The sequence below is a fragment of the Lithobates pipiens genome, unplaced genomic scaffold (genome assembly GCF_037356315.1).
Source record: "Lithobates pipiens isolate NorthernLeopardFrog02 unplaced genomic scaffold, aLitPip1_a1.2 Scaffold_22, whole genome shotgun sequence".
In the NCBI taxonomy this organism is placed as follows: Eukaryota; Metazoa; Chordata; class Amphibia; order Anura; family Ranidae; genus Lithobates; species Lithobates pipiens.
In genome coordinates, this window is record NW_027507784.1 from 58529453 (window position 1) to 58799931 (window position 270479).

The 270479-nt window shown below is 43.2% G+C and overlaps 2 protein-coding genes across 2 annotated transcripts; both read left to right on the forward strand.

Moving 5' to 3' along the window:
• The first annotated feature begins 6257 nt into the window (after positions 1–6257).
• Positions 6258–118320, forward strand: ACVR1C (activin A receptor type 1C). The gene is made up of 9 exons (XM_077447655.1): positions 6258–6480; positions 50848–51072; positions 98232–98477; positions 100808–101038; positions 101378–101545; positions 105472–105628; positions 109016–109140; positions 112098–112228; positions 114822–118320. Exons 1-9 carry the CDS (start codon positions 6402–6404, stop codon positions 114945–114947), a joined length of 1488 nt encoding a protein of 495 aa, XP_077303781.1. The 5' UTR covers positions 6258–6401; the 3' UTR covers positions 114948–118320.
• Positions 118321–167812: 49492 nt separating this feature from the next.
• CYTIP (cytohesin 1 interacting protein) lies at positions 167813–222202 on the forward strand. The gene is made up of 8 exons (XM_077447656.1): positions 167813–168064; positions 178490–178545; positions 195296–195350; positions 198465–198561; positions 207096–207189; positions 209105–209171; positions 218038–218104; positions 221662–222202. Exons 1-8 carry the CDS (start codon positions 167891–167893, stop codon positions 222132–222134), a joined length of 1083 nt encoding a protein of 360 aa, XP_077303782.1. The 5' UTR covers positions 167813–167890; the 3' UTR covers positions 222135–222202.
• Positions 222203–270479: the final 48277 nt, after the last annotated feature.

Genomic DNA, 270479 nt, shown 5'->3' on the forward strand with positions numbered 1-270479 from the left:
AGGTGGACTTTATTTACTAATTAGGTGACTTCTGAAGGCAATTGGTTCCACTAGATTTTAGTTAGGGGTATCAGAGTAAAGGGGGCTGAATACAAATGCACGCCACACTTTTCATATATTTTTTTGTAAAAAAGTTTGAAAGCCATTTATCATTCTCCTTCCACTTCACAATTATGTGCCACTTTGTGTTGGTCTATCAAATAAAATCCCGAAAAAAACACATTTACGTTTTTGGTTGTAACATGATACAATGTGGAAAATGTCAAGGGGTATGAATACTTTTTCAAGGCACTGCATTTAACTGATACTAATAATTTGGCTTATTTTACCCCCACTAATACAAGGGGTAAAGGTCAGTACATTGGACACTCCTGATCTCTGCACTTTGTATGTTACATATTCCTGACCACTACACTCTGTATATTACATACCTCTAATTGCTGAACTCTGTATGTTATCTTGTACTTTACATACTTCTAACCACTGTATCTCAGGGGTGGCCAGTGGCATGTGACCTTCGGAGACCTCTGATGTGGCCCGCAACCTCCTGCTCTGGGATGGCGAGTTGGCAAGCCCAGATTGCGGGTTCTGACCCTCCATTCCAGAGTGTAGCCCCCGTGATGTTTAGGCGGGGTTGCTATCAAATCTAGTTGCCAAGCGATAGTTGCCTTGGCCATTTATTGTTAGATCAATTGATTCCTCTCTGAATCTGGACTTGTTGCACCCTTTCTCTTCTGTCACTGCTCTCCATCCACCTCTATGGAACGGCAGATGTAAATGGACTTGTGTCTGTTTACACCCGCCTAACTCCAGTCTGATCAGCTAAAAAAAACAGAGGGCGACCAGTAACCTTCTGTCTGTGCAGGTTAGATCAGAGGGGCTGTAGAGTGGGCTGTGTCCGTGTCTGCTCTGCATATGCAGACTGGACACGGACCTTTCATCCCCCCACTCCACTCATTGTGACCCGCAACCAGTTACCAAGTCGCTTAAGTGGCCCTCGCTCTTTAAAAGGTTTGGCACCCCTGCTGTATGTTATGTTGTACTTTACATACTCTTGATTGCTGCACTCTGAATGTTTTATTGTACTTTACATACCTCTGATCACTGAACTCTGTATATTATAATGCCCTTTACATTCTTAGGACCACTGCACTTTGCATTTTATGTTATAATTGACATTTTTCTGACAAATACACTTTGTATGTTTTGTTGTAGTTTATATTCTATATATTATGTGCTGCGTAAACTGTTGGCGCTATATAAATCGTGTAATAATAATAATAATAATATTCTATTAACCACACAACATGTATGTTATTTTATACTGTCTGATCGTTGCACTCTGTATGTTGTCTTTTGTTAGATTGTACTTTAAATACTTCTATTTCTTGTTTTAAGTTTTATGCATGCTACATATGTGCCACTTTACAGGCACATTAAGGGGACCCCCCGGATACTATATTTAAAGGAAGTTATCATTTTTATTCTTGCACTTTAAACATAATTAAAAACACTGCTCCTGAAAAACTTTTTTTTTTATTTATTTAAAATGTAATTGATGTCGTTCAGGGTAGTACCCAGACCCCCATACCCCTTTTATGGCCAATTACTTGCATATAAGCCTTCAAAAGGGGCACTATTGTTTTTTCCCATAGACTTCAATGGGGTTTGCTGTTCGGGTTAGAATTTTTCCCCTGTTGGGGAGTTCTGCTCACCACCATCAATGTCATCTCTTCCGTGCTGCACTCCACGAGCGCTTCGGGCCTGATGTATCAACCCCCCAGAGCCCCCCTTTTACTTACCTGAACCAGGTCTTTTTAGCAACGGGGACGAGCAAACCAGCTCTAGCCAGTGTCTCAAGTCCTGATTGGATAGATAGATAGCAGTGCAACCAGGCCCGGACTGGGACAAAAAGGCCCGGGCATTTTGGAATGAGCAGCCCATGACATCTTAACCGGCCCCTTTCCCACTTTCCATCATGAAGAATCCCCTGGGAGAGGGGAGGGGGAAACCCGGCAAAGGTGCGAGAGCACAGGGAAGAACCTTGAGAACATGGGGTTGGGCGAGAGCACAGGGGGGCAGAGGGCACAGGGGAGAGGCAGAGAACACAGGGAGGAAGAGGAGAGCACAAGGGGGCCGGAGAGCATGGAGGGACTGGAGAGCACAGGGAGTGGGGGGTTGGAGAGCACAGGGGGAAGCAAAAACACAGGGTAGGGTGGAGAGCACAGGGGGGAGGTGGAGAGCACAGAGGGAGACGGAGATCACTGGGGGCTGTAGAGCACTGGGGGGAGGTGGAGGGCAGCGGAGGGCACAGGGGGGCAGCAGAGAGCATGAGAAGAGGTGGAGAGAACAGGGGGTAGGCGGAGATCAATGGGGGGGCTGTAGAGCACTGGGGGAGAGGCGTAGGGCACAGGGGGGCAGTGTAGAACATGGGGAGGTGGAGATCACGGGGGGGGCTAGAGAGCACTGGGGGAGAGACAGAGGGCACAGGTGGGCACCATAGAGCATGGGGGGGGGCTAGAGAGCACTGGGGGGGCAGCGTAGAGGATGGGGGGAGTGGAGAGCACAAGGAGAGAGACGGAGGGCACGGGGGGCAGCGTAGAGCATGGGGGGAGGTGGAGAGCACAGGAGGGAGGTGGAGAGAAGAGGGGGGTGGTGAAGAGCACAGGGGGAGAGGCAGAGGGCAGAGGGGGCAGCGTAGAGCATGGGGGGAGGTGGAGAGCACAGGGGGTGAGGCGCAGGGCACAGGGGGCAGTGTAGAGCATGTAGGGGAGGTGAAGAGCACAGGAGCGAGATGGAGAGCACAGGGGGTGAGGCGCAGGGCACAGGGGGCAGCGTAGAGCATGCAGGGGAGGTGAAGAGCACAGGAGGGAGATGGAGAGCACAGAGGGTGAGGCGCAGGGCACAGGGGGCAGTGTGGAGCATGCAGGGGAGGTGGAGAGCACAGGAGGAAGATAGAGAGCACAGGGGGTGAGGCGCAGGGCACAGGGGTCAGCGTAGAGCATGCAGGGGAGGTGGAGAGCACAGGAGGGAGATGGAGAGCACAGGGGGTGAGGTGCAGGGCACAGGGGGCAGCGTGGAGCATGCAGGGGAGGTGGAGAGTACAGGAGGGAGATGGAGAGCACAGGGGGTGAGGCGCAGGGCACAGGTGGGCAGCATAGAGCATGGGGGAGGTGGAGAGCACGGGGGAAAGACGGAGGGCACAGGGGGCAGGATCATCATGGGGAGGTGAAAAACACAGGAGGGAGGTGGCGAGAACAGGGGGGCTGGAGAGCACTTGGGGGTGCTAGAGAGCAGTGGGGGGAGGTGAAGTGCACAGGGGGCAGCGTAGAACATGGGAGGAGGTGGAGAGCACAGGGGGAGAGTCAGAGGGCACAGTGGGGCAATGTAAAGCATGAGGGAGGTTGAGAGTTTTGGGTGGAGATGGAGAGCACAGGGGGGCTGGAGATCACTGGGGGAGAAGTGGAGGGCACAGGGGGGCAGCGGAGAGCATGGGGAGGTGGAGAGCACAGGGGGCAGTGGAGAGCATGGGGGGGTGGAGAGCACAGGGGGCAGCGGAGAGCATGGGGGGGAGGTGGAGAGCACAGGGAGAGAGACGGAGAGCACAGGATGTCAGTAGAGAGCATGAGGGGAGGTGGAGAGCACAGAAGGGATGTGGAGAGCACTGGGGGGGGGCTGGAGAGCATGGGGGGAGGTGGAGAGCACAGGGGGAGGTAAAAAAGCACAGGGGGAGAGGCGGAGGGCACATGGGGGCAGTGTAGAGCATGGGGGGGTGATGGAGAGCCCAGAAGGGAGGAGGAGAGCACAGGAGGGGCTGGATAGCACTGGGGAAGTGGAGGGCACAGGGGGCAGTGAAGAGCATGGGGGAGGTGGATATCACAGGGAGAAAGAGGCAGAGGGCACAGGGAGAGAGAGGCAGAGGGCACAGGGGGGTAGCAGAGAGCATGGGGGAGGTGGAGAGCACTGGGTGGGTTAGAGAGCACTGTGGGGGGGTTAGAGAGCACTGTGGGGGGGTAGAGAGCACTGTGGGGGCAGCAGAGATAAGCAGGATAGGAGGAGCAGTGGGGTGGCTGTATATAGAAGACTTATTCTCTCCATCTTCCTCCCGCAATACCTGAAAGCCTGCAAGAGGGAGAGGAGCAGAAGCAGGCATTCAGAGACTGTGGGAGGAAGATGGAGAGAATGATTCTTCTATATGCAGCCACCCCACTGCTCCTCCTATTCAGGTTACAGGTGGCCACACTTACATTCTCTCTGATCCGGCTGAATCAGGCTCCTCTCCCCTTTGTGGTCATGCCTCCCGACTCCAACGTGGCCGTGGCTCCTCTAGCTCCTCCCCCCTTCATGTTTCAGTCCCCCTGGTGCCGATGGCTGAGCCTGAGCTGAACTGGCAGCCGGGCGGCCGTCGGAAAGGTTAGGGGACTGGCGCGGGCTTAAACAGCAGCCTGCCTTGGCCCCGCAAGCAAGGACATGCGGCCTGGCGGCCCCGGCCCACCAGGCAAATGCCCGGTTTGCCCTATGGCCAATCCGGGCCTGAGTGCAGCTATTGGCTCCCGCTGCTGTCAATCTAATCCAATGAAGTGAGAGCCAGGGTCGGGGCCGAGTCCTGTTGTCTGTGTCAATGGACGCAGCAGCAGGACATGGGAGCGCACCCGCATGAGTGCCCCAAGGGCGAGCAGCTCTCCATTGGGGCACTCGAGAAAAGGAGGAGCCAGGAGTGCCGCTGAGGGACCCCAGAAGATGAGGATCAGGGTCACTCTGTGCAAAACCAACAGCACAGAGCAGGTAAGTATACATTTTTTTTTTGTTTTCTTTTAAAAACTAACCTTTAGATATCCTTTAATCATCAACTATGTGAGTTGCTAAATGTTGTGCCTTCATTAAATGTAACCATATTGCTACACTTAGAGCCACCTCTCTTCTCTTTTATACTCTGTAGCTCCTGCTGGATTTTGCTTTGAATCTCCTTGTGCAGGCTTCCATTTGTGGATGGACATTTTATGGTTACACAACCAATCACATTGCTATAATATTTTTACTATAAACTGAAGGACCTATAAGTAAATGGTCGTGGAATGAATCATCTGAGTTTCCATATTATTTTTTATGGGGAAATTTGCTTTGATATACAAGTGCTTTGGATTACAAGCATGTTTCCGTGGACGAGTTATGTTCGTAATCCGAGGTTTTACATGGGGGGATTCCTACGCATGGGCACAAATGGTCCCAGGTACTTGCCACAATATTTTATGATGGCGGCATGGTAGAGGATTCACAGAAGGAGAATTTTTGCCATGGTGAAGTTTCCCTTTCACTTCCATAACTGTTCTGAGCTGGTGACCCAGAAAATGACAAGGCTACTGCACCAGTACGACAGCCAGAGAACTAAGAAGTCAGCCTCCATAATGTAGCACCGCTTCAGCGTTTGCTGGAGAGCATTGGAGACTTGTTTGTTTCACTTATTATCAGGAAGGGCACTGTAAAGTGTTTTTTTTTTTTTTTTTTAAACATTCTATTAGAATAATAATAATAGTAATAATAATTAATAGCAATATTCATTATAATAATTATAATGGTAGTAATAACAACAGCAGTAGAAATATCGATAATAATAACAAATTATTACAATAATTGTAATAATGAGGGTAATACTAATAATAATAGTAGTAATAATAATAATAATAATAATAATAATAATAGTGTTAATGATGATAGCAGTAATAATAATATTAATAATAATAATAATAATAATAATCATCATCATCATAGTGTTAATGATGATAGTAGTAGTAATAATAATAATAGTGTTACTGATGATAGTAGTAATAATAATAGTGTTAATGATGATAGTAGTAATAATAATATTAATAATAATATTAATATTAATAATGATAGTAGTGTTAATTATGATAGTAGTAGTAATAATAATAATAATAGTGTTAATGAGGATAGTAGTAATAATAATATTAATAATAATAATAGTATTAATAATGATAGTAGTAATAGTAATCATAGTAGTAATATTGACAATATTAACAGCAATAATATTAAAAATGATAATAGTAATAAGGAAGATAATATTAATGATGATAATTATTATTAGAATGACAATAATCATGATGGTATAAATGAAGATAATAATAACAATGATACATAGTATAGTTGTTCTGTGTATATATTTCCTCTGGTATGTTTGGGTGGCAGCAGTGACAGCTCCCATGTGACAAGGGACAGTGACAGCAGGCGGGGGGCGGAGTCAGTCCGGGGATGTGATCAGTCCGCTGGGAAGGTGTCGGGATCTCCAGTCTCCGCTGCCCTCCGCTCTGTACTCAGCTCGGCGATCTCACCACCGCTGGAGGAGCCAGCCGGGGCAGAGCAGAGCCCGCAGATGAGAGTGCACCATGCTGATCGCCGGGCTCCTTCCCCTGCCCCGGGCCACCGCGCTGATCCTACTGCTGGGCGCCGCTACACTGTGCACAGGTACCGGGACACCCCATCCTCCCCCGCAACTTTCTAAACTTCCCCCTCCTCCTCCGCGTCCTGCACCCACGAGGACCCCCCAGTGCAGTCACCGGGACCTCCAGGGTCACCCACCTCGGCTGTACTCACTGTATGTCCTCATCCCTCATACCTACACACTGACACCTCACCCCCCCCCTTACACTCCTATACAATTCTATACACTCCCATACACTCATATACACTTATATACACTCATATACACTTCTATACACTCCTATACACTCCTATACACTGCTACTATTACTATTATATATTATATTATATATAACTATCTACTATTCTGGGGGTTTCATCCACCTGTATATCTCTTCTCTCCTTGTCTGCTATATATTCTATGTAATATCCATCTGTGAGATCACCGCTTTCTTTCTATGTTTATCCATCATGATCCTTTTTATCTATCTTTTTCTTTCTTTCTCTATCTATCTATCTATGATCCTTTTTGCTATCTTTCTAATGCTCTGTACACACGGTCGGATTTTTTCAGACGGATTTTGTCCGAAACTGGTGTTGCATACACACGGTCGGACAAAGTTGTCGGAGGTGATGTTCGTTGCGTACGACGGGACTACGTAGAGGTTTGTAGCCAATAGCTTTGGTCCCGTAGTTTGATCTGAGCATGCGTGGCAATTCTCTACAAACGATCGCAAAAAGTCAGATCGGATTTTTTTGTCGGAAAAATTTTAGATCCAGCTCTCAAAAAGTCAGATAGAGCCCACACACGATCGCATTTTCCGAAATATAATCCGATCCGACCTTTTCTGTCGGAAATTCCGACCGTGTGTACAGGGCATAAGATCATCTTTTAATAACTATCAATCTATCTATCTATCTATCTATCTATCTATCTATCTATCTATCTATCTATCTATCTATCTATCTATCTATCTACCTATCAATCTATCTATGATCCTTTTTGCTATCTTTCTAACTATGATCAAATTTTTATCTATCTATTTGTCTACCTACCTTACCTTTCTCTATCTTTCTTTCTATGATTCTATCTATCTATCTTACCGTTCTCTGTCTTTCTAGCGATCTATTTTTCTATGATTCTTTTTGCTATCTATCTATCTATCTATCTATCTATCTATCTATCTATCTATCTATCTATCTATCTATCTATCCATCTATCTATCATATTTTTATATCTCTAAGAAAGGCCATACATTATACAATTTTCCATTAGATTTACCAAAACAATTTAATATGGGCTCAAACCTAAACACTTTTAATTTGAATGCAATCAGGCAGACCCTTCTACTACATAGTTGATGGTCAACCTAAAGGAAATTGAATAGTAAAATTGTATAATGTATGGCCAGCCTCAGTGTTGTATTATGGTCCATAGTTGTCATTAGACTTCTGAGATATCATTGTGTGTAATGGGTTTAAAGGTCACCAGGAAAGTTTCTGTGCAATTGATTTTTCAGAAATGTTGGCGGCTATGCAGATCAATGTAGTAAATTCCTTTCTGAAGTGAACGTTATGAGAACATAAAATGAAGTAGCTTCCACTTCACATGGAATGTGTACAACTTGTGAATGGGGACTGGAAGAATGTCAGACTCACTTCATCTGTATGAATGGTTTATGACGAATGGCGATCCGACAGATCAATATTTGACCCCGATCACTCCAATATAGACCCTCCATAACCCCAGTTAGATGGAATTAGTAAACATTCTTGGCTCTCCATAGAAGAAGGAACATGTTTGTCACATAGCGGATAGAATTCCATGTAACCTTTGTCATGGAGTACAGTTCACAGGCAGTTCATTATCATTTCCACTGTTTTATCCTTTAAATGCTTCTGAAAGTGAAGAACATTAGATGCACCTTCAACTCTCTATCTGTCCATGCCAGCCCTTTATACCCAGCACATGTTATTGAACGCTCTGTTATCTATCAGCATAGGTGTTCTTTGAAATGTTATTTCTATTATGTACTTGGAAGATTGCAGATCACATTCCTGCAACTATATTGTACAAAGGAGATTATAGTGTATTTCTGAGGTTATGATACAATATTGCTTTTAAATAGTGTTATGATGATGGAGATTGCCCTCGCCCAGTCTGTGTCCATAAACGTATCTTGAAAATTAGTTATGATTTAGGAATTCCATTACTTTTTGATCATTTCTGTTACATTGAAGGAAACTTGTCATGAAATAATAATATTATTATTATACAGGATTTATATAGGGCCAACAGCTTGTTCAGCACTTTACAATATAAAGGAGACAATACAGCAACAATACAATTTAATACAAGAGAACGTGTAAAGCCCCATACACACGGGCAAAATATCGGGCAGTATTGGGCGGTTCAATAAAAACCTGCCGACATTTGGCCCGCGTTTACAGCAGCCGGTCCAACAGAAGCTGGCTGAACATTGGGTTTCCTTCAAAGGGGCATGACCAAAAAAGGTCTGCTGATTGGCCAATGGCTGAGAGCACTGACCGGTGTGTTCCCCGCATCGCCCTGTCCGAACACATAATCTCAGCGGGGAGATCGCTTTACTATTATTCCGTAGTTAGTACAGGCTCTCCTCCCGGGCTCTACATTTTTTTTTCTTTTCATTTAGCCCGTTGGGTTGAAGGAAAAAAAACTGATATGCCGCGTACACACGATCGGGCATTCCGACAACAACGCGGTTGACGTACAACACGTACGAATAGCCGAGAAATATTAAGTTCAATAGCCAGTGTGGCTCTTCTGCTTGATTCCAAGCGTGTGTGGAATGTTGTGCGTCGGAATTGTGCACACACGATCGGAATTTCCAACAACGGATTTTGTTGTCGGAATGGAGCCTAAACATGGTCGGAATTTCCGACAACAAGCTCCCATCGAACACTTGGTGTCGGAAATTCCGATTGTGTGTATGCGGCATTAGGCTTCATGTGCACAGGACGTTTGAAAACCTCTTCTGAACGATGTAACTTGACAGCTAGTAACCGACATAAAAAAAATTCAGTTTTGCCACTTTAACATACTGCGTTTAGGGCCGCTAATGAGCGTTATTGTTTAGAAGTGTTTTCAATGGGGAATCATTGCTGACCATTTGCAATGGGAAAATATAGACTTGTATATTGTGGGCTGCAAGAGAGAGTCTCTCTCTCTCTCTCTCTCTCTCTCTCTTTGTCTGTCTCTCTCTCTTTCCTTCTCTCTCTCTCTCTCTCTCTCTCTCTCTCTCTCACTCTCTCTTTCTCTCCTTCTCTCTTTTCTTTCTCTCTTGCTCTTCTCTCCTTCTCTCTCTCTTTCTGTCTTTCTCTCTTTGTCTCTCTTTCTATCTTTCTCTCTCGCTTTCTCTCTCTCTCTCTTACTTTCCTTCTCTCTCTCTGTCTCTCTCTCGCTCTCTCTGTCTGTTTCTCTCTGTCTCTCTTTCTCTCACTTTCTCTTGCGCTCCTTCTCTCTCTCTTTCTCTCTCTCTCTCTCTCGCTCGCTCTCTCACTCACTCTCTCTCTTTCCTTCTCTCTTTTCTTTCTTTCTCGCTCTTTCTCCTTCTCTCTCTCTCTCTGTCTTTCTCTCTGTCTCTCTTTCTATCTTTCTCTCTCTCTCTCTCTCTCTTGCTTTCCTTCTCTCTCCCGCCTCTCTCTCTGTCTCTCGCTTTCCTTCTCTCTCTCTTACTCTCTCTCACTCTCTCTCTTTTGCTCCCTCACTCTATCTCGCTCTCTCTCCTCTCTCTCTTGCTTGCTCTCTCTCTTACTCTCCACCTCTCTCTCTCTCTTACTCTCTCTCACTCACTCCTACTTTCTCTTACTCTCTCTCATTCCCTCTCACTACTCTCTCTCACTCCCTTTCTCTCTCTCTTACTCTCTCCTACTCTCTCCCTTACTCTCTCTCACTCCCTCTTTCTCTCTCTTACTCTCTCTCACTCCCTCTCTCACTCCCTCTCTCTCTCTCTTACTCTCTCCTACTCTCTCTCACTCCCTCTCTCTCTTTCTCTCTCTCTCTCCTACTCTCTCCCTTACTCTCTCTCACTCCCTCTCTCTCTCTTTCTCACTCCCGCACTCTCTCTCTCTTACTCTCTCCTACTCTCTCTCACTCCCTCTCTCTCTCTTTCTTACTCTCTCCTACTCTCTCTCACTCCCTCTTTCTCTCTCTCTCTCCTACTCTCTCCCTTACTCTCTCTCACTCCCTCTCTCTCTTTCTCTCACTCCCTCTCTCTCTCTCTTTCTCTCACTCCCTCTCTCTCTCTCTTTCTCACTCCCTCGCTCTCTCTCTTACTCTCTCCCTCGCTCTCTCTCGCTTTCTCTCTCACCCACAATATTCAGTGGATCTGGAAAGACTGTTTTGTACTATTACAAATGGTCAGAAATGCTTCTAAATGCGAGTTACCACATTTACAAGCTGTTATGGGCATTTGGCGTTTCAAATGCCTCTGAACATCCATTCTGAATTTTTTTTTGCTCTCAAAAAAATGCTTCTGTACTCAACTGCCTATAAACGACTATAAACGACTCTGTGTACATGTACTGATAAGATAACATACAGGAGAGTTCATGGGCTGCTGGAAAAAACGCCCAACTGCTTTGTACATGAAGCCTTTAGGGCCGGTTCACACTGCAGACGCGGCGAGGCGTCTCCGACTTGCCTCGCCGCGACCTGCGGCGACCTCAGCGGCGACTTGCAGAGGACTTCTGTATAGAAGTCAATGCAAGTCGCCCCCGAAGTCGCCCAGAAGTAGTACAGGAACCTTTTTTCTGAGTCGGAGCGACTCGAGTCGCTCCTCTCAGAACGGTTCCATTGTACAGAACGGGGGCGACTTGCGGGATCGAGGCGAGGCGAGTCGTGTCGCCTCGCATCGCCCGCTGTGTGAACCGGCCCTTAGGCGTTTGTGTTTAGAAACGTTTGAAATTTTTATTTTTTATTTTTTTCAAAATAGCCAAAAATGAAAAATGCCTGTAAAACGAAACACGGCTAAACACGCCTTACCATGTTTAGAAGCTCTGGGGCTTGAAATGCCTCTAAACTCAATGTCTGAACTCATTCTTTTGCTTTCCAAAAAATGCCTCTAAACTCAACTACCTTGAAACTACTATAGGACTACTATACGACTACTATACGACTACTATAGACCCTGTGTACATGTACAGATAAGATAACATAGAGGAGCAGTTGAATGGAATGGGTTAATATGGTTTCCAGGCTGACAGATGATCGCTTTGAAAAATGAATAGCCGTGATTGGTGTTTACATGGAGCTCTTGTACAATCGCTTCTGCTGTCACCCATGCCACATGGGTGTTGGCTGTGGTTACCCTTATCTGTCACAGGTGATAGCCAAATCTGCTGCAAATCAAGACATGAGCACCCCTGGCCATCAATGTATGGATATCATTAAATGAGACATTAGAGTTACTAGAGGTTACCAATGTAAGGAGCATTCTTCTGACTGACCACCATTGTAAGGAACATTCTTCATACTGATCACCAACGAAAGGGTAATCTTCATACTCACTACTAATGTAAGGGCCATTCTTCTCACTGACCACCAGTGTAAGCAGCACTTTTCATACTGCATGCTGATCACCAACGAAAGGGGTAATCGTCTTACTGACCACTAATTTAAGGGGCACTCTTCTCACTGACTATCATTGTAAGGTACATTCTTCCCACTGGCCACCAATGAAAGGGGCATTCTTCCCACTGATCACCAATAAAAGGAACATTCTTCATACCTGACCACCAATGTAAGGAGCATTCTTCCCACTGACCACCAATGTAAGTAGCATTCTTCTCACTGACCACTGTTGTAAGGGGCATTCTTCCCACAGGCTACCAATGTAAGGGTCATTCTTCCTACTGACCACCAATGTAAGGGTCATTCTTCATACTGATCACAAACGAAAGGGGTAATCTTCATACTGACCTCAAATGTAAGGAGCTTTCTTCCCACAGGCCACCAATGTAAGGAACATTCTTCTCACTGACCACCAATATAAGGAACATTCTTCTCACTGACCACCAAATGTAAGGAGCCTTCTTCTCACTGACCATCAAAGTAAGGAGCATTCTTCTCACTGACCACCAATGTAAGGTACATTCTTCCCAATGACCACCAATAAAAGGGGCATTCTTCCCACATACCAGCAATGAAAGGGGCATTTTTCATACTGACCTTTAATGTAAGGAACATTCTTCCCACTGATCACTATTGTAAGGGGCACTCTTCTTGCTGACCAATCTAAGTGGACCATTCTCTACTGACCACAGGTGTAATGTAGTACTTCACTGGTATGAGGATGCACTACACTGGCCACCAGTGTAAAGGATACTACAATTTTTACTTTGTGAATTTCTTTTCTGGCCATCATTAATATTCATTTGATTATTAGTATTATTGAAAAAAACAATTGTCATATACAGAAAGGGTGTTAAATACGATAAGTATGCCATATTTCTTATTCTTTGTTTTCATTTTATTTCCAAAAGATCTGTATGCGCTGATTTCCTGAGAGCGGTAGATATAAAATTATAAGCAGGGATTCCTTGAGATCTGAATGTTTAAAAAAAAGTGTTGATAAAGACTGCATTAGAAGCTGATGTTGCAGACCTCTGAAAATGCCAGTCACCTGGCTGCTATGCTGACTTTCTGGCTATCATACTGTGAATCACTAACCCTGAATGAGTTTGTTAATTCTGATTTAGCTTCTGACTTGTGAGGTATTGATGTTAGATGCACAACAGCCAGGCAAATAGCATTTTCAGAATAAATTGGCTGCCTTTGTCATTCACTCAGGTAGGGTTTACTTACTTACTAATTTTCTGCAATATTGTTCACTGAAAATCTTTGAGGATCCTATCTTTGTAAATAAGGGCAATTCTGCAACATTGTATAAGATGAGATCCATTAGCTGTCAGTAGATTGCACCATGTCTCGCTTTATTTGTGGATATAATTCTTGATGGGACCATTTTAGTCCTTATTATCAATTTTCTAACCCCCCCCCCCCCCTTTTTTTTCTCTCTCTCTCTCTGCCTCTTCTTGTTTGTACAATCTCCCTCCATTTAATGCATTCACACTTTCGCATAGTGGGAACAAACTTTCCTGTTTGCGTTTTGTACGCAATTTTGCATGTTACATAGGGCCAAGCGCATTCTTTTGAAGGGCTGCTCTAAGCACATTTGTCACCTAAAAAGAAGCCCCTGCTCCTATTCTGGGGACAAGCTTCTCTGCATTAAAGTGGATGTAAACCCTCACATATACCAAGTGAACTGAACAGCCTCAGATGATACACAGAGATAAAACAAATCTCCCTACATAAGTTTTACATGTAGATCTGCTGTCTTTAGCTTTATATATTCTTTAGAAAGTTCAGCTCCTGTTAGGAGATTTTCTATTCCTGTTCAGCACTGATTGTAAAGTCTGGGCAATCAGCCGAGACAGCTGATTGGAGGAAAGGCAGAGACAGGCAGAGACTTGCAGAGCTGTCCTGTGACACAGCAAGCTCTCTGCAAATCTATTCATAGCAACCTCCCTGACACAAATTTTGGCTTGGTTTTATCACAGTTGACGGAGGAGAACTTGTCAGAAGATATCAGGCTAATAACAGAAGAATGGAGCACGAGAAAGCAACAGGACTTAGAGCTTTGATGAGAGATAAGAAAACACTACAGATATATGTGCCCAACTCAAATTTCATGAATCGGGTTTACATACACCTTACGGTAAAAAAAACCTTTTAGGTGCAGCTGCCCCCCTATCCCCCCCTCCAATACTTACCTGAGCTGATCTTAGTCCAACAGTGTGCCATTGGCTCCCACTGCTGTCACTCAAATACAGTGACGAGGAAGCAGCCGACAGTGTGTCAATAGACGCACACAGTGCAGCTCAGAATCAAGCCCGCATGAGTACCCCCTAAGGGCCGGTTCACACAGCGGGCGATGCGAGGCGACACGACTCGCCTCGCCTCGCTCCCGCAAGTCGCCCCCGTTCTGTACAATTGAACCGTTCTGAGAGGAGCGACTCGAGTCGCTCCGACTCAGAAAAAAGGTTCCTGTACTACTTCTGGGCGACTTCGGGGGCGACGTGCATTGACTTCTATACAGAAGTCCTCTGCAAGTCGCCGCTGAGCTCGCCGCAGGTCGCGGCGAGGCAAGTCGGAGACGCCTCGCCGCGCCTGCAGTGTGAACCGGCCCTAAAGCTGCACGATTAATCCCGATCTTAAAAAAGCATTTCTTTGATTCATTGCAGAGTTTTTTTTGATCAAGTTGACAGCTGTCTAAAAAACAAAACAAAACAAAAAAAAACAGGCAGCCTGTCAAGTTTTTTAAAAAAACACTAAGGCCTCTTTCACACTAACGTCCCGTTCAGGCCCGCCTGTCAGTTTTTCAGGCGGACCTGAACGGGTGCTCCATAGAGGTCTATGGAGCGTCGGATGTCAGCGGTGACATGTCCGCTGACATCCGACCCGCTCCGATCCGAAAAAGTGTGACGGAGGAAAAAGCTATTTTTCCATCCGTCTGCGGATCGGATCGGGTGACGACGGGCACTGCGGTCCGTCGTCATCCGATCTCCCATAGGGGAGAGCTGCGCTGTGACAGGTCCGTCCCTGCGCAGTGTGCAGAGACGGAGCTGTCATCTCCCTGCTCAGCGGGGATCGGCGGAGTGATCCCCGCTGAGCAAACGGACATCCACGGGGCGGATCAGAACTGATCCGCCCCGTGTGAAAGGACCCTTAAGTGAAACATTGTAAAATATAGTTCTTTTAGATCAAAGGGATGAACTTCTCTTTGTAAATGAGGGCAGTTTAACCACTTAAGAAGTATAACCTTTTTTGACACTTGTTGCTTACAAGGTAAATCAGTATTTTTTGATGATGGTTGTTGAAATATTTTATGTCATGCTGTATTTGCACAGCAGCCTTTCAAATGCAAGTTTTGGGGAAAAAATACACTTTAGTGAATGAAAACAAAAAAACAAAAAAAAAAGTAATGTTATGCTACGTACACACGACCAGACTTTGCGGCAGACTAGGTCTGACAGAATCATTCCGTCGGATAGTCTGATTGTGTGTGGGATGTTTTTCTTTAAAAAGAAATGGAACATGTTTCAAATTTGTCAGACGGACTCAATTTCTATCTGAAAAAACGTTCGTCTGTATGCTGGTCCGAGGGACAAAATACAACGTAAGGGCAGCTATTGGCTACTGGCTATTGAACTTCCTTTTCTAGTCCCGTCTTACATTAACACATTCAAAATGAATGGACTTTTAAATTGACTTTAGTCCGTTCGTGTGTGGGCAAGTCCGTTCGTTCGGAAGTCCGTTGTATTTCCGTTAAAAGTCAGTCGGAAAGACCATAGTACGCTCCTAGCAAGCAGCTTGCTGGGGAGGGGGTACTCAAAGTGGGGAAGAGCCAAGAGTGCTGGCAGGGGACCCAAGAAGAGGAAGATCGGGGCTGCTCTTTGCAAAACCATTGCACAGAGAGGGTAGGTATATCATGTTTGTTATTTTAGAAAAATAAAGTGAATTTTTTAATAACAGAATACATACTTGAATTTCATTTTTTTAAGCAGAGTTTGGTGTCACTTTAATTGAACGTTTTTAGCAGATATACTAGTCATCATATGTATTGTTGAAGAATTAAGTTTTTTAAACTATCAGTGAGATATGGGGGGTTATTTACTAAAGGAAAATCCACTTTTCACTACAAGTGCACTTGGAAGTAAAGTCACTGTAGATCCGAGGGGGACATGCAAGGAAAATAAAAAACAGCATTTTAGCTTACACATGATTGGATGATAAAATCAACAGAGCTTCCCCTCATTTCAAATCTACCCCTCAGATTTAGAGCGACTGCACTTCCAAGTGCACTTGCAGTGCAAAGTGGATTTGCCTTTCATAAATAAACCCCATGGTCTGATGTGGCTGAAGGTTATTTCTGTAATAAATAAATAAATAAATAAATAAATAAAATGTAAGTTATTTTCTGTAATACAATATTTTTTGTATATTAATGTTTTTTTTCTAAATATGGGACCTTCTTTTTGGTTTTGCTGATTAGGGTATCTTATTTCATTAATGAGCCCATTTCTCAATAATAAAATGATCTTGTTGATGCATCTGAGCCCTTGTACACACGGTCGGAGATTCTGTCGGAATGTGTCCGATCGGAGCGATTTGTCGGATATTCCGACTGTGTGTGGTCTGCATCGGACTGTTTCCGTCGGAATATCCGTCGGACCAAATTTTCCAACTTGCCGGAAATATTTTCCGACAAACTGCTCCAATCGGACATACTCCGATCATGTGTAGAGAATTCCAATCGGACAAAGTGCCACGCATGCTCAGATCAAATTCCTACATCAAAGCTATTGGCTACTAGCCTGAACGTAGTCCCATCGTAACGAAATTACGTCATCACGTTCTGAAAGATCGGATTTTCCGACAACTTTGTCCAACCGTTTGTGTATGCAACAGTTTCGGACAAAATCCGACGGATTTGGTTGTCGGAATGTCCGACCGTGTGTACAAGGGCTTATAGTGTGACATCTAGCATCCAAATCTGACTTAATTTTTAAAGGGCTAGTTCACCTTTATCAAGAAAAATGCCTATTCAGGTAAGGGGTGTCTGTAGATAAAAGCAAACTGTGCAGCTTTGGCCAAAGTTAAATAATTCCCTTGCTCTAAGTGTAGGCCAGTGGTGTATGTCCCGAAGCCTGGTGGAAAAACTCCCAGAGATGGCATTATCCTGTCCTGCCTTGTTGCTAAGATGTGGCTAAGACACTCCCATTGTATAGTTATGTAGATGCACACTAAAGCCCCCGTAGACACACGGGCCGAATGTCAGTAGACATCAGCAGGTTAAAAAGAAAACAGGCCAACATTCGGCCTGTGTGTATGTCACCCTGTTCGACAGAGGCTAGCCATTTGGTCAGCTTCTGTTGGATAAGCATGCTGGTAAACCAGCAGCCGACTGACTCCCAATCAGCACTCTCTGCCAATGGCGTCCCTGGGGGGCGTCCCCCTTTTAGAACACAACAGCTCAGCGGGGGTGATCGCTATGCTAACTTTGCATAGTTAGTACAGTGGCTCTGACTGGTTCCTGCGTATTGTACAGTAAATTAATAGGCATGGAATACAAAGAGTAATGCACCAATGTGTTCATAGTGCCTTGGGCTAACCTGGTTCACCCAGCCATTCATTTGTTTAACTTTAGATCAGAAAAAGTAGGTTCAAAGAATAACACCCATTTGGGAGAGCTATAATGTGCGAATGCCAGCGGGGCAGCCAAACATAGCGTGATAAGTGAGTATTTGGGTTGGGAATTGGGTTGTGCTTCAGACAGATATTTTTTGATATGTTGGAAACTCTTTGCAACAAATCAACAGACATTCCTATTTCTCCATAGACAAGCAAAAATACACTGATCAGCTTTAACTTTATGACTACCCACCTAATATTAGGTAGGTCCCCCTTTTGCCACCAAAACATCCTTGACCCATCCAGGATACACCTCTGAAGGTAAGCTGTGGTATCTGGCACCAAGTTGTTAGTAGCAAATCCTTTAAGTCCTATAAATTGTGAGGTGGGGCCTTAATGGATCAGGCTTGTTTTTCCAGCACATCTCACAGATGCTTAATGGATTGAGATCTGGGGAATTGTCCAAGTCAACACCTCAAACTCATTGTTGTGTTCCTCAAACCATTCTTAAACCATTTTTGCAGTATGACAGGGTGCATTATCCTGCTGAAACAGGCCACTGCCATCAGGGAATACAGTTTCCATGAAGGGGTGTATTTTAGCAACAATGTTTGGGTAGGTGGTACATGTCAACAAAACATCCACATGAAAGGCAGGATCCAAGCAGAACATTTCCCCAAGCATCACACGACCTCCACCGGTTTGTCTTCTTCCCATAGTGCATCCTGGTGCCATCACTTCCCCAGGTAAATGACACACACGCACCCGGCCATCCACATAATGGTTATTCATCAGAACAGCCCACCTTCTTCCATTGCTCCTTGGCCTAGTTCTGATGCTCTCATTCCCATCGTAGGTGCTTTTGGTTGTAGACACGGGTCAGCATAGGCACCCTGAACGTTCTGCGGCTATACAGCCCCACACATAACAAACTGTAATGCCCATTTTTCTGCTTTCAACACATCAACTTCAGAGACTACATGTTCACTTGCTGCCTAATGCATCCCATAGACTTTAAGATGCCATTCCCCCGAGATAATTAATGTTATTCACTTAACCTGTCAGTAAACATAAAGTTATGGTTGATCAGTGTATGTTTTCATCATACACGCACCACATTGTTGTTAATCCCATCGATAATATCGGCTTTCAGTGTTGGGCAGATTTGATGAGGGTAGACTGATTTTGGTGGACTAAATTTTCTTATATGACCCCTTAAAGTTGAACTATGGGCAAAGTAGTCTGTCACTACACATTAACATGGCAGTTTTTGTCTTTTTAACTGCCCTTCCTCAACCCCCCCCGTAATAGAATTTTGTTACCTGTTAATGTTGCCAGTAGGGCGGTTCATAGAATTTTGTTACCTGTTAATGTTGCCAGTAGGGCGGTTCATCTCCATTTTTCTTTAACAGGATGACAACACTGGTCGTTCTGCAGTGCAATTGCACAGCATTGTTGTCATCCCTTGGACAGGGTAGTCTTAGCCCTTGTACACACGGTCGGATATTCCGACAACATAATCCGTTGGATTTTGTCCGACGGATTTTGTCCGAAACTGGTGTTGCATACACACGGTCGGACAAAGTTATCGGAAAATCCGATCGTTCAGAACCTGATGGCGTTATTTGGTTACGATGGGACTACGTTGAGGCTAGTAGCCAATAGCTTTGGTCTAGGAATTTGATCTGAGCATGTGTGGCACTTTGTTCGATCGGAATTCTCTACAAACGATCGGACAAAGTCCGAACGGACCAAGTTGTCGGCAAATTTTATAGCCCAGCTCTAAAACTTTGTCAGTCGGATATTTCGACGGAAACAGTCCGATGGAGCCCCCATATGGTCGGATTATCCGACAACATGGTCCGATCTGACCTTTTCCGTCAGTATGTTCAACCGTGTGTACAAGGGCTAAGACAGTAATTTTTATTGGACTTTAAGTAATTGACAAACAAAGCCCAACTCCAACTGACACTTTTTAAGCAGTCACAGCAACTGTTTTTACTTTTGGACAAGCTGAAGGTAGTAAGGTAATGTTGGGCCCTTTCACAGGGATGGTGTCTGTTCAGTCTGTTCAGTCATATTAGAAAAGTACAGGTTCAAGCCATGGGTTTGAATCCCACTGATGGTATCACCTGCTGAAAACTTGCATTGTACTCAGCAGAATATTCCAAAAAGCACACACTAGTTAAAGAGGAGGGCCGGTTATACAAAAAAAAAAAAAAAAAGTCAGCAGCTGCAAACACTGCAGCTGCTGACTTAATCAACACACTCACCTGTCCAGGGTGCCCGCGATGTCGGCCGCCCGAGGCCGACCCGTCCCTCGGCTCTCGGGTCCCGGTGCTGCCATTCCTTGTAAGGGAAACAGGCAGTGGAGTCTTACGGCTTCACTGCCCGTTTCCTACTGCGCATGCGCGAGTCCCGCAGCTACTGCGCATGCGCGAGTCCCGCAGCGCTTTCTGAATGGGACGCGCTGTGTTCTGGAACACACAGTTCCCAGAACACAGCGCGACTCATTACCCAGAAGACGCGGCGACGAAGACAGAAGATCTCCGCGGAGGAGGAAGAGGAAGATTAGGAAAAAGTGCCTAGCAACAGGCATTTCTGGTAAGTAAAAAAAAAAAAATTTTTTCATTTTTTTTTTATATTTTTTTGTAATTTTTAATATTTTTTTTGTTTTCAGGGTGGCCCTCCACTTTAACGTGCAGGATGTTCCTTTTTTGGGGTTTAATTTGCCTGTGCACTGGAAAAATCAACACAGCTACCATTGGTGGGTGGTACTTTGCCTGAGATTTGAAGTCATAACCTGAGTGCTTTGTAGACATCAGTGCACACCACCAAACAATTGTGCTAAGTACACTGAGACCTGCATAACAGTATAGTGTAGTGTTGTGTAGTGGTTACAATCTCCGGCACCCGGCTATTAAAAAGATCCAGGCCAAAAAAGTCCCTACCCCCAGTCCATACCAGGTCCCTTGGGTCTGGTCTGGTCTGGATTTTAAGGGGAACCCCATGCCAAAATTATTTTAAAAAAATGGCGTGCCCCCCCCCCCCCCAAAATCCAGACCACACCCTTATCCCAGCATGCAGTCTGGCAGGTCAGGAAAGGGTAGCGTTGAGGGAGCGGACCCCCCTCCTGAACCATACCAGGCCACATACCCTCAACATGGGGGGAGGGGTGCTTTGGGGCAGGGGGTGGGAGCAGCGGCAGATGAGGAAGAAAAATAAGAACAGAGGACGAAGCGGGGGAAGAAGAATCCGGAGGAAGACCAGAGGAAGAAGTGGGGGAAGAAGAGGACCAGAGGAAGAAGGAGAAATCCAGAGGAAGAAGCAAGGAAAGAAGAAGGATCAGGGGACCCCCTTGTTAAAGGGGGCTTTCCGAATCTGCCCGCAGACCCCAACCACCACCGACCAGGGTTGTCAAGAAGAGGCCCTTGTCCTCATCAACATGGGGACAATGTGCTTTGGGATGACCCCAAAGCAACTTCCCCATTTTGAAGGCATACGGCCTGGTACGGTTCAGGAGGGGGGACTGCTCGCTTGTCCCCACCCTTTCCTGACTTCCAGGCTGCATGCTTGGATAAGGGCCTGGTATGGATTTTGGGGGGGCCTTGCCATTTTTTTTATTTAGGTGTGTATTGGGGGGAGGGGGGACCCACACCGGCTTTTACATTTTTTAAAAATCTATATTGCCAGAAGCTGGCAATACATTACAGCCGCAAGCAAGTTTGAATGACATTTTTTCCTTTAGAAATGTAATTATTGCTGCACATCGCACATATGCGACACTTTACAGGCAGAGTAAGGGGACCCCCAGGCATGATATTTAACCACCTCAATACAGCGCACTTACATCTCCTTCCTGCCCAGGCCATTTTTCAGATTTCAGCTCTATCACACTTTGAATTACAATTGCATGATTGTGCTACACTGTTACCATGTGAAATTGTTATCATTTTCTTCACACAAATAGAGCTTTCTTTTGGTGGTATTTAATAACCCCTGGGTTCTTTATTTTTTCATTAAAAAAAGACCAAAAATTGTGAAAAAAATGTTCTTTGTTTCTGCAAGTAAATTTTGTAAATAACTACTTTTTCTCGTTTGCTGATGAGGTGGCACTGATAGGCTGCACTGATGAGGCGGCACTTATGGGCCCTGATTAGTTGGCACTGATGAGAAGGCACAAATATACTGCACTTATGCGCACTGATAGGTGGCACTGATATGTGGCACTGATGAGCACTGATCAGTGGCACTGGTGGGCACTGGGCACAGATAGGCAGCACTGGTGGGCACAGATGGGCAGCACTGGTGGGCACAGATAGGTGGCACTGATGGACATTAATGGGTGGCATTGATGGGAAGTAGTGATGGGCATTGATGGGCAGCACTGATAGCCAGCACTGACTGGCATCATTAATGGCCACTGATTGCTGGCACTTGTGGGCACAGATTGATGGCGATTGTGGGCACTGATTGCTGGCAGTGGTGGAAAATCATTGCTGGCACTGGTGGGCATTTAATTGTAATCAGAGCACTGATGATCAGTGCCCTGATTACATACCTAGCTGTCCCCTGTGAAGAGATGTCAGTGTGAGGTGAGGAGCGACGATTACCGGCATCTCCGTGTTTACATGTGACCGGCTGTGATTGGACACAGCCGTGGCCATGGCTCTTTATACAGATCAGGATTGTCGTGCTGCATGCCCCCGGGGGCGCGTGAGAGCGGCCGTTTTGGGAGGCCGTCATATGATGTCCACCCACAACGAGAGCTGCACTGCCCAGCCGTCAAGTGGTTAAAGGAATTTTTAATTTTTATTGTTTCACTTTAAGCATCATTAAAATCATTGCTCCTTTAAAAACAGTAATTTTAACCACTTTCAGACCGGACCAATTTGCTGGTCAAAGACCAGACCACTTTTTGCGATTCGGCACTGCGTCGCTTTAACTGACAATTGCGTGGTCGTGCGACGTGGCTCCCAAACAAAATTGATGTCCTTTTTTTCCCACAAATAGAGCTTTCTTTTGGTGGTATTTGATCACCCCTGCGATTTTTATTTTTTGCGCTATAAACAAAAATAGAGCGACAATTTTGAAAAAAACGCATTATTTTTTACTTTTTGTTATAATAAATATCCCCCAAAAATATATTAAAAAAACTTTTTTTTCCCTCAGTTTAGGCCGATACGTATTCTTCTACATATTTTTGTTAAAAAAAATCGCAATAAGCGATTATTGATTGGTTTGCGCAAAAGTTATAGCGTTTACAAAATAGGGATAGTTTTATAGCATTTTTATTAATAGTTTTTTATTATTTTTTTTTTACTAGTAATGGCGGCGATCAGCGATTTTTATTGTGACTGCGACATTATGGCGGACACATCGGACATTTTTGACACATTTTTGGGACCATTGTCATTTATACAGTAATCACTGCTATATAAATGCAGTGATTCCTGTGCAAATGACACTGGCAGTGAAGGGGTTAACCAGTGGGTGGCAGTGTAGGGGTTAAGTGTTCCTAGGGGTGTGTTACTAACTGTGGGGGGGTTGGGCTTTCATTTAGTGAACACTGATCTCTGCTCCAATCACATGGAGCAGAGATCAGCGTCACTAGTTGCTAGGCAGAATGGAGAAATGTTGTTTACAACGGCACTTCTCCATTCGGCCGCTCCGTGAGACGATCGCGGGGATGCCCGCGGCGATCGAGTCCGCGGGTCCCGCGACCTGACTTACGGGGGTCCCGACCAGCGCGGGCAGGGCGGCAAATTTAAAGGGACGTACATGTACGCCCATTTGCCTGCCCGTGCCATTCTGTCGACGTACATCGTCGTGCGCTGGTCGGCAAGTGGTTAAAAAAAATTTTTTTGCATTGATACATGTCCCCCAGGGCAGTACCCAGGACCCCATACACTTTTTATGGCAGATAATTTGCATACAAGCCTTCAATGAGAACTTTGGATTTTGCAGGTTCGAGCCCCATTGACTTCAACAATTCCCGCATATGCTGATGTGACAGGCATGTTCACCGGGATTAGCGCTTTTGTGACACCACTTACTCAGGGACATTTTTCCCTTCCAGTGACACCACTTACTCAGGGACATTTATCCCTTCCAGTGACACCACTTACTCAGGGACATTTATCCCTTCCAGTGACACCACTTACTCAGGGACATTTATCCCTTCCAGTGACACCACTTACTCAGGGACATTTATCCCTTCCAGTGACACCACTTACTCAGGGACATTTATCCCTTCCAGTGACACCACTTACTCAGGGACATCTTTTCTTTCAGACCATTTATGTTGGGACATTTTTCCTTTCCAGTGACGCAACTTACTCAGGGACACTTTTCCTTCCAGTGACACCACTTACTTAGGGACATTTTTCCTTTCAGTGACACCATTTATGCAAAGATATTTTTCCTTCCAGTGACACAACACGCACAGGGATATTTTTCCTTACACTGATATCACTAACTTTGGGACATTTTTAATTTCAGTTAATGTAAAGACAATTTTTCCTTTCTATGACACCACCAACCCACTTCACCACAGTTAGCCCCATATCTGTACACCAATTTTAAACTTTTCAGTTCATTGCAGTGTACCACAAACATTGGTGCTATCTCAATGCATGTCCCAAACATTACAAACATTTTGGCAGGTGCTGCTACTGGCCCCCATTGGGGGGATAGGTGAAGGGGGAGGGTGCTGGGGGGGGTCCCATTTTCATCCCCTGGGTACTGGGTGACCTGGCATTGTAACAGTGACATATTATTATCTAAGTCGTGGTTCTTTTATTTCTATATACAGGTTATTACGCTGCTCACTGCTGCAAAACTATCTAGCAAGAAACAAATTGTATTATGTCAGAGGGGCCTGGCACAATCTGGCTGCCATAACTCTGCTCCGGAGTGTTAAGCTTGGCGTTACACGTTCTGGAACAGTGCTATATCTAGTTTTTTGACAAACGGTAATAGATCTTCTCCCAAGACCCTTTCTGAGCACGGATTGGTATTTCCAAGTCTGTGATGTCAGTATTGCATGTATTATTAAGATAGCAGTGTGTCAGAGGCTTTGTGGAGCGGGTGAGCTGCACCGGATTAAGCCTGCTGCTGCCCAGTGAACTCTGAGTCCTGGTTTAATCTTCTTACTGGAGAGCGCTTCTAAAAAAAGGTCAGAAAGTAGAGCTGTGAGGATATGGGAGACGTGTTTATATGGTAACAAAACAAAAAAATGTCCAGAATGAAATTTTGCAGTTTATTAATTATAGACGGTGTCATTAGAATGTGTAAAATCCTCTGCAGAACATACTCACTGCCATTTATCACCTATAAAGGCCTTATCTGGTTTGGTTGGAGCTTACAGATTTGTTTTATGATTTGTTAATGGTTGAATCAGTGCAGATGCCCAACCAGCAATTTTTAGAGTAAACTTCTTTTTTTTTTTTTTCAGACCTCAGCAATTTAAAATAAAGTGATTGTAAAGGCTTGTTTTTTTTTTTACTTTTTAAAAATAACATATCATACTAACTTCCACTGTGCAGCTAGTTTTGCACAGAGTGGCCCTGATCATCCATTTCTGGGGTCCCCCGGCGGCTCCTCCCTGAATCAGATAACCCCCTAGGAGAAGCACTCTCCCAGTCCAGCATTTGCGTCCATAGACGCGAATGCCGGACTCGGGCCCCACCCCCCGGCGCCCGCATCATTGGATTTGATTGACGGGAGCCAATAGCTGTGCTGCTATCAAACTATCCAATCAAGAGCTGGGACCCCCGTGGAGAGAGGGACAGCGCATTCTCGCTAAGGGAAATACGGGGCTCATCTAAGTAAAATGGGGGGGGCCTAGGAGACCGGTCACTGCCAGGTGTTTTTTCACCTTAATGCAGGGTTTACAACCCGTTTATGCATATGATGAAAATGTGCTACATTCTTTTAAGATAAAAAAAGTTATATGCAGTTTTTAATTTTATTGCTAAAGAATGAAGCGGGCTGGTAGAGTACCTCATATCTCTCTCTCTCTCTCTCTCTCTCTCTCTCTCTATATATATATATATATATATATATATATACACTGCTCAAAAAAATTAAAGGAACACTTTTTGAAACAGAGTGTAGCATCAAGTCAATAAAATTCTAGGATATTGATCTGGTCAGTTAAGTAGTAGAGGGGGTTGTTAATCAGTTTCAGCAGCTTTGGTGTTAATGAAATTAACAACAGGTGCACTAGATGGGCAACAATGAGATGACCACCAGAATAGGAATGATTTTACAGGTGGAGGCCACTGATATTTATTTTCCCTTACTCTTTTGCATTTGGCTAGGTTCAGTGGCGTTACTGGTACCATGAGGCGATTCCTGGACCCTATAGGTTGCACAGGCAGTCCAACTCCTCCAGGATGGTACAATACATCCCATTGCCAGAAGGTTTGCTGTGTTGCTAAGCACAGTCTCAAGAGCATGGAGGTGATTCCAAGAGACAGGCAGTTATTCTAGGAGAGCTAATCAGGGCCGTAGAAAGTCCTTAACTCATCAGCAGGACCGGTATCTGCTCCTCTGTGCAAGGAGGAACAGGATGAGTACTGCCAGAGCCCTACAAAATGACCTCCAGCAGGCCACTAGTGTGAATGTCTCTGACCAAACAATTAGAAACAGACTTCATGAGGGTGGCCTGAGGGCCTGATGTCCTCTAGTGGGCCCTGTGCTCACTGCTCAGCACCGTGGAGCTTGATTGGCATTTGCCACTGAACACCAGAATTGGTAGGCGTCCTGTGCTTTTCACAGATGAGAGCAGGTTCACCCTGAGCACATGTGCCAGATGTGAAAGGGCCTGGAGAAGCCGTGGAGAATGTTATGCTGCCTATAACATCGTTCAGCATGACTGGTTTGATGGTGGGTCAGTGATGGTCTGGGGAGGCATATCCATGAGGGACGCAAGGAACTCTACAGGCTAGACAATGGCACCCTGACTGCCATTAGGTTTCGGGATGAAATCCTTGGACCCATTGTCAGACCCTACGCAGTGGGTCCTGGGTTCCTCCTGGTACACCACAATGGCCTGCCTCATGTGGCGAGAGTGTGTAGCAAGTTCCTGGAGGATGAAGTAATTGATATCATTAAATGGCCCCCATGCTTGCCTAGCCTAAATCCAATAGAAAGCCTCTGGAACATTATGTTTCGGTCCAACCGATGCCGCCAGGTTGCACTTCAGTCTGTTCAGGAGCTCAGTGATGCCCTGGTCCAAATCTGGGAAGAAATACCCCAGGACACCATCCGTCGTCTTATTAGGTGCATGCCCGATGTTGTCAGGCATGCATACAAGCACGTGGAGCCATACAAACTACTGAGTACCATTTTGAATTGCTGCATCAAATTTTTAGCAAAATGGACTAGCCTGCTGCATCATTTTTTCACTTTGATTTTCGGGTTGTCTTTGAATTCAGCCCTCTGCAGGTTGATAATTTTCATTTCCATCAAACGATGTGGCATCCTTTCATTCCTAACACATTACCCAGTCCATATCAGTAGCATTATATTTTTCCCCACTGAGATCTGATGTGTTTTCAAAGTGTTCCTTAAATTGTTTTGAGCAGTATATATGCACACAAACATCCTCACAAAGAAAAGGTCGAGCTTTAAAGATACCAACAAAAAAGTAATTAATAAAATAAATGTTTTACTAATCATATAAGGTAAAGGATCGTTCCTTGAAAGCATATTAAAAGAAGTCTGTGATGAAGCATGTTTTTACAGATGAGCTAGAACAAAAATAAAGAGAGGAGGGCGCACAGGCCTCACGCATTACCATAATACCAATTTATTTAGAAATATAAAGAATTTCAATATACTCACAAAGGTAAGCATAAACATCCAAAAATTCAATGTCCAATCCATTGGCAATACCGAAGCAGTGCCCAACAGCTAGGAGTGAGGCTCACTTTTGTTTTTATTAATGTGTTCTGTATATGTAGTACTTGGCCTCATCTTCTTATGTGCTGCCTAAGGCTAGCTGTGAGGTTCGACAGAGCACCCCTTCTCCCTCCATGGCTATCCGACAACACAGCTAGGAAGAGTCACCAAGCACTTCCCTGCTTCCTTTGAAACTTTTAGATGACAAGTGAATTCCTTGAGAAATATTTGTCTTGGGTAAGTGCTCAGAGATGGACAAAGGTTCAGTTTGTCATCTCCTCGCTAGATGTGTTGTAGGACGGCAATGTCCAACCCCACAGTTAGCCTTAGACAGCATCTAGGACACATGTGTCAAACACAAGGCTCGCAGACCGAATGCGGCCCACCAGGCCATTTCATGTGGCTCTCACAATCTGAGTCTTATAATTAATTCTTCAAATAGCATGGTCAGCAAATGTATAGGGTATCCCCAAACTGTGTCCACATGAAACAAATCAAAGGTGAATTAAATGGCCCCCTTAGTTTGAGAAAGCTTGGTCCCACCCAGCTCCTGAGACTCTCCTATGGTCAATAATGATGCCTATCTCAAGGAAAGCACCAATTGGAAGGCTCATGCAGTGGAAATCAGTAGGAGTCAAGATGTGCATATAACCTAAAATCTGCCTATATCTCTGGATCTATGGGATTATTTATAAAGAAATGATAAAATGATGAAGGCTAGCGTAATGTACTACACCAGCTCTCTCGTACTTCTTGTCCTGGTGACACCTTTTGACGAGGATTTATCAGGACAGAAAGTGAAGAGAAGTTTCTTTTGTTGGGACACAAACTGCAATAAAAGCCTGACATAAGTTTTAACACTTTATGAAAGTGTGAAACTTTATATAAGAATGAAAGAAATAAAAGGTTTTATTAGGCGTTGGGCTTTAAAATGATGGTGAAGATACGTATTCGGCTTCATGGGAAGCTGTACTATGATGAGGAAATAATCTTATCTTTCAGAAACATATTGTACTACATATTCATTAGAAATGATGCACAGTCAGTTTAAGTGAAAAGGTGTGATTGTCTCTGGTGGAAATCAAATTTGACCTATATTGAATAATTATTTTTGAGCAAAAATGTCATTGAGACAAAGTTCTATGATCCAATGTGTATCATTATAGATAGCATGAGGTGTTACATTTTATCAGATGAAATTTAAAATGGCACCAAAGGAAAAACTTATTGTTTTCATGTTGGATAAGGGAGAGTTATAACCTGTATCAGTTTTTTGCCATCTGGGTTACATTGGGCAGCTTTCCCCTTTCTTCCTGTCCCAAAGCCAAAACAGGAAGTGAGAGGAAATCCCTGCAAAGTGAGGAGGAAATCCCTGATTGTCACAAGAACTATTGTCCCCATTGGAAGATTTTTCCTCTATTCTTGTTCTGATGACAACCCAACATTTGGGATTTTTTGTTCACAGTCACCATCTGTGAGAATGAATAACAAATAGAGAAGGTGAATCTCCCTAGTGGGGGCAAAGACTGCAATAAAAAATGGCAGGTGTTATTATCCCTCTCCAAAAGAAAGAGTTGCCTTTAGTTATATGTTAATTCTGAGGTGTACATTTGTGTCAGTGTGTGTGCAAAATTGGGTGTCATAGTATTGATATAAGCATCTCTAAGCACATTGGAGTCAATAACGGGGTTAAATAATGCATGATTATTTGACTACTTGAATTGGGGGGACCTCACTCCATTTTTTCCCTAATTTTTGCCTGTTCTGTTTATGTTCTGCTATAGCTGGGGGATTCCTCCTGGCAGCAAGTGAGTCACTGATATGACGGCTGCTAGTTTCTTAACAACCAGCTGTTCACTAGTTGCTAAGGATGTGAAGGGTGCCGACTGCTTAACAATCAGCTATTCGCTGGTTGTTAAGCAGTCTTGTGGGTGCCAGGTCCTTAACAATCAGCTGACATTTGTTAACTATTATGTGGCTAGATCACCCCTTAGTTAACTAATGTTTTTATTCTTTTTTTTGTTTTGTGAATTGACTTTTAGGCCGGGTTCACACCGCTGCGATGCGGGAACGCCGCGAATCCGCGGCGTTTTCCCGCATCGCACACCTCCCGCCGGCAGTTCACACTGCCCTATGCGGACGGCTGGGAGTGTCAATGTTATGTTAATGACACCCCCAGATCCGTCGGCATATCGCAGTGCGATCTGCCGACTCGCACAGGAATCGGATCGCATGGTGTGAACCCCCATGCGATCCGATTCTGTTGCAGACCCAAAAAAGGGTCCCGTGCGAGTTTGCTGCGGGAGCGCTGCGAATTCAGCCATACTATCTGTATGGCTGAACTCGCATCGCTACGGAGATCGGATGTGATTTGCTGTGCGAATCACATCCGGATCTCCCCCCGCAGCGGTGTGAACCGGGCCTTATACAGGTTTATGTGTTATTTACCTAGTGCTTCTTAGTCTTTACTGTAAATATCACATAAACCTGTAGCGAATGGACATTTTTCATATCACATGAGATATTTGGGTTAAATGTGTCACGTGACCCGAATATACCATGTGACATCCTTTTGTAAATTGATTCCATTGGCTGCTGAAAAATTGCAAATGTTGCTCAACGAAAACTGTCATGATTGGTGCCAGCTTTGTTAGCTTTTTTCTTTTTAGGCTCTTTTTTTTATGTTCACCTGTTGATCCTGTCCTTAAGACTACAGAGGCAAAATGTTATATGATGTAAAATCAACATATTATTGAAACAAAAAAGTTGCACGTAAGTCAGTCGAAGCAAAGGGGGGTAGGTAGGAGGAGAGGGTTTGGGGGCTCCCTGGCTAAAGTGACTGATTTTTTTACCTGTGCTAGGAAGGAGAGGAATGATATTTAGTGAAATTAGGGTACAGTCATACTGGCATTTTGAGCCGGTGCGAATCGTAGCGGCAAGAATCAGAGATTCCTGCTGCGGTTCTGACCGGCTTGCCCCGTTAACTATAATGACAGGTCGCTGGTGGCGGTAGCTATTTGTGGCCCTCTGCATAGCCAGAGATTAATCGCGGTGATCACTGCTGGATGCATTTTGTGTGCGTCCAACAGCAATCGTCGCAGGTAATTGCTGGCTGTGCATTCAGCAGCGAATAGCTGTGGCCGCCAGAAACCTGCCATTATAGTGGACGCACCTAGCCGCAGCAGGAATCTCTGATTCCTGCCACTGCAATTCGCACCAGCCTGGAAGGATAATGTGAATGTAGCATTAACAATTTCACTGTCATTAAAACTTTGGCAAAAGGAAAATTTCTTTAAAAAATGATCTACTCTTTTTTATCTCTTTATTTTGAGTTTTTTTTTAATGAAAGAGTAGTACTGTTTTTTTTTGTATTTGTTTTCCTTTTTTGTATTTTTTTTTTACTTACAATTAAATAATAATTATGCCCTGTACACACGGTCGGACATTTCGACAATAAAATCCATCAGATTTTTTCAGAGGGATATTGTGCCAAACTTGTCTTGCATACACACAGTCGGACAAAGTTGTCGGAAAATCTGATAGTTCTTAACGAGGTGATGTACAACATGTACGTTGGGACTATAAACGGGCCAGTAGCCAATAGCTGTGGTCTCTTAATTTATTCTGAGTATACATGGCACTTTGTCCGTTGGAATTGTCTACACATTTTTAGAATTCAAACGATCGGATTTTGCTGTTGGAAAATTTTAGATCCTGCTCTCAAGCTTTGTGTGTCGGAAATTCCGACGGAAAAAGTCTGATGGAGCCCACATACGATTGGATTTTCCGACAACAGGATCCGATCACACATTTTCCGTCGGAAATTCCGACCGTGTGTACAGGGCATAACGCTAACACTTTTTGCTGACTTTTGGCACAGGAACAGGTCCAGAATAGTTGAGTTCTGTATCATGAAGCACCTTAATTTTGCTTTCCCTATTGACTCCTGTGCAGTTTTCCATAATGGGGGATTTTGGTTACAATTCAGGTAAATGAAAACGCATCCTAAAACTGTATTTATTAAAATTGAAAACTGGGCTGTGACACTGAAATCAAGAGGTGGGCATACATATATACAATATGCCCCAAATAGTATTTTTTATTACATTTCTGGTCTGGCTGAGATTTGTTTTAAGATAGCAGTTGGCATAAATTTGCCTTCTGTAATTTAAAACAGAACTATAGAGAAAACTTTTTTTCCATTTTGTGTAGAGCAGGGGTCTCTAAACTTTCAAAACAAAGGGCCAGTTTACTGTTCTTCAAACTTTAGGTGGGGCAGACTGTGGTCAGTAGATGTAGAAAATGCCCCAACGCCATTGGCTTAGGGCAGGAGTGGCCAACCCGTGGCCCGGGGGCCACATGTGGCCCGCGGAGCCCTCTGATGTGGCCCGCGACTTCCTGTTCTGGAATGGTGGGTTAATAAGACCAGATAGCAGGTTGCCGACCCGTCATACCACAACATCAGTGTTGTGAATGAAGCTGGTGGTAGAGGAAGAAAGTGGCTGTAGAGCAGAGCCCCATAAGACGATGCTTCCTGTACAGTGCTGGCTTTTGCCACAGGCAGAGTCTATGGCAAAGTTCAGTTAACCCACAGGATAGACACAGGTGCACTACGCTGCACCTGCAGTGTGGGTAAACCACAGCACATCAGTGTGAAAGCAGTTTAGGCCCTTTTCACACGATCGGCTCTACCCAATTGGACCCTCAATTCACCTCTACAGAGCGGCAGATGTAAACAAACTTTTGTTTATTTATTCAGCCTGCCTCCAATACGATCCTAAAAATCACATAAAAAAAAAAAATAGAAGGGAATTCGTCCCCTTCCATCTGGGTGGACTGAATCGGAGGGCATATAGAGCAGCCGTGATCTGTCATCCACCCTCTTCGCTCATTGTGACCAGCGACTGGTTACCAAGTTGCTTAAGTGGCCCTCGCTATTAAAAAGGTTGGGCATCCCTGGCTTAGGGGATAGTGGGAGTAAACAGAATTACATTATTGTTGTCAGTGGGAGAATTAGTTCCCCATCTCTGGTGTCAGTGATAGGAATAGTGCTCCAACTTTGGTGTCAGTGGAAGGAATATTGCCCAGGGACCACATAAAGGCAAGCAAAGGGCCACATCCATCCCACAGGCTGCAGTTTGGGGACCCCTGATATAGAGCAAGGGAGAGTTATAGCTTTTTTTTGTCATCTGTGTCCTATTGGGGAGATTTGCCTTCACTTTCTGTCCCATAGCCAAAACAGGAAGTCATAAAAAATCTTTACAAATAAAGGGAATCCCTTGGGGCCCCCAGATCCCAATTTAAAGCTCTCCCCTCTCTTTTTGGGACAACCCAAATTGGGATTTTCTTTTACTTTTTCCTTCCAATGGTAACAGTAAATAGTAAAAAAGGTGAATCTCCTTAATGGATGCACATACAGCAATAAAAGCCTAATAGTTGTTCTAACCCATTTACATTCTGTCCAAAACTAAAAATTAAAAAAAAATTAAAATAAAATGTAGTTAGTTATAATTCAATTCACTCTTGTTTTCACAATCACATAGATACAGGTATATGAAGGTTTACCATCTTTCATGTGGCCAAATTGGTCATAGGTCTGGCCATTTGTCCATTTCCCGACATCTAAGCAAACATTCATAAACTGTAATCTATTGGAGCCTTGTAACTGTAATATTTCTGGCAGGCCTCATACTTTATCTCTAGGCCTCATACTATGTAAACCTCTAACCTTTAGCCTTGTACTCCAGAAGAAAGCTTTGCATGAGCCAATAAACTGCAGTTACTTATCAGCCTGAAACAGCTGCAACTTTTCCATATGTGCCGATTTTGAAATGTTTTTTCGCAATTCCATTGTAAACATTATTTAGGAGTTAGCAAAAATGTAATTTTCATCCTTGGCCCATTTGCTGAGAGCAATAAACAACTAGAAACCCATATTAGAGTTAGAATTTTTTTTTTTTAATTCTTTGTATTAAAGTTTCATACATTCACATTAAAAACTTGGTGGTTACAAAATATTCAAAAAGTACAAAATTCTAAATGTACAAAAAATACCAATATAAAAGTACCAAAATAGTAAGAAAAAAACAGACCACACAGTTGAGGGAGTTTCAAACATTAAAGGGGTTGTAAAATCAGAAGTTTTTTTATGTTAAAGTGATTGTAAAGTCTCATTTTTTGTTCTATAAAAATAATAAACACATTATACATACCTGCTCTGTGTAATGGTTTTGCACAGAGCAGCCTGGATCCTTCTCTTCTTGGGTTCCTCTTCTGTGCTCCTGACCCCTCCATCCTTTTGAGCGCCCCCACAGCAAACAGCTTGCTATGGGGGCACCCAGGCCGTGCTGCAGCTCCGTGTGTCCATACAGACTCTCCCTCCTGATTGGCTTAGACACAGCGCCATTGGCTTCCACTGCTGTCAATCAAAGTTAGTTAGCTAATCAGAAGAGAGAGAGGGCGGAACTGAACCACAGCTCCGTGTCTGAATGGATACACGGAGCTGCAGCTCTGCTTGAGTGCCCCCACAGCACTATGGTGGGGCACTCAACAGGAGGGAGGGGCCAGGAGCACAGAAGAGGGACCCGAGAAGAGGATGATCCGGGCTGCTCTGTGCAAATTCACTGCAACAGAGCAGGTAAGTATAATATGTATAGTATAGTATATAGTAGAAAAAAAAGCAAGGCTTTACAATCAATTTAACTACTCCAGGTCCACCCTATAGCAGTTTTACTGCTACATGGTGGCACCTGTGCATAAAGGTGATCCAACTCTTTCAGGTAGGGGGCGCACATGTGCCGATGGCTCACTCCCACTGTAATCACACACAACGGGAGCCCTGCGGTGGGTACGGCAGACTCGATGTCCGCCAGCAACGGCCAATGAACAAGCACAGAGGCAGAATGGCGGTAGGGAAGGCATGGGTCCTGGGTCTACCAGGAGGGAAGGCATGGGTCCTGTGTCTCTGCAAAGCTGGGACACAAATTCATGTCTTTCCTTCATCATCGGCAGATGCGCACTGAAGAAACGGACCAAGCGTGCCATCTCTTCAGCTAATGTGCCATTACTGTGCATGTGCAAGAGTGAGGTCATCGTGGCTCCGGCCAATCACAGCGCTGGAGCCCGCGATACCTGGAAATAATGCTGGCCAGAGCAATGTCAAGGGATCGCGAATGCGAGGACATTTCCTGTACATAGCCCTCTTCAGATCACCCCACAGATTTTCAATTGAATTCAGATCTGGGCTCTGGTTGAGCCATTCCAAAACATTATTCTTCTTCTGGTGAAGACATTCCTTTGTTGATTTAGATGAATTTGGATGAATGCTTTGGGTCGTTGTCATGCTGAAAAAGGAAGTTCCTCTTCATGGTCAGCTTTCTAGCAGAAGCCTGAAGGTTTTGTGCCAATATTGACTGGTATTTGGAACTGTTCATAATTCCCTCTACCTTGACTAAGGCCCCTGTTCCAGGTGAAGAAAAACAGCCTCAAAGCATGATGCTGCCGCCACCATGCTTCACTGTGGGTATGGTGTTCTTTTGGTGATGTGCAGTGTTGTTTTTGTGTCAAACATATATTTTGTAATTATGGCCAAAAAGTTCAGCCTTGGTTACATCAGACCATAACACATTTTCCACATGCTTTTTGAAGACGTCAGATGATTTAGCCAGGCTTGGATGTTTTTCTTCGGAAGAAAAGGCTTTTGTCTTGCCACTCTACCCCATAGCTCAGACATATGAAAAATATGGGAGATTGTTGTCACATGTACCACACAGCCAGTACTTGCCATCTATTCCTGACGCTCCTTTAATGTTGCTGTAAGCCTCTTGACAGCCTCCCTGTCCAGTTTTCTTCTCATCTTTTCATCAATTTTGGAGGGACGTCCAATGATAATGTCACTGTTGTGCCATATTTTCTCCACTTGACATTGACTGTCTTCACTGTGTTCCATGGCATATGTAATACCTTGAAAATTATTTTGTACCCTTCTCCTGACTGATACCTTTTAACAATGAGATCCCTCTGGTGCTTAGGAAGCTCTCTGCGGACCATGGCTTTTGCTGTAGGCTGTGACTAAGAAAATGTCAGGAAAGACCTACTAGAACAGCTGAACTTTATTTGGAGTTAACCAGAGGCACTTTAAATGATATTGACTCCTATTTAACATGACTTTGAATGTGATTGCTTAATTCTGAACACAGCTATATCCCCAGTTATAAGAGGGTGTGCACATTTATGCAACCACATTATTTAATTTTTTTATTTTTACTCTCACCCCCTAAAATATTTCAGTTTGTTTTCCAATTGAGTTGTACAGTTTATGGGTCACTTTAAAGGTGGACAAAGTTCTGAAATGATTTATCTTTGTCTAATTTTTTACATCACAGAAACCTGACATTTTAACAGGGGTTTGTAGACTTTTTATATACTGTTTATTGACTTTATGTACAGACTTCATTTATCTTGCCACAGTTCATTTGTGCTCAGGAAATGCATAACAGGGTTTATGAAGCAGGTAAGAGGCTGTAATTATAGTAGAGACCTGGTGGAAAGTTAAACATTAACAGTTTGTATGCGTTAATAACGTTCAATGATCTGAACCCTTGTCTACAGTTCAGTTACTGTGCACTGGGTGGTGATAAGGTAATTGTAGAGTTAGTGGGAGATCACTGTAAAGTGTAGATAATAAGGCCTGAGATGCCATTTCTAAAGCTGTTTCATATAAGGCTGTATTTTTTTCCATAACGTAAACTGTTAAAAGCAAGGAACTCAAAGACCTCAAAGCAGAGTTGTAGCTAAAAATAAAACAATGAAAAAATAGCACATTCATAGATAAAATAGCAAAACAGGCTTTTGCTAAAACAATTCACAAAAAATAAAGAAAATGAGACTTTCACAATATATATATTATATATATATATATATATATATATATATATATATATATATATATATATATATATATATACATCCCTCACATTTTTGTAAATATTTTATGCTATCTTTTGATGTGACAACACTGAAGAAATTACACTTTGCTACAATGTAAAGTAGTGAGTGTACAGCTTGTATAACAGTGTAAATTTGCTGTCCCCTCAAAATAACTCAACATACAGCATGTCTAAACCGCTGGCAACCAAAAAGAGAGTACACCCCTAAGTGAAAATGTCTAAATTGGGCCCAAAGTGTCAATATTTTGTGTGGCCACCATTATTTTCCTGCACTGCCTTAACCCATTAACCCTATTGTACGTTGTAGCACACCCGTATGAATGAGACTTAATGATATACAGTACGCTATATTACTATTAAAAGTATTTGGTCGTCTGACTTTACACACACATGAACTTTAATGACATCCCAGTCTTATGCCCTGTACACATGGTTGGAAATTCCGATGGAAAAGGTCCTATCGGATTATGTTGTCGGAAAATCCGATCGAGTGTGGGCACACTTTTCAGAAATTCCGATGGAAAAAATTTGAGAGCTGGATCTAAAATTTTCCGACAAAAAAATCTGATCGGACTTTTTCCGATCGTTTGTAGAGAATTCCGACGGACAAGGTGCCACGCATGTTTAGATTAAATGAAAACTATTGGCTACTGGCTTCTACGTAGTCCCGTCACCGCGTCCCGAACGATCGGATTTTCCGACAACTTTGTCTGACCGTGTGTATGCAACACAAATTTCGGCCAAAATCCATCGGAAAAAAAAAAATGACGGATTGTGTCATCTTAAAGCGGTAGTAAACCCGCAATGTTTTTTTTTTTTTTTTTAAACCTGCAAAGCAAAAGGCATAATGAGCTAGTATGCACCGCATACTAGCTCATTATGAAATACTTACCTTAGAACGAGGCCCCGACATCTGGCCCGATCCACGCCGAGGGAGCCGACATGCTCCCTCGGCGTCTCTTCCGGGTATCACGGCTCCGGCGCTGTGAGTGGCCGGAGCCGCGATATCGTCACTCCCGCGCATGCGCGCGGGAGATTTCCGTCCGGCCGCACGAGCGCTGCCGGATTTTCACGGAGAGAACCCCCTTGTGCGCATGCGCCGCTGCAGTCAGCGGCGCATACCGAGGGGAATATCTCCTAAACCGTACAGGTTTAGGAGATATTTTTTTTACCTACAGGTAAGCCTTATTATAGGCTTTCCTGTAGGTAAAAGTTAAAAAAATTACCATACTACCACTTTAATGTCCGACCGTGTGTACAGGGCATAAGTCCATAGGGTTCAATATTGAGTTGGCCCACCCTTTTCCGCTATAACAACTTCAACTTTTCTTGGAAGGCTGTCCACAAGGTTTAGGAGTGTGTCTATGGGAATGTTTGACCATTCTTCCAGAAGTGCATTTGTGAGGTCAGGCGCTGATGTTGGACAAGAAGGCCTGGCTTACATTCTAGGAGGGTTTAGTTCCACTTGAATTAGTGCTGATTTGGGTAACTAAAGGGTAATGAGGGGTTAAATAGACAACATTCTGACATTCCTCCTCTACATGTAAAAATCAGTATTTTTGTTTGCAGAATAAAGGGGGTGGAGAGCTGAAGTTACACTCTGCAGAGCTCAGTGAGGAGAGCTCTGAGAGCTGAGTGGAAGGAAGAGACACACCCTCCTCCACACAGCGCACAGGAACAGAGCTGAGGCTGTCAATCAGCTACAGATCCCTCCCCGTCACTTTTTTTTCTCTTAAGCCGCGTACACACGGGCGGACTGTATGGCCAACTTAGTCCATCAGACAATCCGACGGACAGTCCGTCCTACTTTCGAATGAACGGACTTGACCACACACGGATGCACAAACAGTCCGTCGAAAGTTTGCGCGATGACTTGTACAGCACGTACGACGGGACTAGAAATAGGAAGTCCAATACACAGCAATGCAACCTTCCGCCGTGTAAATCCTTTCTGAGCATGCGCCATACTTAGTCCGTCGAACTAGCCTACTCACGAGCGGACTGTCTGCTGAAACCAAAGTACGACGGACAATATTACGGAAATTCCGAAATACTTAGTCCGCCAGACTGCACGCTGAAAAAGTCCGCTGAAGCCCACACACGAGCGGACTGTCCGCTGAAATGTGTTTAGACGGACTAAGTTGGCCAGACAGTCCGCCCGTGTGTACGCGGCTTTAGTTTCAGGAAAACTTTCAGAAGTGATTTATGCTGATAGCTGAGGAACAAAGCAACAGACAGAAATTACACTTTGAGCTTTAAATTGAAACAAGTACACACTATAGAGGGATATTCTTAGATCATATTTCATGTCTGAGGTTTACAACCACTTTATTTCTTCATGATCCATATAATTGAAGGTGTGGCGTGAGGGTGTGGTGGAGTGGGGTATCTTTTAACCAACATACTTTAGGCTGAAAGGCATCTCTCATTCTTATCTCACAGAGTTGGAATAATAAACATTTAAAGGCACATCAGTGCTACTGTAATTATGTTCATTCTCAATCACTCAATCTTAATCCGTCCTGGAAGCCCTAGAGAAACATTAGGAAGAAGAGCAGGTATTTCAAATCCCCTGACTGCTACACCAGCAGCATGGGCACTGACAGCTCATCACCCACGAAGGTAATTACAGCAGTGGGTGGGAGGGTGTAAGGCATGGGTGCTCAACCTGTGGCCCTTCAGCTTTTGTGGATCTACAAATCCCATGAGGCATTGCAAGGCTGATAGTTACAAGCATGATTCCCAAAGGCAGAGGCATGATGGGAATTGTAGTTCGGCAACAGCTGGAGGGCCACAAGTTGAGCACCCATGGTGTAAGGTGTTAGTTTATCTTTTCATTTTTCCTGAACTAACTAACCCTTTAAAAAGAATCTGAAACATGTGAAAAGGACCCGATAGCTCCCTCTGCTGACTAAAAGTGAGAATGTGTAATATCTGAATTGCTTGTCATTGGAAACATTATCCATGTTTTTATTTAGCCTCTTGTACTTCTTGAATGTCTGACAGTTTATATCTGCCACCATGAACAGTTCTTAGTGTCATTATGGGGATTTATGTTATGTGTTTTCTGTTTCATTTTTAACTCTCAACTATAGACATGACATCTGGAAATTGAATAGTTGTTGTGAGCAACAAGAAATCTTCCTGACTGTATTCTTGTCATACATAAACCCCTATGTACTATATACTGTATGTAGATGTCCCTGTTCAATCGTAATGTCTTTGGATTAGTTTTTTATTTTATTCTGGCAGCTGTAATCCTTGTGGTGATCCTTTCACGTAGTTTGCAGGTCTCGACAAAGTAAATTAAACTGCAGTTTGGGATTATGGACAGAAGCTTGAACATGTACTGTATATACTTCATATTTATCTATGATGACTGAAATGAATTCCCCTCATTGCTGTGGCTACAATGAAGTACATATATGTCATCATAATGCGCTATTGTCTCAGCTAAGAACTTATATTATGTGGTTATTGATGTACTCCTTCCAGGATAAAGTCTGCCATAAGTAGGCCAATTTCATAAAACTTTATCCTTTTCCATACTGACTGATTGGTTCTCACTGCCCAGAACAATCAATCAGAATTAAGAAGTTTTCCATAATTCACTGGAAGCATGCAAGAGAAAATCTGATTGGAAGACTTACAAAATCCCACTACTTTATACCCGAGACCTGGATGCTCCTTGTGCTATACTTTTCTATACACATATAGTAAATTGGAAGGACTCTGTGCTACGTTAATGGAAACTAAAGCCGTATAATAGGAATATTTCAAATTAACCTGTTGCCACCCTTATTAGACCCATATATGTGCCGGCAAAAGGGAGGGCTTTAACGCCCACAGGTCACACATGTGCGTCCCTGGGTGACCAATGTTTTTGTGCTAAGAGCACGCTCACTGCCCACTCCTAGTACAAAGAGCAAGCTATCAAAAACAGCTCTCGGTCCCGGCAGGACCAGCTCCTGATCATGTGACCACTATGACTGCCAATGACAGTGGATACATGATTGCCGATCCTTCCAGCCCCCCAGGTGTTCAGAACCCTTTAAATGGTTGCCAGGGTGGGTGGGAAGGGATTCATCTACACTATATTACCAAAAGTTGTTATGTTATTGCAGCAAAGGGTGGGTCAACTTAATATTAAACCCTACGGTCTAAGACTGGGATGCCATTAAATTTTATGTACATGTAAAGGCAGGCGTCCCAATACTCTTGGTAATATAGTGTATCTGTATCTTTAAAGTGATTGTATGGGTAATTTTTTTTTTTTAAATAACAAACATATCATACTTACCTCCGCTGTGCAGCTTGTTTTGCACAGAGTGGCCCCAAACCTGCTCTTCTGGGGTCCCCCGGCGGCTCTCAAAGCTCCTCCCCACATCTGATAACCCGCTTGGAGAAGTGCTTCACCAAGGGAGTTACCTTGCAGGCTCACTGCCGAGTTCAGCATTTGTGTCTATAGACACAGAATGCCGGACTCAGCCCCGCCCCGCGGCGCTCGCGTTAATGGATTTGATTGACAGCAGCGGGTGCCAATGGCTGTGCTGCTATCAATCTATCCAATCAAGAGCCGGGAGCCCATAGAAAGAGAGACAGCGAATGCCCGCCAACTGAATGAAGGGGTCCAGGTAAGTAAAATGGGGGGCTAGGGAGCCGGTGACTGCCAGGTGTTTTTTCACCTTAATGCATAGGATGCATTAAGGCAATAAAACGTGAACCTTTACAACTCCTTTAAGGTTAAACCCATTAGCTAAAGCAAATATAAGCTTTAAAATTAAGGCAATACCCTTTTTTCGATTTTGATCAAGATGAGAGGGGTCAGAACCTCTGTCAGAGTTTTATTGCTGCCTGTGTCCCTGTTCAGAGGTTCCCTCTCACTAATTTTACTGATCACTAATGTCAATGGGAATGAAATGATGGGGAAATCCAAACTTTCAAGTTGCCACCAGAATAGGAAAAGAGGGCAAATCTTTCAATTGGGGCACCTGTATCTCCTTGCCGGAGGGAGGATTTCCTCACATTGGAAAGGTATCTTTTCAGTTCCTGTTGATAGGAAGTGAAGAGAAATCTCCTTAATTAGACACCGGTGGCTAAAGATGAACAAAAAGCTGCCAGAAGTTTTAACCCACCTCTACTCTATCCAAAATGAAAAGAAAACGTTTTGGATTTAGATATATTTTAAAATACTTATTGATTCTGCCATTAAGGCCTTTTTTTGGGTGACAACACTCTACAAACTGTGCTCTTGCATTGTCACCTAGGCTTTTGAAAGAGGCTACAACTGGCCATTTCAAAACATATTACTAAGAGATGATCCAATGTTTTGACAATCAGGTAAAGCAACCCTGTGCGATGCCATGCAAGAGTTACTGGAGTGCATGCATTATAAAGGAAGTGGCTGGGAAAAGGTTGTGTGAGAGTAGCAGCAAATTATGAAAAAGTGATATTATTGTTTTTTTTTAAACCTTTTTTTGGGGAGCCATTACCTGCACAATCTGTGTAATGTAAAGGGGTCCAGAGGTGTGGGGGCTGTATAATGTAAAGGGATCCAGAGGTGCAGGGACTGTGTAATGTAAAGGGGCCTAGAGGTATGGGAACTGTGTCATGTAAAGGTGGCCTGAGGTGTGGGGACTGTGTATTGTAAAGGGGGCCAGAGGTGTGGGGACTGTGTAATGTAAAGGGGGCCAGAGGTGCAGGGACTGTGTAATGTAAAGCGGCCCAGAGGTGCAGGGACTGTGTAATGTAAAGCGGCCCAGAGATGCAGGGACTGCGTAATGTAAAGCGGCCCAGAGGTACAGGGACTGTGTAATGTAAAGGGGGGTAGAGGTGCAGGGACTGTGTAATGTAAAGGGGCCCAGAGGTGCGAGGACTGTGTAATGTAAAGGGGCCCAGAGGTGTGGAGACTGTGTAATGTAAAGGAGCCCAGAGGTGCAGGGGCTGTATAATGTAAAAGGGGCCAGAGGTGCAGGGGCTGTGTAATGTTATCTTCATTTATTAGCAGGTGAATGCAGCCCTCCATACATTCACATACATTGAATCTGACCCTTAAGTGGAAAAAGGTTGCTGACCCCTGCTTTAATCAATTATAGTTTTGTACTTTGCAAACTTGCACAATAAACAACTTTGGTGGCCAGTGCGAATACATTACCTTTCACACCTGCTGTGACAGGCAGCGTAATAACAGAGCAATACCATCAGCCTTGTATGTAAATGTATCGGCTCTGAAGGCGATAAACACATTTTGTCAGGAAGATTGGCAAGCACGGGCCGTTAAAGTCTGACAGCCTAACACAATTATATTTAACTTTCAGATCTAATAGCTAGCCTTCACATGGGGAAGTTTGCCAGCATTTTATTGCTGATTAATCCAAAATGTAAGACTTCACACAATAATTTCTACCCTTTCTGCTAATTATTGCACATGTAAAAGTCTCAGGATTTGTATGTGCATTATTCATCATAACTTCAGTTTTCAGGCTCCTGTGGCAAAAAAAGTAACCCGACAACAAGGCTGAAAAGTGGTTATAAAGTCAAAAGGTTCTATGCATTAAGATAAAAAAAACGTCTGTGTGCAGCAGCCCCCATCGGCCCCCTCCCAATACTTACTGGAGCCTCATCTTGATCCAGTGATGTCCACGAGTGCCTCAGCTGTCTGGGACTCGCCCCCCTGATTGGCTGAGACAGCAGCAGCACCATTGGCTCCCGCTGCTGTCAAAAAAAGTCAGTTAGCCAATGAGGAGAGGGGCGGGACTGAACCACCGCTCCATGTCTGAATGCTCGGCTGGGGTGCCCCCATAGCAAGCTGCTTGCTGTGGGGGTACTCGACATGAAAGAAGGGGTCAGGAGCTCAGGTGGGAGACCCGAGAAGAGGAGGATCTGGGCTGCTCTGTACAGAGCAGGTGAGTATAATGTGTTCGTTATTTTTAAAGAAAAAAAGAGACTTTAGCATCACTTTAATTCTTCATGGCATAGATTCAACAAGGTGTTGGAAACAAAATGATAGCATCACGCAATTGCTGCAGATTTGTTGGCTGCACATCCATGATGTAAATCTTCTGTTCAACCACAACCCAAAGGTGCTCTACCGGATTGAGATCTGGTGACTGTGGAGGCCATTGGAATACAGTGACCTCAAACCAGTGGTGGGATGATTTGAGCTTTGTGACATGGTGCATTATCCTGCTGGAAGGATTCACCAGAAGACGGGTACACTGTAGTCATAAAGGGATGGATATTTTCAGCAACAATACTCAGGTAGGCCATGGCGTTTAAATGATGCTCAATTGGTACTAAAGGGGCCCAAAGTTTGGCAAGAAAATATCCCCCAACCATTACACCACCACCAGCCTGAACCATGCTTTCATGTTGTTTGCGCCAAATTCTGACCCAGCCATCTCAATGTCACAGCTGAAATCGAGACTCATCAGACCAGGCAACGTTTTTCCAATCTGCTATTGTCCAATTTTGCTGAGCCTGTGCGAACTGTAGCCTCAGTTTACACTTCTTAGCTGACAGAAGTTCACCCAGTGTGGTCTTCTGCTGCTGTAGCTCATCTGCTTCAAGGTTCGATGTGCTGTGGGTTCAGAGGTGGTATTCTGCATACCTTGGTTGTAACAAGTGTTTTTTTTTTTTAGTTATTGTTACCTTTCTATCATCTCGAACCAGTCTGCCCATTCTCCTCTGACCTCTGACATCAACAAGACATTTTTCATCCACACACCTGCCGCTTACTGGATATTTTCTCTTTTTTGGACCATTCTCTGTAAACCCTATAGATGGCTGTGTGTGAAAATCCCAGTAGATTAGCTGTTTTTGTCACATTCAAAGTCACTTAAATCCCATTTCTTCCCCATTCTGATGCTTGTTTGAACTTCAGCCAGTTGGCTTCACCACGTCTAGATGCCTAAATGCATTAAAGAGGAAGTAAACCCTGATGGGTTTACTTCTTCTTTGTCTCCCTGCAAAGGTAAAGCATAGTGGGCTACTATGCATCACATAGTAGCCCATTATGTGTCACTTACCTGACACAGGAGCCAGTGATGTCACCACTGTCCCCTGTAGCATGAAGCGTCCATCTTCTTCCAGGTATCGCTGCTCTAGCCACTCACAGTGCCGAAGCAGCGATGACGTTACCCCCGCGCATGCACACGGGAGCCGCCACTAATGGCATATCGCCGTTAGCAGCGGCATGCTCAGTGCGAAAGCACATGGCTGTCTACGGCGCATGCGCTGTAGACAGTGGTGTCTGTCTTTTTGCAAATATCTCCTAAACTGTGTAGGTTTTTTTGAGATATTTCTTGGACCTACATGTAAGCCTTAATCTAGGCGTACCTGTAGGTCAAAGTGGTTTGTAAGGGTTTACAAACACTTTAAGATGCTGCCATGTGATTGGCTGATTAGCAATTTGTGTTACCAAGCAATTAAACAGGTGCACTTAATAAAGTGGCCGGTGAGTGTATATATACTGTATATATATATATATATATATATATATATATAGATATATATATCTATATATATATATATATATATATATATTTTTGTTGTTTTGTTTTATGTATCTACATCCAAAACTTTTCTTTTATAGTTTTGTAATACCTAAATCCAGTGTCAGAACTGTACTTGCCGTCAGTGTCCCGTTTTGGTGATATATCATCACTTCCTGTCTGTAGGGCAGCACAATAAGTGTGATAAAATCTCTTTAAAGTGATGGAATTTAGCCAAAAGGGAAGATACATATGACCAAAGATACAGTAAATAAAATATATATGGTCAAATTGATGTGGACACCCCTCCATATCATTGAGTGCAAGTCTATAAAGACATGGTTGGATGAGTTTGATGTTGAGGAACTGGAGTGACCTGCATGGAGCTCCAACCTCAAATCTTCTAACACTTCTGCTATGGAATAAAACGCCTATTGCAAGCCAGGTCTTCTCATCCAACATCATTACCTGACCTCACACGTGGTTAATTGGACACAAATTCCTACAGACACTCCAAAATCTTGTGAATGGTCTTCCTAGTGTGGAGGCTGTTGTAGCAGGGTAGTGTGGCATGCAAAACTAAATGTCACTATACTTACATTTGCATCAGCCATCTGACCAGTGCAAGGTCCTTCACTAATGCTGGCTTCTTTTGGGGTCTGGTCTTCAGATATTTTGATTGGCTGGCACAGGGTGATATCACTCCCATGCATGTGCAGGAGTGCAGTTATCCAGGCACGCAAACACTGATCCAGAATGTATGTGCAGCTCAGTGTATAACCTACAGAAGACTGTGAACCAGCAGGTAGGTTAATTTTACTGCTGAAGAGACATTGCATGTCTTTTCTGAAATCAAGACCCTGCCTTGTTTAAATTTTTTTTAATATCAGACTTTAGTTCCACTTTAAAGCGGAGCTAAACCCATTCATTCAACTGTTTGCCAAAACAGTTACATTCAAGGCATGCCGTAAATGATGACTGTCACAGTTGCTTGTGCTCTCAACTGAAATGTAAAGCCATCAAATGGCTAGTGTTAAACTTGATCACATGTGCAGCACCATTGCAATTGCAGATCAAACAGAGGCTAAGATGGCAACTTCCTTGGCTGTAAAGGGTAGGGCGGTTTAGTTCTGCTTTAATGTCCGTGGCTTTAAAGCTCATAAAGGTGTGACGTCAGGTATTCATCAACATTTGACCATATAGCTGCAGTGGGGAACCAACTCCATGTTAATGCCCATGGTCTTCAGATGTCCCCCAAGCTCATATAATGGTGATGATAATCAAGTCTCCTCCAGTAACCTTTGGTCATATAGTATAACTACATATAATGAATGTCAGGTTATTGGTTTAGACATATTCCAGCAATGTGTCCTTAAAGTGTTACTAAACCCACAACAGTAAAATCAGTTTGTATATGCAGCAAAGCATGCTTGTTATATTCACTGTGAAACCTAAGGGGTTAATCCTCTGCATTGAGTAAAAGGGCTGTTTGATCCTGTATGCACAGATCCTCCTTATTTTGCATTGTCCCCATAACATGCCAGGATAAGACAGAGTTACTGGAGTCAGGCTGCACATGCTCAGTGTGGTTTGTATTGCTAGAGATCTTTTTTACCCCAGAGAGTGCATGTGATCAGCACAGGGCCAATCAGCACTGTCCAGACAGAGGGTCAGAGGTCCTGCATCCTGATAAGACAGCTGGTGCAGAATGAAAACTCCTCCTACAAGCTTAACCAGGCACTGGTAGAAGTCAAAAGACTGATATATACTGCTGATGAGAAAAGGTATTTAGTAGTTTATATTTACTAAAATGATTGGATGTCTATGTATTGTGTGCTATGGGAGACCAGATATCGTAAATGCAGTGCCCTGGGTTTAGTAACACTTTAATAAAGCAATATACAGAGCAGTGATGATATATGGTGTTTAGTAACTCCGGGCAACCAAACAAAACACTTTTTACAGATCTGATGGCACGCTGCAATGTGATTTGTGTCTTTAGGCTGGAACACTTTGTAGATCTTGGCCATGTCTTGCAATCCATTAATAAATAGCCCAGTGACATTTCTGTAAAGGTGGTATAAAGCTTGCTTGTCATTGTATGAACATTTATTGTGATTTGGTTTACTCCCAATAATCCTTTTGTCTACTCCGAGTCTTCTGCTGTCTGTCTTCCTGAGGTGTAATAAAGCTGACAATATACATGTCTGGGGCCTGTCAGGATCATCTAGAAGTCTTATTACTGTGGCATAGACAGACAGACCCCATCTTCTGTTTTTTTTCAAGGGAAATTAGTGATTAGACAGCTAATAATGTGTAGCCAGGTGCTTGGCCAGAGACACGATTGAGGACACTGTGCTGCAGGAGGAGGAGTGCAGGAAGAGTGCAGGAGGAGTGTGCTCCCAATGGACTTTAGCTGAATGGGATAACACTACCTTATCTCCATCCACCAGAGGGGCTGAGGTTGTTCTCAGAGTTCAGGCAGAAGAACCCGAATGCATATTTGCCTTTCATAACTCTGAATTGCCTCTTCGCCAGTCAGGTGCACCGATCTGTTACCCGTCACCTGATTGACTGAAAGGACAGGCACTATCAGGAGGAGATGCACGGAGGACACAGGAGCTGCTGTATGACCCGCCACCAAGACAGGGTAAGTGCCGGGCAGATGGCGAGCGGGCAGGGGGGTCACATTGCCAATTTTGCTGGGCACATCGGCAGAATTTGATGGGGCACAGTGGCTGCGTTTGAAGGGGCACAGTAGCAGCATTTAATGGACACAATGGCAGCATTTGATGGGGCACAGTGGCTGCATTTGATATACACAGTGGCTGCATTTGATGGGCACCGTGGCTGTATTTGATATGCACAGTGGCTGCATTTGATGGGCACCGTGGCTGCATTTGATGGCACAGTGGCTGCGTTTTATGGGCACAGTGGCAGCATTTGACGGGGGGCACAGTGGTAGCATTTGATGGGGCAGTGGCTGCGTTTGATGGGCACAGTGGCTGCGTTTAATGGGCACAGTGAGGCTGCAATTGATGCCCCCCCCAAAAAAAAAAAAATTGAGCACCAGCCGCCACTGGTTCTTAACCCTGCAGGCTGTGTTTGTGTAGCATAATCACTGCACGGGCAGAGGGAGGGATATAAACTGCCTGCTGACAGCTCACATCCCATACAACAGGGTCACACCTGGAAGGAATCTGCAGCAGTTTTCCATATAGAAAACTGACACATTTCCTCTGTTAATTAGGTGCAGACCTGCTCTAGTTTCTTATTCACTCTGAAATATAAACTGCCACAGAAAGAGTTAAAACAGGTCGATCTGCTCTGTTAAAGCGGATCTTCACTGCATATGAGCAAAAAAACTCAATTTAATTCATTTTTAATATTTAAAGCAAACTGCCCCATTAATCCATGTCTGCATGATTTATTTTGTTGAGAAATTGCTTTAAAAAACACTCCCCCCTGCATTTCTATTCACGACCATCTTGAGTAAGGGCAAATGATTCATGTATCATCTACTTCCTGCAATCCATCGGCCCTTAGGCATGCACAGTGTGCTTAGCTGAGAAAAACCCTCCTCCTCTACTCCCCTCCTGAAGGCTCCTGGGATGTATGACATCATTTGCAAGAAACCAGGAAGTGACTGAAGAAATGTAAAAAAAAAAAAAATTGGCAGCCGGTCCATAAGGGGTGACCCCCCCCAAAGTTCCCAAAGTTAGTTTGCCAAAAAATAAAGCTACTTTAATATGTTGAAAACTGTTAGTCATATATATTCTTTTTTAAATAAATCGTGCATATGTGTCACATAATGTGTGTGAACTGTGTGGGGCGCCGGACTAATGGGTGTCTATTAGGTCCTTAAATGTGATGTAAGCATGTGATTTCAGGCTGAGGCTCTAATTGGCTTGATTCAGGTTGTTCTCTGGGTGCCCAAAACCCTCCCATGTTTGATTTTTATCAAATCAATGTTGGTCATTGTGTCACTTCCGGTTTCTTGTCCCGTGAAGACAATACTGCCGGCAGAAAGTGCTGGGCAAGGTAATGCGGAGGGGGCAGCTATGGATTGTATTGTCTGTGTGATCGCTGAGATATTAACTGCCCCCCCCCCCCTCTATACTGAATCTCTATATCTGTACAGTGAGGGAAAAAAGTATTTGATCCCCTGCTGATTTTGTACGTTTGACCACACTGACAAAAAAATGATCAGTCTATAATTTTAATGGTAGGTTTATTTTACCAGTGAGACAGAATAACAACAAAAAAATCCAGAAAAGTGCTTTTCAAAAAAGTTATATATTGATTTGCATTTTAATGAGTGAAATAAGTATTTGACCCCTTTGCAAAACATAACTTAGTACTTGCTGGTAAAACCCTTGTTGGCAATCACAGAGGCCAGACATTTCTTGTAGTTGGCCACCAGGTTTGTACACATCTCAGGAGGCATTTTGTCCCACTCCTCTTTGCAGATCCTCTCCAAGTCATTAAAGTTTTTAGGTCGATGTTTGGTAACTCAAACCTTTTGCTCCCTCCACATATTTTCTATGGGATTATAGTCTCGAGACTGGCTAGGCAACTCCAAGGACCTTAATGTGCTTCTTCTTGAACTCCTTTGTTGCCCTGGGCATGTGTTTTTAGTCATTGTTATGCTGGAATACTCATCCATGACTAATTTTCAATGCCCTGGCTGAGGGATTTGGGGGGTACATGGCCCCGTCCATCATTCCTTTGATGCAGTGAAGTTTTCCTGTCCTCTTAGCAGAAAAACATCCAAAAGCATAATATTTCCACCTCCATGTTTGATGGTGTTCTTGGGGTTATAGGCAGCATTCCTCTTCCTCCAAACATGGCGAGTTGAGTGGATTCCAAACAGCTAGATTTTGGTCTCCTCTGACCACAACACTTTCACCCAGTTCTCCTCTGAATCATTCAGATGTTCATTAGCAAACTTCAGACGGGCCTGTACATGTGCTTTCTTGAGCAGGGGGACCATGCGGGCGCTGCAGGATTTCAGCCCTTCATGGCGTAGTGTGTTATCAATTGTTTTCTTGGTGACTATGGTCCCATCTGCCTTGAGATCATTGACAAGATTCTCCTGTGTAGTTCTGGGCTGATTCTTCACCGTTCACATGATTGCATGATCACGATTGAAACTCCACAAGGTGAAATCTTGCACTGAGCCCCAGACCAAGGGAAATTGATAGTTATTTTGAGTTTCTTCTATTTGCGAATAATCTCACCAGCTGTTGTCACACTTTCACCAAGCTGCTTGGCGATGGTCTTGTAGCCCATTCCAGCCTTTTGCACGTCTACAATCTTGTCTTGGACATCCTTGACATCCTTGGACAGCTCTTTGGTCTTCTTTCGCTCATTAAAATGCAAATCAATTTAGAACTTTTTTGAAATGTGTTTTTCTGGATATTTTTGTTGTTATTTTGTCTCTCACTGTTCAAATAAACCTACCATTAAAATTAGACTAATCATTTCTTTGTCAGTGGGCAAAATCAGCAGGGGATCAAATACATTTTCCCCTCACTGTATGTATATGAGTGCAGACCTGGAGGGGTTTGTTTGCGCCCTCCCAAATTTTTTTAGCACCAGCTGCCACTGCTATCTATTAAGTAATGTTAGCAGCATGAGGATTAAAAATAATCAATGTTGATTGGGGGGAGTGAAGTTCCACTTTAATGTGGGGCACGCCACGCCTGACAGTTTCCTGCGCCATTATGATGGCATGGGAAGTTTAGTTAACTCCCCAGAATATGTTTGAGATTCGTATGACATCAGGGTGAATAATCTGTGTGCTTACACTTTCCTTTTTTTGTTCTAGGTCTGAAATGTGTGTGTCTGATGTGCGAAACCACCAACTACACCTGCCAGACAGAAGGGGCCTGCTGGACGTCAGTGATGCTCACCAATGGCAAGGAGGAAGTGATCAAGTCTTGTATCTCTCTTCTGGAACTGAAAGCTCAGGTGTACTGTCACAGCTCCAACAACATTACTAGGACGGAGTGCTGCCACTCTGACTTCTGTAATAACATTACACTCCGATTACCTCCAGGTATGTCAGCTCTGGTTCTCTATAGATTGTACAGGCTACACTATGATTGGTGGAGTGTTGGCACAATGTCAGTGTTCAGTAGGGTTGCATTGATACCACTTTTTTAAGACTGAGTACAAGTACCGATACTTTTTTCAAGTGCTCGCCGATATCGATACTTTTATTTAATGTCCTGTGACAGTGGCACTTTCACACTGAGCCGCGGGACGGCGTCGGCGGTAAAGCGGTGCTATCTTTAGCGCCGTTTTAGCAGCGCTATTCGGCTGCTAGCGGGGCTGTTTTAACCGGAAAGGAGTTAAATCTGCCCGCAAAACGCTGCAGGAGTGGCGTTTTGCTGGCGGTATCGCAGCGCTGCCCCACTGATTTCAATGGGGAGCAGAGGTGGAGGAGCGGTGAGTTCACCTCTCCTTCACCGCTCCAAAGAAGTTGCTGGCAGGACTTTTTGTGATGCCCTGCCAGTGCACCGCTCCAGTGTGAAAGCCCTCGGGCTTTCACACTGGAGTGAAAGGAGACGCTTTTTTCAGGCGCTATATAGGCGCTATTTTTAGTGCTGTGGCGCCTTAAAAACGCTGTCAGTGTGAAAGAGGTCTTAGATGAAGCACTGATGAGGCATGGACTGTGTCAGTAGGTTTTTTTTTTTTTTTTTTTTTTTACAATTTTATTTTTATATATTTATTTTTCTTAATTATTTTTTAGCTTTCTTTTTTTTGGGGGGGGGGGGGGAGTGGACGGTGTCAGTGTGTTTTTTTATTTTACTAAACTATTATAATATTACTATAAACTATTTTTACAATTTAGCCTTTTAAATATTTATTTATTACAATTCTTTATTTTTTATTATTATTATTTATTTTTATTTTGTTTAATCAGCCCTGTTGGGGGGTGCTTTGGTGAGATATCATGGTTCTTATCAGACCCCTGACATCTCCCTTTTGAGACAGAGAAAGGGACTAAGGACTAGAGATGGACGAACTTCCGACGGGACGTTTCACGAACGTGAACCGCGAATGCGGCCAAAAGTTTGCGAACTGCAAAGTTCATGGCGGGCCCCGTTGACTTCAATGGCAGGCGAACTTTAAAAACCTACAGGTCATATTTTCTGCCACAAAATACTTACTAGCTGTGCACACATAGTCCCACCACATGGCCACTGACATAACACCACATGGCCACTGAATAAAGTGAATCTGGGATCGACAACTACAAGCATTCTTTTTTTATCTGTGAAATTTTGACAATTCAGGACTCAGGAGAGCATGAAGGCAATGGAGGAGAGGAAAGGTTAGGGTAGGCTATGAAGAGGGTGCAGGAGATCATCACCAGCACTGTGATATAGAGCACTGACACCAGCACCGTGATATAGAGCACTGACACCAGCACAGTGATAGAGTGCACTGACACCAGCACAGTGATAGAGTGCACTGACACCAGCACCGTGATAGAGTGCACTGACACCACTGACACCTGCACCGTAATAGAGTGCACTGACACCAGCAGCGTGATATAGAGCACTGACACCAGCACCGTGATATAGAGCACTGACACCAGCACCGTGATATAGGGCACTGACACCAGCACCGTGATATAGGGCACTGACACCAGCACCATGATAGAGTGCACTGACACCAGCAGCGTGATATAGAGCACTGACACCCGCAGCGTGATATAGAGCACTGACACCAGCAGCGTGATATAGAGCACTGACACCAGCAGCGTGATATAGAGCACTGACACCAGCAGCGTGATATAGAGCACTGACACCAGAAGCGTGATATAGAGCACTGACACCAGCAGCATGATATAGAGTGTGCGGACACCATCACCGTGATATAGAGTGCACTGACACCAGCACCGTGATATAGAGTGCACTGACACCAGCACCGTGATATAGAGAGCACTGACACCAGCACCGTGAAATAGAACACTGACACCAGCACCTTGATAGAGTGCACTGACACCAGCACCATGATATAGAGCACTGACACCAGCAGTCAGTCTGCTGAGTGGCGGTTGTTGCTACATCCTCTTCCTGATCCAATGCCAAGAGTGGCTGCGAATTGGAAATGTCTTGATATGGATCAGAAAATAATTCCTGTGACTCAAGCGGAAGGTATATGGTGGTGGTGGTGTTGGTGGTAGTGTCTTTGGGGGTGCACACAGCAGAGAGTGAAGAAAAGGGTGCAGATCGAGAGGATGAGGAGGGTGCAGAAGAGTAAGGCTGAGTGAGCCACTCAACCAAGTCTGGTGCGTCCTTTGACGTAATCGCATGCACCTTCTGCAATTTGCCACTTTGGCTCAAGCCTGTTGCTCCTGCTCTACCACCCCTGCGGAAGGGCCTGCCTCTTCCTCTGCCTGTCATTTTTTAAATCACCCTGTGACAAAAGATTTGCAGACTGTCCCTCAGTCACTACACTGATAAAAGACTGCTGCAGAATAGGGCAGTAATCTGCAGCACAGCCCTGCACCAGCACCCTATATATTGTGCACCTATACCAGTCCTTACAAGGACCTTTGTGGACCTAGTAGCTAGTGATTTGCAGACTGTCCCTCAGTCCCAACACTGATAAAAGACAGCTGCAGAATCGGGCAGCAGTCAAGTATAATATTCTTTCTATATTTGGAAGAAAGTATATTATACGTGTACAACCCTATATACTGTTCACCTATACCAGTCCTTAAAAGGACCTTTGTGAACCTAATAGTAATAGCTAGTGATTAAACTGACTGTCCCTGCTCCACACAGCGTCCTGTCCCTACACTGACAAAAGACAGCTGCAGAATCAGTCAGCAGTGCACTCAGCAATCACCAGCACAGCAGTGCACCAGAACCCTATATACTGTACACATATACCAGTCCTTAAAAGGACCTTTGTGGACCTAATAGTAATAGCTAGCTAGTGATTAAACTGACTGTCCCTGCTGCACACAGCATCCTGTCCCTACACTGACAAAAGACAGGCTGCTGCAATCACCAGCACAGCAGTGCACTGAACCCTATATACTGTACTACACATATACCAGTCCTTAAAAGGACTTTTGTGGACCTAATAGCTAGCGATTTGTGTCACTACAGTCTCTCCCTGCTCCACACAGCATCTTGTCCCTAAACTGACATAAGACAGAATGTAAAATGGCCGCCAGATCAGGTCTATTTATAAGGTAGGGGGAATGTCCAATTGTCCATGTGCTGAAATGTCTCAATTGGCTGTCCTGTACCCCATGATGGATGTGTCATCATGGGTCAAAGTTCTTTCACACTGTAAACACATATGTCCGCCGGGCGAACAGCGGCAATAGTCCGCCGATCAGGTGAATCGCGAACACGCCAAATTCGCCGTGAATCGACCGCCGGGCGAACAGTTCGGCCATCCCTACTAAGGACAAAAATCCCCCAGTGCCTTTCTCTGCAGCCTCAGCTGCACTGAAGATGAATGGACAGGAGACAGCGGCTCCTCTCCATTCATAAACTGAAGCATCGTAAACACATGGGGGGGGGGGACTGGAGGAGGGCGTGGGAGAGTCGGGAATGATTGGTGCAGCGGTGGGGGGGGGGGGCGGTTGCAATCACCGATCTCTCCCTCTCCGCGGTTTTCAGCTGCTTTATTGAAATCTATACAGGAGAAGCGGCCGTCAGGCTTTAATGAAATCTATACACGGAGATCAGTGATTGTAACTCCCCCATCAGCACACTGATTGTCCCTGAGTGGACAGGCATTAGATCAGTCATTGGAGCATTTGCACAAGTACTCGGGCAATTGCTCAGTATCTGCACTGATATCGGTATCGGTGCAACCCTAGTGTTCAGTTCATACATTATAATGTGTAATAACTTATTTTAGTCTGACCATACACCACCTAAAGTTACTCTGATAGCTCTTTGGTCTTGCCCATGGATACACTCACATGTGCCCAGGTAAAACAGGCATGTTAGTAACAGTCAGGCTCATAGGCTTACTCCTCCTCACAGCACCTCCGTGTATCTCAACACTGGGGTGACGTCACTGGCTCCTTCCCCCAACGTGTTGCGTCACAGGTCACGTGACCTTTTCAAGGAAATAAAAAGCTGAGGCTGATTTGTGTCAGACATTTATGAACAAAGCAAGAAAAGCACTTTTCTGGATTTTTTTGTTATTATCTGTCTCACTGGTAAAATAAACCTACCATTAAAATTATAGACTGATCATTTCTTTGTCAGTGGGCAAAGGTACAAAATCAGCAGGGGATCAAATACTTTTTTCCCTCACGTTACAGATATAGTGATCCAGTATTGGGTGGGGGGGGGGGGGGGTGAGCGGTTAATATCGCAGCGATCACACATACAATACAATCCATAACTGCCATCTCTGCGTCATTTATGGATGCAGTTTAATATTCCTGCAGCTCAGACGTTTCGGAGGAGTATAATGTGGTATTGATAATAGGTGTGCTGGGTTAAATTTGGTGTAGGAGGGTTCAGATGCCGAAATGTCCTGCTCCCAGTGGGTCTGTGTGTAACAAAGGAAAAAACATGGGTTCCCAGTCCTCTCACTGACTCCTAGGCTTAGAGATCTGCTCTTGCGGGGGTGGGGCCCCTCAGTTCAAATATAATGTAGCAAGAGTACAGTGGTCTGTAGCAGTGAGCCTGGGTACACTTGGGTCTCCCAGGGACAATGCGAGAGGAAGCTGTGATGCAGGCAAGGCTGCTGGGTATCTCCTGCTCCCACTGGTGAATAGCCCTGAGCCCAAATGGAGACAAGGACACTTAGCCCTTGTACACACGGTCAGAGATTCCGACGGAATGTGTCCTATCGGACCGTTTTGTCGGATATTCCGACTGTGTGTGGTCTGCATCGGACTGTTTCCGTCGGAATATACGACAGACCAAGTTTTCCAACTTGCCGATAAAAGTTTCCGACAAAATGCTCCGATCGGACATACTCCGATCATGTGTAGCCTACTCCGACGGACAAAGTGCCACGCATGCTCAGATCAAATTCCTAGACCAAAGCTATTGGCTACTAGCCTGAACGTAGTCCCGTCTAACGAAATAACGTCATCACATTATGTACAATCAGATTTTCCGACAACTTAGTCCGACCGTGTGTATGCACCTCTGGACCTCTTCCGGAATTAATCCGTCAGAATTATTCCGACGGATTTGGTAGTTGGAATCTCAGACCGTGTGTACATGGGCTTAGATGCATTTGCCAGAACTTCTATGGCACCAAGAAAGCTGATTTTTCCAGGCAATTCTACTTATGTTCCCCCCTGGCTCCTCCTGTACACCATATAGGGATCTGTACTTCAGAAACCCAGTTGTTCCTTTACACATCTATTACTTTGGACTATACCTCCCAGGATTCCCAGCGTCTTGCATGGAAGTCTCTAGGTTTTCTTGGCTTTAGTTCTCCCCCTACTGATTGGAGAAGAATGGTGCAGCATAACTTCAGTATCTCATCAAAAGGGGGAGGAAGATAAAGGCAATATCTCTATTTCCGCACTGTGGTAATTCACCACCTGACTACACGTATATATGTGGCAACATGGCGCTTGAGCCTATCTGCTGCATATGTACGTCCATGCAACTTTGAGGCTCTGTGATGACTGCATGCTCCAAGCACACTAAGCTGTCACCGGCAGCTCCTGGTCACTGTTTGCGATCAGGAGACAGGGGGACAGGCTGGCGATCATATGACTGCTGTAAAAGCCAATCACAGCAATTAGATGATCAGGAAGCCACCTCATGACATTAACACCCAATTAAAGGGCAGCTAGGAGGCAGTGGCAAGGGGTTAAAAAACATCTTAACCAATTCAGCTCTTTGACCTACTATGTACGTCCAAAGAGTGAACATTTGATCACAAGCTGATTGTTCATACAGGCTTCATATGCATCATTTCCTAGTCAGTACAATCAGGAGACACCTAACCAAGCCGATCTGTGCTTGGTTAGATGGTGTGAAGGCCAGGGGAGACATTGGGGTCTATTAGACCCCTAATGTCTCCAAAAACAGTGCCTGTCACTTGCCCAATGCTATCACATAGCGTTTTTTGTAAAGCGGAGTTCCACCGTTTGTTTTTTTTAAAATGTCAGCAGCTACAAATATTGCAGCTGCTGACTTTGAAAATATGGACACTTACCTGACCAGGGCGCCCACGATGTCGGCACCCGAAGCCAATCCATCCCTCGGGTGTCGGGTGCTGCCGCTGCCATCCTCGGTAAAGGAATCAGGAAGTGAAGCCTTGCGGCTTCACTTCCTGGTTCCCTACTGCGCATGTGCAACTCAGGCTACGTTATCCCACTGATAATAAAAATACCCGTTGCCCCGCACACCTGCGCAAACGCAACCGCAAGCCCAGGGTGTGTACGTGTATGTAAACCACGGTTGCACCACACATGTGACATATCACTGCGAATGACAGAGTGAGATGAATAATTCTAGCACAAGAGCCCCTAGTTACCTCTAAACTGATGAGCTGTAATTATTATTATTATTATTATTATACAGGATTTATATAGCGTCAACAGTTTACGTAGCGCTTTAGAACTTGAGGTTAGACAGTAAAAATACAATACACATTAATACAGTAGGAATCAGAGGGCCCTGCTCCTTAGAGCTTACAATCTAAGAGGGAAGGTCAAGAGATACAAGAGGTAATAAATGTGGGTGATGTGCTGCTTGAGAAGATAAATGTACAGTTGTTAGGTGGGGGCTAGATAGGCTTCTCTGAAGAGATGCATTTTCAGGGATCATCTGAAAGTGGATAAAGTAGTAGAAAATCGGGGTAGAGCTTTCCAGAGGATGGAAGAGGCAATGGAGAAGTCCTGAAGGTGAGCATGGGATGAGGTGACAAGGGAGTTTGAGAGCAGGAGGTCTTGGGAGGAGTGAAGAGAACAAATAGGTTGGTATTTTGAGACTAGGTTAGAGATGTAGCTGAGGGCCAGATTGTGTAATGGCTTTTAAAGTGTCACCTATGGTAATTTTTGATCACCATAGTTTTTGGCGATATCGTGGACGCACGCAATTTTAAAACATGGAATGTTAGGTATCTATTTACTTGATGCAACCTCATCTTTTATATTTTAACCATAAATGGGTATCATATGGTGTGATTTTGTACTAAAACTAATTTTGTTATATTTTTTCCAGAAAATTAGCATTTAATAAACAGTTGCGCAAATATCACGTGAAAAAAAATGTGCAACTAACACCTTTTTATTTTAAAGGGCTACTGCTTTCAGAAAATATATGTTCTGGGGTTTTATGTAATTTTATTGCCAAAAAGTTGGATTTGTTACATGTATGCGACAAAGAAAAAAAAAAGTGCTCTGGAGCCAAACTGGTTAATTTTTACCCTGCCAATTCCTACCCTGTCAGTGGCGGAGCTATGATATAGTACCTTCAATTGATATAATACTTTATATACCTATGATGTAGTGCCTTCAATTGATATAATATGATATAGCTATGATATAGTGCCTTCAATTGATATAATATGATATACCTATGATATAGTGCCTTCAACTGATATAATATGATATACCTATGATATAGTGCCTTCAATTGATATAATATGATATACCTATGATATAGTGCCTTCAATTGATATAATATGATATACCTATGATATAGTGCCTTCAATTGATATAATACTTTATATACCTATGATGTAGTGCCTTCAACTGATATAATATGATATACCTATGATATAGTGCCTTCAACTGATATAATATGATATACCTATGATATAGTGCCTTCAATTGATATAATATGATATACCTATGATATAGTGCCTTCAATTAATATAATATGATATACCTATGATATAGTGCCTTCAATTAATATAATATGATATAGCACTTCTTCAGTTGTGTAGTGTTTAGCAGGCACTGCAGAAAGACAGGTGTGCAGAACAATATCTAGTGCATAGAATAATCATTTTTAAATTATAGGGAATAAAACCTTAACTATAGATTGTTTTCAGGGAAGGGACCAGAGTTCAGCTTTAAATCTTCCTTTTTCTGTAGCTTGCGTTATTTGCACTCTTGTTTGGCACCGTCCTCTTGCTAGAAGTCAGCGGTCAGATAACTTATTCCTCTGTGTTTTGTATAAACGCCATTAGGCCTTTTGCCCTACTGACTTGCCGAAATAATAATTCCCACAGCAGTGTCAGAGTTGACTTGTTGTTTGTTTTGTTGCACAAGAGGCAAGATTTCGGTAAAAGTGAAAAACGAGGCTGTCTGAGGGCTGCAGCTGCCCAGTGATCTGTCATAAACACTGAATAAGCATCTTGTTTGCTGTCCAGTTATGCCTAGTTATTTGTTGGGGTAAAAGGACATTTAAAAAGAAAAGTGTTAAAATAGGTATTATCAACTCGCCTGAGCAGCTGACAGCAGACTTATCACAGCACAGACACAAAGGTCGGCCATGTTCTGCTAGCTAGATTTTTAAATACCTATGCAAAAAAAAAAAAAAAAAACACTTTTAATGTGGTTACAATCGTTCCATATAATCAGTGAAGTGACTGGCCTCACGTGATTGACAGAGATGAAACAAATTCTCCTGCATAAGTTGTACCTGTTTATCTGTAGTCTTCTCTTCTCTACATCAGTACAAAGTGAAGAATATTTTACAGCTTGTCTGAGCAAAAGGGTCAGAGAGCCGAAGTAACACTCTGCAGAGTTCAGTAAAAAAAGAGGTCAGAAAGCTTATTGGAGGCAAGGGCAGCGCTGCTGTTAGAAAATGCGGGACCCTAAACAGGCTACCTAACAGGGCCCCTTCCCACCCAGCTTAAAGCAACTGAGAACATAGATTTAAAAGTCCCTTTCTATGTAGCCTCGACTGCACAGATGAATGAATAAGAAGCACTCCGAGGCTTCATGCTCATTCACAAACTGAAGCATAGTAAACATACAGTGCCTTGAAAAAGTATTCACACCCCTTGACATTTTCCAAATTTTGGGGTAATGGTTTCCCATTGCAGATTTCATCACTTGTTATCACTCAGTCTTATAGCTGAATGTCAGGGATATGCATACTCTAGTATATACAGTGCCTTGAAAAAGTATTCACACCCCTTGAAATTTCCCACATTTTGTCATGTTGCAACCAAAAATGTAATAGTATTTTATTGGGATTTTATGTGATAGACCAACACAAAGTGACACATAATTGTGAAATGGAAGGAAAAATAAAAATGTTTTTTCTGATTTTTTACAGATAAATATGTAGAAAGTGTGGCGTGCATTTGTATTCAGCCCTCTTTACTCTAATACCCCTAACTAAAATCTAGAGGAACCAATTGCCTTCAGAAGTCACCTAATTAGAAAATAGAGTCCACCTGTGTGTAATTTAATCTCATTATAAATACAACTGTTCTATGAAGCCCTCAGAGGTTTGTTAGATAACCTTAGTGAACAAACAGCATCATGAAGGCCAAGGAACACACCAGACAGGTCATGGATAAAGTTGTGAAGAAGTTTAAAGCAGGGTTAGATTATAAAAAAAACATCCCAAGCTTTGAACATCTCACGGAACACTGTTCAATCCATCATTCAAAAATGGAAAGAGTATGGCACAACTGCAAATCTACCAAAACATGGCTGTCCACCTAAACTGACAAGTCGGGTAAGGAGAGCATTCATCAGAGAAGCAGCCAAGAGGCCCATGGTAACTCTGGAGGAGCTGCAGAGATCCACAGCTCAGGTGGCAGAATCTGTCCACAGGACAACTATTAGTTATACTCTCCACAAATCTGCCCTTTATGGAAGAGTGGCAAGAAGAAAGACATAAGAAATCCTGTTTACAGTTTGCGAGAAGCCATGTGGGGGACACAGCAAACATGTGTAAATGGGGGTGCTCTGGTCAGATGAGACCAAATTTAACTTTTTGGCCTAAAAGCAAAATGCTATGGGTGTTAGAAAAGTAATACTGCACATCACCCTGAACACACCACCCCCACTGTAAAACATGGTGATGACAGCATCATGTTATGGGGATGTTTTCTTTTAGCAGGGACAGGGAAGCTGGTCAGAGTTGATGGGAAGATGGATGGAGCCAAATACAGGGCAATATTAGAAGAAAACCTGTTAGAGTCTGCAAAAGACTTGAGACTGGGGTGGAGGTTCACTTTCCAGCAGGACAATAACCCTAAACATACAGCTAGAGCTACAATGGAATGGTTTAACTCAAAGCAAATTCATGTGTTAAAATGACCCAGACAAAATCCAGACCTAAATCCAATTGAGAATCTGTGGCAAGACTTGAAAATTGCTGTTCACAGATGCTCTCCATCCAATCTGACAGAGCTCAAGCTATTTTACAAAGAAGAATGGGCAGAAATGTCACTCTCTAGATGTGCCAAGCTGGTAGGGACATCCTCAAAAAGTCTTGCAGCTGTATTTGCAGTGAAAGATGGTTCTACAAAATATTGACTCAGGGGGGCTCAATATAAATACATACCACACTTTTCACAAATGTATTTACAAAACATTTTGAAACCCATTTATCATTTTCCTTCCACTTCACAATTATGTGCCACTTTGTGTTGGTCTATCTCATAACATCCCAATAAAATTAAATTCACTTTTTTTGTTTGTAACGTGAACAATTTGGAAAATATCAAGGGGTATGAACACTTTTTCAAGGCACTGTAATTTACTATGCTTCAGTGATGAATGGACACAGCAGTGATTGATACTGATCTCTCACTGTGTTTATTCAGGAAATTACATATCTACCAGCCCCTTACTCCGCTCTCCATCCTGAAATATCCCCTTGTGTGCCTGCAGCAAGAGAGGAGGGAAGCCTGCAGCAATCCAGGTGTAAGGGGTGCACAGGGGGGCCTGGACAGCAGATGAAAGGGGCACATGTGCTAGAACCAATCCCCTTGCAGTGCAGCCGGAGAGGGGAAGAAGAGGAGAAGCTGACAGCACTGCATGGGGAGGCAGAAGAGGATTGGTGTCTGCAATAAGACAGCACAGCCTGACCTCCTGCTCAGCAGGTGCCCGGGCCAACCCTTTTGAACTGATGGGGCAGCGGCCCTGTACAGGAGGGCTGGCTGTTCTGCCTTATCAGCGGCCCTGGGCAAGAGACATACCCTCATGCACACAGGAACAGAGCTGAGGCTGTCAATCACAGGCATTGTGCTGGAGCTTCCTCCCCATCATCTTTTTTTCTCGGAGTCAGGAAAACTTGTCAGAAGTGATTCATGATGATAGCAGAGGAACAAAGCAGCAGACAGAAATTACACTTAGTGCTCTGGATTGAGACAAGTACACACCATAGAGGGATATTTTTAGTTCCTATTTTATGTCTGAGTGTTACAACCACTTTAAGCTTTCACTTTTTCATATTATATACACAGGTAGCCTATAACATACCTCTCAACTTTTGAACTTCAGAATGAGGGACACTTGAGGGAGAAAGAGACCCGCGGCTTGCAAAGCACACCGCTGCAAAATGTGGGCATGTCCAAACTCTTAACAGTGGGAGGGGCTTCCTTATACCTATAAAATTAGCTTTGATTGTTTTGTCTAAGTCTACCCTAATCGCTTCCCACCCGCCATGTAGTCAAATGACGGCCAGGTGGGACTCTAGTTCTGAGATGATGTTCTGGGTCATATGACGTCCTCCCACTCTTGCCATACGTGAGGCGTGATGATCGGTGGTGAGCTTTGTCTGTAGAACATAGCGCATCACCGATCGGGGTAAAGAGAAAATGACAGTGGGTCTTTATGACGTGATTGGCTGTGTCCAATCACAGCTGATCACGATGTAAACACACTTGCTGGTTATCGCCATTCTTTCCTCACACTGTCACAGCGTGAGGAGAGGAGAGTGCTGGCAATCGGCTATTATGAAAGGGGACATCTGCACTGATAGTCAGGGCACTGATCATCAGTGTCCTGATTATCAATGCAGCCTCAACAGTGCCCATCATTGCTGCCTATCAGTGTCAACCAGTGCCCATCAGTACTGCCTATCAGTGTCCACCAGTGCCCATCAGTGCTGTCAATCATTGCCCATCAGTGCTGTCAGTCAGTGCCTTCTCATCGGTGCCGCCTATTAGTGCCCATCAGTGTTACCTATAAGTGTCCATCATTGCCCTTCAGTGCTGCATATCAGTGCCCATTAGTGCAGCCTATCAGTGCCCATTAGTGCTGCCATATAGTGCCTCCTTATCCATACTGCCTATCAGTGCCCATCAGTGCTTCCTATCAGTACCCATAAGTGCTGCCTATTAGTGCCCGTTGGTGCTGCATATCAGTGCAGCCTCATCAGTGCCCACCAGTACCGCCTCATCATTGCCTATCAGTGCAGCTTATCAGTACAAGCTAAATGTTTATTACAGACCTCAGATCAGCGTGGCATATGCAGAGCCCTGTCCCTCCTTCCGCCTCCTCCTTCTGTCTGTGTACATCACAGCCAGGGAAGAGGAGCAGGTGGGTTCAGCCGCTCTGCACTGTGTGAGATGCAGCTGGCCGTGAGAGGTGCTGGCTATCAAATAGAGATGTGCTGCCATGCGGGACCCCAGACACACAACACAAGCAGGCAAATTCTACTGGTTCCCACGGCTTGTGCGTGCCTGCTGGGCAAGTTCCTGGATCCAAGTCCCGGAACTTGTCCCTGCACTGGGCTCCACTCCAGCCTGGATTCACTGGGATTCTGGGACTTACAGCAAATCCGAGGGCGGCCCAGGGAATCCTGGACAGTTGGGAGGTATGCCTATAACAGTGGTTCTCAACTTTTTGAAACCAGGGACTAGAAACATCTTCCAAAAACTTCTATGGTCCAGCAGTAAAGAATAAAGCTTATGCTCACACAATAAATGTAAGAGTACACACCAGCAAACAGGAAACAAGCACGATACAACCATATAACCCAAATGCCTAACTAACAGGAAGCCTAACTAACTACCGTAACTATATACAATATATATAAAAATGGGGAACACATTAAATAAGATAGACTGTCAATGCAGGGGACAGATGGGAAGGGGGACCCAAGACTGGGATCAGGTACAGGGAGAGCAGAAATAAGGCAGCAGGATATAAGATGCAGGGCAAGAGCAAGATCAGGAACAGGGTAATAGGCACACAGTATTTGGCAGCAAGCAGATCAAAATGCTGGAGCAGGTGTATCAGCAGATAAGGGACTAAGTACCATCCCAGCAGCCAACATCAGGCGGAGGCTGATTACTGGGATCTGCTGGCTGCTGGAAAAGACCTGCTGGTGGATATTGGAACTACAACTTTCTGCTCTGGGAAGCACAGTGCCACCAGCAAGTGACCCAAGTCCTGATACCTGCACACCAATCTCTGAGAAAACATCCAAGAGATCCATTGAAGCAATCGCATCACAGTGTAAAGTAGTGACATTTCAGGGCCGTGCAGGACCCCCTTCTTCAAGCATGTGACATGGGGTCATTTAAACAGATTTTCCCGACACCAAAAAATAAAAATGTGAACGAGGAGTAGAACTCCAGCACACAACCTGTGCAAATTAGCAATAGTGTGTGCCTACTATTTTTCTTAAATGATGTATTGTATACTAATAATAGTAATGCCACTTACAACATTTAGATATTCCAAAGTAAGGTCTGGCACTCTCGTATTTAGGCAAACATACTCAAATCCCATAATATAGTAATTGATATAAGTGCAAAATAAAAATGTAGTCCAAGTGATACTCTAAACTCCCACGCCACAGTTTGCCCATAAAAGAAAAAACAGTGCTCCTATCATAAATAACGCTCCACTCCTTCTTGCTGCCCAGTGTTTCACCACAAGTGTCCATCCAATGCACCCACCACAACTCAATGACCCCTTTAAAAGAAGGTCTTAAGCTCTTAATCCCAGGGATCACAACCTCGGTAGCCCTTTTTATCAGCCATGGCTAAGGACTAATATCCAAAACACGTAGGCTGTTTTACAGCTTTGTACATGTTTACCTAATAAAGAAATACTATTTTGGATGTTATCCTGAGTGCCGACTATTCCCTTCATTACTCTGGTACATTGGAGGTGTCAGCAGCCTCAAGCTCTGAGCATGAGCTTTTATGTGGGAAGGTTGTAGAGCTTATACACCTGTTTACCCTGTACACACATGTCCACTTTCCTCCCCTCCTTGCTGACCCATAAAGTGTCATCCTTGACGTCACTTCTAGGTCAGCCACTGTGTCCCCGGACAGCTTGGCTGGGAAAGAATTGAATGCAGTGCAATCTGCATTGCATTACATTCAGTGGAGCACAGGGGAGACACAAACTTTTTGTCTCCTATGTGATGAAAAAAAAGGTATGTAAATTTTTTTTTGGAATTATAAAGTTACACCCACACAGATGAAATCCCCCCCAAATCTTTGAGACCCCCACATATACCCCCACATATACGCACGTACAAAAATGTAAATGAATGCGTCAGAGTGCCTACACATGAAACCACAGTTTGCGATACATGTTACATATCACCACATACATCAGAGTGAGAACAATATTTCTAGCACCAAACCTGCTCCATAACACTAAACTGATGACCTAATGGGGCTTTTAAAGTGTTGCCTATGGGAAAATATAGGGTATTGAAGTTCGTCACCATTTCACGGGGGCATGCAAACTTCGGGTTTCACATGTTGGGTACCTATTTACTCGTGCAACTTCATCCTTTATATTTGTCAGGAGCCATGAATCAGACTGAGACAGAAGGGCAGTAAAAACCACACTGTGTGGTAGAGGTAAACAGAGCAAACGTGGTCAAAACTTAGCCAGAATTCGGTAACCGGAACGGATAGCCAGACAAGCCAGGGCGTCAGGGAGCCAGGGATCAGCATAATTCAGAACAGGCCAGGAAATCAGGAATCCGGAGAATCAGCATAGTGGAACAGCAAGCAAGATCAGGAACTAGAAGGAAAATCAGCCAAGCAAGTCTTAACAGGAACACAGGAGAGAGTCTCTTGATATGTTGACCAAGACGAAGGCAGAGAGGAACTAAGCAGCCTAAGTAGCCAGCAGGACTGAGGAGCAGGATATCATCACCAGGTGAGTCACTGTGGAAAGATAAGAGCTGGCAATTAACCGACAGCTGAGCGGCCTGCTCTGAGAAGAAAGGGCTGAGCCCAGCCCTGACAATATTTTACTATAAAATCTGGTAATTTATTGCATCTGTGTGCCCTTACCTGAAAGTTTGTGTTTCCTAGAAATTTGGAACACAATTTTATTCTCTAGGGTGTCTGCTTTCAGAAGATCTATGTTGCTTAGGGGGGTTTTATGTAATCTTCAGGCCTAAAATGATTTTTATAACAGCTTCCCCTGCGTGAGCCGTCATAGCTATACATCAGCTCGCGGGGTTGGAATAGCAGATACGCGCGTACGCCCGCTGCACAGTGGGGTTGCCGGTGCTTGTGGCTGACAGTTGCGATGACCGCCGGCCACGAGCGATCGTGAGCAGGAGAGACAGAAGAGGGACAAGTGTGTGTAAACACAAACTTCCCTGTTCTGTTCTGACAGGAGTGACAGATCGTGTGTCCTATTAGCTAAGAACCACGATCCGCCACTTCCTCCAGTCAGTCCCCTCCCCCTTCAGTTAGAATCACCTCCCAGGGAAAACAGTTAACCCCTTGAGTGCCCCCTAGTGTTAACCCCTTCACTGCCAGTGACATTTTTACAGTAATCAATGCAATTTTATAGCATTGATCGCTGTATTAATGCCAATGGTCCCAAAAATGTGTCAAAATTGTGTCCGCCATAATGTCGCAGTCACAATAAAAATTGTAGATCACTGCCATTACTAGTAAAAAAAAATTTAAATTTTTTAAAATAATATAAATCTATCCCCTATTTTGTAGATGCTATAACATTTGCGCAAACCAATCAATATATGCTTATTTTTTTATTTATTTTTACATATATTTTTTTTTATATTTGGGGGGGGGGGATATTTATTATAGCAAAAAGTAAACAATTATGCGTTTTTTCAAAATTGATGCTCTTTCTTTGTTTATAGTACAAAAAATAACCGCAGAGGCTCTATTTGTTGGACGTCAATTTTGTTTGGGTACAATGTCGCACAATTGTCAGTTAAAGCCAAGCAGTGCCGTATCGCAAAAAAAGTGCTCTGCTCAGAAAGGGCGTAAATTCTTCCGGGGCTGAAGTGGTTAAGCATGAGTGCAAAAAAAAAAAAAAAACAAAGACGGCTCTGGCAGCGAAAGGGTTAAGAATATATATTTGAATATAATTTTTTTTTTTAACCAGAGTTTAGTGTCGCTTTAAGGCCAGGCTGGCAGAAGTCATATAAACCTTCTGGAGGCTTTTGCTGCCAAGTGAGCCAGTTTAAACTTGCTGCAGATGGTTCTTCCTAATGGAGTGACAAATAGAAGCCGTCTAGGAATGGTTGTGAAATCCTCAGTGATAACGGCTTCATATGTAAAATGTAAGTAATTGTAGAATATATATAATATATATAACTAGTAAAGTTTAATCTAAGCAAACATTTATCTGAAATGCTAAACATAATAAAGCTGTAGGTGTCTTCTTCAGATCTCTGTGGTTGTTACATAATGGGTATAAAATAATTTATTATAATTTTCAAGGCATTTCTAAGTGTTAAAGTAACACACCTTGAAATTTGTCACCTGTGATCGTGACCACAGTTTTGTAGAATAAAATAGAAATGTAGAAATCGCTTTGCAGTTTTACATTCATTGCAGTGCTAAGTAATTGTGGAAGATTAGCAGTTGGTAATTTTAATCTGGATGCTAAGAGACTTGCTGCTTTAACCACTTCATCTCTGGAAAGGTTTACCCCCTTCCTGACCAGGCCATTTTTTTGCGATACGGCACTGCGTTGCTTTAATGGATAATTCCGCGGTCGTGCAACAATGTACCCAAATGAAATTGATGTCCCTTTTTCCCCACAGAGTTTTTTTGGTGGTATTTGATCACCTCTGTAGTTTTTATTTTTTGCGTTAGAAACAAAGAACGACCAACAATTTTGAAAAAAAAAATATATATATATTTTGTACTTTTTGCTCTAAAACACATTCAATAATTTTTTTTTTTTAAATCGCATTTTTTCATCAATTTAGGCCAATGTGTATTCTAACCCTAATTTGTCATAAACAAGCATAACCATAAACCACTGTTATTTTTTTTTCTTTTAGGCTTTGTTCACGTGATCTTTGCTCTCTGAACAGTGATCTGCATTTGGATTGGTCTTCAGAGAGCATATGACAGTCTAGGTCTAGCTTTAGATCTACCAACAGTCATGATCAGAAATGTAAGTAACTGAGTTAAAATAAACGGAGTTACGTAACTTTAGAGGGTAACAAGTAATCGAATTGATTACTCTTCCCCTCATGGTAACTCAGTTCCCATTACTTGGGCAGAGTTACCTCAATTACATCTACCGGCCGTGAGGCCCCTCCGTGGCCGCGCTGCCTGCCTGTTCATTACGCCGCGGGTGGGGGGGGCTTTCGCCCACTGAGCTGAGAAGAGGCTGAGACTCAGAGAGACTGTCTGGACCCCTTCACCCCGCCCTGCCTATCCAGAGAGAGAATGTAGGGAGGCGGGATGGACACTGGAAAATTAAGTCAGCTGACCAGCTGACACCAATCGAGTAAAGGGGAGGGTCTCTCTCTCTCTCCCCATGAGGAAAGGCTTCCCTGGAGGCATTCAAGTAACTGACTGATGATTCGAATTGCAGTGCAATCGATCCATCCCAAGTCCTCCACCACCTCTGCTTCTTACTGATCCCATCCCTACCCACCCACCATCACTTCTACAACAGAGGTGATGGGAGGATAGGGTAGGGATGAGATCAGTGGTGGAGGGGGGTGGGATCAGTAAGAGGCAGAGGTGGTGGTGGGAGAGGATGGCTCCACCACTGCTGCCACCCCTCACCCCCGAAGAACCATACTGCCTGCCACCCACCCCCCAAGTACACCACCACCACTGCCACCCCCCCGCCCAAGTACAACCACTGCCAACCCCCAAAGTACACCACCACTGCCACTCCCCTAAGTACCACTGCTTGCACCCCCCCAAGTACACCACCACCACTGCCACCCCCCCAAGTACCACCGCTGCCATCCCCCTCAACAAATGTTCAAAAATACTGTATATAGTGTTTTTATTCTTCAATCAGTTAATATAAACATCTTTGATATTAAAGATGTTATAGAACGTAATTGCATTATAGAATATTAAAAAAAAAGTCACACTTACTTTGCTGAGTAACTAATTACTTTTCCAATGTAGTAATTGAGTTACTAACCCAATTACTTTTTGGGAGAAGCAATTTGTAACTTAACTAATTACTTTTTTTAAAGTAAGATGACCAACACTGGTCATGATGTTCAAGGACCTGTGTCATTGTTAACTTAGTTTCTTCAGCGCGCATGTGCCGATGACGGCAGCACATGCTGATACAGTGGATATCTCCTAAACCGTGCAGGTTTTGGAGATATCCATGGTACCTACAAGTAAGCATGATTATGGCTTACCTATAAGGGTTTACAACCACTTTAAGGAGCTTACAATCTAAGGTGCCTAACTCACATGCATACACATACTAGGGCAAATTTAGACAGGAGCCAATTAACCTTCCAGCATGCCTTTGGAGTGTGGGAGGAGATGTGGGGTCAAAAAGACCCCACATCTCTTATTTCCCTTTAAATGCAAAAGAAAAAACGTTTTTTGAACTTTTCATTTAGAAAACAAAAAACATTTATTAAGGCCTTGGAACTAGAAGTGATGTCAGACGTCACTCCGGTTCTCCAAGGGCATGGAGACAAGTGGCGGCCAACTTGACCTCACTTTTCTCATAGCCCAGCCAATGTCTGCATTGGATTGCCCCTGGGCCTTACCGATGAGTCAGGTAAAACGATCTGGAAGCAGCGATGGGGTGGAGGCTTGGGTTTGGGTCAGGGTCACCTCTCCCACCACTTCTAAGAGTGATCCCGCAGAAAAACCACCTACAGACCACTTTTATGTGAAAGAGAACCGTCCATAGTAAAAAACAATACTGGGGTTATGGCAGCTAATTTAACTTCAAAGTAATGATGTATTTTTACTATGGGCCTGTCAGATAGTGGGCATTGCAGCCTTAGCTGAAAGGCCTATATAACAAACAAAAATTTGCGGCGGCCATCTTTATAGAGTCCCGGAAGTTGTCAGGGATGGCTCCGCTGGAAATAGCCGTCCCTGACAACTTCCATGACCCCATTAAGATGGCTGCCACAGCATATCCGGCGATGTGAATGGACGGCAGATTGCAGACAGCTGCCAGGAGACTATATATATATATATATATATATATATATATATATGCGTATACGCCAGTGCCACTTGACCCCTAGATACCATCCCATTAGACTAAACGCATTGGGGTCAAAGATTTGGGTGCTGAGGTCATGGCGCTGCTCGATTCCGGGTCGACAGTGGCTTTCAGATGTGAGTTCATTGATTCACTGTTCTTTATCTGCTGTATGCATGTTTTACACTATTCAAACTTTATCTATGGCTCTTGGTGAGCTTCATACTGTACATCTGCAGTTAGAGGTTTTCTAAAGGAGAGGTCTTTGGTGTTCCTATGCTGCAATGTTCCTTGATGGATCAACATGCTGATTTGGGCATTTTTTCTGCTGCGATGGCAGCTACTCTCTTTGATAAATTTGAAATTCACTTGTTGGTGGTGGGAGATCACTGGAGCACTTCTAAGAAGAATTTCTGCATCAACACTGGTGTTATTGTTTGATAGTTGTCACTATATTGGACATCACATTGGAATTTACAGCTTCATTATTTGGACTTTATTACATTATTCATTTTTGCTTTTTGTTTTTTGCTTTTTGAGGCACTTCCCTGTTATTTTTTATATTTTCACTTTAGTCAATCACAATGTGCACTGCTAGTAAAACAGTCGTGTCTCAGTTACAAAGAGGGCAAATTGTTGGTACCCACTTAGCTTGGGCCTCTGCGTTTGAAGTTGCCAATTTATTTGTGGTGTCGTGAGGTACAGTATTAAAGCTCATGACAGCATATACAGTTTCCGGGAAAATGTTGTCTGTTAAGCATAAGTGTGATCGACATGGTCAACTGACTGAAAGAGACAAAAGGACATTGTACAGGATTGTGAACCGGATTTTTGCATGAAGAGTGGTATTAAATTCCATTATCCACCATCCAAGTCTTATATTTGTCAATTCCCAGGATAATTCAAGCTGTTTTGAATGCCAAAGGCCGTCCAACACCATATTAGGTAACAATTTTGTTCTTCTACCATAAGTGATTCCATAATTTTGTCCAACCCTTGTATTTTTGCAAGTATTGCTGTAATGCACATGTCCATTATTATTTTTTTGTTGGTGATATGGGAACCCTTTTGCATACCTGTCTGTAATGCAGGGAAATAATTTCCAGTTCCCAGACACACCCATTACAGGCTTTCTGCTGTGTTTAAAGTAGCACTACAGGCAAAACTATTTTTTTTTTTCCATTTTGGATAGAGTAAGGGAAGGTTAAAGCGGAGTTCCACCCAGAAGTGGAACTTCCGCTTATTTGTTTCGTCCCACCCCTCCGATGCCACAGCTAGCACCTATATTTGACAGGTATCCTGCTCTCACTTCCAGGAGTCTCAGCCGCTGATATTGATGTCATGGCTCAGCTCCCTCCTCTACCCCCTGTCGCCAGGCCAGTAGAAAAGAGGAGAGCATGCACAGTAGGGTTCCTGCCGTGAAGATGTAAGGCTTCACTGCTGGGTTGCCTTACCTGCAATGGTGGCAGCAGCACCTGACAGCTGATGGAAACATCAGCTGCAGTGCCACATAGCTTGACTCCAGGACAGGTAAGTGTCCTATTAATAAAAGACAGCAGCTGCAGTATGTGCAGCTGCTGGTTTTTCATTTTTGCAGTGGTGGGTGGACCTCCGCTTTAAGAAGACTCTTGAAAGCCCTTTGGATGGCAAGAAGATGAAACCAGTCAATCCTGAAAGAAATCAACCCTGAATATTCACTGGAAGGACAGATCCTGAAGCTGAAACTCAAATACTTTGGCCACCTAATGGGAAGAGAAGGCTCATTGGAAAAGACCCTGATGCTAGGAAACATGGAAGAAGAAGAGGACAACAGAAAACAAGATAGATAGATAGCATCTTCGAAACAATGAACATGAAGTTAAGCAAGCTTCAAGAGGCAGTGGAGGACAGAAAAGCTTGGCGCACTATGGTTCATGAAGTCACAGAGTCGGACACGACTAAACGACTGAACATCAACAAAGGGAGGGTTATAACCAGGGGCGTAACTATAGGGGGTGCAGCAGTCGCGACTGCAACTGGGCTCTGTGATGCAGGGGGCCCATGCAGGCCTCTCTACATATGGCCGGCAGCAGCATAGGCAGCTGGAGGTACCAGTGCACCATGCACACGGGTGGCTGGAGGTGGAGGGTGACTAGCAAAGCTCCATGCTCGACTATCGCACTGGCTGCTCTTTAGTTGTGCATTCCCCGCATGACCTGTGTCCTCGGCCGGCTCCTCAGGTGTACCCCTCTCCTGCTCCATGCATTGCCACTCAGTCTGATGTCTCCCCAGCCAGAGTCCCAGCCCCCCTGAGTCCGGCCCACACTACTGATACCAGTGGTGGAACTATAGGGCTCACAAAGGTCATACCTGTGATCACGCCCTGGAGTTCCACCACCGGACTCGGAGGGAAGGGCCCTGGCTGGGGTTCAGGGGGGGCCCTCATGGTTTCTTAAATCAGGGCCCTGAAGGTTCTAGTTACGCTACTGGTTATAACCCGTCTATTTTTTATTAATTTTTTTGCTTTCTGTGTCCTATTGGGTAGATTTACCTTCACTTCCTGTCCCATAACCAAAACAGGAAGAGAAAATCCCTGCAAATAAGGAAATCCATTGAGGCATCCCAGGTCAACTGAATTAGTGGCCCTTTGAAAGATTTCCCCCCTATTACTTTTCTGGAGACAACCCAATATTTGGATTTTTTTCTTTCACTTTCAGTGGTAATGATAAACAGGACAGAGAGGGTGAATCTCCCTAACAGGGGCAGAGACAGCAATACAAATTGACAGGTGATCTAATACCTCTCCACTTTATAAAAAAAAAAAAAAAAAAAGTTTTGCCTTTAGTTATACTTAAAGTGGTTGTAAAAGCAGAAGGGTTTTTTTGTACCTTCTTGCATTCTATGCATAAAGGTAAAAAACCTTCTGTGTGCTGCGCCCCCTCCTTATTCTTCCCTGAGCCCCATCTTGATCCAGCGATGTACACAAGAGCAGTAGGTCTCTTCTTCCTCATTGGCTGAGACAGCAGCGGGAGCCAATGTCTGTCAATCACAGCCAGTGAGCCAATGAGGAGAGAGTAGGGGCAGGGCTGAGCTAGCTCCCAAGTTCCTTGCTGTGGGGGTGCACTCGGCAGGGGGGAGGGGCCAGGATAGCCAGCGGGGGACCTGAGAAGAGGAGGATCTGGACTGCTCTTTGCAAAACCACCACACAGAGCAGGTAAGTATAACATGTTTGTTTTAAAAAAAAGAAAATATGCCTTTAATCACTTTAAATTTACAAAAAAATGATATAATAAAATGACAATGATACTCGGTTGTACTGCATCATCACAGCCTCCAGTCATAGTCAAGCTGGTCTTGTAAGTTTGCATTTGACTGGTATTAGGTAAAACAGAGAGAGGTTACACAGCTCGGATTGAGATCATACCCACCCTACAAGCAAGGAGCGGATTACGGAGAACTCAGATTAAGGTAAATTAAGTGGCATTTCTAACTTTAGCGCAGCGGGTGAGTTTCAGGCTAATATTAGTGACTGATTTCACTTGTTACCTGATATTGCTTTTTAATGCGGTATTAAACATAAACCAAAATGTGGTGGCCGCATTCGTTTTCTTTTTTTTTGGCTATTTTCCATCTTTTTTCACCTGGTGATCCAACATTGTCTGTCTGGGTGGAGGGGAGTGTTAGATGTACTAGCAGATTTAGAAACTCACACTTTATCATCAGTTACAGCATCTGTTTTGTTTCTTTTGGGATAAAGGTTTTACATAAAAAAATGAAAGCAGATCAATCAAATCACCCCTGTCAGCGGTAAATGATTTGTCTCAACCCCATAGGTGTGCTCAGCCTATTGCATTAGGGTGTGCACCCCAAAGCTCAAACATGCGTGTGTGTGTGCATGTGTATATATACTGACGGTGTCAGTACAGCAGTGGATGGTGTCATAAGGGCAGAGATTGGTGTCAGTAGTTTTTATTTTTATTATTTTATTTTATATTCATTTTTACAATTGTATTTTTTTAATTAACATTTAAAAAAATAATTTAGGAGAAAAAAGGAGAATATTTTTTTATTTGGTTAAATATCAGGGTTCTAAACAGGGGGAATATGCGCCACGCAGGGTGATTAGGGTGTGCCCAGGCACACCTGGCACACCCCATGCGCACACCTATGCTCAACCCTCTAACTCAGGGGTCTCCAAACTTTCTAAAGAAAGGGCCAGTTTACTGTCCTTCAGACTTCAAGGGGGCCAGACTGTGCCCAGTGGGAGTAGAAAACGTCCTGAAGTTAGTGGGAATAAGCAATGCCTCAACATTGGTGCCAGTGGGGGGAATAGCACCCATCATTGGTGTCTGTCTGAGGAATTATGCTTCATCATTGGTGTCATTGGGAGAAATTCTGCCCCATCATCGGTGTCATTGGGAGGAATTATTCCCATTGTTGTTATCAATGGATGAAATAGTGCTCCAAGGGCTGGATAAAAGTAGGAAAGGGCCACATCTAGCCACATCTAGTCCCGGGCCACAGTCTGGGGACCACTGCTATACTGCTCCATCTGCAGGACAGCACCTGCCAGATCACCAGGTGAAAATAAGTGCACAGTATGTATAAGTAGCTTGTATACAGCTATAAATATTCTTGTGAAGGATATCTTAGGATTTAACCACTTCAGCCCCGGGCCTATAGACATATGACACCCACAGATGGGATCTCCCATCCTGGGTGGGCGTCATATGAAGTCCTCTGATTCCCGGCCGTCTAGGGTGTCGCTTGGGACCTGGTGCGTGTGCGATGTCCGCCGGGCACCCGCGATAGCGGGAACACAGCAGGACCGTGGATCTGTGTATGTAAACACACAGATCCACGTGCTGTCAGAGGAGAGGAGACCGATGGTGTGTTCCCAGTACAGAGGAACACCGATCGGTCTCCTCCCCTTGTGAGTCCCCTTCCCCTACAGTTAGAATCACTCCCATAGGGAACATATTAACCCCTGCAGCGCCCCCTGGTGTTAACCCCTTCCCTGCCCGTCACATTTACACAGTAATCAGTGCAATTTTATAGCACCGATCGCTGTGTAAATGTGAATGGTCCCAAAAATGTGTCAAAAGTGTCCGACGTGTCCGCCATTTTAGCAAAAATATGTAGAAGAATACGTATTGGCCTAAACTGAGGAAAAAATTATTCTTTTTTTTTTTTTTAAATGGGATATTTATTATAGCAAAAAGTAAAAAATATTGTGATTTTTTCCAATATTGTCGCTATTTTTTCTTTATAGCGCAAAAAATAAAAACCGCAGAGGTGATCAAATAACACCAAAAGAAAGCTCTATTTGTGGGAAAAAAGGGACGTCAATTTTGTTTGGGTGCAACATCGCACGACCGCACAATTGTCAGTTAAAGCTATGCAGTGCCAAATCGCAAAAAGTGCTGTGGTAAGGAAGGGGGTAAAATCCTCCGGGGCTGAAGTGGTTAAAGTAAATTTTGGCGATGTTAAAATAGTATGTGGGCATTGTCAGAAAAATTATAGAAAAGAAACTTAAAGTGGTTCTAAAGTCTAAAGCTTTTTTTTACCTAGTAGGTGGAAAACCTTCTGTGTCACAGAATCCACCCCTATACTTACCTGAGCCCATTCCCGATCTAGCACTTTGTGGTTCGTTCCCTCCTCACTGGGCAGATAGATAGCAGCCAAAGCCATTGGCTCCAGCTGCTGTCAATCAAAGTCAGTGTTAAGGGAGAGAAGGGCGGGGCTGAGTCTCCCTGTCTGTGCCAATAGACACTCAACATCCAAAATCCCATGGTTTTCATTGGGCTTGTTCACACCTAAAAACATTCAAGCAAAAATGTCTGGGCTGCAGTTACCTAAAAATTAGATATCCTACAAGACGACCCATCTATAAACTGTATCCAATGGAATTATTACGAAATGGCCTGATAAAAATTCTAAAATGGACAGCAAAAAGTGAAAGCACTTAAAAGTGATGGCTTATAGACTTACAGATCTTGTACAGTAGCCATGAAACCTAGGAGGCTCAATTGTGCAACTTGCCACCAGCTCCCATGGCCTTGAGTTTAAGCCACAACACTCTTGGCTCCTCAGGGGTGGCCTTACTGTCAACCAATAATATGCAGCACAAGGGTGGGCCCAAGCTTTAAAGTGACGCTAAACTATATATTTATTCTCTAAAAATAATCTATACACATTCACTACGTAATAGCCATATAATCTATTTTTCATAAAATTGTCTCTTGCAGTGTTTTTCTGCCTCTTTGTAATGTCCTCCATGAGTAATTGAGCCCCTAATTTTACGCTCACTTCTGTTCGGAATAAGCGGTGCACTTTTGGCACTTTGGTGATGTGCACTGCTCTATGTCCATTACAAATCCCACAGTCCACACACTGGACAAAAAAAAATTCTCTTTTTAAACCAGAGTTATGTGTCAAGTTAAGCCACATCCCTCTTGGCTCCTAAGGGGCGGCCTCATGATCCAATAGTAAGATGCAACAAAGGGTGGACCCAAGCTCTTAGCCCTTGTACACACGGTCGAACATTCCGACAACAAAATCCGTCGGATTTTGTTCCAAAACTGGTGTTGCATACACACGGTCGGACAAAGTTGTCGGAAAATCCGATCGTTCGTAATGCGATGACGTTATTTAGTTAAGTCGGGACTACGTTCAGGCTAGTAGCCAATAGCTTTGGTCTAGGAATTTGATCTGAGCATGTGTGGCACTTTGTCCAATCGGAAATTCTCTACAAATGATCGGATCATGTTGTTGGAAGATTTTATAGCCCAGCTCTAAAACTTTGTCGGTTGGATATTCCGATGGAAACAGTCAGATGGAGCCCACACACGGTCGGATTACCCGACAACATGGTCTGATCGGACATTTTCCGTCGGAATGTCCGACCGTGTGTACAAGGGCTTACACAGTCAAGATTGGCTTTAGTCAATGTCCTGGGTCTCATAACTTGCATAGTAGGTGTCTCCTATTTATTTATTTTACCTAATATTTCTATCTAATTACTTTTGATACTTTAAACTTTTTTTTATCAAAGGATTTTTTTTTCGTATTGAAAAGTTCCTTAAAGGCCTCATATGCAAAACAACATTACATGATAAAACTGATATGGGGGAGTAACAAGCAATATTTCCCAGCATACATCAGATTTTCTTTATATCAGTCTGTGTTTGTGCAGCCATGGGAACTTTTCAATACATTGTGAATGTTATTTGTGAAGATTTGACACATAATGCATATAGTGTAGCTATATATATACTAGAGTATTGCATATAGCATGGAGTACACATATCCATGACCTTCAGCTCTAGGAGTGATAACAAGTGATGAAATCTGCATTAGGAAATTCTTACTCTTCATATTAACACTTTGTCATCATAAAGCATGCTTTACTTTGCACTGAGGACTGGAACTATTCATTTTTATTGTTTTGTAATGTATTTTATTATTTTATTTTTATGTTTAGAGGACTACAGTGCATTGAAAATGTATTACCCCTTGAAATTTTCCACATTTTGTCACGTTACAACCAAAAACGTAAATATATTTCACTGAGAATTGTGAAGTGGAAGGAAAATTATAAATGGTTTTCAATATTTTGTACAAATAAATATCTGAAAAGTGTGGCGTGCATTTGCATTCAGCCCCCTTTACTCTGATACCCCTAACTAAAATCTAGTGAAACCAATTGCCTAAGTCACCTAATTAGTAACTAGAGACCACCTGTCTGTAATTTAACCTCAGTATAAATACAGCTGTTCTGTGAAGCCCTCAGAGGTTTGTTAAAGAACCGTAGTGAACAAACAGCATCATGAAGACAAAGGAACGCACCAGACAGGTCAGGGATAAAGCTGTGGAGAAGTTTAAAGCAGGGTTAGATTATAAAAAAATATCCCAAACTTTGAAAAATTTACGGAGCACTGTTCAATCCATCATCTGAAAAAGGAAAGAGTATGGCACAACTGCAAACCTACCAAGTCATGCTAAACTGACAGGCCAGGCAAGGGGAGCTTTAATTAGAAAAGCAGCCAAGAGGCCCACGGGAACTCTGGAGGAGCTGCAGAGATCCACAGCTCAGGTGGGAGAATCTGTCCACAGGACATCTTATAGTCGTGCACTTCACACATCTGGCCTTTATGAAAGAGTGGCAATAAGAAAGCCGTTGTTGAAAGAAAGCCATAAGGAGTCCCGTTTGCAGTGAGGGACACAGCAAACATGTGGAAGAAGGTGCTCCAATGAGACCAAAATTGAACTTCTTCTTGCCTAAAAGTAAAACGCTATGTGTGACAGAAAACTAACACATGACCCTGAACACACCATCCCCACCATGAATCATGGTTGGGGCAGCATCATGTTATGGGGATGTTTTTCTTCAGCAGAGACAGAGAAGCTGGTCAGAGTTGGTGGGAAGATGGATGGAGCCAAATACAGGGCAATCTTAGAAAAACAAAACTGTAATGCCGTGTACACACGGCCAGAGTTTCCGATGGAAACAGTCCGATGAGAGCTTTTCATCAGATTTTCCGACTGTGTATATGCCCATCTGTCTTTTTCTGTCTACATTTCCGACGGTCTTTAGATTGAGAGCCTGTTCTTAATTTTTCAGACGGAAAACCTTTCTATCGTATTTTTCGATCGTGTGTATGCAATTCCGACATGCAAAATTCCGACGCATGCACGGAAACAATTCGACGCATGCTCGGAAGAATTAAACTTCCCTTTTATAGTGCCGTTGAACGTGTTGTATGTCGCGGTGTTATTGACCGTCAGAATTTGGTGTGACTGTGTGTAGGCAAGACAGTTTGAGCGAAATTCTGTCGGAGTTCAGACGGGAAAACCATCAGAGTTTTTTCCGACGAGAATTCTGATCGTGTGCACGTGGCATTGGAGTCTGCAAAAGACTTGAGACTGGGGCAAAGGTTCACCTTCCAGCAGGACAACGATCCTAAACATACAGCCAGAGCTACAATGGAATGGTTTAGATCAAACCATATTCATGTGGACGAAAAGGGGGCGTTGGACTTCTTACCCCACAATGCACCTTCCAGGTTCTTCCCACTCCCAGTTTGTCGGAAGGTAATTTATTGGTCTCCTGGACCAGTGTCACACTTTGTGAAGTACCTGCCATCATCCTTGGTGACTTTAACATTCCAGTCAATGTGAACATCGCAACCACTTCTCAACCACTAAACCTAACCTTCTCTTTAACCTATTGCAATGGACACAAACCAACACTCTTGACCTCATATTCTCTCATCACTGCACTCCCTGCAACCTCTCTAACATCCCTTTTCCTCTCTCTGATCACAACCTTAGCTGCATCACACTCTCCCTGTCTCCTACCTCCCATGCTGCCCACCCACAAACTACTACCCGCAGAAACCTTTGCCACCTCAACCCTTCCCTCCTTCATTCTGCCTATACAACAAAATAGCAACCCTGTCCAGCCCAGACCTAATCACTTCCATCTACAACAACATGTCGTCAACCACCCTGGACACACTTGCTCCTCTTTCTACACGCAGAACCAGGCCTCATCTGCCACAACCCTCGCAAACAGATGACACCAGAAGTCTCAAGAGACGCATCAGGGCTCTTGAGCGAGCTGTCAGAAACCATGAAATCAGACCGAGACAGAAGTATAGTTAAATCACACTTGTTTAATAATAAAATAATAAAAGTAAATAGAACAAACACAGTCAAAACATAGCCAGAGTTCAGGAACCGGAATGGATAGTTACACAAGCCAAATGCCAGGGAGCCAGAGAAGGGCGTAGTAAAACAGCAAGCAGGATCTGCAGCCAGAAAGGATGTCAGCCAAGCAAGTCTTTTAACAGGAATGCAGGAGATAGTCTCTGTTATGTTGACTAAGGCAAAGGCAGAGATCCTCTGGGCTGGACGGCTTAAGTAGGCAGGACTGATGAGCAGGATATCATCAAAAGCTAAGTAACTGCGGAGAGATAGGAGCTGGCAATTAGCCGACAGCTGAGCGGCCAGCTCAGAGAAGGAAGGGCTGAGCCTAGGCCTGACAGTTCCCCCTCCTCAACGACCCCTCCCCCTTGGAGGACCACCAGGCTTGAGGGGAAAATGTCTATGGAAATTACAGAGTAAGACAGGGGTATGTACATCCGAGGATGAGACCCAACAGTGTTCCTCCGGACCGTACCCTTTACAATGCACCAAGTACTTTAATGCGCCCATGGAACCTACAGGAGTCAGCAATGGACTGTACTTCATACTCCTCATGGTTCTCAACCTCTACAGGGTGAGGACGTGGCACAGAGGTGGTAAAGCGGTTGGAGACCAAAGGTTTTAATAATGAGACATGAAATACATTAGAAATCTGCATATTAGAAGGAAGGTCTAATGCGTAAGCCACTGGGTTAATCCTGCAAAGAATACGGAAAGGCCCAATAAACCGAGGTGCGAACTTCAGTGAAGGAACACAAAGTCGGAGGTTGCGAGATGACAGCCAGACCCTACAACCTGGTAGGAAGGCGCAGGCAGGCGTCTGCGGTCAGCATGGAGTCTGTACCTATCATTAGCATGTTGCAAAGCCTCCTGGACTGCCCAAGTGGAACGAAGACCATGGAGATGCTTCTCTAATGCAGGAATACTCTGCCGAACAAACGAGTCAGGCAACGTGGTAGGTTGGAAACCATATTTGCCATAAACTGGGACTTTTGGGAAGCAGAATTCAAGGCACTATTGTGAGCAAATTCTGCACAGAGTAATAGGTCTGACCAGTTGTTATGATGGTCAGAAATATAGCAACGTAAGAATTGCTCCAAGGACTGATTGGCTCATTCTGTGGCCCCATTAGACTGCGGGTGATATGCAGAGGAGAAAGCAAGTTAAACTCCCAGCTGTGCAAAAAAGGCTCACCAGAACAAAGACACAAACTGACTACCCCTGTCCGAGACATTCACCTTGGGTAGCCCATGTAAGCGAAAGATCTCCCAAGCCAGTTCCTTAGAAGTGGGCAACTTCTTTAGCGGAGACAAGGATTTTGTCTGACGGATTTTGTCCGAAACTGGTGTTGCATACACACGGTCGGACAAAGTTGTCAGAAAATCCGATCATTCGTAAAGTGATGACGTTATTTAGTTACGACCGGACTACGTTCAGGCTAGTAGCCAATAGCTTTGGTCTAGGAATTTAATCTGAGCATGCGTGGCACTTTGTCCGATCGGAACTCTCTACAAACGATCGGACAAAGTCTGATCGGATCATGTTGTCGGAAAATTTTTATATCCAGCTCTCAAAGTTTGTTGGTTGGACATTCCGACGGAAAAAGTGTACACACGGTCGGATTATCCGACAACACGGTCCGATTGGACATTTTTCATCGGAATGTCCGACCGCATGTAAAAGGGCTTACTCTGAGCACACACAGATACTCGTGAAATGATTGAGACCCCTATAATCAATACAAGGTCTTAGTTCACCACTCTTCTTCTTCACACAGAAGAAACCAGCAACAGCAGGAGACAAGGATTTGCTGATGAAACCTCGAGAAAGTGCGTCTGCAACATACTCCTCCATGGCCTTATCCTCCAAGACCGAAAAAGGGTAAACCTGGCTACGAGGGGGGTATGGCACCAGGTTGAAGGTCAATTGCGCAATCATACGGCTGGTGTGGAGGCAAACTACAGACTTGACCTTTGTCAAAGACATTGCTAAAATCACGATACTCTGACATGGAGGAGAGTGAAGAGGTGCAAAGGACCTTGGCTACCTTCTCCAGTTCTATGTGTAGCCACCACTTCTTTGCTGTGGAACAATAACTGACCAGGACTAAAGCAGGAAAACTAATTTTTCTCCCATCATGCAATAACTTTTTTCTGAATTCTGCTCCGAGTAAGCTATGCTAACATCAACATGATGCAGTGAATGGGGTGGGCACAGAAAAAAAAATTCAGGTTGTTGGTTTCCTGCTGCATATTAATTGCTTTTCCATTGCAAGTAATGGAAGCAATTTACACGCATCAGATTTTTAATGATTTCACCAGCTTCTTATTCTAAAAAACATTCTGCATTTTTATTCCATTAAAGTCCTTTATTAATGGGGAAGCATATATTGATATATTGCATATATTGATTGGTTTGAGCAAAAGTTATCGCATCTACAAACTATGGGATATATTTATTTATTTTTACTAGTAATGGCGGCGATCAAAAACTTATAGCAGGACTGCGATATTGCTTCGTGCACTGGTGTGCAGTCATATTGGAACAGGAAGGGGCCATCCCCAAACTGTTACCATAAAGTTGGGAGCATGAAATTGTCCAAAATATCTTGGTATGCTGATGCCTTAAGAGTTCCTGTCACTAGAACTAAGGGGCCAAGCCCAACCCCTGAAATACAAAACCCCACACCATAATCCTCCCTCCACCAAATGATTTGGACTAGTGCACAAAGCAAGGTCCATAAAGACATGGATGACTTTGGGGTGGAGGAATTTAACTGGCCTGTGCAGAGTCCTGACCTCAACATAATAGAGCACCTTTGGGATGAATTAGAGCGGAGACCTCGAGCCAGGCCTTCTTGTCCAACATCAGTGCTTGACCTCACAAATGCACTTCTGGAAGAATGGTCAAACATTCCCATAGACACACTCCTAAACCTTGTAAACAGCCTTCCCAGAAGAGTTGAAGCTGTTATAGCTGCAAAGGGTGGGCCAACTCAATATTGAACCCTACAGACTAAGCCCTTGTACACACGGTCGGAGATTCCGACGGAATGTGTCCGATCGGAGCATTTTGTCGGCTATTCCGACTGTGTGTGGTCTGCATCGGACTGTTTCCGTCTGAATATCCGTCGGACCAAATTTTCCAATTTGCCGGAAATATTTTCCGACAAAATGCTCCGATCGGACATACTCCGATCATGTGTAGAGAATTCCAATCGGACAAAGTGCCACGCATGCTCAGATCAAATTCCTACATCAAAGCTATTGGCTACTAGCCTGAACGTAGTCCCATCGTAACGAAATTACGTCATCACGTTCTGAAAGATCGGATTTTCCGACAACTTTGTCCGACCGCGTGTATGCAACAGTTTCGGACAAGATCCGTCGGACAAAATCAGACGGATTTGGTTGTCAGAATCTCCGACCGTGTGTACAAGGGCTAAGACTGGGATGCCATTAAAGTTATTGTGCGTATAAAGGCAGGTGTCCCAATACTTTTGGTAATATAATGTATGAAGTGGCCCTGAAACAATACATGTCTACAAATAAAATATTGGTTGCATGACTTAACTAACTTATCTCACATTCTGTGTTTTAGAGCTTTATGCAGGCCATACATTTCTTGTGCTCATATGCATTTCTTTTTCAATTATATTTCTCACACAAGTCTCCCATCATTGATCAGAAAATTGTTAAATTTTCCCAAAATTTCCAACATGCCCGATCACTCAAATTTGATGGCAGCACGAAAATTGCCCGTTGCTGCAGCCCATTAATGGTGTGAAATTCGAACGAAAATTCTTAGAAAAGATTTTTGAAAGAAAATTATTTTTGAATTTGACCCATGTATGGCCCCAAAATGAAGCAAACCAGCCCAACTGCTGGTACAAAAAATGATCGACACCAAAAATGAAACATGAACAGCTAGAACAGTGAAATCTACTGCTTCATCGCAGCCAGCTCCAGTACCAAGCTAAATATTTTTCCAACACCATTCCCGAGTGATATGGAGCATTGCACAGTACAAAAAAATCAAAATAAATAACTATATGTTAAGGGCCGGTTCACACTGCAGGCGAGGCGAGGCGACTCCGACTTGCCTCGCCGCGACCTGCCGCGACCTCAGCGGCAACTTGCAGATGACTTCTGTATAGAAGTCAATGCAAGTCGCCCCGAGGTCGCCCAAAAGTAGTACAGGAACCTTTTTTCTGAGTCGGAGCGACTCGAGTCGCTCCTCTCAGAACGGTTCCATTGTACAGAACGGGGGCGACTTGCGAGCGTGAGGCGAGGCGAGTCGTGTCGCCTCGCATCGCCCGCTGTGTGAACCGGCTCTAAAGGAAAACGATGTACGTGTTCTGGTTACAACCAAGCTGTTAGCGGGCACTATCATGGTACAGCCAATAGAGGGCGATATTGTTTAAGGATATTGTTAATTTGTGGTAGGCTTGATTTGATTTCAAACTGCTTACCTCACACATTTTATACTTTGCAGTGCTTTACTTTAATGTTAAAGACAAAGTAAACCCTGATGGGTTTTTCTTCCTCTTTTTTAACCACTTTCAGACCGGACCATTTTGCTGGTAAATGACCAGAGGTCTTTTTACACTTTGGCACTGCGCTGCTTTAACTGGTAATTGCGCGGTCATGCAATGTTGTACCCAAACAAAATTTGCGTCCTTTTCTTCCCACAAATAGAGCTTTCTTTTGATGGTATTTGATTGCCTCTGCGATTTTTATTTTTTGCGATATAAACGTAAAAAGACCGCAAATTTTGAAAAAAAATGATATTTTCTACTTTTTGTTATTAGAAAAATCCAATAAACTCAATTTTAGTCATACATTTAGGCCAAAATGTATTCAGCCACATGTCTTTGGTAAAAAAAAGTCAATAATTGTATATTTATTGGTTTGCGCAAAAGTTGTCACATCTACAAACTAAGGTACGTTTTCTGGAATTTACGCAGCTTTTAGTTTACGACTGCCTATCTCATTTCTTGAGGTGCTAAAATGACAGGGCAGTACAAAACCCCCCCAAATGACCCCATTTTGGAAAGTAGACCCCCTAAGGAAATTGATAAGAGGCATGTTGAGCCCATTGAATATTTTATTTTTTTGCCTCAAGCGATTGAATAATGACAAAAAAAAAATTTTTTTTTTTTTTTTACACAAAGTTGTCACTAAATGATATATTGCTCACACATGCTATGGGCGTATGTGAAATGACACCCCAAAATAAATTCTGCTGCTTCTCCTGAGTACGGGGATACCACATATGTGGGACTTTTTGGGAGCCTAGCCGCGTACAGGGCCCCGAAAACCAAGCACCGCCTTCAGGCTTTCTAAGGGCGTAAATTTTTGATTTCACGCCTCACTACCTATTACAGTTTTGAAGGCCATAAAATGCCAAGATGGCACAAAACCCCCACAAATGACCCCATTTTAGAAAGTAGACACCCCAAGCTATTTGCTGAGAGGCATGTTGAGTCCATGGAATATTTTATATTTTGCCACAAGTTGCGGGAAAATTACAAACTTTTTTTTTTTTTTTTTTTTTTCACAAAGTTGTCACTAAATGATATATTGCTCATGCATGCCATGGGCATATGTGAAATGACACCCCAAAATAAATTCTGCTGCTTCTCCTGAGTACGGGGATACCACATATGTGGGACTTTTTGGGAGCCTAGCCGCGTACGGGGCCCCGAAAACCAAGCACCGCCTTCAGGCTTTCTAAGGGCGTAATTTTTTGAGTTCACTTCTCACTACCTATTACAGTTTTGAAGGCCATAAAATGCCAAGATGGCACAAAACCCCCACAAATGACCCCATTTTAGAAAGTAGACACCCCAAGCTATTTGCTGAGAGGCATGTTGAGTCCATGGAATATTTTATATTTTGCCACAAGTTGCGGGAAAATTACAAACTTTTTTTTTTTTTCACAAAGTTGTCACTAAATGATATATTGCTCACGCATGCCATGGGCATATGTGAAATGACACCCCAAAATAAATTCTGCTGCTTCTCCTGAGTACGGGGATACCACATATGTGGGACTTTTTGGGAGCCTAGCCGCGTACGGGGCCCCAAAAACCAAGCACCGCCTTCAGGCTTTCTAAGGGCGTTACAGTTTTGAAGGCCATAAAATGCCAAGATGGCACAAACCCCCCCCCCCCAAATGACCCCATTTTAGAAAGTAGACACCCCTAAATTTAGGGGTACACTAGTGAGACTAGGTAATAAATGGCGGGTGCCCTGAAACTATAAAAAAATAACTAACCAACCAGCGTCACCTGTAACAGTTATATGGTGATCACTGGTGAAAGGGTTAACTAGGGGGCAATCAGGGGGCTTTATGCGGTAGTATATGGGGGTCCCTGGCGCTATAAAAAGCTGCGGCGAACCTAAATACCTACCTGCCTAACTAGCGTCACCTGTGACACTAATACAGCGATCAGAAAAACGATCGCTTATTAGGCTGGGTTCACACTGGAGCGATGCGGGAACGCCACGAATGCGCGGCGGGTTCCCGCATCGCATGCCTCCCGGCGGCAGTTCACACTGCCCTATGCGAACTGCTGGGAGTGTCAGTGAAATGTTAATGACACCCCCAGATCAGTTCGCATATCGCAGTGCGATCTGCAAACTTGGATCGCATGGTGTGAACACCCATGCGATCCGATTCTGCTGCGGACCAAAAAAAGGGTCCCGTGCGAGTTTGCGGCGGGTGCGGCGGGTGCGACACGAATTCAGCCATACTATCTGTATAGCTGAACTCGAATCGCACAGAGATCGGATGTGATTTGCACTGCAGTGCGGTGCGAATCACATCCGTTCTCATAAACCGCTGCAATGTGAACCCAGCCTTAGTGACACTGGCGACGGGGGGTGATCACGGGGTTAAACCTTTATTGGGGGGGTTAGGGGGGTACCTTAGAACTAAAGGGGGCTAACCCTAACTGCCCTAACAGTTATTAGTCACAAATGACACCTGCCGGGTGATCAGGGGGTTAAACCTTTATTAGGTAATAAATGGCGGGTGCCCTGAAACTATAAAAAAATAACTAACCAACCAGCGTCACCTGTAACAGTTATATGGTGATCACTGGTGAAAGGGTTAACTAGGGGGCAATCAGGGGGCTTTATGCGGTAGTATATGGGGGTCCCTAGCGCTATAAAAAGCTGCGGCGAACCTAAATACCTACCTGCCTAACTAGCGTCACCTGTGACACTAATACGGCGATCAGAAAAATGATCGCTTATTAGGCTGGGTTCACACTGGAGCGATGCGGAAACGCCGCGAATCCGCGGCGGGTTCCCGCATCGCATGCCTCCCGGCGGCAGTTCACACTGCCCTATGCGAACTGCTGGGAGTGTCAGTGAAATGTTACTGACACCCCCAGATCAGTTCGCATATCGCAGTGCGATCTGCAAACTCGGATCGCATGGTGTGAACACCCATGCGATCCGATTCTGCTGCGGGCCAAAAAAAGGGTCCCGTGCGAATTTGCGGCGGGTGCGGCGGGTGTGGCGGGTGCGGCGGGTGCGGCGAATGGCTGAACTCGAATCGCACAGAGATCGGATGTGATTTGCACTGCAGTGCGGTGCGAATCACATTCGTTCTCATAAACCGCTGCAATGTGAACCCAGCCTTAGTGACACTGGCGACGGGGGGTGATCACGGGGTTAAACCTTTATTGGGGGGGTTAGGGGGGTACATTAGAACTAAAGGGGGCTAACCCTAACTGCCCTAACAGTTATTACAGTCACAAATGACACCAATGCAAAAAAAAAAAAAAAAAAAAAAAAAATGACATTGGTGTCACTGTGACTGGGGGGGCAGGGGTAATTGGGGGGGTGATCGGGGGGTAAAGGGGGGGTGTGAGTGTGCCTGGCATGTTCTACTGTGTGTGGGATGTGTTGGTGCAACTCACTGATCCGCTCTCCTCCGTGTCGGAACGAAAAATACCGACACGGAGGAGAGAATACATCACTTCCTCTCCTGTGTTTACATTACAGGAGAGGAAGTGATGTCACCGGGGATTTCCATTCGTCGGGAGCGATCGCGAGGGGGTGGCCATGAATGAATGGCCGTCCCCTCGTCCGGGATCGCTCCCGAACGAAAACCGACCGCCGCAGGCACCGGGCGGGGGCCCGATCGGGCCCCCGACCCGCGGGAGGCAAATCACGTACATGTACGTGCTTATGCCTGCCCGTGCCATTCTGCCGACGTACATCGGCGTGCGGCGGTCGGCAAGTGGTTAACCTGCAAAGTAAAAGCATCGCATACTAGCCTATTATGTTGCACTTACCTGCAAACGAAGCCCCAGAGGTCCCCGCTGGTGGCCGCGTCCATCTTCATCCCTCTTCCTTCCGGGGCCTTGGACTCCGGCTCTGTGACTGTCCGGAGTCACGTTACATCACGCGGTCACGGCACGGGCCCTGTAGAAATGGCACGATCGTGTCCTTTCTTCAGTATGCATGCGCCGATGACGTCTGCGCAAACGTATATGGTAAATATCTCCTAAACTTTGCAGGTTTAGGGGATATTTCCAGTACCTACTGGTAAGCCTTATTATAGGGTTACCTGCATGGAAAAGTGGTGTGTTATGCTGCGTACACACGACTGGACTTTTTCGACGGACTAGGTCTGACGGTCTTCCCGACTGACTTTTTGTTGGAGTTCCGACGGCCTTTCCGAACGAACAGACTTGGCCACACACAAGCACACCAAAGTCCGACGGATTCGACCGTGATGACGAACGACCAGACAAATAAGGAAGTTCATAGCCAGTAGCCAATAGCTGTCGTTTTTTGTCCGTCGGACTAGCATACAGATCAACGGATTTTTTGACTGGACTCGAGTCCATCATAAAGATTTGAAACATGTTTTATTTCTAGGTCCCTCTGACTTTTGGGAAAAAGTCAGCTGGAGCCCATACACGATAGTTTATATCCGACAGATTCATTCCGTCAGACCTAGTCCGTCGAAAAGTCCGGTCGTGTGTAAGGTCACTTTAAGGGCTCATTCGCTCTAGAAACTGCATGTTTTTGCACGTGCAATGATGTTGCATGTTACGTGAGCTTACATGTGTTTGCGGTGCTTTTTTCTAATTGCTTGCTTTTCCTTAGAAGTCACTTCCTTCTTTTTTTTATTTGGTCTTTTATACGCACTATGCTTAATTGCTGTGTGTTTTTGTGCGTGTACATGCGTCTGCGTGTGTTTGTGGTGCAACAAAAAAATATGCAGCTAGCTGCATTTTTTTCCACTGAACTGTAATGGTGTGAAGAATATCCATAGGATCACCGGGATTTTGGACAGTCTATGCAGTGAGAATGCATTTAAAAACACATCCATATTGCATCTGATGTGAATGGGCCATAAGGCAGTATTCATGTTATGTGTGTTGACCGACGTTTTACTGCAGTGTTAAACACCAGTCACCGTAAGGACACACAGAAAACAGTCCTATTAACCCTGCAGTGCAGCCCGGAATTGTGATAAAACACAGACATGCTGCATTTTATCGCAGCACATAGTACAGGATCGCATGTCACTGCATTTTTTTCTCTCTGCTGCCTGCATGTGCTACAGCACTCCAGGTCCCAAGAGAGCCTTTCGGCACAGCATGCACTGTGGGGTTCCCCAACTGTCCCTGTCTCAAAACCTTCTTCATCTTTGTGCATGTGTAAAAAACACCTGTGTGTGCGTAGATGAGCCAACAGTTTCTTTCTGCCAAGGCCCTGATGGCTGGACAGAGGCCATTGGCACATGCATCATAAGGGCGGCACCAAAGGGGTGGGGAGAGGGGCGGAGCCATCTGACAGACAGACTGGATTCTGCTTTACCAACCACATGCTGCATGTATGCATCCACGGGCGGCAGAGGTTTCTGTCCTGGGAGTGTGCTCACTACACGCTTCCAGTAAGACAGCCCTGCGGCCTTTTAGTGCCCATCAGTGCCACCTCATCATTGCAGCCTTATCAGCGCACATCAGTGCAGAAGAAAACATTTTATAACAAGGCTTTTTTTTCGCAGTGGTGATTAAATACCACTAAAAGAAAGCTCTATTTGTGTGAAAATAAATAAGCATTTCATATGGGTACAGTGTTGCATGACCGCACAATTGTCATTTAAAGTGTGACAGCGCTGAAAGCTGAAAATTGGTCTGGGCAGGGAGGGGTTCAAGTAAATGTCTGGGCAAAATATAAAAGAAAAGCATAGTGCAGCTCTGCAATAAATATACAATGTTTTAGATCTTGTCTCTGAAAAAAAACTGGAAAGTATAGGAAAAGAACTGGTGATCCTTGCTGGAAATCTAGTAAACTTCTAACTTCCTGTTTGAAGTGAGAGCTTGTGCTGCATCAGCCTGCCCTCAGTTCTTCCTTGTGGACTACTGTACACCACCCACTTATGTAAGCAGAGGGGAACCTGGGCAAGGCTGACAACACTGCTTCGGATTTCAATGCAGTAGAGGCAGCATTGCCAGCGCAAACAGAAAGTTAGAAGCTCAGTGGATTTCTAGAGGATCAACAGGCATTTTTCATGTAATTTCATATCTATCTATCTATCTATCTATATATATATATATATATATATATATATATATATATATATATATATATATATATATATATATATATATATATATATATATATCTATATATATAAATATATATAGAGATATATAGATATATATATATATATATGTATGTGTGTGTGTATATATATATATATATATATATATATATATATATATATATATATATATATATATATATATTTTTTTTTTCCCAGACATACACTTTACAGCATCTAAGCAAAACATCTATATTGGTTGCTAAGAGTTTGTTTGCTTTGCCTTACCTTAACAGATATAGCAGCTGGAGACTGTGCTGCCCGCTTTACTTCATTATACCAAAGACTACTCAAAGCACAACAGGAAAAGCTTCTATTGAGTCCTTAATAAATAACATAAATAAGTAAATAAATATGAAGTAAACACCTTCATTTACCTGCCAGTCGGAGGCATTGAGTCATTGTAAAAGGAAAACATTATTTTTGTTCAGATCATTTTGGTGAAAGCTAAATTCTAGGCAGACCGTAAAAAACAAATAAATGCAGTTATGATTTTTATTTTTTTATTTTTTTTAACTGGTAATTTAAAGAAGAATTTCCAAGTTTCACAGAGAACAATAATAATATAATAATAAAAAAAAAAGTCGAAAGAGACATACTTAAAGGTACCAAAAATCACTGCAACGTGAGAGTGCACACGTGACAAAACAAATCCACTTGACCCTGGAAGGTTTTACCCCTTTATGACCAGGGCATTTTTTTGCTATTCAGCACTGCACTACTTTAACTGGCAATTGCTCTGTAATGCAACATATCATTTTTTTTCACACAGATTCACACAGAATTTTCTTTTGGTGGTACTTACCACTGGGTTTTAAATTTTTATTTTCTATTATCTCTAATAAAACATATCCAATAAAAATAATTAAAAAAATAAATTTCTTCATAAATTTAGGCCAAAATATATTCTGCTATGTCTTTTATTAAAAAAAAAAAATCCCAATAAGTGTATGTTAATTGGTTTGTGTGAAAGTTATAGCGTCTACAAACTATGGTATATATACTGGGATTTGCTCAGCTATAGACACTATACTATAATGACGGGGATTAGCGACTTATAGTGGGACTGTGATAGGGTGGCATGTTATGTGTGGTGACCGACGTTTTACTGCAGTGTTAAACACCAGTTACCGCAAGGGCACACAAAAAACAATTGTTTTCTGTATGTCCCATCAACCCTGCAATTCAGCCCGGAGTTGCGATAAAACACAGACATGCTGCATTTTATCGCAGCACATAGTACAGGATCGCATGTCACTGTATTTTTTTGTCTCCGCTGCCTGCATGCGCATTAATAAGCCGCAGGACTCTAGGTCCCGAGAGAGGCTTTCGGCACAGCATGCACTCATTTCCTCAACCATCTTTGCACCCGTGGGGTTCCCCAACTGTCCCTGTCTCAAAACCTTCTTCATCTTTGCGCATGCATAGAAAACCACCTGTGTGTGTGTAGATAAGCCAATAGTTTATTTCTGCCAAGGCCCCAAAGGCTGGACAGAGGCCATTGGCACATGCATCATAATGGCGGCACCAAAGGGGTGGGGGAGAGGGGCAAAGCCACCTGAGAGGTGGACTAAATTCTGCTTTACCAACCACATGCTGCATGTATGCATCCACAGGCGGCAGAGGTTTCTGTCCTGGGAGTGTGTTCACTACACGCTTCCAGCACAACGACTGATCTGTTCAAGACAGATCCCGGTCTCTAGTAATGATCGGGAGCTGATGAGACTAGCTCCTGGTCATGTGATCATTGTGACAGCTGTAATTTGGCCTCACTCCCTCTCTCTTCTGATTGGCTAACTGACTTTGATTAAGCAAAAAAGAAAGAGAGGGGCCTCTGGGTGCAGACTGTATAACACTTTCTTTAATGTAAATAATAATGGTAAAACTCACATTATAGTGATTAAAAGCAAGCGGTGTACTGGTCCCATACAACGGGGGGAGAAGATATCAGTGTAGTCATTCCCATAAGCTGTAGAGTCCTGACAAATCTGTCCTCAGCTGATTGCGGCAGAGCTGGTATCTAATCCGGCTGGCAGCATGGAGGCCTTTCCGCGCGAGGCATAGAATGTAAACAAGGCTTCAGGCAAGGGGAGATGACGTCACCGAACATGCAACGCGTTTCCAGAGCTGGCAGAGCCGTGGATGGTAGGACGGCTGCACTCCTTTGTCAAGCTGTACTGACTTTGATTAAGAGCAGTGGGAGCCAATGGCACCGCTACTGTGTCTGAACCAATAAGGAGGGAGATTCCCAGATGGTCAAGAGACTCGTGGACATTGCTGGGTAGAGATGGGGCTCAGGTAAGTATTAGGGGGCTGACGGGGGGGTGGTGCACACAGAAGGCTTTTTATCTTAATGCATAGAATTCTTCTTAATGCATAGAAAACTTCTGCCTTTACAACCTCTTTAATACCAAAATATTTGTTTTTAAACATACACTATTTTGCCAACATATTGGGACACCTGCCTTTACATGCACATGAACTTTAATGGCATCCCAGTCTTAGTCCGTAGGGTTCAATATTGAGTTGGCCCACCTTTTGCCGCTATAACAGCTTCAACTCTTCTGGGAAGGCTGTCCACAAGGTTTAGGAGTGTGTCTATGGGAATGTTTGACCATTCTTTCAGAAGCACATTTGTGAGGTCAGGCACTGATGTTGGACAAGAAGGCTTGGCTCCCAGTATCTGCTTTAATTCATACCAAAGGTGTTCTATCGGTTTGAGGTCAGGAGTGTGTGCAGTCCAGTCAAGTTCCTCCACCTCAAACTTGTTCATCCATGTCTTTATGGACCTTGCTTTGTGCACTGGGGCGCAGTCATGTTGGAACAGGAAGGAGCCATCCCCAAACTGTTCCCACAAAGTTGGGAGAAGGAAATTTTCCAAAATGTGTTGGTATGCTGATGCCTTAAGATTTCTCTTGACTGGAGCTAAGGGGCCAAGCCCAACCCCTGAAAAACAACCCCACACTATAATCCTCCCTCCAACAAATGATTTGGAGGGTGGCCCAATACTTAGTATAGTGTGGATGAGCGATTTTGCGATGGAGGAACTTGTTTGAATCCTGACCCCAACCCAATAGAACACCTTTGGGATTAATTAGAGTGGAGATTGCAAGACAAGCCTTCTCGTCCAACGTTAGTGGTTGATCTCACAAGCGCTTCTGGAAGAATGGTAAAATATTCCCATAAACACACTCCTAAACCTTGTGGACAGCCTTCCTAGAAGAGTTGAACCTGTATTAGCTGCAAAGGGTGGGCCGACTCAATATTGAACCCTACGGACTAAGACTGGGATGCCATTAAAGTTCACATGCGTGTAAAGACAGGTGTCCCAATACTTTTGGCAATATAGTGTGCTAAGCAAGGATAAAATTTAATTTATGACTGGAATCCACTTTAAAATAAATTTATGAACTGACCTTATCTTGTAGGGTTGTCCCAGGTCCATAAAGCAGACACCACTAGATGGCTCATCTTTAGAGCATCCAGGGATCCCAATAGGGAAAGAACATTTCCAGCAAGTACAGAAAATTCCTGTTCACTTTGCCCCCTCCTGTGAGCTGATAAGAAAGCAAAAACAATCTTATCTTTCTTGTGTAAACTTCAATACAGGGCACTTATAATCCCTTCCTGCCCAGGCCATTTTTCAGCTCTCTCGCATTTTAAATGACAATTGCGCAGTCATGCAACACTGTACCCAAACAAAATGTTTTTTTTTCCCCACAAACAGGACTTTCTTTCGGTGGTATTTGATCACCACTGAGTTTTGTATTTTTTGTTAAACAAATAAAAAAAGACCGAAAATTTTGTTTCTCTTATCAGCTAATTATCAGCGCTGACCCCCCATCAGGAGCGCAGCTGATTGGCTCTCCTCTACCTGTACCTTGTCAGCACGAATAGAGGAAAAGCCGATAAATGGCACTTTTTGGTTATGATATGGCCAGCTGTTATTGGACACAGCTGATCACATGGTAAAGAGCCTACATCATAGGCTCTTTACCAAGATCGAAGATGCAGTGTGTCAGAGCAACACATTGCACCACCGATTGCTGTGCTGCACGCGGGCGGCCTATCCTGCTGGACGTCATATGACACCCAGTCAGGATAACTTAACTTGGAAAGAAGAAAGAAATGGCTGCACATCCAGGTCAGTTATAAGGTCAGTTAATTTCACCACTTCCCGTACTCCATATAGCAAAATGACAGCCACAAAGTGGTTAAGTTATCTTGCAAGAAAAAGAACTGCTGCTCCAGGTGTATAAAGATAAGGCTGATTGGGGTATCTTGCAGAGTGCTAGCCCTGACCCCCCTCCGTGGGAAACTTGGAAAGAAGAAAGAAATGGCTGCACATCCAGAACTTCCGATTGCCTTTTATTTTGCTTCACAAAGATAACACCAGAGACACCAAACTGTGGTCACGTGGTCTTGTGCTTAATCATTTGGTAATGATTAAGCACAAGATGTATTTATTAAACAAATCTATGTGGCCACAGTTTGGTGTCTTTGGTGTTATCTTTGTGAAGCAAAATAAAAGGCAATCGGAAGTTCTGGATGTGCAGCCATTTCTTTCTTCTTTCCAAGTTTCCCACGGAGGGGGGCCGGGGCTAGCACTCTGCAAGATACCCCAATCAGCCTTATCTTTATACACCTGGAGCAGCAGTTCTTTTTCTTGCAGGATAACTTAACCACTTTGCGGCTGTCATTTTGCTATATGGAGTAGGGGAAGTGGTGAAATTAACTGACCTTATCGTGTAAGCCCTTGTACACACGGTCGGAAATTCCAACGGAAAATGTCCGATCAGACCATGTTGTCGGATAATCTGACCATGTGTGGGCTCCATCGGACTTTTTCCATCGGAATGTCCGACCAACAAAGTTTGAAAGCTGGATATAAAATTTTCCGGCAACATGATCCGATCAGACTTTATCCAATCGTTTGTAGAGAATTCCAATCAGACAAAGTGCCACGCATGCTCAGATCAAATTACAAGGCCAAAGCTATTGGCTACTAGCCTGAACGTAGTCCCGTCGTAACGACCAAATGTCATCACACTCCACACGATCGGATTTTCCGGCAACTTTGTCCGACTGGAAAAATCCACCGGATTTTGTTGTCGGAATGTCCGACCGTGTGTACAAGGGCTAAGGTAAGGTTGTCCCAGGTCCATAAAGCAGACGCCACTAGGCTCATCTTTAGAGCACCAAGGGATCCCAAATAGTGGGAATAAAAAGAACTAGGAAGCTTTGTGGCTGAAAATACCCCCTTTAATCGACTAACCAGTTTTGAAACTGTCTGTAGGATTGATCCGCATACCAAGGGTAAAATCTCGCTGTTATACTCTCAGATACTCATCCAACCTGATTCAGAAAAACCTTCATATGTACAGAAATGGGAGAAAGACCTAGAACGTACAATAGAAAATACTGATTGGAACTGAATCTGGTCAGTAACGAAAACAGCCTCTCCCAATGTTGTGGCAATAGAGGCGAATTACAAAGTATTAACTAGATGGTACCTTTTACCAACTAGGATAGCAAAATACTAATATAAAATAAAATACTAATACTATACTCCAAATATTTCTGCACAATGTTACCGAGGTTGTTCTTATTTGGGCACATATTTTCATATCTGGTGGGCATGTCCCAAAGCACAAGCCTTTTGGAAGGAAATATTTAATATCGCATCCAAATTATTTAAAAAAATAATCCCTCTTGATTCTGCAAATTCTCAATCTGAAACTAGGATTTTTAACATACTCGCAATTTAACTTGCTGGTTCAGCTCCTTACAGCTGCCATACAAATGTTAGCAAAGGCATGGAGGTCTCCGACTTTGGTGACTGGTGAAGCTGTGAATAGAATGAACAATACAATGACTCATGCTAAAATGATTGCCCTCGAAACAAACACGATGCCCAAGTTTGAAAAAGTATGGCATCCTTGGATAAATAATTTCTTAACCCCAGCGTTTGATAAACAAGTGCTATTGCCATGGTAGTCAAATAAGAGATTATACACTTGAATGCATTTATCTCAGAAAAGTGGTGGCCCTCGACCTGATCCCATGGACTCCTTTACGCCATTTCTTTCCTGTCCCTTCTTCTCCCTTTTCTTTTCTTCTAATTCTTCTCTTTTCCCTTTTCTTTTCTTCTCCTTCTTCTCTTTTCTATATACGGTACTCATACTTACGTTACATTATAAAAGCTTATATACAAGTTATTTACGCTTAAATGGATTATTAGGAGCATATTTAATATCATCCTATTCTTTAATATCAAATCCTTTAAGATATTTTTGAAATATCAGATATTGTTGGCTTAATACTTCACTGTTTAACAACGTATTGTATCTAACTATATGTAAACTATTTTGGAAATATGTGAGTGAGCATTGTTACTTTGTATAATCTTTATATTCTTTACTTGAATAACTACTCAGGGGCGGACTGACAACTCATGGGGCCCCCGGACAATAGGAGATTATGGGGCCACACAGTATACACGCACACAGTATACAATAACACAGTATACACATATATGTATACACAGACATGTTTCTATTGGCTGAGAAGGTACTGGAGAGGTGGGGCAGCTATAATCTCAGGATTTTTAGACCAAAAGGATGTCGGTAAGGGACATTTCAGAGACAGATGTAAAAAAAAAAAAAAACAGATTTTTACATACTGTCCCTGGTTTTACTGAAGCTGGCAACCCTGATGGGGCCCCCTAGTGGCCCGGGGCCCTCGGGCAGTGCCCGAATGGTCAAATGGTCAGTCCACCCCTGTAACTACTACAACATATAATAAAATATTTTGACAAGGAAAATTGCCCAATAGAGTTACATGGTTTTAGATGTTCCCAGGTGTACTCTGAGTATAAACTGAGCTTTTAAAGGCTGTCCAATTCATGCACGTCATTGAGCTGGGCATCCTATTGCAGTACAGTTGACAAAAGAGCCAAATGGTGTGGTCCTGTCTACTGCGTCCTGTAGTGATGCAAAGACTGGCATGGAATGGTACCAGAGATCCTAAGATTTGGTGACTTCGTTTTTCTTTTTTTCAGGAAAAGAACATTTCCAGCAAGTACAGAAATTTCTTGTTCACTTTGCTAGAAATGCTGTGTCCTTGTCCCCTCCTGTGAGCCAATAAGAAAGCAAAAACAATCTTATCTTTCTTGTGTAAACTACTAGTCCCATCAACCCACTATGTAATGGAGATGAACAAAGGCAGACATGTTTGAAGTCCAGTCTGTGTAACAACCATGGCTCCCTTCATAGGTACCATAGAGAAGTGAGTGTAGAAACACAAAGTAACAGGAAATGTGTTATTTGTCGGCTAACCATTTCAAAATCGGGAGCAATAAGAAAAACTGAAAACTAAAACAGCCACTATAGCTAAGAATTGGTAAGCTGCAATATAATACATGTTTGTTTTTTGGATTTAGATACACTTTCATATGTTCTATGTAATGATTTCAAAACAACAATTACTCCATCATATTTCAATAATTAATGAGTAACTTTTGTGTCCTTTTATTTTCAAACCTCCAGTATCTCCAAGTACCTCCCACTTTGGCCATGTGGAGTTGACAGTCATAGTCACCATTCCAATTTGTGTCCTGTCATTAGCCATAATCCTCACAGTCTATACCTGTCAGAGGCGGTATGGTACCTACAGAAAGACAAGGCGCCAATGCATCGAGGAGCCCCTCACTGACTGTAACTTGGATACCGATGGGAAATGCTTGAAAGATCTCATTTATGATATGACTACATCGGGATCTGGTTCTGGTAAGGGTATTTCTTTGACTGAAATTAAACATTTTATTATTGTGTTATAAAAAATTCTAGTGAAATATAAATTACTATTGGAATTTTGAAACATTATATAACAAGGAGGTTTTTTTTATGCCTGAAATGCAAGCTGTCTGTGTGCCCTGCCAACAACCAGCCATATTCAGTTACTTTGATATGGGCCCTTATTGACCCTTAAATTGGTTGTAAACCATTACACATACCCAGTAAAGTGAACAGCCTCAGAGATTAAACAAATCCTCCTACACAAGTTTTACATGAATATCTGCGGTCTTCCCCTTTTTACACTCTTTGGAAAGTGTAGATTTCAGCAGCACAGAGAGGTGGGCAGGGAATTGGGTTTGCACTGTGTGAGATCTGATTGGAGGAAAGGGACCCCCCACCCCCACCACCAGCACATAGGCAGAGAAAAGAAGGAACATGCAGAGCTGTAGTCTGAATAGACAAGCTCTCTGCTAATCTCCCTCTAAGCACAGTTCCCGGCACAAATTTCCAGCTGCTGTGATCTGCTGTGTCGGAGAGAGATAAGTAAACACTACAGATATACAGTATATGCTTGGATTCGATTTTTTGGATGGGGTTTATAACCACTTTAACATATAACACATGGACCTGTATTTCTTTTGGCCAATGTAGTGCAACAAAAGCTAAAGATTCACCTATTTGCATTGTACTGTAGTGTGTGCTGTGGTGCTGATCACTTTCTTAAAATGTATGTTATGGGGTGGCGTTCAAAGATTACCAATACGACACAAAGCACATATACCATGATTTCTGGCGAACGTACATTAACATGCTCACGAACACATCTATGAACTGCATACCCTTCCGTTTTTGGCCATATTGATTCAAGCATCACCTTGTTTTGGGTAACAAATGACTTATAATGAACATTTTGGAGTCACAAATTATTAAAAACCAAAAGTGATTTTCTTTTGTTGTAGAGAAGTGGTAGAACCCTATCTATCTATCTATCTATCTATCTATCTATCTATCTATCTATCTATCTATCTATCTATCTATCTATCTATCTATCTATCTATCTATCTATCTATCTATCTAGCTAGCTATCTATCTATCTATCTTTCTATCTATCTATCTGTCGATCTTTCTATCTATCTATCTATAGTATTATTCTATACCAGGGGTGTCAAACTAATTTCCTTTGTAGGCCACATCAGCATTATGGTTGCCCTCAAAGAGCCAGTTGTAGCTATAAGAATTTATCAATTTATCCTGGACTTTTTTTCTTAGAGAATAAGTGTAGGAACTCAAACCATGCCCCCCCCCCCCCAAGCCCAACCCACCACATTGAATGGTGAGTGTGGCCAAGTTGCCATAACATTGGGAGGGTCTTAAAGGGGCAATAAATACCAGGAGTGTGTTATGTGCAGAGTTCAAGGGTGCACTATGCACAGAATGCAGAGTTCAGTGGTGCACTAAATACAGAGTGCAGGACTTAGGTGTGTGCTATGCACAGTGTACAGGGCTCAGATGTCTTTCACATGGTGTCCACATCTCACTTTCACCCCTCCTTGGCTCTGATATCTGCACCACTCTCCCCCACCCCCCACCTCTGCACATATCTCCCTCCACAGCCCTCACCCCCCCCCCCCCCCCCGACCCATAAGCTTACTTGCATCTCACCTACCTGGCCCGGCTCTAGTACATCCTGGAAGCGTAAGTGGCTTTACCTCTCTCACTTGGAGGGAGATCATTGACTGGCATCTGTACTCCTGGGCATATATGAGGATCACAGTGCAGCTTACCACATGATGCCCCATCCCACACTGCACCTGCATCTGCATCTCCCTTGTCCCCGCCACGAGTGCAGGGCAGGCAGGAATCTGTGCCACTAATAGGAAACCAGTCCTTCTGCGTTTACAAGTGACAGGGAGAAGCGAGAGCCCGAGGTGATGGAATGCAGTTCCATCACATTCTAGCTGACAAAAAAGCTCTGGCCCACTGCCTTGTGTTTGACACATGTGTACTAGACTTAACCTTTCCTCAAACCTCTGTGCTTAAAGTAGTCCCTCTTTTTCATTTTAGAAAGTTGTCTGCCATACCCCCCCCCCCCATTTTCCAATTAAAAAAAACTGCTGAGATGTGTTGGGTTTTATAAATGTGTATTATTCTTCGAAATGTCTCATTTCAGAGCTAATATTTCTAGTTGTGGTGTGGGGTTCTTCCTCTTGGTGCCTCAGTATGTTTGGAACATTTCTAAACCATAAAATACCACTGCCTCCTTTTCTATTTTTTTAGTACAAGAACTTCCTTTGTATGATCACTTTGTGTTTCTTTTGTAGGGTTGCCTCTGCTTGTCCAGAGGACCATTGCAAGGACAGTTATCATCCAAGAGTTAGTTGGCAAAGGCCGTTTTGGAGAAGTTTGGAAAGGAAAGTGGTGTGGAGAGGATGTTGCTGTGAAAATCTTCTCCTCTCGAGATGAGAGATCCTGGTTTCGGGAAGCAGAAGTCTACCAAACGGTTATGTTAAGACATGAAAATGTTCTTGGCTTTATTGCTGCTGACAATAAAGGTAACATATGTATATATTTGACATGACATGTTACAAATTTTCTGGATAATCTAAAGCACAATTTACCTTTCTGCCATAGCTGTTTGAATTAAAGATTTTTTTTTCTAACTAAACCTCTGCTTTAAGTGTTATGGGAACCATAGATTTTAAGCCCCAGGAGGTCTTGATATGTACTTTATAATATATGAGCTTTTTAGGTACTTTATACTTTGTAAAGTGCTGCACAATACAGCAGTGCTATAGAAAATTTTAAATAATGGAGTTTATCTCCTATTTTAACATCACTATTTTTTAGGTAATTAGTATGTTGTGTACATGATTGTTCCTTATTTCCTATAGATAATGGCACATGGACTCAGCTGTGGCTAATATCGGAGTACCATGAACAAGGTTCATTGTATGATTATCTTAACCGGACAACGATAACCATCGGTGGAGTAATGAAAATGGCGCTATCCATTGTCAGTGGGCTGGCTCACCTTCACATGGAAATAGTTGGTACTAGAGGTATGTCATCTTGTTTTCTGTTGAAAGTCAATATGACCTAATTAATAACCAAGAGAAGCTGGGTTTTTGAAATAAGATAGAACTGAGGAACAAATGGTACATTGATACACGGCAAGCAATCAGTTACTGTAATTAGCCCAAGTGAATGTACAGAATTAGGTTATATATTTAATTAATATGTTCAGTGATTACAAAATGTATTTATTCCTGTTCAGGTAAGGCAGCACAGTGGCTAAGTGGTTAGCACGTCTGCCCATTAGCACTGGGGTCATTGGTTTGAATCCCAACCATGAGGCTGCCTGCCTGGAGTTTTCTTGTTCTCCCTGTGCCTGTGTGGGTTTCCTCCCACAGTACCAGCTGTCTGTTTTCACCTGACTGCCCTCCAATCTAAACAAGCCAGAGAGAGGGGAACAAACAGATCCAATTCCATTTTTTTTTGCCAGATCTGTTCAGCACTGGAGGTAGCCAGGTGTAAATGGACAAAAGTCTGTTTACATCCGACTGCCCAAAGAGGAAAATGTAGGGTCCAATTGGGTCTGCCTAAAAAAACGGGCGGGTGGACCGGATTGGACACATCGCGTGATAGGGGCCCAAATTATGCAGAAAATGTTTAAGAGGAGGGGAGGCAGATGAGAAAATAAAATCACTCTATTTATTACAGAGACCCTGAGTTCAACTTTAGGTGTTGTTTTCTTATGGTTTGATGTTTGTCTTTTAATCAATTTGTAAATTTTAATAAATTTGTTAGGCCCCTTTCACACCAGCGGGCCGATCGGGTGCACCTGTCCATTTTTCATATGTGCCCCATCGTACCACCCAGGTGACATCCACTGCCATCTGATCCTATCCAGTCCGCTAAAAACAAACCCCTCTGGAGGATTGGATCGCATGACAGTTGGATGGAAATAGACAGGTGGTCAGTTTCCATCTGACCGCCCCATAGAGAACAGCGGGCTGTTTCAGTTTCCGCTTTGTATACTGGAACGAACACGAACCTGTTACCCCCCTGCTCAGCTTGGACCAGCGTAGAGATCCCCTGCTGAGAAGGCGGATCTGCATGACAGAGTCTGTCCCATCTGAAAGGGGCCTTAGCCTGAACAAATGATCACCTGATCCGTTAAATGCTTGAAACAACTTAGATGAAATTGAGTAGACTTAAAGTGATATTAAAGGCAAATGTTTCTTTTTAAAAAATAAAATAAAAATGAGGTTATACTTTACCGCTTTGTGTAACAATATTACACAGAAAGGTTACTTTCCTCCTCTTCTGGCAGTCCCCTTGCTCCTTTGGGTGCCTTCTTTGGTAAATCAGATGCTAAGAAGGCACCCACACGTGTGCGGTTCTCATCCGGATGCATGCATCCATAGGCACATTACTTTATTGTGAAGTAAACAATAAATAGGACAAAATAACAGAAAAAGTCAATGTGCATAACTATTCACCCCCCTAAAGTAAATACTTTGTAGAGCCACCTTTTGTGGCTATCACAGCTCCATGTCGCTTTGGGTAAGTCTTTATGAGCTTGCCACATATTACCACTGGGATTTTTGCCCATTCCTCCTTGCAAAACTGCTCCAGCTCCTTCAAGTTGGATGGTTTGCACTTGTGAACAGCATTCTTTAAGTCTGACCACAGATTTTCTATTGGATTGAGTTTTGGGCTTTGACTAGGCCATTCCAACACATTTAAATGTTTCCCCTTAAACCACTGAAGTGTTGCTTTAGCAGTGTTTGGGGTCATTGTCCTGCTGGAAGGGGAACCTCCGTCCTAGCCTCAAATCACACACAGATTGGTACAGGTTTTGCTCAAGAATATCCCTGTATTTAGCACCATCCATCTTTCCCTCAACTCTGACCAGTTTCCCACTCCTGACTGCTGAAAAACATCCCCCCCAGCATGATGCTACCACCACCATGTTTCACTGTGGCGATGGTGCTCTTTGGGTGATGGGATGTGTTGGGTTTGTGCCAGACATAGCATTTTCTTTGATGGCCAAAAAGTTAAAGTTTAGTCTCATTAGACCAGAGCACCTTCCTCCATACATTTTGGGAGTCTCCCACATGCCTTTTCGCAAGCTTAAAACGTGGCATTTTGTTTTTTTGCTGAAAGTAATGGCTTTCTTCTGGCCACTCTGCCATAAAGCCCAACTCAATGGAGCATACGGCTTATTGTAGTCCTATGTACAGGTACTCTATTCTCTCCTGTGGAACTTTGCAACTCCTCCAGGGTTACCTTAGGTCTCTGTGCTGCCTCTCTGATTAATGCCCTCCTTGCCCAGTCTGTGAGTTTTGGTGTGCGGCCGTCTCTTGGCAGGTTTGCTGCTGTGCCATGTTCTTTCCATTTGGTTATGATAGATTTGATGGTACTCCTAGGGATCATCAAAAATGTGGATATTTTTTTATACCCTCACCCTGACTTATACTCCTCAACAACATTATCCCTTACTTGTTTGGTGAGTTCCTTGGTCTTTATGGCAGTGTTGGGTTAGTGGTGCCCCCTGCTTAGGTGTTGTGGCCTCTGTGTATATGTAATAACAGATCATGTGACACTTAGATTGATACGCACATGCCAATTATCAGTTTTTTATTTCTGAAAAATAGTTTTATGTATATATTTTTCTAATTTTGCTTCACCAACTTAGACTATTGTGTTCTGATCCATCACATATAATTCAGATTAAAAAAACATTGAACTAAAGGCTGTAATGTAACAAAATAGGTAAAAAGCCAAGGGGGGTGAATACTTTTGCAAGGCATTGTATAATCACTCAGACTAACCATATCTACCCCTGAAGGAGAAAGTTTGAAATCCATTTATTTCGAAAGGTGTTGGGTGACTATTTGATTCCACTTGTGTTCAGAAGTATTTGGTTATCTCTGTTTCTTTATTATTTAGCATCTTGTTGGAACCACATTCAGACTTTTTTTTATAGAATTGTTGTTCAATTTTAATGTGTACCAAATACACTTTTTGTACTTTTTTTATATACCTTTGTCTATGCCCTTGAAAGTCCTATTTAGTAGTTGTGTTGTCTTTAGTATTTCCATAAGAGTTTGGGCTTGTTCACACTTGACTAAATTTCTAACGCTCAACAAACGCTCCTATAAGGGTTTGTATGGCGTTGGTATGGGCGTCAGACAGGTATCAATGAGCTTTAGTATGGGCATTAAACAGGCTTTTTACAAGCATTAATGAGGAGTTAAAAATGCTTCCCAAACACCCTGTGGGCAGTTTTGAAGCGTTTGAGGAGCATTAAAACTGCTCTACAAACACCTATTCTATTACAGTAAATTAACTAATCTTAATGCCCCACAACCGTGTTGGGGAAATTTTATTAAGATGTATTTGATATGGATTATCACAGTGTCTCCCAGTGTTAGTTCTCCTGCAGCCCGCTCTAAAGAGCACCCTGGGGCAGACTGATGCCTGTTGGGACCCGTTTTGGTAGTGGAAAGCTTTCTGAGGATAGGATAGACTTCAATGGATCAAAAACGTGTATTGAATGCACCTGGATCATGCAAACTGCAACCTGCATAGGTGTGAACCAGGCCTCAGTAGGAAGGAATTAACATACTCAACCCATTGTTTTCTTGAAGGTACTGTAGATGACATCCAGTACTGAGTAATCAGCTTTCTAGCAAAGTACAATAACCGAGTTAACATAATATATTTAGTACCACTTTTATTTAGCAATGTAACTTATAAAAAAATGATATATCTTGTCCACACCATTCAGTCAGTTTCATTTTCAAATCTGCAGGTTACATTTGATTGATTAGGTTTGAATAATTTGAATAATTTAACAGTACAACTCTCAAGCACCGTAATATTTTATACCTATTTTGATTGGTGGTCAGCAGTGATGCTTAATATCTTAAACAGTACAGTTTCATTGATGCAAATGAATCCCTGTTTGTTGGGTTAGGTAAACCAGCCATTGCACACCGGGATCTCAAGTCTAAAAATATTTTAGTGAAGAAGAATGACACGTGCGCCATTGCAGATTTGGGGCTGGCTGTAAAACACGACTCAATAACCAACACTATAGACATTCCACAAAACCCAAGAGTTGGGACGAAAAGGTAAGGAAGCTTCTATTTTCAAATTGTATCCCTCAGAAAGGGTGAATGATAATAGATGATTTTGTTTTATCTTGTGTTACAATATCTGCCAGATAGTAGTTGCCTTGTATGGACTTTAGCATCCACCAAGCTTTTGTGGTCATCTTTAATATCTAAAACCAAAAGCTTGTTTTTTTAGTTTTTGGACTGCGTAAAGAATGGTTAAAACCATGTCAATCCATGTCCGATTTTTTACACCTCTCTCTTTTAATCAACTTTCTTTCCAGTCAGAAAGATGCCATAAAACTATCCCCTATTTTGTAAATGCTATAACTTTTGCGCAAACCAATCAATAATCGCTTATTGCGTTTTTTTTTTTTACCAAAAATATGTAGAAGAATACATTTAACGGTACAGAAGAAAGAATAGGGATTTTAACAGTGCTTACAAAGACTCAAAGGTAGCTTTTTTCATATAATACAAAAGCAATATCGTGTTTATTAAGAAAATAAAATTTTTATTTTAGGTGTTTTTTTATTTGTTTAGCAAAAAATAAAAACCGCAGCGATGATCAAATACCACCAAAAGAAAGCTCTATTTGTGGGAACAAAATGATAAAAATTCTATTTGGGTAAAGTGTAGCATGACCGCGCAATTGTCATTTATACCGGGGTGAAAGCTGAAAATTGGCTTGGGCAGGAAGAGGTTGTAAGTGCCCTGTATTGAGGTGGTTAAGCAGCTGAGAACAGAGGGTAAAAAAGGGCCATAACGGACTATGTGAAAGCTGCTTGGCTATGCAAATTCATTTTCAAAGTAGAAATGGCAATTGGTAAATGTGTATATATAATTTTGGAACCTCTATATAACAGCTATGAAACAATTTAGAGAGACAGGGGGCCTCTGAATCATTTTTCTATTGGGCACTATAACACATTTGCTGCTGCTAGCAAATGGATGGACCTTTGAATGCTAAAGGCTGTGTACCCTACAGAGTCCAGCGATGGAAATGAATCCTCAAATAACCTTTTATGCAAGTTTAAGCTGATCTTAAATACAAAAAAAAGAAATAGTTCAGTGCTCAGCTATTTATTTATAGCTACTGCATTTACCATTTTTAGCAACATATCAGATAATGAGATAAGCCCCCTAGGTTCCTGCACCTAAATTACAAACAAAACCAACATTGACATGTTTCTCTCTTAAAAATATGTGACATGTTTGTTAGAATCTTCTCTTGCCAAAACCACATCTACACCTGACTGTAAGAACTGAGCTGTCAGTATGTTTTGCATTTGAGGCCACAAGAGCATCTGAGCCACCCACAAAGATTCCACTGTGTACAAGAATATAGGTCTTCAGACTATTGTTATAAATTAGGAGTGTATTTACAGGATAAGTGCAGTTTTGTGATAAAAAATATAAAAATGGACCATAATGAACACATTTACAAATTTGTTGGTGGGAAATGAGTTCATGTATAGGTGTTTCAGTTTCAAAATAGAGTTTCTTCCACTCAAACTCTCCCTCCTTTACAATTGCAAATGCTGTTTTTTTTTTTTTTCATTTATATTTCTTATACTTTTTTTAATCTGCCCCATCCCCCCTATTCTGGCTTAGGGCAGAATTATGTGTCTCTGCAGCCTCCTGGGATTCTCATTTTACATCTCCCAGGAGGCTGCAGGACAGGCTCAGAGCATCATTGCCTAAACCTGGAAGAGGCAGCCAAAAGGACCAAGATGGCAGCCCAAGACCAATGTTATGTCACCAAACAGCAGATCATAGCTGGACAACAGTGGATTTGTGTTTTGAAGATAACCCTGCAAGGAGAAAAAAAAAACGGGGGGGGGGGAGATGTTAAGTACCGCTTTAAATATTAATACACTTAATTACAAAAACCCTCTTTTTATTTTACAAGGGAAATACAGAAAGCATTAAAAACCCTTCATTAGTTCTAATATTTCCTTATTCTGTTAAAAAAAGGTTATTAAGTCTGGCCATTATAACTATATGGGACCTTTACAGATTTCTATAGGACAGCTTAGCTAGCAGCAGATCACTATACAAGACCTTGGTTAGCAGCAGGTCACTATACTGGGCCTTTGCTAGCAGCAGGTCACTATATGGAATTTTATCCATCAGGTCATTTATGGGTCCTAAGCTAGCAACAGGACTGTATCAGGCAGCGGGTCTTTATATGAAAGCAGGCCACTAGAAAAAGACTTTAGCTAGTAACATTTCAATATACTGTATGGGAGCTTAGCCAGCAATAGATCACAATGTACTAAATTTTTGCTAGGAACAGGGCACTATACCTTAAGTGACATCAGTTCACTATATGGGACCTTAGGTAACATCAGTCCACTTTATGTAACCTTCGCTAGAAATAGGTTGCTATAGGGCACCTTAGACAGCAGCTCAGTAGCCGTAGGCCACTATACAGAGTCTTTGCTAGTGACAGGTAATTTTATGGGACCTTGCCTTGAATAGATCACTATATGGGTCCTCAGCTAAAAAGAGGTAATTGTGCGCCAGCAGCAGGGAATTATATACAGAGCTTTAGCTAGGAGCTGATCACTCAATGAGAAATTAAGCTGGCCATACACTGGATGATTCCTCCAGCTACGCTACACAGTTGGGATGTACAAATCTCTCATTGCCACTATTGTATTTTGAAAGCCAACACCAGCGGCATTGAATAGCTGAATGGTGGCTGCATCTGATTGGATGCAGCTACTGTTCTGCCCACAATTTAAAACCTGGCTCATTCAATTTTTCAATGAAGGATGTTGGTGGTGGTGCTTTTGGGGGGGGCAATAGGGCCATCCAGTAAGCAAATTCTTAAAGAACCAGCCAAAATTTGAACAGTATATGGTCAGCTTTAGTTAGTAGCAGGTCACTGTACTGGGTCTTTGCTAACAACATGTCACTATACCGGGTCCTAAGCTACCAACAGGTCACTATATGGGGCCTTACCGGGTAGAAGGTCTTTATATGAGAGCTTATCTACCAGCAGGTCACTAGAAACTGACCTTAGCTAGCAACATGCCAATATGTGGGAGCTTAGCCAACAATAAATCACAATGTAAGACTTTACCTTGCAACAGGTCACTATACGGGAGCTTAGCTAGCAACTGGTCATTATATGGGACCTTGGCTAGCAGCAGAAGACATGGGGACTGGTTGTTCCTCAAACCTGCAGATTGTACTAGCATGCCATAAAGAGTAGAACCTATGCAACAACTTCACCTGGTTAGAAACATTATTTGTATTACTGTGAAAAAAATAGATGTTACATCATAATCCGATGTCTTGATTGTAAATATAATCACTCAATCAACAATGCTTTTAGTCATTATTCCTACAAAGAGCTTGTTTGTCCTTCTCATTGTGCTATTCTTTTTTTAATAGGTACATGGCCCCGGAATTATTGGACGATTCTATAAATATGTATCATTTTGAGTCATTCAAATGTGCAGACATCTACTCCCTGGGCCTTGTGTACTGGGAAATTACCCGGAGATGCTCTGTAGGCGGTGAGGGCTTATTCTTTTTATTTCAAGTCAAATTGCCTTTATTGTTTTTATTAACTTGTTCCTGTTATTTCTTGTGTGGCTCGTAAAAACAATTTGTGATGCAGCCTAATTTAATATACAAACATTAAAAACAGGCCCTTGACCTGTCAGCTTGGAATGTCACAACATTTTATTGTCCTGTTAGTTGATGACAAATGGATGTTTCTGTTTTCTTGCTTTATATATGCATCATAGCCCTCAGTCCTTGGCTTAGCAGAATAGAGTGTTCCCCATTAATAAAAGGCTGTAATAGAATAAAAATGCAGAATGTTTTTAAGAATAAGAAGCTGGTGAAATCATTAAAAATATCCGATGCATGTAAATTGCTTCCATTACTTGCAATGGAAAAGCAGTTAATATGCAGCAGGAAAACAAGAACCTGAAGTTTTTTTTTCTGTGCCCACCCCATTCACTACATCATGTTGATGTTAGCATAGCTTACCCAGAGCAGAATTAAAAAAACAGGTGTTGCATGATGGGAGAAAAATTTCATTTTCCTGCTTTAGTCCTGGTCAGTTATTGTTCCACAGCAAAGAAGTGGTGGCTACACATAGAACTGGAAAGAAGGAATCTTCTTAATAATGATACATCAGGGATTTGAGCTGATGGGTTAATATGTATGTATCTATGGTTATGGGGTAGCTAACATAACATAAAAAATAAATAAATAAAATTACATAGAGAGAAAAGCAGACACATTCAAGAGAAATAATTACAAGCCTATGATGGGACCCAGTAATCAATGAAATATCAGAATATTAAGAATCTATATGAGGCTTGATCACACAAGTATTTTACACCAGTCACAGTATTTCAGTAAAGCACAGTTGTTGGCTTGAGGTCTAAAGACAAATCCGTTTGACTATGTACAGAATCACACTTACCCTAGGTTCACACCTATGTGGTTTTAAGTGTGTTTTGCAGTTTGCAGAAACGCACTACAGTCCATTTAACATGGTTTCCTATGGTACAAGTTCACATCTGTGCGTTTCGCAGCCGGCACGTTTTTGGAAAGGATCGGGGACTTTTTTCCCATGATTTGCGGGTAATAGACTTCAATGGAACCGCACCAGAAACACAAGTGTTGTGTTTGTGATATGATTTTTGATGTGTTTTGCGTTTTTTAACACTGTATATAGTTGGTTGCTAAGCAGGGGGCCAGAAAGCTGTCTGCCACATCCTTAACAACTGATGAGTCATCAGCTGTCAGCGGGGTTTCCTGCTTACAGCTGAATGTAAAAAAAAAAATGCAGTGAAAAAATGTGGGGTTGGCTCCCCAGGGAGCACTCCTTCTCCTGAACCATACCAGACCACATGCCCTCAACATGAGGGGGGTGGGTGCTTTGAGGCAGGGGGGCCCTGCCCCCCTAAAGTACCTTGCCCAGGGCCTCTTCCCAACAACCCTGGCTGATGGTTGTCGGAGTCTGCAGGTGGGGGCTTATCGGAATTTGGAAGCCCCCCTTTAAGAAGGGGGCCCCCAGATCCCACCCCCCCCATGTGAATGGGTATCTGGTACACTGTACCCCTACCCATTTGCCTCAAAAAGCAGTGAAATGTAAAAAAAAAAAAAAAAAAACAACAAAATGTTTTTTCACAAGTCCTTTTGTTTAATAAAATAGCTCTGAGCTGTCTTCTCCCTGCCACTGTTTCTCCCACCGCTGTCTTATCCTTGAGCCATCTTTTCCTGCTGCTGTCTCTTCTCAGTGCTGTCTTCTCCCCGAGCTGTCTTCTTCCTCGCCTCTGGTTACCAGCTAAAAAAAAGGGAGCTCTTCTCTTGTGGCTGTCTTTCTCCATTGCGTTGTCACCCGCTGTATGACATCTCTTATATAGCCATGGGGCGTGGCATCCAACAATGTCACCCGGAGAGCCCGTTCCTTGTAATGTTACAATGGACGGTCTCTCCGGGTGACGTCTTCAACAGATACAGTGCCTTGAAAAAGTATTTATACCCCTTGAAATTTTCCGCATTTTGTCATTTATTACAATTAAAAACGAAGGCAATAAAGTTGGGCAGACGTTCACCTTTTAGCAGGACAGTGACCCTAAACATACAGCCAGTGCTACAATGGAATGGCTTAGATCAAAGCATATTCATGTGTTAGACTAGCCAAGTCAAAGTCCAGACCTAAATCCAATTGAGAATCTGTGGCAAGACTTGAAAATTGCTGTTAACAGACATTCTCCATCCAATCTGACAGAGCTTGAGCTATTTTGCAAAAAAGAATGGGCAACAATTTCACTTTCTAGATGTGCACAGCTGGTAGAGACATACCCAAAAAGACTTGAAGCTGTAATTGCAGTGAAGGGTGGTTCTAAAAAGTATTGACTCAGTGGGGCTGCATACAAATGCTTGCCACACTTTTCGCATATTTATTTGTAAAAAATGTTGAAAACCATTTATCATTTTTCTTCCACTTCACAATTATGTGCCACTCTGTGTTTGGTTGTAACATGACAAAATGTGGAACATTTCAAGGGGTATGAATACTTTTCAAGGCACTGTAGATGAATGAATGAAGGAAATACTTGTATAGTGCACAATGCGAACTGAATCACCTCTAGATGGTTTTTGATGATGAATGGTCCTGTAGCAGGAGTGTGGTGCCTTTCATTAGGGCTCTGCAGGACCTTCATTCTCCTCACCACCTCTAGTTTCGGCACCTTCCTCTACCCGCTGGAGGTAGGAGCATGACTCCTGGACCTAAGTCACATTGAGCTGTTTTAGTTTAATAGCTTTAGCTGGGTGTGGACAGAATATGTAAGACAGAAGAAGATCCTGGCTTATGTCCAACCTGATTTAAGGATCTGTTCCAAAATGCAGTATTTGCCTGGATTTAACATAACAGTATACGTCCAGCTATTTGAAGGTTGTAAACTAAAACATAATCTGTATTTTGATCTGTATTTCATGCTGGCAGGTGTTGTGGATGAATACCAATTGCCTTACTATGATATGGTGCCTTCTGATCCATCATTGGAGGACATGAGAAAGGTTGTCTGTGAGCAGAAACTTCGACCCAACATTCCAAACCAGTGGCAAAGCTTTGAGGTATTACATTTCTGTATTCAAATATGCATCTTCTCTTTCAATGTAAAATTGAAAGAGCAAGGTTCTCTATCTTCATAGATCACCATAATGCAGATTATTTGCTTTGGTTGCCTTCAAGAGTTTATTGCCTTTCACTAATTATTATTATACCAGATGTATTTAGCGCCAAGAGTTTGCATGGAAAAGGCATTCAATTCTAATACAATTCAATACAAGGGGGTTAAGAGGGCCCTACTTGCGAGCATACAATCAAAATCAAGAGCCAACTGATACAAAAAGTAATAACTATGGGGGGGGGGGGGGTGAGTTGATGGAGAAAAAAACATTCCAAATTTTAAGTAAAGGTGTGATAGGCTTCCCCAAAGAGAGGGGTTCTAGAAGTTTGGAGGTAAACCAGAGCAAGGAGATGAGTCTTAAGTTATTTGGACAAAGGGAGGTTCTGTGAAGGTTTTTTGTTATGATTGTGACCAGTGCATATTTTTGAGGAGTGGGGTAGATGTCAGAAGATTGGGAGATATTTAAAATGTGACCTTGGAGTATAGAATAGAGTGAGGCACAGAGCAGAGTAGTTGTGAAGGGAATAAAGATACAGGGTGCAAGTGTTTATGTGGCCATCAGACAAAAGTATGGCAATCTCCATCCTGTTAACAGGATCGAAGAAAGAAAGTGTTGAATGTGTTGGTTGACATGGTATCTTAGGTAGGGGGAGTAGATATGAGGACAGTGGGGATCTTGTCACGATTTGCATTAGTCTTGATTTTGAAGTAATTGCCAATTTCCCGGGCGGTGAGGGAATTAGTGGGTGAAGGTGGTGGGGAATGCAACAGGAAGTAGCAGTTTTGTAATCTTTACAGTTTTCTCAGTAAGACAGATGTTTTACTTTAAAGCCAAACTCCAACCACAAATTGTTTTGTTGGTTTTATTTATTTTTATTTTGTTTAGGTCTTTTAAAAACCCTCTCAGGTTATTACTAGAGTTGATACCTAAATTTGTGCAGATTAAAATTTGGACTTAATTTCATTATTTTATTCGGTATAGTTTTCTGGTGGTTTACCAAGTGGCTGAGGCTTATAAAACTGGATTTATTAAAAAAATATCAAAAATAAAAATGGACAATCTCTTGAAGGTTTTGACCTTATATATGTATATGTATATTTATATATTAATATATATATATATATATATATATATATATATATATATATATATATATATATATATATATATATATATATATATATATATATATATATATATATATGTATATATATAAATAAATAAAAATATATTAAGCAGAAGGACAATGTAGCACAGTTGCATGATATTAAATGTAGCCACTTATAATACCTCCAGTGTAGCAGACTCCCTTTCCAGACCAGCCCTCTTAACTACAATGAAAAAACACAGTTGAGAGGGAGAATCTGCTACTGCTACTTTTTTAATGAAGATAAATATTATATTATTGTACTATAAGTTATAACATAATCATTTATTATTTATCTATTTACTGTGAAATTACTGGTTTGAAGTTATAACTTTCAGTATTGTTTCCGTTCAGCCACCCGCTTGAGTTCAGTTTTTGAAAATGTAGTAAATTACCTTAAAAACAATATATAATAAATATTTGTATATTACTTACCTATGGTAATTATCCACTTGCCACCTGGGCCAATGCTGACACTTCTCTCCTACATGTAAAAAATCATAATTTTTTTGCTAGAAAATTACTCAGAACCCCCAAACATTATATATATATTTTTAGCAGGAACCCTAGGGAATAACATGGTGGTCGTTGCAACTTTTTATGTCACATGGTATTTGTGCAGCAATTTTTCAAACATGTTTTTTTTTTTTTTTAACTAAATAAATACATAAATAAATAAATAAAAAATAAACAGTAAAGTTAGCCCGATTTTTTGTATAATGTGAAAGATGTTACAGCGAGTAAATAGATACCTAACATGGATGCTTGAAAATTGCGTACACTCGTGGAATGGTGCAAAACTTCAGTACTTAAAAATCTCCATAGGCGATGCTTTCAACTTTTTCACAGGTTACACGTTTAGAGTTACAGAGGAGGTCTAGTGCTAGAATTATTGCTCTCGCTCTAATGTTTGCGGCGATACCTCACATGTGTGGTACTAGCCAGCGCCTCACCAGCCACTGACCTCACCGCACGTCCCTGCACTACTTAATTGGATTGGAGCAATCTGGAATGGTATAATTTGGGCAGGAGGTAGTGTGAGCAGAGTGTGGCATTCAAGGATAGGTGGATAGATTGACCCCAAAGTGTTTAAACAGTTTTTGTGATCATAAACTGTGCAGTTTGGGTGTTCATAGATCTGTCTGCCAGTCTATGATGACCGTGCCCTTTATATCTTGTCTTGCTTTTATATTAGCTCATAGGGACAAGAATTTATGTGAAATCAGGTGGACAGCTATGAATATTTTTTTTTCCAGGGTTATCCAAAATGAAACAAAAAAAAATACACATTTGGACTGGAGCTGGGTCTTATCAGTTTATTGGCAGTATGCTTATTGTTTGCCTAAACAAATTCACTGATGTGCTTAATGTAAATATTTCTTTCACTAGGCCCTTCGCGTGATGGGGCGGATAATGCGGGAGTGTTGGTACGCCAATGGCAAAGCTCGTTTGACTGCCCTACGTATAAAGAAGACGCTCTCCCAGCTGTGTGTGGATGAAGACTTTAAGCTGTAATTGTGTGTTTATAAGACTACAACAGTCACACTTTTATGTGGGATTGTTGGTAGCTGTGTTTGCTCTACCTCAGAAGTAATAAGTGCCAGACCAGAACACTAACAACCAAAAGCTTCTTAGTTACATTGGTTTGCTAAAGACTTTGCTGACTGGCCTTTTTTACAAGGCTTAAACTGTATATATTAAAGTTAGCAGGAAAGAGAATTTATATATATAAAAAATATAAATTCAGATATATTTTAAACAGGAAAATGCAACATAGATATAATTACAGTCTTATATGCTTAGAGCAGAATTCCACTAAATGCTACTTGTATGCAAAGAACCCACAAAACACAGAATTGTAGGGAAATGCCATTCTTTTTAAGGGGCCAGCATGTTTTGTGGTATCTCCCCACCTCCATATGCCTGGATCCTGGGGGAAAATGTGAATTTATGCTGCTCAGTGTGGCTGTTCCTTCTTGGGAACTCATAAGCAAGCAAAGGGTCAATTCACTAAAGCAGAACACCTGAGATATTTTCAATAATGTGTGCTATAGCTAAAGATATACAATCAAAAATGGTTCCATTGCATTAATGACTATTGACTAAATGTCACGCTTACCCCTAATGCAGGTGGTCAGACACAATAGCTGGCTACTGTGTTCTTCACCTATAGCAGCCTCCTTTCCCATAAGGCAAGCAGGCCTACAGGACTTATACACAATGCTATAGTGTCTGGCTACCACACCAGGGCATGTGCAAACTGAGCAAAGCAAAAGGCAGCCAGAGTTCAGAGAATAGTCATTATCCGGTCCAAGGTCATGCACAGGGAAATCCAATTTAGCAAAGCAAAGCAGACAGACAGGGGGTTTGATCAGATATTACACATGTTATCACTCTCTATCACAAGCATGAGACTGAAGATTTGGCTGGCTTAAAACAGGTTTTGTTTCCACCCAGAGACTGGCCACATTAATCACTTTGTAGGTGGACAAAGACAGGGAGGATGGCATAGCCAAAACTCGGATGCTGGAATGCAGAGCATGAGCACTAGATGCTCCGGACACTACTTACCACGTCCACTTTGTGTTAGCACTATTTTAGGGAGTTTTGTATGTAAACATCAATTCACAAAGATTATCGCTCAGTTTATTACTCTTTAGGTACCTTCCCAGATGGCCAGCAATTGTGCTGCAAGTTTGAAAACGACTTGCTAAGCAATTGCTAGACTTGCCAGGCTTCACAAGTTTGTTGCACAATTGCAGCAAGTCCACATTGCATGATTTCAGAATAACTTTCTTTGCAAACATTCTACAAGTCTGCTGCAAGTTTTGGTTCAGTTATGTTGTGCAATAGTCATCCAACCACAGGGGTCACTGTGACTGAATTTTCATCCTGTAGACCTGCAGGGCCCTTGCTGTAGACTCACCACTTTAACTTTGCTCTTGCTAGAGACTTGCCACGCAATTTTGCTACAAATTAGAAAAATGTCAACTTGTGCTTCAAGTGTTCTGCAAGTGTACAACTTGCCAGTGAAAAAGTGCATCAAGTTAACAGACTTACAATTCAACACTGCCACAAATTTGTGGCAATTTATCCTTGCTGTGTTAAAGGCTTTCACTTTGTATACTGTTTTAATAAAAACACCATGCTCTGTTTTTTGCCAAAAAGCGCAAAAAATTAAAAAAAAGTAACTTTTTTAAAAATGACTTTATTTATTTAGTTAATTTTTTAAATACTGCAAATGTATCTGACATTTACAGTATAAAACAGATGTACATTGCCATCTTAGGCTGTAGGGGCATCTATACTGTCAACTGCAGACTGAAGGCTTATTTTATCAATAAAACATCTGGTCTGCAGATGATCACTATGTTATAGAGGTCATCGTGATCACATGATCATTAAGCATTTTAACTTCTTCCTGATTATCAGTGGGGATCAAAGCTATAAGTGAACCCTGGGATTGAGACACTAGTAGCACAAAGTGGATGTTTATTAAGGTGCTCCCAGCATGGATCTTCATACTGAGAAATTTTTATATAATGACAGGGGGGAGGAGGTTAAGTGTTTATTTATTGGAAAAAAATATTTCTAACCTGCGTGATATTTCTTTGTGAATAGACCATTTTGATGAGAAAATGGTAAGATAAAATAACAAAATAATAAACTCAATGACACAATTTAGTGAATTGACCCTTATGTTGGAACCAGGCAAGGAAAACTCAGCTCCCATGAGCTGATGCTCAAATGAACATAATACTCATTTAAACTTGAAGCTGACCTGTCATCTTAAAATTAGACAATTTAACCTCCACACTGTCCTAAGGTCGGGAGTTGTTATGCTCTCAGTTGACATGGAGAAGCACCTGCTCATGGCTCCCTCCAGTAATAGGACATTTAGTGTCAACTGAAGGGCTGGATTAGTGTTCAGGCCAAGCCCCCTGACTGGCCAAATCCATCTGAATATCGCTCTTCAGCAGAAGCCATGTAGTCTAATTCTGGAGGGAGTCTAGAGTGGTAGACTCTTCTGGGCATGATACCATTTTTATTCGTAATTAAGATGCTAGAATTCTCAGGTGGGTTGGGTTAGACTTATTTTCAAACCATAGGCCTGCATAAGTAATTGTTGTTAAAGACTATTTCTCCATTGTTCATTGAGGGACACAACATGTGTGGTTTATACCTGTGGTTCTCAACCTCAGTCCTCGAGTACCCCCAACAGGCCATGTTCGCAGGTTTTCCTTTATCTTGCACAGGCGCTTTAATCAGAGTCAATGGCTTGGCATTTTGGACAGCTATTTTATCTAATAGAAATTCCCAAAACATGGCTTGTTGGGGGTACTTGAGGACTGAGCTTGTGAACCCCTGGTTTATACCACCTTCTGTAGATATCAGTATAACCCACATGTAATAAATATCATGCTGTATCCTTTAATGAATATAAGATAAAAGGATTTTACAGTGAGTACAAAAAAAAAAAAAACATTCTTTGGGATTATTAAAGAAAGTGATTGTATTTTATTTAAGGGAACTGTTCTACAATTCAATTAGTATTTCATACCTTATGTGTGTTTTTTTATATTTAGTTATTGCACTATGTTTGGGCACTTGCAGGACTGATTTTTTAAATAGATATATGAAAGGCAATGCTGGATTGTGTTTTATATACATACATATACAGCGGGGAATATAATTATTTGATCCCCTGCAGATTTTGTAGGTTTACCCACTTACAAAGAAATGAAGGTCTATAATTTTTTATCATAGATGTATTTTAAATGATAGAGACAGACTATCAACCAAAAATCAAGAAAAAACACATGACACAAATGTTATAAATCGAGTTGCAGTTCAGTGAATAAAATAAGTATTTGATCCCCAAGCAAAACATGACTTAGTACTTGGTGGAGAAACCCTTGTTGGCAAGCACAGAGGTAACACGTTTCTTGTAGTTGGTTACCAGGTTTGCACACATCTCAGGAGGGATTTTGGTCCACTCTTCTTTACAGATCTTCTCTAAATCCTTAAGGTTTCTTCTCTTGTCACTTGGCAACTCACAGTTACATAGTAGGTGAGGTTGAAAAAAGACACAAGTCCATCAAGTCCAACTTATGTGTGTGAAAATATGTCAGTATTACATTATATATCCCTGTATGCTGTGGTCGTTCAGGTGCTTATCTAATCGTTTTTTGAAACTATCGATGCTCCCCACTGAGACCACCGCATGTGGAAGGGAATTCCACATCCTTGCCGCTCTTACAGTATAGAACCCTCTACGTAATTTAAGGTTAAACCTCTTTTCTTCTAATTTTAATGAGTGGCCACGTGTCTTGTTAATCTCCCTTCCGCAAAAAAGTTTTATCTCTATTGTGGGGTCACCAGAATGGTATTTGTAAATTTGAAATCATATCCCTTCTCAATGGTCTCTTCTCCAGAGATAATAAGTTCAGTGCTCGCAACCTTTTCTCATAACTAATATCCTCCAGACCCCTTATTAGCTTAGTTGCCCTTCTTTGTACTTGCTCCATTTACAGTACATCCTTCCTGAGGACTGGTGCCCAGAACTGGACAGCATACTCCAGGTGCGGCCGGACCAGAGTCTCCAAAGTTTCAGTTCCTATATATAGATATATATAGATCTATCTATCTATCTATCTATCTATCTATCTATCTATCTATCTATCTATCTATCTATATATATATATATATCTATCTATCTATATATATATATATATATATATATCTATATCTATCTATCTATCTATCTATCTATCTATCTATCTATCTATCTATCTATCTATCTATCTATATATATATCTCTATCTATATATATATATATATATCTCTATCTATCTATATATATATATATATCTATCTATCTATATATATATATATATATATATATATCTATATCTATCTATCTATCTATCTATCTATCTATCTATCTATCTATCTATATATATATCTCTATCTATATATATATATATATATATCTCTATCTATCTATATATATATATATATATATATATATATATATATATATATATCACCGGCCCACACAGGACCAAAATACTTCCTTTATATGAATTTGTTTTTGATATAACTTATATTGTTCAAAGCCAGCTCTGCTTACTTTGTCCAGTATCAGAACAGGATGTGTGTAGGCTGTAGGAACATTTGTTTATTTTATTTTATTAAAACAGGCCAGTGTGATGTTAAGACATCCACAAGGTGTCACACCAGCCAACAAAATAAACTCTTGGACCCACCAGAGTCTGTAGGCTGGTGTAGAGTTGCCGGGAAAATTAGGTTACCAATCTGGGCCAAATGAATGGAGTATGAAGATCATTGCCATCAAAGGCTCAGTTTTCTTTTTTTTCTTTTTTCAGCGGATAAAGCTGAAATAGCAAAAACCTTTTATTTTTAATTTTTTTATTAATAAACTCTACTGAGTCTTGACAATCTGCTTCCTTTTGCTCATTCATGTAGAAAGGGGCAGAGAACTGCATTGCACTTTCAATCTCATATTTAAAGGGTCAATCTCTCTTCCTTCAAAAAATATTACTGTTATAGGTAGATGCAAGTGGAATCTCACTCTGGCTTCTTATATATTTTGAAACGTTTAAGGTTTGACCTCATATTATAAGGTTTTGGTAAATCTGAAGACAAAAATCTGCAGAAAATAGTGTGTATGGGGCCTAAGAGTTTCAATTTGTATGCAATCAGGCAGGTTCTTGCACTACGTTTTTGGTAAATCTGAAGACAAAAATCTGCAGAAAATGTAATAGTGTATATGGGGCCCTAAGTCCTGTACACATGATATGAAAATCGGATGGAAAATTTCTTATGACGAGCTGTCTGACGATTTTCGGATCGTTAGTACAGTGCTTTCGTCAGCCGATCTCGCTTTTTTGCCAGAAAAAGCTGGATGGGCAGACTATAAAATGTTTGTCGGATATTAACTCAACATCCGAGTTTTCGTTTCATTAGTATGGTTTTTGTACAAAAAAAATCATAAGAGCAACACTACGCATGCTCAGAAATGAAAGAATACATATAAAACTATTCACATTACGTCACTTCTGACGTATTCTGTCGTCTGAAATTTTTTCGGATTGTGGGTAATCTCTTCACTTTCGACATGAGACTAGCATGCCACAAAAAACGGATGTTCAGTCCTCTGAAAATCTAAGCTTGTGTACGAGGCTTTACAGTGTCTTGATAAAGTATTCAAAAGCCTTGAAATGTTCAAAATTTTGTCATGTTACAACCAAAAACATAAATTTATTTTATTGGGCTTTTATGTGATAGACCAACACAAAGTGGCACATAATTGTGAAATGGAAGGAAAATGATAAATGGTGTTCAATTTTTTTTTTACAAATAAATATGTGAAAAGTGTGGGGTGCATTTGTATGAGTCAATACTTTATAGATCCACCTTTCTCTGCAATTACAGCTGCAAGTCTTTTTGGGATGTCTCTACCAGCTTGGTACATCTAGAGAGTGACATTTTTGCTCATTCTTCTTTGCAAAATAGTTTAAGCTCTGTCAGATTGGATGGAGAGCGTCTGTGAACAGCAATCTTCAAGTCCTGCAAAAGATTCTCAATTGGATTTAGGTCTGAACTTTAGCTGGGCCATACTAACACATGAATATGCTTTGAGCTAAACCATTCCATTGTAGTTCTAGCTGTATGTTTAGGCTCCATGCTCTGCTGGAAGGTGAACCTCCATCCCAGTCTCAAGTCTTTTGCAGACTCTAAAGCCCCATACACACTATGCCCTTGTACACACGATCGGAGATTCCGACTGAATGTGTTCGATCGGAGCGTTTTGTCGGATATTCCGACTGTGTGTGGTATGCATTGGACTGTTTCCGTCTGAATATCCGTCGGACCAAATTTTCCAACTTGCCGGAAATATTTTCTGACAAAATGCTCCGATCGGACATACTCCGATCATGTGTAGAGAATTCCGATCGGACAAAGTGCCACGCATGCTCAGATCAAATTCCTACAAAGCTATTGGCTACTAGCCTGAACGTAGTCCCGTCGTAATGAAATAACGTCATCACGTTCTGAACGATCGGATTTTCCGGCAACTTTGTCCGACTGTGTGTATACAACAGTTTCGGACAAAATCCGACGGATTTGGTTGTCGGAATCTCCGATCGTGTGTACAAGGGTAGAAAAGATGTAGCTGGATAGCCGCACTCCAAATTATTCAACTTTATTTCAAAAATGTAATTAAAATCATAGCATCTAGGCTGGCAAACAGACTAACTGCACAGCCGCTGACATGTTTCACACCGAACACGGTGCTTAGTCATACAGAGCCAGCACCCTGTGGGATTGTGGAGACAGCTGTTTTGGGAGAAGTCATTACCTTAGAGCGGTAATTCTTTGTATTTATATCCGTGTGTACAAGGGCTATCAGTTTTTCTGCTGAACTTTTCCTTCAGTTTCACCAAAACCATATAATATGAGGTAAAACCTTAGGCGTTTCGATTTGTATGCAATCAGGCAGGCCCTTGCAATACATGATTTTGGTAAACCTGAAGGAAAAACTCAGCAGAAAAACTGATAGTGTGTATCGGGCTTAACAGATTTTCTTCTAATGCCACGTAACCACACCCGGACTTTCCAGCAGACTAGGTCTCACGGTCTTCCCGACGCACTTTCGGTGGTGTTCCGGTGGACTTTCCACAACACGAATGGACTTGGCCACACTGAAACGGACCAAGTCCATTTGTTTTGAATGTGATGACGTATGACGGGACTAAAAAAGGAATTTCAATAGTCAGTAGCCAATAGCTTCCCTTGCTTCATATTTGGTCCGTCGGACCAGCATACAGACGAACAGTTTTTCCTGATAGGAATTGAGTCCTTCGGACAGATTTGAAACATATTCTATTTCTAGGTCCATCTGATTTTTATAACAAAAAACTATTGGATTAGCCCACACACGATCGGATTGTCCGACGGACTGATTCCATCGGACCTAGTCTGCTGGAAAGTCCGGTCGTGTGTACACGGCATAAGATTGCCCTGTATTTGGCTCCATCCATCTTCCCATCAACTCTGACCAGCTTCCTTGTCCCTGCTGAAGAAAAGCATCCCCACAACATGATGCTACCACCACCATGTTTCCTTCTGGGGGATGGTGTGTTCAGGGTGATGTACAGTGTTAGTTTTCTGCCACACAGTTTTTTGCTTTTTGGCCAAAAAGACCAGAGCACCTTCTTCCACATGTTTGCCGTGTCCCCCACATGGCTTCCCACAAACTGTAAACAGAACTTCTTATGGCTTTCTTTCAAAAATGTCTTTCTTCTTGCTACTCTTCCATAAAGGTCAGATGTGTGAAGTGCACGACTAATAGTTGTCCTGTAGACAGATTCTCCCACCTGAGCTGTGGATCTCTGCACCTCCTTCAGAGTTTCCATGGGTCTCTTGGCGGCTTCTCTTAAAGCTCTCCTTGCCCGGGCCTGTCAGTTTAGGTGGACGGCCATGTCTTGGTAGGTTTGCAGTTGTGCCATACTCTTTCCATTATCGAATGATGGATTGAACAGTGCTCTGTGAGATATTCAAAGCTTGGAATATTTTTTTATAACCTAACCCTGCCTTAAACTTCTTCACAACTTTATCCCAGACCTGTCTAGTGTGTTCCTTGGCCTTCATGGTGCTGTTTGTTCACTAAGGTTCTCTAACAAACCTCTGAGGGCTTCACGGAACAGCTGTATTTATACTGAGACTACATTATACACCGGTGGACTCTATTTACTAATTAGGTGACTTCTGAAGGCAATTGGTTCCACTAGATTTTAGTTATCGGTATCAGAGTAAAGGGGGCTAAATACAAATGCACGCCACACTTTTCAAATATTTATTTGTAAAAAATGTAGAAAACTATCACTTTCCTACCACTTCACAATTATGTGCCACTTTGTGTTGGTCTATCACATAAAATCCCAACAAAATACATTTACGTTTTTGGTATGAATACTTTTTCAAGGCACTTTAGATGTTAAAAGTGCTGTTTACTATTTAAATTACTCCATTCCTCATGTTATGTCGGTATGTTAAAGGGGTATTAAGCCCAAAAAGCAAAATGCTTTTAAAGGATAAGTTCACTTTTGGGAACATGTTACACGTTCCGCCCATTTTTAGGATGGAACATGTAACATCTTCCCAATGCTTCAGCCGCTGCCCAATCATCAACAACCCTGTGGCAGCATTGCGGGGAGAAGTTCCCCATACTAGCTGTCACATTTTAAAATCAGTACGGGGCTGTGTGGGGCTCCGCTCACGCGGCCACGTCATTCATTTGCACAGCTCTTTGTGTGAATGAACTACAAGCCCCCCGACATCCTTTGTGGTTCTCAATGAATTACTACAGTTCTGTGGATTGCTATGGTAGTTCATTGATTCTTCCTATCAGATTGTATCTGCCTGCCCGTATGGGATGTATGGGCACACAGATACACTGACAGATCTGAAGGAGACCTGCATGGCACCAGTGATCTGCTGTGTGCCCACGATGCTGTGTAAGACATCTGTAGCTGGGGTGTTGGATTATCAGATATTCAGCAAAAGCTATAATACTATCAACGCTCACACAAGCAATAAATTGTAACAAAAAAAGAGCTCCAGGAGGTAGCATACACCTCTTTGCATATAACTAGCATATTTTAAAAACATATTTAAGTGATTAGAAATTTGCTTTAGCCCTGGTTCACACCAGTGCGACTTTAAAATTTAGCTACTTTATCGGTTTTTCAAAGCTGCCCATTAGTGCGATTTCATTGCAGCTTGCGACTTCATTTAACAGAAATCTATGAGAAATCAGTAAAAAGTAGTGCGGGAACCTTTTTCATAATCTTTGTGACATGAGTCACGGCGATATAAATGGTTCCATTTCTGGCAATGGGGTGCAACTTGTCATGCGATTTGGAACTGTAAAATCTCATGACAAGTCGCACCGGTGTGAACGGGGGGGGGGGGAATGTTTGTGCAAAGTATTCCAAATTCTGTGCAGCTGTTTATTGGCTGCCATCAGTATAATGTATGAAAACTAAGTTTGATTCCATGCGTTGGATTTCAGCATTCTCTTCTTAAAGCAACCTTGTCATGAAAAAATAAATAAATCTCCAAACATACATTCCTGGAGAAGAAGACTGTGAATACTTACCTTTCCGACTATCTGTGCTGCTAGAATTCCGTTCCATTCAATAGATATTTCCCTCAGAAGTCAGCAGGAAAACTGACCCTTCCTGGAGTGTGGATCTTCTTGGTCATCCACAGATCTCACTGGTTCTTCCTGCTGACCTCAAGGAGCACATTAATGTAAACCTTAACAAAATACTAATATGGTGAATGCCCTTTATTAGGCTATCATACAGACCCGCTGACTCCAATAACCAAGTACTTATATCAGGAAAAGTCCTTATCTACATATTTTCCTGGCTTGGTCACTTTATATATTAAAGCGGTAATAAACCCAAAACTAAAAATGGAATATATCGCAGCTTACCAATCATTAGATGTGGTGGCTGTATTCGTTTTCTGTTTTCACCTGGTGATCTGAAGAGTAACACACCTGCTGTATTAGAGTGACTCCACCCTGGATGAAGGAGCACAGGAGGTACCCTTGGACAGCAGCATTATAAGTCTGGGGGGGGGGGGGTCTGGGGTGTTGGATGTACTAGCAGATTTAGATACACTAACAAACTGATGCCAAACTCCAGCTCATACTAAAGTTACTCAAGCAGTTACAGCAACAGTTTTTTTCCTTTTGGGATAAAGGTTTTAAATTAATAAATGGAAGCTGATCTTTATAAACACCCCTGTCCGTTATAAATGGTTTTCCACAACCTTCTGATACATTTGCAGGAGAGCTTGTTCTGTTGAAAAAAAAACAGACTTACCCCCTGGATCACCAGAGAAAAATAATGGAAAGAAATCCTGAAAACAAAAATGAATGCAGTCATCACATCTAATGCCCTGTACACACGACCGGTTTTCCCGTCGGAATAACCTCTGAAGGTTTTTCTGATGGAATTCCGCTGAAACTGTCTTGCGTACACATGATCACACCAAAGTCCGATCGTCAAGAATGCGGTGACGTACGGCACGTACGTCAAGACTAGAAAAAGGAAGTTCAATAGCCAGTAGCCAATAGCTTCCGTCTCGTACTTGCTTCAGAGCATGCGTCGTTTTTGGTCAGAATTTTCGGGGAAAAAAAAGTCTGTTGAGGCATACACCCGATCAGATAATACGATGAAAAGCTTCCGCCTGGCTTTTTCTGTTGGTCATTCCGCTCGTGTGTACGCGGCATAAGAATTGGTGAGCTGCAATATAATAAATCATAACTTTTGAGTTTAATACCCTTTTAACAAAATTCAGCTTTGGAAGATTTTACCCCCTTCCTGACCAGGCCATTTTTTGCAATATGGCACTGCGTTGCTTTAACTGACAATTGCGCAGTCATGCGACGCTGTACTCAAATAAAATTGATGTTTTTTTTCCCCAACAAATAGAACTTTCTTTTAGTGGTATTTGATTGCCTCTGTGCTTTTTATTTTTTGCGCTATAAACAAAAAAACACAGACAATTTTGAAAAGAAAACAATATTCTTTACTTTCTGCTATAATACATATCCAAAAAAAAAAAAATGTAAAAAATCAATTTCTTTATCAATTTAGGCCAATATGTATTCTACATATTTCTGGTAAAAAACATCCCAATACGTGTTCATTGATTGGTTTGCGAAAAAGTTATAGCGTCTACAAACAACGGGATAGATTTAGGAACTTTTATTTTTATTTTTTTACTGGTAATGGCAGCGATCTGCGATTGTTAGCGGGACTGCGACATTGCGACGGACAAATCTGTCACCGAGTGACACTTTTTGGGGACCAGTGACACCAATACAGTGATCAGTGCTATAAAAATGCACTGATTGCTGGCGGGGAAGGGGTTAACACCAGGGGTGATCAAAGGGTTAAATGTCCCCTAGGGAGATGCTTACTAACTGTTGAAATTTTGACGATGACATCTCTGGGCTTCTCTATGAATTGGAAAACTGCTGCTGAATATTTATGATTTCAATTACAGTTTGTATTTTTCCACTGTAATCATTTTTTGTTTGTTGTCTTGTTTCTAGATAATAGATAAGCACTTAATTGTATTTGTTTAATGATTACATTATATTATAGTGGCACAATCAGTGATCACAGTCCTCCTAATCAATTCCTCAGGAGTTGTGTTAATATGAGACAATCTCCCACTGAGCAGAAATGCGATTTATAAAAACACAGAGCTGGGGAACGTACTAATTGGTGTTGCATCGTTTTGCTAGTTCACTGGAAAATGTTTTTCCTAATCTCCCAATTAAACCTAGTTGGATAAATGAAGTTCATTTATTTTAGCACCCCCCCCCCCCCACCCCGTTCACACCGGTGCAACTTGTCATGCGATTTGACAAGTCACACCCTATTGTCAGCAATGGAACTGTTCAAATCGGTGCTGCACCTATTTGAAAAAAAAAAAGGTCCTGCAATATTTTTCAAGTGCGACTTGCATAGACATCTGTTCATGGAATCGCACAGATGTCAGCCAAGTTGCACCTGAAGTCGCACTGACATGCAGCTTTGAAATCGTGTGATTTCGAGCAGAAGTTTCAAAACGGCATGCAGTGTAAACCAGGGCTCAGGTGTTGTTTATGCTAGCGACAAGGACTGCCACGCCTCTGAGAAGCAATCAGCACTCACTTTTCAGAGGCATATGAAAGGCGGTGAGGAGTTGATGTGTTTTACTCCCTCACTACATGCTGCACTATTACACCGCAACTGCATGCAATTCATACTCGTGTCCGGGAGGTGGAAGTGCCTCCTGAATGCGAAAGGAGGTTTAATTACTGCCATGGCATTGAAGCAAAGCATTATGACTGTGGCATGTGTACAACCCCAGCCGCTGCCTTTGCAATTTAAGGAGGAGCATTTGGGGGAGTGTAAAAATGCATTTCAGCCATGTGTTTGGACCACCCCCCCCCCCCCAACCACATACAAGCCCTTCGAGAAGTTTTTTTTAGCTGTTTAGCTTTAAGGCCCTGTTCACATCTTAGCTTATTGAATTATGGGCGAATCTGCCTATATTTTCGGACCATACTGAAACGCAGCAAAATGCGTGTTTGGGTGGCATTTAATCTTAATTACCCCACAAAATGACAACAGTCTCCTGCACCCTTGGAATCCCAGAAGACTGTCGCCATCACTGATAGTACACTCCCAGCCTTCTTCCACTATCTCCATTCTCATTTTTCATCCCTAGTTCATTTCTTTTAGCCCTGCCCCATTCACACCGGTGCAACTTGTCATGCGATTTGAAAAGTCGCACCCTAATGTCAGCAATGGAACTGTTCAAATCGGTTGACTATGGAGGGGGGGGGTGCCAAATGTTTGTGAAGAACTCATGAAAACCGTATAGCGTACATGCGCCATTTTCAGCGCTGAACATCTGGAAGAGCGGCTTGGAGCAGCGATAAACTTTAACTTTTGTGCAGTCATTCCTTCTGTCAGGTTGTGAACTTTTCAGACTTCCCTCAAAAGCTTGCTATAGAAAAATGATCTCTGGAATTTGATTGGTCACTATGGCCGACAAATAAACATTACACACATTTTTTGCAAAGGGTTCCTTATCTGTACTTACATATTCTTTTTTCATTAGACCCAACTAAACAACATGAGTCCGTTTTAAGTCCACTAGTGTAAAAAATAAAATAAAAATATCAGCTGCCTTTTATTATAGAATTTTTTTTTGTGGCTATCAATATTCTACCTATACAGCATACGCCTTTGTTCTGTGATGTTTATTGTATGGTTATTCTATATACCAACATTCTTTGTAGCCAAAGCACAGTATGACCAAAGCTTTTACATGCATATTGTTTTACAAGGTATACATTGTCAAAATTGGGCTTTTTAATGTATTTTTCATGCATTTTTATCAACATGTATTGTTTTGTAATGTGGTAACTATAGTCCATTCCTATCAGTGTTTCAGTGAAATAATATATATATATGTATATAAATATATATATTTTAAATAAAAAAGGAAATGGTGTCCACTGTGTGTTTATTTTCATTGCACATATTGTTTTGTTACTCTGTAATATATAGAATTACATTTCAATTAACAAGAACTGTATAAAGCTTAAAGATGTAATTTATCCTGAAAGCTTGCATTTTTAATAACTTAAAAGAGTAATAAACCCAAAAACAAAATGTAAAATACTTGCAGCTTACCTATATTTAAATCTATCCATGGGGTGTGTGAGCTAGTGTCCCACGATCCATCTGCGGGGGGGGGGGGGAGGAGTTATAGGGGTATGAGCAGGTATCCCGCGATCCATCAAAGCGGAGAGGTTTGAGCGGGTGTACCCCGATCTATCTGCAGGAGGGTGTGTGAGCGGGGTGGGTACACTGGCAGCACATTTGATGGGCACACTGGCAGCCAGGTTCCACCCCCCCCCCCCCCATGTGAATGAGTATGGGGCATATTGTACCTGTAACCATTCACCCCAAAAAAAAAATGTTCTGTTCCAAAAACAAGAGACGGTTTTTGGCAAGCCCTTTATTAAAAATGAACGTGTCTTCTTCCTCTGGTTCCGCCACCAATATCTTCTTCCTCCTGTCTTCTCCCTCTGCTGATGTCTTCTCCCTCCGGTGATGTCTTCTTCCTCTGGTCTTCTCCCTTCTCTGCTGACTTCTCCCTCCAGTGATGTCTTCTTCCTCCGCTGATGTTTTCTCCCTCTGGTGATGTCTTTTTCCTTAGGTCTTCTCCTTCTGCTGATGTCTTCTCCCTCCAGTGATATCTTCTCCCTGCGGTGATGTCTCCTTCCTCCAGTCGTCTCCCCCTGCTAATGTTTTCTCCCTTCAGTGATGTCTTTTCCCTTCGGTGATGTCTTCCTTCTCCGGTCTTCTCCCTCCACCGATTTCTTCTCCCGCAATCGACCCGCTAAAAATTAAAAACATGGTCCTCCTTTGACGCTGGCTCCTGCCATTGTGTCAGGTCCGGTGTATCTGCCAGTTCTTATATAACCATGGGGTGTGGCCATCTAGTGATGTCATTTGGATACCCCACCCTTTGTGACATCACGTGACATCCCCGGATGGCTATAAAAACTGGCAGACACCGAAGCTGACACAATGGAGGGAACCAGCAGACATTACCAGAGGGAGAAGACATCAGCGGAGGGAGAGGGCCGGAGGAAGAAGACATCACCTGAGGATGAAGACATCAGCGAAGGAAGAACACAGGAGGAAGAAGACATCGGTAGCAGAAAGCTTTACTTAGAATACTGTAGCAAAAATTATACAAAAACTTAACAAAGATGCAACTGCAACCATCTCACAGACATCCAGGCCATCCTTGGAAATTAACACCTCGGCAGGAGCGTCTTCTGATGAGAAGGATTGAAGAAAATCGAAATGCAAGTTCAATACAGTGTTCGCTAAAGAAGCAGAAAGCCAAACTGGGGTGATTGTTTCCCATCACACAATACAGCACACACTGCAGAGGAATGGTATTCATGGGTGTCGTCCACGAAAAAGCCTATCCTAAAGCCCATGCACAAAAAAGCCTTCCTAGAATTTGCCAGGGCTCATTCTAAAAAAGAAGAAAACTACTGGGACTCTGTACTCTGGAGTGATAAATGTTTTTGGAACTAATGGCTTCAAAATGGTATGGCATTTTGAAAAATGCATGGTGACTGCAGTGAAACATGGTGGTAGCAGTGTCCTTCAGTGTGTGTGCGTGCATGCTTGCTTATATGTGTGTATGTGCGTACATGTGTGTTTACATGTACAGTATGTATGCACATTTTATGTATGCGCTTTTAATCCTGACCCCCTATATGTGTACAATAAGAACTGATTTTTTTTTTACCACTTGTGTATAGTAACAGTAAGAAAATGCCGTTCCCCTGAAAAGTGATCCATGCTCAGATCGCTTTTCAGAAGCATTTGACAGCTGGTAAAGAGGCAATATGTTGCCTCATCGCCGCCTGTTTTAACACCCTAAATGCATCATCACTATGCTGCAACTGCATGCAATGCACACAGTGCCCTGACTGGAAAAAGATTGAGAAACACTGGCATAGAGGAACCACTCTCTCCATTTTCCTCCTGCAGCCGCTGAATGCCTGCAGGAGGGAGAGGAGATGAAGTGGGGGGGAAATGGAGAGAGATCGATTCCTTTATATGCAGCCACCCCCATGTCTCCTCCTATGCAGCTTCTTTCTGCTGCCCCCTGTGTGCTCTCCAGCCCCCCTGTGCTTTTTCCTGCCTCCAGAACGGAAAGCTCTGTATAGAGCTATTCCTTTCCATTCATTCTGTGCAGAGAAGAAGATGGAGAGCTGTGTCTTCCATCTCCTTTCTCTGTCTCAAAGAGGTCTGTTTAGACCCCCAATATCTCACCAAAGCCTCCAACGGGGCTCCTAAAAAATATGAAAAAATATAAAAAAATAATAATATTGTAAATAAATGAATTAAATGTAGCAGTACCCTTGTGAGGGTTGCTGAGTGTTGTAGTCCACCTGTCACCCTGCCCAGCCCAACACACAATTTCCAGTCACTCTTTAGACAGAAAACAGTCCATGCACTTTATTTATTTTTTATTGAGGGGAATTAACTTGGATGGGTAAAGGGTATATATATGGGATGCCCAGTTGATTGAAGAAAATTTACATGGGACAAAACTATATACACTCTCTGTATATACACTCCAGTCTTTACTCCAGCACAACACTTGCTTGCAGACTATTCCTCCTCAATATCTCCAACACTTTGCTTGACAATTGATCTCACTCTTTCAGGACCAGCTAGCACTGATTTGTAGGCCGGAATTGACTCAACCAGGCCAAAAGTAGATGCCTTTTGCAAGCAGGAACCACGGGCCCCTTTTAGTGTAGCAAAAAAAAAGGTAGTTCTTTAGTGCTAGCTGTCCCCATGGCTACTGAGCCCAGTACCATATCTGTAGGCCCTGCCAGCCCTCATGGCTACAGCTGCCTCTTTCCACTGCCCATGTTTTCACAGTTCTCTCACCTGGTTCTGCACCCATCTCAGACGGCAATCTCCCATTCCTCTCAGGCGTGCCTCCCCAGTCCTCTCTTCTGGTTCTACACCCATCTCAGACTGCTCTCTATCAGTCCTCTTAGGCATGTCTCCCCAGTCCTCTCACTGTGCTTCACTCCCCAGCCCTCCTGGCTGCGACCTCTTTTTCCTCCTTGGAGACTTGCCTGGCAATGCTCTCTCCTGCTGTCCTCTCCTTGCTCCTCTTGACCATGACAACTCTTTGTGTTGTAGGAAGGTCCTGTCTACACCCAAGCCCAGGCCCAAGGTCTCCCTGCTCCCCCAGACTGGGGAGCTCCCTCAGAGGCCACCGACAGTCTAGCACTCCATCTCTAACTTCCACCCGAACAACTCCTCCCTTAGCTGGGCTGACCTTGGGTATTTATGGAGGCCTGCCCGCTGCAAATCAAGATTGGGGATTGGTCGGGACTTCTCTGAACACCCCAGGCAACTCCACCTCCCCTCTCTACCTCTCTCTCCAGAAAACACCAGAATGTTCTGGAAAGAAGTAGGAGGTCCTGGTGATGCTGCTTGTGAGTCACCCAGCACTTTCCTGAGCCACTCAGCCCAGATCATAGGCCTGGCTGCCAGCCAGACCTGCCTAAATTTACCTACTCTGCCAAAAACCTATATGTATACTTCTAGCAGCCTAGAGGGTGCTACATAAACACATTGTAGAAAAAAACTACTGACACCAGTGGCAGATCTACTACACAAACATCTTACTTGCGTCCGGGCCCTGGCCTTCCGCCACTGGGCTTGGAGGGAAGGGCCCCGTCCGTGGGTCACGGGGGCCCTTGTGGTTTCTTGCATCGGGGCCCTGATGGTTCCAGTTATGCCACTGGCTCTGGCTACTGCTGTGGACTAGTAGGGAAGCTGGAGACTGGTGTACATCACTGTACTAGGACTGTACTAGGACTGTAAGGCACCCAGAGCAGCCAGAGCTCCACTCCAGGAGATGGTGGCAGTGCAAGACAGCACAGTCCTACTGAGCGATGGCCCCTATCTGCTCCAACAGCTAAAGTCTTCCTGTCAGAGTGAGACAGGAAATCAAGCCCTGGCAGGAGGGAAGCTGTTCCAGTACCAGGCCATGGTCTGCTGCTTGAGAACCACTGCTGTAGACAACTTGATGCTGTTTCTCCAAGTTCAACATACCTTACTTGTGTTAAATCTGACATCTCAAATTTAAAAAAAAAGTTTGCTTTTCATTTTCTCGTTAATTTTTGTAAGTGGTTATTTTTGCCACAATAAATGAAAAAAACTATTGCTGAACAGAATATGCAACAATTTTCATTACAACCGTAAAGAGAACCTGACATAACTGAACTTCTGCAAAATATGACCAGTCTGAGTTAGAGCTGTGAAATATTTATTTTTGTCTCCTTATTTAGTTTACTTCCTCTGAGCCTGACACTTCAAAGGAACCCGTCAGCATAGAAATAAGGTCACTGTTATTTGTTGTGTGTTTGTTGCAGGGCTGTCATCCTCACAGAAATCATTCATGTAGAACATGTCTGTGCATATCAGGTATCAGACACTCAATATAATAATAGCGGTTCTAAAACAGTGATGCTATTGGGCTGATTTACTAAAGAAATTGAGAATCTTCACACAATAAGGCGTCCATTTAATAAACTGTGATATTTCACATCTCATGAGTTCACAGCTCTTCTCTGAGATATCTGTTCTCACCCTTGTGGCAGTTTAATATACCGTTTAGATCACTTCTCTCTCTGTGAATAGAAGTGATCTACAAATGCTTTGAGAATCCTGAACAGCTTCTGTTTCTGTAATCTTGTGATAGCTTGGGAGATTTCAGTATCAGAACCCCAAAGTGAAATACGAAGCACTCCACATACACTGCACATATTATGTTAATGGTAAAGATATAATCCCCCTACCCAATAAACAGACACCCCATAACTGTAAAACATTCTAATTAATACATAACACATGTGCATATTTATGTGAATGGTGTATTCTGAAATGATAGTACCGTAGTTGTCATGCAGATATGCACCATTCATATAAAAACAATAAATATATATATTAAATAGTTCAAAGTAATTAAAAAAAAAGCATAACAATTAAAATATTAAATTAACAATTAAAATAATAATAAATAAATACATATATATATATATATATATATATATATATATATATATATATATATATATATATGTGTAAAGTATATATAGCGTTTTTCACACAGGCATATTAACATATACACTTATGCAAACGCAGTGTGTACTGGACTCATCTGACGCTCTTAATTTTACAGCCACCTTGCATTATCAGTGATGCATCATCTGCACAGCTGTCAAAATGACAGCATCAGTTGTACTTTTGAAGCCACAACACTGCCTTTGCACGGGTGTACACAGTAATACACAAATGTGAAGGACGCGGAGGATATATATATATATATATATATATATATATATATATATATATATATATATATATATATATGTATATCTGTGTGTGTGTATATTATATTATTATATATATATATATGTATATATATATATATATATATATATATATATATATATATATATATATATATATATTAGGGGTGCAACAGATCATTACTGATCCGTGATTTGAATGGGTCACCCTGTTCAGATCGGCACACGCAGCGATCCTCGGTCTCGGTCTTAGGAAAGGTCACTGCTTCGGCCTAGCTCTGGAGTGGCAGCTATCTTGGTGCACCAGTCAGCCGTTTAAAATTTGATTGCTCTGTCAAATGATGGAGCGATCACTTGTAAACAAACGCCGGTTCTTCTCTCCCTTCTGTAAAGTGGAGGGGAGAGATCGGATAGAAGCAGCGCTGTGGGCTGGATCTGTAGTGCCCACAGCGCTGCTCTGTAACAATTGCAGTCACAGTCATCCCTCCATACTCTGCCAATACTCTGCAATACCCTGCCAATACCGTGCCAATACTCTGCCATACCCTGCCAATACTCTGCCATGCCCTGCCAATACCCTGCCAATACTCTGCCAATACCGTGCCAATACCGTGCCAACACCCTGCCATACCGTGCCAATACCCTGCCAATACCCTGCCAATACTCTACCATACCCTGCCAATACTCTGCCATACCCTGACAATAGTCTACCATACCCTGCCAATACTCTACCATACCCTGCCATACCCAGCCAATACTTATATATATAATATATATATATAATCTCTGTGTGTAATTGTATAGTTAATGTAATTGTTACCTGCTGTTGGTGTATTTTTCACTGCAGTTAAGAAAGTTTTTACTTTCATTTTGGCCACGGACGAAGGAAGAAGCTATTCTCTGGCAGAGATCTCCTCTTTCTTCCTGCCAACTCCACCTCTGGGCTGGAGAAGCAAGAAAGGAGAACTTGAAAGAGAAGCACAGTGATAAAGTGGCATCTCTGTTTACTAAACATGTAGTTTCTGTTGCAGTCAATGCAGCCGTTCTGTGTACTAAGGTGAGAAGAGGAAAATAGTTCTCCAGTTCTCATCTCAGTATATCCCTTCATTATCCAATCACAGGCTAATGAAATAATTAAGCAGGTATTTGCCCTTACCACGATTGAATAGGTGAAATTTTAATTTATTGTGTGAAGCTTCTTAACTCCTTTAACAAACCAACTTAATTTTGTAATAAAGGATGACCGCCCTGGGGAAGATACTTCCAACAAGTCAGCAATGGCAGCTCCCGAATCTGTATGAGACCCTACCAACATTACTATCTTTGTTTTTATATTTTTGTAATTATGTATTTATATATGTTTTTTTTTTTTTTAATAAAACACATTTTTTATCATTATACATTGTTGCCCTTAAAGTCCCATCCCTTCCGGGGGGGGTTCTCTTCTCTAAAGTAAGGGAAATCCAGTCTTGGACGGTTGTTACCAGAAAAAGTCAAGATGTCTCCTCTATTCCTATTTCAGTGACAATTAAAATAGAAAATATTTTCTTACTTGCAATCTCAGTGCCAATGGTAACCACCACAAATAGGCTTCATCTCTCGAGATGGGACACATACAGCAATAAAAATCTGATAGAGGTTTCAACCCTTCTCTACTCTGTTCTCAGAAAAAAGGTTTTGGTTATTTGGGTGTTTTATAAGCCATGTTGTAAGTGGTCCTTTGTACAGAATCAAATGAATTCCACATGTTTTACCAAGCTTTGGTGAATCAAATCCATAGTGTGTCCCAACTCCAAATTCCCTTTACCCCTTAAAAAACCTCACAATTCGCATGGGGCAAGATGTTTGCTGCAAGAAATCCCATCATGCTCCATATTTCAGAGACCAGATGTTTTAGGTGTGTGCTCACGATCAGTGGCAGATTGCATGATACATACCTTCATATCATATATATATATATATATATATATATATATATATATATATATATATATATAAATATATATTCATATCTTCATATGCTTCAGCTTTTGTAAAAAATGGCAGATAGTGATGGTACAAGACATAGAAGAGTGGAGCATAATTGGAACAACACATGTTCTATTATAACTGTATGGCAAAAAACAACTATTAAAACAATATAAATATCTGAGTGCTGGGATCCGTGTCAGTGCTGCATAATTCATTAATAGATAGCGTACAACTTTTTATCTTTGGCAATCCCCTAAAATTAAACACGAAGCTCAGAAGAAGACAGATTTTTTGCTAAATGAAAAATTATGCTGTGTGGGTTTTACCACAAATGGTTCACAGACCCATCTTCTTGAAAAATATGCTTCAGAATTTTCGCACCTAGAGAGTGATGTAGTGGGTGCAGCAAGTGGGAACAAAAGATTTCCTGTGTTCACAGAATAGAGACAGTTATTAGTAAATGCTATATCGACATTACATGAATCTACTAAGTCTATAGGTTACATAGTTACATAGTAGGTGAGGTTGAAAAAAAACACAAGTCCATCAAGTTCAACCTGTGTGTGCGATTATATGTCAGTATTACATTGTATATCACTGTATGTTGTGGTAGTTCAAGTGCTTATCTAATAGTTTTTTAAAACTATTGATGCTCCCCGCTGAAACCGCTTGTAGAAGAAAATTTCACATCCTTGGCGCTCTTACAGTAAAGAACCCTCAATGTAGTTTAAGGTTAAATCTCTTTTCTTCTAGTTTTAATGCATGGCCACGTATTTTATTAACCACTTGCTTACTGGGCACTTAAACCCCCCTCAGTCCCATACCAATTTTCAGCTTTCAGCGCTGATGCATTTTGAATGACAATTGCGCGGGCATACAACACTGTACCCAAATGAAATTTTTATCATTTTTTTCCCACAAATAGAGCTTTCTTTTAGTGGTATTTAATTACAGCTGGGAGTTTTATTTTTTGCTAAACAAACAAAAAAAGATGCAAAAAAAATAAAAAATAAAATCATGTTTAATAGTTTGTTATAAAATTTTGCAAACAGGTCATTTTTCTCCTTCATTGAAGTGCGCTGATGAGGCGGCACTGATAGGCTGCACTGGTGGGCACTGATAGGCTGCATTGGTGGGCACTGATAGGCTGCATTGGTGGGCACTGATAGGCTGCACTGGTGGGCACTGATAGGCATAGTTAAGGTGGCACTAATAGGCACAGATAAGGCGGCACCGATGGGCACAGATAAGGCGGCACTGATGGGCAAAGATGGGCACAGATAAGATGGCACGGATGGGTGGCACAGATGGGTGGCACGGATGAGTGGCACTAAGGGGCACTGATAGGTACCACTGATAGATGGGACTGATGGGCACTGATAGGTGGCACTGATAGGTGGCTCTGATAGGTGGCACTGCTGGGCACTGATGGGCAGCACTGCTGGGCACTGATGGGCACTGATGGGCGGCACTGCTGGGCACGGATATGTGGCACTGGGGTGCAGCACCTTTGTTGAGGCAGATTGTGGGCACTGCTGGGTGGCACTGTGGGTGGCACTGCTGGGTGGCACAGTGGGCACTGCTGGGTGGCACTGTGGGCACTGCTGGGTGGCACTATGGGCACTGCTGGGTGGCACTGACAGGGGGGACACATTTTTTATTCATGTGGCAAAGCAGGGGGCAGGTGGGCACTGGCAGGGCGCAGGTGGGCGCTTGCAGGGCTGGCCGTGATTGGGACTGATGTCCCGATCACGGCCGCTGGTGATCGGCTCTTTTTTTTTCTCTTCGCGCTGTCAGCGCGATCAGGAATAATAGCCGATTACCGGCTCCGTTATATCACATGATCAGCTGTCATTGGCTGACAGCTGATCACGTGATAAGGGGTCGGGATCGACCCCTTGCTCGGATCGGTGATCAGGCGAGTCTCATAGACTCGCCGATCACAGAGAGCGCCGCGCGTGCCCCTCAGGGGGCGCGCAGGCCGCTCGTGCGCGGGACGACATCAATAGACGTAGTCCCGGCAAAGGAGATCCGCGCTGTAGCCGTCATTCGGCTATAGCGCGGGTCCCAACTGGTTAAACTGCCTTCCGCTAAAAAATGTTATCCCTATTGTGGGGTCACCACCAGTACGGTGTTTGGAAATTGAAATCATATCCCCTCTCAAGCATTTCTTCTCCATAGAGAATAAGTTCAGTGCTCGCAACCTTTCTCCATAACTAATATCCTCCAGACCCTTTATTAACTTTGTTGCCCTTCTCTGTATTCGCCCCATTTCCAGTACATCCTTCCCGAGGACTGGTGCCCAGAACTAGACAGCATACTCCAGATGAGACCGGACCAGAGTTTTGTAGAGCGGGAGAATTATCGTTTTATCTCTGGAGTTAATAACCTTTTTAATGCATGCCAATATTGTTTGCTTTGTTAGCAGCAGCTTGGCATTGCATGCCATTGCTGAGCCTATCATCTACCAGGACCCCCAGGTCCTTTTCCATCCTTGATTCCCCCAGAGATTCTCCCCCTAGTGAGTAGATTGCATTCATATTTTTGCCACCCAAATACATTATTTTACATTTTCTACATTAAACCTCATTTGCCATGTAGTTGCCCACCCGATTAATTTATTCAGATCTTCTTGCACGGTTTCCACATCCCGCGGAGAAGTTATTGCCCTGTTTAGCTTAGTATTGTCCCCAAATACAGAGATTGAACTGTTTACCCTCCCTTCTAGACTGCAGGCTCTAACGAACAGGGGGCCATCTGATCCCTCCTGTATTGAATTATATTGTAACTGTACTGTTTGCCCCCATGTTGTAAAGCGCTACGCAAACTGTTGGCGCTATATAAACCCTGTATAATAATAATAATAATAATAATACCCCCTCCTCCAGGTCGTTTATGAACAAATTAAATAGGATTGGTCTCAGCACTGAACCCTGGGGTACCCCACTTCCCACCCTTGACCATTCCGATTACTCTCCATTTATCACCACCCTCTGAACTCGCCCTTGTAGCCAGTTTTCAATCCATGTACTCACCCTATGGTCCCTGCCAACAGACCTTACTTTGTACAGTAAACGTTTACGGGGAACTGTGTCAAATGCTTTTGCAAAATTCAGATACACCACCTCTACCGGCCTTCCTTTATCTAGATGGCAACTCACCTCTTCATAGAAGGTTAATAGTTTGGCAAGAACAATTCTTCATGAATCCATGCTGATTACTACTAATAATACAGTTTTCATTACTAAAATCCTGTATATAGTCCTTTATCATCCGCTCCAAGAGCTTGTATACTATTGATGTAGGGCTAACTGGTCTGTAATTCCCAGGGATGTATTTTGGCCCTTTTTTAAATATTGGTGCTATATTGGCTTTTCTCCAATCAACTGGTACCATTCCAGTCAGTAGACTGTCAGAAAAAACAATGGTCTGGCAAATACTTAATTGAGTTCCCTAAGTATCCTCGGTTGCAAGACATATGGTCCCGGTGATTTATTAATGTTAAGTTTCCCAAGTCTATTTCTAATTATGTCCTCTGTTAGCCATGCGTGTGCTTCCTGTGATGTGTTGTGAGGATAAACACTGCAGTTTTGGTTACTGAAGACCCTGATTCCTTTGTGAAGACTGAGGAGAAGAATTAATTCAATATCTTTGCCATCTCCCCATCCTTTGTAACCAGATGCCCTTCCTCATTCTTTATGGGGCCAATATTGTCTGTCCTTCCTTTTTTACTTTTTATATATTTAAAGAATTTCTTGGGATTTGTTTTGCTCTCCTCCACTATGTGTCTTTCGTGTTCTATCTTAGCCGTCCTAATTGCATCCTTACATTTCTTGTTGCACTCTTTGTAAAGTCTGAATGCTGATGATGATCTCTCAGCCTTGTATTTTTTGAAGGCCTTCTCCTTTGCTTTTAAGATGCATTTTTACTTTGGAGTTAAGCCATTCAGGACTTTTGTTCACTCTTTTAAATGTATTTCCCAATGAGATTTACTGGATAATGCTCTTAAAGCAAACCCATCTCTCCTCCGTGTTCTTTGTTCCTAAGATTTTATCCAAATTTATATCTTAGACCAAGGTTCTACTTGGCTCTTTTGAAATTCGGAGTCTTTGTATTGCCCTTATGTTTCCTATTTGTGTGATTTATACTGAAGCCAATGGACCTGTGATCACTGTTTCCTAAATATCCCTGTATTTCCACATCCGTGATCAGGTCTGTATGGTTGGTAATCAGTAGATCTAGTAATGCTTTGTTTCTAGTTGGTGCACCATCTGACCCATTAAATTGTCCTGCAGACATTTAGGAACTGGTGAGCCTTAGAATGTGTGGTGCCCTCTGCCCAGTCTATGTCTGGATAATTAAAATCCCCCATTATGATAACACCTCCCATCCTTGCTGCTAATCCAAGTTGTGATATGAGGTCTGTCTGTCTTCTTCCCTCAGGTTAGGGGGCCTATAACATACTCCCAGTATTATTTTCCCTCAGCTTATTCCCTTTGGAGCTCCACCCATAAGGATTCTACCTCCACCCTAGCTCCCTTATTGATGTCATCTCTCTCATTCACTTGTACATTATTCCTGATATATAGGCATACACCTCCCCCTTTTTTACCCACTCTATTCCTGTGATAAAGGGAATATCCTTTAATGGTTGCCAGCCAATCATGAGAGCTGTTGAACCAGGTCTCTGAAATTCTCTAGTTCACCCATCTTGTCTGGCAGGCTCCTGGCATTGGTGAACATGCCATGTAGTTTAGACCGATCGCACACTGTCCTCCTATAAGGTGTTCTGAGATTGCAAATATGACTTGTTACTATACTTACCTTGGGTTTATGTGGGTTTTAGTCAACCTACCACTAGTGCCCCCAATACTACCCTCTGGAATATGTTCCACGCTGACTATGTCTACCTCTGGACCCTCTCGCCCATCGCCTAGTTTAAAAACCCCTCTAACTTTTCGGCCATCTTCACTCCCAGCACATCTGCATCCTCCTCTTTTAGGTGCAGTCCTTCCCTTCTATCGAACTATTAACCCAGTTCTACAGGAACCCAAACCCCTCCTTAATACACCAGCTCCTCAGCCACTTGTTTACTTCCCTAATCTCCCTCTGCTTTTGTGGTGTGACTCAAGGTACCGGTAGTATTCTTAAGAATACTACCTTGGGGGTCCTTTTCCCCAATTTAGCTCATAAATCCCTAAAATCGGTCCTTAGAACACTCCATCTGCTTCTGACTATGTCATTGGTGCCAACATGCACCATGGCAGCTGGGTCTTCCCCAGCCCCTCCCAGTAATCTGTCCACCAGATCCGTTATGTGCCAAACCCGAGCGCCCGGTAGACAGCATACAGTTTGGAGCTTCAGGTCTTTGTCACAGATTGCTCTCTCTGTCCTTTTAAGAATTGAGTCCCCTACCACCAGAATTTGTCTATCTTTTCCCTATCTCATGCCCAGGCAGGAAGATGTCTAGAGAAGTTGCGAGCCCTAAGCTTTCCCAGCTCATCAGGAACCTTTCCCTACAGCTAGTTCTATCCCAAACAGGTGAGGTACCTGTCCTTACTCTACTCACTTGCAAAATGCGAGCCAAGGCTGGGATCCAGGGCCTTAAATAGGCTCTGCCTGACCCAAGATGGCTGCTAGGGTTACATGGGGGCAGCAGAATCCAATTGGATAGCTTCCCCAGTGACCCGGGGAAACCATAGAGGAACCAGGATCCTCTAGACTTCCTCTCCAACTGCAGCGCCACTGCAGAATTGAGCTGGGGTGATTAAGCTTGGGATGTATTTAGTATAATTTAGTTTATTTCATTTATAATGCAGTATGGCCCCTAGAAGACACCATTATAGGAAATAAGTGTGCTCCTCAGTGCCATCTAATGGCCATAAGGCAGTATTTTCCATATTCACACATTTGAATTGCAGGAAATATAGTCTGAGAATATTTGATTTTGCCCCATTTGCACAAATCAGATTTACATGCAGTTTGAAGGGTGAACAGCTATATGATTTTATTTTTTTTAATAAATAAACTCATTAGTATTCTTTGTATTTGAATGTGTTTTTTTTGTGTATTTGATTGTGTGCTGTACTGTGAAGAAAAAAAAAAAAGATACATAAAATAACGAGGGTCTGTTTTGGGCAGGATAAAGGAACTTTTGTAACCCTTACAGATATTTAAAGCCAATTGTACCCTTACAAACCACCAAAAACACCACAATTCTGCTTTCCAGATTGTATCCAATACATTTAACCAAAAAGATTAAATTTAGCTGAAATCATCAAATTGTCAACAAAGTTTTGGAGCAATGAAAACTCTAAAAGTCTTTCATCCCTAATTACATTTCCAAAGTTTTTTTTATGTGTGGTTTTCTTTATAAAAACTTAAAAAAAAGAAAAAAAAACATTTAGGAGGGGAATTCAGAGAGACTTCAGCAATCTGAAACATAAATACGATATTACTCGCACTGTAAGGTATATAACAGGAAAGACGGCTCGGCACATCATGGCCCCAGAATGAAATGTTAACTTGCGTTCCTTTTTGATGTTTTAAGGGCACCCGAAAGATTTTATGGGGTGTGACCGCTTCACTTTTACATAGAGTTCTGTTGAAACATTAACGGCTGACATTGGGAACTGCCGCATCGCGAGAAATCAGCGATAATTGGAAATACAGAAAAGCAGCATAAGTTCAAAGTTAAAAAGAAAAAGTCATTCATAATGCACCAGACACAAAATATCTAGAGAGAGATCAAACCTCTCATGCAGAAGATTGTATAATGAAAGGGGTCGATGAAGAAGGCGAGGCGGCGGGGGGGGGGAGGGCTGAAGACTAATAATTAGCGCAGGATTTATGTCAGAGATGGCAAGATTTATCAAACGTAATGGTGGATGAAAGCTTCCCATATTTCAGCATAAAGAGATCATACAGAACTTCATTTATGGGCCACTTTTCTAACCATTTTAGCATTTGAAGTCAATCATTAATATTAGGTGTTACAGGAGATGGTTCACTGTAAATTGTGATGCCCCAGAGATGGATTAGAGAGCGTTGATTTTCATATAGCTGGGCTGAACATATCCCTCAACTTTTTTAAAGGGGAATTACAAATTGCTACCGCATTAAAGGAAAACTGCGGTGAGAATATTTGGAGATTGCAATCACTGATCTGTCCTTCCAAATTGCTAACTCTGTACCCTACATTTTGTTTCCTATTTATATGCATATAAAACCTGTTAATCTGTCCAATGAGCTCCTAACTTCCTGTTTGAGCTGACAACACTATGCCTTTGCTGCACTGACTTCCAAGGTAGTCAGCCCTGTCTAATTCTTCTCTCCTGCACTACAGAATAGCTCCCTCTCTCCTCATCTCCATAACCTAAGGGGGAGGGGTATTTTTGTAGTACATGGGATACAGTACTTGAGATTTCAGTGCATCGGAGGCAGGCATTATGTAGTCTGCTCAGTGAGGCACTCACTGGGTTTCTGATAGATCAACAAATATTTTTCTGTACTTGCAGCATTTTTAAAGAGAGAAAACATTGGGAAAGTCACATTTATTGCAGAAAAGTACTGATTTTTTTTATGTTTTACATTTTTCACTGACATATATTTTAACTTCCGTAGCGGTCTGAAAATATCTGATTTCTGAATGTCAAAGCGGTACATTGTTTTGCATGGAAATTTGGTGTTTTATATTGTAGGCCTGTAATTCATAGGAATAAATCACTTAAATTTGTCCAAACAAGAGTCTAGTAGACATCCCGAGTATGATAAAGTTTGAAGTAGAAAAGATGTAGCTGGATAGCCGCACTCCGAATTATTCAACTTTATTTCAAAAATATAATTAAAATCATAGCATCTAGGCTGGTAAACAGACTAACTGCACAGCCGCTGACATGTTTCACACCGAACACGGTGCTTAGTCATAGCCCATGATAAAGTTTGAAACATGAAATCATAAATTATAATATAATAAATAATTATAAAAAATAATAATAAATGTTATTCAATAATGTAATCAAATCAAAAACACTGAAATTTGGCCAAACAAGGGTGCAATATTACTAGTCACTGTAATACTAGACACTGCATATTGGTTTAGTAAACATCCCGGGTATGAAACATTTTTAAACATGGGACTGCACAAAGTCTGACATCACAATCAGGACAATGGAAAGTGTTCCTCCATGTCAAAAGCGGTTTTAGAGCAGCTAGAAAACAGCAATAGTGAATTAGAATCACTTGCAGAATTGAGCGATAGCGATTAATCTGGGAAATTGGTCATCAGATACTGAAAATGAAGACAGCGACAATTCTGCGACTGAGCTCAGTGCTGCGTGACCCATACCACAGTCAATAGAGCACCAAGTTCGCACATCACCGAGCTCAGTCGCAGAATTTTCGCTGTTGTCACTTTCAGTGTCTGATGATGAATTTCCCCACCAATCACTATTGCACAATTCTGCAAGTGATTCCAATTCACTATCGCTGTTTTCTAGCCGGTCTAAAACTGCTTTTGGCATAAAGAGGTGCTTTTTGGATGCCATGGACGTTCTCAAGTTTCCAGGCAGAAAGAACGGTATATATAATATAAAAGTGCATGCAGGGCACTGGACAAAACTGAGGTGAAATGATTTGATACACTGTGTGTGATTACAATGTAATGTGTGTGTTATGTTTTTTGTACTTTTTTGAATTTGTCGCCGGAACGGAGCCCGGAACATTGATGCATTGGGCGGAGGATCTGACAGAGGACATTGCAGGATCCTGGGGAAAAGGTAAGTAACTATACCTGGAAAATGCGATGCAATCCCAAGTGTGGCTCGGGGTTACCACTATTGGTACTGAAAATTAAAACCACACTAAACCATAAGCAAACCATAACCAAACCATAACCAAATGGAAAGAACATGGCACAACAGCAAACCTACCAAGAGACGGCCGCAAACTAAAACTCACGGACCGGGCAAGGAGGGCATTAATCAGAGAGGCAGCACAGAGACCTAAGGTAACCCTGGAGGAGCTGGAGAGTTCCACAGCAGAGACTGGAGTATCTGTACATAGGACGACAATAAGCCGTATGCTCCATAGAGTTGGCCTTTATGGCAGAGTGGCCAGAAGAAAGCCATTACTTTCAACAAAAAACAAAATGCCACATTTTGAGTTTGCGAAAAGGCACATGGGGGAGACTCCCAAAATGTATGGAGGAAGATGCTCTGGTCGGATGAGACTAGAATTTAGCTTTTTGGCTATAAAAGAAAATGTTATGTCTGGTGCAAACCCAACACATCACATCACCCAAAGAACACCATCCCCACAGTGAAAAATGGTGGTGGCAGCATCATGCTGTGGGGAAGTTTTTCAGCAGTCGGGACTGGGAAACTGGTAGGAGCTGAGGGAAAGATGGATGGTGCTAAATACAGGGATATTCTTGAGCAAAACCTGTACCAATCTGTGTGTGATTTGAAGCTAGGACGGAGGTTCACCTTTCAGCAGGACAATGAACCCAAACACACTGCTAAAGCAAAACTTGAGTGGTTTAAGGGGCAACATCTAAATTTGTTGGCATGGCCTAGTCAAAGCCCAGACCTCAATCCAATAGAAAATATGTGGTCAAACTTAAAGATTGCAGTTCACAAGCGCAAACCATTGAACTTGAATGAGCTGGAGAAGTTTTGCAAGGAGGAATGGGCAAAAATCCCAGCGGTAAGATGTGGCAAGCTCATTGCCCAATCCAAAGTGACTTGGAGCCGTGTGATAGCCACAAAAGGTGGTTCTACAAAGTATTGACTTTAGGAGGGTGAATAGTTATGCACATTGACTTTTTCTGTTGTTTTGTCCTATTTGTTGTTTGCTTCACAATAAAAAAAAAAACATCAAAGTTGTGGGCGTGTTCTGTAAATTAAATGATGCAAATCCTCAAACAATCCATGCTAATTCCAGGTTGTGAGGCAACAATACACGAAAAATGCCAAGTGGGGTGAATACTTTTGAAAGGCACTGTATATATATATATATATATATATATATATATATATATATATATATATATATATATATATATATATATATATATATTCATACATACTGCGATAGGGCTGCACTGTGCGACAGTTCAATAAGTGTTTGGTGTAACCCAGGTTTTTCAACCATGTAGGTGAAAGTGGAACTAAGGCTTGCTATTCTTCACAGCCATCTGCCATCTTAGCCTCTATTTACATCTGCAGTTGACTTGGAACTGCACATGTGACACCATCCATATAGTAAACTGGTGGAGCACTGACATAAGCAATCTAATAGTTTTCAGTAGAGGAATGCCTTAAATGTACCTCTTTTTGGGAATCAGTTACAAATCGGTGAGTTTAGTTCCACTTTAAGGGGTTCAGAATCTGAGTCTCATGAGATGGTTTGGAGAACCAGAAAGAAGACCTGCAAGAAGTGCTGCTAGAAGAAGCCAGGAAGCTGAATAAATCTGTGCTTTGTGCTTTGAAGTGATGTTGGAAACCCCTGCATGGGAAATTCTGTTGTAAGGCAACTTTATGTAAATTAAAGCAAGCAAGGAAGCACTAAAGAGAAGAATTTGCCATTCGTTGTTTCAGTACCTGGATCACCTGAGAACTGGAACAGGTGCACCTGAGCTACTACCTCCTGAGTAATTCCTGGTCAGCCTGACATGGCACTCAGCCTGGGAAGTCTCTGCAAACCTCCAATATAGTCAATGCAAAAAGGAGAAAGGCTGGTGCCATGAGCCAAGTCAGCTAAAACACAATTTTATTAATTCAGGCGAACAACGGTCAAAAAAGACATTTTAGCTGTCAGGGCTTAATTATGGCTAACAAATGAGGATTGTAATTACAGTGCCTCCCAGTAGCCAGCAGATCCCAGTAATCAGTTTCCACTTGATGCTAGCTATATGCTAGCTGTTGGGATGGTATTTAGGTACTACTTTCGAACTTGTGTCTGAAACCTCAGACTTCTTACAATCTTACTGAGACCAATAATAAATCTGCTTACCTATGACCTTCCAAAGCAGCAGTTGCCAACTGGTGGTCCTTGGACCACTGATGGTGCACAAGAAAATGTTGGTAGTCCCCAGGGGTTCTGCCACAAATCAACATTGGGGCCGGACAGTGGCATCACTAGGGTTGGTGTCACCTGGTGCAGCAAAACGTAGTGTCACCCTCCCTCCTGTCTATCCTGCACCCTGCAGGCAGCGCACAGTCACAGGATGCACCCCCAAAAAGACCCTGTAAATGATAGTATAGGGTGGAATAGGGCAGGCTGGGGTGGTATAATGCACGTTGGGGTGGTATAGGGCAGGCTGGGGTGGTGTAGGGCAGGTTGGGTTGGTATAGGGCAGGCTGGGGTGGTATAGGGCAGGTTGGGGTGGCATAGGGCAGGCTGGGGTGGTATAGGGAAGGTTGGGGTGGTATAGGCCAGGCTGGGGTGGCATAGGGAAGGTTGTGGTGGCATAGAATAGGTTGCGTGGCATAGGGCAGGTTGTGGTGATATAGGAAATGTTAGGGTGGTATAGGCCAAGCTGGAGTGGTATAGGGCAGGCTGGGGTGGCATAGGGCAGGTTTCTGTGGCATAGGGTAGGTTGGGGTGGTATAGGGAAGGTTAGGGTGGTATAGGCCAGGCTGGGGTGGTATAGGGAAGGCTGGGGTGGCTTAGGGCAGGATGCGGTGGCATAGGGCAGGTTGGGGTGGAATAAGAGAAGGTTGCGGTGGCATAGGACAGGTTGTGGTGGCATAGAGCAGGTTGGGGTGGCATAAGGCAGGTTGCAGTGGCATACAGCAGGCATAGGGCAGGTTAGGACTCTATGTAATGACAGACAGTGAGCAATAACTTACAGCATGCCAGGAGATGAAGACACCCGAGGGCTGCTGTGTTCTCATATTTTTCTCCTCCAGGCTCCAGTTGCGGGAGCTGTCAGAGTAAAGGAGTCCGTGGGAGGAGTGGAGGAGGCAGCCACACCCCCAGCTCCACCCATCAACTCCGGCTGCCTCCGTAAATATTGGAGATCCTCGAAGGACAACTTAAGATGGGGGAGTGCTACAGGCAGCCTCCGCTGCAGCTCTGCAAGCAGAAGCAATATAGCACAGCGTATAGCGATGGGCAGCCACCTCCCATGTCACCCCTCTGGCAGATGTCACCTGGTGCGGCCCACCCCCCTGCACCCCCAAGCAATGTGTGATCCAGGGGAAGGGGGACAGAGAGCCAGAGCATTGTGTGTATAAGGCAGCAGTGTGATCCAGAGGGAGGTAGCAGAGAGTCGGAGCATTGTGTGTAAAAGGCAGCAGTGTGATCCAGGAGGGGGGTGGCATAGTGCCGGAGCATTGTGTGTATAAGGCAGCAGTGTGATCCAGGGGGAGGTAGCAGAAAGCTGCAGCATTGTGTGTGTATAAGGCAGCAGTGTGATCCAGGAGGGGGGTGGTAGAGTGCCGGAGCATTGTGTGTATAAGGCAGCAGTGTGATCCAGGGGGAGGTAGCAGAGAGCCTGAGCATTGTGTGTGTATAAGGAAGCAGTGTGATCCAGGGGGAGGTAGCAGAGAGCCGGAGCATTGTGTGTGTATAAGGCAGCAGTGTGATCGGGGGGGGGGAGGTAGAGTGCCGGAGCATTGTATGTATAAGGCAGCAGTGTGATCCAGGGGGAGGGAGGCAGAGAGCCAGAGCATTGTCTGTATAAGAAATGTGAAATTCATGTTAGTGGTCTGCGGGATTCAAAATTGTGAGTTTAGTGGTCCGAAAGGTTGGCTACCACTGCTCCAAAGTGTGAAATATGTAAATGGTTCCCATTCCCGATTCCAATGCCTGAAGTGTTATGCGTTCACAAATTTACAAAATATGAATTAATGCTAACAGATATTTTCTAACTTATTGGAAAATATTTGTGTGATGGGGCTAATGACTGAAAAGAGAATATGAAGTCAGAGTTGGGACAAGTGCCACTTTCTTTTACTGGGAGAGTCACAAAATCTTTCCCCGCTGGTCTTTCTCGAGAGACATCTTTCCTTCTATGGCCACCATTACTTTGTTCCCCATGTTTAATTCAGGTCATATAAGCAAAGTCAGTGTGTGTTCTTCTCATCACATAAATCATTCGTGAAACACATAATTGATTTCACTGTATCTCATTTTAGGCTCATTGTTGTCATTGCTTCCTGTCCTGAAAACTTTCTGAATGTATAAATTCTGGTACTGGGGTTGATGAATAAAAAGATAAGACTGAATTAAAACGTGTGATTGTAATGTTTGATTAGAGGAAACTTGCAGTGAGGTCACAATGTAGGTTGCTGCTGCTGACATTTATCTGGGACAAATATGCAGATTTGGACTTCACTGAGTACATGCTGATTCTGGGTCAGTGACCCAATGTGGAAAATTATTCCTCTTACTACAGATTTGATTTAACCTTCATGGAAGTGTACACACTGTCTGTACTCACATAGCAATTGGATCTAAACCCAAGAATGAAAAATAATATATTGCAGCTTACCAGTCCTTAGATATGATGGTTTTCTTTTTCAGTTTTATTTCTTTATTTTCCCTTTATTTTCACCTAGTAATCCTGCCAGTGACACACTTTTCTATGGAGGAACAGCGTTGTAACCCTAGGACAGGGAGTGCGAATAACACACTTCTTGCCTTTGGGTGGCTATGCTCACTGCTCCTTTGTATCTATGGAGGGAGCCATGGGTGTCACTCAGGCTGGACTACAGATACATCCATCTTGGTCTCTATTACATGGGATGATAATGATATTTACACAAAAAAGATAATACCGTTTTTTGCTTATAGTTCATCTCACGGAAATGAAAAGGACAATGTATTTTGAGCAAAATCAGTATAATATTTTTTTGCACTTGCTAAAAAAAATGCTCTTCTCCTAAAAAATTAAACAAATTCAGCCACCACATCTAAGAACTGATCAACTGCAATATATTATATTTTTGTTTTGGGGTTTAGGTATACTCTAAGGCTTATCCTCCCCTGTGTGGTTTTTGAAAAAAATAAAAAAATGATGCCATAAAACATACCCAATAAAAAATGTAAAAACTTAAATGTATTCATCAATATAGGCCAATATGCATTCTGCTACATATTTTTGGTAAAAATCCCATTAAGTGTATATTGATTTACAGTGGTGTGAAAAAGTGTTTGCCCCCTTCCTCATTTCCTGTTCCTTTGCATGTTTGTCACACTTAAGTGTTTCGGAACATCAAACCAATTTAAACAATAGTCAAGGACAACACAAGTAAACACAAAATGCAATTTGTAAATGAAGGTGTTTATTATTAAAGGTGAAAAAAAATCCAAACCATCATGGCCCTGTGTGAAAAAGTGATTGCCCCCCTTGTTAAAACATACTATAACTGTGGTTGTCCACACCTGAGTTCAATTTCTCTAGCCACACCCAGGCCTGATTATTGCCACACCTGTTCACAATCAAGGCATCACTTAAATAGGAGCTGCTTGACACAGTAAGGTCCACCAGAAGATCCTTAAAAGCTACACATCATGCCGAGACCCAAAGAAATTCAGGAACAATTGAGAAAGAAAGTAATTGAGATCTATCAGTCTGGAAAGGGTTATAAAGCCATTTCCAAAGCTTTGGGAATCCAGCGAACCACAGTGAGAGCCATTATCCACAAATGGCGAAGACATGGAACAGTGGTGAACCTTCCCAGGAGTGGCCGGCCGCCCAAAATTACCCCAAGAGCGCAGCGACGACTCATCCAAGAGGTCACAAAAGACCCCACAACAACGTCCAAGGAACTGCAGGCCTCACTTGCCTCAGTTAAGGTCAGCGTTCATGCCTCCACCATCAGGAAAAGACTGGGCAAAAATGGCCTGCATGGCAGAGTTCCAAGGAGAAAACCACTGCTGAGCAAAAAGAACATCAAAGCTCGTCTCAATTTCTCCACAACACATCTTGATGATCCCCAAGACTTTTGGGACAACATTCTGTGGACCGATGAGACAAAAGTGGAACTCTTTGGAAGGTGTGTGTCCAAGTATATCTGGCGTAGAAGGAACACTGCATTTCATAAAAAGAACATTATACCAACAGTAAAATATGGTGGTGGTAGTGTGATGGTCTGGGGCTGTTTTGCTGCTTCAGGACCTGGAAGACTTGCCGTGATAAAAGGAACTATGAATTCTGCTGTCTACCAAGAGATCCTGAAGGAGAATGTCCGACCATCTGTTCGTGTACTCAAGCTGAAACGAACTTGGGTTCTGCAGCAGGACAATGATCCTAAACACACCAGCAAGTCCACCACCGAATGGCTGAAGAAAAACAAAATGAAGACTTTGGAGTGGCCTAGCCAAAGTCCTGTCCTGAATCCTATTGAGATGTTGTGGTATGACCTTAAAAAGGCCGTTCATGCTCGAAAACCCTCTAATGTAACTGAATTAGGACAATTCTGCAAAGATGAGTGGGCCAAAATTCCTCCAGGACGCTGTAAAAGCCTCATTGCACGTTATCGCAAACGCTTGGTTGCAGTTGTTGCTGCTAAGGGTGGCCCAACCAGTTATTAGGTTTAGGGGGCAATCACTTTTTCACACAGGGCCATGATGGTTTGGATTTTTTTTCACCTTTAATAATAAACACCTTCATTTACAAATTGCATTTTGTGTTTACTTGTGTTGTCCTTGACTATTGTTTAAATTGGTTTGATGTTCCGAAACACTTAAGTGTGACAAACATGCAAAGGAACAGGAAATGAGGAAGGGGGGCAAACACTTTTTCACACCACTGTATTTGCGCAAGAGTTATAGCCTCTACAAACTATGGTATATATTTATGGAATTTTTATTTATTTATTTTTACTAGTAATGGTGGCGATCAGTAGCTTATAGCGGGACTGTGATATCGCAGGGGACAAATCAGACACCTGACACTTTTTTGGGGACCAGTGACACTAATACAGTGATCAGTGCTAAAAAAAAATGCACTGTCACTGTACTAATGACACTGGCAGGGAAAGGGCTAACATCGGGGGCAAACAAAGGGTTAAATATGCTCCTAAGGAGTGCTTTCTAACTGTGTGGGGGATGCTTTAACTGGGGGAAGACAGAGATCCATGCTCCTGCTTAGCAAAAACACAAGATCTCTATCTTCCTCTCTCACAGAATGGCAGTCTGTCTTCTTTACATAGTCAGAACGCCGTTCTGCCTCTCCTGAGAAAGATTGATGGGATCCAATGTCTTCCAGGAATGTGTGAATATCATTTTTTAGTCAGCTCCATCTAGTGGTCATAATGCTGTATGTCCCTGAACAAGGTATTTTAGAAAAATACTGCATTATGGCTACTAGATGGTGCTAACGATCAGGAAATAAACATATTACATACATTATGGGGATTATACATGACATTGATAACTCTGCCAATGCTGAGACATTCACACTGCATTTTTTTTTCTTTTTATCAATACACACCTAAGGCTGCTTAGGTGACAAAAAGGCAGACCCTTTTGTTAAAAAATCTGAAAAAGGGAAATGGTAAGGTAAACAGCACAATTTTCAGAGCTATTAATCTGCAACATAGTCATCTGGGAGGTGGTGTTTTTTTTTTCTCAACAAACTGGGCTTTGCTTCAACATGAACTTTAGAGCTGCCCCTATCCACAATGTTTGTCTTGGTATATGCCAGGCTTGCCAGCATTGCAAATCACCATTCTGGGCCTGTAAAATAATTTGTACAATAATAATTCCTACAGGCCCAGATTGCTGATTTGGCAATTTTTGTAGATGCTGTCATCATCATCATCATCATCATCATCATTATCAAGAAATAAAGGTAATTGCCAGCATTGTCTACTTGCTAGTCTGAGCCTGTAAAATTATTCCTAGGAAAACAACCCACCTGGCTCACATTGCTGATCTGGTAATTTTTTATAAATGCCATCATCGTCGGGTAACTACCAGACTTCTCTAATTGCCAGTCTGGGCCTGAAGAATTACAAAAACAGCCCAATGGCTCAGACTACCGATTTGGCAACATTGGTAGTTGCCATCATTTCTAGTATTAATGGCAGTTGCCGGCATTAACTAATTGCCAGTCTGGGCTTGTGGGTAATTTTGTGGTGCTATCGTCATTTTGCTGTCAATTGGATTTTTATTGAAGTATTTATTTACCATGAATACTGTTGTCAGGATAAACTCAAACTTGTATTTCCTACGTCTGTTAATTCAGGGGTTCTAATCAGCCATGGCTTCCATTTATATGAATCAGAATAAATTCCTGGAACAGAGGCTGGGGTCTCTACTAATGACTCAACAAGATTATGATGATCAGAACTGGAGATGTAGTAATAAAAAAAATCTAAATATTGGTATTGGAAATTGACTCATTTTAGTATTGAAAGTTCTTACTCATAATCACATTTATTATCCAGACAGATCTGCAGAACATGCAATTTTATATAGCGTCTTTCAGCTTGTCCCAGTGATAAGTGATGAGGACAGCTTTATTTCTTCATGTTGCTTTAACACAAGATGAACATAATTATAATCTTGTATTAGAGGAACCTGTGTTGATATAAATAAATACATTCCTTGTTTTTTATCAACAAAATTAAATTTTATTGAGTAGAACACAAGGCATTACATGGTACAACTGAGTAGTCATACAGTCCGTAAAAAAAAAAAAAAAAAAAAACTAAAAAAACTGGACATGTAATTATCATAAAGGAAAACGATTTGTAATAACTGCATAGCCGACTAGCCTATCAAAAGAAAAACAAGCATTGCATAATAGCTTATGTTCAGTACACAATCAAAGTAAGGTAAACAATTAAAGAACAGAGAAGAAAACCAACTGGAAGTATTAATTACTCTGTTTTAGAGAAATCCCAACACCGTTGTCAGATATCTCAAGGCAAATCATCGCTTTCAGTTTGCAAATAGTCCCATATGATAATTCAGCTGGAGCCAATGCAGGAAGCTATCTAGCCCAGCAGTAATCTGTCCAGAACCCGCTGCGGGGGTGCCACATCTGGGAAATTTAACCAGCTCTGCCAGATATTTATAAATTTTTTTGTCATTTCCTGTGATAATAAGTGTTTATTAACTGATTAGATTCACTGTGCCTCCATCAGGAATTGTGCCGAAAGCCAAAGCCGACAATCAGTTTCTTACCTAGGTATTAAAGTCTTGTGAGGGTAATGTACACCAGAGGGAGGTACAGTTCCTCAGTGAAACTCCCCAACAGACACGTCAACGGGTCCATATCCAGTTGAACTTGATATATTTTATAAATTTTTGTGATAACTCTATTTCAATATCTCACCAGCTTGGGACATCTCCAGAACATGTGGATGAGGTCACCAGGATGAGCCTGACATTTAGGACATATGGAAGACTCTCATCTACTCCATTTATCTAGCTCTACTGGTGTACGATATACTCAGTGGACATCTCTCTCCCATCCCTCCCGGCAGGGTAAAAGGTCAGGGGCTTGAATATGTGATAAGAGATGTGTGTAGATTTGAGAGATGATGCCCTTTTTCTCAGGATCAGTATATATGGATTCCAAGAACGTGGAGTCTTCTAACTTCAAATTAGAATGTCTACTCTGGTACCGCATAGCATAATGTACCTGTATATATTGATAATGATGACCATTCAACCTCTGAAACTCCAGTATCAGCTGGACATATGATTTCATGACAGAGTTATTTAGTACTTGGGTGATGTATCTAATCTCCACCCTTTCCCACACTGGGTGTTGAACAACCTTAGCTAAGTCTTTATAAAAGCGGTTCTGCCAAACAGGCATATGACGAAGAAACCCAGTCAATCCTAATCTATGCTTGACATTTTTCCAAATTTTCATCAACAGCTGAACTGTGGGACAGTGAGATGGGACCATAGGGAAACCCATTTCCATATGGGATAAAGCTGTGTAACTTGTGTCCGGACTAAGAAGCAGGCCCCTAGAAGAGTCTGCAACTGTAGTTATATCCCAGCCTGTAAAGTGTTGTAATTGGGCTGCAAAGTTTTACATTTGCGGATGTGGAACAGCCAGTTCACCCTGATCTTTAGGAAACTGCAGAGTGGCAAGTTTAATGCGAGCCATTCCACCTCTCTAAATGAGAGCCCTGAACTGCGAGTCTATATGTTGGAACCAGTAATGTGGTATCCAGATCGAGGCAATAGTACAATAGTTGCGGGGCCCAAATCATCTTCATGAGGTTTACACTTCCAGTTACTGTCAGCGGCAGTTTACACCAGCTGGCTTGTTTGTGTTGACATTTTTGAAGTATTTGTTTCAGATTCAAGGCAATGTACACCCACTGGTCTCCGGTCATCACTATCCCCAGATACCTGAATGACGTGACTACCTGTATTTGAGATACATCCTCTGGCAAGGGTGCCGGCACAGGATCCAAAGGGAGAAGAACTGATTCATGCCAATTTATGGTGAAGCCTGATAATTGCCCGAACTGATCAATTAGGTGCATCACTGGCTTCAGAGAGTCCCCAGTATCCCCCACATACAGCAGAGTGTCCTCTGTGTATAGGGAGATTTTGTTTTCCCGCTGTCACCTTTGAAAGCCTACAATATTCGGGGAGGCCCGCACCATAGCTGCCAGGGGTTCCAATGCAAGGGCAAACAACAGGAGCAACAGTGGGCACCTCTGCCGCACACCACAAAACAAGGAAAAGGTCTCCAATAGGGCATCGTTAATCCTTATTTTTGCCATAGGTGCAGCATATAAAAGTTGTATCCAAGATATGAATCTTTCTCCCAGACCAAACCGGCGCAGAACCTCCCATAGACCATTCCACTCAACGCTGTCAAAAGCTTTGGCAGCGTCGAGGGAAAATATAGCTCTATTGCCTGGGTTGTCTACAGGGATTTCAATATTCAAGTAAAGTCTGCGGATGTTTAACGCAGTGAATCAGGCAGGAATGAAGCCAGATTGATCGAAATGGACCAGATCCGCCACAACTCCTGTCTAGTGGCCAATACCATGCCAGCAATTTGACTTCCATGTTGAGCAATGGACCTATAGGAGTCAGGTTGTAAAGGGTCTTCACCAGCTTTCGGAATAACTACTATTATAGCCTCATTCATAAAGGCAGGCAAACCACCATCTTGAAGGGCATTATTTAGGGTTTTTACCAGAGCAGGCAAAAGAGTATCCCTATACATCCCATATGTTTCTGTGGGCAATCCGTCAGCTCCTGGTGATTTATTATTGGCCATCTGTGCTACCACTAAGGAAAGTTCCTCTAGTTTTATTGGGCTGTTAAGTGCAGCAAAGCCCTGACTTGATATGCATGGAAGGGATTACTGATCCAGAAAATGATCCAGAGCCTCCTGTGTAGGATGCACTTTGGACGTATATAGATCCCGGAAAAAGTTTGAGAATACTTCAGGTATTCGAGTATAGTCAGTGATCGTTTACCCATCTACAATTTGGATGGCTTCTATATGGGTCATCCTTTGCTGGGCCTTTTCTTTCATTGATAACAAGTGCCCTGTACTTCTGCTGCAGGAAAAATCTCTTATTTTCAGCTGCAGTAGTAGAAACCTGTTGATACAGGGCCTGGGCTTCCAACCATCTATGCCTCACTCATTACCAAAATATATGCATTCTAGTTGTAGCCAAGTCCCAGGTCCCCTTTGGTCTAATGAGAACCTCCTGAGTTAAAGAGGAAGTAAACCCCTTCAAACCACTTTGACCTACAGGTAAGCCTAGATTAAGGCTTACCTGTAGGTCCAAGCAATATCTCCTAAACCTATATGGTTTAGGAGATATTTGCCCGAAAATGGGCACCGCTGTCTACGGCGCATGCGCCGTAGACAGCGGCGCGCAGGCGCACTAAATGCGGCAAGTCCAAGAATGGATTTGCCTAATTTGTCGACTCCCGTGCACATGCGTGGGAGTGACGTCATCGCTGCTTCGCCGAATGGCAGCGGCGGAGCTGCGAGACGCGACTCCCGTGCGCATGCGCGGGAGTGACGTCATCGCGGCTTCGCCGCTGTCATTGGTCGGAGCTGCGAGACACCACCAGCAAGATGGATGCGGCGGACTACAGGGATCAGCGGCGACTTTGCTGGCTCCTGTGTCAGGTAAGTGACACATAATGAGCTACTATGCGATGCATAGTAGTCCATTATGCTTTACCTTTGCAGGGAAAAAAAGAGGAAGTAAACCCATCAGGGTTTACTTCCTCTTTAAGTGCAGCAATTCCAGAATTAGGGTGGAATCAATTGGTCTCCTATCAATTGGCCAAGGCAACAATACCTGGCAGGTAAATTTACTAGCAACCCTGCCTAAACATCAGGGTGCTACATCATTAACTGGGTTTTATTCTGGTTCATTGGCTTCAGAACTGAGTCACTAACCTGGAAAATCTGCAGGCAGTACTTTCTAATTTCGCTTTGCTAAACAGTGATTGTGCTTTACTGTTCCTGTTAACAATGAAAGTGTATGTGTCAACTGACCAACTGAAAACATGGTACTCCTAGTATGGCTGATACCTTATGTAGCACCTCCTAGTGTGCTACTAGCGTACGAGTAGGTAAAAGCATATTCTGACTCCTGTTTAAATCCTGTGAGCCTTTAATTGGGTCAAAGTTGCTCTAGTTCATGGCAGCATGACTCATACAGGCAGCTCTCTGGTGCCCCCCCCCCCGGTTGGGTAATGTTCTAGAAGTTAGAGGGTGGAGGCTAGCAGGGTTGTCCTATATATTTAGTGGCCCTTAGCCTATACCCAGGAGGTGCTCCTGGCAGAGGACTAAGTGAGCCCTTAAAGAGGTTGTATAGTCAATTTTATTACCTTTACCTACAGGTAAGCTTACTTGTAGGAAAGAAGTCTCCCACGAGCATGCGAGTGACGACATCGCGGCTACAGCGCTGTGAGTGTGATACCCGGAAGACATGCCGAGGCAACATGTCAGCTCCCTCGGCGTGGACCAATTGAGTAAACGACGCCTCATTCTAAGGTAAGTATTTCATAATTAGCTAGTATGCGGTGTATACTAGCTCATTATGCCTTTTGTCTTACAGGTGTATAAAAAATTTTTTTTTGGGGGGGGGTATACAACCGCTTTAAATAGAAATGAGTCATGCTTCAGGGGAATTAGGTGGAAGGGGGAGACGTAGTGCTGAGGGAGACTGTTGGTGGCCCTAGAGGGACACCTGCCGGGGAGGGGCTCTACAGGGAGTGGAGGTACTCCAGGATGCAGTTCACATGACATTTCGATACTTCAAAAAGGGACTGAGAGTCCCTAGCCTGTAATGGGTTGTTGCTGTTGTTCTAACAAAGACTGTTATGCCGCGTACACACGACTAAACTTTCCGGCAGAAAAGGTCAGACGGAATCATTCCGTCGAATATTCAACAATCACGTGAGGGCTTCATCTGACTTTTTTCTTCAAAAATTCAGACGGACCTAGAAATAGAACATGTTTCAAATCTGTCCGACGGAATCAATTTATATCGGGAAAACCGTTCGTCTGTATGCTGGTCCTACGGACCAAATATGACGCTAGAGCGGCTATTGGCTACTGGCTTTTGAACTTCCTTTTCTAGTCCCGTCGTACGTCATCACGTTCAAGACGAACAGACTTTGGTCCGTTCATGTGTGGGCAAGTCTGTTCGGTTGGAAGTCCGTTGAATGTCCGTCAGAACTCCGTCGGGCAGACCGTCAAGCCTTTTCCGCTGGAAAGTCCGGTCGTGTGTATGCGGTATTAGATTGCACAGAGGAAGAAACCGGCGTTGTACAGGATAAAGGAGGATCTATGGGAGCTGTAAATAGGGAGTAAGTTGTCCCTGGTTTTGTGACTGTCAAGTTGGGCATCCCATAATTCCCATCTCCATCAAAGTTATTACCTCCCTAATAACAAGTTTAGGGACTGTTCACTGTGTCTGGATGAAAGCAGAAGTTGTGTGCCTGGCTGTGCAGCAGTGGGGAACCCTGCCACCTGCAACCTCTGCGGGGGTAGTGCTACATTTTTAGCTGCTGTTAAAGTGGTTTGGACCTTTACATATACTAAGTAACTAGCCTCAGGTGATACACAGAGATGAAACAAATCCTCCAACATAGGTTGTACCTGTTTATCTGCAGCCCTATCTTCTCCATGGCAGTTCAGAGTGAACAGTTTACGCAGCATTTCTGAACTTCCAGATGGCAGGGGGTGGGGATCTGACATCACACACTGCATAACATACAAAAAAGAGCTGAGTGTAATCTGAGATCTCAGTGGAGGGGTTGGACATCCCACCCCCCTCTACACAGTCTCATAAGGAAACATGCACAGTTGAGGCTGTCAATCAACTGCTGTGTGCAGGAGGGGGCAGGGCAGTCTCCCAGAATTGCTTGATGTCAGGATAAATGATCAGAAGTGACTCAAGCAGATGGCAGAGGGAGGGGTCAAAAGCTATAAATTAAACTAGGTGCTTTGGACTGAGGCAAGTACACACTATCGAAGGATATGCTTTAGTTTTTCATTTCAGAAGATTACAAACACTTTAGAAAAAAGCTAATGAGAACTGTGGGTAATCTACAAATCTTTGTATCTGTAGCACACTTCTAGATAGATTGCTTGGATGTTCGGTAAATTCCGATATTTTTGCTACTAGTGTCTGTAATTGTTGGGGCAGTTGATTGCTTTGGGCTGTTCTAGATTTCACAGGTTGCAAGTTTGATTGCTCTCCCCTGCCTTCGAGTGGCTTTTAGAACATAGTGGATGTAAAAAATGTAATGATCAGCCTGAATATTTATTGTTTAACCAATCCCTGGGGAGTTGTGCCCAGCAGGTGGCTGTGAGGCATACTTCAAATGGCCCTTTCTGCAGCTAATCAAGGAATTTCACCAAAGGACATAGTATAGAGAGCTCACTAAAAAGTGCCCTGTGGAATTTGAAAAGGGTCTGGCTGTCCTGTTGCATTAATCTGTCCCTCACTGAAGGGTGTCTCGTGGGAAGTGGAAGGAGGTATCCTGTGATCCTTTGACATTGTGAGTACTGACATGAGCTCAGGCTCCTAGTCACTGTGTGCTGTTTTTCTTTGGGGGGAGGTGCCAGAGGTAACTCTGAGATATGTAGCTTATACAAGAACTCAGTTCTGGCCATCTTCCTTTGCTTCTGCATAAAAACTGTCCAGGGAGGGTCAGCCTAATGAAGTGTCCTCCTACTATTATTTAGTAGTTCTGGCGTATCCTATATCATCCTATACCAGCGATGGCGCACCTTGGCACCCCAGATGTTTTGGAACTACATTTCCGTTGATACTCCACTACACTGCAGAGTGCATGAGCATCATGGGAAATGTAGTTCCAAAACATCTGGGGTGCCAAGGTTCACCATTACTGCCCTATACCGTCTCCAAGTTCTTAAGCAATAAAACTAGAGCACTTGGAATCTGGTGCAGCTGTGCATAGTAGCCAATCAGATTCTAAATTCAGGTTGTTCAAATAAAGTGTTACTAAACCCACAACAGTAAAATCAGTCTGTATATGCAGTAAAGCATATTTGTTATAATCACTGTGGAACCTATGGGGTTAATGATGTGCATTGTGTAAAAAGGCTGTTTGATCCTGTCTTCTCTGATCCTCCCCTTCTTCCATAGTTCCCAATCCATCTGCTGACAGTACAGAGCCTTGGGGGCAGGCTGCACATGTTCTGTTTGGTGTGCATTGCTAGAGAGTTTTTTTTTATTGGAAGAGTGCATGTGATCAGCACAGGGCCAAACAGCACTGTCCAGACAGAGGGTCAGGGGTCCTGCAGCCTCACAGGACAGTCAGAGTAGAATGAAAATTCATCCTACAAGTTTTAACCAGACATTGATAGAAGTCACATGACTGCTAAATACTGCTTATAAGAAAAGGTATTTAGCAGTTTATATTTACAAAAATAATTGCATTTCCATGTTCTGTGTACTGTGGGAGACCAGATATAGTGAATTCAGGGTCCTGGGTTTAGTAGCACTTATAGCACCCAAAAGTGAAAGTTAAAGCATACGTTCCACCCAAAAGTGGAACTTATGCTTTAAGGAGTCCTAACCACCTGACATGCCACATTTGCCATGCCATTTTGGGGGGGGTGGGTACCCAATTCCCATTTCCACCCGCGCCGCCTAGGAGACTCCTCCTCTCCCCCTCCCTCCCTGCAATCTTCTGTGACACGTCACAGGTCCCAGAAAGATTGCTCGGCCATTCAGGACAACTCGCTCATGCACAGTGCACCCCTGGCTGTGAACTTGCAAGCTGTCACAGGCGGGTGACCATACTAAGGATGCAGGAGCAGAGGAGAGGCGGGGGAGAGAACGGAGGCTTCAGGTGGCCGCATCGCTGGACCGTGGGACATGTGAGTGTCTGTTTATTAAAAGTCAGCAGCTACACTTTTTGTAGCTGCTGACTTTTAATAAACTGAAAAAAAAAAACATCTGGAACTCCGCTTTAAAGCTTTGACAAAAGAACTCGGAAGCTGATTGATTTCTATGCAGAGCTGCACCCGATTTTGCTCTCTCCAGTTTTAGTAAATCAACCCCAATGTGTCTGGGTGGCATTGCGCCTATTTTAGTAGATGAACCTGAGTCGAATCTAGAGGCCCCTGCAGGGGTGAGCACTACAGAAATGAAAAGAACTTATTGCTATAATTGCCTAAAAAAAGTATTATAGTGTGTTAGTCATTGGTGTAAAGTCCATCTAAATGTAAATCTAAATCTAATCTAGTCCCTCCCTAATGCTGACATCTCCACAGGCTGACAATGCTGATGCCAAACGGTGCCCACACTGCTCCACCATAGATACAATGGAGGAGTGAATGTGGCCACCTTAAATTAGGAGTTGTGCTACTGGCTGGATCAACAAGAAAAAAAATAAAATAAAAAATAAAATAAACCTCCTGCAGCCACCACATTTTAGAAATGATAAACTGTAACATATTACATTTTTATGTTTTCAGCTTTGGATACAGATTACGTGTAGTATCTGATGTCTGCAGTGAAGGGTGAGAAGAGCACATGAATGTAATGTGGTGGGAAATTGTGTGGTTTGCCGGGGGTGTAGACGGAAGCTGCGTGTGACAGTACGATGTGCTAAACACTAAACACTAACCTATACTATACTATGTCGAAAGTATTGGGACACCTGCCTTTACACGCACATGAACTTTCATGGCATCCCAGTCTTAGTCCTTAGGGTTCAATGTTGAGCTGGCCCTTTGCAGCTATAACAGCTTCAACTCTTCTGGGAAGGCTGTCCACAAGTTTTAGGAGTGTGTCTATGGGAATGTTTGACCATTATTCCAGAAGCACGTTTGTGAGGTCAGGCACTGATGTTGGACGAGAAGGCCTGGCTCGCAGTCTTCACTCTAAATTATACCAAAGGTGTTGTATCGGGTTGAGGGCAGGACTTTGTGCAAGCCAGTCAAGTTCTTCCACTCCAACCTCGCTCATCTATGTCTTTATGGACATTGCTTTATCCATGTCTTTATTAGCATTCCGGTTACACTGTTACCACTAGTATATACAATATATTTCTGGATGTCTCAGATCTCCATTGGGGACATTGCAGTCATTTTGTTACTATAGTATATAAAAGGACCATTGGCACAATGGCTCAAATACCTAAACTATCAAATGTGTATCCAATCAGGTAGTCCATTGCACTACATAGGTGTTAGATCTAAGGGAGATTGTATATGTGTGTGGTGAGCATGTTTATTTTTCCCATATTGACATAGCTTTGATCTTAACCTGCCAGGTAAATGCAGAAATATGCAAAATTTACCTGGCTACAAGTAATATTGTAGCGGTGTGCATTACTTTATGCATGTTTTGATCCAAAACTGTGTAGACCAGCTCTTCTCAACCTTTTTACCATGAAGAACCCCTTAAAATAATTTATGGGTTTCTTGCTAAAAATGATTATATAGATGTAGAACACTTCGAGATAGGTGCTAGAATTAGATAGCTAGGTTTCGTGTTGGCTCAATGTATTTTGTGGCACTGTGCATTGATAGGTACATTTAGCTGCCTCGCTGTACCCAGTCTGGCTGTAATTGTTTGTTAGGTAAATGTAGATTGCTGACTGCAGCTGCATTCTACCAGTAAGGTCTGCTCAGTGTGCTTAGCTGATGCCAGCCTGATAGCTCTTTCTGACTCCAGAGAGCTTGATAAGCTTCTGGATCATAGGTGTGGAGTTATGCAGATGGCAGAATGAATATTGATACAGCCCTGGCCAATCCCGGAGAGGCAGGCTTTGAAGGCATGCTGGAAGTGTGTATTTTCTTTGCACTCCTAAAATGTTCAGGTGCTGTATGGAGAACCAACATATGGCAGTCTGTGTAATAAATGTTAGAACTTGACACCAAGGATGGTGTTGTGCAAAAGAACAAACAAAAGATTCCTCTTAGCCCTTGTACACACGGTCGGAGATTCTGACAACCAAATGCGTCGGATTTTGTCCGACGGATCTTGTCCGAAACTGTTGCATACACACGGTCGGACAAAGTTGTCGGAAAATCCGATCGTTCAGAACGTGATGACGTAATTTTGTTATGATGGGACTACGTTCAGGCTAGTAGCCAATAGCTTTGATGTAGGAATTTGATCTGAGCATGCGTGGCACTTGGTCTGATCTGAATTCTCTACACATGATCGGAGTATGTCTGATCGGAGCATTTTGTCGGAAAATATTTCCGGCAAGTTGGAAAATTTGGTCCGACGGAAACAGTCCGATGCAGACCACACACAGTCGGAATATCCGACAAAACGCTCCGATCGGGCACATTCCGTCGGAATCTCCGATCGTGTGTACAAGGGCTTAGACCAATGCTGGGAGGTGATGGCTACAAACCACTTGAGGCATACCTATGAAAAGTCTTAAAAATGTCTATGCCACGGTTTGTGTAAAGGGATTTATTGTAAAATCAAAGTCAAGGGATTCCAAGAATGGAAAGGGTTAAAAAATGGCTGACAGATAATCAATGTTAAACATCATGCTTGATATTGAACCTCAATCTCACACAAACCTCAGCAGGCTGACTCAGGCATAACAAGGCCGATGCATCCATCCAAATGAAGAGATGACAGACCACTGGTAGATATCGTAAGGGTCAGTGTTGTGAAGAGACCCCCCAGGGCATAGGACTCCAAACCGCGGGATGGTGCAGCTAATGTGGTTGGGTGGTGCTCTGGATGTGATGTCACCAACACAGAGCGATGTTGAATTGACTCCCCACAACAAAGATTGGGATGGAACAAAGATGCAGTTGTAAAGAAGATGGAAAGTTGTCAGCAGGCTGTAGTCCTGATAACGCATTTTGAGTGTGGCACTTTATCACATCAACTGTGGCAAAGACATTTTTATGACTTTTCTGAGGCACGCCTCAAGTGTTTTGTAGCCATCTCCCCCAGCACTGGATTAAGAGGAATCTTTTGTTTGTATTTTCTTTGCGCACACTGGGCTCTGGATCTTTTCTTAGAGAGGATTGGTCCAGCCTCAGGACATTGCTGCCACATGTCTGCTGTTGCGAGGCCTCAGGTGGGCAACCTGAGAGTCTGGATGCTGAGACCCTGAAGCTAAAGAGAGAGCTGACTGAGGGGGGCTGTCTGCTAAAGATCTATTCCGGTATCACCAGAGAAAGGTGTTGCTTGGAATTTGGAAGGAGGCAACCAGCTGTCCTTGGGCATGATTGGGTACAGTTGGTTCTGAGAGATCTTGGGGACTTTTTGGGCTGCTACCACCCCTCTGGCGCTAGAGAGTCAGCTGCGGGTCTGTTTAAAGGGGACACTGGCCGGTGTTCTCCATAGCTTAGTCCATCTAGTTCTCTGAAATTTGGGCTCTGTTCTTGTGGCTCTAAATGAAGGAGCTTGAAGTTACTACTACTAATACTACTACTTCAAAGCTATAGTCCACTGTTTGTTGCAAGCACTGACTCTATTACAGCTTTTCCAGAAAATATACTTAGTCCTCATTTTTTACACTATTCCTGTCTTTGGAGTATCCCACCTAATTCCCTCAACCCTATCTTAGTTCTCCAAAAATAAAAACAAGAAAAACAACTCCCCTAGACTGGTCATTGGAGAAATGTGTGGATGAGCCTGTGAGACTAGCTGTGGGGCAAAGCTAGTGAAGACCTGGACAGTATTCCTAAAGCTACATCTACATCTCATAGTACAATAATGGTGGCAGTGACAAAGTACCCCCTCCCCCCTTTGGAAGTCATAGAAGAAAGTTTCCCTGTACAATGGTGGTCAGTAGAATAAGCTCCCCCTTACTTTGGTGGTCAGCTGGGGAGACATACAATTAGAATCGTGGACATTGGCATGTATGCCTTGTCATACTGTTCAGGGAAGTCTCTGGAGGAACCCCAGTGGTTTGCTATGGGGGCACTCAGAGAAGAGGAGGGGCCAGGAGCAATGGCGGGGACCCGAAAAGAGGAGGATCAGGGCTGTTCTGAGCAAAACCAGTGCACAGAGCAGGTAAGTATAACCTGTTTTTATTTTTATTTTTTAAAATTTACCTTCAATATCACTTTAAAAGTGGAGTTCCAGTTGTTTTTCAGTTTTTCAAATAGTGTAGCTGCTGACTTTTAATAAACAGACACTCACCTGTCCCACGGTCCAGCGATGCGGCCGCCTGAAGACTCGCACGCAGCTGGGGCAGCTTGCGACTTCACAGCTGGGTGCGCAGTGCGCATGCACGAGTTGCGATTCGCTCTCCTAGTGGCCAGGCAATCTGCTGGGACCTGAGATAAGTCCCAGAAGATTGCAGAGAGGGAGGGGGAGAGGAGGAGTCACCTAAGCGGCCAAGCGACAGAAGGAGGAAGTGGGACAGGAAGTATCTGTCAAAACCAGGAACCCACTCCCCCCCCCTCCCCCCCCAAAAAAATGACATGCCAAATGTGGCATGTAAGGGGCCGAGGAGTGCTTAAAGCGGAAGTTCCCAACATATGTGCTGCCTGACATGCATGTTGCCACTAGGAGAATCTGAATCTTTGTATATAAAATAGATCATAGCAAGTGAGTAAAATAGCACATTAAACATGTAATGTAGATGCATTAGTTTGATTTTCTTTGGCCTTTTCCCCCTCTGTTTTCCCCTGATGATCTCCTGTATTAGTGGGACACATCTCTGGAGGAATGAGTACAGGATACACAAAGCAGCATCATTGTCCGTCTGGGGGGGGGGGATATTAAATATATTAGCAGATTTGAATACAATAACAAATTGAAGGCAAACTCCAGCTCAAACTTTACAATCAGTTACAGCATTCATTTTTTTCCCTTTTAGGATAAAGATTTTACAATTAATAAATAAAAGCTGGCCAATGTAAGCACCCCTGCCAATGTTGAATGGTCTCATCCACGTAAACTGATACATTCTGCTAGACAGCTTGAGCTTCTGAAAAACAGCTGAATCACCAGATGAAAATAGAAGAAAAAAAGCCTTATGCCGCGTACACACGACCGGACTTTTCAACATCAAAGGTCCGACGGAACAATTCCAGCAGACTATTCGATCGTGTATGGGCTGCAGCGGACTTTTGATTTGCAAAAGTCTGACAGACTTTAGAAATGGAACATGTTTCAAATTTTTCCGCCAGAACTCCGCTGGACCCAGTTCCTACCGAGAAATCCGCTCGTGTGTATGCTAGTCCGACGGACAAAAACTAACGCTAGGGCAGCTATTGGCTACTGGCTATGAACTTCCTTATTCTAGTCCAAACGTACGTCATCACGTTCGAATCCGTCGGACTTTGGTGTGATTGTGTGTGCCCAAGTCCGTTCATTCGGAAAGTCCGCCAGAACTCTGTCAGAACTCCGTCAGAACTCCGTCGAAAGTCTGTCGGACCTAAGTCCAGTCGTGTGTACGCGGCATTAGAAAAATAAAATGAATGCAGCCATCACATCTATGAATCGGTGACCTGCAATACAATAAATGTTTGGGTTTAAAGAGATATTAAAGGCAGATTTATTTATTTACTTTTTAGTAAAAAAATAACAAACATGTTATACTTACCTGCTCTGTGTAGTGGTTTTGCACAGAGCAGCCCCGATCCTCCTCTTCTCAGGTCCCCCACTGGAGCTCCTGGCCCCTCCCTTCTGCCTAGTCACCATATAACAGGCAGCTTGCTCTGGGGGCACCCGAGCAGGCTCACTCCTGAACCACTGCTCTGTGTGTCCATGCATGCTCAGAGCTTGGCTTAGCTCCAGCCTCACTCTCTCCTCATTGGCTCACTGGTTATGACTGACAGTAGCAGGAGCCAATGGCTACAGCTGCTGTCTCAGCCAATGAGAAGGGTAGAGACCCGGGAGAGCTGAGGCTCTCATGCACATTGCTGGATCGGGATTGGGTTCAGGTAAGTATTAGGGGCTGGGACAGGCTGCTGCACACAGAAGTTTTGTTTACCTTCATGCAAAGAAAGCATGAAGGTAAATAATCTTACAACCACTTTAACCTCCCCAAATACTAAATGGAAGGAGAATTGTCGTCTAATCACAAGGCAATTTTCCGGAAATTGCAAACAGCTTTCACTCATAAAACAACCACTTGTACGAATACAGCCAACATTTACAAATGTCACTTGAAATGATCTAATGGGTTGGGTGTAGGACGTCTTCAGGAATTTTTGCATTAGAAAGCTAATTGAAATTTGTTAAAAATGCCTGAAATTTGCAATGTGTGTGACCAGCATAAGAAAAGCACATGGAAGGTGTAAGAACTTGGGGACTCATAAACATCCAGCAATAGGAGAATGATAGCAGACTTCTCATGGTGCATGTTGGGCAGGTAATGCTGTGAAAGGGTTAATGTGATACAGAATGCTGTCCTGGTATCACTAAAGTTTTACTAGCTTTACATAGGAAACCACAAAGACTACATTTCCGTTCTCATTAGCAGCAGGCGTTTTCTTTTTCTTTTTTCTACAGCAGTCATGTCTTGTCTCTAAGCGAAATTATCTTGAAGACCCAAAATGTCTATTACCACCGGTCATAGGACCCCGGAGGGTGATGGACCCAAGCTGGGCAGTTTTGTTCTCAGTCACTTAGAAGCTTGTTCTAAAACCTTGCTGAATCCTGCCTTGGATGGGAACCAAAGTCACAGCTTGGCAGGTGCATTGGCCACACTCCCACGGGGACACAAGCGGGTAAGTTTAATCCTCAATATTAATATTTCATAAAGAATAAATGGGCAATTGGATGCCCTGGAGTTACTGAAGGACTATAAATGCCAACAAGGCCAGACAACGAGGCAATTTGGGACTTGTCCTCGGCAACATAAAGGATGCAAGTTATCATAGCTAGACCTAGGTATTAGCTTTTACCGTTTTATATATTCTTTTCCATCTAATGGTACTTTGTCAATCATTTTACCCCAGAGGAACCCTTGAAATAATTTTGAGGTCTAGGGAAACCCCTGTTAAAACAAATTATATAGTGGCAATGGGAAAAATATTGTTACATTATGGGCAGTGTGAGGAACGCCACCCTTACTGGCTTAAAAAATATCATTAGTGTCAATGGTTCTTCCAAGTAGCACTGGTCCAAGAACTATGCAGCCACCATCAAATGGGAGGTCAATCAGTCACAGCTCAAGGAACCCCCTAACAACCTCTGGAGGAACGCTAGGAATCTGCAGAACCCTGCTTGAGAATGGCTGACCTAATGTAACAGTAAACCAATATTTATTAACTGTACCTCACTCTAAACGGATGTGTTTAGAATTCATACTATGACAATTGCTGGCTAGCTCTACCCATTTACTATGGGCAGTTTGGACAATTTCTGAAGAATGTTCTATTTGCTGATGGGCCTGTAGCAATCTATAGGAGATCTATGACACCCTGGAGGAGTAATGCTGATAATTCCCAATATTTCTAAGCTAGCTAACAGGTAGAAGAGATGTAAGCTTCTTTCACGCTGATGGCATATTTGTTGCTCCCTAAAAAGCGGGGGTATAGAACCATGAAACATGATCCTGCCACCTATGGAATGCCTTTTTTCTTCTTAATTCCAAGGGGGATTTAGTAGTAAAAATCAAGCTGAGCATTTGGCTCACAGGGGTGTGATCCCATTGAACTCAATGGGAGAGTTTGACAGATAGTGCTGCCTATCAAACTCTACAGCCTGAGTTATAAATGCAGCAGCTAGGGTGTGTACAGCCCAGTCAGGCTGTAATTTAGCATTTGGATGGGCGGCCGGGGGCAGTAAAACTGAAGCTCTGCATCCTGTTTTTATCATCCTCCGAAGCTGTCCGTGTGAAGGAGCATTTAAAGAGCAGTACTGTTTTTCTACCAACAGAAATATGCAGTCTGCCATTATTGACCTCCATCTGAAGATATTAGTTTGTTGGCTGTCTTTGGCTTTAATACTGTCCTCACCTCTGACCTGAAGTTGTAAAGTCAGAGTAAAGTCAAAACTTATGCTTAGCATACTTGTTCTAGAGCAGTGGTCTCCAAACTGGCACCCGTGGGGCAAATGTGTCCCCTTTCTTGCTTTTATCTGGCCCTTGGGGCAATATTTCATCCTCTGACACCAACAACAGGGCATCATTTCCCCCACTGACACCAACGAAGGAGCACAATTCCTCCCAATGACACCAACGAAGGGGCACAATTCCTCCCAATGACACCAACTAAGGGGCACATTTCCTCCCAATGACACCAACGATGGGGCATAGTTCCTCCCAGGGACACCGATGGGACATCATTCTTCCCACCCAATGACACCAACAATGGGGAACAATTCTTCTCACTGACACCAAAGATAATGCATTTGCTTATTCCTAATGATGCCGGTGTTCTGCCTAATAGAGTCCGGCCATCAATATGTGTCCGCTTGCGCAGTACGGAGCAGACGAAGCTTCGGAAAATCTCCGAAGCTGAACGGCGCCTGCGCCGTGAGAGGAGGTGGTAGCCCCACCATCCAAGCGGACATAGGGTTGTGAATTTTAGAGGGCCCCTCGCGGGCGAGCTTCGCTCGCCACGCTTCGGGCTCGGCCTCGCTGCGCTCGGCTCTTTTTTATTCTAACTCTATGTCCACTTGGATAGTGGGGATAGAACCTGGACTCACGGCGCAGGCGCCGTTCATCCTCGGCAATTTTCGGAATCTGTGTTCCTGTGTACTGCGCATGCACAGTACGCAGGGGACAGCATCTGATGGAGGACCCTATTTGACAAGACACCGGGACATTTACTACTTCCACTTGCAACAGTCTGCCACCCCCCCCCCCCCCCCAAAGTCTGGCCATTTGTTTCGAAAGTTTGGAGACCCCTGTTCTAGAGCTAAGATCCTAAAAGTACTTTTAACTCCACTTGACAGCCAAGCAGTTAGCATTTAGGAAAGAGAGGTTGTTAATGGCAATTTACATATATTTCTCTGAATAGTTTTCCTTTAACTCCTTGCCGAACAGCCACCCTCATTTTACTGCAGCAAGTCAGCACGATCCCGCAAACCTTCGTAGCTATACGTTGATTCGCAGGATTGGGATAGCAGGCATGTGTGTGCCACCGGAGGCTCGTGCACACGCCCCCACTGCACAGCGGGGGTGGTGATGCTTGTGGCCAGTGGTCACGATGACCACCATCCATGAGCGATCGTGAACACAAGAGGCGTGGCAGATCGTGAGTTCATATTAGCTAGGAACCACGATCCGTCACTTCCTCTAGGTCAGTCCCCTCCCCCTACAGTTAGAAACACATATAGGGAACACAGTTATCCCCTTGATCGTCCCCTAGTGTCCTAGTGTTAACCCCTTCCCTGCCAGTGACATTTTTACAGTAATCAGTGCATTTTTATAGCACTGATCGCTGTATAAATGCCAATGGTCCCAAAAATGTGTCAAAAGTGTTTGATGTGTCCACCATAATGTAGCAGTCCCGATAAAAATCGCAGATTGCCGCCATTACTAGTAAAAAAAAAAAAAAAAAAAGCTATAAATCTATTCCCTATTTTGTAGACGCTATAACTTTTGCGCAAACCAATCAGTATACGCTTATTGTGATTTTTTCTTTACCAAAAATATGTAGAAGAATACAGCGTTGCACGACCGCGCAATTATTGGTTAAATCGAAGCAGTGCTGAATCGCAAAAAATGTCCCGGTCATTTAGCAGCCAAATCTTCTGGGGCTGAAGTTGTTAAGCTGAACTCAGATATGGCAATTCAACTATTAATGCAGTTTTGCATTTATTAAAGAGATAATAAATGTATTCTTTAATGCCACCAGTGTGTCAATTGGTATCAGCTTCTTGTGATCCCCTGTAGATGAAACTGGGAGAGGAAGGGACATCACTAGGGGTGTGATGCAATGTGCAAATGCCAAGGACTATGCTGACTGGAGAAAAGAGCAGAGTGAGGAGGAAGAAGAGCTTATCAATCTGCTTCTCATTTACTGTCCAATCACAGGCTGGGGGCAGGGAAGTGACCTAACTGTACAAACAAATGGCCACTGCCCCCACCTATAACTGGCCTTTGCAGTAAGGAGAACACGGAAGGGTGATGCAGGTCAAACAAAACAAAAAAAAGTGACCTAAGTATGTTGCTTAGCTGCAGTACAGAAAAGTCAGGTCATCAACCTGGCTCTGCTGCCTGGCAGGAATCTGTAGATCTCTAGGCTAGATGGATTGGACAGAAAGATAAAATCCTTGACAAGTAAAAGGCCCCTTTCAGACCTGCGGATCGGAATCCAGCCATACGCTTGCTCAGCAGGGATCGCTCCGTTGATCCCCGCTGAGCCAGCGGATGACAAGTCCGTCTCTGCACACCGTGCAGGGACGGGCCTGTCAGAGAGACCGCTCTCCCCTATGGGGGGATCGGATGATTACGGACTGCCTTTCATCTGACTTGCCAGACGGATGGAAAATAGGACATCCATCCGTCTGGATTTTGCAGAGCCGATCAGTTTGGGGCGGATCAGATGTCAGTGGACATGTCACCGCTGACATCCATCGCTCCATAGAGCTGTATGGAGCGACCGTTCAGATCCGCCTAAAAAACTGACAGGCTTATCCGAACGGTCCACACATGTGAAAGGGGCCAAACAATTTAAGTACATATATTTCAAATCTCTATTTATTTGTGTGCTTGGAGTTAAGCTTTAAATGTATCTATGCCACTGTGACTAGAAGAAGCATTAATGACATAAGGATTGACTCACTCAAGTATCAGGATTCAACTGTAGAATGTTTGGATGTTTCCTGCTGAACCGGCCACATTTTGATCCGTGTATGGCTGGCTTTACTCTGGGCAGAAACAAGCATTTGGTTTGCTTAGCAGTGTAGATTTATTACATAGTTAGTCTGGTTGAAAAAAGACACAAGTCCACCTAGTTCAACCAATAAAAAATTTAAAAAAATCATACAATCCCATATACACAATCCTATACCCACAGTTGATCCACGGAAAGGTAAAAAACCCCATCAAAGCATGATCCAATATGCAATTGCAGGGGAAAAAATTCCTTTCTGATCCCCTGAGAGACAATCAGATTTTCCCTGGATCAACTTTACCTATAAATGGCAGTACTTATATACATATATATATATATATAAATATATGTATACATAGGGGAGAATCCAGGCCTTTTATAAAGAAATCTACTGAGCTGGCCAGAACCACCTCTGGAGGGAATCTATTCCATATTATCACAGCTCTTAGCCCCTGTACACACGGTCGGAGATTGACAGATTTCGACGGATTTTGTCCGTCGGATCTTGTCCGAAACTGTTGCATACACACGGTCGGACTAAGTTGTCGAAAAATCCGATCATTCAGAACGTGATGACGTAATTTCGTAACGATGGGACTACATTCAGGCTAGTAGCCAATAGCTTTGATGTAGGAATTTGATCTGAGCATGCGTGGCACTTGGTCCGATCAAAATTCTCTACACGTGATCGGAGTATGTCCGATCGAACCAGTTGGTCGGGAAATATTTCCAACAAGTTGGAAAATTGGGTCCGACGGATATTCCGGTGGAATCAGTCCGATGCATACCACACACAGTCAGATTATCCGACAACATGGTCCGATAGGACACATTCCGACGGATTCTCCGACCGTGTGTACAAGGGATTACTGTGAAGAAACCTTTCCATATTTGAATTAAATAAGCAGAGGTTCTGCTGACTTCCATCATCCAATAACATGCAAGCAAAAATGCTGTTTTTTAAAAAAAATGTCCTGCATGTTATTGAGTATTCTTTCCAAATGAAGCTTTACCACAGCTATTAAGCTCTGGAGCAACTGTACTTGTAGAGTGCAACTGAAGTACACAGTCTATTTGCCTTTAGTAAATCAATCCCCTTGTGTGCAGGAGCATTTATTATTTTGTCATAAATATAAATATTCATCATTGTTCTTCTTATTATTTTTATTGCTACCAGAACTAAAACTTTTATTTAAAGCACTGGCCATTATAGTGCTGACTATCCCAGATAGTAAGTAATTGAGTGTTGCAAGTTCGAAACGTTTTTGCTAGCCTTGCCAGGTTTCAAAAGTTTGCATTGCATGACCTCAGATTAACCTTTTTTGCAAACATCCTGCAAGTTTGCTGAAAGTTCTGGTTCAGTTGTGTTGTGCAAAAGTCATCCCACCACAGGGGGCACTGTGACTTGAGGAGCTCTTGCTGTAGACTCACCACTGCAACTTTGATCTTGCTAGAGACTTGCCATGCAAATTTACTACATATTGGAAAAGTGTCAACTAGAACTTGCGCTTCAAGTGCTCTGCAAGTGTACAACTTGCCGGTAAAAATGTGCAGCAAGTTCACAAAACTTACAATTCAACACTGCCACAAATTTGTGGCAAGTTATCCTTGCTGTCTGGGATACTGACAGCTCTCCTGTGGCCGGTCATTGATTGATGTCTAATATTTTATGTTATGATCAATGACAGTATGGGGTCTATTTATGATAAGACTAATAACACTATAATATGTGTATTTACAGAATACTTTATTAATCCAAAATGGAAATTGGGAAATTGTTACGACACAGACACACTTAACAAAGACAGCACAAGATAACAACAATAGACTGAACAAGATACAAGATGCAAAAACACAACAAAATTACCAATAACAGCCATTAACACCAAATAACATATTTAAAACTACACTGCAAATAAAACATCCATACAATTAAAATACAAAATAGACTAAATAGCACAGATTAACCACTTCACTCCCGGAAGATTTGGCTGTTGAACGACTGGGCCATTTTTTGCAATTCGGCACTGCGTCGCTTTAACTGACAATTGCGGGGTCGTGCGGAGTTGCACCCAAACAAAATTGACGTCCTTTTTTTTCCCACAAATAGAGCTTTATTTTGGTGGTATTTGATTGCCTCTGCGGTTTTTATTTTTTGCGCTATAAACAAAAAAATTAGTTTTGAAAAAAAAACAATATTTTGTACTTTTTACTATATTAAATATCCCCATTTAAAAAAAAAAAAGCTATTTTTTTTTCAGTTTAGGCCGATATGTATTGTTCTACATATTTTTGGTAATAAAATTCGCAATAAGGGTATATTGATTGGTTTGCGCAAAAGTTATAGCGTCTACAAAATAGGGGATAGATTTATAGCATTTTTATTATTATTTTTTTCACTAGTAATGGCGGCAATCTGCAATTTTTATCATGACTGCGACATTATGGCGGACACATCGGACAGTTTTGACACATTTTTGGCACCATTGCCATTTATACAGCGATCAGTGCTATAAAAATGCACTGATTACTTAACACTAGGGGGCAATCGAGGGGTTAACTGTGTTCCCTGCTACGTGTTCTAACTGAAGGGAGATGGGACTTGCTAGGGGAAGAGATAGATCGGTGTTTATACTTTGTATGAACACACGATCTGTCTCTTCTCCCCTCAGAGAACCGGGATCTCTGTTTACACACAGAGATCCCAGTTCTCGCCGTGTCCCGAACGATCGCAGGAGCCCGGCGGTCATCGAGATTGCCGGGCACTCGCATCGGCTCCGGGGGCGAGCAGCACACGTGCGCCCCTAGTGGCCACATAAAGAAGTAAAGTAACATGGTGGCGATTCGTGCAGCCATAGTACAACTGCGCCAGCTAGTCGGCAAGCGGTTAAAATACAACATAGAATAAATAACACACATTAAAATAACAGGCAAACTACCAAATACAAATAATACACCACTTTCTCTAACACCACCCCAGATAATAACCAACACAATACCAACATACTATAAAAACAACACAAAATCCTGATCATAAACAATACAACAATAACAATAATTTCCTATCATCCTCCACCTAATGGCCATAATGTAGTATTTTCCTGAAATACCTCAGTTGGGAAAATGTCATAATAAGGCCACTAGATGGGACCGACGATCATGGGAAATAAATATATTAGCGACATTACGGGGATTATTGACGGCGGATGTGTGAATGCAGCAATTTTTTGTTATAAATAGCCCCCTATTGTCACAGTTGTCACTGCAAGCTGCAAAAGAGGAAGTTGGCAGGGGGTTCAATCAAACCCTTGCTATGGGGCGCCATTATTTGTAGGCACTGCACTTTAATTATTCCTTTCCCAATAACTGCTCCCTATACTTATTTTCATTCCTGTAGTACAGATTGGAACAGATAAGTTTTCCGAAAGAATAAATATTTTCTACTTCTTCAGTAGGTAGACGTTGTCAGTCTATAATGTGGTAATAATACGTTTAATTGTCAGCTGAGTAGGCAGTGACAGCACTAAAAGGATAATTAATGTGACAAGGAAGTACATGCTGATAGTTAATAAGATGCAATCTAATTAGTTGGCACACACAATTTCTTAGGTGGTACGGGGACATTTTGAATGTAAACCTGAAGCTGTCATTCAATTTTATAGCAATAGCTGTGACACCACCAAGGCGGCTGTATATGATTAATAATAAATTCACTGTAAACATCACTGCTCAAATAGATTTTATTAGACTTTGTAAGTGACAACAGTGACCCCTGCAGAGCATAGTATATATTACACTATATTGGCAACTGCTACAATAAATAAATCTACCTGTAAAATGAATATAAAATTAATCTCTTTCTGCCCACTTTTCAACTATGTGCCATGACAAAGAGGGAGGGCTTTAATGCCCAGACACTGTACATATTCCTCCTTGGGCAACTGAAGTTTCTGCTCACCACAGTGACTGAGCTGACAAAAACAGCTCCCAGTCTCTGGTTTTGGTCATATGACCCCTGTAACAGCCAATCATAGTGGTCAAGTGATTGAGCGCTCTTTCCCACCCACTGGGCATATTAACCCAAATAAAGGGATGCCAGGGCGGATCAGGAAGAGGCTAAATCATTTCCATGGATAAAATACCTCTGAAAGAAAGCTTGGGTTGTCTTCCACAAAACATGGATATTACTTATGTATCTAAAATAATGACAAAGTTACCGTCAAATCAATAGGACCAAAGCGGAAATGTAAACTTTGGTCTACTCTATGAGGGCAAAACATCAGCTAGCCCTAAAGTGGTGCATTTTATACTTGATTCAATTACAATATACCTTGTATAACAATTATTCATATTCATTCTTAAAGATAAACTCCAATTTGCATACTTAAATGCATTTATCTAGGTTGGACCAGTTGAGGTATGCATATCACATAGCTGATGGACCGATGTGGAAGCTGACAATCATTGTAGTAGTTGGCGATACTACAACGATCACCACAATCTTCTGGGTCCTGTGCTGCCACCATTCACAGAATGCCTTGTATTTTTTTCAGTAAATACAAGGAAGAGGTGGAGATTGTGATGTCACCACCGCTCCTCCCAACCTCATCCAATCAGAGAACTCTTTGTCTTCATTGAAAAAAAATAAAATAAAAAATAAATAAAAAATAATATATATATATATATATATATATATATATATATATTTATATATATATATATATATATATATATATATATATATATTTATATATATATTTATTTCCTCCTTTTTATTAGTAAATAATTTCCGATTTAAACGGAATTACACTTAGTGCCTACTTTTTCTTCCTTTTTATAAATATATCTCATGGGAGAAACCATCCACCCGCTTTTCTGTCTAAAAACCTACCCCATTGAGGTTCACTGTTGGAGTTGGTCTTCTGGTTGGAGGTCGTGTCCACTGTGACAGTTCCCCTTGGGTGTGTAGCCCTACAACCCTCCCTGATTGCCCCATTAGGTATTTGGGTACAATCTTTCTGGTAAGCCCTTTGTCTCTCTGGTGGTGGATCACTTATCAGCAAGTTTGGGCACATTTTTCTTTATCACACTGTTACTCAGTTCAAGTGTCAAGTACTTTGAACCAAGTTTTGGATATTTTAAAAGATTTGACATTATTTACATAATTTTTATCTTCACATTTGTTGATATGACACTTAGTATATTACCTTCTCTTTAAAGGTTACATTTGTTTATTTTACTGTATACTTTATGTGTATATATATATACACTGTTCTTTTTTTTTTTTTAGTTCACTCTCAGACTATTTGTGTGCATCTTTTATATTTATTTATTTATATGTACACAGTACGTGTTTCATATTGTTTTCAGTTAGTTCATTTTGTGACCAACTTTTAGCCCTGCACTTATTTTCCACATACAATCCATTGCTCCCCCCCCCCCCCCCCCCCCAGGCCCTCAGAACTAGTATCCGTGCTGGAAAATTTCAGGACAGGTCTTAAACAGGAAGAGCTGTGGCCTTGACAGGAAGGGGTGGGTCATATTTAAATTAGGGAGTGCACGAGTTTAGTCAGGCCTAGGGCAGCAGAAATCCTACCACTGACCAAAGGTTGATGCGTTTGACAGATTCTATCCTCTTGTAAAAGGTGATTGTTGATGTGTATTATTTGTGTGGTCTGTACATTTGTATATCATGGAATGTTTGACCTTTTGTTGTAAAACACATCCACCATCCATCTTTGGTTGTGATACGGTGTAATAAATAGTGTACCTGAGTCCATCCATTTGTTATAGGTAACAATGGTCGCTTTGAGTTTCTGGTACAAAATTTTAAACTGTGTCTTGGTTCCCGGGTGGATAATGCCCCCCCCCCCCTGTACTGCACAGGCACAGCGCTTGCACGGTGCGAACGACTACAGAGCCGCCGAAAGTCTTCGAAGAAGAAACAGATGATCGTCCGCTCTACATGGAGCCTGCGTACTGAGTCCAGGTTCAAGCCCCACCATCCAAGTGGACATAGAGTTAGAATATAAATATGCAGAGCGAAGCGGGCCATGCCCGAAGCGCGGCGAGTGAAGCGAGCCAGCGAGGGGCCCTGTTACAAAGGAACGTAGGCGGCGTGTACAGCTCACTCACAGTTTGCAGCTTCAGCTATTTTCAGTGGCTCCATTGTGGTTCGAACTGCGCAAGTGCTGCGCCTGCGCAGGACTGGGGGGGTCATTATCCACCGGGGGGACCTTTCTCGGCAGAACACCAGTCTTCTGGCAATTTCCAGTCATGATAATTCTACTGCTTCAAGTGATCACTTTTTATAAAGCTGGTATTATAATTGTACTGTGTAAGTAACTCACTTTACTTTATTTACAGCTTGGCAAGTCAAGATCAAACTCTTTAATAGATTCTACTGGATCAGAACCACAAAGGTTAGTAACAAACTTATTTACTACATTCAAACTCGATAATCTCACATAAGTGCTGCGATAAATTGTCTCCAACTACAATTACAATAATATACATATAAGATTACAATGCAATAATACATTTACAAAATTACAATAATATAATATAAAATTACACAATACTCACCATGGATCGATTATCAACTTTTATCCACACACAGTCATCCTTTTCTGTACTGTTTTTCAGTAGGGTATTTGGAATATATAAAGGATATATTTACCTTGTTAAAGCTGAATTTCAGGTATGACAATATTTACATAGTTACATTGGACCAACGTAAGTACACTATATTACCAAAAGTATTGGGACACCTGCCTTTACATGCACATGAACTTAATGGCATCCCAGTCTTAGTCCGTAGGGTTCAATATTGAGTTGGCCCGCCTTTTGGAACTATAACAGCTTCAACTCTTCTGGGAAGGCTGTCCACAAAGTTTAGGAGTGCGTCTATGGAAATATTTGACCGTTCTTCGAGAAGCCCATTTGTGAGATCAGGTACTGATGATGGATGAAAAGGCCTGTTTCACAGTCTGCACTCTAATTCACCCCAAAGGTTTTCTATCAGGTTGCGATCAGGACTCTGTGCAGGCCAGTCAAGTTCCTACACCCCAAACTCGCTCATCCATGTCTTTATGGACCTATTGTGCACTGGCCCAAATCATTTGGTGGAGGGGGGATTATGGTGTAGGGATGTTTTTAAGGTGTTGGCATACCAAGACATTTTGGACAATTTCATGCTCCCAAATTTGTGGGAACAGTTTGGGGATGACCCCTTCCTGTTCCAACATGACTGCACACCAGTGCACAAAGTAACATCCATAAAGACATGGATAAGCGAATTTAGGGTGGAGAAACTTGACTGGCCTGCATAGAGCCCTGAACTCAACCGTATAGAACACCTTTGGGATGATATGGAGTGGAGACTGCGAGCCAGGCCTTCTCATCCACATCAGTGCCTGAGCTCACAAATGTGCTTCTGGAAGAATGGTCAAACATTCCCATAGACACACTCCTAAACCTTGTGGACAGCCTTCCCAGAAGAGTTGAAGCTGTTATAGCTGCAAAGGGTGGGCCAACTTAATATTGAACCTTATGGACTAAGACTGGGATGCAAGTTCATGTGTGTGTAAAGGCAGGTGTCCCAATACTTTTGGTAATATAGTGTTTATTCCATATTATGTCTATGGACAGTTTAGGTAAGTGAATGGCATGAAGCCAATTAGCAAGTATGGTAGAGGAATATGACCAGTAAATAAGTCATAGGATGGAAAGATGTGCACCATGGAATGGCATGTGATACAACCAAATAAAGGGAGGATTTTGGAATACAGGATTATTAGGAGGTATGTTTTCAGGGAACATGCTTTATCAAATTACAATCTCAGCGAGCGAAAAAATTCTAGAGTTTAGGTGCAGCACCAGAGAAGTCGTAAATCTGGAAACTGCCCACAGGGCATTACGTGAAGATGTCTAAAGCAGACATGAGATCATGTAAATGGAATGAGATTAAAGGCAGGTGCAGCATTAAAAAAACTATCTGCTGTCATTTTGTTGTTTCATTTTGCTTCAAAAACAGCAAAAAGGAGCAAAAGGCCAAAGAAATTACTAAAAGTGAAACTTCTCAAACTCTGTACAGAATGCTATTAGTAGATCTTCCACATTTCTATTTTGGGATATCGTGGTTCCTTAAAGCAGAACCCATCTGTAACATTGGGTTTGTTATGACCACACACTGGGAGAGAGGGTAGGCTAGCAGTGTTAAAAAATATAATCCTGGAAAAAAAAAAACATACATGCCATGGGTGAAAATGGATCTAATGGCACCATAGTTCCCGGTCACATGACCTGAAGTTGCCATTTTTAGAATCATGTGACCCACAGTGCATTGTGGGTGTTGGCATCGGCAGAATCTTCTGTTTTACTGATTCTTCAGTTTTTACTGCCTCAGATCTCTGCCTTAGTAGCTTCAGACTATATGGAATAGACCCAGATGACAGGCACATTTAAGCACATGTAAACACCCTTGGTCTAGAGCCAACGATATGATTTGGGTCCACTTTAAGTAAACCTCCTCAGGTGTGGGTTAGGCAATTGTGATTTGAAATATAGACCTGCAATTCCTGTACTTGGTAATAACAAATGATGAAAACTGAGTTGAGAAACCATTACCCTTTAAAAGAAATACTTGATGATCCTTAAGTAGTAAGTGCAACTTATATGTGTGCAGAGCAGTGGAGCAGAACATAGACCTCCAGGGAAGAAACGTACATCTTTCAGATTTCATAAAAGATTGGAGTTTTTAGCAGGAAATGGTGTACTGTAACCCATAACAGCCAAATTGAATTTCAGCTCCTGTGTGTTACTGCACATCACTGCCCATCCAATATATCATAGCCAAAGCAAATTCATATTTCAAGAATTGGATGAAGGATGGCGGGAAGGATCACTTATGTTTTGGGGACTCGAGTGAAAGAAGCTTCCCTATGAAGTACCTGATGTTGGGACTGAATGAAAAGTCTGACAAGTGGGCAGACCTTGCTACTCAGGGACGGGATCTTTTCTGGAAAAGTGTATTATGGGTAGAAAGGGACTCTTGGCAGTATATAAGCCCTTGTACACACGGTCAGACATTCCGATGGGCAATGTCCGATAGGACCGTGTTGTCGGATGATCCGACAGTGTGTGGGCTCCATCGGACTGTTTCCGTCGGAGTATCCGACGGACCAAGTTTTCCAGCTGGGCTATAAAATTTTCCAACAACATGATCCGATCGGACTTTGTCCGATCATGTGTAGAGAATTCCGATCGGACAAAGTGCCACGCATGCTCAGATCAAATTCCTAGACCAAAGCTATTGGCTACTAGCCTGAACGTAGTCCCGTCCTAATGAAATAACGTCTTCACGTTAAGTACGATCGGATTTTCTGACAACTTTGTCCGACTGTGTGTATGCAACAGTTTCAGACAAAATCTGTTGGACAAAATCCGACGGATTTGGTTGTCAGAATGTCCGACCGTGTGTACAAGGGCTAAGAGTTTTCAAGACTTCTTTAATGAAGAACGTTGGTGATGTGAGCATAGTGGACATCCAGGGCGTAGAATTCTGAGCACAGTGCAGTTGTTCTGGAGGTATTGGGTTGTTCCTACTTGCCAGGAACCTTTCCCTGTGTTAAGCACGGTCCCTAATCAGTTGGTTATTTTATCTACCCTACCACTTACTCAAAACACATCCAAATGATGCGGGATCCCCTATTTTAAAACGGAACTCCGGGCAATTTTTTTTTTACACGTGCTTGTTGCTGATCTCCTACCTTCACCAACTATGTCACCCATGTTCTTCTGAGCTCTGTAGTTCTTCTGCAATAGGCTGCTAATCTTGCTGAAAAAATGTTATTGCCTGGTGACTTCCTGTTTGTAAGACCTCTGGCTGCTATCCCTCCTGTGTCGTCAGCCAGTGGTCTGACACGCCTAGTTGTAGTCCTCTAAAAGTGAGCAGGGAGGAAGCAGACATCTAGTGGGTGGAGGGGGTCTGTGCCACCCATGGAGGAGGTGTCCTCCTTCTCCTCTGCTCCTGCCAGTCACAGGCCCTCCACTCTGTCTCCACCGCACACACCCACCCACCTGCTATCTACGTGCGTTATCAGAAATCATTTGTATGACACAGCGGGGATCTCCCACTGTATCAAGTATAGTTATGACAAAAACAAACATTTGGGGGCAAACCCTAAAATATGCATTAAAGATGGTGCAGCCATAAGACCATAAAACAGAACAAAATATTATAGCACATACATGCAAAAAATTACATTTAACTCATGCAAGGCTATTTAAAACACTTAAACATTTTCAAACAATATGGGGATTTGGTCACACCATATGGCTATATGGTGCTTAAGCCCACTTACTACGACAAAGTACCCCATTATCAGTGCGTCCTACGCTATCCATAGAATGGAAGATCCTGCTTCTCTGAACCATGGGAGAAATACACAAGTATTGTTATGAGAACACCGATAACTGATGTCCCGCCTCTCGCTGGTATTGGAACAGTGCACTGTCATCACAATACTGGTGGGAGGCGGGACATCAGCACTGGTTGTCCCTAACATGTGGCACTGGTGGTCCCTGACATTCGGTACTGGTGGTCTGACATGCAGTACTGGTGGTCCCTGGCATGCGGCACTGGTGGTCCCTGGCATGCGGCACTGGTGGTCTCTGACATTCAGCACTGGTGGTCCCTCACATGCGGCACTGGTGGTCTCTGACATTTGGCACTAGTGGACACTGACAAGTTGCACTAGTTTGCATTTATATTAAATGCATTAAATTAATATTATATTAATATGCATTTATATTGAAATGCTTTGTATTTCTAAGGCTGTAACAATCATACTGTGTGTTCCTGAGTAGTGTGGCTAGCTGGCTGTGCAGAACGAGGGTGCGATTTATGTTGAAGTGGGCAAGTTCACATTTACATGTACAGGCCTAGTGTAACCTTCCACGTTCACTTCAATTCAAAGGATTCATGAAATGTATTCTGATTAAAGTTTAGAGAGAGTTCTGCTTTAAGGCTGCCTCTTTAAGATGGCCTCCTGAAGTCTTGTGGGAATTTGGCAAAAAATCAAACACCTAGCCAGAGAAGACTGACAGAGTGCCACATACAGGCAAGAAAAGTGCCTGCACCTGCCTACAATTGGGCTTTCAGCTTATGTCAATCTACAGCTCAACATCATTTTCATAAGCTTTCACGATCATGCAGAATTCATTGACAGGTACATTATCTCACAAAAGTGAGTACGCCCCTCACATTTTTGTAAATATTTTATTATATTTTTTTAATGTGACAACACTGAAGAGAAGGTGTCCAAGGAGAGTGTGGAGCCCTAAGCTTTCTCTTCCCATCTGAAACTAGGGTTGCCACCTATGAATTACACAGGTTCTGTGGCTGATTAAGGTGGTAATTTAACTCACTTGTTGCCTTATCTGCATTAAATGAGCCTTCAGAACCTGTGTAATTCAATTTTTGGGTTTAAAGGGTGGCAACTCTATCTGAAACCTTTCCCTGCGACTAATACTGTCCCTGACCTGTCTCTACACTACCCACACACCAAACCCAGGGACCAGGGTCCTGAATTGAGGCTGCCACACCTAAGATGGCCGCCAAAGTCACATGGATGGCCAGAATCCAATTGGATCACTGCCTCAATGACTCAGGAAACCAAAACCATAGAGGAACAATGTTCCTCTTGATTTCCTCTCCTTCTGCACTGCTGCTTCAGTTGAGTGCCACCTTCAGTGGAGACAACCTACTGCACCTTCCTACAGATGCAAAACCTGTTATATGCAAAAAACATTCAAAGACATTGGTCTTTATGGAAACAGATGCACCAGGTTAGACAGGCCAGAGTCCCTTAAGCTGCGTACACACGTAGCCGTCTGTCCGACGTACTTAGTCTGGCGGACGTCCGCCAAACTGTCCGTCGGAATTTTCGAAGGGCTACTTGCCCACACACGGCACTTTTTCAGCGGACTAATACGGCGTACTAAGTCCGCCGTACTAAGTCCGCCGTACTAAGTCCGCCGTACTAAGTCCGCCGTACTTTCGAAATTAACGGACTCGCCCACACACGCGGAGGAAAGTCCGCTCATTTCGAGCGCGTCTCCAGGTAGGCGGGGCCCGCGAAGGAGACGTCACTGGCCCCGCCGCCTGGTATGGACTTAAAGGGGAACCCCAACGCCGAAAAAAATCGGCGTGGGGGTCCCCCCCAAGTCCACAACAGACCCTTGTCCGAGCACGCTACCCGGCCGGCCAGGAAAGGGGGGGGAGCGAGCGCCCCCCCCCCCCTCGTTAGCCGTACCAGGCCGCGTGCCCTCAACATGGGGGGGTGCCTTGGGGAAGGGGGGGCCGCGCGGCCCCTCCCACCCCAAAGCACCTTGTCCCCATGTTGATGAGGACAAGGGCCTCTTCCTGACCACCCTGGCCGTTGGTTGTCGGGGTCTGCGGGCGGGGGGCTTATCGGAATCCGGGAGCCCCCTTTAATAAGGGGGCCCCCGGATACCGGCCCCCCACCCTATGTGAATGAGTATGGGGTACAATGTACCCCTACCCATTCACCTGTAAAATAAAAGTACAAAAAAAAACACAACACACGAGATAAAATACTTTATTGCACAGCTCCGGGGGTCTTCCGTCTTCGGGGGTCTTCTCGCCGGACTCCTCCGCTATCTTCTTGTAGCTCTTTTGCTAGCGGAGGAGTCCGGCTTTCTTCCTCGCCGCCGGCCTCTTCTCCCGACTTCGGGGGTCTTGTCCCCCTCTTCGGTTCTTCTGCCGGGCCACCGCGCCTTCTTATAGCTCTTTTACAGGCGGTGGCCCGGTCTTCTGTCGCCGCTGCCGCCTTCCGTTCTTCTTCTTCTTCTCCTTCTTCTCCTGGAGATGTTGACTCGACGCTCTCACCGGCCACAATGCCAGGGACGCGCTGCGCGGCCACTTATATAGGGACAAGGGGCGGTGTCACATGGCTTTATGTCACATGGGTTGGTGTCACATGGTGACCCCGCCCCCTTACGATGTCACAGTCCCCATGTGACATCAACCCATGTGACATAAAGCCATGTGACACCGCCCCTTGTCCCTATATAAGTGGCCGTGCAGCGCGTCCCTGGCATTGTGGCCGGAGAGAGCGTCAAGTCAACATCTCCAGGAGAAGAAGGAGAAGAAGAAGAAGAAGAAGAAGAACGGAAGGCGGCAGCGGCGACAGAAGACCGGGCCACCGCCTGTAAAAGAGCTATAAGAAGGCGCGGTGGCCCGGCAGAAGAACCGAAGAGGGGGACAAGACCCCTGAAGTCGGGAGAAGAGGCCGACGGCGAGGAAGAAAGCCGGACTCCTCCGCTAGCAAAAGAGCTACAAGAAGATAGCGGAGGAGTCCGGCGAGAAGACCCCCGAAGACGGAAGACCCCCGGAGCTGTGCAATAAAGTATTTTATCTCGTGTGTTGTGTTTTTTTTTTTGTACTTTTATTTTACAGGTGAATGGGTAGGGGTACATTGTACCCCATACTCATTCACATAGGGTGGGCGGCCTGGTACGGCTAAGGAGGGGGGCGGCACTCGCTCGCCCCCCTTTCCTGGCCGGCCTGGTAGCGTGCTCGGACAAGGGTCTGTTGTGGACTCGGGGGGGACCCCGCGCCGATTTTTTTCGGCGTTGGGGTTCCCCTTTAAGTCCATACCAGGCGGCGGGGCCAGCGACGTCTCCTTCGCGGGCTCCGCCAACCTGGAGACCCGCTCGAAATGAGCGGACTTTTCTCCGGGCGGGAAAAGTCCGCTCATTTCAAAAGTACGGCGGACTGGCATACACACGGCCGGATTGTCCACCGAAATGCGAGTACGGCGGGCAGATTGTTGTGCAAACCGAAATTCTAAGTCCGCCGTACTGTCGGGTCAAAAAAGTATGCCGGAGGCTACACACAGGGGGATTGTTTGGCGGACTTGAGTTTGCCGGACTTTTCCACCGGATTGTTTGATCGTGTGTACGCGGCATTAAAATAACCACAGACACAGAGTAAAGAAGACACAGATGGAAAAGAGCTGAAACACAGAGCGACTGCTATTTCAGACAGGGAAAACATACATACTATGAGACTTTGAGGGGAATGCGGATCCAACATATGCTAAGACTGATATATCAGTTTCATATACATAACAAAAATCTCAGTTTCTGTACAGATGTTCTTCCACATACAGTAAATGTTTTTTTCTTGCTTTGTTGTAGTCTTAGTGGTTTTTCATTATAATGTTGAAGAATAGCACAGAATCAAAAGTAACCCTATACCCTATCTAAGTTCATTAGACAAGGCCACCATGCTGCAGCTCATTTTCAGGGTCTTGGCAATCTTCTTATAGCCTAGGCCAGTTATGGCAAACCTTGGCACTCCAGATGTTTTGAAACTACATTTCCCATGACGCTCACCCACTGCAGAGTACAAGAGCATCATGGGAAATGTAGTTCCAAAACATCTGGGGTGCCAAGGTTCGCCATCACTGGCCTAGGCTATCTTTATATAGAGTAACAATTATTTTTTTCAGATTCTCAGAGAGGTCTTTGCCATGAGGTGCCATGTTGAACTTCCAGTGACCAGTATGAGAGAGTGAGAGCGATAACATCAAATTTAATGCAGAAAATTGCAGCAAAGAAAAAAATTGGGACTTTACACCAAATTTAACACACCTGCTCCCCATTCACACCTGAGACCTTTTAACACTAATGCCCTGTACACACGGTCGGACACTCCGACGACAAAATCTGTTGGATTTTTTCCAATGGATTTTGGCCCAAACTTGTCTTGAATACACACGGTCGCAGAAAGTTGTCGGAAAATCAGATCGTTGAGAACACGGTGACGTAAACCATGTACGACGGAGGGCAGTAGCCAATAGCTTTCGTCCCGTAATTCTGAGCATGCATGACACTTTGTCCGTCGGAATTGTCTACACACGATCGGAATTTAAAATGATCGGATTTTGTTGTCGCAAAATTTTAGATCCTGCTCTTAAACTTTGTGTGTCGGAAATTCTGACGGAAAAAGTCAGATGGAGCCCATGCACGGATTTTCCGACAACAAGATCCAATTGCACATTTTCTGTTGGAAATTCTGACTGTGTGTACAGGGCATAACAAGTCACATCACACGGGGGAAGCTAATTGCTATTTGCTAACACATAGGGGTGTACTCGCTTTTGTTGCCAGTGGTTTAGACATTAATGGCTGTGTTAGACCTCTGGCTGCTAAAAAGGTTAAACTGTCTATCTGATTTTTACTGCTGTTTGTATCCCCATTGGGAGGATTTCCCTCGCTTCCCATTCCAGTGCATAGTTGGCAAGTGTCTTTATGAGGGACAGTCTCTTCTTTTTTGTAAGTAGTTCCACATCATCCCAATGTCCTTTGGCAAGTCAGGAGGCAGCACATAGTTTCCTATGATAGTTTAGAGGCCAAGTGCACTGAAAGTGTTTTCCGGTGCTAACAAGTGTCCTGCTAATTATCTGGGAATGGTGACTACTATATGCCTGTAATGGTGCCCCTGGAAACAGGAATTTAGAGAACATTCCTCCAACAGCATCACAGACAACCATAAGAAACATGACAGAGTTCCTCATCCTTCTCCAGTCAATTTAAAACAAAAAATGAAATAGGTTGGCTAAAGTTCCACTTTGAGAGTTACATTTATGGGTTCTGATCACTACTATGCCAATTGTACTTTGCCAAAAGGATCAAACTCCCCAATCCTGCCAGCTGTTTTGTGGCCGGGGTATTAATCAAATGGGCATATTGGAAAACCTATCCCTTTATGCTTTTTGTTCACACTGATATAAGTGGCTTCCCTGCTGGATTGCCTGTACTTCATTTAGCACGTGGCAGGAGAACACACGGGTCTTAGCCCTTTTACACACGGTCGGACATTCCGACAACAAAATCTGTCTGTTTTTTTTCCAACGGATTTTGTCCGAAATTGGTGTTGCATACACACGATCGGGCAAAGTTGTTGGAAAATCCGATCATTCGGAACGTGATAACGTTCGTTCATTACGACGGGACTACGTTCAGGCTAGTAGCCAATAGCTTTGGTCTCGTAATTTGATCTGAGCATGCATGGCACTTTGTCCAATCGGAATTCTCTACAAACGATCGGACAAAGTCCGATCGGATCATGTTGTCGGAAAATTTTATATCCATATGGTCGGACATATCTATATGGTTGGACATTTCCGACGGAAACAGTCCAATGGAGCCCACACACGGTCGGATTATCTGACAACGCGGTCCGATCGGATATTATCCGTCGGAATGTCTGACCGTGTGTACAAGGGCTTAGAGGAATGCAGTTTGACCGTTACATTACTCTTCAGTCTATGAAATTTCCATAACCTGATCGATCCCGTGGCTGAAGTCATGTGGGAATAAAACTTGCCTTTTTTTCTTGCAGTAAACGTACCAGTAAATGAAAGAAGTGAAACCTCCAAAGAGGCACACCCTGACACCCTGACACCTGCTATTGCCTTAACAGGGAACTTTAGTCAAAACAAGAGTCACCATCACCCACCAGTTTTCAGCTCTTACATCAATTACAACTGAATTTACTACTGATTACTATCACTGCTTGCGTCATCCCAATCTGTTAAAATCTGCAATAGCGTATGCTATGTAGAATATCTGTATAAACCATTGTGTGACAAAGCAGGCTATAGGAGTTTTGCAGAGCTGAATTCTCATGTGGATTATCAGCCTTACTGCCAAGCTGTGCATTTTATAATGGGATTTAGTGCTTTGTACTTGAAATATCCTACGCATATGATGACTAGCAAAACTTAAACAGATTGTATAATGAATTCCTTGAAAACTTCTTAGTACTATGAAGGTACAATATAGTGCTAGATCCATGTTGGAAACCCTAGGGTAGCCTTTTTTAACAAGGGTGACCCTGGGGTGCCTTCAGGTGTCTTCAGGGGGGCCTTGGCACAATGCCTAAAAATTTTCCAAAAATTGCATACAAGCCAGCAAGTGGTTGAAGCCTGCCTTTTATAGTTACACCAAGCATCAAGCCTCTGGTTTTCATTGTGCACTATTACAACCTTCTAGCTGCTGGTGATGTAACAACCAATGATGTCATTGGTTGATAAGGAGGACATTGGGCACCTACGCAGCAGCCTTGTTTGCCCCTCCCCTGTACCTCTCCATCAATACCGGGATCACATTAGCTGAGTCAGGGAAATAAACTGAAGAAGACAAACATTGGAATACTAGTCAGTACTAGGGATGAGCTTCGTGTTCGAGTCGAACGTACGTTCGACTCGAACATTGGCTGTTCGGCCGTTCGGCGAATTCCGAACGTTTGGGCCGTTCGCGTCAAAATTCGAGTGACGCGCGCGCGGACCACAATGCACTGCGGTGGCGCAGTGCATTGCTGCCCCATGATTGGCCAAGCATGCACTGTGACCCCGCATGCTTGGCCAATCGCAGCGCCGGCAGCGAGGAGAGCCATGATTGGCCACAGGCATCCTGCCTGTGGCCAATCATAGCTCAGGCTGTGTAGTGCACGCCCCACACTATATAAGGCCGCCTTTGAGGCGGCCTCGTGTAGTGTGTTAGCATCTGAAGCAGTGGGTGTTCTGTGTACCTTCAACACAGTACACACCAATCGTTTTTGGCTGATTTCCTATCTTGCTGCTGTGTAGTGATTGTTGTCTGTGCCCTGACTGCAGTATACACCACTATATTCACCTCACCTATATAGCTAGTGATCTAGCTTTAACCACTTAACAACTGCCCATTGCCGATTAACGGCTTCAGGGCGGTTGTTTAACTCTGAGAGGCCGTTAATTAACGGCCTCCCAGAATTCTGCTCTCGCGTGCCCCGAGGTGCGCGCACTCGAGAGCATCCGTGAGATCATAGCTCATAGCGGCCGTTTACCACGTGATTGCTCCGTCAAATGACGGAGTGATCACTTGGAAACAAACCGGCGTCATGTTATGACGCCGGTTCCTCCCTCCCCTCTCTGTACCGATCGGTACAGCGGAGGGGAAAGAGATCGGTGTCAGCAGCGATGTGGGCTGCATCTGCAGTGCCCACATCGCTGCTCACCGAATTTAACCCCTCAATTCCCTGCCAATACTCTGCAATACCAGTGCATACTCTGCAGTACCCTGCCATTACTCTGCAGTACCCCGCCATTACTCTGCAGTACCCCGCCATTACTCTGCAGTGCAGTACCCCGCCATTACTCTGCAGTACCCTGCCATTACTCTGCAGTGCAGTACCCCCCATTACTCTGCAGTACCCTGCCATTACTCTGCAGTACCCCCCATTACTCTGCAGTAACCCCCATTACTCTGCAGTACCCCCCAATACTCTGCAGTACCCGCCATTACTCTGCAGTACCCGCCATTACTCTGCAGTACCCTGCCATTACTCTGTAGTACCCCCCAATACTCTGCAGTACCCTGCTATTACTCTGTAGTACCCCGCCAATACCCCGCCAATACTCTGTAATACCCTGCCATAAATTGCCATACCCAGCCATACTCAGAGATACCCAGCCATACTCGGTGATACCCTGAAATACCCAGCCATAGACGCCCCCCACCCCTCACCGCCCTCCGGTGCTTCTACCAACTCGCCAGTACGATCAAAGCCAGAATCTTTTTTTTATTTTTTATTTCAGGCTTCCCAGCCTAGAGGTGAGATTTGGGGTCATATTGACCCCCCAGATTTCACTGTAAAGAGGACCTGTCACCCCATATTCCTATTACAAGGGATGTTTACATTTCTTGTAATAGGAATAAAAGTGATCAAAAATATATTTTTGGGGAAAAAAATGTCAAACTAAAATAAATAAAGTAAAATGAACAATAAAAAAATAAAATAAAAATTAAAGCGCCCATGTCCCCATGTGCTCGCATGTGCCACACATGTGAGGTATCGCCGAGAATGTTAGAGCGAGAGCAATAATTCTAGTCCTAGACCTCCTCTGCAACTCAAAACATGTAACCAGTAAAAAATTTTTTAAAGCGTCGCCTATGGGGATTTTTTAAGTAGCGACGTTTGGCGCCATTCCACGGGCATGTGCAATTTTGAAGAGTGACATGTTTGATATCTATTTACTCAGCATAACTTCATCTTTCACTTTATGCAAGCATTGGGCTAACTTAACTGTTTTTTTTGTTTGTTTTTTAAGCACAAAACTGTTTTTTCCCCCCAAAAAACGCGTTTGAAAAATTGCTGTGCAAATACCGTGTGAGATAAAAATTTGCAACGACCACCATTGTATTCTCCAGGGTCTTTGCTAAAAAAAAAAATATATATATAATGTTTTGGGGTTCTCTGTAATTTTCTAGCAAATAAATGATGATTTTTACATGTAGGAGAGAAATGTCAGAATTGGCCTGGGTGCTCCAGAACGCCTGATGGCGCTCCCTGCATGTTGGGCCTCTGTATGTGGCCACGCTGTGTAAAAGTCTCACACATGTGGTATCGCCGTACTCGGGAGTAATAGCAGAATGTGTTTTGGGGTGTAATTTGTGGTATGCATATGCTGTGTGTGTGAAATAACCTGATAATATGACAATTTTGTGGAAAAAAAAAAAAGGAAATAGGCCGTCAGTACTTCAGGTGTGATCAATTTTCAGATATTGACACCATAGCTTGTGGACTCTATAACTTTCACAAAGACCAAATAATATCCACCAATTTGTACTTATTTTTACCAAAGATATGTAGTAGTATGAATTTTGGCCAAAATTTATGAAGAAAAAATGACTAATCTGCTAAATTTTATAACAGAAACGAAGAAAAATTAATTTTTTCGCAGAATTTTCGGTCTTTTTTCTTTTATAGCACAAAAAATAAAAAACCCAGCAGTGATTAAATACCACCAAAAGAAAGCTCTATTTGTGTGAAAAAAGGACAAACATTTCCTATAGGTCCAGTGTTGCATGACTGAGTAATTGTCATTCAAAATGTGAGGGCACCGAAAGCTGAAAATTGGTCTGGTTATTAAGGGTGTTTAAGTGCCCAGTGGTCAAGTGGTTAATAATAGAGCTTGCAGTCAGTAGTGTTAGGAGATAGTGCGTGCTGTCTGCGTGCTCTGTACCCAGTACATACCGCTATAATATAGGGCAGGCCCCTACTTTCAAACATCCAACTTACAAACATCTCCTACTTGCAAACGCAAGGAGACAGCAGCAAGTGAGATGAAAAAAGATGGACGACAAAACAAATTATACAGGGGTGATAACCCTTCCCTATGTTTTCCAAAAAGCTTAAAAATCGTTTTTTTGACTGGAGCTACACTTTAAAAATGTACCGGTTGAAAATGACAAACAGATTCAACTTAACACAACAAACCTACACAGTCCCTGTCTTGTTTGCACCGCCTGTATACTGCTGTTCTGAGTATATAGGGCCTGGGGGCCACACGCATTTCCTTTTTTTAATATGGGTACAGGGTTCCCCTTAATATCCGTACAAGACCCAAATAGGCTGGTAATGGGCAGGGAGGGCTACCCATGCCATGTTTCTCAATGATTTTCAACCATATTGCAGGAACCAGATATAACATTAAAACCGCAAGCAGTTTTAAATGGTGTTATTTCCGTTTAATGTCATTTTGTGCAGGGACTGTTCTAAACACGGGAAACACGTGGCACTTCACAGGCATACTACAGACACCCCCCAGGCACCATATTTAAAGCAATATTTCACTTTTTTTTTTCACTTTAATCGTCATTAAAATCAGTGCTCCCGCCAAAACGGCAGTTTTTAAAACTTTTTTTTGCAGTGACCCATGTCCCCTGAGGCAGGAGGCAGGTCCCCAAACCCTTTTTAGGACACTATCTTGCATATTAGCCGTTAAAATTAGCACTTTCCATTTCGAACGTTCGAGTCCCATAGACTTCAATGGGGTTCTAACATTCGTACCGAACGCGGGGGTCGTTCGCAAGTTCTGGTGCGAACCGAACCGGGGGGTGTTCGGCTCATCCCTAGTCAGTACCAGTGTGCAAAGGTATGTTCGCTTTGGTAGAACAAATCACCCCTGGGTGGCCTACATGTGTGGATGTTGCTGTGTTATGTAAAAACTAGTAGTTTCCTTTTTTTATATTTCAGAATGGGGTGCCTCAAGATTGTGCAGAATTTTAAACAGTGCCTTCACTGTAAAAAAAAGGTTGAATAAACATTGCCCTAAGGGTTTGTCTGCCCATTCCCAGCATCTGCTCTGCTTAGAGGTTCCATATGGGGTATTCTCGGAATGTTTAGCCATATGGGAGTATTGACCTTCGGATGAGATATCTGTAATACTGTCTTCCTCTGAAAAAGTTGACTTTCCTTCAATAAAATGCATTAGGACACTTTAGGGTTTATTTACTAAAGGCAAATCCACTGTGCACTACAAGTGCACTTGGAAGTGCAGTCGCTGTAAGGGGGGACACGCAAGGAAAATAAAAAAACAGCATTTTTGCTTGTACATGATTGGATGACAAAATCAGCAGAGCTTCATTTCAGATCTTCCCCTCAGATCTACAGGGACTGCACCTTCAAGTGCACTTGCAGTGTACTTATAGTGCACAATGGATTTGCCTTTGTAAATCAATCCCAGAGTGTTCAGATTGTAACAGTAACCTGTTGTTGATGGTACATGACCACATGACTGTAGTGCTTGGTGCCTGATCTCACAACCTGTAATAAAGAATTCTACCATTGACACCCTTAAAGTGCCTGACAAGGATAGGTTCACCTTTGTAACATGTTACATGTTACACCAGTACCCCGGTACAATACAGAACTTGCATGCACTCCCTGATCCCTTCCCCCCCCCCCCTCCAATGGCAGCAAATGGGGGATTTTCTCCTCACCCTCATTGGCACTATTTAAAAAACATATGAATGTATTACAAGCATCATCAGCCACTACAGCAGACAGCTTGCAGTTCTCAATGAACTGTAAGGGTGCTGGTGAGATACTCTGCCATATTGTGTCACCTTTTCTTACTGGCCTGAGGCCTGGCTTCTCCATATTCCCAGCCTGAGGCCTGTTATATAGAATAAAAGAATGTCCAGTCCAAAAGCCTTCCCAATGTTTTACTGCAACATTTTGTCAATCCCTAAGCCCTTGTACACACAGTCGGACATTCCGACAACAAAATCCGTCAGATTTTGTCCGACGGATTTTGTCCAAGACTGGTGTTGCATACACACGGTCGGACACACGGTTGGACAAAATCCGATCGTTCGTAACGTGATGACGTTATTTCCTTATGACGGGACTACGTTCAGGCTAGTAGCCAATAGCTTTGGTCTAGGAATTTGATCTGAGCATGCGTGGCACTTTGTCCAAGTCAAAGTCTGATCAGATCATGTTGTCGGAAAATTTTATAGCCCAGCTCTAAAACTTTGTCGGTCGAATATTCCGGCAGAAACAGTCCGATGCAGCCCACACACGGTCGGATTATCTGACAACACGGTCCGATCGGACAGTTTCCGTCGGAATGTCCGACCGCGTGTACAAGGGCTAAAAGCGCAATACACCGGCCAACACTCCTAATAAAAAAAAAAGAATGAAAAGTAACATTTACTAAACTGATACCAGATGAAAGGTTCCCAAAATAGCAGTCTTAAGTTGGCCATACACTGATCAAAATCAGCAAAAACAGTCTGAATTTTGATCAGTATGTGGCCGTCTCTGCTCAACACAAGACAACCTTTGCTCAACTTCGGACCAAAGGACACGATGCACAAATTTCAAGGATTGGGTTCCACTGTCATTATGAAATGTCCTGGAGGGGGGATTCCTCCATCCACACAAATGAGGTAGAAAAAGATAGTAATCTGAACAAAAGATAACTAACCAAAATAAAAGTGTTAAACTGAACAACACGTATGTAGCATAGGATTCTATGTGGTCTCCCTGACAGTTTAATGTGAGAAACCACAACTATGCCATTACTATGAATAATAAAGTTTGTTTTGAAATGATGGCATGGATTGCTGGGAAGACCTTCAGCACTTTCTACATTTGCAGTCCTCAAAAAATACCTTGTCGAATATTGAATTTCTATTTGTAAATCGTTAACTTGCTATTAACAAAACAAAACATTTCAGTTTGGGAGTGTAATGATTTAGTCACTTTAAATGCTTGTTTATTTAGTTCTCTTTCGTTTTGTATTTCAGGAGAATAGTGGTTATTGCAAAACAAGATAATGAGCCATTTGGATTTGAAATTCAGGTAATATAGAATAACATCAATTTTCTTTTTGTTGACAGTCACATAAATATTGCATATTTGGATGCTTAGTTGAGCAAGAGTTTGCACTGAGTCCTTCAGCAGAATACATTTTTTGGTATGCCAAGACTCAAGGATCACTTAATAAGCTTCAGGGGCATGCAGGGAATGTCCCGGCTTGGTTTTGTCATCTATAATAATCAGTGCATAAAAACATCTTTATCTGTGAAAAGGATTTAAACCCGCTCCCCTTAGATATTAACACAGTGTGTGGGCAATCAATGGAAAAACACAGCTTTTTACGTTGGTTATGAAACAAGAGATAAGAGAGGATGGATATTATGCAACTTCTCTTTTAGCACTGCATTCAAAAACACCAGTGTAAAATTATGCAGCTTAGCAGTCTTTAGATGCGGTGACTGCATTCGTTTTCACTTTTTAGGCTAAGAATATTTTCAGCAGCATACAAAAAATGCCTGTTGATTTTGCCAGATAGAAATGCAGTGTCCTTGTCACTTCTTGTGAGTTTAGATGAATACCCACAAAACTGTATCTATCTTATCTATCTTGTCTAAACTACTATTCCCATAATAGTTACATAGTTGTTAAGGTTGAATAAAGACAATAGTCCATCCAGTTCAACCTGTATAGATGTGTGTGTAGAAAATAATTTCCTATTTCCACATATATTGTGTTCGCTAAGATGCACGTCCAAGAGTCTTTTAAAACTATCCATACTTCCTGCCAACACCACCGATTCTGAAAGACAGTTCCACATCCTTACCCCTCTGCGTTGTTTCTTTTTTTTTATTATCACTTTATCTTTATTAAGACAAATTCCAACATACAACATAGAAATACACATTGCACAATATATCTATATAAATCTTTTCATTAACATACACCACACTAACCCCCCCACTCCAAGAATACACACCGGTCCTTCATCATGTCCTCTTCAGAAGACCTCTGTGGTTTTTGTCTTTTGTGCTATAGACAATTTAAAAAAATAAAAAATAAAAGAATATTTTTTTATATCTGCTATAAACCAAAACACATCCAATGAAAAAAAAATTTAATTTAATTTAGACCAATATGTATTTTGCTACATATTTTTGGTTAAAAAAATCCTAATAAGTGTATATTGATTGGATTAAGCAGCAGTTAAAGCGTCTACAAACGAGAGGATATTTTTTATTTATTTTATCTTTATTTTTTTACTAGTAATGGTGGCGATCAGCGACTTATAGCAGGACTACGATATTGCGTCAGTGAAATCAATCACACTAAGTTACACTTTTAACACTTTTTGGGGACCAGTGACACTAATACAGTGATCAATGGGAAAAAATATGCACTGTCACTCTACTAATGACACTGGCTGGGAAGGGGTTAACATTAGGGGTGATAAAAGGGATATAAGTGTGCCTAGCAGGTGTTTTCTTACTGTGGGAGGTGCTTGTACTAGGGGAAGGTATTGATCCATGTCCCTACTGTGCAGGAACATAGGATTCATGCTTTCTGTACTGAAAGAATGGTGATTTGCCTTGTTTTCATAGGCAGGCTGCCACTCTCCCTCTGTACCGAAGGATCGGCGGGTGCCGGCGGACATCGAGTCTGCAGTACCTGTCGATCAAAATCAAAATCAGATGGGCTTGGGTCGCAGAGGATGAATATTCGCTGTTGAAACACTGATCCTCAATCCGGCCAATCAGAAGTGTGTGTGAGAAAAGAGAAGACGTTTCCGAAAAGAGAAGACTCCCGATTTACCGCCGAGGAGGAGGGAGGAAACAGAAACCACTGCCACCATGATGACCCGGAGAACGAGGGGCTGCAGGAGAACAACAGGAGGAGCAGGAGAAGCCGCTGCCGAGCAGGGGAACCTGCCGGTGATGGGGTCAGACTCTGTTGTCTATTGATCTGCACAGTCATTTTCTACAGAGAAGGTCTTGGAGGACTTTTGATTCCTTCAGTTCCTTCTCATCATACCTTGTATGATGAACAGGAACTATATTGTATTATATTGTCTCTTTGGGTTCCAACTTCCAAGCCCTATTACATAGAAGTGATGGTTTCCAAATGCTGTAGCCAAGTAGAAAAAGAACAAAACAGCGGTATGCAGTTTGGAATAAATTACTCTATAATATTAGACTATATGTGTACTATACAGCAGTGGTTCTGGATGTACAATTGAATGATAGGGTAAGGAAATTATTTGAATGGCTCCGCCCACTGTCCTACAATAGGAAATAATATTTTTTTGGATATGTGATCAATAATATATGTGGATACTTCTGTTCTATGAAGGCTTTGTTGTACTATGCATTGATTGGATTTGAGGGGTTTTTGATTCCTTTAGTCCCTTCTCAGCATAGCCTGTATGGTTATATTATCTCACAGTTTATTATCACAATTACACCATTATATAAAATTATATAAAATAAATAAATAAAATAAAATAAACAACTGATGTATGATTATGAGATTACACTGTTGTTTATGTAAAAATAACAATAATTTGTAATTCAGATTTCACATTGAGCCATGTCTAAGCCCTTGTACACACGGTCCAAAATTCCGACGAAAAATATCCGATCGGACCGTGTTGTCAAATAATCCGACCATGTGTGGGCTCCAATCGACTTTTTCCGTCGGAATGTCCGACCAACAAAGTTTGAGAGCTGGATATAAAATTTTCCGACAACATGATCCGATCAGACTTTGTCTGACTGTTTGTAGAGAATTCCAATCGGACAAAGTGCCACGCATGCTCAGATCAAATTACGAGACCAAAGCTATTGGCTACTAGCCTGAACATAGTCCCGTCGTAACGAACAAACGTCATCACGTTCTGAACGATCTGATTTTCCGACAAATTTGTCCGACCGTGTGTATGCAACACCAGTTTCGGACAAAATCCGTCGGAAAAAATCTGACGGATTTTGTTGTCGGAATGTCCGACCGTGTGTACAAGGGCTAACATTGATTTTTTTTAAGTTTTATTTCTGTATTTGCTGTAGCAGTCATATTAGCATGTTAGAAAATGAAGGTAATTATGGGTTTCAGAAGGGACAAGAGTGCAAGACTATAAACTAAATGCCACTATTTGATTTTTAGACGTACAAATTACAGTATGAAAACGGCTCAGACATGAGGACCTATGTTTGCAAAGTGCATGAAAACAGTCCATCCAGTAAGGCTGGTTTGAAAGCAGGTACGTTTTTCTTCTTTTTGGATTTTTTATTTTTTTTTTTAAATCAGAAAAGGTTTATTAAGGAAAACGAAGTGGTATCCAAAACAACAAAAGACATTTCTCAGTTCCAAAGTCATACATAGCATATACAGAAGAGCACTTCTACCGCTCGTTGAGCATTGGTACAAGCATAGCAGATCGGTGAGCTCATATAACAAAATGTAAAAACATCACTGCATATCTTCAAAAGAGACATCATTTGAATTGCACAACATGCATTACAAATTAGAGCAATAACCTGTCCACCACTAAGCCTAGAGGGCTTAGTCCCAGTAGGGTTGATTTACTAAAACTGGAGAGTGCAAAATCTTGCGTAGCTCTGCATAGAAACCAATCAGCTTCCAGGGTCTTTTTTTGCCAAAAGCTTAAGAAGCTGAAGTTAGAAGCTGATTGGCTACTATGAGCTGCACCAGATTTTGCACTCTCCATTTTTAGTAAATCAACCACAGAATGTCCAAACCAAGAGAGCCAGTCAGGAAAATTGCGGTAAGTATTTGATATTCAATTTTCTATTTTCCTGACAGCTCCATGTCAGCACATACATGGGAAATAACTAGAGAAAATACAGGGTGGGTATTAATTAACAGAACATTTTTAATCAACATGAGGCAGAGCCTATGACTCTGTGCCCACCGTAGTTCAATACAATAGTGAGTAAGGAAGGTCTTGATGATCAAATGGCCATCCATGGACTCACCTTTCGCTGCTGCCCAGAATGTAAAAATACTGAAAGTAGCATGCTCCCTGATGTCAGGCAATGCCAAACCCTTCACTTATAGGCCAAGGTTATAGCTTTAACTATCCAGGAAATGGTTAGCCTGTTGAATGCTTTGAGCCCTCGCTTGATCCTGTTGGAAACAGAAAGTGGTGAACTGAAGACCCTAGGGAGGATGTGACCTCTATAGGAGTTTCAGGTTCTCCTGATGTGAAGGTGACCGATTTGGCTATCTTGGACCGAGAAGAATGTTGGCAGAACTATTTCTTGGTTAGATGGAATAAAGTAGGCACCTTCAGCATGCATCCTAGCAGTAGAACTAGGACCCCTCTCTCCGCATAAAAAGGTTGTGAATGGCTCCTTGCAGCCCAAGGCTACAATTTCTGACATACCTCCCAACTTTTTGAGATGGGAACGAGGGACACCTACTAGCAAAAGTATGTAGGCATAGGTCCCCATGCCAAGCCCCCTTGAAGGAGAATTAACCCCCAAAAAAAGATAATTAAAACCCACAAGTGCTTTTTTTTCTCCTACTATTCTTTTATATTGGCTTTTGAAATTGACAGATGCAGCAAATTATAAATTGGATGAAAGGTTTAGCACTGGGAGACACTTTTTGAAAGATAAATAGTGCATTGTATATACAACTATACAGATCAGACCAAAATGAGGGACAAATGAGGAGGAAAGAGGGGCAGAGGGACATTGCTCCAAATCAGGGACAGTCCCTCAAAATCAGGGACAGTTGGGAGCTATGATCTCTGAGACTCTGCCTTCGAAGGACATTGTGACAAAAAAGGCTGCTTATAAGGTTAGGCGCCATATTTTGCGAGAACGTATCTGAAACCAGAAAGCCCAGGACCATGGGTAAGTCCCATTTAGGGAAGCAAAGTTTTCTAAGAGGCTTTAAGCTCAGGACCGCTTTGAACAATTAATTGAACAACAAGGCTATTGGCGGCCCACTGGATCCCTGTGAAGGCATACAGGGCAGAAACATGACCCTTAAGAGTACTAAGACTTAGGTTCATATCTAGGCCTTTTTAGAGAAGGACCAAACTATTATTTGGGGGGGAGGAAGGAGAGAAGCCTTGGGTGGAAGCAAAGTCCTGGAACTTGATCCGCGGTTATTGTGAGTTGCATTAGAGCTCGGTTTTCTACACTTTAGCAGGGTACCAATTACAGCATTTGAACAGTTTGCCTCAATCAGCCTCTGCCTTCCAAAATCCAAGCCTCCAAGCACCCACCGCCTCTGAGGAGATGGATAAAGTACTGGACCCTGAGACGGCAGACCCAGGGATACTGAAAATTACTTCAGTGGCTTCAAAGTCAGTAGACACAGAAGAACTACAGGCGTTTGGGTCAGTTGGGTATCACTGACAGAACTGTGACTCTCCCTTTTATCAGTCTTCTGAGAAAGTTGAAGATTAGTGGTGGAAAGGCATATGCAGTCTGAAAAGACCACGCTGCTGTCAGAGCAACTGTCACTGCTACCTGTGGGCAAGGTAGATTGGTGTAAAAGCATTGTCAGTTTGGCATTTGCTGGTGATGCAAATAGGTCCACCCCTGGCTGAAAAGCCCAACATATCAACATTGACAGGTTTGTGGATTTAGGAACCACTTCTTTATTGTCTAACTGATGTCTTGACAAATAGTCTGCCTCGAGAATGGAGGGACCTGGAATGTAGGCTGCCCGCAGATGGAGAAGAAGTGACTGAGCATCCCTGAATTGTAACTTGAAAGGCGAAAAAAGGGTTTGAAAGGCAGCTCTCACACAGGATGTTGAACATTATATTCTTCACTTGACAGGACCACTTGCCTTGGGCTACTCTCCCCTGGCAGGTAGTTCCCCAGCCTCAAGTACTTGAATTGGTCGTAATTACTATCCATTCAATTGGAAAAAGGGAATGACTGGACAAAAAGATTATAGGTGTCTAGCCACCAGCTTAGAATCTTCTTCACCTGCGATGATATTTGAATCAATTGGCTCGTGTTCTCTGACTTAAACTTGGACAGGAAACTGAATCAGCAAGCTCAGGCCTTCCACTGAGTCCACGTAACCATGGCTATTGCAGCTTCTATGGTCACTACTACCTATTGGTACTGTTTTGGCTGCGAGAAAATTGGCTATCAGTGCAGAACAAAATCTTTGATGAATCGCTGAAAATGTCTACTCTGGAAGGGACACCGTGCTTTGATGAGTACCTATACACACTCCCATGTATATAAGGTATTGACTAGGTATGAGATTGCTTTTATTTTTTTTGCTTTTTTTTTAAGTTGAACTGCCAACCGAAGACCTGAAGAACTGACAGCACTAGCGTCTGGTGTGAAGGAAGAGTGTCTCGATTCTTGGCGGGCGAAAGCAGATCGCCTAGGTAATGGTAAAATTGAGCTTCTCTCTGCCATAAAAGGACCACCAAGGAGAGAATAACCTTGGAGTGCACCCTTGGAGAGCTATGAAGGACAAACAAACAAACTGAAGATGTAGAGGCCCCAAGGCGAGGCAGGGATATTTTGGTAGTTTTGATGTATCGGAATATGAAAATAAGAATCTCTTTGATCCACGGATAGCCACCAATCTCCTGGTTAAACAACTTTCAGTATGGTTTGACATGATTCCATCTTGAAGTGTTCTTTCCTTATAGATCTGTTCCACCACGTTAGGTCTATAATAGGACTCCATCCTCCTGATTTTTTCCAGGGACCAAAAATATTGGAGAACACATGCCCGAGAAGCGTTCCTGACGAGGCACTGGGATGATTGCTTCCCAGAACAGCAATGTGTTTATATAGGAGGGAAGAGTCTCCCTCTTCACGGAACAAAATCGTCATCTTCGTTGAAATGAACTTGAAGAGCGACATCTAGCGAAACAGACAAGTGTGACCCTCGGATATGGTCCACAAGACCCACTTCTCTCTTACATTGGTCCATACTCTTAGAAACCAGAGCAGACTGGCCCCTACTGGAAGGGATGGGTGAACAAACTGTCAAAACGACTTAGAAGCTTCCTGCAGTTGGGCCCAAGCTTTTCACCCACACTTCCATGGCTTGCCACTGACACCAAATGCCATTGCAGGCTTGCATGCCTCACCGGCTAATACGTAAATCTTTTGAGGTCAAGGTCAGCTCCTTATCTACGGTATCCTAAACATTACTGTGTCTTATACAGGCAGAGTCACATGCCTTGCCAACCTCAACAGGGCAGTATCCACAACAGGCGACTCATCCTATTACTTGAGGTTTTCTTTCCTTAAAGGATAAAGTTTGGATAAACAGCTGGAAAAATAAAATTTGTTATTTATCTGGGGTCCATTTTGCCGTTGATGTATCTCTAAATTCTTTTATGAAAGAAAAACCCAACCATTAAGCCGATATGGTTGAAATATTTCATCATCCAGCTCATCCTCCCATACCAAGGTGCGTCTGACCGCCCTCACAAAATCATTCATCTCAGTGAAATCAAACCTGCCCCCGATCTACATTTTCATCTGAGTTTTCTCTCGGATCAGAGCCAGAGGAGTAAGCTTCAGTTGGTATTGGTAGCTGCAACATCGGTTGCATCCTGGGTAACAGAGGCCATCCTTTGCACTGCAGGGTATCTCTGATTAGCATATGCTTCCAATATTTTTGATTTGTCTGCCTCCCTCTCTCTTGTGGCCTCCAAGAAGCAAGTTTTGCAAGTCCTTTGCCAGGGAGGGCCACATTTGGACAGGCAGCATCCCCTTGGTTGTGGCTGTGGCCGCGTACACACGCGCGGACTGTTCGCCCAACTTTGTCCGTCAAACAGTTTCGGCAAACAGTCCGCTCAAACTTAGCATGGACGGACATGGCCACACACGACGGACGAACAGTTTGCTGAAACCGTGCGCGATGACGTGAACGGCACGTACGACGGGACGAAAAATACGACGTCCTATACACTGCATTATAGCTTTCGGCGTGAAAATCCTTTCTGAGCATGCGCGCAACTTTGTTTGACGAACAAGCCTACACACGAGCGGAATGTTCGCTGAAACAAGGTTTCAGCGGACAGTTTTACGGAATTTCCGAAAAACCTTGTCCGTCAAACTGTCCGCTGAAACTGTCCGCTGAAAGCCCACACACGAGCGGACTGTCCGCCCAAACACTGTTCAGCGGACAAAGTTGGGCGAACAGTCCGCCCGTGTGTACGCGGCCTGTGAGTAATGACCAGACTCATCATGCTCCTGAGGTGGCTGAAGTTTAATGAAGGCAAAGCGAAGGGAGAGGATACATTGTGCATTCTGCATCCACATCTTGAAGAGTGGGCGCAGTCACCGGTAGAATGGGGAGATCTGGAAGGGCTGCAATAAATCGACCATTAGCCATATTAAAAAAAATTATGCTAAATGCTAAGTCAAAACTCCTTCCAGGCATTCAGAAGCAATTACATACAAGAAAATACATGCCCAGTACCAGGCTTGGGCAGCAGGTGGAAGTGCAGAACACCACAACCTACGTGCAGAGAACTTGAGAGAGAGCAAACAGCTGACCTGACATCTCCTCACCTTCTGTCTTAGTCACGCGATTCCGCCTAGTCCAAGGCAATCCACACAGATCAGGAAGAAGGTGTGGTAAACCCTTGTGTTTTTTCACCTTAATGCATCCTATGCCGGGGGGGCTGGCCGAGTCCGGCATTCATGTCTATGGACGCAAATGCTGGACTTGGGAGCGTGCCCGCAAGGTAATGCATGGAGGAGCCATGAGAACCACCGGGGGACCCCAGAAGAGGATGTTCGGGGCCACTCTGTGCAAAACGAGCGAACGCAGGGCGTGGGTTCCAGCAACTCTGAAGCCAGGATCCTTGTTCCTTCTGTGATGGAAAAGCCATGCCAACCCTCCACACAGCCAGAATTTACCCAGCCACATAACAAAGACCCCAAATACCAACAGTGGGGTTCCCTCACCCTGCTCCATTTAGAAGCACTCAGTGGGGACTGCATCCAGGCAGACTCAGATGGACAGCCAGAGATTTACCCCAGCAAGGTAGGCACTATGTCACTGTGAGGAGGAAAAAAGAGGAACGTGGTGCTGGCTCAGGTGCTAAAATTTATGAGCTAAACGTCCTGTCATTGTGGGGGTGGGTGGGGCCCATACCCATGTGTGTGCTGGGCGGGGCCCGTACCCATGTATGTGCTGGGCGGGCCTGTACCCATGTGTGTGCTGACATGGAGCTGTCAGGAAATGTATTTCTCCAGACTGAGCCTCTCACCCATTTGCTTTACCCATTCAGCATGCGAGGGAGGCTCCACAGATTTCCACTACAGCAGAATCAATCTAATTTTTTTTTTTTTTGATCAACTGTTTTTTATTTATATACAGAGCTGTAAGAATACCAGATATCACGTGGCCAATATTCTTTAAAAAATGTTTGCTCCAAGCTACGTGGCCTTTATGTGGTTGCCAGTGGAAGTCCTTTTTCCCTGGTATCCTACTCTGAAAGAAACAGGCTGCCATTTTTGGCAGTCCCTCTAAATATGCCAGTCCCATAGATAATTTAAGATCCAATGGTTTCCATAAGATAATTGACCTTGAACAGTTCACTGGCTGCATTGCTTGTTCTAGGTCACAAGACAACTACTCATTACATGTTTTCTTGAATTGGGTTACTTCAAAACTAGTATTTTCTATGTTTGTTGATTGTTAAACCTTTTTTTCTTATATCTGTTCAGATAAAAAATAACCAACAGGTCATGCCCCAGCCCAGGACATGTCGTGCTGCACATAGACATCCAAAAAGCCACATGTTGGGCAACAGGGGTTTAGAGAAAATTTGTATACACACATGCAGTTTTGGGATTCTCTGGTAATTTTGTATGAATTATGGAAATACAACTGGAAGAGTGGAAATATCTAAAGATAGTTGAGAATATCCCAAAATCCAGAATTAGGAGGAAAAGAGCCAGAAATTATAGCAGGAAGTCCCTGAACCAGCTGATACACCAGCCTACTAGACACATCTATAAATTAATAATATACCTTTTTTTTATTTTATAATTTTTTTCTTATTTTTTCATTTATTTTAGTTTGGGGTGAATTTGAGGATAACATTCACTCAGTAGGCTTTTCTTTTGGGGGTAGTACTGGAGTTTAGTCATTGCATATTTTTTGCAGGGTCTTTGGGGGGATTAGAGAACAGCAGTCAGTTGTTGCTGACTGTCCCTGTGAGCTGCCTTTTTTCAAAGCACTGCACTGTATGGCTTGAAAATTAAGAGGAGAAAAAATAAAAAAATAGTGTGCACCAAAAACACTTTACACCATTACCCCACATTCCCTACACCCCCATATTTGTATTTTTCTAAAATAAGTAGAGCTACGGCCTTTAGGTTTGGGTAGGTAAAAAATGGGAAATTGTAGTTTGGTGGCAGCAGCAACATCAGGCTTAAATATGGAGAAACAAGGCACATGTGGAATTTAAAAAAAAATTGAGCCAAACCCCTCAGGTATGGGCGGGTTAAAATTGCGCAGTGGCACCACAATTTAATGGCAGCACAGACAGGTCTAAAAGCTGGAATATAAGCCAAAGAGAGGGGTCTTTCAAAAAATGTTTGCTACAGCCCTTAGGTTTGGATGCAGTGACAACAGGTCAACGTATGGGTCGCCATCTTTCTAAAAACATTACAGCTACAACCCTCTGAAATGGTGTGAAAAATTGACCAGTGGCACCATGGTTGGCAGTGCAAACAGACCCAAATGCCAAGACACAAGGAATAGAGAGGTGTCTTTCTAAAAACAGGCCTGATACCACAGAGATAAGCCAGAGAGAGAACTGGGAAGTAGTGGATTGATCTTTTTGGCTGTACAGTGTAGTAGAGGTGTGTAAATGCTAAGATCGTCTCCTCGTCTCGCCGACCAGTGAACGATGATGTATGTTGGCACAATGGCACAGTTGGGCAAATGTGCCTAGAGGTGCGTCCCCTTTAAATCACAACATTGTGGGTGCCTGCTGCCGGCATACTCTGTAACCGTGCTGGCAGGTCCCGCGGTCGTGCCATGGGGCGGAAGAATGGGGAGATGCCTTTGTAAACAAGGCATTTCCCCGTTCTGCCTAGTGACATTACAGAGATCTACTGGTCCCTGTGATCAGGAGCGCTGATCGCTGTCATGTCAGTGGTAGCCCATTCCCCCTACAGTTAGAACACCTCCCTAGGACACACTTAACCCCTTGGTCACCTCCTAGTGTTTAACCCCTTTCCTGCCAGTGTCATTTACAACGTAATCAGTGCATTTTATAGCACTGATTGCTGTATAAATGACAGTGGTCCCAAAATGGTGTCAAAAGTGTTCAATGAGTCCGCCATAATGTCGCAGTCATGATAAAAATCGCAGATCGCCACCATTACTAATAATAAAAAAAATGCCATAAATCTATATCCTATTTTGTAGATGCTATAACTTTTGCGCCAACCAATCTATATACGCTTATTGCGATTTTTTTTTTTTTTTACCAAAAATATGTAGAAGAATAGATATCAGCCTAAACTGAGAAAGAAATATATTTTTGGGGGATATTTATTATAGGAACGTCGACGGACCGTGCAATTGTCAGTTAAAGGGACGCAAAGCCGTATTGCAAAAAGTGCTCAGGTCAGGAAGGGGGTAAATCCTCCCGGGGCTGAAGTGGTTAATTTAGCTTTTTGCTTGAAGTTACTGTACATATGATTCCCCTCAATATAATGCGCACATCTTCATTCCAAAAAAAGACTTTCTGTATGTAATTACGGCAGCTTACTGAATTCTAATGTTGTGATGCTTTGTCAGGTGACATGCTGACCAACGTCAATGGAGTGAACATGGAAGGCTTCTGCCACCAGCAGACTGTTGAGCTTATCCGATCCTCGGGAAACTTCCTCAGGTAAGTGACATGACATTATACCTACCCGATACATTCGCAAATAAATGATATATCATTTTAGGAGACCCTTTTTCTGCTCTGTTAGCAGATCCATTATCAATTATGGATTTAGCAATTAACAGGGTGGAATTATATTCTGCTCACATGACAGCACAAACCTTTCTGCTAGTCCACACCTCACAGCAATTGGTGTGACACTCCGGCTTTTAAACAATGCATTTTCTAATGTCTGTGCATGGTACCTTTCCTGAAAAATACACATATTAAAAGACATCTAGCATTAAAACCCTTAAAGCACAGCTTACCAGTTCTTAGATGTGGTGGTGGCATTTGTTTTCTTTTCTTTTCCCCCCAAGCTTTTTTCATTATTTTAAGCAGAATTTAACTGTGTCTAAGCACCACAAACTGAACATTCTATTTAATAATTTTTTTATATTAAAAGCACACTCACCCATTCATTTATATCTCATTCCTTTATTTTGTAGGGAAATCACTTTGCAAAACACTCCTCTGACATATCTAGCCATGGCCATCTTGAGAAAGGGCGGATAATTCATGTAGCATTTACTTCCTGGAATCCATCTGCCCTTAGCTCATGCATGACGGCAGGAGGGTGTGCTTTGCTGAGAAAGCCCCTCCTCCAGGAAAAAAAGAAAAAAAATGCCTATAAAGACCCTTGGGATGTATGGCATCATTTTGGCCTAGGCCATGATCCAGGAAGCAAATGAAGAAATGTAAACACAAAAAAAAAGTTTAAAACAAGTAAAAATAATAAACCTTCCTATCTATTTACTAAGGCTAGTAGCATAAGTATTAAAAATAATTAATGCAGATTGAGAGAGTATAGTTCTGTCTTAACCCAGTGATCCTGCCATTAATCCTAGGGTGACAGTGTTTACTCCTTGTGTATCGAGCAGCATAGTCAGCCTAGGAGTAAACAAGTCATTGTACTTATCAAACAGATATAACAAAATGCATTCAATAGTACCTTTAACAGACCAAAAGTGATCAAATAGGAGAGGCTTATTGTCAGGGTTTACATACACTATAACCCAGATAAATTTGTGGCAGTGTTGAATTGCAAGTCTTGTTAACTTGCTGCATATTTTCACTGGCAAGTTTTACACTTGCAGAGCACTTGAAGCACATGTTCTTGTTGACGCTTTTCCAATTTGTAGCAAATTTGCGTGGCAAGTCTCTAGCAAAAGAAAAGTTGCAGTGGTGAGTCTACAGCAAGAGCTCTGCAAGTCTACAGCATGAAAATTCAGTCACAGTGCCCCCTGTGGTGGGATGAGTGGGATTGCACAGCATAACTGAACCAGAACTTGCAACACACTTGCAAAATGTTTGCAAAGAAAGTGGATCTGGAGTCATGCAATGCGGACTTGCTCTAATTGTGCAACAAACTTGTAAAGCTCGGCAAGTCTATCAAAAGCTTAGCAAGTCATTTTCAAACTTGCAGCACAAATGCTTGCTATCTGGGAAACCGACATTCAGGGCATAGCAATAATGGTAAAAGGAAACTCCTTGTCCCATCGATACTTTCCTCTCCAGAAACCCCCCCTGCTACCCCTTCCTCTGTTGCAGCCAGCACCAAAATGCCTAAGGTGGTCTTGTGTCAGATTCCAGGGGCAATGGAGACGTCACCCCTTCCGACTTCAAACATTGATTGGGCAGTCAGGGGTAGCTGGAAAGGTACCAGTGGTTCAGAATTGAGACCAGGCTTGTTATCCTCTGTGCTATTACAGCAGTGACACAAGTGGGGTGAGAGATCTTCCCAGTGGAGTTAGTGCAGACACAGTAAGGGGGTGAGCTTTCCCCACTCTATCCAAAACAGCGGAGTTCTGCTTTAACAGTAAAAACAGAAGAGAAATGAGGACTGGCAATGTCTTACATGTCCCGTTTTTGTGTGCAGAATTGAAACAGAAATTAGTACCGATATCAGACGATCAGAACTCCAAGCAAGACTGCTGCTCCTAAAGGTAAAAGACTCTGTGGTGGGATGGCTATTGGGATCCATCAGAGATGAGTGATCTGTGGTCACCATCACATTTACAACAACAAGGCTTTATGGGAAGGGGAGAAATGTGGGAGAAATGATATTGCAGCACGTTTATTGCTGGGGCTATTGTCTGAAAAACTAAGTGAAAGTTTGCCCCTAATATTCTGATAAAGCACCAAACCAATAATGATTTATAATGATTTATATCCTTTGGATTGTAAACTCCATGAACAGGACCCTCCTATTCCTTCTTTATTGAACTGTATTGTAATTGTACTGTCTCCTTTTGTATTTTAAAAGCGCTGCTCAAATTGTTGGTGCTGCATAAATCCTGTATAATAATAATATTAATAATTATTGCCTCTGGAATGATTGCATAGTTTCTATTAGCGTTGTCCCGATACCACTTTTTTAAGACCGAGTACAAGTACCGATACTTCTTTTCAAGCACTTGCCGATACCGATACTTTTTTAAATGTAATGTGACAGTTTTTAAAGCACAATACAGATTAGGTGGCACCGATATGCAGCACTGATAGGATTAGGTGGCACTGATTAGCACTGACTGATGGCTGGCACTGACAGGTGGCGGGCACTGACAGATGACACTGATGGCTGGCACTGACCGATGGCGGGCACTGACAGATGGCACTGATGGCTGGCACTGACAGATGGCGGGCACTGATAGATGGCACTGATGGTTGGCACTGACAGGTGGCTGGCACTTATAGGTGGCACTGACAGGTAGCTGTCACTGATAGATGGCTGGCACTGATAGATGACATTGATAGGTGGCGCTGGCACTAATAGATGGCACTGACAGGTGTCTGGCACTGATGAGCAGCACTTATGGGCATTAGGCACTGATAGGTGGCATTTATGGGCACTGATGGGAAGTCACTGAAATGCCATGAGCAAAGGCTGCCTTGGTACTCCTTGCACTCGGCTGCATAAAAGCAGCAGTGTCCATCTTGTTACACCTTGCCCATACTAAATGGGCTGGATGTCTGCTGCTGGCTTACTGCAGCTGAGTGCAGGGTGTACCAAGATGGGCGTCGGGATGTCCAACTACCAACGTCAACACAGAGTGTCACTTCTGTTGTTCTGTCCGCTGACTTCCGGTTGCGCCAGGTCGCTTTATTTATCTCTCCCAGGTATCTGATCTGGCATCGGGAGCATTTGTGCAAGTACAATTACTCGAAAATGCTCGATATCGGTCCTGATAGCGATACCCTTGTTTCTATAACTGGTTTATAAAAGATTTAACATAAGAATTAGGAAAAGCTGGAACTAGATGCATGCCTTAAGGATTTTTTTGCTTATTGTAAGAGACATAAAGAAAGTCTTCCTTTGGTTATTGACATTTGCAAAATGGCTTGCAGCTACTTAAAGTGGAGCTTAAAGGGAACTACTAAACAATGCAAGCAGGCAGCTCTTTATTGCAGAAGAGACATGCAATGTCTTTTCTGCAATAACAAATACTTATCTGCATGCTTGCAGTCTTCTAATGAGTGCACACTAAACTGCCCATACGCAGTGTGCATTCTCGGCACGCTCCTGCTGTGCCACAATAACAAAATCCTGTGTGCATGCCAATCAGGAGGCAGAAGACCCAGCACCTGGAAATAGCGAGAGAGAAGATGACGGTGGCAGGCAAAGGATTTAACTGCCACATGGCTGGAATTAGGAGGTGAGTATTTCTTTCAGTTTAGTTCCTCTTTAAAGAGACCCTGTAACCAACTTACAAAATTGCAGGTAAAAGACAAAGAAAAAAGCATTTTATTGTCTCTTTCCAGTGTTCTTCTTTTCCATAAATCAGGGGTGTTAAACTCAATATCATTGCAAACTTCATTAGCTATTATGGTCCGGTTGTCTCTGTAAAACTACAAAATGTATTTACTATTTATGATACCAGCAGCGTGCGACCCTCCTTTTCAACTGGCATAGGATTGCTTTATTCTCATCATATTTAAAAGCAGTTGTCGAGAGCACCCCACCCTCCTTAGATTAGATGTAAAGAGCCCTCCCACCATCAGAAGTCAAGAGTCCACCACCCTCCCTTACATCACAGTGCCTACCTTGTGCTGCTGCTGGGAAGAAGCTGAGGACAGAGCTGGGAGGCAGAATGTGCAGAGTCTGGAGGAGGACCAGAGGTGGGCTGGAGTCAGCTGCTGGAGTCTGTTCTTTTCCTTGCTCCAGCATAGTTGTCACCTTTTCACACACTCTCACAATACAGGTGATGAGCAGCCGTGCTTACACACAGCGCACAGACCTTGTTAATTCGGGTCACCACCAAGAACCCCACCCTGTGCAGTCAAAGTGGACCCAACTTGGGCACTTATTATTGTTCCCTCTTGCATGTGTGCGATATGGCCTCTAGTAATGCTGTGGCCTTGGCAAGTGTACCTTAATCAGACATTTGGAGGACCCTGCAGTATGCTGTTTCCTAAAGCCCAACTACCCATTTTATATTTGTTCCCTCTTGGCATTCACCACTGCATAAATTATTTTTGTTGGTTCAATTAAATCACTAGAAACGTTGACTCTTCCTGCAATGTTATTGTTACCATTGCAACGTACAGTATATTTATTTCTGCTCCTTCTACAGAGGGGTCTGTATGATCAGAAGTAGAAAGAATGCCACTCTTTCATCTTAACCTCCTGCCCCCCTCTTAGACTTCTTTATCGTTGTGGTTGATGATGTAGCATTAAAGACTGCACATGCAGTACCTCCACCGAGGCCCACTGAATCTCGTTTATCAGGATATGCCAAATAAAATCTGCCTGAGCTGTCCACAACCACCAGTCCGAATGAACTTTTTGGAATGGAAGCACCTGATTGGTGGCTGTTGGTTGTACAAATATCAACCTTTTTTAATTGAACAAGGGCTCCTCTTTTTCCTTAGCAGCCAATTTGATTTATCCTCTCTCCCTTGTTGCAGTTGGAGAATGCAAATTAGAATCTGCCTGACTTTTTGGGAGAGACAAGAACCATTTTTTCAGTGAGACATTTCAATCAATAAGTCCTGCAGTTTTTTGTATACCTTGATAAACAAGGTTGACTGTCTTTAGAATTCAAAGCAATGTCAAGTACATGGCACAATGGGGAAAGGGGGTTACCGACAACAAAGAAGACAAATTCCTCACTTTGCATTTGCTAGGTCTACATTTCAGTGCTGCGTGACAGAACCTCACCAAAGGAAACGTTGAGTCGCATTTCCGAGCATTGTGGTTATTTAGATTTTACAGATTTGCTAGGTGTGAATACAGACAATCGCTCCACTGCACTACAGTCAAGGTAGTTTTATTTTAAATTGACGAGTTAAATACATCTAAGTAAAGGTTGGTACGGTCTCTTTACAAGATTCATTGCACGGGTAATATAGACATATTTTCTCTGCTGCAAGCTTTGTATTTTTCTGTAACTCTTCAGAATCAAAGTATAAGAGTGTGTCTTAGTTTGGTTTCCTGTGCTCAATCTGCAGACAGTTCCATAAGACTGAGTTAGTGTTTCATATCCTATAGATCACATGTTTTAAATTCACTCTGTCTCAGAGCTTGAAAAGTCTAGCATTAAAGCAAAAGGTGAATGCTAGATCAAAAAAATATATAGTTATTATTATTTTTAAAATTTACCAGTTAAAGTGAGCATTTAATGTTTATTCCTAAACATAATATATGAACAAATGATATACATACAGTATATGTAGCTAGCTGCTAGGCTACAGTCAGGGGCAGCAGTCTCAACCGCAACTGGGCCCTGTGCTGCAGGGGGCCCATGCAGCCCCCTCTACATATGGCCGGCAGCAGCATAGGCAGCTAGGGGTACCAGTGCACCATGCACACGGGTGGCTGGAGGTGGAGGGTGACTAGCAAAGCTCCATGCTCGACTATCACACTGGCTGCTCTTTACTAGTGCATTCCCCGCATGACCTGTGTCCTCGGCCGGCTCCTCAGAGTACCCCTCTCCTGCTCCATGCATTGCCGCTCAGTCCGATGTCTGTTCTCCCCAGCCTCATCTCTTCTGGGGATGGGGACCCCATCCTGCCTAGGGACAGTCCTCCAATGGGGCACCTAAAAAAAAAAAAAAAAACTACTGATGCCAGTGGTGGAACTACAGGGCTCACAAAGGTCATACCTGTGACCACGCCTTGGAGTTCCAAAGCTGCACTTGGAGGGAAGGGCCCTGGCTGGGGTTCAGGGGGGCCCTTCATGGTTTCTTGCATCGGGGTCCTGAAGGTTCTAGCTACTACACTGGCTACAGTAATATGAAGAAGGAGCCATTGGGCTTAATTCACAAAATATTATCTACCACTTTAAAGCGGAGCTCCACCCAAAAGGGAAAGCTATGCTTGTTTGCTTCCTCCACTGCCACATTTGGTACCTTTTGGGGGGGGGGGGGAGCGGGTACCTGTTTTTGACAGGTACTTGTCCTCACTTCTGGGAGACCTTACCGCGGCAAGGTCTCTCGGAAGTTCAGCCTCCTTCCACCTCCTTAGACCGTCGCCAGGCCATTCACAAAGCGCATCGGTCTTCGTGCAGTAGGGAACGGGCTGTGAAGCGGTGGCAGCACCCAAGAGCTGATAAATGAATTAGATGGGGTGCCGACATCGTGAGATCCCTGGACATGTAAGTGTCTTAATATAAAAAGTCAGCAGCTACAGTATTTGTAGCTGCTGGCTTTTAATTTTTGGAGGGGGGCTGGAGCTCCACTTTAAGATGAGCCGTAAAATAGCTCATAGCGTTTTTAAAAAAAAATTTGCAGTTCAGAAAACATGCTGCTAAATTACCACATGTGCTATTTCTTCCAGTGATGCTGTATTTTAGTAGTGAAAACTTTAAGAAAAAAAGAAGAAGAAAACTTTTGGTATTTTAATGCTGGCACACACCGGCATTCTTAACAAGCAGTGTCTAGCTGATTGTTAAGGAGTCAGCACCCCCCGCAACCTTAACAATCACTACTCACCCACAGTGTTGTTCCCCGCTGACAAGCAGAATGTAAACAAGGGGAACCCCATGACAAAAAAAATGTCATGAGGTCCACCCCCCTCCAAATTCATACCAGATCCTTATCTAAACAGTAGCCCAGCAAGCCAGGAAAGGGGTGGGGGAGGACAAGCAAGTGGCTTCCCACTCCTGAACCGTACCAGGCCACATGCCTTCAACATGGGCTTGGTTGTTTGCATAGTATAGGTCTGACTCAGCAGGGGGTGTGTCGGACCTCTGATTGAGACCACTGCTTCTCCATACACATCCTATTCTGAAGCATCCTGGCAGGAAACATGTTTCTTCTCAGTGCTTTAGCAGCTTTAAAAATAAAAACTGAATTTTTCCTGATTTAAACTGAAGTTTCAGTTGGGCAGTGCTGCATTTCCTTGGATTACGAGCATAATTCATTCCAGAAGTATGCTTGTAATCCAAAGCACTCATATATTAAAGCAAGTTTCCCCATAGGAATCAAAGGAAAGTCAGATAATGTGTTCCAGTGCCACTGTTGGTGTATGCAGCACCACATGTGGTTCAGAGGTGCCGGGGCCACCAGTGACACCCTTAAACACTCAGAGACACATGAAGACACCTCGGATTAGAGGGAAAATCCTCCAATGGGTTCACTAACCAGGGTTAAGCAGGGATTTCCTCACTTTGGAGGGATTTCATCTTAATTCCTGTTGTGGTTATAATAGAGGAAGTGAAAGGAAATATCCACAATGGGACACAGATCGTAAAAGATTTTTAAAAAAAACTGACAGGGGTTATAACTCTCCACCACTTGCCATCTGGCCTGTAAAAATACATCATTAATTTGACGTTAGCTAGCTGCCATAACCCCAAGTATCATTTTTTTTTACTATGGCCGGTTCCCTTTCCAATAAAGTGGTCCCTTGGACTTATTCGCCATGGGATCACTTTTGGAAGTGGTGGGAGAGATGCCCCCTCCTCCTGACACTTCCCAGTTATTCCCGAGCTTACCTGACCCATCGGTAAAGCCTGGGTCCAATCCAATGCAGCCGTTTGCTAGGCAGAAAGACAAGTAAGGCCAAGATGGCCACCACTCATCTCTATGCCTTTGGAGGACCAGAGCGACATCTTACATCACTTCTGGTTCCCGGGCCATTATAAATATTTATTTTTGTTTTTAGAAGTTAAAGTGCAAAAAAATGTTTCTCTCTTTTGCTTTTAAAGGTAAATAGGAGATCTGAGCTCTTTTTGACAAGTCTGAGGTCTTTTTGACACTTTTTTTTTAATATGAGGGATTACTTTACTTGTAATAGGAATACAAGTGATAAAAATGAAAAAAGAATTAAAGGGACAGTGTAAAAAAAAAAAGTAAAAAAAAAAAGAAAAAAAAATAACTAAAGCGCCCCATCCCTCGGTGCTCAACGGTGTTCTAAACCACACATGTGAGCAATAATTCTAGCACAAGACCTCCTCTGTAACTTCAAACAGGTAACCTATAAAAATGTTTAAAGTGACGCCTATGGAGATTTTTTAAGCACCGTAGTATGTTGCCATTCCATGAGCGTGTACAATTTTAAAGCGTGACATGTTGGGTATCTATTTATTTGCCATAACCTCATCTTTCACATTATACATAAGAACTTAGGTAATTGATGTGTTTTTTTTTAATTCATTAAAGTGTAGTTTCTCCAAAATAATTGTGTTTGAAAGACCCCCTGCGCAAATACTGACATAAAATATTGCAACGATTGCCATTTTATTCTCTAGAGCAGAGGTCTCAAACTGACGGCCCTCCAGCTGTTGCAAAACTCCCATCATGCCTCTGCCTGTGGGAGCCATGCTTGTAACTGTCAGCCTTGCAATGCCTCATGGGACTTGTAGTTTAGCAACAGCTGGAGGGCCGCCAGTTTGAGACCCCTGCTCTAGCATCTCTGCTAATATATATATATATATATATATATATATATATATATATATATATATATATATGTAATGTTTGGTGGTTCTAAGTAAATTTTTAGCAAACAAAAACAAATTAGGCTGGCCAAATATCGGTCAGTTTCGGCTGGTTCAACAGAAACCGTCCGACATTCAGCCAGTGTGTACAGCAGCCTGTCTACGAAAACCAGCAACCGTTCAGCATCTGATCAGCACTCACAGTCAATGGCTGGGAGCACTGACCGGTGTATTCTAGCAGGGTGGTAATTCCCCTGTCAGAACACAATGGCTCAGCAAGGAGATTGCTGTATTAACATTGCATAGTTAGCGGTAACAATAATCGCTCCTTAAGTTGCATTAATACTAATTAAAAATTGCTTTCAGAAAAAAACTGTTCATATAGTGAAAACATTCTTGAAGCAATGTATACACCATCCATCACCAGAAATGTGTGATCTTGAATATCATCCTACACCTTATAAAGTGCTTGCTTACCAACTCGAAATGACCTCCTATTACGTAGGATTAATCTCGCTTGTGGCTTGCAACCCTGCCTGGGCCTCTATCCATCCAGGAAAACCAGGAGATATGAGTAAGGCCGCGTACACACGCGGGGACTGTTCGCCCAACTTTGTCCGTCAAACAGTTTCAGCAAACAGTCCACTCAAAATTAGCATGGACGGACATGGCCACACACGACGAACGAACAGTTTGCTGAAACCGTGCGCGATGACGTGAACGGCACGTACGACGGGACGAAAAATACGACGTCCTATACACTGCATTATAACTTTCGGCGTGTAAATCCTTTCTGAGCATGCGCGGAACTTAGTTTGACGAACAAGCCTACACACGAGGGGACTGTTCGCTGAAACAAAGTTTCAGCGGACAGTTTTTCGGAAATTCCGAAAAACCTTGTTCAGCGGACTGTTCGCTGAAACTGTCCGCTGAAAGCCCACACACGAGCGGACTGTCCGCCGAAACACTGTTCAGCGGACAAAGTTGGGCGAACAGTCCCCGCGTGTGTACGCGGCCTAAGAAATCCACCACTTTAGGAAGACTTGGTCATGAAAGATCCCCAAAAAGAAATGAAACTTGCCATAGCATAAAATCCTTTACATGTTTATTCAAATAGAAAGATTGCACTTACATCATAGACTTTAAAAACACACATGTAATCTTCAAGCTGCCAGCTCCAAACAGCAGCCTGTCTTTCCTGGAATTGCGTATAAGGTGACGTCAGCACGTCGCTTAACCATATGCGTTTCGTCACAATGTGACATCGTCCTGGGGCATAGTTAGCAGTGTTAATTTTGGCAGCAGATTTCGATTTAGTTTTAGTCTTAGTCTTTTGACTAAAATGGCATTCTAGTCTTAGTCCCATTTTAGTCTTCGGCAATTGTTTTAGTCATATTTAGTTGATTAAATCTCCAGTACATTTTAGTTGACTAAAATGTCTTACATACCCACCTCACTGATCTTCACTATATATCATCAGGTCATGATTTATTTTTGCAATTGCCATCACATCTGCATGGAGGACATATAGAAGCCTGGAGGGCCACGGTTGAACACCAAGGTTTCCCAGGGCCCTCTCAGTCCTCTGACCTCACTGTCGATTTTCACCACAATTATTGATCTTTGTTGAGACATGTGACTGGCTTTGGTTTTGGTGAGCTCATGGGCATCTGTTTCTAGTGACAACGTTGTAATTTTTTGAATTGTCTACTGTGTGCAATTACCTATTTATTATGCCTTTCTTGATAAACTATTTTTCTACCACATTTACAATTTAATAAATATTAATTCAGGTTTAACCGCTGCTAGTTCTCTCTCCCCTTTTTGCTGGAGACAAGGACAACTTCAGGGTTCTCCTCACTCTGTAGATTACAGGCATGCGCTTTAAATTTGGTAATAAAATTAAACAGAACTCTTCTTTATATTCACAGCAAGACTTCCGGACGAAATGGAAAGAGCTACAGATCCTCTTAAGAAAAGAGCATCAACTGCTTTATGGTAATAAAATCAGATATTAACCAGTCCCCTGCTTGTGATTTTTATGTCTAACTATGATAATGTCGATTGTCTAGATCAGGGGTCTTCAAACTACGGCCCTCCAGTTGTTCAGGAACTACAATTCCCATCATGCCTAGTCATGTCTGTGAATGTCAGAGTTTTACAATGCCTCATGGGATGTGTAGTTTCTCAACAGCTGGAGGGCCATAGTTTGAGGATCCTTGGCCTAGATGTATAACTTCAGCTACACCCTTTTCCTATATGAGATATCATAGGGAACTGTTAAAACCTCTGTTATTTTTTGTGGAAGATGTCCTTTTACTTCCTGTCCTATGGACCCAACATTAAAGTGGTATAAAATGTTATACAGCATATGGAAGTTTACTAATCCTTAGATGTACAGTAATACCTTGGATAGTGAGTAACGCGGTTTATGAGGTATTTATTTTTTCTTTAAATCCTGACTCCATTTGCAAGCGTTGTCTCGCAAGACGAGAAGGATTCAAGCCTTTGAGGTGTGCAGTACCGCATGTGGCCAGAGGTGCGGGGGCGCCAGAGACCACTCAGAGACTCTCGGGGACACTCGGTTCCGAGTGTCACAAGTGTTTCCAAGTGTCTCTGGTGCCCTGTCTCCGTGTCTCTGGTGGCCCTGCACCTCTGGCCACATGCGGTACTGCATACAACAGCAGTGGCACTGGAATGCATTATCTGAGTTTCCATTGATTCCTATAGGGTAGCGCACTTTGATATAGTGCTTTGGATTACAAGCATGCTTCTGGAACAAATTATGCAAATGAATCCAAGGTACTACTGTAGTGGCTTCAGGAGTTCTCTTTTTATATAGGTGTTTTTGTTTTTTTATTTCATCAGGGGATCTGGCCAGTAATACACATCCTGCCTTGGGGTGTCTCCACACCAGATGGAGCAGCAACGGAGACCCCTTTAAATAGCAGCATTATCAGTCTGGGGAGAAGGTAGTGTTAAATGTGCTAGCAGATTTAAATAGACTTGACTCACAGATTAATAATGAACTCCAGGTAACATTTCATAATCAGTTACAGCAACAGTTTTGTTCCTTTTGGGATAAAGGTTTTACATAAATAAATAAATGCCAATCATTTTAAGCACCCTTGTCAGCATTAAATGGTTTGTCTCAATCCTCTAATGCTGCGTACACACGGGCGGACTGTATGGCGTACTTAGTCCGTCATACAATCCGACGGACAGTCCGTCATACTTTCGACTGAACGGACTTGACCACACACGGATACCCAAACAGTCCGTCGAAAGCTTGCGCGATGACGTGTACAGCACGTACGACGGGACTAGAAATAGGAAGTCCAATACACAGCAAAGCACCCTTCCGCCGTGTAAATCCTTTCTGGGCATGCGCCATTCTTAGTCCGTCGAACTAGCCTACTGACGAGCGGATTGTCCGCTGAAACCAAAGTACGACGGACAGAATTTAGAAAAATCCGAAATACTTAGTACGCCAGACTGCACGCTGAAAAAGTCAGCTGAAGCCCACACACGAGCGGACTGTCCGCTGAAATGTGTTTCGACGGACTAAGTACGCCATACAGTCCGCCCGTGTGTACGCGGCATAACTGGCACTTTGTCTGGACAAAGTGTTTGATCTGTCAAGGAAGTTGAAATATAACAGACTTACTAGCCGGATTACCTGGTGAAAATAAAGGGAAAAAAGCCTAAAGCCTGGTACACACTGCTAGTTTTTTTTTTTTTCGTTCAACCCAGCGTGTTGAACAAAAAAAACTTGACAGGTCCGGTCGGAATCGATGTACTAACAATCCAACATTAGCACAGCGATCGCCTGCTGAGCTATTGTGTTCTGACAGGGGAACAGCCGCCGTGCCAGAAAACTCCGGTCGGTGCTCTTAGCCATTGGCTGTGAGAGCTGATGGGGAGCCAGTTGGCTGCTGGTTTTCCAGCATACTCATCTGACAGCCACGGGTCGGCTTCTCCCAAAACAACCGGCTTTTGTTGGACCGGGTGCCATACACATGGGTCAAATGTCAGCTGGGTTTTTATTCAAGGGGCCAATGTCGCCCTTCATTCAGCCCGTGTGTCCGGAACTTAAGGCTCCATGCACACTAGCATTTTTTTATAAGTGCAAAACCGCTAGATGGATGAAAAATACTTATATTAGCATTTTTGTGCCAACTTGTTGTAGCATTTTATTAGCTTTTAGGAGTATTAACATTTTTAGGCCTCATGTACACTGCTGCTGCTAAACGGACGTTTAGGAGGGGTTGGGCATTTTTTTTTCAACTGCTCCTGAGCTCTCCTCCATGTTATCTTATCAGTACATGTACAGAGGGTCGTTTATAGTAGTTTCTAGGCAGGTGAGTTTAGAGGCTTTTTTTGGAACGCAAGAAAAATGGGTTCAGAAGTTGTGTTTAGAGGCATTTCAAGCGCCAAACGCTTCTAAGCGTGGTTACTCGCATTTAGGCACGTTACGTTTACAGGCGTTTTTCATATACCAAGTGTGCCAAGCTGACCCAAACAAACGACTTCCTTTATGAACAGATGTGGCCAATTGTCCGCAATGTATAAGTTTTATGTAATATTAACTACATATAGAATGCGCTGCTGTGATCTGGCAGGGGTATGGGGACTTCCTGTCAGATATCGGGACACAATTAAATTGGGCTGAGCACTGCTCAGCCCTTCACAGGAAGCTTTGTATTTTGTCAATAAATACAAGACTTCCTCTGATTAGCTGAGGTAGAGATTCGGACGTCTTTCCAGATAAGCCAATAAAAGGAAGAATTGTATTCACTAATAAAAATACAAGGCTTTCTGTGAATGGTCGAGCAGCTCTCAGCCCAACTTGATTTTGTTTCAGGAACAGGACAGGAAGTCCCTGTATCGATGCAGAACAAAGAGCTGTATACTGAGTGTACCTCATGCTACATAGAGTTTATACAGCACTCCCAATGGTCACATCTGTTAGTAAGGGAAAAGATTCTTTGGACCAGCATGGCCCAAATGAACATCAGGACTGTCTCTCATGCTGTTAGGAGGAAGGATAAGCTACATTCTTCTTATTGAGGAATAGATGGACTTTTGCTCTCTCTCGGGCTTGTTGCATTTCATTAATTGTTCCATTAATTGCCTCTGTTTTATGGCAATTAATAGGATGTGTTGAAATGTGCCACCATTGTTGGGAGCATGGCTGATTAGATGGAATTCTGCTATGCCTTGATTATAAGTAAATGTGTTGAAAAAGTATCAAGTGGAAGAGCAGTTTGGACATTGCCTTATACTTCTGACCATAGGGGATGACCCCTGAATAGTGGCCATGTGTCCTATGACTATGGGGTCTCTAGCTGTTAGTGTAGTGGGTTGGGCTACTCTTTTTGCTTTTAGGGTGTTTTAAGGACACACTGCCAATTACACACTATATGAGGATATATTATGTTCATTTTTTAATTTCAGAGCTTTACAAACACTTTAAAGGAAAAGTAAGGAAATAGTCAGGGAAAGTATCTGTCTAGCACTTCATGACTGTAATGTCTTTAATCCTTTATTTACAGGGTCTGTGAATGAGCGCAAAATACGGGAAGAGATGAACTGCCTTCAGTTCAAACTGACTGAGAACCCCACACCAGGTTCCTTCTTGAACAAACATCGGATGTCCAGTTCAAGCAGCACCAAGAGCCACGCTGGTTCCATAACGCTTAGCGAGGATGGTTTGTGGTCCATGTCTGAATGTGAGGAGGATTCAGGAACTGAAGCCTTCAGTCGACAGTCCAGTATTGAAGAAGACTGTTTCATCTTAAAGTTCAATGGGCTCTCATTAAGGAAGTCTTCGCTGGCACGCCATAGAAGCATTAGCATAACTAGCAGTGAAAGTGAACAAATGTCACCAAACTGGGACTCTATAAGCCTCTCCAATTTTTTTGGGACATTGCCTCGGAAAGCCAGACGAGGGAGTATCAGAAAACATTTCCTGAAGTTCATCCCGGGTCTCCAGAGATCGGTGGAAGAGGAAGAATCTCCTTTGTGACTCTTGTACAATAGACAGAAAACCAGCATTAATAAATTAAAGCAAGTGATTGCATGTATTTATCTGAAGACTGTACTCTGGAGGTGTCTTGATTCTAAGGAAGGACAATTGTATCTTAAAATAAGGGTGGATATACAAAAGGGATATACAGTACATAATTTCTAATTACAAACAGGGACAGACATAAATTCTAATCACACTCTAGAGGAAGGAGAGGTGTCACATACCTGTATGAGGAGCCCAAGATAATAATTGTGTGATAATTGCACAATTCCCATCCGAGCACCCCGGAGTTTGAGACAGGGACTGCTAGGGCAATGGAAGGGCAGAGGTGCAAGAAACTGGAACAGCGGACTTAAACTTGGGAGTGCTAGTGTCAGGTAAGCAGAAGCACAGCGCTGAGGGGGCACCCCAAATTCACCCAGTTCAGTGGAGAGCAGAGCTGGGTCAGAAGCTGAGTTTGGTAACAACTGGGGAAGAAGACACTAAATTCATGAGCAGGGTCAAGGCCAGAAACAAACAAAAGTTGGCAGCATGCAGGCAATGAAGTACAATTGGAAGGAAATTGATAGTCAGAATCTGGGTCAAGATAGAACAGACATTAACAGGCAGGGATAGTCCAAAGGCAGGTCAATAATTGAGTCAAACAGGTTTCAGGATCAAGGATAACAGGGATACAACCTTAAAAGAATTCAGCAATGATCCCATGCAGGCCTCAGGTTTAAAAAGTCCACTAGGTACCAAAATCTGTGGTGGACGGACACAGGATTGTGCGTGCGCATCCTTGTATGCTTAGTCAGGCTTCCATGCATATTTGCATGAAAAAAGAGCACAATCTCTCTGATGGCTGACAAGAGGTTCCTGACAAAGGGGTAAGGTGAGGTGATAAGGGGAAATTGTAGCAGGTGTTCTCCAGGCTCGCACAATCATTGTCACTGAATCTTTCACACAATGTCTTCTTGTCCAGTTTCAGGACACTCCCATGAGGTGGATCCCAGCAAACTGTATCCCAGCTTGTGAAATTGCTAAAGGACTTATCCAACAGTCTATGCAAAGCTCATCATTGTCCTTCATCCCAGGCATGTGAACTTTCATTTCATTTCACAAATTCTCCAGCCCCCCAGTTGTTCCTTCCTTAGGAGATCAATCAGTATCACTTCTCAAAAACCATGTTTAATTTGCTTATGGTTGTCATACGCTCTAACAAAAAAAACTCCTCACATTTTGCTTTTTCAAGAGGTTAAGATGTTATCTTATATCAAAGTTGAATAGGTATGAATTTTACCAGTTCTAGCATTATCCAATTGGGATAGTGGCATTGCAGTGAGAAGGTTATATGATAGCAAAGTGCTGTAACCCATACCCAACATTCATATTTATATTTGAATGCAAAATCAATGATACATGACAAAAGGTGAAAGTATGTGTGTGGTGACCTTAATATTACATAGAATTTTACCAGAGGCGGCATCATCCCTTTATATATATATATATATATATATATATATATATATATATATATATATATATATATATATATATTCAGAACCCACACTAGACAAAATGGTGGGACTTTACATATGTCTCCAATAGTAACTCAAACTCAGTTAAAAGAGAAAACATCTAATTCTATTAAATGTATACAGTGAAAACATTCCAACAGATATTAAAAGAATCCATTAATATATATTTGAGGTCATAGTCACATCAACAACCAATCCCTGAAAGATCCCTCTGCCATGCACATGGATGCAGGATGCCAAATGACCCTCCTTTTGGGGTGTCCCCTACTTTTTAAACAGTATTGGCTCTGTATATTCCTTTCACAACCTTTGAGCGTGATCTTTGTTTTCTCGTGTAACTGAGTTTGAGTTACTATTGGAGGCATATGTAAAGTCCCACTATTTTGTCTTTTGTGGTCAATGATACATGACAGAGGAAAGCATGACTGGTAAAACTGGAACTTCTTTTAAACCAGCAGAAATGAATTCCAAATTTGTGATATATTTACACAGACAATGATACCAAAGTTGCAAGGTCTGACGTGAGCCTTTACTTTGCCCATACAGGTAAAGCAACAGATTCACTATAATGGTGCACATGGGCACCAAGACATATACAGATCTTTCCTTTACTGCCATACCACTTTATTTTATCACTGGGAGCTAATAATTTGCTTCTGGATATGGAAAGCTTGTGACTCCCCCCTCTTCCTCTCTCGTAATTGTGCTGGTGCTTATTGGCGTTCAGCCATGTTACATAGGATGAAAAGAGAGGCTTTTTTTTTTTTTCTAACCTGTAAGTCACATATTTTAAGCTTTTGAAACAATGGCCCGGTTTATGGTCCTTCAGACATTGGGGGGGGGGGGGGTGAACTGTGGTCACTGGGCATAGATAATATCCTTATATCAGTGGGAAAAAACAATGCCCCATATTTAGCGTCAGTGGAAGGAATTGTGCACCATTGTTGGTATCATTGGGCCCCATTACTGGTGTCATAGGGTTGAATTGGGCCCCATGGTTAGTGTCATTGAACCCCATTTTTGGTGCCAATGGGAGGAATTGGGCCCCATTGTTGGCGTCATTGGGAGACATTGGACCCCATCATTGGTGCCATTGAGAGGAATTATGCCCCACTGTTAGTATCATTGGATTAAATAGTGTTCCAAGAGCTGGATAAAAGCATGCAAAGGGCCGCAGTTTGGAGACCATTGCTCTCTAGAGTGACGATGTACACTCATTACACTGTATGTATAGAGGAGCAGCATTGTCACCTTGAGACTGAAAGTGTGTTGGGACTACATAACACCTCCCCCTTCTCATCAACACAGTTCAGAGTTCAGAGAAGCAACCTGTACAGAGCTTATAAGCCTGCTTAAGTTAACCCTGCAGAGTGCATTTTTAAAGTATATGTGAATCCTCACCTTGTAAAACAATGCAGTCAGTAATAGAAATGAAAGGCAAAACATTTTTGTACATATAAAAAACATAAAAAACATTGTAAATACATTTTTCTTTTCTTTTTTAATCTTTTTTTTTTTTTTTTAATGTGATCTCATCATTTCTGTTCTCAGCTGCATAAGTGGCTTAGAGAGCTGGGGGTGGAGAAACAGCAGTGCAATTCCAAGTAAAATGGGTGTGCAGGGGGCGTGTCAGCACAAGCCTGATCTTTGGAAGACAGGCAGGCTGTTTTCCCAGCACAGTCAGAAAACTGACCACGCTAGAATGGATGTGCTCTCAGGCCTAGTGTGGTCAGTTTGAAATAGGAAAGCAGGGGAACTGGCAGGAACAGCAGGTATTTCACACAAAGGAAGTAATACAAGAGCAAGATAGTTTTTTTAAACACAAGTAAATGGTACAGTAGGCACATATCAGGAATATGAAATGTTAGGGTAACATATTTAACATTTCTAACTGTTCCCTTCAACATAGCAAATCTTCACTTTTTGGATTCAAGTCCATTTTAAGTATACTTGAGTCATAGGGTAATGTTGTTGGGTAATTTGATGTGAAGACAGCGTTATTTAAATTTAAGCTTGCGTTAATGAGGAAAAGTTATTTAAGCGCTCACATGCTCAGTTAGTTATTATTTAAAGGAAAAATACAGCCTGAGCTTTTTAGGCTGGACTTCTCCTCTGGGTCACAGAACTGCAATTCGTTTTTCACTCCTGTGATCCGTTTTCAGTGGAGAGTGGTCTGAAGTCTGTTGATGTCACTGCCATCAGTCGAGGCACCACGTCATCCCGACTTCGCAAGTCTGGATCCGCCAGCTGCCTGGACTGATGGCATCTCAGCGAGCCACTGAGATGCTGAGATGGCTGCTCCCTGCCCCTCCACAGCTCAGCACTCCAATGAACTTGGAGGATCAGAGCAGGAGAGCTGCTGACTAACAGTCAGCAGCTCTCTGCTCGGGGAAGAGTGAGAACCAAGCCATTGGCGGTGTTCAGTGGCTCGGTTCTCAGTGAAAAGACAATGGAGGGACAGCTGCAGCATTGTTCTGATTCTGCATTCACCTAGGTAAGTACGATTAGCCAAAAAAAAGAAACCCCATACTCTTTTAATAAAACAGTGAAAAGAGTAATAATAATTGTGCAAAATACATAGCACTCAATATCCTCCTTTCATTGTTTTTTTTTGTTTTGTTTTTTAAGTAATACAATTGTAGAGTGTAGGCTGTTTGTTGATTGGTATTGGTTATTTCATTTTGCACATTTTTGTCTGATTTATAAATTAATGCCAATAATACCTAAATCACAAAATGTCTGTCTCCATTGTGTACAGCTGACAGGTGCACTTTAAAAACTATATATGTGCTTTTTGTATATATCTGTTGTAAATAGGGAGTGATTAATGTATAAAATATACTCATTCTATGAACTTGCCTTTTCATTGTCACCCGTTGTATTCTGTCTGTACACAATACAAGAGTATGTACTTCCAGAGTGAATGTGTTATATGGTTGTGTATGGCGTTAGTGGGCCAGTAAATGAGTTAATACAGTACTGTTTTTAAAAATAGCGCCTTTATTAACTTCAAAAGTGGCTACTCACAATTTCACAGATTAAAAAACTTTCGTAAACAACACAAAACACCGCCGCCGCCTTGCAGGAGAGAGTGTGTACGTTAGGCCACTCCCTACGCGTTTCGTCATTGGACGTCGTCTGGAGCGCGTCCGCTCCAGACAACGTCCAATGACGAAACGCGTAGGGCGTGGCCTAACGTACACACTCTATCCTGCAAGGCGGCGGCGGTGTTTTGTGTTGTTTACGAAAGTTTTTTAATCTGTGAAATTGTGAGTAGCCACTTTTGAAGTTAATAAAGGCGCTATTTTTAAAAACAGTACTGTACTATGGATGTTCTATATTTTTTACATATATAAAAACGAGGAAATGAGGAACTGAATACCAACCGGACCAGCTTTACATAGCGGCACAGGGGCTTATACTGTGGATGCGATTTAACCCCTGCAGGGGCAGGGAAGCTGGTAAGTGCGGCAATTTGCTTTACCCACGGATTACGCACCGGTTGAATCTCAGAATACACCAGGCACTGAGCACAAGTCACCTTTATTGAATTTTTAAAAAAAATGACTTTATATATAAAAAAACTCTTTTTGATAAGGACTTTTTGGTTTTCTGCTTTCTTGGCTTTTCACATTTTGTTTTCTCACTTTAAATAACTTGTGACATGGATTTTATATATTTTTTACTGTTGAAATGTTTGTTGTTACAAATATGATATAAGCTGAATAGGTTTCAAACGCACTTAACTTGCACTATAGCACGTAAGCACTTTTTGCACTTTTTTGCACAGCTGTTAGTTTTATTAAGTTTCATTTAGTCATTAGTAATTAATTAATTAATTCTTTGCACTGCCACAATAGAACATATGCAATATCAGTATTTTAAAATGGCAGGAACATTTTCCAACTTATAAATAGTATGCGATTTTTTGCACAGTCATAGGAGAGCGCCACAACTACCTCTTTGATATATACGTTTATTAATAGGTTTTTTAATAACTTCAGCTCCAGAAGGTTTTACTCCCTTCATGACCAGGCCATTTTTTGCTATTTAGCACAGCGCTGATTTAACTGCCAATTGTATGGCCATGCAATTCTGTACCCAAATTAATCATTTTACTTCACACATATAGAGCTTTCTTTTAGTGATATTTGATCACCACTGGGATTTTTTTTTTTTATTATTTTATCGAAAAAAGAACATTTGAAAAAACCTTATATTTTCTAATTTATGTTATAAAACATATCCATAAAAAATCTAATTTCTTCATAACTTTAGGCCAAAATGTATTCTGCTACATGTCTTTGGTAAAAAAAATTCCCTATACATGTATATTGATGGTTTGTGTGAAAGTTATAGCTTCTACAAACATTGGTATATATACTAGATTTTTTTTATATACTTTTTATATACTTCTAATGGCAGTGATCAGCGACTTATGGTGGGGCTGATAGGGCAATGGGCAATCTGACAGTAATTGATGTTGGCTGGGAGTGAAACTAACTGCCTAACTGGCACTGACATCGGCAGTGACACTAACACAGTGATAAATGATAATAATATACACTGTCACTGTACTTATGACACTGTCTGGGAAGGGGTTAACATCTAGGGTGATCAAAGGGTTAACTGTGTGCCTAGCAAGTGTTAATATGTGTAATATGTGCTACTTTTTACTAAAACCTATTTGTTCCTTCTCCCTGATTTGCAGAGAGAAGGAACAAACAGATTGTTCCCTCTGTACAGAGCCCTGTGCTGTTTGTCAACATAGGGCTCTGGGCTGTGATTGGGCACAGATTATCAGCAGGTCCCTGCATTGAATCATTGGCTGGGACCTGCTAACAAAATCCCACTGTGTCTAATCACAGTGGGTGTTAGCCCTTGTACACACGGTCAGAGTTTCTGACGGAATGTGTCCGATCGGACCGTTTTTTCGGATATTCCGACTGTGTGTGGTCTGCATCGGACTGTTTCCATCGGAGTATCCGACGGACCAACTTTTCCAACTTGCCGTTAAAATTTTCCGACAAAATGCTCCAATCGGACATACTCCGATCATGTGTAGAGAATTCCGATCGGACAAAGTTCCACGCATGCTCAGATCAAATTCCTACACCAAAGCTATTGGCTACTAGCGTGAACGTAGTCCAGTCGTAACGAAATAACGTCATCACGTTGGATTTTCCGACAACTTTGTCTGACCGTGTGTATGCAACAGTTTCAGACAAAATCCGTCGGACAAAATCCGACGGATTTGGTTGTCAGAATCTCCGACCGTGTGTACAAGGGCTAGAGGTGCATGCGCGCTCCCTAAACCCAGAAGAGGCCGGCGATGTACCGCTTTACATTGTGGTCCGTAAGTGGTTAATATAAGCACAATGAGAGCAAAGCCCCAAAATAATGTTTTACATAACAGAGAGTACTGGGAATTGTCAAGCGCTATATTTTTCAGAAAATTTACGAAAATTCACTGTTACAGACACCTTTTAAAACATCATGCAGTATAAGGAAACGTGATTCTCCAAAGAAGCATGCAAAAAACAGGAAGAATTGAAGGTTTAAAATGCCGCTGGCATGTATTGGCTATTGAATAGTGTTATTATCACAGCTCTCCTAATTCACTAGGAAATAGAGGAGTTTGAAAAGATGTGAGTAATTAGGAAATAAGAGAATACGAGAGGAAAGGAGAAAGGAAAGTTAGGCAGAGAGTGGAAGAGTAAGGGGGAGGGGGGGGGAGAAGTAGTTCTCTCCCCCCACAGACTATGCAACTAAATTAGCAATTCAAAGGCTCAAAGCTTTCTGGTTTGGTTGGGCGTATGAGATCCATTGGAACCATATTTTCCGGACCTTCTTGTGGGTGTTTGAAAAAGCTGATAATTTTTTTTCAATGGTTCCATTCAGACAGGAGTGAACTTCAGAGGAGTTCAACATGCAGGAGGCCCATGGGCAATTGTTTGGTGAAAATAAAACAAATTTATTTTGCTGTGGAATGTGGTACACTCTCTATGGGTTTGAGCAAAAGATCCTCTATCAGGTTTTTGCACGGGTTACAACCAAGCACTGCATGAATCAAGACTGGATTCCAAAGTCTATAGGCTTTGGACATGTCCACCCAAAATGAAACTTCCTGTTCCCAGGCTTGAAAACAGTGAATACTGGGGTACACATTTAGCAATTCTTGAAGGCGTGAGGTGCCATCGGAAAAGGACTTTGTACAAGTATTCTATAAATAGTATATTAAATGAAGTCTTTGCCATGATTGACCATATTTCCTCCCAGTCTTCCTCAGATAAAATCTTTGGGACAAGCTTTTAAAGATCAAATGGAAGTTATTAGACAAATGTGGCTTGGGGAATGGAGATTGGTGCAGCCTTGGTTTTTTTGCAGTAAGGAAGAGACAAAGTGGTGCAACTGTATAAATTGGTAAATTTTTGCTTTAGCTAATTAGACCTCTTGGAAATATTAATTTTTTTGTGCCTTGAAAATGAACAGGGAGTAAATGTCACTAAACCATTTCATAGTTTCATAGTTAGTAAGGTTGAATAAAGACACCAGTCCATCCAGTTCAACCTGAGTGTCTACAATTGTCCCTATCCCTGTACATTGCACACTCACATTGGTCCCTACCCTCAATGAGCCCACAATCCAAGGTCCCCATTCATATAGGGCCAATTTTGGACAGAAGCACATTAACCTACCTGCATGTCTTTGGATTGTGGGAGGAAACCCACACAGGCACAGGGAGAACATGCAAACTCCAGGCAGGTAGTGTCGTGGTTGGGATTTGAACCAGCAAACCTTCTTACTGCTAGGTGAGAGTGCTAACCACTACACCACTGTGCCACCCATTTCTTGAGCCACCATTAAAATCTGGCTGGTGAATCTATACTAGGAGGAAACGGGACATTTTATTTTGTTCAGTAAGGGCAGAGGAGGGGAGATTAAAAGTCCCAACTTCCCAAAAAGAATCCCAACCCAAAGAGAATGTGCTAAGCTAAGTGGTATTGTTGAGGTTCTCAAATTCAGAGGCAACCAGGGTAATGGGGAGATAGCTACAGGGTCACATGCTGTTGCATCTACGAGAACCCAAATGAGGGCCACCTACTTGACATGTAAAAGTGCTAGATGAGCGATATGTGCTGTGCCTCATAGTATCGCAATATAAGCGGGATTCACAGACAGCCATTTAACTTTTGACGATATGAGATTGTTTTGTTTAACTTCAGTTCAGATGGGTCCCCATATGAATTTCAATATTGAATTTTGAAAGGGCTGTAGCAAAGACTTTGGTACTTTGATCGATGGAACTAGGAAGTGATAAAGAAGGTTAGGAAGAAGGGTTATTTTTACGTTGTTAAGACGGCCATCCATGAAATCTGGTATTGCTTCCAGGTTGATGATAGGCTCTTCAGTTTTCAGAATAATGAAGGAGTAATGTCGTAACACCAGGGGGCCAGCAAGAGAGCACAGAAGCCCACTCAGTGAGGTCTTCATCCAGCTGTGTTTTTACCAATGAATTAGACAATTTCTTTTGCCTTTTCACTTTATGGTTGAGCCTACGTGTGACTTTTTATTATGGGTTGTAAGTCCATTGGGTATACAAGCGGGTTTCCTTGGTTTACATCTAGGGAGCACCATCTTTGGAGTTAATCCATTTTAGGGGCCTTCTGAGGACTGCTTCTATCGAATAGATTGGGTACAATGGGCTTGGTATTCATGGTCAAGTGCCTGGACATTGCCTAGACTCTTTTTACCTAGTGACCTACATCTCTTTGTTCAGCTATTAACTCCATTGAGTGATACCGCTGCAGGAGCATGGGCTATTTATTGTTGGCACTATATATATTCACATTTATTGCATTTTCTTCTAAGCTCTATCCAGAGGGAGGTGGTTAGCGCCTGACTATATACAGCAGTGTGTTTTATTTGTTTTGTTCTTTACAATTGCACATTGCTTAAAGCTAAACTCTGACCTTACCTTGAGACTGGGTTCTCACTTATGAAAATTGGATGCGGGTTTCTCCGCATTCAATTCGCATGACAGGGATGTGTGACCGGCTCTCAGTGGAGCTGGTTCAGACATCTCCGGGGCTGCTGCGGAGCAGATTGCACAAGGGTTCTGTGTGTCGTTGGCTGTGTTTCAGGTCCGAATTCAGGCAAAAATTTGGGCCTGAAACTGAGAACAGGGACGCACCAGACCCCTGCTGTGAACCACATCTGAATTAAATAGGAACTCAGCCTCAATCTTGCACAGTTGTACAGGCACCCCCCATGTACTGAAATTGCTTACTTATAGCACATTGTGAGTGTCTCACAATATGCATTAGAAGTTGCAGCAATTCAGATAGAGCCATCCAGCATCATTTAGCGCTTTTCTCTCCAACCGGATTGTCCTTGGTCTGCCCCTTTCATTCATTGAATTTCAGTTCTTTCAATCATGGAGGCTCAGCATGGAAAGGAAGAAAGGTAGCAGCGCTCTCTGCAGGGACTCAATCCATACACCAGGTCCACTGACAGGTGCCAAGACTCGATGTGTCTCAACACACTCCAATGCAACAGTAGTAAGAGTCGGCAGAACTGTGATGCTCGAAGTGTCGTTTATTGGGACATCAGACAATAAAACAGTAAAGCTGATGCATTTTGGCAATAGCCTTAGTCGTAGCTACGACTAAGGCTATTGCAGAAATGCGTCACCTTTATTGTTTTATTGTCACTCTGATGTCCCAATAAATGACGCTTCAATCTGCCTGTATTGCATACAGATGCACAGAAATAATATCACTGGGTATAAAATAAAATGTGTAATGAGAACAAAAAGGTTTTATTTTAAAATGTAATTAGTATGTTTATGATGAAGAAGGGAGGGAGGAACCAGGTACGGCAAAATATAAGCAGATTAAACTTCAGCTTTAAACTGTCAATTAGTGGTTAGTGAACATGTCTGCTTACAGGAGGCCCTGACTCAGAATATGACTCTGGTTTGTGGGTTTTAACTGAATCTTCTTATTAGAGACAAGCAGTGCAAGGTAAGGAGAGTGAGAGATGTAGTCATACTGTTTAGACCACAGACAGAGGCTGTTAGTGAAAAAAACCAGTGTGGTTATTTGAAAAAAAACAGTCAGACTCCCTGCTATAAATCATTTACTGCACGAAGAAGAAAAAATGGGAAATCTATGGTAAGATATAAAATAATGACAAAATAAGGGAGCAGTTAGGAGCAGTTATATATCCAAAGCTATACATGTACATGGAGTGTATATCAATGAAATTGAAATAACATTTTAGTGGAGTAAACTGTTTTTGAAAGTAGTGCAAAACCATAACCTTCTTTACATATCCAAAGTCTATTTGAAATAAATTCAAGTATACCAAAAAATAAATAAAAAATGTTGTTGTGATCTTTACCATGCAATGCCTAATTGGGCAACTAAGTGGCTAATGAGGTTTAATATTGATAAATGTAAAGTTATGCTCTTGGGGGCTAAGAATATGCATGCATCATACATACTAGGGGGGGTACAATTGGGGGAGTCAATGGTGGAGAAGGGTTTGGGGGTTTTGGTAGATCATGAGCTTAATAATATCATGCAATGCCAAGCTGTGGTTTCCAAAGGGAGCAAAATCCTTTCTTGTATTAAGAGGGGTATGGACTCCAGAGAGAGAGATATCATTTTGCTCCCGTATAAATCATTAGTAAGACCTCATCTGGAATATGCAGTTCAGTTTTGGGCACTAGTTCTCAAAAAGGATATCAGGGAACTAGAGAAAGTACAGAGAAGGGCAACCAAACTGATAAGAGCCATGGAGGAGCTCAGCTATGATGAAAGATTAGAGGAACTGAATCTATTCCCTCTTGAGAAGAGGAGATTAAGGGGGGGATTTGATCAACATGTACAAATACATAAGTGGTCCATATAGTGAACTTGGTGTTGAGTTATTCAATTTAAAGTCATCACAGAGGACAAGAGGGCATGCTTTACGTCTAGAAGAAAAAAGATTTAATCTTCATATACGCAAACGTAAAGTAAGAGCTGTGAAAATGTGGTATTGACTCCATCCAGAGGTGGTTCTGGCCAGCTCAGTAGATTGCCTAAAAAAAGGCCTGGATTATTTTCTAAATGTACATAATATAACTGGGTACTAACATTTATAGATAAAGTTGATCCAGGGAAAATCTGATTGCCTCTCAGGGGATCAGGAAGGTTTTTTTTCACTGCTGGAGCAAATTGGAGGATGCTTTGCTGGGGTTTTTGTGGCTCAACTGTGGGTGAAGGATTGTGTATATGGGATTGTATTTTTTTTTTTTTTTGGTTGAAGTAGATGGACTTTTTTCAACCTGACTAACTATGTTATTATGCTACTGTACAACTTTTTTCTACAGCAGATCCCCCTTGGAGCCCATGTGCCCTGCACACATTCACCCATTGAGGTTACGCCACTGTGTGTAATTCCAAATAGCAAAAGTACCGAGAGGTGGACCGTGTGTTCCAAAGTCATTGTACAAGCAGGCCCAACAGTAAAAGCATGTGATATTCATCATTAAAAATGACCTTCAGCAGAGCAGACCAGCATACCATCCACAAATAAAACCATATTTCTATCCACCACTGAGATAAGATCCTTTTCTATTCATAAAAGTTATATGTTTCCTATCAGGGGGATTTGGAACACTTTTTACAATGTGGTCATTCAGAATTGGTGCTCTTCTACAACATATATATGTCTCTGGCTTTTCTGGAAGACAATATTTTGTCATTCTCGAGAATTGGTCAATATTTCTACAGAATTTTTCAATGTCCTAATATTTTAAATAGTTATAATTAAGTTATAAATGCCACACCCCCTTGTATGTTCCTAGTCCCTTTAACCACTTGACCTCCAGAAGGTTTTAACCCCTTTGCGACCAAAGCATTTTCTGATATTCAGCATTGTACTACCTTAATGGCAAGTGCACGATCATGCACTGTACGCTATTGACATTATTAAAAATATTATTTTTATTATTATACAGGATCTATATAGCACAGTTTACGCAGCGCTTTACAATATAAAAGGGAGGCAATACAGTTATAATATAACAATACATACAATAAAATACAAGAGTATTAAGAGGGCCCTGCTCAGAAGAGCTTACAATCTAATAGGGTGGGGCAGGTGGTACAAAAGTTTGTAACTGTGGGGAATATACATTAAATAAATATACATTTTTTCACACAAATAAAGCTTTCTTTTGCTGGTATTTGATCACCACTGTTTTTTTTATTTTATTATACAAACAAAAAGGACCAAAAAAAAAAACACGTTTCTACTTTCTGTAATAAAATATATCCAATATAAAAATCAAATGTACCATCCTGCCTCAAACTCTTTCCAAGATGTATTCCCTGTTGATTGCCCTACCAGAAGGCTTTGCATTACCTTGCAGTAGTAAATGGAAAGCCAGCCTCAGTAGAAACTTTACACCCGACCAAAATCAGATCAGTATTCAAGAGAGCAACTTTAAAAAGATTGTAAACGCTTTAAGAAAAAAAACAAAAAACTGTAAGACAAAGGCATAATGAGCTAGTATGCATTGCATACTAGCTCATTATGAAATACTTACCTTAGAACAAAGCCTTCCAGCAGCGCCCGCACACCACTGAGGCGTTCTTCCTTTGTAATATTAAAGGTGAATATAATGCGGTATCCACATAGAAATTTAAAACGGGCATTCATACAGTAAATCCAAAAAACATTAATTTAACACAATTAAAGATTTAAAAACTGCTTTCCAAAAGCATCAAGGTAAAAGGGCTAAGTATTGCCCCAATAATTTTTTCTATCATTTTCTTCCCAATGGATACTAAAAGGTGGCCTGATCTGGTCAGGTTGAAAAACTGTCAGCTACTGTGGGGTACCTTCAAGATATGATACAAGCACTTTAATTAGTGCTTTCTTTGATGGCTGGACGGATTATATCTAATGCTTAGTGTTGAACAGCATGAAACTTGGCCAGAGTTGGAGGACCTTCAGTCGCTGGTTAACTGAGTATTAAGACTTAAGCACTCAACAGCCATTAACATAGAGGATTATATTGTGAGAGAAAGAGAGCCTGCATCCCACAACCTGGGGATTGAATTCATGTCATGTTGAAGGACTTTCCTGACAAAGGTCATCAGAGACAGTAGCAAAGCAACACAAATACCACACAGCATAACATAGCATATATATATAATCATCCTTCGAAATAGTTTGTTTGATTTAATTCATAAAACTATTTGGATTCTGTTGTGTACCAAATTTTTTCAGAGGAGCTCAGCCATGCCAAAACTTTTGAGATGGCTTTATCAACATTAGCTAAAGGAAAATGCTGGTGCTCCTTGAGGCAGCCAATGAGCACCCAAAGAAATTGCCCACAAGTAGGGATGAGCCGAACACCTCCCCGGTTCGGTTCGCACCAGAACTTTCGAACGGACCCCAAATTCGTACGAACTTTAGAACCCCATTGAAGTCTATGGGACTCGAACGTTCGAAATTAAAAGTGCTAATTTTAACGGCTAATATGCAAGATGCTGTCCTAAAAAGGGTTTGGGGACCTGGCTCCTGCCCCAGGGGACATGGGTCAATGCCTAAAATGTTTTTAAAAATGGCCGTTTTGGCGGCAGCACTGATTTTAATGACGATTAAAGTGAAAAAAAAGTGAAATATTCCTTTAAATATTGTGCCTGGGGGGTGTCTGTAGTATGCCTGTGAAGTGCCACGTGTTTCCCGTGTTTAGAACAGTCCCTGCACAAAATGACATTTAACGGAAATAACATCATTTAAAACTGTTTGCGGTTTTAATGTTATATCTGGTTCCTGCAATATGGTTGAAAATCATTGAGAAAAATGGCATGGGTAGCCCTCCCTGCCCATTACCAGCCCCTTTGGGTCTTGTACGCATATTAAGGGGAAACCCGTACCCATATTAAAAAAAGGAAATACGTGTGGCCCCCAGGCCCTATATACTCAGAACAGCAGTATACAGGCGGTGCAAACAAGACAGGGACTGTGTAGGTTTGTTGTGTTAAGTAGAATCTGTTTGTAATTTTCAACTGGTACATTTTTAAAGTGCAGTCAAAAAAACTATTTTTAAGCTTTTTGGAAAAAATAGGGAAGGGTTATCACCCGTGTATAATTTGTTTTGTCGTCCACCTTTTTTCATCTCACTTGCTGTTGTCTCCTTCCGTTTGCAAGTAGGAGATGTTTGTAAGTTGGATGTTTGAAAGTAGGGGCCTGCATTATATGCTCTACAGAAATGGCGGAACAAGGTGTTGGTTTTGACACAACATTGTAAGCCCTCAAAGTGACTCTTGGGGGGCGCTGGAGCGCCCTGCTGTGAACGATTATATCAAGAATTGTAATTACATGCCATTGTTGAACAGTGGTAGAAAAATTGACCTTTGGTGGTTGTGGTGCTGGTGCCACAACACTATAAGTCCTCACAGTTACTCTGGGTGGGCACAGGAATGGGCCCTCCTGTGAAATATTATATCAAGAATTGTAATTACATGTCCCTGTTAAACAGGGGCAGAAAAATTGGGCCTTAGGCACTGGTGCTGGTGCCACGACACTGCAACCTCTCCCATATACTCTAGTTTTAGTGCAGGAATTAGCCCTGCTGCAAAGCATTGCATCAAAAATTGTAATTAAATGCCCCTGTTAAACAGGGGCAGAAAAATTGGGCCTTAGGCACTGGTGCTGGTGCCACCACACTGCAACCTCTCCCATATAATCTAGTTTTAGTGCAGGAATTAGCCCTGCTGCAAAGCATTGCATCAAAAATTGTAATTAAACGCCCCTGTTAAACAGGGGCAGAAAAATTGGGCCTTAGGCACTGGTGCTGGTGCCACGACACTGCAACCTCTCCCATATACTCTAGTTTTAGTGCAGGAATTAGCCCTGCTGCAAAGCATTGCATCAAAAATTGTAATTAAATGCCCCTGTTAAACAGGGGCAGAAAAATTGGGCTGATGGCATCACCCAGAACCAGAAATGTTCTTCCAACATATCAGCGGAGGAGGAAGAGGATAGACAACATAACAGGACAGTCACTCAGCATCAGCATAGGCAGTCTTGAAGGGATGTGATATTTAAAAAAAAAATTATTTGGTTACATCAGCTTCAGGTGCTTGGTAGCTGTGGGTGATCCAAGACTGATTCATCTTGATGAAGGTCAGTCGATCAACTGATTCGGTGGACAGGCGCACCCTGTGATCGATAACAAAGCCACCAGCAGCACTGAAGGTGCGTTCCAAAAGAACGCTGGATGCAGGACAGGCCAGTAGCTCAATTGCATACTGTGCAAGCTCTGGCCAGTGATCCATCCTCAAGACCCAGTAAGCCAGAGGATTTTCGGTGGGAAAGGTGTCCAAGTCTGACCTTGCCCCTAGGTATTCCTGCACCATGTAAATCAGACGCTGGCGATGGTTGCTGGAACTGATCATACCTTGATCATACCTTGGGGCTGCGGACTAAAAAATTGTCTGAAAGCATCAGTCAGACGGCCACCTTCTCCACTGCTCCTTCTGACCGATGCCTCAGCAACACGTTGTCCAGGACCAGGAGTTTGTAACCTCCCAGTCTCTGGGAACGCGTTGCACAGACCTTTCTGCAAGGCCTCCCGGAGATGTCTCATCCTCTGCTCCCTCTGCGATGGCAAGATAAGGTCGGCAACCTTACCCTTGTACCGTGGATCAAGGAGAGTGGCCAGCCAGTAATGGTCCCTCTCCTTGATCCGAAGAATATGAGGATCCTTCCGCAGGCTTTGCAGGATCAGGGAGGCCATGCAGCGTAGGTTAGCTGAGGCATTCGGTCTGGAGTCCTCTGGGTCACTAAGGACAACATGATCCGCAGCTACCTCCTCCCAGCCACGTACAAGTCCACGGGTTTCTTGGGACTGTAAATCATCCCTACAAGACCGCTGCTGCTGCTGCTGCTGCTGATGCTGAGTGCCAGCCTCCACCTCCATGCTGACACAATCATCCTCCTCCTCCTCCTCCTCATCCTCTTCCTGTGTGATGGGTGGCACAGCAGGAACACTGTCTGGATAAAGGGGGCCTTGAGAGGAAAGGAAGTCCTCCTCTTCCTGCCTCTGTTCTGCCTCAAGTGCCCTCACTGATGCATGCACTGTCACTGCTCACCATCCTTGTGGCCTTCAGCACGGCATGGCATCGTTTTGCCTGCGTACTTGCGTAGCCCCTGGAACGCCTACGGAGCACCGCTGGTTCTGAGGACAGAGCACTGGAAGAGGCCATGGAGGAAGAAGAAGAGGAGGGGGTGGAGGAGAGAGGTGTGTCACAACCAATAGTAGCATTTTGGAGGCGTGGTGGCGGAACAACCTCCAACACTACTGCACCTTGTCCTGCATCCTTCCCAGCTGCCAGAAGAGTGACCCAATGGGCCATGAAAGACAGGTAACGTCCCTGTCCATGCCTGTTGGACCATGAGTCAGCGGTAATATGCACCTTACCGCTGACCGCCCTGTCCAGCGAGGCAAGGACATTGCCTTCCACATGCCGGTAGAGAGCCGGAATCGCCTTCCGTGAGAAAAAGTGGCGTTTGGGGACCTGCCACTGAGGAACTGCACATTGTACAAACTCACGGAAGGGGGCCGAGTCTACCAACTGAAAAGGCAGCAGTTGAAGTGCTAGCAATTTAGCCAAGCTAGCATTCAACCGCTGGGCATGTGGATGGCTGGGAGTGAACTTCTTTCGCCGGTCCAGCAGCTGGGGCAGGGAAATTTGCCTGCTATAATCGGACGTGGGTGTACTGCTAGCAGAGTGCCCGGAAGCACTTGGCCGTGACACACCTAATTCTACACCTTCATTCCTCTCAGAGCAGGTTTCAGAGAGGACTGAAGGTCTAGTGGGGTTGGAGATGCCAGCTGATGAGGAGCAAGGAGAGGTCTGCTTTGTTCTTTGGTGTGGGTCTTTGAGGTACGCTTGCCAACGAGCTGCATGGCAGGTCAACATATGTCTGGTCAAGCATGTGGTGCCCAAGCAGCTGATGTTTTGGCCACACGAGATACGCTTGAGACATATGTTGCAAATAGCAGCGGTGCGATCTGATGCACTCAAAAAAGGCCCACACCAAAGAACTTTTAGAATAACGCGCAGAGGCAGCGCCCTGCACAGGCGGAGCTCTGCGGTGTGATTCAGTCAGTGTGCTGCCCCTAAGCTGGCCCCCGGAGGGCATCCTGCCTTGTTGGACATGTGCCTCCTCCTCCTCCTCCTCTCTCCTACCAGGCACCCACGTGGAGTCAGTGCCCTCATCATCCCCTCCCTCTTCATCGCTGGAGCAAACCTGGCAGTATGCTGCAGCTTGTGGCACATGACTACCAGATTGCTGTCCTTCTTGAGCATCCCCTCTCTCTGCATTCACGCTACTGCCTTCCTCTAGCTGAGTATCATCATCAGAGCCTACAAAACACTGGGCATCCTCCTGGAGCATGTACCCAACACTGTGCTCAAAGAGTTCAGGAGACTCCTCAGGAGGACGTGGTGGGTCTAGGGAAGGAGTCACTGATGATGACATTGAGAGGAGGGAAGACGATGCGTTGGCAGCTGCTTTGCTAGTACCCTGAGACTGGGTGAGAGAGGATGAGGAGGATGAAGAGGGCTTGGTCATCCACTCTACCAAGTCGTTGGCATGTTGTGGCTCAACATGTCCAGCTGCCGAAAAGAAGGACAAGCGTGTCCCATGGCCACGTGCTGATGATGACGATGCACCGCATCCACGACCAGCAATGTTGTCTCTAGACACAGCTCATTTATCGGCTCGCGCCTGTCTGCCTCTCCTTGCTGGCCTTCCAGACATGGTAATGGCCTGAAGGGAGTTGGGAGAAACAGCAATTGGGTAGTGTATATTGTGCTGGAGGCACACACAACTTCCAATAACTCCTGCAGATGGCAGATGGCCCAAATAGAGAAGAGCTATGTAGGTGGATATAGCGGTGTGTACTGGGTTCAGAGCACGCAGACAGCACGCACAAGCTCCTACCGCTGACTGCAAGCTCTATTTAAAACGAGCAAGATAGTTTGCTATATGGGTGGATATAGCGGTGTGTACTGGGTTCAGAGCACTCAGACAGCACGCACAAGCTCCTACCGCTGACTGCAAGCTCTATTTAAAACGAGCAAGATAGTTTGCTATATACGTGGATATAGCGGTGTGTACTGGGTTCAGAGCACGCAGACAGCACGCACAAGCTCCTACCGCTGACTGCAAGCTCTATTTAAAACTAGCAAGATAGTTTGCTATATAGGTGGATATAGCGATGTGTACTGGGTTCAGAGCACACAGACAGCACGCACAAGCTCCTAACACAGACAACAACCAGTAAAGAAGAACAAGAATGAAAATCGGCCGATAACGATCAGTGTATACTGTGTTGAAGGTACACAGAACACCCACTAACTCAGGCATGTCCAAAGTCCGGCCCGCGGGCCAATCGCGGCCCGCGGTCCGGTTTTGAACGGCCCGCCTGGTTATTTAAACATATACATCTTTTGTGGCCCCCGGCGATCTCCCAGCGCCGGGGTCACAAAAGATATATAGTCCAGCTGCCTTGGAGGGAGGAGGCAGGACGAGTGAGTGCACACAGGCTGAGAATTTCCTGTGTACATGGCAGCTGTAATAGGAAGTCCCATCTCTGCCATTGGACGACTGTTCTGTCCATCAGAGGAGGCGGGACTTTCTCTTAAAGGGGCCGTTGTGTAAACAGGAAATTCTCCTGTAGGATGTCTTTGGCGCTCGTCCTGCCCTCCATGGCTGCACTGATGGTAATGGTGGCTGCATTCCTGGCAATTGCAATTGTGGGGCTGCATTCCTGGCAATGGTGAGTGAATTCCTGGCAATGGTGGCTGCATTCCTGGCAATGGTGGGTGAATTCCTGGCAATGGTGGGTGAATTCCTGGCAATGGTGGCTGCATTCCTAGCAATTGGGGGTGAATTCCTGGCAATGGTGGCTGCATTCCTGGCAATGGTGGCTGTATTCCTGGCAATGGTGGCTGCAATGGTGGCTGCATTCCCGGCAATAGTGGGTGCATTCCCGGCAATGGTGGGGCTGCATTCCTGGCAATAGTGGGTGCATTCCCGGCAATGGTGGGGCTGCATTCCTGGCAATAGTGGGTGCATTCCTGGCAATGGTGGGGCTGCATTCCCGGCAATGGTGGGTGCATTCCCGGCAATGGTGGGGCTGCATTCCTGGCAATGGTGGGTGCATTCCCGGCAATGGTGGGGCTGCATTCCTGGCAATAGTGGGTGCATTCCCGGCAATGGTGGGGCTGCATTCCCGGCAATGGTGGGGCTGCATTCCCGGCAATGGTGGGGCTGCATTCCCGGCAATGGTGGGGCTGCATTCCCGGCAATGGTGGGGCTGCATTCCGGGCAATGGTGGGGCTGCATTCCGTGCAATGGTGGGGCTGCATTCTGTGCAATGGTGGGGCTGCATTCTGTGCAATGGTGGGGCTGCATTCCTGGCAATGGTGGGGCTGTATTCCTGGCAATGGTGAGTGAATTTCTAGCAGTGGTGGGTGCATTCCTGGCAATGGTGGGCACTGCATTCCTAGCAATGGTGGGCACTGCATTCCTAGCAATGGTGGGCGCTGCATTCCTAGCAATGGTGGGCACTGCATTCCTAGCAATGGTGGGGCTGCATTCCTGGCAATGGTGAGTGAATTTCTAGCAATGGTGGGGCTGCATTCGTGGCAATAGTGGGTACATTCCTGGCAATGGTGGGCACTGCAATTCTAGCAATGGTGGGCGCTGCATTTCTAGCAATGGTGGGCGCTGCATTCCTGGCAATGGTGGGCGCTGCGTTCCTGGCAATTGTGGGTCTGCAGATGGGCACTGACCCTTATTTTGCTTCAGACCTTTATTTAAAATTAAAAAATTTTTTTCCTGAAGCTTCCCTCTTAAAGTGAAGGTGCGTGTTATACCCCCAAAAATACGGTGTATCCAAATAATACACTTGAGTTCATCTCTTCACCACACACAGCCACAAAGGCATGAGAATTCTTGTTGGGTAGTGTATTAGTGCTCGGCCGAACACACTTAGACCGAATTTTAATGGTTCAAAGAATGTCAGGCAAAATGGTCGGCCCTCGAGCATGTTCAGTTCATCAAATCTGGCCCTCTTTGAAAAAAGTTTGGACACCCCTGCACTAACTGCTTCTGACGCCAACACACTACACAAGGCCGCCGCGCTGGCGGCCTTATATAGTGTGGGGCGTGTACTACACAGCCTGAGCTATGATTGGCCACAGGCATCCTGCCTGTGGCCAATCGTGGCTCTCCTCGCTGCCGCCGCTGTGATTGGCCAAGCATGCAGGGTCACAGTGCATGCTTGGCCAATCATGAGCCAGCAATGCACTACGCTATCGCAGTGCATTGTGGGGCGTGAGTGCCACACGAATTTGGTGCGAACGGCCCATAACGTTCGGAATTCGCCAAACGGGCGAACAGCCGATGTTCGAGTCGAACATATGTTCGACTCGAACACGAAGCTCATCCCTACCCACAAGCAATATCGTATCTTACAAATACTTCTACAAAAATGCTGTATTTAATTTTATTACACAGATCTTGGTTTAAAGATATGGTAAGACAAAAATGTCCTTTTGTTGCATCCAATTTTTTAACCAAAGCTTAAGGTGACAATTTTGGGGCTGTAGAGAAACGCTGGTTGCAAATGCACCAGCTGCTAAGTTCAACATCGGCAATCTACAACCCATAACAAATGGGCACTATATAGGTTAGCCGGACTAGAACTTTTATGGAATTTGCTTGAAACTCCGAATCATCTCTTTGTAGAAGATGATGATGACTGTGACAAACACGGGTCAGACCACTGCCCCCTTCACCAACTTGTGACAAATGACTGGCCAACCTCACATCGCGCTGTCACTGATACGCAAAACTGACACACTCTGCCTCACGCTGCACAAAGGTTTTCCAGCTTGCAGGGCAACGATCTAGGTGCCAACAGACTGAGAGTGATTGTCACTGGGTTTAGTTGACTAAGCAATTAACCCTTTAAACTGCCACCCACTACTTTTATCGAGAAGTAGGAAACAGTCACAAGATTAGTAATAGCAGCTATGAATTTAGGATATGCATCTGTAACACACGCTGTCACCACAGACAGGTATATTCAGAGATTTACCAGAAAGTATCAGTATTCAAGAGACATGGATTCTTTGAGTACTCTGTTAGGGCCGGTTCACACAGCAGGCGAGGCGAGGCGACTCCGACTTGCCTCGCCGCGACCTGCCGCGGCCTCAGCGGCGACTTGCAAATGACTTCTGTATAGAAGTCAATGCAAGTCGCCCCGAGGTCGCCCAAAAGTAGTACAGGAACCTTTTTTCTGAGTCGGAGCGACTCGAGTCGCTCCTCTCAGAACGGTTCCATTGTACAGAACGGGGACGACTTGCGAGAGCGAGGCGAGGCGAGTCGTGTCGCCTCGCATCGCCCGCTGTGTGAACCGGCTCTTAGGGCATTATAGACAATTTACACTTTTCAAAATATTGTTTAATAAAACTGTGCAAAGAAAATATTTACAGAAAAAAGGTATTACAAAGGAACAAGGAGACAGGAAGGCAAACAACAAAAACAGTTGAAAAAATGAAAATACTTATCAGGTTCTGGTTTAGCAGAGTCCAAATCAATAAGCAAGATGGTGCAATGGCTCTCATATGACTTGATAGGTGTTCCATGGTTTGATGTTAAAACAAGATCGGTCAACTTGCAGGGCAGCATCCTTTTCTCGTCCATGAGAGAGGTGTTGTCAAAAATGATCTGACCAGTCAAGAGGCTGAGAGGTGACCATGGGATGTCTTTGTGCAGTATTGGCTCTGCAGCTATCTGATTCTGCACACAGCTGTAAATCCCAGGAGTTTCAAAAACAAAAGATAAAAATAAATAACCCAATAAATGATAAAATAGCAAAACCAGTATAATCTTACACATGCATTTTGGTTTTGTTATCTTTAAATAATTTTGTCCTTTCCTCACTCCATAGCTAGGAGATGCTTTGCATAGAATTAAAGCGTTCTATGATCTGCAAGATGTCACTTGGATTGAGCCTGTCTGCTAATTCTACTGAGACTGTAAGTTACAGATATCTTGCCACAACTGGATCAGATGTAGAGATCACACTTTCAACACTTAGATTGGAGAGGCAGAACAGTCAAAAAATCTGGAATATATTGTGAGATGTGATTTGAAACCTGGATATATAGCAGTATAGGACAGTGCAGCCATTGTCATACAAGCCTGTACATGTCTGCAAGCTAATCACAGCAGTCTACAGCCTACAATAGCAATACTACAGTGATTGCCTAATGGAACTGTTATACAAGTCAAGTTGTGCATTATACATGTATACAGTAGAAGCTCCCTGCATTACTACATGCTGATCTAATTTCTGCTTATAATACCAACAGTGTACATATCACCTCCAGGTTGTCATATTGGATTGAATTTTAAAGAAAATGTAAATTACCACAGCAGATTGAAAAGAAAAGGTCATTTTTAATAACATCAAATTACAACATAGTTTGTGTAGCAATTGTATATGCTATATTATTTATTTTTATATTTGCTTTATTATTTTTCCACCAAAGTGGAGCTACCCATAGAACAACAGAACTGTCAATTCTTTTTTTTTCAAAATTGCAAAGCAATCAGGTTGGTTTCAATGGACTTCAAAAAGATGGGATAGACATGGCTCTTACTGAACCCAGTGAAAAAAATCGAATTGTTTTCAAAGGCATTGCAGTATTTTTTTTCCCATCTTTGATTTGGATAACCTGTATTGCAATTGTCAATTCATTGCCAAGTTTTTAGAAAAAAGTTATTTAATCACTGGGACTTTTAAGATGCTAATTCAAACACGTAAAACAACATTATCTAAAATATCAATCAATTTATTCACAGTGTTTAAAACAATTTCTTAGACCATCATAAAATACAAATGAATACTCTGCCTCCTCTAGGCTATTTCAGTACTTCATGTAACTGCAAAGTTGGCAATAGGGATGAGCCGAACACCCCCCTGTTCGGTTTGCACCAGAACCTGCGAACAGACCTAAACTTCGTGTGAACTTTAGAACCCTATACAAGTCTATGGGACTCGAACGTTCACAATCTAAAGTGCTCATTTTAAAGGGTAATATGCAAGTTACTGTCCTAAAAAGTGTTTGGGGACCCGGGTCCTGCCCCAGGGGACATTGATCAATGCAAAAAAAAGTTTTAAAAACGGACGTTTTTTCAGGAGCAGTGATTTTAATAATGATTAAAGTGAAACAATAAAAGTGTAATATTCCTTTAAATTTCGTAGCTGGGGGGGTATCTATAGTATGCCTGTGAAGGGGCGCATGTTTCTGGTGCTTAGAACTGTCGCTGCACAAAGTGTCATTTGTGCAGGAAAAAAAGTCTTTTAAAATCACTTGCGGCTAAATTGTCGGGTCTCCGTAATACAGAGAACACTCAATGAGTGTTCTCTGTATTAGCCGACAATTCATTCATTTATTGATTAAAAAAAAAAAAAAAAAAGCGTGGGGGTTCCCCTAAATTCAATTACCAGGCCCTTCAGGTCTGACATGGATATTAAGGGGAACCCCGTGTCAAATTAAAAAAAAAAATTGACGTGGGGGTCCCCCGAAATATCCATACCAGACCCTTCAGGTCTGATATGGATATTAAGGGGAACCCCGCATCAAATTTAAAAAAAAAATTGACGTGGGGGTCCCCCTAAAAATCCATATCAGACCCTTTATCCGAGCACGCAACCTGGCAGGCCGCAGGAAAAGAGGGGGGGACGAGAGAGCGGCCCCCCCTCCCTCCTGAACCGTACCAGGCCACATACCCTCAACATTGGGAGGATGCTTTGGGGGTCTGTGACCCCTCAAAGCACCTTGTCCCCATGTTGATAAGGACAAGGGCCTCATCCTCACAACCCTGGCCGTTGGTTGTGAGGGTCTGCGGGCGGGGGGCTTATCAGAATCTGGAAGCCCCCTTTAACAAGGGGACCCCCAGATCCCGGCCCCCCCCCCTGTTTGAAATGGTAAGGGGGTACAAAAGTACCCCTACCATTTCACAAAGAAAGTGTCAAAATGGTTAAATAAGACAAACACACTTTTGAAAAATTCCTTTATTAAAAATGAAAAAAAAAAAAAAAGATTCCAGCGGTGCTAATCCACTCTTGCTATCCAGCGACGGATCTCCGGGGTCCAGCGATGGATGATCATATCCAGCTAGGGGGAATCTCTCAGTCCAGCGCTGTCCATACATCCTTCTGTCTCCTCTCCGGAGACACTGCAGAGAGCACAGCGCTGACGTTTCTTATATTGGGAGGGCGGGGCCACCCGTCACCTGACCCCGCCCCTCTGATGCTGCAGAGGGAAGCCAGGGGTTCCCCAGTGACGTATGGGTGACCCCGCCCCCTCTGATGTAACGCAGGTTTCCGTTACATCAGAGGGGGCGGGGTCACCCACACGTCACTGGGGAACCCCTGGCTTCCCTCTCCAGCGTCAGAGGGGCGGGGTCAGGTGACGGTGGTCCCGCCCTCCCAATATAAGAAACGTCAGCGCTGTGCTCTCTGCAGTGTCTCCGGAGAGGAGACAGAAGAAGGATGTATGGACAGCGCTGGACTGAGAGATTCCCCCGTCGCTGGATATGATCATCCATCGCTGGACCCCGGAGATCCGTCGCTGGATAGCAAGAGTGGATTAGCACCGCTGGAATCTTTTTCTTTTTTTTTTTTTTCATTTTTAATAAAGGAATTTTTCAAAAGTGTGTTTGTCTTATTTAACCATTTTGACACTTTCTTTGTGAAATGGTAGGGGTACTTTTGTACCCCCTTACCATTTCAAACAGGGGGGGGGCCGGGATCTGGGGGTCCCCTTGTTAAAGGGGGCTTTCAGATTCTGATAAGCCCCCCGCCCGCAGACCCTCACAACCAACGGCCAGGGTTGTGAGGATGAGGCCCTTGTCCTTATCAACATGGGGACAAGGTGCTTTGAGGGGTCACAGACCCCCAAAGCATCCTCCCAATGTTGAGGGTATTTGGCCTGGTACGGTTCAGGAGGGAGGGGGGCCGCTCTCTCGTCCCCCCCTCTTTTCCTGCGGCCTGCCAGGTTGCGTGCTCGGATAAAGGGTCTGATATGGATTTTTAGGGGGACCCCCACGTCAATTTTTTTTTAAAATTTGATGCGGGGTTCCCCTTAATATCCATATCAGACCTGAAGGGTCTGGTATGGATATTTCGGGGGACCCCCACGTCAATTTTTTTTTTAAATTTGACACGGGGTTCCCCTTAATATCCATGTCAGACCTGAAGGGCCTGGTAATTTAATTTAGGGGAACCCCCACGCTTTTTTTTTTTTTTTTTTAAATCAATGAATGAATGAATTGTCGGCTAATACAGAGAACACTCATTGAGTGTTCTCTGTATTACGGAGACCCGACAATTTAGCCGCAAGTGATTTTAAAGGACTTTTTTTCCTGCGCAAATGACACTTTGTGCAGCGACAGTTCTAAGCACCAGAAACATGCGCCCCTTCACAGGCATACTATAGATACCCCCCAGCTACGAAATTTAAAGGAATATTACACTTTTATTGTTTCACTTTAATCATTATTAAAATTACTGCTCCTGAAAAAACGGCCGTTTTTAAAACTTTTTTTTGCATTGATCCATGTCCCCTGGGGCAGGACCCGGGTCCCCAAACACTTTTTAGGACAGTAATCTGCATATTACCCTTTAAAATGAGCACTTTAGATTTCTCCCATAGACTTGTATAGGGTGTTCCGGCTTTTCGAATTTGCTGCGAACAGCCCAAATTGTTCACTGTTCGCTGAACAGGCGAACAGGCAATGTTCGAGTAGAACATGAGTTCGACTCGAACTCGAAGCTCATCCCTAGTTGGCAACATCAACTAATTTGACTACACAGTGCCTCAGTTAAACACACCCAGGGACCATAACAATTCCTCATAAATCAGATTCTTTATTTCCACTGATGTCACTATTGTCTTGTAGGTTGGTCATGTGGTGAGGTCAAGGCGGATACTGTAGATATAATACTTTTGTGGATTTTAAGATTTTTTGATGATTCTATTACATTAAAGATGGTGGACATAAAGGTTGTTACAGAGTACCAAAACATACAAATATCCATAAAAATCAATCCATAATTAAAAAAATAGTTATTTGCGTATATAATATTGATAGCATTTAGTGATGGAAGGGTTGGAGACCTCTATCTCCTCAAGCCAGTCCCCTTCAGGAGAGGGCAATTAGAATGGTATTCACAGGATGACCAACATATTGAAGATTTCAATAGCCCATCCACAACCCTCTGAAGGGGTGCAGATAATCTGTTAACCACAGATATCTATATTATAGACCTGATAACTTGGATCCTATTAGTAGGGCCAGTGCCTGCCTATTGATATTGCAAATCATTTCCCATACCCACCTTCTTCACCTTCTGACGATCAGAGCAGTCAATGATGAACTTAGTATTGTGAGTATGTGTAAGTATTTTATACTATACACCACTTAACACAGCTCCTGGGAAATTATTTAGTAATACCCATTCAATGATATAAGTGCATGTGTATGTATTAGTAAAACAATCTAAACCCCAAAAATGTGTAAAAAAATACTATAATTAAAAACTTATACTGGTAAATGTGAAGTGTTTGCTGCAGCCTCACTAAAGTGTTACTAAACCCGCAACAGTAAAATCAGTCTGTAAATGCAGTAAAGCATGCTTGTTATACTCACTGTGGAACCTAAGGAGTTAATCCTCCACATCGTGTAAAAAGGCTGTTTGACCCAGGCTTCTCTGATCCGCCCCTTCTTCCACAGTCCCCAAATCTTCTCCCGATAGTATAGAGCCTCACAGGCAAGTTGCACATGCTCAGTTTGGTGTGTATTGCTAAAGTTTTTTTTCCTTAGGAGGGTGCATGTGATTAGCAAAGGGCCAATCAGCACTGTCCAGATGGAGGGTCATGGGTCCTACAGCCTCATAGGACAGTCAGAGGAGAATTAAAACTCCTCATACAAGCTTTAACCAGACACTGACATAAGTCATAAGACTTCTCTATACTGCTGGTGAGAAAATGCATTTAGCAGTTTATATTTACTAAAATAATTGCATTTCCAAGTTCTGTGTACTGTGGAAGACCGGATATAGTGAATGCATGTCAGTGGCGGCATCCATGCATCATGCAGGACGCACGGATGCCGCCCCCCCCATCCGGCCCTCTAATCTACATGTGGGGCATCGAACGCATGGATTTCAATGGATTTTTTTGTAGCATGTGATTAGAACCTGAGGCTCTGGTTCCGGCAATATGGATGAAAATCATTGAGAAAAATGGCATAGGTAGCCCCCCTGCCCATTACCAGCCCCTTTGGGTCTTGTACGGATATTAAGCGGAAACCCTGTACCCATATTAAAAAAAGGAAAGGCGTGGGGCCCCCAGGCCCTATATACTCAGAACAGGAGTATACAGGCGGTGCAAACAAGACAGGGACTGTGTAGGTTTGTTGTGTTAAGTAGAATCTGTTTGTAATTTTGAACTGGTAAATTTTTAAAGTGTAGCTCCTGTCAAAAAATCTATTTTTAAGCTTTTTGGAAAACATAGGGAAGGGTCTTTTTTTCATCTCACTTCCTGTTGTCTCCTTCCATTTGCAAGTAGGAGACGTTTGCAAGTAGGAGACGTTTGTAAGTTGGATGTTTGAAAGTAGGGGCCTGCCCTATATGCTCTGCAGAAATTTGCGCCTAAGGTGTTGGTGTTGCCATAACACTATAAGCCCTCAAAGTGACTCTTGGTAGGCGCTGGAGAGCCCTGCTGTGAACAATTATATCAAGAATTGTAATTACATGCCATTGTTGAACAGTGGTAGAAAAATAGGGCCTTTGGTGGTTGTGGTGGTGGTAGTGGTGCTGGTGCCACAACACTGTAAGTCCTCAGAGTTACTCTCGGTGGTCGCAGGAACGGGCCCTGCTGTGAAATATTATATCAAGAATTGTAATTACATGCCCCTGAAAAATTGGGCCTTAAGCACTGCTTGCTGGTGCCACAACACTGCAACCTCTCCCAGATACTCTAGTTGGAGTGCAGGAATGAGCCCTGCTGCAAAGCATTGCATCAAAAATTGTATTACATACCCCTGTTAAACAGGGGCTGAAAAATTGGGCCTATACACTGCAACCTCTCCCATATACTCTAGTTGGAGTGCAGGAATGAGCCCTGCTGCAAAGCATTGCATCAAAAATTGTAATTACACGCCCCTGTTAAACAGGGGCTGAAAAATTGGGCCTTAGGCACTGGTGCTGGTGCCTCGACACTGCAACCTCTACCATATACTCTAGTTGGAGTGCAAGAATGAGCCCTGCTGCAAAGCATTGCATCAAAAATTGTAATTACACGCCCCTGTTAAACAGGGGCGGAAAAATTGGGTCTTAGGCACTGGTGCTGGTGCCATGACAATGCAACCTCTCCCATATACTCTATTTGTAGTGCAGGAATGAGCCCTGCTGCAAAGCATTGCATCAAAAATTTTATTACATGCCCCTGTTAAACAGGGACTGAAAAATTGGGCTGGTGGCATCACCCAGAACCAAAAATGTTCTTCCAAGATATCAGTGGAGGAGGAAGAGGATAGACAACATAACAGGACAGTCACTCAGCATCAGCATAGGCAGTCTTGAAGGGATGTGATATTTAAAAAAAAATGATTCGGTTACATCAGCTTCAGGTGCTTGGTAGATGGTGGTGATCCAAGACTGATTCATCTTTATGAAGGTCAGTCGATCAACCAAGCCGGTGGACAGGCGCACCCTGTGATCGGTAACAAAGCCACCAGCAGCACTGAAGGTGCGTTTCGAAAGAACGCTGGATGCAGGACAGGCCAGTAGCTCAATTGCATACTGTGCAAGCTCTGGCCAGTGATCCATCCTCAAGACCCAGTAAGCCAGAGGATTTTCGGTGGGAAAGGTGTCCAAGTCTGACCTTGCCACTAGGTATTCCTGCACCATGTAAATCAGACGCTGGTGATGGTTGCTGGAACCGATCATACCTTGGGGCTGCGGACTAAAAAATTGTCTGAAAGCATTTGTCAGACAGCCACCTTCTCCACCGCTCCTTCTGACCGATGCCTCAGCAACACGTTGTCCAGGAATAGGAGTTTGTAACCTCCCAGTCTCTGGGAACGCGTTGCACAGACCTTTCTGCAAGGCCTCCCGGAGATGTCTCATCCTCTGCTCCCTCTGTGACGGCAAGATAAGGTCCGCAACCTTACCCTTGTACCGTGGATCAAGGAGAGTGGCCAGCCAGTAATGGTCCCTCTCCTTGATCTGAAGAATACAAGGATCCTTCCGCAGGCTTTGCAGGATCAGGGAAGCCATACAGCGTAAGTTAGCAGAGGCATTCGGTCCTGAGTCCTCTGGGTCACTAAGGACAACGTGATCCGCAGCTACCTCCTCTCAGCCACGTACAAGTCCACGGGTTTCTTGGGACTGTAAATCATCCCTACAAGACTGCTGCTGCTGATGCTGAGTGCCATGCTCCATCTCCATGCTGACACAATCCTCCTCCTCCCCCTCCTCCTCCTCATCCTCTTCCTGTGTTATGGGTGGGACAGCAGGTGCCCTGTCCATTTTTCCACGCATTTTTAAACGCAGAGGTACAGTGTCACTGATGCATGCACTGTCACTACTCACCATCCTTGTGGCCTCCTCAAACGGTGACAGGACAGGGCATGCATCCCTGATCATGCCCCACTGGCGTGGTGAGAAAAAACCGAGCTCCCCTGACCCTGTCCTGGTGTCGTAGTCGTACAGGTACTCATTGATGGCCCTCTGCTGCTGCATCGCTGCAGCATGGCCAACGTTGAGTTCCACCTGGTGGGCATGTCACATATAAGGCGGTTCTTGGGCAGGTTCAACTCCTTTTGGAGCTCAGCACAGGCATTAAATGATCTGCGAAAATGCACACAGACTTTCCTGGCCTGCTTCAGGACATCCTGTAAGCCCGGGTACCTGCCTAAGAACCGCTGCACCACCAGGTTAAGGGCGTGAGCCGCACAGGGCACATGGGTCAGTGTTCCCTGACGAAGGGCGGAGAGGAGGTTGGTGCCATTGTCGCAAACCACCAATCCTGGCTTAAGCTGGCATGACATCAACCACCTCTCGGCCTGCCCCTGCAGAGCTGACAAAATATCTGCCCCAGTGTGGCTCCTGTCCCCCAAACAAACACGTGCAAGCACGGCATGGCATCGTTTTGCCTGCGTACTTGCGTAGCCCCTTGAACGCCTACGGAGCACCGCTGGCTCCGAGAACAGAGCACTGGAAGAGGCCATGGAGAAAGAAGAAGAGGAGCGGGTGGAGGAGAGAGGTTTGTCACAACCAGTAGTAGTATTTTGGAGGCGTGGTGGCGGAACAACCTCCAACACTACTGCACCTTGTCCTGCATCCTTCCCAGCTGCCAGAAGAGTGACCCAATGGGCCCGTTAAGACAGGTAACGTCCCTGTCCATGCCTGCTGGACCATGAGTCAGCGGTAATATGCACCTTACCGCTGACCGCCCTGTCCAGCGAGGCAAGGACATTGGCTTCCACATGCCGGTAGAGAGCCGGAATCGCCTTCCGTGAGAAAAAGTGGCATTTGGGGACCTGCCACTGAGGAACCGCACATTGCACAAACTCACGGAAGGGGGTCGAGTCTACCAACTGAAAAGTTAGCTTTTTCTTTCTACGGTCCAGCAGCTGGGGCAGGGAAATTTGCCTGCTACAATCGGACATGGGTGTACTGCTAGCAGAGTGCCTGCAAGCACCTGGCTGTGACACACCTAATTCTACATCTTCATTTCTTTCAGCAGAGGTTTCAGAGAGGACTGAAGGTCTAGTGGGGTTGGAGATCCCAGCTGATGAGGAGCAAGGAGAGGTCCGCTTTGTTCTTTGGTGTGGGTCTTTGAGGTAAGCTTGTCAACGAGCTGCATGACAGGTCAACATATATCTGGTCAAGCATGTGGTGCCCAAGCGGCTAATGTTTTGGCCACACGAGATACGCTTGAGGCATATGTTGTAAATAGCAGTGGTGCGAGCTGATGCACTCATCTCAAAAAAGGCCCACACCAAAGAACTTTTAGAATAACACGCAGAGGCAGCACCCTGCACAGACGGAGCTCTGCTGTGTGATTCAGTTGGTGTGCTGCCCCTAAGCTGGCCCCCGGAGGGCATCCGGCCTCATTGGAGATGTGCCTCCTCCTCCTCTCTCCTACCAGGCACCCATGTGGAGTCAGTGCCCTCATCATCCCCTACCTCTTCATCACTGGAGCAAATCTGGCAGTATGTTGCAGCTTGTGGAACATGACTGCTAGATTGCTGTCCTTCTTGAGCATCCCCTCTCTCTGCGCTCACGCTACTGCCTTCCTCTAGCTGAGTATCATCATCAGAGCCTACAAAACACTGGGCATCCTCCTGGAGCATGTACCCAACACTGTGCTCAAACAGTTCGGGGGACTCCTCAGGAGGATGTGGTGGGTCTAGAGAAGGAGTCATTGATCATGACATTGAGACGAGGGAAGAGGATGCGTTGGCAGCTGCTTTGCTAGTACCCTGAGCCTGGGTGAGAGAGGATAAGGAGGAGGAAGAGGGCTTGGTCATCCACTCTACCAAGTCTTTGGCATGATGTGGCTAAACACGTCCAGCTGCCAAAAATAAGGACAAGCGTGCCCCATGGCCACGTGCTGATGGCGATGCACCGCGTCCATGACCAGCACTGTTGTCTCTAGACACAGAGACTGCTTGCCCTCTTTTATTGGCTCGTGCCTGTCTGCCTCTCCTTGTTGGCCTTCCAGGCATGGTAATGGCCTGCAGGGAGATGGGAAAACCAGCAATTGGGTAGTGTATATTGTGCTGGAGGCACAAAACACCCACTAACTCCTGCAGATGCCTTTATTATAGAACACCAGCAATAAAGGGTAGATATAGGTGTATACTGTGCTGGAGGCACACAGCACCCACTAACTCCTGCAGATGCCTTTATTATAGAACACCAGCAATAAAGGGTAGATATAGGTGTATACTGTGCTGGAGGCACACAGCACCCACTAACTCCTGCAGATGCCTTTATTATAGAACACCAGCAATAAAGGGTAGATATAGGTGTATACTGTGCTGTGCTGGAGGCACACAACACCCCCTAACTCCTGCAGATGCCTTTATTATAGAACACCAGCAATAAAGGGTATATATAGGTGTATACTGTGCTGTGCTGGAGGCACATAACACCAACTAACTCCTGCAGGTGGCTCAATTAGAGAAGAGCAATATAGGTAGCTACAGGTGTATACTGCACTGGAGGCACACAACACAAACTAACTCCTGCAGATGGCAGATGGCTCAGTTAGAGAACAGCAATGAAGGGTAGATACAGGTGTATTCTGTAGGGCAGGCACACAGACAACACCCAGTCGCCCACTAACTCCTGCAGATGGCAGATAGCTCAATTAGAGAACAGCAACAATGGGTAGATACAGGTGTATTCTGCGGTGCAGGCACACAGACAACACCCAGTCGCCCACTAACTCCTACAGATGGCAGATGGCTCAATTAGAGAACAGCAACAATGGGTAGACACAGGTTTATTTTGCGGTGCAGGCACACAGACAACACCCAGTCGCCCACTAACTCCTACAGATGGCAGATGGCTCAATTAGAGAACAGCAACAATGGGTAGACACAGGTGTATTTTGCGGTGCAGGCACACAGACAACACCCAGTCACCCACTAACTCCTGCAGATGGCAGATGGCTCAATTAGAGAACACTCAGAACATCAATGAAGGGTAGATACAGATGTATTGTGCGGTGAAGGCACACACACAACATCCACTAACTTCTGCAGACGCCGGAACACTACACAAGGCCACCGTGCTGGCAGCCTTATATAGTGTGGGGCGTGTACTACACAGCCGGAGCTATGATTGGCCACAGGCATCCTGCCTGTGGCCAATCATGGCTCTCCTCGCTGCCGGCGCTGTGATTGGCCAAGCATGCAGGGTCACAGTGCATGCTTGGCCAATCATGAGCCAGCAATGCACTGCGATGGCGCAGTGCATTGTGGGCCATGAGTGCCACGCGAATTTGGCACGAACGGCCCACAGAGTTCTGGCTTCGCCGAACGTGCGAACAGCCGGCGTTCGAGTTGAATGTGCGTTCGACTCGAACACCAAGCTCAACCCTAGTCCCAATAATGAAAGAGTTTTCCTTACATATTATGCTATAGGGAATGTGGTACGATGGACCAGTGTTTGTTAATTATTTTATTGCCTAGTTTTGACTTCACAATCAATGGAATTCTGATGGTGGCTCAAACTTGTGGGTGCTAGTTGTAGTTATGTTAAGTAACCCTTTCATTTTTTTAAATTATACCTTTTGGCCAGTAAACTCAATTATAGTTATTAAATTTTTTATTTTATTTTTTTAATACAAGTACAAAGGTTTACTACTGACAATCTGAGTACTTTAGAATTAAATGTTCTGCTTATTGAAAATGACCTGAGAATCTTTTGTACAATCCGCAGGGTATTCATGTTCCCTGATTATAATTCATGTAAATGCATTGTGCAATTGCTCTGTGCAAAAAAAAAACACACAAATGACTCTGACACGAATGCCTTTGGCATTGCTTATTATCCAGGAGAATATCATTAAGTGAACATTCCATTCCATTCCATGTTTTTAATTGTTAATGCTCCTTAAACTGGAATAATGGATGTGAAAACTCCCAATAAAACAGCTTTAAAGCTAAGTAATTATTTCAACTATATAACACTATACAGTAGGTATGTTAACGTGACTAGAGTAGATGAAAATGTTCGACTACTACTAATGCATCAAGAATTTATCTCATTATTTCTTGTCTAAACAAGCTTTCTACACCATGGTGGATGTTTTTCATCTCCAAATGTAACCTGCTTACAATTTTGTAAAGGGTTTTGACCATTACATCCTGTGCAAGCCATGTTTATAACCACAGAGTTAAAAGAAAAAAATATCCTTATGTGTTCCAGACATTGAAGTCCTACTCCCCCTTGATTGAGGAGTATAACATCTGAAATGTATAAGCAATATTTTGCATTTAACTCTGCTCAAGTAAACATTTAGCCTGAATAGGAACCCTTTGAGACCATAGTCAATAGTCTGTTTGTTTCCGTACATTTTATGAGACGCATGCTGTGTACTGATACGGAATATAATCATGGCTATGACTGATGCTAACACCAACTAGAAAAGGTTTGTACACCTACACCGTAGTGCAGGATTGGAGCACCTCCCTTGGAGTAAAACGCAATATAATGTCACTTTTATACAAAACATAAAAACTTATTTATGTATAGACATAGCAATCAATGAAACATAATGTAAAACACACAGTACAAAATTAGAAAAAATGGTGGTACATCAAAACATATTTGTCAAACCCAACAAAAGTCAAGTATGTCCTGTGCTGCCAGAGACAAGCTGTGGTCAGTCAATAGGTATTTCTTGTGTATAGCCCAACATGTTTCGGAATGAATAATGTGTATTCCTTCATCAGGGAAGATTATATGTGGGTGACTTTAATTCTCATTGTCTGAAATGTAAATATAGTCGCATGATAATCACACTGTAAAGCACAATGTGAACATAGCAAGCAATATAAGAGTATACATTTGGTATATAATATATGGTATATATTGGTATATAATATATGTAATCATTCTAATACTCACATGATGATCCACAGTACAATAAACAAAAAAGGAAACACAAGAAATAAAATCAATGAGGACCGCCAAAGGGACTGAAGTAGTCTGCAGAGCAGCAGATGGGTGGGTGTGCATCCCAGGATGAGCAAGCTGCAAACATCCATAAGAAATTCCTTGTAGGCTACACCAGCCAAAAAGGTATCAGTATCTAAAGCAAAAAAATAAATTGGAGGAGAGTATTAACACATAATTCCTAAACTTAAACATCAGCAAATAGGATGAATGTTTTGCGTAGAAATGAGGTAGGGGAATCAGATATCTCATCAGTCCACCATAGAGTACATTACCTTTCAACACACCAATGCAGATAAGAAGATAGCGGCTGAAAAAGCGTTTTAGCAGTGCTGGCAGCTGGCAGGCAGGTTTGCAGTGCTGCCCCTTGTTTTCTATGGGAAGGGGCGCTTTAGGAGCGGTAAATACACCACTCCTACAGCGCTCCAAAGATGCGGCTTGCAGGACATTTTTGACTGTCCTGCAAGCGCACCACCCCAGTGTGAAAGCCCTCGGGCTTTCACACTGGAGAGACAGCAGAGGCTGTTTCAGGGCACTTTACAGGCACTATTTTTAGCAATGTAGCGCCTGCAAAGCCCCCCAGTGTGAAAGGGGCCTTAGGCATATGAATGTTTCTGATACACCTTTATATTCATCTAACTCATCTTTTTCCTCATTTCCTGTCAGAAACCATGAAATCAGGCAGCGTACAATTAAATCACACTTGTTTAATAATAAAAGTAGTCAAAATATAGCCAAAGTTCAGTAAACGAAATGGATAGTCAGCCGAGCCGGAAGTCAGGGATCAATGTAGTGGAAAAGCAAGCAGGATCTGGAGCCAGAAGCAATGTCAGCAAAGAAAGACTTGAACAGGATCACATGAGATAGTTTCTGTGATATTTGACCAAGGTGAAGGGAGAGCTCCTCTGGACTGGATGGCTTGAGTAGGCAAGACTGATGAGCAGGATATCATCAACAGCTGAGTAACTGTGGTGATATAGGAGCTGGCAATTAGCCGACAGCTGAGCAGCCAGCTCAGAGAAGGAGGGGTGAACCCAGCCCTGACAGTACCCCCTCCTCAACAACCCCCCCCCCCTCAGATGACCTCCAGGCTTGAGGAGAAAATGTCTATGGAAATCATGGAGGAGGATAGGGGCATGTACGTCTGAGGATGAGACCCAAGAGCGTTTCTCCGGACCGTACCCTTTCCAATACACCAGGTACTGTATGCACCCATGGGTCAACAATGGACTGTACTTCATACTCCTCATGGTTCTCATGGTTCTCAACCTGTACAGGGTGAGGATGTGGCAACGAGGTGGTAAAGCAGTTGCAGACCAAAGGTTTTAATAAAGAGACATGAAATACATTCAAAATAAGCATATTAGAAGGAAGGTCTAATGCATAGGCCACTGAGGAATCCTGCGAAGAATATGGAAAGGTAAGGTGCGAACTTCAGTGAAGGAACACGAAGTCAGAGGTTGCGAGATGACAGCCAGATCCTGTCCCCAACCTGGTAGGAAGGAGCAGGCAGGTGCCTGCGGTCAGCATGGAGTCTGTACCTATCATTAGCATGTTGCAAAGCCTCCTGGACTTGTTCCCAAGTGGAGTGAAGACCACGGAGATGCTCCTCTAATGCAGGAATATTCTACGCAACAAATGAGTCAGGCAACATGGAAGGTTGGAAACCAAAATTCGTCATAAACGGGGACAATCGGGAAACAGAAATCAAGGCACTGGCGTGGACAAACACTGCAGGTGATACGCAGAGGAGAAAGCAAGCTGAATTCCCAACTGTGCACAAAAGGCTCGCCAGAATCGGGCCACAAACTGACTACCCCTGTCCGAAACAATCACCCTGGGTAGCCTATGTAATCGAAAGCATGTAATCTCCCGAGCAAAAATAGAAGCCAGTTCCTTCGAAGTCGACAACTTCTTAAGTGGAATACAATGACACATCTTTGAGAACAATTTCTTGGAAATGTAGCCACAAGAATGCATAGCGCTCTCAGAGGCAGGACATTGAGACAGAAGGGCGCCAACACCAGTCTCAGAATCATCAACCTCAAGGATAAAAGGTAACCTAGGATCAGGAAGTGCCAACACAGGTGCAGAAACAAAGGCAGCCTTGAGACTCTCAAAGGCCTTAACGGACTCTAGAGACCAGTTCTGTGGGTTACGGTCCTTTCTGGTCATATCAGTCAGGGGCCTGACCAGAGATGAGAAGTTACAAATAAACTTAATAGTTGGCAAAGCCCAGGAAACGATGCAGAGGATGCAAACCCACGGTCTGGGGCCACTGTAGGATTGCCGAAAGTTTCTCTGGGTCAATGGAAAAACCGGCAGTGTAAATGACATAACCCAGGAATTTAACCTGTTCACGATGGAACTCGCACTTCTCCAGTTTACAATAGCAATTGTTTTCTCTTAGTTTCTGAAGCACATGACAGACATCTGTGTGGCGGCTATGAGGATATCATCAAGATAAACCACCACACATAACTGCAACAAATCTCGGAGGACATTGTTTAAATATTCTTGGAAAACTTCCGGGGCGTTACAAAGGCCAAAAGGCATTACGAGCTACTCATAATGGCCTGTTCTGGTATTAAACAAAGTTTTCCACTCATCGCCCTCCTTAATCCTCACAAGACTGTATGCCCCTCTCAAATCAAGCTTTGTGAAAACCATTGCTTCCTTGAGGCGGTCAAATAATTCAGTAATTAACAGAATCGTATAGGCATTCTTAATTGTGAAATGATTGAGACCCTTATAATCAATACAAGGTCTCAGTTTGCCACTCTTCTTCTTCACAAAGAAGAAACCAGCACCAGCAGGAGATGAGGCTTTGCAGATAAAACCTCGAGAAAGTGCATCTGCAACATACTCCTCCATGGCCCTTTCTTCCAAGACCGACAAGGGGTAAACCCGGCCACGAGGGGGTATGGCACCAGGTTGAAGGTCAATTGTACAATCATACGGCTGGTGTGGAGGCAAACTACCGGCTTGACCTTTGTCAAAGACATTGCTAAAATCGCGGTAGAGTGAAGTGGTACAGAGGACCTTGGCTACCTTCTGGAAGCATGTCTCACTGCATTGTGACGACCAGAAGAGAACCTCAACATGGAGCCAATCAAAAGAGGGGTTGTGCCCCCGTAACCAAGGATAACCAATAACCAACAGAAACTTAGGTGAGGAAATAACTTGGAATTGGATTATCTCATGGTGAAGTGCCCCTACCGCCCTGGACAACGGAATCGTTTCATGAGTCACATAAGCAGGCTGTAGAGGTCTCCCATCAAGAACGTCAATGGCAAGTGGAGTTTCATGCAGCTGCAGCAGAATCAAGTGCTTTGATGCAAAGGCAGCATCAATGAACAGGCCTGCAGCCCCAGAGAGGATTAGAGCCTGTATCTCGATGGATGACTCAGCCCAAGGGTGACTGAAACCAGGAGCTTATCCTTCTGGACAACTGGGGATGAAACAACGCCACCTAAGGTCTATCCATGACAGGACCTCAAGGTTCAGGCGTTTCCTGGATGGGTAGGACAAGACTTCAAAAAGTTACCTTCCTGGCCACAATAAAGGCACAATCCCTCCTCCTAAAGGCTCTCTCAGAGAGATGTGTGAAACCCAAGTGCATGGGTTCACCTTCACTGACTGTCTCAGTACCAGTAGACATGGGAGGAGAGGGAGGCACCTGTGGGACTGCTAAGCTCGGAGACAAACGTACAGGAGGCTTCCGCAAGCACTCCTTAACTTCTTGAGATCCGCGCTATAGCCGAATGACGGCTACAGCGCGGACCTGCTTTGCCCTGAGGGGCGCGTGCGGCGCGCTCTGTGATCAGCGAGTCTATGAGACTCGCCTGATCACAGATCGGAGCAAGGGGTCGATCCTGACCCCTTACCACGTGATCAGCTGTCAGCCAATGACAGCTGATCATGTGATCACAACAGAGCCGGTCGGCCGTGATCACAACAGAGCCTGGGGACAGCTCATCAGTGCCCACCTGCCCCCTGCCAGTGCCACATAAAATATGGCAAAAAGTGCCACCCATCAGTGCCCATAGTGCCACCCATCAGTGCCCACAGTTCCACCTATCAGTGCCCACAATCTGCCTTGCACACACAGTGCTGCACCTCAGTGCCACATATCCATGCCCATCAGTGTTATGTACCAGTGCCCATCAGTGACGCCCATCAGTGCCCAGCAGTGCCACCTATCAGAGCCACCTATCAGTGCCCATCAGTCCCATCTATCAGTGGTACCTATCATTGCCCATCTGTGCCACCCATCCGTGCCAGCTTATCTGTGCCCATCTTTGCCCATCAGTGCCGCCTTATCTGTGCCCATCAGTACTGCCTTATTTGTGCCTATCGGTGCCACCTTATCTGTGCCTATTATTGCCGCCTTAACTGTGCCTATCAGTGCCCACCAGCGCCGCCAATCAGTGCCCACCAACGCCGCCTATCAGTGCCCACCAGCGCCGCCTCATCAGCGCATATCAATGAAGGAGAAAAATTACCTGTTTGCAAAATTTGATAACAAACTATTAAACATGATTTTTTTTTTTTTTGCATCTTTTTTTGTTTGTTTAGCAAAAAATAAAACCCCCAGCTGTAATTAAATACCACCAAAAGAAAGCTCTATTTGTGGGAAAAACAATGATAAAAATTTCATTTGGGTACAGTGTAGTATGGCCGCACAATTGTCATTCAAAATGCATCAGCGCTGAAAGCTGAAAATTGGTCTGGTCAGGAGGGGGGTTTAAGTGCCCAGTAAGCAAGTGGTTAAAAGGGAGTCTTTCTCTGAGTCTGGAGTCAAGAAGGATGGCAAACGTGATCAACTTCTCAAGCTCAGTGGGTATATCTCGGGCTACTATCTCATCCTTGATGGTATCCGAGAGACCATGAGAAAAAGCAGCCACGAGGGCCTCATTGTTCCACTCAACCTCTGCTGACAGAGTACGGCATTCAATGGCTTAGTCAGCAACAGTTCTCGTACTCTGGAGTGGACACGAGGAACTTTGCAGCAGAAGCGGAGAATGCGGGAACATCAAATACCCTTTTAAAAGAAGCCACAAACTCAGGGTAGCTCAAGACAACAGGTTTTTGCGTCTCCCATAGAGGGTTTGCTCAGGCCAAAGCTCTCTCAGAACACCTGGGGCAGCATTTCAAAGTATATCTCAACCTGGTTGAGAAACCCTCTGCATTGGACTGGATCGTCCCCAAATCGCTGGGGAAGCAGAGTGGAACCAGACATACGTCTTATAAAGTTAATACTTGAGGCGGGTGCCTGCATAGAGATTGGAGCAGCAGCAGGGACAGCCTGCAACATAGGTTGTACCGGGGTGGCAACAGTGGGAGATTCCAGGTAAGCCGTGCGACTCAGGAGTGTTTGTAACACCATGGCAAACTGATCCATATGGTGATCAAGTTCATCCAATCTGGAAAAAAAATTACCAACAAGTGGATTGACTGCATCTTCTGAATTCATGGCCTTCGCCTACTGTCAGAAACCATGAAATCAGACCGACACAGAAGTATAGTTAAATCATACTTACTAATAATAAAAGTAAAAAGAACAAATGTAGTCAAAACATAGCCAAAGTTCAGTAACCGGAACGGATAGCCAAGCCAAGTAAGGGATCAATGTAGTGAAACAGCAAGCAGGATCTGGAGCCAGAAGGGATATTAGCAAAGCAAGTCTTTAAACAGGAACACAGGAGATAGTCTCTTGTGATGTTGACCAAGCCGAAGGCAGAGATCCACTGGGCTGAACGGCTTAAGTAGGCAGGACTTACGAGTAGGATATCATCAACAATTGAGTAACTGTGGGGAGATAGGAGCTGGCAATTAGCCTACAGCTGAGCGGCCAGCTCTGAGAAGGAAGGGTTGAGCCCATCCCTGACATTTATACCCTCCACTCAGCTCCAATCCCAATGCAGCAACCTTTCTGAAAATGGTATCTGCTGATATCCAAAAATTTAAGGATTATTCCAAATCATGCTCTAATTTGAGTATATATATAAACAAGTTTTTATGTTTTGTATTAATAAAAGTGACATTATATTGCCTTTTACTATAAAATTATCTTTATGGCCATTTCTGCCTAAAAAGTGCAAGAGGACTGCTCCAATCCTGCACTACAGTGTAGGTGTATAAACCTTTTGTATGTTTAGGATGTTGGCAGTCCAAACACGAATATATCCCCTTATATATTTCCTCTTTCCTCTAACACCAACTAGAGTGTGTCCACCCAACTCTTCTAAAAAACAAAATGTGCAGTGCAATTACATAGTAAAATTACATAACTTAAAAAAAGATAATATTTGAAAAAAATATCAAGTGAAGACTTAAAAAAAAAAAAAAAAAGAGTCTCATATACAAGTGCTCCACCGCAGTATAAACATAAAGTGTCAGTTCATATGTTGATCTTTAATTACATCTTCCAATGTGTTTGGTCCCATCGCCTTCATATAAACTACGTAAAACAAAACAATATAAAGTTGGCGCACAAATGACTGGACTCTTTAAGAGCGCTTGGCTATCTCGTGGGATGTTCGTTTATTTAAATAAATGTCCTGTAGATGGTCTCAATGTGCGGCTGTTAACCCATTATGGACTTGGCAAAAAATGGATGCAGCAGAAAAAACGATCAAAAACAGCGCATCAAAGGGACTAGTAGATTGATGTGAAAAAGACTTTAAAATGTCATTTATTAAATGTAAACAATGAACACAGACATCTGATCCCTGCAGGATCTAAAACACATAAAAAACACCAATCATAAAACGGACAGATGTTTGATAATGAAAAGCTCCTCAGATCTCTCAATTAAAACTTTGGAAAGGTGAAAACCAAATACCAATGTGTACAGCTATCGAATGCCTAATGAATGCAATCAATCATTTGAAAGAACCCAGAGCGTTGTATGAAAAGTCAGTGTAAACGAATGGAACAACGTTCCTAGGGACACTCACTTCATAGGTGTTCAATGGGCTGCAGAGCTGATGAGTCCAGTCTGATGACCGAGGGGGAGGTGTTTATTTCAGCTCCATCTGAAGCGTTCGGCTTGGAGGCAGAGGTGTAGTGCTGCACGCTGGGTGGTAAGGATCAAGCTTAGTCACCAGATGATATCAGCTGTACACATAGGCAGCTTAGAGAATGCTGCACTGCTTGCAGCGCCGCTTGTCCGAGCGGCTGTGGATCACATGAGAGGCTTGTCACGTGGAAGGCTGTGAAGGGGAAGGGTGCTATGCCGACTCTCCTGCTTACATGTTTCGCGCTCCTGCGCTTTGTCAAATTTTGTCAAATAATCTGGTGACTAAGCTTGATCCTTACCACCCAGCGTGCAGCACTACACCTCTGCCTCCAAGCCGAACGCTTCAGATGGAGCTGAAATAAACACCTCCCCCTCGGTCATCAGACTGGACTCATCAGCTCTGCAGCCCATTGAACACCTATGAAGTGAGTGTCCCTAGGAACGTTGTTCCATTCGTTTACACTGACTTTTCATACACCGCTCTGGGTTCTTTCAGATGATTGATTGCATTCATTCGGCATTCGATAGCTGTACACATTGGTCTTTGGTTTTCACCTTTCCAAAGTTTTAATTGAGAGATCTGAGGAGCTTTTCATTATCAAACATCTGTCCGTTTTATGATTGGTGTTTTTTATGTGTTTTAGATCCTGCAGGGATCAGATGTCTGTGTTCATTGTTTACATTTAAAAAATGACATTTTAAAGTCTTTTTCACATCAATCTACTAGTCCCTTTGATGCGCTGTTTTTGATCGTTCCTTCATATAAACTGCCTGCTCACCTTCAATATCTGACCCCACTACAGGGCCATATTAGCCTTAGTGTACTCCACACTAGATGATACTGGGGTGCTCCTTCTGCTATTGCCCCTGAATCCCGCTACTCCACTTCTTGGTTCCCGATTATCAATAAAACATGTTATAGAATACACATAGAGAAACCATAGTGCTTCCAAATAATTATTATAGGTGAACAAAAGATTAAAAACACTCACAAGGATATATAAAAACCAAGCATGTATTTAGCTCACCAGGCTGACTCATTTGACAAATCATAGGCTTCCTCCACCTGTACGCGTTACACCCTCCTCATGGGCTTCCTCAGCAGGTCTGTGTACTCCATGTGACCTCAGAAAAGTGTGTGGGCCGCCCAGGCTTGATAGGAGGCTTGAAGCAGCTGCTGCTAGAGTGCTAACAGGGGAGGGAGCCCATCCTGGCTCCTGAAAAGGTTCAAGAAAGGAAGGGTGACCCCTGGAAGTCGCACATCTATGGTGTCCTGCTGCAAAGAATGGAGTGGCAACCTCAGCCTGGACTCCAACGACGCCAAGCCCCCTGTGTACTCCATGGTTCAGTTGAGTCTGGGTGAGTTTTTTTTATTTTTTGCTGCATTGGGCACCCCATCTCTGTATACATCATATATTCTTTAATTGGATAAGGGAATTTTAAGGTGATAAAAACACAAACTACACAAGTTATTACACAAAACACACTAGAAACTTTATTACCTCTACCCATACATAAACATTTTAAATGGTTATTCTATAGCAGTCTTTATATAACCAAAACATTGCAAGATACTTAGAAAAATATGTCAGTGTTAATTGTCTCAATGCCATACGATATAGCAATGCAGAGTGAATATCTCATGAAAATCAAGGTTCTGATGCATATGTATACAGAATTTCTATGTGTTATGAACAATCAATCTACATATTTCGCTGCTTGCTTGTTCAAGAAACAGGAAAAAAAATAGTATTTAAGCGGTGGTATTATATCGTTTTCGCAATACCCCCACTGGAAACTGGTGGACAAATCCCTCTGTGTGGAGCCGCTAGGAAGAGGAGGTCAGAGCCCACACAAGGTCGAAGCAGAGATACTGAAACATCAAAGGCTGATTTGGTGAGTGATATTATTTGGATCACTGGGGTGTAAGTAAAGATCTGCCTCTGATATGAATGTACTTGTTTTATTGCTTACTTTTTATTTACTGTTTTTTTTGCCGGGTGCCTGAGCTGCAACAGAGATCCAGACAAAAAAGAAAACAATTTTAGTAGAGTGGGAAATCGTTAGACCTTTAGACAATGTTTTTAATGATCTGCATGTCTTCCTTATCAGGTAACAACGGTATCCACCATTTCTTGTCCGGGTGTCGCAATGACAGGAAATTAAGGAAAATCTCCCCAGAAGGGGCACAGAAAAACGAAAAAAAAAAAAAACAAGACACATCTTAATGCTTCTACAAACTATCCAAAAGTAAAACAAAATGACTTAAATAATGAGTAGTGAAGTACCACTTAATCTAATGGGGAAACCCAACCGCAAGTGACACTGTATATTTTATTATTAGGTAAAGTTTGGTGGGCTGAATCACCCAGAAAGAGATTCCATAGTCGCTGGCCAATAGTGATGAGCTGAACATGCCTGGGTTCATTGTGAGCAGAGTTTGGCAAACATGACTAAGGCCAATTTGCAGCTTTCAGTACTGTCGCATTTGTGAATTACAATTGCACGGTCATGCGACACTGTACCCATATGAAATGTTTATCATTTTTTTCACACAAATAATCTTTCTTTTGGTGGCATTTAATCACCACTGGGATTTTTTTTGCTTAAACAAATGAAAAGCCCAAACATTTAGAAAAAAAAAACAACCTTTTCTTAGTTTCTGTTATAAAATTTTGCATATAAGTCATTTTTCTCCTTCACTAATGTGTGCTGACAAGGCTGCACTGATGAGGAGGCACTGATGAGGCTGCACTGATATGTGGCACCTATAGGTAGCACTAATGGGCACTGATAGGTGGCACTAATAAGGAGACACTGATAGGCGGCACTAATAGGCAACACTGATGTGCACTGATTGGCATTGTTGAGGCTGCACTGATAATCAGGACATTGATGACCAGTGCCCTGATTATCAGTGTAGATGTCCCATGTCACTTTTGCCAGTTATCGGTTATCCTCACCCCACGCTGTGACACAGCTGATTACATGGTAAAGGGCCACTGTCATTGGCCCTTTGCACCAATCTGTGATGAGTTGTGTCCAAAGGACACAGCGATCACAGAGCGGGCCCGATGCATGCTGCAGCGGGCGTGGTTCTGGGAGAACATCAAAAGACGCTCTCCAAGAACTGGACGACCATCATTTGGCTATAGCGCAGTCGGCAAGTGGTTAAGTGGCAAATCTTAATCTCATTGAAGTTAAAAGTTGTTTAAACGTTTAAAAAAAAAAGCTAATGTGTCCTAAGCTAATGAGCAAGGGATTGTTATCAAGCAAAATGACATGGGGTGCTGGGCTCTGCCACAGGGAACATGTACTGAAATTTTTTTAAGAAAGACCTTTGTTTGGCTGATAGCAGCAAATTCAGTAATGAAACAATGAAATAGTAATAATAGTAATTAAATAATAATAAGGAAATGTTAAAAATGCAAAACACCATTAAATAACATCTGGCAGCTGGTCTAACCCTGCCTTTGGAGTGGCACATTTGTGATATATACGGCCTACTGGAGGAACAGTAACAGTGACATTTGCAAGCAAAATGACAGTTCCCATGCAATGGGAACAACGTATATTTTACTATCCATTGGCGACGCTTTAAAAGCCTTTACAGGTTACCACTTTAGATTTTCAGAGGAAGTCTGGTGCTAGAATTACTGCCCATAATCTGACTTTCACGATAATACCTCACATGTGTGGGACGATCGCTGTTTGTGGGATGACACACCCGTTTGCCTTTGCATGTAAGAATGAGGCCGCGTACACACGCGCGGACTGTTGGCCCAACTTTGTCCGTCCAACAGTTTGAGCGAACAGTCCGCTCAAACTTAGCATGGACGGACATGGCCACACACGACGAACGAACAGTTTGCTGAAACCGTGCGCGATGACGTGAACGGCACGTACGACGGGACGCAAAATACGACGTCCTATACACTGCATTATAACTTTCGGCTTGAAAATCCTTTCTGAGCATGCGCGGAACTTAGTTTGACGAACAAGCCTACACACGGGCGGACTGTTCGTTGAAACAAGGTTTCAGCGGACAGTTTTTCGGAATTTCCGTAAAACCTTGTCCGTCCAACTGTCCGCTGAAACTGTCCGCTGAAAGCCCACACACGAGCGGACTGTCCGCCCAAACACTGTTCAGCGGACAAGGTTGGGCCAACAGTCCGCGCGTGTGTACGCGGCCTGAGAGGACGGGGCACTTAAATTTCTTTTTTTTAATTATCAATTTTTTTTTTAAACTGTTGCTTTCATATTTTTTTTAATAATTACTTTTATTGCTGTCACAAGGAATGCACACATCATTGTGATAGCAATAGACAGTGACCGATACACTGTATGATGAAATCTGGGGTCATTCAGACCCCAAACTTCTCCTCTGCCCTTAAAGTCATTCAAAACACCAAGACCTGTGTTTTTAAATGCTTTAGATTTTTCAAAACTGGTGCCAATGGTTACAGAGTAAACCGGAAGTGATGTCATGTCATTGCTTCCAGGCTTACTGTTATGAACAGCTGAGTGGGACGGGAGAGCCTGTGAGAGCTGCGGTAGGTGGCGGGAGGGGAGGACGTCCCCTCCCATTGCTTGTAATAGTAATCAAGTGGCTAGTAAGCTGCTCCGATTGGTATTACAAGAGAGCTGACTGCCGACACTAAAAAACGGTACCAAAGAGATGCCTGCAGCTACAGGCATCATCCTGGTACAGACGCCGCCCAGTTTCGCCTACCGTCTGTGTTTTTATTGGCAGCCAGTGAAAACCAGGCACTTTTCTCCTGCCAGTAAATGCCAGTGACAGGAAAATTTGTCAGGAAAAATTATGGCTGTGACGCTCGGCATGTCAAGCTCCAGTCCGGATCCAGCCAAGACTGCTACAGTGTGCCTGCTACAGTGTGTCGGCCTTGTGCTGCGGCACCAGCTGGGGGCGGGTCTGGCGGAGGTGATGTCTGAGCATGTCGGGTGATGTCATGGTGCAAGGGAGCCAAGCTGACTGGCCAGAACGTTCGCGTTCGGTTCTGTGGGACGAGAAGCAAGGCAAGCCGGAAGCTGGACTGTCAGTGCTGTTTGGACTGGAGTAGACTGAAGGGACCACCTGGCATGGAGAGAGAATGTCACTGTGACTCAGGAGGAATCTATGCTGCTGCACACTGCTCTCAGTGTCACTGCGAAAGTAAGTTTCATTTGTGTGTGCCGCCCATTCTAATTTCTTGTCCTCCAGAGTCCTGTCCCCGAGCTACTTACTTACTAAATCGAAAATAAAATTGGAAATATGTTTTTTGCCTTACATCCTTACATCATATTACTAATTACATATTATACTTGTATACTTATTAGCCTAAATACTGAAATTTGGACTTAAAACTGTAATTTTTCTAACTTTTGGAAATGCCAGTAAAAACGTGGCGGTGCCAGTAAATTTAAATTTAGTAGGTTGGTAACACTGACGTCACCCCCCCCCCCCCTAAAAAATGGCACCCCAGTCAAACACCTTGTTTACCCCATGGCAAATACGCCCCTGAGAACAAGATCCTCTTCCCCACAACCCAGTCCAGGTGTTTGTAGGGATCTGCAAGCAGGGCGCTTATCAGAATTTTAAGAATAAGGGGGTACCAAAGTAGTGCCCTCCAATGTGAATGTGTAAGGGGTACATAGTACCAAAGTTCCCTTTGCAGTGAAGTGAAGTGAAGTGCCTTTAGTCGGTTTCTATTTTTTTCCAATTTCTTTGAAGTGTGTGTATTTTTTTGGGGGGGTGGGAATGTTTAAAGTTTTTTCAAATTTCTTTTAAGTGTGTGTATTTTTTTGTTGGGGGGGGGGGTGCACGTTTTAATACCTATTTATTTGCCATAAATAATTTGGATAGGGCTAAAGTTAGAGAAAAAATGCATATTTTTCCCTAGTTGTCAAGATGAGTGAACATAATAACATTCATTTTA

Bases quoted from the DNA above. Each gene is read 5' to 3' on its own strand.
- ACVR1C (XM_077447655.1), top strand. From the start codon at position 6,402: ATGCTGATCGCCGGGCTCCTTCCCCTGCCCCGGGCCACCGCGCTGATC. The intron at 6,481-50,847 runs GTACCGGGACAC...TTTTTGTTCTAG, and splicing joins CGCCGCTACACTGTGCACAG to GTCTGAAATGTGTGTGTCTG. The intron at 101,039-101,377 runs GTAACATATGTA...TATTTCCTATAG, and splicing joins TATTGCTGCTGACAATAAAG to ATAATGGCACATGGACTCAG.
- CYTIP (XM_077447656.1), top strand. From the start codon at position 167,891: ATGTCTATTACCACCGGTCATAGGACCCCGGAGGGTGATGGACCCAAG. The intron at 195,351-198,464 runs GTAATATAGAAT...TTTGATTTTTAG, and splicing joins CATTTGGATTTGAAATTCAG to ACGTACAAATTACAGTATGA. The intron at 198,562-207,095 runs GTACGTTTTTCT...ATGCTTTGTCAG, and splicing joins TAAGGCTGGTTTGAAAGCAG to GTGACATGCTGACCAACGTC.